A 288,358-nucleotide genomic window follows, 5' to 3' on the forward strand; every position below is an offset into this window, starting at 1 on the left:
TGTGTGTGTGTGTGTAAATGTAAGTGTAACCCATACCTGGATTCATAAACCATATTCTGTTTCCTAGATGCTCCTTAATGGATAGTTATCTTTTCTTCTGTAAACATTCAAACATCCAAGGTCTCTTGAATTTTTGATGATGTACATTTTTCTGTAAAGATAAGAACAGAGCCCTGCCCTAACTAACCCTTATGAGTTTACATACCACCTGTATGATTGTCACCATTGTTGATGACCTGTCATTTCTCTTTATTAAGAGGTTTCTCCTTTTCAAAATGAGTCTTTATTGTGATGATATCCATAATTTTTCTTCTCCTGTGGAAACAAGAGCAAAATCCCTTCCCCAACATAGCACATCTCCTGGTTTCCATCTTGAGGTCAACACATTCTTGAAATATACTGGTTGAGTCAATTCAGAAGTTCTTTCCATTATCTAATGCCACTCTGCTGCTGTTGTCCCTTTCTCATTAGCGTTAAGAAAATTCAATGTTAATAAAGCATTATAAAATCTATTTCTGAGGATATTTTCCATCCCTTTCTGCTTGTTCAGTATATCCTTTAAAGTATAATTTCAGCTTTCTATAATTGCCTGACCTATAGGATTATTTGGTATACCTGTAATGTTCTTTATATTATAATGGGCAAAAAGTTTCATTTTCTTAGATACATATGCTGGACCATTGTCTGTCTTTACTTGTGCAGGTATACCCATAATGGCCATAATTTCCAATAAATGTGTGATTACTGAATCAGCATTTTCTGAGCTCAAGGCAATTGTCCATTGAAAACCTGAATACGTGTCTATGGTGTGGTATACATATTTTAATTTACCAAATTCTGTATAGTGGAACACACCCATTTGTCTGAGTCCATACCTTTGAGTACCTTTTGGGTTACACCCTGCAGGCAATAGTATTTGATTATAGAAAGAGCAAGTAGGACACCTCTTTATAATCTTCTTAGCTTGTTGCCATGGAATAGAAAACTCTTTAAACCTTTGCTATTGAAAGATATTTTTATGAAATTCAGAGACCTTCAACATACTTTCAATCATTAATTGATCAATTTCTGTGTTACCTTGTGCTAGAGGACCTGGAAGACCTGTATGGGATCAGATGTGTGTTATGTATATAAAACAAAGCCTTTTCCTGATTATGAATTGCACCCGATAAATTACTAAGTCAATTCTGTATCATCTGGTATAAATTCAGCAGTTTCAATATACAAGATAACCCTTTATGCATATTCCAAATCAGTAACTATACTGGAAGGTTCTTTAAAAATCCCTTAGTAGCATAAGAATAGCATATAATTCTGCCTTCTGGAAAAAATTATAAGGGCTTTGTTCCACCGTACTTAACTCTTCTGATTTGTAACCAGCCTTCCCTGATTTATTTGCATCAGTATAAAATGTACAACTTCCAGTTATTGGTGCATCACATAAAATTCAGGCAAGAGTGGAAGAAGTTCTTTTTATAAGGATAAGTATATCACTTTTGGGATAATTGCTATTAATTTCTACCCCCAAAAATAGCACAAATAATTTACCAGGATTCATTGTCTTCCCATAACTTTTTATTTCATCAGCAGTAAAATGCACTATAATGTCTGTTGGGTTTATACCTGCTAATTGACAAAGTCTCATTTTATGTTTTACAATCAATTCAGAGACTTTCTACATAAGTTTTTAATTTTTTACTTGGTTTATGGGGTAAAAACATCCATTCTAAGATAATATCATTTCCCTGCATTAAAATTCTTGTAGGAGAAATTATGGAAAGCAATATGACTAGAATACAATTAAGATTTGGATTCACCCTATCCACAAGTGCCTCCTATAATTTCTCCTCAACAAACAGCAATTCCCTTTCCACTACATCTGTTAATTCTTTGGGACTTTTCAAGTCTTCATCACCGTCTAAGGTTTTGTTTAAATGAATTATTAGATCACGTGTTATCCTACCAGCCGGTCGTAGCCTGGAAATATCTTCCAATAATCTTTGAAAGTCATTTAGAGTTTGCAATTGATTTCTTCTAATTTGTGCTATTGTGTTCTAATTTTCTGTACACCTATTCTGTATTCTAGGTAATTAACAGAATCTCCTCTTTGAATCTTTTCAGGAGTAATTTGTAATCCCCATTTAGGCAAGACTTTCTTTGCTTCTTCAAACATCCTTAAAAGTATCTATATTTGAATCAGATAACAAAAAGTCATCGTGTAATGGTAGATTATAGAATTAGGAAATTGTTTACAAATTATTTCCAATAGCTGAATGACAAAAGTATTGACACAGGGTGGGGCTATTGAACATTTCCTGTGGGCGGACGTTCCATTGATATCTTCTAGAAGGCTGAGAAGTATTATAAGTAGGTACTGTGAAGGCAAACTTTTCTCTATCCTTTTCTTGTAAAAATATAATGAAGAAACCTTCTTTTAAATCAATAACTATGAGAGGCCATCCCTTTGGTAACAGAGAATGCAGAGGCATTCCAGATTGTAGAGGGCACAAAGGTTGAATAACCTTGTGTACAGCTCTTAGGTCTGTCATCATTCTCCATCTTCCAGGTTTCTTTTTTAACAAAAAATACAGGAGAATTCCAAGGGCTGGTAGATTCTTCTATATGTCGAGCATCTAGTTGCTCTTGTACCAGCTGTTCTAAAGCCTTCAACTTTCCTCAGCTAGAGGCTACAGCTTAACCCATATTGATCTCTCAGTTAACCATTTTAAAGGTTAGCTGTTGGTACCTCTGAAGATTTATCAATTGCTTTGTGTTCTTGTACAGCCCAAATAGTTGGTGTCTATCGCCTGTAATATCTTCTAATATTTTCTTCAGAAACATAAGTTTTGGGGCTGCAGGAATGTTAATTTGGGCATTCCATGGCTGCAGTAGGTCACAACCCACAAATTTACTGCAATATTGGCTATATATGGCCTTTGCCACACCTCTTACATACACCTAAAGGCTGAGTCCTCCTATTTCTGCCATTCCCAAAGAAGGCATTGTTCCTAAAAAATCCATGTTTTACAGTCCCTCCTCAGATGTCCCATTCTACCACAATGAAAACATTTGGTATTTTTGTGTATTCTCTTACCATTGGAATTTGCTTTTCCTACCCATACTTCAGTACCATAATCAAGTGTCTTGATATTCATTGTATGCAAGACCCATTCATCCATGGGTGCTCATATGATGTTTAAAAGCCCAAAGATCCGTTTGTACTCAATGTTGTCATTCTCATAAGCCAAAGATTCAATTATTATATGTCTAGCTGCTGGATCAGTTACCCCTCTTTGTACAGCCCTAGTTAGTCTTTGCAAAAGGTCACTAAAAGGCTCTCTCTGAACCTGGTCAATCCTATGATGTGACTGTACTTTCTTTCATGGTTCCTGAATCTTGTCCAAAGCCTTTAAAGATGCTGTGCTACATGGGGACAAGGTGTGGTCATCATAAAGAGCTTGATCATTAGGATCAGAATATGGTCTTTCACCTAGAATTTGATCTAGGGAAATCTCAAGTCCACTTGCTTTTTTCTTGTTGCTCTAAACTGCTCACCTCCTCTTTAAAAAGACATCTCCAAAGTAATTGCTGTCCACATTCTAGGACTTCTGAGATTAACTGAGCCCAATCTTGAGGCTTGCTTTGTGACTGAAAGCCCAGGTTTTGATCATCTCCCTAAAAAAGGGCAAATGTAGTCCATAAGCTACAATTGCTTTTTTAATTTTCCTTAGCTCAGTCAGATGTATGGGCTCCCATGTACGTTCTTTGACAACCTTAGGGTACTTGGGGCCAGATACATTTTCTGTTGTTTTTACTGGAAAGGCAGGCAGAACTCTGGGGAAGCTATCCTGGAGATTTTTATGTACTGACAAGGTTAAATTTCACCATTGTATCTTTTGTTACTGGTCATCAAATTTAATAATTTCCTCAATATTTTCATATCTGCTTACCATTGCCTTTTGTAATGTCTGGATCTCTGCCCAGTGTTCTGCTCTAATGCCCTGATTGATGATTCTGAGGTATGAAGTCTGTCCAGTAGAGATAATGTCTCATCCTTGGACATAATTTTTATAGCATATATATTACCTTCCTATAGAGACATCCTATCAGTCAATTTTTCATAACCCTTTGACAATGTCTTATTAATACATTCAATAGTGTGAATTATCTCAAATAATGTTTCAGTACCCACTGTCATTTATTGGGTTTTATGTGCCAAATCATCTGTTTCCTTCTCCAGAGTGATTAATCTTCCATTAAATGAAGTCATATCCTTCTTCAGATTTCCAAACTCTTTCTTGAGAAACGTGGTTTCAGTCTGCAAAGACTACACTATTTCTAAAAACACCTCATTCTTAGCCCTATTGTCAAACCAGAGAAAAATAATTGAGGACAAAACTAATCTCTAAAATTAAGATTAATCATGTAGAAGGGACATCATATAAGTCTTGTAAATCCTCATACATGCTATAAGAGGCTATTGAAAACTTGGACAGTTAGGTTGCCTATCATACTGCCCTTTTAAATTAGCAATTTTTGATCTCTATTTAAATCTTACCTGTGGTTTAATTAGCTGGATTAGGTGCAATAATCATAACCTGCCAGTAGGTGTCGCAGGCCACCTACAAAACTAACCCAGCTGGACTTGATGACACAGTTGGAGTCACGTGACTCATATGAATCTGATTTTAGTGTGAAATGCTAAAAGATATGTTTAGATCAAAAATATTTATTAATAGAAATTACAAACTGTGTGAATCACTGTAGGCCATGATCAGTCAACAGCTACAAGAGCACAGGGATAACAAGATAACAGCAGGTACCCAGTAAAGCCCATATCACATCTGAATTTCTACACAGTGTGCTGTGATGGAAGGACTGGAAGCTGCTCTGAGGTGAGTAATGAGATAATATAAAGAACTGTGGCCAATCTGCATCAAGAAAAGCCACCGCTTTGTGAGTATTCTATAATCAAATGAACAGCTGGCTCCACACACAGGCCATGGCTGGCTGAAGGAGGGCCTAGCCAGGAGCCCTCTGAGCTGGCAGTGGTTAATAGAGCCGAGAGGTTCTAAAACCAAAAGTTCATTGGGCGCCAGATGAAGGCATAAGTCATAAAACAATCCCACACCAGTTTGAAATTATGATTAATAAAATGGTTAATTATTTAAAGGAAAAACTTACAGATCACTGTCCTAGACAACAGACCTCTGAATGAACAGGAACAAAGTCTAGCAGCCAGAAGTGGGAGCCAGAATTAAGAGAGAAAAAGAGAGAGAGAGCAGGGCTACTGCCACTTTTTAAAGCAAAAGCAAAAGAGACCACACCCAAGTGGGCCGGTATCTTAAAGGATATTGGCTGAAGGACCAGAATGAGCTCCCAAAGCAAATCTCATCTTTTTTTGTTTGTTTGTTTTGTTTTTTTGTGGTTGTTTGTTTGTTTTTCGAGACAGGGTTTCTCTGTGGTTTTGGAGCCTGTCCTGGAACTAGCTCTTGTAGACCAGGCTGGTCTCGAACTCACAGAGATCCACCTGCCTCTGCCTTCCGAGTGCTGGGATTAAAGGCGTGCACCACCACCGCCCGGCAGCAAATCTCATCTTTATAGAAAGCTGTTTGTTACTCATTTTGTGATAATGTATTCATTATTCATGTTGGGTTATCAGCCCTTAAAACAAAAGTTACTTTGCTTAATGAAAATATAGCCATAATTAAATGTAAGATTATTGTCTACTCTGCCAGAATGCTCATAAGTTAAATAATAGATCATCATGTCATATCAAATTACTTTTGCATTTGTTTTAAAAGCATCAGGGGCAGACATGATGCTCAATCTCTTAATCCCAGCACTACTGAAGCAGAGGCAGGAGGATCTCTGAGTTTAAGTTCTTTCTGGTCTACATAGCAACTTCCAGGCCCAGAGCCTGGAAGTATAATTCTGTCTCAGAACAAATTAAACAACAAAAACAGGAAAAGGAAATTCTTTTCATGATGAAGTTATAGTCAGTGAAATGATAGCTCTTATCAGCATTCAGCCCTCAGTCCTGCCCAGGTTATTGAGCTACAAGGCAACTCAGGCTGAGGTTTCTGTAGTGATCTTGACACTTGTCTTCTCTTCCTTTTTCTAAACTATTTTTAGATTAATTTTATATGGGAATGTTTTGGCTGCATTATGTGAGTACACTACATGCATGTAGTGCCTATGGAGTACAGAAAAGGGTGTCAGATCTCTAGAACTGGAGATGGTTGTGGACTGCCCTGTGCTCACTGAGAATACAATCCTAGTCCCTGCAAGAGAAACAAATGCTCTTAAACCACTGAACCATCTCTCTAGCCCCATTGCCTTCCTTTCCTTTTGCTACTTTACCATACAAATAATTAAATCTCATTATATTTCTTCACTATTACTCTTTGGATATTTCCAACAAACTAAATTGGCACATCATACATATCTTTGTAAATCTTACAGATAAGAAATATATGTATTCTAAGTTTAAAAAATAATTTACTTATCCTAGAATTGCATGATCTAAGGAAGATTTTAAAACATGAAATTTCTTCCAGGTTTGTAAACCTCCCTCTTTGGTCACTTTACATCAGAACACTCTCTGGATCACTATGCTATAAACCTAATGTACATTAGCAAAAATCAGTATTTTACAATTACCAATTTCACCATCATAATCTTGCAGTGCCCACTTAGTGCCCACAGTGGTGCATTTGATGTTTTTCTTAACTCAGGTGCAGCATTTGCTGTGAATACTGACCCTCATAAAAACAGAACTGCAATCATCCTTGGACATTTATTTTGTTTCTTATCTACACAAACATTCTATATGCTGATTTATTATTATTATTATTATTATTATTATTTTTACTTTCTTAATACTAGGAATCAAAATTTCCACTTCCTCCCCTCCACCCACTTCCCTCCTGCTCCCCTACTCACCCTTCTCCCCTTCCCCTCCAGTCCTAAGAGAGGGCAGGGTACCCTGCCTGCCCTGTGGAAAGTCCAAGGCCCTCCCCTCTCATTCAGGCCTAGGAAGGTGTGCATCTAAATAGACATATGCTGATTTTTTAAGCCCAGCATGTTTTTGGTATGGGGGAAATACCCTGGATTATAGAGGTTAAAGCAGGAACCCTCCCTCCTTCCATTCAGCATCAAACCAAGAAAGCTAACAGTGTTCCAGACTGGTGACTTTGATTTCTTCTACCAAGCCAAGACACATTGAAGCAATTGAAAAAACGATCATATTATCAGACCTTGACACAGGGCAAAGCCAAACTATCTTGTTTCTCATATGTAGTATAGCTGTAGTGTAGAGAAACAAAACTCCATGAGCGCCACTGAGTCCCATGGGAATGGGTGACTTGACGGTTTTATCTCCCCCATCCTCCCTTAGCCTATTTTCTCCTTAACCCTCCACCGCAACACCATTGTTCTTACCTCTTCAGGTTTGAATGTACCAAAACCCAGTGCTGGAATGAAGTGACCATCATTTAGCTTTACATGCTGCTGTTTGGAACTCTTTGTTTAGCACTCTTCTGACTATGCAGGTTCTGATTCTCCTGCAGCATTTGTGGAACAGTGAAAATGTGAAGGCCTTATGTCAACCTTCTGACTAATGGACAACCAGAAGCCCATACTATCTAATGACTGGCCATTGGTACCCTCTGGTTAGTAATTTAACAATTCTTCTGCCTGTCTAATGGCTAACTAGTGACATTACCAGTTTAACAGTTAACCAACAGAGAAGGGAGGAGTAGGAAATTTAAAGAACTATTTCACAGGTCATTTGGTTCCATTCAGATATGTAAAAGATAATTCTGTAGTGAATCTTTATATAGTTGTATTTCCTTTTAGTAAAATTTCTCTTTATACTATATAAATTACTGCAAGCTAGTGCAGGATGTTAAATGCATAGTTAATCATTGTTTTCTCCAAAGAAAACTATTCTCCTGTGTTTTGGGGATGTCTCAAGTCTCCCCTAGTCTCAAGATCAGCAGTACTCTTGGTTCTTTTGCTCTTATCAGAGAAAATATCAAATACACCATATCAGTTGAGCGAGGAGGTTAGGACTAAATTTTAGCAAACAAGGAAACAAGAACAGACTTCAAAATAAGAGCAGATCAAGCTCTTATATTTGTTTGGGACAGGAAAACTCTTTCTAAATTACTTAGCATTAATTACTTCTATTTCATTACAGGAATACTTTGTAATACCATTATGAATTCCGACAATGAATGTAGTGCATGATGCCCATCTGTACTCTATGTGCTCCCATACAGTTTGTGAGCCAGGAATTGGGCTTGAGATTGACACACACAAAGACACACAGACAGAGACACAGGTCATTCTTGAAACAGGAATGCCCCTTTATTGTGTCCAGGGGCAGCATATAGGGATCCTTAACTGATAACCATGCTCCAGCCAAATGCACCAGAAACTACTCCTCTGCCATCAAGAACTTCTGAGGGTCTCATGCTCAGAGCAGGTGCAAGTATTGCAAGTTGTTTACCAGAAATTCAGGGTCTGGGGGGTTCACAGATCCCAACAAATGAATATTTGGATTATTTCTAATTCCCAAACAATGAGGGATGATGAGAAGCCAAGGACAATGGGAGAGGGTTTTGATCCTACTTAATGTGCTGGCTTTGTGGGAGCCTAGCCAGTTTGGATGTTCACCTTCCTAGATATGGACGGAGGGGGGAGGACCTTGGACTTTCCACAGGGCAGGGAACCCTGACTGCTCTTCGGACTGGAGAGGGAGGAGGAGAGAAGAAGGTGGAAGGGGAGAAGGGTGGGAGGAGGGGGAGGGAGATGGGAGGCTGGGAGAAGGCGGAAACTTGTTTTTTCCTTTTCTCAATAAAAAAAAGAAATCTCAGAGTTGTTTTGATTTGAATTTCTCTGATGGTTAAGGATGTTGAACATTTTCTTAACTGTCTTTCAGCCATTTTAGATTCCTCTGTTTTGAGTTCTCTGTATAGGTCTCTGCCTCATTTTATTTTTACTGTATTGTTTGTTCTTCTGATGATCAATTCTTAAGTTCTTTGTATATTTTTGAGGTCAGCCCTCTCTCTGATGTGGTGTTGGTGAAGATCTTTTCCCATTCTGTTGCTTTCGCTTGGTCACATGTGCCCCCTATGTTCACAGAAGCATTATTTGTCATAGCCAGAACCTGGAAACAACCTAAATGACCCTCGACTGAAGAATGGATATGGAAAATGTGGTACATTTACATAATGGAGTAACACATAGCAGAAAAATAATAATGATCTCTTGAAATTTGTAAGGCAAATGGAGGGATCTAGAAAACATCAAAATGAGTGAGGTAACCCAGGCCCTGAAAGACAAATGTCATATGTACCCACTTATAAGTGGCTTTTGCATGTATAGCAAAGAAAACCAGCCTACAATTCATGATCACAGAGAACATAGATAACAATGAGGACCCTAAGAGAGATATACGTGGATCTAATCTACACGGGAAGTAGAAAAAGGCACGATCTCTTCAGAAAATCAGGAGCAAAGGGATCATGGGAGAAGATTGAAGGGGAGGGAAGAGTAAAGGAGGGGAACAGAGAAAATTGTATAGCTCAATAAAATAAATTAGAAATTTTTAAAATTACTACAAAAGAGAATGACTTATTCTGCTTCTGTTCATTTATCTGTGAATTTCATGCTTTAATTTTTTTTGACATCTGAGTACTACTCTATCGTATCCACTGTACCACATTTTCTTCATCCATTCATTCATTGATGGACATCTCGGCTGTTTTCATTTTCTGCCTGTTATGAAATGAGCAGTAATGAACATTATTAAGTAAGTTTCTCTGTTGTAGGGTATAGAAATCCTTGATTATATGCCTGAGTGGTATAGCTGGATTTTGAGATAGATATAGTTATAGCTTCTTGAATAATCACCACACTGATTTCCATAGTGGCTGTACAAGTTTGCACTCCCACCAGAAATATAAAGAATAACCCTTACATCTTCCCATCATGAGCTGCCATTTCTTTTTATTGAAGTTGTCTGGCTGATGTAAGATGAAATTCAAAGTAGCATTAATTTGCATTTTCCAGATGACTAAATGTTAAACATTTTTTGAAATGCTTCTCAGCCATGTATGTTTCTTTTTTGAAAATATCTGTTTTGATATAGTTTTTGAGATCTTCATTTAATTTTTATATTACCCTTATATCAGATATGTAGTTTATAAAAAAATTTCCATTCTGTAGATAGCCTCTTTGTCCAAGTGATGATGTCCTTTGCCATTGCTATTTTTTTCTTGTTGGTGTTATGGATCATTTAGTCTCTTGGGCTCAGGATTATCCTTCATGGAAGATGCTCAAAATATGGCTTCCTTAGGTGGGTGAACGAAAGGTAGACAGAAAGAGTACATAAAGAAATGAGTATAATATGGATGAAAGGAAGAGAAAATAATTAAATAATGAATATATAAATAGATAAATGGTGAAAAGATGGATGAAGGTGTGGGGAAATTGAAGGAAGAAAAGATGATTAGATATAAGAGAGATGAATGGCCATATGGAAGGAAAGGTAGAGGGATTCAGAAATGGAAGGATGATGGAAAAGTGGACAGTAAGTGAAAGGGAAAAAAAGGATGAAGGAAAGATAAATAGGAAAATAGAGGTAAAATGGGTGAATAGATTTTTAGTTAGGTAGATAGAAAAATGTTGAATAGTTCTTTTAAAACTGACATTTAGTTGGAGACATAAAACAGTGTTCAAAGAGATGAACCAAATATTTAAAGACAGATATAGATGTGTTTCATGTAATTCTCCTTTTTCCCCTATAATGTAGCTCAGTAGAGATAAAATCATCCTTCTCTGTGAGTGACCTCCTCCCAGCCTCCCATTTTCCTCCCCCTCCTCCCACTCTTCTCCTCCTCCCCCCACTCCTTTCCCCCTCCCTCTCCAGTCCGAAGAGCAGTCAGGGTTCCCTGCCCTGTGGAAAGTTCAAGGTCCGCCCCCCTCCGTCCATGTCTAGGAAGGTGAACATCCAAACTGGCTAGGCTCCCACAAAGCCAGAACATGAAATAGGGTCAAAACCCCGTGCCATTGTCCTTGGCTTCTCATCAGCCCTCATTGTTTGCCATGTTTAGAGAGTCCGGTTTTATCCCATGCTTTTTCAGTCACAGTCCAGCTGGCCTTGGTGAGCTCCCAGTAGATCAGCTCCACTGTCTCAGTGGGTGGGTGCACCCCTCGTGGTCCCGACTTCTTTGCTCATGTTCTCCCTCCTTCTGCTCCTCACTGGGACCTTGGGAGCTCAGTCCAGTGCTCCAGTGTGGGTCTCTGTCTCTATCTCCATCCATCACCAGATGAAGGTTCTATGGTGATATGCAAGATATTCGTCAGTATTGCTATAGGATAGGGTCATTTCAGGTTCCCTATCCTCAGCTGCCCACGGAACTAACTGGGGACATCGCCTTGGGCTCCTGGGAGCCACTCTAGGTTCAAGTCTCTTGCCAACCCTAAGGTGGCTCCCTTAACTAAGAATTGTGTTTCCGTGCTCCCCTATCCAACCTTCCTTTATCCCAATCATCCTTTTCCCCCAAGTTCCCCCATCCTCCCCTTCTCCCTTTTCTCTCCCCATCTCCCTTTACCCCCATCCCACTCCACTCCCAAGATCCCAATTTTCTCCCCGGCAATTTTGTCTACTTCCCATAGCCAAGAGGATAACTATATGTTTTTCCTTGGGTTCACCTTCTTACTTAGCTTCTTTAGGATCACCAATTGTAGACTCCGTGACCCTTATTTATGGCTAGAAGCCAATTATGAGTGAGTACATCCCATGTTCATCTTTTTGGGTCTGGGTTACCTCACTCAGGATAGTGTTTTCTATTTCCATCCATTTGCATGCAAAATTCATGAAGTCATTGTTTTTTACCTCAGCGTAGTACTCTAATGTGTATATATTCCACACTTTCTTCATCCATTCTTCCATTGAAGGGCATCTAGGTTGTTTCCAGGTTCTGGCTATTACAAATAATACTGCTATGAACATAGTTGAACAAATGCTCTTGTCATATGATAGGGCATCTCTTGGGTATATTCCCAAGAGTGGTATTGCTGGGTCCAGGGGTAGGTTGATCCCGAATTTCCTGAGAAACCGAAACACTGACTTCCAAAGTGGTTGCACAAGATTGCATTCCCACCAGCAATGGATGAGGGTACCCCTTCCTCCACAGCCTCTCCAGCAAAGGCTATCATTGGTGTTTTTGATTTTAGCCATTCTGACAGGTGTAAGATGATATCTCAAAGTTGTTTTGATTTGCATTTCCCTGATCACTAAGGAGGTTGAGCATGACCTTAAGTGTCTTTTGGCCATTTGAACTTCTTCTGTTGAGAATTCTCTGTTCAGTTCAGTGCCCCATTTTTTAATTGGGTTAATTAGCATTTTAAAGTCTAGTTTCTTGAGTTCTCTATATATTTTGGAGATCAGACCTTTGTCTGTTGCGGGGTTGGTGAAGATCTTCTCCCAGTCAGTAGGTTGCCTTTTTGTCTTAGTGACAGTGTCCTTTGCTTTACAGAAGCTTCTCAGTTTTAGTAGGTCCCATTTATTCAATGTTGCCCTTAATGTCTGTGCTGCTGGGGTTATACATAGGAAACGATCTCCTGTGCCCATCTGTTGTAGGGTACTTCCCACTAAAGAGGAAGGAAAATCAAGAAAAAAAACGAGAAGAAGCAGTATGATATCTAAAAGGATATCATATTTTCTCCTCCAATGTTGTAGAATCAAGCTCAGCTTTCCTTATTATGGGAACAGATATTGAACAATAGTCCAATAGTGTTTTCAAATGCAAATGATATAAGTTTATTTCTATCTACTTTCTAGGGTTTACAAAGATTCTATGGAAAATGGTTGCTAAGATAAGGAAAAATAGCACCTTGAACCAAAGCTGTTGCTCTGGTGACAGCAGTTGTTGCTGATGTTAGTGTACCTCCTGGGCTGAGAGGAAAGGGTAAATTATTTTAGAGAGGATAAGCATAACTTTACTCTGATGAATCTTCAAAGCAGTGGACCAATAGGATAAATTATTGTAATTGGATAATATCAATTAGCCAAAACCAAGTAAATCATTGACATTTCCATAAGAAAATGTGAAACTTCGTTACTCCATATATTTTGATGTTCTGTTGTGGCTGTTTCATTTACTTGATGTTGTAATTTATTATTATGAAGGTAAAATAATGCTCTATGGTCTGTGAAACATGGGCAGGCTCTTTGTGAGCAATATCATGTTTACTACATAATCAAACATGAAGAAATAAATCTGATGCCCAGTTAGAAGCTTCAGCTCTACTGATTAGTGTTTGTGGTAATAAAAATTGCTTTTTATCCTACCAGGGAAGAAAGATAATCATCAATACCACTAATATACAAATCTTGCAGCTTACAATAGTGATATGTCAGCAAGATATACTAGTGGAATAGTGATACAAATGTTATGGAAGTAGCCAACCCCACTTTATTAAATTTAAGGCCTGCAACACAATAAGCAACCCGTACCTGACACTGTTAATCAGGCTAAGAACCTGAGATTAAATAGACCAAAGCTCTAGGGAGAAACCTACTACTGTTACTCTAATAAAGGGACATAGCAACTCCTGATGACATACTTCTGTACCTAAAGATCACTCAACCCCCCTGCCACCTGATGGACCAACACTATCTCAGGAATGTCTCACTGAATATTTCCAGTACTCTGTAATTTGGAAGTTGTGAGGAAACACTGGCACTGTGGGTCAGCCTTTCCAAGAATGCTTCCCCTTCCAGACTAAGAGCCATGAATATGTGCAGTGTGTTTTCTTTTGGGCTCACAAGTCAGATGAGCATTCTCACAAATACCTGGTACTTGCTACTTTGCTAGAAGAGAAGGTATACACACACTATAACCCCTTAAGTTATCATTTCCTAAATTATACACCCAAACTTCCAAAAAAGTTAATTTTTTGTCTCAAAGATTCAAAAGAAAACAAACCAGGCAAAAAATGCAGACAGTATTAAAGAAAGATCTTTATAGGAATTATTGCCATTATTTCAAAGCATAATGAAAATGTAATGATTTATGGTAGACTGGTGGACACGGCTCTAGCTGAAGTTGAGTTGTTAAGCAGTTCAGACTGAGCATAAATGATATATGTTCAGTCGACAGCATCTCGGATGTCACCCAGATCAATATCCATATAGAGGGACTTCGAGACTTGGGATAGAAGTCAAGACAAAGGCATCCATATTAAAATTCATCAGAAAAAGGATATTCCGGGTGACCCTTACCACTAAAATAGAAAAGAAAAATATAAACTATTAATGCTTGGATTCATTTCCATGGTGGTAAATCAGAAATCTAATGCCATCTTTAGACTTAACCATTCAATTTTCCTGGCTGGTTACAGAATCAACTATTTTTATTTTCATAAACTTGGATATGAAGGAAATGTTTTTAACAAAGTAAAACTGCTTTTGTTTCAAATTAAATTCACTTGTCTAGAGCAGACAAATGCAAACAGACATATACTCCTTCCTTTTTGCTTCTTATTCAGTCTGTCAAAGCATAAAAGGAAACATTATGTCTCATTTTAGTGTCTCAATAAAATAAAAAACTGAATATCATATTTAATGAAAGTCAAAGCATTAATTATCACAAAATAATGTGGTGAACACAGCTTATAGGTACTAATTTCCTTGTCAATTCATTCATTATTTATTTACTGACCATTGTATACAATATAAGGTCTTTAAATCAGAACGTCTCTAATAAGATAGATTCCAATGGCTAAAATCAAGCTTAACATATAATTTGTAGATCTATAGATTATCACCATTAGAATGTATAAATTGACAAAATTATTATTTATTATAATACTTAATATATAACAAGAATTACTAAGTACTTGCAAGTCTCTAACATGCACTATTGATGTGAGATGTCCTTCTGTATATGTGTTGCTTTTATTGGTTGGTGAATAAACTGTTTTTTCCAATGGCTTAGCAGAGTAAAGCCAGGTGTGAACTCTGAACAGAAATATTTAGAGAGAGTAGGTGTAGTCAAGGAGATGCCATGTAGCTGCCAAAGGAGAAGTACATGCTGGACCTTTACCCAGTAAGTCGCAGCCTCATGGTGATACACAAAATATAGAAATGGGTCAATTTAAGATATAAGAACTAGCTAGAAATATGTTTGAGCCTTTGACCAAACATTGTTGTAATTAATATAATTTCTGTGTGATTATTCAGGTCTTAGTGTCCAGGAAACGAAAGAGAAGCCTCCACCTACACATTATGTCTTGTCTTTATCTTTCAATTTTCTCTATTAATCCACTATCATCTACTAGTGATGACAACATACATGCCATTGAAAATTGTCTATCCTTTTACATGTCCAAAGAGCAAGAAGTGAGATCAATGTTTTTGTTTATTTGTTTGTGTGGTTTTGATTTTGGTTTCTCAAGACATGGTTTCTTCGTGTAACAGCCCTAGCTCTCCTGGAACTAGTTCTGTAGACCACACTGACTTTGAATGCACAGTACTCAACAGCAAAGGCAGGTAGATCTCGACCTCACAGAGATCCACTAGCCTCTGCCTCCTGAGTGCTGGGATTAAAAACATGTGCCACCACCACCCAGCTAAAAATAATTGTCATAATGGCAGCTTTCAAGAAACTAATGAAATGATTGATTCTATGAACAAACATTCACTGAAAAGGAAAAGACATAAGCTAAAATAAATTCTGACATATTAATAAGAGTGACTTACAATGGACTAGGTGCATATTTTAAATTTTTGTTCAGGCCATCTAGAATTTTCATATCCTCTGAAGGCAGCTCAAATTCAAATACCTATTGAACAATTTGAAACATTTTAGGACAGTGTCTACTTGCAAAATTTTAAAACCCAAGTGAGTCATATTTTATTCTACAAATGCAACTTGTGGATATGCAAAAACCCGTGAAAGTTATTTTATGACATTAAGCAAGATACTCAAGTGATCAAAGGATAGCAAATAAAAGTTAAAGAAAACCACTTTTGAGATCTGTTGAAGCAGTACAATTTACCAAAGGGAACTTTATTCAAAGACCATGGTGCTAGATTTCAAACAATCTAAAGTAAATTTCTGAACCCAATAATTCAAATATTTACGTGAATAAATAGAATTCTTTGTAACACAGTTAAAGGCACAATTTATTCAGGTGTTAATTTTATCATTTCAAAAAAAGAAAGTATTTGGCGTGAATAGGATTTCACTGGCTGGCATTGGGTTTCTTTATATAAAGCAATTTTCTACTAATTTCTAAATTATTGGCACAAATAAATCATTACATCTTTAATTATTTCTTTTTTTATTTTTTAATTTATTTATTTATTAAGGATTTCTGCCTCCTGCCCGCAACCGCCTCCCATTTCCCTCCCCCTCCCTAGATCAAGTCCCCCTCCCTCATGTGCTGGAAGAGCAATCAGGGTTCCCTGACCTGTGAGAAGCCCAAGGACCGCCCACCTCTATCCAGGTCTCCTAAGGTGAGCATCCAAACTGCCTAGGCTCCCCCAAAGCCAGTAAAAAAGTGATAAATAAATAGAAAGAGGAAAAGGGGGTAGGAAGGGAAGGAAAGAGGGGTGGAGACAGAAGGAAAAGCTTAAAGTGTCCAAATCTAGCTACTGATTTATCTAGTAAAAAATCATTGAGCAAACTTTTCTTTATATTTAAAAACTAACAAAATAAAAAAGGATTAATTAGTAAATGATGATAAATAGCACCACTTCTCTTTATAAACTTAACAGGATACATGCAAATGCCTTAATGGAAAAAAGTAAGTTATTAATATATAAAAAGGTCACATAAAATTGTAAATTCTCAATATAGTTACATATTAAAATTCTTAATATTTCAAACTTTCAGTTCTTCCTCAACTGATAGAGAAATTTAGTGTTTATCTAAAAACTTAAATATTTAAACACTGAAAGATATAATCAAGGTAAACAATAATAAATTAAGAAATTCACACATATACAATTTATCTGCACAGAAAATCATATTTTATTTTTATTCAAATCTAATTATATCATTCCCACCTTTGTTCTCCTCACTCTCACATGTCTCCTCGCTAATTTATGATCTTTTTGTTCATTTATTCTACACACACAGATACACACACAAGTACATAAATGCATTCTGCTGAATCTGTTTAGTGTTGTTTGTTTGTATATCATTTCATGGCTGACCAGTGGCTGTTGGATAAACAATTACCCCATCCTGAGGAAGACCAATTCTACAGGTCTTAGGCTCTTAAAATTATTTGTCTGTAGTTCTCTATCTAAGTATGCTACATTATGAGATTTCTTCTTTACATGCATTGGAATTATTTGTCATTGTCCTTTTTCAGGTCTTGTTTAAGACCTGAATTATTGTTAAGTCATATTGTTAAGGTAGTTTGTCATATTTTGAAAAGAGGTTCACATAAATAAGACAAAGAGAATCCACGATTATAATTACTCTTGCTGGCAACACTTCATAGCCATTTAGAACATTATTTAACTGTTTTTAATTTTTATTTTACATAATTTCAGAAGCTGCACTTCAACTAGAGTTTGGAAATAAATGTGCTTTTTAAATATATATGGTATATGATGTTTTGTTCTTAATGAAAAAAGAACATGATATTTAACCACAAAATAAAGGAATGAAGAAACACAAGAAAAAGAAATTTTTGCTAATGAAAATAAACAAACACACACACAGAAAGACAGAGAGAGAGAGAGAGAGAGAGAGAGAGAGAGAGAGAGAGAGAGAGAGCACAGCAGAATTTAGGATAGAATAAATGTATCTGATTTTGTAAGGTAATTAATGTGGAGAAGATATAAATGCTGCAAATTAATTATAACTCATATTATCAAGTCTTCACACTCCATGCAAATGTGCACCTACTTCTACTAATAGGCAATGTCCATATTCTGACTCCTTTAATTTTAACACTTTCTGTCCTTTGTCTATTTCCATACGTGTATATACAGTATTCATGTGTTTTTATATGTGCCTATGTAGGGGTTCACATATGTGTGTATTGTATGTGGAAGACTGAGGTTGATACCAGACTTCGTCCACATAGCTCTTGTACCTTATTCATTGAGGCAGGATCTCTCCAGACCCAGAGAACAACAATATGACAGTTTTCACTAGTCAACTTACTCTTGGGAATCCCTTATCTCTGCCTGCAAAGCTCAATTAAAGGAGTGCACCATACCTACTTGGAATGTGAGTTCTGTGGATCTAAAGTCCAGTCCCAGGTTTGCTTGGCAAGAACTTTAATAACTGAACCATCCCCCAGGTCTTAACTTAGCAGAATATGTGGTAGATAATTATTTCCTAGATTTAAAGTCTTTGCAAGTATTGACTCAGTGTCCTGAAAGAGGAATATGTGAGGAAAGAAAGCCTATGCCATTTGGCTAATAAATGAAAACTATTTGGGGCTAAAGAACATCACAGAAAAGATCAACTGTATCCTGAGTCAGATGGATATCATCATCTTGCAAATATATACACTAGTTCTTTAAATGTACTTGAGAGAACGCAAGATAGATAGACCACTCAGTGCTCAGATATAACTCTAGAAAAATATAAAACCATAGAATAATGAACTAAAATATATACTCTATATTAAAACTCTAGGTTGGACCTGGTTCATTTTTCAATTGTTTTACATAATGGTATAACAAAGTTCTTGTAGTTGAAAATAGAAGGTCAACAATATAGGTTAGTCTTCAATAAAGGAATATGATCTTAGCCAGTAAAGCAACTCATAAGGAATAAATACATCCATATTAAAATATGTGTGCATGATACTAGCTATGGCCTCCTGGTTTAAACACTATCTGAACTTCCTGAGCAGGTTAGAGTCCCATAACACACAGTGCAGCCCACAATCATTCACAAATTCAGCTCCAGGGCACCCTTTTCTAGCCTCTGCAGACACCAGGCATGGACATGGTGCACAGACATGTATGCAGCCAAAACATCTATACATATAAATAAAAATTAATAAACAAAAATAAATAAAATATGTGAATATGCAAGTCAAATACAAAATAAAGCCACAAAAGTTTATCATATGAAAATATCTACCCAAACTTAAACTCTCATTTCATCAAACAATGAAGAGACCCATAGCAAAGCTGTTCACGGTGTGCAGATGACTTAATTCTGAATTCTAAATTTCTGTGCTCTCTCTAAATAGAATTTTATCAAGCTAAGTTGTTATGCTGTAGAGTAGAACAAAACATTTCTGCATGCACCTGAAATCTCATGTGAGCAGGAAATGCTAGGGAGATTCTCTGTGCCAAAAAGTTCCCTGAGAGATTTCAAAGAAGAAAATAGAAGAGAGAGGATGTGTAAGAGTCCAGATGCCCACAGCCTCCCTGGTCACCTGTAAGTTCTCTTTTATCTCATTCTCTTTGTAACTCTGGGCAAGGACCACGATTCCACGTTGAAGATGGTAACGAAGAGCAATCTGGGCCGGACTTCGCTTGTGCTTTTTTGCCATGTCACAAAGAACTGGATCATTCAAGAGAACCGGGGAGTTTGGGTCCACCCTGGAAATAAAGGCCGAAAACTTTAGCTTCAAAAGCTAAGAATTGATAGGAGGCTTCAGAACCAGGGGTCTTCAAAAAAAAAAAAAATCATTTGACCAGTAACTTCCATCATCAAGATCTCCTCAAAAATGGAAATTCTTCTCTCTCTCTTACCAAGTTCAAAATGAGCTTCTGAAACCTGAGTTTATGTTATTATTAAAAAGATTTCACCAATACTGGTGAAAACTCCTTACTGTTCTTACCATCGTTTAGGTCGTTGAGATCCAAGAGCACAGTAGGCAACTAGAACAATGTCCTTTGACTTGCAGTAGTTCAGCAGTTTGCTCTGGTTCAGGTAAAGATGGCATTCCACCTTTAGAATAGAGGGACAAACAGAATAGTATCTAATTATACAAAATACTAGTGTTTATGTAAAAGAGAAGGATTAAATAAGAAAATGTAACATATTTTGATTATCAATATAGTTTAATCTGCATCTTTAAAATTTAATTTCACATCTATATACAAATATGACACAAAAATATTTTTATTATGATAAAATAATTCTATGAAGCGGATCTTGAAGTTCAAATTCAAATTTGGATTACAAAGTGAAAATGCAGTACTGACTTGAAGACATTTCCAAAAATATCTGGGAAATTTAAATATATGCAAGTTCAGATTATGGAAAAATTGCTAATTTTTTTAAATACAAGTCTAACAATGTCTGATCACATCTCCATTTTGGGGAGTTATTTTCTGAACTTTTTGAAGGTGAACACTTAAAGAAACTACTTTGAAGAAGGTTCTAGGAATGTTTCGGAAATAGAGCCAGTAGGTTAAATTACTTGCTGACAAGTCAGACCTGAGTTTTTTTCAATGAAACTCACAGGTCCTCTTCTTTCCTCCTTTAAATGTGTACCGTAACACACACATATGTACACACACATAAACATACACACATGTACATACACAACACAAATGCACACACCCAAATGTAATTTTAAAAATTAAAGGAAATATTGGAAAGATATAAAGTAAACATATATGTAGAGATAGACCCTGAATGGGTGTATTTGTCCATGTGACAAACTGTCACTATTTTGAGATACAGGTTAGGAAGCAGAAATATTCTTCTTCAGTCTATCAATTATTTAGAATGCTTCACAAAAATTATGATAAGAATTTTTTGAGAAAATTAAAGCCATATATATACATATATATATTGGTTATATTGGAAAAGTCACAATTTCATGTTATTATGAAAAAAAGTAATGACCTGAAACAGTATTTTCTATTCAGGAAAAGCTATTAATAGCAGACCAGTTCATGATAGCTAAGTTAGGGAACCAGCATAGCTGCCAACAACAGAGGAAAGGATAGCCCTTATGTGGCTTCTAAGCACAGTGGAAGTTTTTATTTATAAAAATGTATAAAGTTAACTGCATGTAGAAAAATTAATGCATTGGAGATAATCATTGTAAGTAAATTAAAACAGTTGAAGAAAGACGAGTAACCCACTTTTTCTCTTTTCTAAGTCCTAGACCTTGTAGATATATGAAATCCTACATGGACAGATGACTTGAAAATTGAGACGAGCTACTTGGGGAACAAAGAATAAAGAGGAAGGGATAGAGAAGAGTGGTTCTGCTTCTTCCTCCAGATCGCGGGCCGCATTAGTCCATGGGGATGGAAGGAGCAGAACTGGAGAACAAGGTGAGGATGGCTGTGAGTGTGACAGAGACAGCCCTCCAGGAGACATTCTTCAGTGAGTCAGCTCAACTGTATCCCATGTTATAAGGAAAATATAGAACTGGAAAGCTTGAGGACAAACCCAGATTGAGATTAAGTGACATGCTCCTATCACAAGACCACATATGTGACAATAGATTTCTATAGCAAAACTCCCAGCACGAGCCTTCTAGCAGGAATCTGTGCCAAGGGTCAATAAATATCAGGAATCTGGCTAAGAGACAGCTTTTAGATAAGATCAGTTTTCCACACCCAGGGACAGTCTCTAGACGAGGGCAGTAGAGAGCAGGAAGTATTGCTGAAAAGAGAGGGAGTTTCCCTGTACTATGCTTTTGGAAAAAGCTGCCAGGCCATGATAAAGTGAAACCTCTGACTAGCCATCAAGGCCTTCCAGCAGAGTGCAGTGAAGTGGTCTAAGGGCCTGTACCAGGCAATGCTTCCTTTATGTCCAGCACACTGCCCTTTTCTGGTGCACTCTATAAGACACTTTTCTTTTTCTGATCTATAGTTAAATACTTCAACTGCCTGCAAATCTCTTCTTTACTACCATAGCAGCCAGGTCACTACAGTTTCCAGACAAAGATCTTTGTTACATGATGAGCATGTGTTAAATTGTAATAGAGAATATAGGGCCACTCACAGAATACATGCATGCGTTTAAAATAGCTTATAAGAGATGAGGAAGAAAAGAAACGCTCACCTAGAGGTTTTCTGGCACAGAATCTACTGTATGTTCTGCATGTAATCCCCAAGTATAGCTTTTATCCAACATTAATATCACTATGAAGAGACGATCAGTTAAATGTGCATGGTTTGTAGACTTTATACTCCCTGCAGCTATGTCTTTCTTTCAAAATCCCAAGACTGGGCATACTAAGAGGAAAGAATAACCCCTTTGCCTCCAAAGCTGCCCTGCCTACTCATCTCGCTCATTTTCATTCTCTCCTTTCCCTGCTCATTCCATGTTCTTATGACCTACTCACTATAAGTGGGCCCATTTGCCAGCACCTTCACTTGTCTGATAGACTACATTTTCTTAGTTCAGATAAGTCTACTTTGATCCTGAAATACTACTAATGACATCTGCTTCCTGGATCACTTTAAGTCTTCACATTTTGCACCAGTTGGACACGACAGTATGGTCTCCTTTTCACAAAATTTAATACCGCAAAACTGAATTTTAGAATCTCAAAGTATCCTTTGCTACAGTGACACTATTCTTGGAATCTTCTTTTCAATGAAAATAAGATGACTTGAGGAAGGATCAAATGGACTGGAGACATCAGAACAGAGATAAGGAAATGTATATGAGACTAAGGGGCGTGTGACGTTTCTCACCTGGTTGCACACAGGCTTGTACTTAAGCCCAGGCTTATTCAGGATTTTCTCCAGCTGCCTGCTATTAAAGTTGGACACCCCAATGGACTTGACCAATCCTGCATCCTTACACTTCTCCACGGCCTAGAAATGATGGAGTTGTGAAGAGTCATATTTACATTGAAATAAATGCAAAAAGGAACAGTTAAGAGTAAACCATTTTGCTCTGGACATACAGTTCAGTGGCAGAGCACTTGCTAGCAGTGAAAGACCCTGGGTTTGATCATTATCACACTAACATTGAGAAAGTGGCACTAAGGAGACACTGCCCAGATGATCGCTGAAATTGAATGTGAAGAACCCAAAAGAGCGAAGATAATAGAGGAAGAAAGTGACAGCCACAAAGGAATTACTGCATCCTTACTAAGAACCAGATTTCCACACTACATATGTTGGCAAAATACATTCATTCCTGTTGTCCTGAGTAGTTCTTCCTTACACTGCAGTAGTGCATGGCTCTTCTTCACTCTGATAACACACCCATGTAAACATAATGAATTTATACACCCAGAGGCATATACCCCCCTTCCTCAAGCATGATCCGGTTTCCCTCTCCCAGCTCCTCCACTGTTCCTCTTCCAATTGCTCACCTCCCATGTGGCACAGATATCCACTGTGTCCAATAATGTATTCCCATGTTCATCTGCTGGAAATAGATCCTCCCCTGGCTGGAACAGAAACAGTCTTCACAATAATCTGACTAAACACAATTATAATCAAAGCAATAGCTAGAAATAGAACACTAAATGTGTATTAACAAGAGCATCATTCTATGTACTTACATTTACAAAGTGATTTGTATGTGGAAGTATAAGGAGTATTCTCAGGTACTTGAACTAGTTTCTTGTATAAACTGTATATATATATATATATGTGTGTGTGTGTGTGTGTGTGTAATAGTTTTACAAACATATTAGTTATTATTAGTAAACAGTATTCTCACAGGTCTATCTGGAGTCTCCTAACTGTTGTCCATTACTTTGTAACTTCTTATTCATGCTTTTGATGAGAGATTTCTCTTTCACTAAAAATTTTAGTAGACATACAATCCTGACCTCCGGTAATAGTAGATTTCAGTCCTGACGCAAGCCAAATAATCAATATTCTTTTCCTACCTGAACATATTTTGGCAATAGGAAAGTTTGTCCACTAAAGATGATTAATCAAAGTTGTTTTCCAAGCCAATTTTGATGGAGGAATACTTAATGATGCTATAAAAAAGTGATAACCAGAAAGCTTGAACTCTCTCAATGCCACAAGAAAACAAAATGCTTTACTAAAACCTCTATACCTAGTAGTGTAATATGAAAAATGCATAAATAGTGTCATTTTTGAACATTTTCTGAGTCTGTAATTCTAGCAATTGTTTGGACTTCAATTTTATGGCCATTTGCATAATCTATTTGGATTAGATTATGTAATACATAAATTGAATTTACATAAAAATAAAATAGAACTTTATCTTGATCATCCAGAAAAAAAAATGATAACCATGCCATTGTCAAAGTTGATAAAGTCTGACCATTCAAATTGCTTACCTTCATTGGCACTGGGTAATGAAGAATATAGAGGTCAACATAATCCAGTTGAAGGTTTTTCAATGATTTTTCCAAGTTAGATCGAACCAGCTCTGGTCTAAAGAAAGTGCACCAAAGCTATTTACATGAAAGAATGGAAGTAATCCTAGATTAGTAAACAATCCAAATATGGAAGTTTTACTTTATCTAATATAAATGCATTTGCACTGTGTAGAAACTTATAATCAAAAGACATGAAATCCCCTTTGTTCTGTTGTTTTTATTAATCTGACTTACAAATATGAACTTGATCATAAGTTTGTTTTAATCCTTCAAAAATAAAACAAAATTTCTCAAAAGATAAAACTCATATTTTTTACAAATAATATTCAGTCTCTAAGTTAAATCTCACATAGATCAAAAGCAATTATTAATCTAATTATTTGACCTATTTTTACCATTAGAGAAGAGTTAGCATCCCTTTGTTTACATAATTGAACTTAAGCAAAAGATGACATTTTAATGTGTAACAGACACTAATAATTGTACTTTAACCTTTAATATGAATGTTCTCTTTTACTGCTCTTAAATGGTTAAAGATAAAATTAGTATTTGACATATAATAAATTTTACAAAGCTATCAAGGAGATAGAGAAAGCCACAATTTCATAGTTCAAGCTGAATTCACAGCCCATGTTAAAAATGAATTGAGGTTTGGGAAAGAAAAGGACTTCAGAGTGATATATTTGAGAACAATGGGAAGTCAAAATCTTTTTTTTTTTGCTTTTCATTAACTCATCTACAAATTATATGTAATAAAAATTGTACTGGTATATATATTTTATCAGTTAATTAATGATCCAATTAATGTTTGCATGCCTACATCACATTTCAGTTCATCTGTGCTTCTGAGAACTACACACACAATACCTTTGTAGTGAGGAATATGTCTTCTCTCTTCAAAAGGCCAGCTGCAATCTTGCTTCGAATAGCCTGCCCTACATCCTTTTCTGTTTGATACACATAAGCAGTATCGATGTGGCGGAACCCAGCATCTAGAGCTAAATTTATAGCCTCCAGTGGCTTATCTTCAGGAACCTAAAGAGTAAACAAAAGCAGAATTTAAAGGCATGTAAGAGAGGTTGAAATGGATGTAGTGGACAAAAAGGAGGAATTTTATATTCCTAGGTCATTCTCATGCTACTTTAATACCTAACAAGAGACTGGTTTCCTGGCCACTGATATTTCACCTCCTGTAAAACTTAACAGTATCCACAAACAGTAACTATGAAGATCACAGACACAGAGGTGATTTCAGGAGCCTTTCCCCCATATCTAGGATAGCTGAGCATTTGAGGTAAGAGGTTTCAACCTACATTCACTGAGTTCTTCCTGGATAATAATGAGAATTTCATATTCCTTAACTCCTTCATATCCATGCAATAATGATCAATTATTTGCACCAGAGGACCTCAAGTAGACCTCTAATTCAGTGATTATTCTATAAATGCTTACAGAACTGAGTATATAGAAATAGCCCCTGTTGTAATTTATGGGGTCACAAGTACAATGAACACAGGAGAAATGTATTTGGAACAAAACAGGTAAGAGATACAAATTCAGTGCAGCATCATGAGTCTTCCCCCAGTGAAGACTTTCAGGAGATACTGAGCTTTGTTTTTATGCATCAAATTGTGACAATACATGGAAAATCTCATCTGTATAGAAAGTTGTTCCTAATTTGTAAGGGATTATTCATGTTAGGTTATCAGCCCTTAAAACAAAAGTTACATTGTTTAATGAAAATATAACCAGACTTAAATTTCAGATTATTGCTTACTCTGCCACAACATCCATATGTTAAAGGATAGAGGATCATGCCACGTCAAACTACTTTTGCATTTATTTAAAAACATCAGAGCTAGAAACGGCATACAACATCTTTAATCCCAGCACTCCTGAAGCAATGAGTTCAAGATCTGCCTGGTCTACATAGCAAATCCCAGGAACAGAGCTTCACAGTAAGACCCTGTCTCAGAACAAATTTTAAAAAACCAGGAAAAAGAAATTCTTTTCATGATGATTGTAGGGTTAAGATAGCCCCCTTTAGAGGGCGGGGTTTGCCTCAGGCGAATGCCTGCCAGTAAATGGTGCACGGAGAGGCGGCTCGCTCTCTTTTCCTCCCTACCTGTACTACGCTGGAACTTTGGTTCTGTAAGTTTATCATTAAAGTGGTAAATATTCTTTGATATCTGCATTGCATTTATTTTGCGCGGGTACAATTGGCGCCCAACGTGGGGCTTTGCCGAGAACCGGCCCCAAATCGGAGTCTCTTGCACCCCGGGCCGCTGCGGCGGTCTCTCTGGGCGCGCACGGAAGAGGTTGAGATTCTGAGCAGTCTCTCTGGGCGCGCACGGAAGAGGTTGAGATTCTGAGCAGTCTCTCTGGGCACGTGCTGAAGCAGCCGAGATTCTGAGCGACTCGATTTTCCCTGCTGCTTGCTAGAATATCAAGCAGCGGGTTTGAAATCGACAGAGCCTTTTTAACAGCGCCTAAGTCGAGCCGCCCCGGCCAGAGCCACCTTTTTCCCGTGCCCTCTCACGCCGGCACATGCGCTGCCTGACCGGGCTGTCTGTTCCCCTCCCACCACCGCCAGCTCTCGGGTCACGTGACAGCGGCCTGAGAGCCCCGGCACAAAAAACGCCGGCATCCCTTTGATTTGTTTACTTTGCTGGCTTTTCTTTACTTATCAGCCTGGTGTCTGTTTCAATTTTGTTTTTGAGTCATTTAATTTCAGATTTAGGACACGTGGGTTCAACTGGACTCTTTCGCCACCACTGGCAGGAACCAGTTATTACAGGTAAGAGAACTTTTTCTTTTATAAATAATGTCTGAGAATGTGATGACATCCGATTTCAACAGTTTTTTTGAGTGCACCATTTGGGAGATCTACAAGAGGTGTCTACCACACCACATATATGGATATTCCTGGGATTCTTAATTTTCCTTAGCACTATTTGGTTTGATAATAGGAAAATGATCAAATCTCTTAAGGCAGAGGTTGAACGTTTGAAAACTATTGAGAGCGACAACAATCTTCTCAAGAATCAGTTTGAAGTTCTCCAGGAAGAAAACAAATCTTTGTTTAACATGACTCGGTTAACTGAGCAAAATCTAGAAAAGGTACTGGCTGATGTTAAGGAGAAATTCATTACTATGGAAGAAGGAACAGCTGAATTAGATCGTAAGTTCCAGCAGTCCCTTTCTGTAGGAACTGAAACATTAACTGAGAGAATCAAAACTGCTGAATGTGACAATCGAATTTTGTCTAAAGCTTATGACAGATTGGCGGAAAGATTGTCAATACAAGAAGGCACAGTTTATGCCATAAAAATTATGTCCAAAGATGACAAGTTATCTCTACTGGACAAATTTCATACTTTAGAATCCTCAATGAAGGCTTTAGAACATAATTCTTGGCAGGAGATTCAGACATTATAAAAAGCAATGGTGAATAGAATTGAAAAGATTGAGGAATTTCTAAATTCTGATGAAGAAGAGCAAAGGGTAGAAAGGCAAATTTTAACTACATCTGTGGATAAATCCCTCCGGGACAATTTCCACAAAGCTCTACCTACAGCCCTACATGCCTTTCCTGTAATAACAACAGAAAAGGTGATTGGTTCCAGAAACCCTAGGGTCATCAAGGAAGATACATGGGAGCCTGTCCGTATGAATGATCTCAAAGAAATTAAACAGGCCATCATGTCTTTTGGGATGCACTCCTCTTTTGTTAAAGAGATGCTAAAATCTTGGGCCACAACAAGCAGAGCAACCCCCTTGGACTGGCTCCAGCTGAGCTCCACGGTCCTTGAGAGTGGACCACAATTAAAATGGAAATGCTTATTCAGGCAAGAGGCTAGACTTTTGGAACAGCAGGAAAGGCGAAGGGAATTGACGTTTCCCTAGATAAAATTCTAGGTGAAGGGCTCTTTTCCGACCCTCAGGAACAAGCTAATTTGGATGAAAACATACTCTCCATATGTACTACAGCAGCCTTAAGGGCTTGGAACAGAGTACAAGACCCAGGAGAGAGAATGGAATCATTTGTCACAGTTAAACAGGGTCAGAGAGAACCCTTTAGTGACTTTTTACAAAGATTAACTAAGGCTGTACAAATAGAGATACCTGACCCAGAAGCAAGACGTATAATAATTGAGTCTTTGGCTTACAAAAATGCTAATGTGGAATGCAAAAGGATCTTGAGGCCTTTAATGTTCAGATCAGCGTCCTTGGAAGAATGGGTCTTGCATACACTAGATGTTGACACATTTGACTATGGCACTGAAGCATGGGTAGAAGAAGCAATTTCCAATGGTAAAAGGAGACACCAGAATACCAAATGTTTTAATTGTGGCAAAATGGGTCATATGAAAAGGAATTGTAAACAACGGGTTTTCAGAAATAATAATAATGCGTCTTCTAGAAATAACAGGAATAGAAGGACTCAGCCTTCAGGTTTATGTAGAAGATGTGGAAAAGGCAGACATTGGACGAATGAATGCAGGTCTACAAGAGATAGACAAGGCAACCTGATACAGACGGGAAACGTGAGAGGGGGGGCCTCTCAGGCCCCCATGGCAAACATGGTTCAGTCATTTCCAGTTTCTGCAGAGAACATGCCTTGTCAGGACAATTAGAAAGCCACATGCCTACTGTTACAAGCAATAGTAATCAGAAAGATGAGTTACGTGTGTTTTAGCAAACTTCTATAAATGATCAAAGACCTAAGCTGAGAGTGTGTGTAAATGGCATTTTTATTACTGGCCTGCTGGACACAGGTGCTGATGTAAGTATCATTACCCCAGAATCTTGGCATCCGTATTGGCCTCTTCAGAATGTAAATGTTCAGCTCCTGGGAATTGGAACCCTATCTTGAGTAAGGCAGAGCACGAGATGGGTTGAATGTATAGGGCCTGAGGGACAAATAGGAAAATTAAGGCCTTATTTAGCCAATATTGCAATGAATTTATGGGGTCGTGACCTATTACAACAATGGAATACTCAAATTAACATTCCTGCTACTTCTAGAGCCCATATTTCTGAAAAGAATATTAAAAGTTATTACAAACGGACAAAACCGGCCATTAGGGCTGTGCAAGAACAAGCAATTGATGTCCCTTCAGAAATACCAACAGCCTTGCCTCTAAAATGGTTGACTGAGAAACCAATATGGACAAAGCAATGGCCTTTAGCTGAGGAAAAGTTACAGGCTTTAGAACAGCTGGTACAAGAGCAACTAGATGCTGGACATATAGAAGAATCTACCAGCCCTTGGAATTCTCCTGTATTTGTGGTTAGGAAAAAATCAGGTAAATGGAGAATGGTGACAGATCTCAGGGCCATCAACAAGGTTATTCAACCTATGGGCCCTCTGCAATCTGGAATTCCGTTGCCCTCTTTATTACCAAAAGGATGGCCTCTCATAGTTATTGATTTAAAGGATTGTTTTTTCACTATATCTTTGAAAAAGAAGATAGAGAAAAATTTGCCTTCACAGTGCCTACTTATAACAATTCTCAACCTTCGAGGAGGTACCACTGGACTTTCCTCCCCCAGGGTATGTTAAATAGCCCCTCCCTATGCCAATATTTTGTGAACCAACCATTGCAAATAATACGCAAGAAATTTCCCAAATCTATAGTATACCATTACATGGACGACATTTTGTTATCCGATTCAAACATAGATACCTTGAACAGACTGTTTGAAGAAATACAGATACTGTTACCTAAATGGGGATTGCAAATTGCTCCTGAAAAGATTCAGAAGGGAGATTCTGTTAATTATTTAGGTTATAGAATAGGTTTGCAAAAAAATTAAGACACAGAAGGCACAAATTCAGAGAGATCGCCTACGGACTCTTAATGACTTTCAAAGACTGTTAGGAGACATTTCCAGTTTACGACCAAGTATTGGGATAACACCTGATCTAATAATTCATTTGAACAAGACCTTGGATGGTGATAAAGATTTAAACAGTCCCAGAGAATTAACAGCTGAAGCAGAAAAGGAACTGACAATGATTGAGGAGAAATTACAACAGGCACATGTGGACAGAGTGAAACCAGAGCTCGATTGTATTCTTGTCATATTACCATCAAAAATTTCTCCTACAGGAATTTTAATGCAGAGAGATGATATTATCTTGGAATGGATCTTTTTACCACATAAACCAAGTAAGAAACTGAAAACTTATGTGGAAAAAGTCTCTGAGTTAATTATAAAAGGCAAGCTGAGACTTTGTCAACTAGCAGGCATAGACCCAGCAGAAATTATAGTGCCTTTCACTGCTGATGAACTAAAGAAATTATGGGAAGATAATGAACCATGGCAAAGAGCTTGTGCTAATTTTTTGGGAGACATTAATAACAACTATCCAAAAAGCAAGCGGCTCAACTTCATAAAGAGAACGTCTTGGATCCTTCCTCAAATAGTCCGTGATGCTCCAATAACTGGAGCCCGTACATTCTATACTGATGCCAATAAATCAGGGAAGGCAGGTTACAAATCAGAAGACTTGGGTAAGGTGGAACAAAGTCCTTATGATTCTGTCCAGAAGGCAGAATTATATGCCATTCTTATGGTACTAAGAGATTTTAAAGAACCTATTAATATAGTTACTGATTCACAATATGCAGAAAGAGTTATTTTACATATTGAAACTGCTGAATTTATACCTGATGATACAGAACTAACCTCATTGTTTATCCAGGTTCAAGATTTGATCAGGAACAGGCTTTGCCCTATGTACATAACACACATCCGATCCCATACGGGTCTGCCAGGTCCTCTAGCACAAGGTAATGCAGAAATTGATCAATTGTTGATTGGTAGTGTGCTACAAGCCTCTGAGTTTCATAAAAAACATCATGTTAATAGCAAAGATTTGAAGAAAGAGTTTTCTATTACATGGCAACAAGCTAAGGAGATTGTGAAGAAATGCCCTACCTGCTCTTTCTATAACCAAACGCCACTGCCAGCAGGGGCTAATCCAAAGGGCACCCATAGAAATGAAATCTGGCAGATGGATGTGTTCCACTTTGCAGAATTTGGCAAATTGAAGTATGTTCATCACACCATCGACACTTATTCAGGCTTTCAGTGGGCAACTGCTTTAAGTTCAGAAAAAGCTGATTTAGTAATCACTCATTTATTAGAAGTCATGGCTATCATGGGTATACCTACACAAATAAAGACAGATAATGGTCCTGCTTATGTCTCTAGGAAAATGAAACGGTTTTTTGATCATTACAATATCAAGCATGTTACAGGTATACCATACAATCCTACAGGTCAAGCAGTCATAGAAAGATCAAATCGAACTATAAAGGATATGTTGAACAAACAGAAAGGGGTGGAAAACACCCCCAGAAATAGGTTACATAATGCTTTGTTAACCTTGAATTTTCTCAACGCTAATGAGAAGGGAACGACGGCTGCAGAAAGACATTGGATAATGGAAAAGTCTGCTGAACTAAATCAACCAGTTTATTTCAAGGAGGTACTGACCTCACAATGGAAGCCAGGAGATGTGCTGCGTTGGGGAAGGGGTTTTGCTCTTATCTCCACAGGTGAGGAAAAATTATGGATACCATCAAAATTAATAAAGGTTCGGTTTGAGGAAGAGAAGTCACTTGGAAAAAATAAATAACAATTCATTCACAAGGATGACCGACATTCAGATGGTAAGGATTACTGATAGGATGGGGGCAGGGTTCTTTTCTTATCTCCACAGGAAAACATTCATCTCCAAAGAATTTGAGGGACCCTGAATATTTAATTACTGATGGATCGAAAATAGTTACGACCCACTAAACATCAACAATAAAATTCTATACATATTGTAAGTATTGATTATATATATATATATATATATATGTGTGTGTGTGTGTGTCTGTGTGTGTGTGTGTGTGTGTGTGTGTGTGTTTTATTGAATACTTCTCTATAAATGTGTAGAACTGGTTTTGGAGTTGGACTATGGCTCAGTCCTTCTTCAATTCCAAGCCTGTTGATAAGAGATATTTCAAAGTTTCTGTCTCAGGTCAGGAGCCATGAAATGGGACAGAATAAGAATAATTTTATACTTGATAAACTTTCTTGGTCTTCCCTCACATCTGTGTCTTTCTTTATATGTCAGTACATGTCCTTGTTGTTAATGTTTAAGTTTCCCATAACAAGCAACATATTTTCCTACAGTAATCTTTGAAGTTTCCAGGATGAAGATGGGGCCCCACAACATCAACTCAATCTGGTTTTTATGACGTCATGAATTTTTTTTAAGCACTAATTTTAGACCTGTTTTTTAGTACCAACTGCAAGAGACAATTTCATATGATGTACATTTTTGACAATGCTCTGGCCGGACCTTCTCGAAACACACAGAGACTAGTTATAATTTTCTTAAGTCAAAGGTTAATTTGGGACTTTTACCATAGTTTGCTTTCACAGGGGCCCCTAAGAAGAACGTCGCCCCCATGTCAGCTAGAAGCAATCTAAGAGGACGACGTCCCCTCTCCCAACAGAGTTTGCCCACAGGGTTAGGGACATCTTTTAGTGGTTGGTTTAGGGTTGAGGGGATGGGAAGATATTGTATGGATTTAGGGGTATATTCTTAAAAAAAAAAGAGGGGGATTAACTGGGTTGATGGGATGATTGGTATTTGTGACTTACTGTTTTTAGAAAATTATGTTGGTACTGTTTCTTGTATATTGATATATTGAATATTGAATGTGAGTGTTCCTATCTCTATTTTGGTACAAGAGTATGCTTATATTGTATGGATACATCTATCATATCACAATGTACATTTCTACCTCTGGTACTATTTATGTAATAACATTGTTTACATTTGATAAGTAATGACATTGTTTACAGGTGAAGATCATTGTCTTCATACATTGCACAATTGTTTATTCTCTTAGTTTTCAAATTAGATAGGTATTGAGAATTATATGTTTGTCATATTATTTTTAGTTTAATCAGGTCTTTTAGATACATAGAGATTATTTTCAGTATAGATAGTATAATCTTCAGCCTCTTTGAAGAGCTGTAGAAAATGGCCTTTAATCTAACCTAAAATTCTGTGCCATCAAGACACAATTTACTCCTGGCAACACCACTCTACTCCCGAGAGAACGTTGAGCACCAAAGACACTCCACTGGGAGCTTGTCTTCTTGGCAGAACTGGCCTTTGGGTTAAGAAAAACCCATACCTCAACTACTGACTAAGATATAAAACAGGATTGTCTTATCTTGCCAAGACAGGGTAGGATAATCCTAAGAAAGTTCCTTGCATTTGAGAATGGTATGTCAGTTATGTTAGGCCTTAGCCAAAGTTGGTTGACTCAACATTGCAAACGAGATTTTGGGTGATTGCCCAGGCAGTCAGTTGTCTCTGTCATTTGTTGCACATTTTGGATATCTCTCATTTGTTAAGTAATATTTATTCCCTTCTCAGATCTTTGATGGAGTTGAAGATTATTTAATTGTAGTTACTCTCTAGCAAAACTTTTGTTTTCAATATTGTTTGTTATATTTATCATTTGTTATTATTGTTTATAGCTATATTTGGTTTAGTTGTGTCTTATTTAGACAAAAGGGGGAGATGTAGGGTTAAGACAGCCCCCTTTAGAGGGCGGGGTTTGCCTCAGGCGAATGCCTGCCAATAAATGGTGCGCGGAGAGGCAGCTTGCTCTCTTTTCCTCCCTACCTGTACTACGCTGGAACTTGGTTCTGTAAGTTTATTATTAAAGTGGTAAATATTCTTTGATATCTGCATTGCATTTATTTTGCGCGGGTACAGATGATAGTATAGTAAATGAGATGGTGGCTCTAAGCATTGAACCCTGAGGCCTGTAGAAGTGATCAAGCTACAGGGCTACTCAGGCTGAGACTTCTATAGTGATTGTGGCCTCTTTCTTTTTCTAAACTGTTGTTTTTGATTAATTTTCTGTGAGAATGTTTTGCCTGCATATATGTCTGTGCACCATATGCATGCAGTGCCTGTGGAGGACAGAAAAGGTTGTTAAATCACTAGAACTGGAGTTACTGATGGTTGTGAACTGCCATGTACCTACTGGGAATAAAATCCTGGTCCCTGAAGAGCAGTAAATAAATAAATAAATGCTCATAAACCACTGAAGATATCTCCTGCCCCATTGCCTTCCTTTTCTTTTAGCAATTTTACCATACAAAGTAATTAAATCCTATCATATTTCTTCAGTTTTGCCCTTTGGATATTTCCGACAAGATAAGGTATAGACCAGACAATATGGCCATTGGCATGCCATGCATATCCTTGTAAAAATTACAGATGAGAAATACATGAGTTCAAAGTTTAAAAAAATAATTCACTTATCTTAAAATTAAATGATCAAAGATTTTAAAACATGAAATTCTTTCCAGGTTTGTAAATTGTTGGTTTTGCTCACTTCTTTTCAGAGCACCTTCTGGACCATTATGCTATAAACCTAATGTACATTAGCAAAGACCAGCATCTCACACCTGCCATTTTCACCATCATGACGCTGCAATGTCCACCCAATGCCCACAGTTGAGAGTGGTGCATTGGATGTTTTACTTAACTCAGGTGCAGCATTTGCTGTGGAATACTGACCACGCAAAACAGAATTGCAGTCATCCTAGGACTTTTATTCTGTTTTTCATTTACACAAATATTCCACTTGCTAATTTTTTAAGTCTGGCATTTTTGGGGGTATGGAGAAAATACCATAGAATATAGAGCTAAAAAGAGGAACCCCCCCTTCTTCCAATCAGCATCAAATCAAGAAAGCTAACAGTGTTCCAGACAGGTGATTTGATTTCTTCTACAAAGCCAAGACACACTGAACCATTGACAAATGATCATATAATAAGACCTTGACACAGGCCAAACTATCTTCTTTCTCATATGTAGTATAGCTCTAGTCTAGGGAAACAAAACTCCGTGAGTTCCACAGAGTCCCATAGGAATGGGTGACTTGACAGCTTTATCTTCCCCATCCTCCCTTAGGCTATTTTCTCCTGAACCCTCCGCCAACACCATAGTTCTTACCTCTTCAGGTTTGTATGTGCCAAAACCCAGTGCTGGAATGAAGTGGCCATCATTTAGCTTCACACGCTGCTGGTTGGAACTCATTGCTAGGCACTCTTCTGACTAAGCAGGTTCTGATTCTCCTGCAGCCTTTGTGGAACAGTGAATATGCAATGGCCTTATGTCAACCTTCTGGCTAATGGATAACCAGAAGCCCATACCCTCTAATGGGTAGGTGGGGTTACTCTCTGGTTAATGATTAAACAATACTCTTACCTGATTAATGGTTAACCAGTGACAATACCCGTTTAACAATTAAGCAACAGAGAAAGGAGAAGTAGGAAATTTAAAGCACTACTTCACAGGTCATTTGGTTCCATTCAGAAATATAAAAGATAATTTTGTAGGGAATCATTATATAGTTGTAATTTCTTTTAGTAAAATTTCTCTTTAAACTCTAAAAATTACTGTAAGCTATTGCAGTGGTTAAGTGAACAATTACTAGGAGCTTTCTACATAGAAACCTATTCTCTTCTGGTTACAGATGTCTCAAGTCTCCGCTAGTCTCAAGTCAGCAGCGCTCTTAGTTTTTGTTCTCCTAAAAGAGATGATATCAAATACATCCTAGCAATTGAGCAAGCAGGCTAGCACTGAATTTTAACAAACAATGAAACAAGAATAAACTTCAAAATAAGAGCACACCAAGCTTGGCAGCAGTGGCCTTGCTTCTTACAGGCATGCTCTCCTCTCTCTTATCTCTTCATCGCGGGCACTTTTAGGGGAAAAAAAAAGCCTGTTTCTCTTAGATTTTACCTAAATCTCAGTCTAAGAAGCAAGGAATAGAATTTAAATAATACCAAAGTTGAAAAGAAAAAAAGTAACAACACTGGGCACATACTACTTTGTGAGAAAATTCCTGAGGACAATTTGAGATTATCCAGGCAGAGTCAACCACTCCTGCATGTTTTTCTTTATGACCTGGTTGTGGGTCTTTGAAACTGGCCCAGTGAGAATCAACACTACCAAATATTATCATATCCTATTTCATCCACCTACACCATCTGCCCAACCTTCCAAGGGCTGTGAGTTGTCGCAATTAAAATGACCCCTACAGTGATCCAAAACTATAAGTGTGCATTGGTAGAATACATACTTTGGTGGTAACAAACAATTAACTAATTGGCCTTAAAACCCAATCAACAGTGGAGAAAACAGTCCTGGAACCAGAAACCTAGCCAACTACCCAGGACTAGTGAAGCCATGGATTTTGGAGAAGAGCCCAAGTCATTATAAGCCTAACAACATTTTAAATATCTGTTCTTAAATTCAAAGACAAGTATAATCCTCAGGTTTTCCTCATCAAGGAAATGTCTCTTGGCAGCAGGCATAGGTCTTTTCAGAAAATCACAACTAATCAAAATGTACATTTGTGGAGTCCAGCCCCAACTGATATATCTACAGCACGGCTCCTGCACGTGAAGCTCAGGGATAATCAATTGCTCTCTATATCCTGATGTGGGGAGACCATTGGTCAGTTTACTTCCTGTTCAACAATAGACTTTTGAAATCTTTCAGGGAAGAGAGGACACAGCTTGTCTGGCTAGTTCTTCCTGGGTGAGGGCATTGCTATAAGGAACATCTGGATAAGAGATCACAGAGTCCTCCAAGGAATGAAGTTCAGAGACTCTTAAAAAGAAAAAAAGTGATGATAGGGGTTAAAGGTTAGCATCACTTGGTCACTCTCAGTTAAAGTCTTTGGGTGTTGAGCCTTGAAGATATCAGTTGTACAAAGATGCTAAGTGAACAAGAACCAGAGACACAAGACAAAAATCAAACCATGAAAGTTGTGGGAGACTGTTGGTATAAGAAACATGCAATTTTTTTAATTTGAAAATTCTAAGGAAGACTTAGATCATTTTGTGCAAGCAAGCTATGATGTGTCTGGATCTGGTCCACAAGAGGTGCAGCACTATCTTTTGCATAACTATTTGAAAAGTAATCTGTTGGTTCATGGAACAAACAAATTTGATTACCCATTAAAGGATGAGCAAGGAGTCAAATGTTTAATATCATAGTAAATGAGAGGCTAACCAGGGCCAAACCTGTTTAAACAATGTTAGAAAAACCTTTGGAAATACTTTTATGGGAGTCAAGACAGGATTATGTGAGGAGGCCAGAGGGGAGAGTGAATGTGTCATTACGACACCTCCCAGAAGGATAATTTCAGTAGCAGGAGCTGTGGAGCATAGTCCACAGATTTGTTTACCTGAACCTTGGTGCCCTTAGAAGAGAAAGCACAGTGGGTAATTGGTTTATTGCTTCAGTGTGGTCCTCCCCTTCTCATTCTGAGTCTTGGTGAAACATAAGCCTTTCTCCTGAGCTGTGGGTTCAGTCATTAATTCCTTGAAGTTTGACAGCCTTTTGAACACTGTCCCTTTTACACTAGCTAAAACCAGTCATTTGCTTTTTATATGTCTTTATATATGTTTGGGAGCACAAGGGTTCCCTGGGTCAACTAGATCAAATAAGAGCCTTAGTTGGAGCAGACAGCATTATTTTGTTTTATGCACTGGGGAGCATTTAAGAACATATGAGAGGTTAAATAATTAAGTTCCTTAAAGAGTCAGGGAATCTCCTAGAGACCTTTAATTGTTTATACTTTCCTCTATCAAGTGTGCCATCTGAAGGAATGGGGAAGTTTCTTGCTGACCATACAGCTTAACATAGAAGCACAGAGAATATTCTCTTTTCTTTGAGTATACATGTAGTCTATGTGCAGCTTAGAGTTCAGTAGTTGGAAATTCTAAGGCCTCTCCAATTACAAGGACAGGTGACTTACCAGAGAAGCCAAGCATTCCTAACGTTCCTTTTCCCTCTGTGTTCTGGCTGACTTGGGAAGATAAGGTTCAAAACACTAGCTCTCCAACTAGACCTCCCATTCTCATTGAGTAAGGCTGCAAACTTGGGCTTTCAGCATCCACAAGGAAAGTTTTTTCCATCTTGTGCAGTGACACATGATTTTTTTTTTATTGCTAACATTTCTGTGGCAGGCGAAGTTTAGATGAGAACAGATTTTTAACAAATAAGGCAGAAAATAAAATTATCTTGATAAAACATAAATTTTTCTCTAACCCAACCTTTATGCATGATACAAACCATATACTTTTACACTGAGCGAAGCCCAGGCTTTATATCAGTGCACTGAATTCTGGCCTTAGAGATTTTAGTAACCTTTACTTATCATATACATGCCTTCTGGAAATCCCTCCTCCACAAATCTTTGTAACTTACATTCTACTTTATAGTCTCTCCTTCCTAATTACGAATTCTTTTCTGTCTAATTCCCTTCCTTACCTTGAAACAGTAACATAAACAAATATATCAACTTACTCAAAGGGAACTGAATCCAAATTATTTTCATAGTTTAAAGTAACCCATAATACTGGCCCACATGTTCTTAAACTATAAGATTCTTGTCCGTGGTAACTCCTAGGCAGACTTAATCTTTGCTTGGATAATTTAAAATTTTTCTTTTACATAATTTTCTTGGTCTCATATGATTCTGAGGGTTTCAGAATGTTGGATTCTGGCAAGGCCAGGCTATGATACGAACTTCCAAGGACCTAAACAGTGAATTATCAAACAAGAAAAGGCATGTAAGAAAACACACAGAGCCAAAACTGTGTGTATGCTAACCTTGCAATTGTGGTTTGAGACACAAAATGTGTCTGTTCCAATGAAGGACTGTGACAGATTGCAAATGGTTTCGTTTTCATAGGGGACCAATGCCTACTGCACAGGAGACTTTCCTTAAGTGAGAGCAGGCTGCACCCAGGACCCTTATTCTAGTTCTAACTTGCAAAGCTTTTCCCTGACATTGGAAATGGGCAATAACAAGCAATAGAAACAGGCCTTTCTCCCCTCAGAGTGACCACCTCTCACTCCAAAACAAGAAAAACTGCCTGGGAAGAGATTCGATGTTGAAGGGCGTTTTAAAATTTCAAAGAGTTTAATGATCTCCACATTGCAACAAGACCAGATTGTACTAAATTTCATTCCCCGCAGAATTTTTTAGTCAATATCAAGTCTGCAAGTGCTAAAGCAGATGAGATCACATGAACAAATGCTTGAAATTGGGATTTAATTTGCAGTTTTTGCAGAAGTCGGAGTTATCCTTTAACTGCACACATGTGGACAAAGAAAACTTTCCCCGTTTTTTCTTTTCCATCTGCAAAATAGATGAAAGCGGACAATGATGTAATTAACATAAAAGGCTTAAACATAAAAAATCTCATTGCATTTGTTGTCGCTAAAGAGCATGTCGATAACTGTAGCATGGATTCTGGATTTAGGCTCCCATTCAGAGATCAAGTCTTTCCACCCCCGGTTCTTAGGCGAGCCAGGCAGTAATGCAAAAGAAAATAAGTTGCCTCCTTTTGAGTGTGTCCGGGGGAGGGGGGCATCTGATGAGATGGAGATGATCCTGATTCCAATAGAGGGAACATGAATCAAAAAGGGAAGCAGCATTTCAGAAGAGGTGTCCCACGTATTGCCTATGCATCATCTAGTCTCCAGGGGGCAGACATGTGTTTCTTAATAGTCTAGTCTCCAGGGGGCAGACATGCTTTCTTTAGGTGTCACCATGGAATTTTCTTCTAGAGATTGAACAATGACCAAACTCTGGGTCATGCTTTCCAGATGCCCACCATTCTCAACTCTCTCCCTTCATTCTTGAGCTGTCCCCACACATAGACCAGCCCAGTTCTATCTCTAATCAAGGAGTTTCTCCCAGATAATTGTGGCCCCTTTTCAATTAAAACTGGTGTTTATCTAAACTTGCTGATTTCCTGAAAACATAGCTGCAGCCAGTGAGCAAACAACAGAGTCAGAGAGAGTCCCTGCTTTGTTTAGGGGTAAGGCTTTTTGAAGAACACACACAAGCTTGGAAATGACTCAGTGGCATACTGCATGCCTCATATGTATAGGGCCCTGGGTTCAATTAAAAATGCAAAATGCAAAGAAAACATTTTTGCCTGTCAATGCAAAAAAAAAAAAAACAGTTCCTTCAGATCTGTGAGGTGGCTTTGTATGTAAAGGCACTTTCTTTGCAAGTCTGAAGACATGAGATTGAACCCCAAAACTTACGTAAAGGTGGGAACAGAAAACCAATTTCCAAAACTATATTTATACCTCTCAATAAATGACAATACATATGTACCTCACAACATTATGTACATGCAAACCCACACAAATAGTAATAATAAGTTAAAAAATAATATTTTAAAAGACAACCAAAGAATCCCAGCAATAGGGGCAAGGATCCTCATAAAAGTGATGAGGGTGGTTTAGGGTCACTCTCTGTCAACAGTCCTCATGTTTTCCAAGGCTATACTGGAGTTTCATAACAAAAGAAGGCTGCTTGGTTAAAAAGACATCCTGTTCTGCAGCCCTCAGAACAAGAATCCTCTAAACTCATCCTTAAATTCTTGCAACTTCCTGTTCAGCCAAGTGCCACTTCAGAATAATCACTGCAGGGGACTCCAATGTCTTTCCAGAACATATTACAGGAAGCAAAAGGGTTTCATCTCCGCAATAAAGTGGGAAACGGCACAAGACAAAGTTCTTGACCATTCCAAGTTTCCGATAATGGTCACACAAGCAACAAACCAGAAACAGCTGCTTTTTCAGTTCTTTTGAATGAAAATGTTGGTTGAATGAAACCAACAGGCTGGGTGGCAGTGGCAATTAAACCAGGGATACAAGCAGTGACAGAGGAGAGGGGGAGGAGAGAGAAGAGCCACTTAAGCTAAATGATTCTCAGAGTAGAAAAAGCAACAAAAGGAAAATTTTCATTACTCTTAGGAGGTAGGAAAGAAGTGAAAGGATGTATGTGCCAAGCCGAAGCAGAGTCCTTGCCAAGGGTGTTCTGAGGAGAATGCCTTTCTCTGCCCTCTAAGCTAAAGAAAGTGGACCTGTATTGAGCACCAGATGTCCTGCAGCAGGTCTGCAGTTCCCCCTGGTCTCAACTCTAGCTTCAGTCTTGTTTATTCTGCATTCCAAAGTGAAGAACACACAACACAGAGAGCAGCCAAAAGTTTCATTTCAGAGGCCAAGGAAGTAAGAACTCTCTTCAGAATAAGAGCAGGCTGAGCCCAGCAGCAGAGCCTGGCAACTGGCAGGCGGGGACTTTTATTTGTCCTCTCCTTATAACACTTGCCCTCCCTCCTCCAGGGTGGGCCCTTTTAGGAAAGAGGCCTGCTTTTCTCAGGACCCCATTTTCTTAGGGTTTCCACCTAAGATATAGAAGGTTTAAAAATATGTGTAGGATTTTAATTACTCATAAAATATAAAAGTTCACTGTGTATGCTACCCTGAAAATGCCAACTTAAGATGAGGCAGCTTCCACCACCTATTGTAATTTATGTTCTGTTTGTGGGTGCAGGCATGGGCCAGTCCTTCCCGGAGCTAACCTCATGCTTGAGCCTATGTGTGTTTAATTTTCAAAGCTTTCTGCTATGATGAAGCTTCTACTTGATCATACAACACAAGAAACAATGAGCTGTTATTACAGACTTGAAGTAACTAAAATATTCTACAAAGATGCTTTTGTCCTTCCTGGGCTATCAGACTATTGAAACAACAGACCTCAAGAAATTAGGTTACTCCTAGGAATTTTGTATTTGGAGAAAAAAAAGATGTGCTTACATGAGAGTCAAAAGACAAATTTATCCCCAGGAAAAATATTTATGAGGTAATAGAACATCTTTCAGGAAGAATTGAAACCGAAGGCACCACATCTTGACCACAGTATGTAGTTGTACACACTGCATACCACGGGAGTGGTCATTTCAGCTGGGACCACTCAGAACCCAGCTGGGATACTCAGATAGTGGTGCTGGATAAAACAGACGTGTGCCCCCTTGAAAAGTGACTTAGTTGGATGACACCACTCACAGAGCCTTTCAAGTTTTATATTTTTGAATTATAGACTACAATAAGCATACAAAAAATTAGGTAAAAGTGTACACTTTAACTATACAAAGGTGTTTATTTGTTCATCCAGTCATTTATTCATTTATTTTGGAGCTAAATTTAAAATGTTTGAAATTTTGCATTTCTTACAAGTTTCTCTTTAAAACAGCATCAATGACCACTAATAAGCCTTCTTTGTCTCATATCAAGTGCAACTCACTTGTATAATAGCTCTATTTAAACAGAGATACAAAACTAGGCATTAAAAAGTTTTCAGCTTAAACAGAAATTTAAATGCCCTTAGCCATTTTAAACATGGGAAATTTTTAACAAAAAATGTTAAACATCTATTATAGTAGAACATAACTATTTTAAACTTGGGGTTCTGTTTTAACAACTTTGGTATAAATCGATCAGTTTCTAAGAATGCCATTTTGCTTTGAATATAATGAATAAGAAAAATATATGAATAACTTTTTTATTACAAACAACCTAACACATATAAATGTACTTCTATGTGCTATCTTCTTTATAAGCCACCCATAGTTCAAAAGTGTTAAATTTCTGTGTTATTGAGAATTTTTATAACATTTGAGATATATGATATAAAATCATGAACATGTTATTTTACATATTATATTAATATGGTATATTAAATATAATTAGCATGAGATATTAAACACCAAAATATCACATATTAAAATATTTTTATATACACATATGATATTTCCTCTTCAAACCATTCATTTATCTTCTTTAGATTTTGATATTCAGATAAAAGTAAAAACTAAATTAAATTTGATGTTTTAAGTCAAAATATTCTAATATTATTCTACAAATAATACATGAAAATCTTTAGATTTGCAACTGTGTCTGCAATTGAAATTTTGACTTTTGGTAGTTTTCTAGATACTTATATTTATATAAACTCATATTTATTTGCCAGACTAATTACAAATGCTATGTAGATGTCAGTTTCATCCATTCTTTTAAAAGAAATAGTATATCTGGGATATGAAAGTCTAAGTCTGAAACTCCCTGTCTAAAACAGTAATTCAGAGGTCACTACATATGACATGGGAACAAGAAGAGTGTGACAATGAAGTTTATACTGTCTTTCCAAGGGAGAAAGACTGGAAAGACATTGACAGTCACATAGCAAGTGATAGGGTAATAGGATACCTAATAAACACGGGTAGACTGAAATATGGTACCCACAGGAAGTCAGAAGGTAAGGTACTCACTGCTGTAGGTTCTCATTTGCTGTTGCAAATTCCTAGTGAGAGAGGATGCATAAGACTTAACTAAGCCTCCTTGTCAGAGAAAAGATCTGACAGTCTTGCTGAAGGGTAAGCTCACAGCTCCTGAAAGCCTTGAACCCAGTCGTACATTCTGGTAAGATGTAACTTCTCTGATGTGATGATTTTGGTCAGCAACCATAATGACATTGAATCTGTTATTTAATATAGACCCATGCTGGTGACCTAATAACAGTGAACATTCTTACCTCAAAAAACCTGGAACCTTGGTGAAATGGGAAAAGGAGTTAGTCACAAAGAGGAGGCAATCCTGGTGTTGTTAACTGAAAAATTCAAGTGGAAGGTTTGGCTCACATCTGAAGGTCATGCTTAGAAATCAACATCACCCTCCATAGCTAGATGCCGATTCCATCACCTTATCTAAGCATGTTATAAACCCAAGCCTGACATCACCAGGTGGCCAGCCTCTGCAGCCCCCTGTGTCAGTTGAGGTGCACTATCATTGGGTCTGAGAACTATGAAGCACCAGCAAAGCATTTGACTTCACCTCATCCCCCCTGCAGCGTGTCAATGGCTGAGTGTGCTTTGAAAGTGTATAGTGATCTCTATATACAGATGTCAGTGTGCTGTGTTCGCTGTTCTCACCCCCAGCTCAAATGGGAGAAACTCCTACCTAGAATATTAGTCTTTCCTGAAGTGTACATGCTAGGGAAGTCTGAGAATGGGAAAGAATCTGCCGGGCCCCATGCTGCAATGTTAAGTGAAGTGAAGAGAGGCAGCTCCTCATCCACAAAGAAAAGAAGTGGAAAAGTACTGGTAGGCATGTCACACTTAGCTGGCTGAAAAACAAAGTCTAACTGGTAGGACAAGCAAGACAGTCCAGCTTAAAGTGACCCCACCCCTCCACCCGGGCAAATACAAATTTAGAGGGATCAGAAAGAGCACTAAAGCTTTGTCTTTTCTAATTCGTTTCTCTCTTTATCTTATTACTATATATTAGTAGTATTTTAATTTATTTTGTTTTTGAAAAGAATGTTTATATTTTATTTTCATTCTCCTATAGGTTTATTTATATTTCTTACACATTTTTGTTAATCAATTATATATCTCTCACCCTTTGGGCAACATCCTTATGGTATTCTTCTATAATCTTTTATCTTTTCTTTTTTAAACAATAACTAACATTTCTATTTCCCTTTTTTGTACATTTTCAATTATTCCATTGATTTCCTGCATATAATTTTACTCTAAATAATTTTAATCCCATATGTTTTTTTCTGTTTTTGTATTCCATGGCCATTGTTTTTGATGGTATAGTCTTTAGTTGGTTTTTAGTGTTTCTATATTGTGTTTCGTTAGTGTTATTTTGTGACAGTAGCTTGATTTTTATGCTCATGACGGTAGTAAGGATTAAGTTCTTAAGGCAGAATGGTCACTAAAAAGGCGTCCTAATAAAACTAAATATTCAACACACATAAACACAGGAAGAAACACCAAAACAAAAGCAAAAGACAACATGATACCCGCAAACATTATAAAACCTACACTGATGAATCCAAAAATAATGAAATTATTAAGCTACTTAACAAAGAAAAAACATCTATCAGTAGTGTAGGAGAAAAATCAGTAATATGGATAAATTCCAGGAGGAAACAATCTTTGAGAATAATAAGCAAATTGAAATCTCGTAATAAAATAAAATACACAGTCAAAATCCACAAAAAATGGTAATATTAAGCTTAAAATAGAATATCAGAGATTGAAGACAAAGTTGTGAAAATGCTACATTCAGATATGAATGAAGAAGAGAAACAACAGTGATCGTAACATTCCAGAAATTAAGAGAAAAAAACTAAGACTCCATTAGACAGAAATAACTGATATCAGCAGTAAATGTAAAGAAAATCTACTCAATGAAGTTATAAAAGAAAATTATTCAAATCTAGAATTTTCGAGCACAAGAGACATATAAATCTCCAGCAGATATAAACAGGCAGGAACCTGACCATGACACACTGTAATTGAGATGCCAAATGTAAAAGCTGCAACTGAAAGTTGCCATTTCACGTTTATAGGCAAAACCATCAGAATAACATCAGACCTATGAGAAGAAACCATAAATCCTGAGGAGTATGAGAACTATTTCTTTGAGGCCAATAGTGCCCAACCAAGAGAAAACAAAATTTTCAAAGACCAGTACAAATTAAATTCATGACCACTAAGCCAGCAATCCAGGAGATCCTTAATACTTGCTACATAGAGAAACCATAGGGAAGCTTTTCAGTAAGTAATTAAGGTCAGGGCTCAAGGACTCAAAGAGCCTAGAAAATGAGGTAAGAACGGACAAATGGAATTGGAAGAAACGTAAAAAGTTCTTCATAACAAGGAAGATAACTGACAGAGTAAAGGGGTGGCTAACAGAATAGGAGAAAATCTTCCCCAAGTATACATCTGATAGACAATTCAGATGCAGAAGATTTAAAAGTTCATTAAATTAAATACCAAACAGTATCTAAATAATTAAAGAGAAATTGAACTGTTCAAATAGATTTCAAGGAATAAATACAAATTTCCAATAAATTTTTTAAAAAATTATCTTTACCATCACTATACCTAAAGGACATGAAAATTCAAACTACACTGAGGCTCCCTCCTTCTGACCCCAAGGAAAATGGGTATTTAAAAACATGCTGACAAGCATCAGGGGAGCCTTATACACAACAATTGCAATTGTGAGCTACTGCAGTTATATTCTAGTTCAGTAGGCAGATTAAAAATAAATAACTAAAAATAGACCAGGCATGTGATCCTTCAATATCACCCATGTTTGGTGTAAAAGGTTCTTCATTCATGTGTTGCTTTCATTGTTAATGAATAAAGAAACTGCTTTGGGCCTGATAGGGCAGAACTTAGGTAGGCAGAGAAGACAGAAGTGAATGTTGGCAGAAAGAAGAACAGAGTGAGAGAAGCCATGGATTTTCTCCCAGAGATGGATGCTGGTTAGAATCTCCGGCAAGCCACAGCCACGTGGGTTTTAATTAATACATTTTCTGTGTGGTTATTTTGGGTGTAAGCTAGCCAGGCTGCCAGGACAAACTAGGGGCCCCCTCCTCGTACAACAATTGGAGGCCCAACAGGGCAAAGTAACTCTACGTAAAACCTGAGAGGGCTTAAAAAGGAATTCTACACACACACACACACACACACACACAGATTATATATATATATATATATATATATATATATATATATATATATATATATGTAGAGAGAGACAGACAGACAGAGAGAGAGAGACAGAGAGAGAGAGACAGAGAGAGAGAGAGAGAGAGAGAGAGAGAGAGAGAGAGAGAGAGAGAGAGAGAGATTAACACAGCTTTTTGCTGTTTGCTGTTTTGCTGGTGGCATGCCATGGAGATATATTTCTGACTCAGCAGCCACAGCAGAAGAAAAGTGGCGGTTACCTTGAGTCAGCATTCCACAGAAATACTTGCACACCTATAGTGATGAATTGAAGAGGACATGGTATATATACACAGTGGAATTTTATTGGGCCATAAAGAAGGAATAAAGTATGTCACTTGCAGGAAAATACATGAAACTGTGATTGCCATATTAAACACACAAACCAGATAGATAAACATAGTTGCTTTCTTTCATATGCAGAATTTTGATTTTAAATAAGTGAACCTATTATATAACATATTTTATCAGATAAAATTATTTAAAGAGAATGGACCAGAGAGGACAATGGGAGATAGAAAGACAAATATTATGTTTTCTCTCATGTCTTATCCAATAAAACTGTAAATTTAAAAATCTATTAAATTATCCCTTTATCACACAACTAATTATTCTGTGTACAATAGCTGAATAAATATTCATCCCAGATTAGATAACTCTTCACTTTGGTCATGTCATTTCTGAGGACCAACTTTACCACTTGAAACCCAACACTGAGAGAGACACAAGTGAGTCCACTTAGCCCAGGTCCAGCATCTAGCGAGAGATTTTGGGGCTACTCCACAAAATGCAGTACTACTCATGTGTCTTATCTTCATTACCATTTAGAAGATTAATTCCTCTTAATATGACCTTATTGGAAAGAAGAAATATTTTCTGACTCCATATAAATAGAGAATTTACCATCATCCTATTGCAATCAATATCAAAACCAGAAAGAAGACAAGCAATAGTATACACTGGATATTTTTATTTTTCTGCAAAGCTGGAAAATAAACTGAAATAGAATAAATGGTACCCAGAATATTCAATAGGTGATGACGTGATCAGACCCTGAGGCACACCAAGCCCTAACCACCTTGTCTCCTGTCATGGACTAGTTCTAGTGTGAAAAAACTGACACCCAGAAGCAGGTGACTGGGCAAAACAATTGAGTCCCCACTCACTTTACATCCATTACCCTTGGATCTTGCAACACCAACACCACTGCTCTTGCTTCATATATCCACAACCTGACATGTGAAATTTATCTCCTCTCATTCTTTTAGATAAACAAATACTGTTTATTTTTTCCCATTCCCAAACACAATAATAACATAAATCATTTCATCTAAGACTGTTTCCATGATAAACCAATAACATGGGAAGATCTGGGGTTAAAGCGGTAGTCCACCACATATACCACTGAGTTTGAAACGATCTGCCTATTTTATGTGAATTAAAATTTCTAAATATATCATGATAAAGAAACTAATCTTTTATTATGATTCTTTTTAGAATCTTGCAATCATAGCAAACTATGCAATATATGTATTTATTTGATAAGTTACTCTTTTTAGACTAGGAAACATTAGCCCCTACTTCCCTGGTGGTGTTTTTTTCATCAGTATGAAACTCTTGTCCTATCTTTGCATGTGGATAGGACAGCTTGTGGCAGAGTTTGCATAATATATTCATGAACATGTGTGTAACTGTGGGTGCACACATGCGTCAGCATGGGGAATAAAGGACAACCTCAAGAGCTAGTCCTTGCTCCTTAACTTCTGCCTTGGTTGAGACACATCTTTTGCTGCTTTCTGCTGAGTGAGTATGCCAGACTGGCTCACCCACAGACATCCAAGGACTCATTCTCCCATGCCTGTCTCCTATCTCACTATAGAAACATGGGGATTACAGACACAGGTTGCCATACAGGCTTTACATGAATTCCACTGGCCAAAACTCAGATCTTATACTGACACATCATCAAGCATTTTACCCACTGAGCTATCTCCCCAGCACATGAAACCTCTGTCCAATTGTAGGAGCAGGTGGACTTATGGCTAGTACAACAAATGTCTTGTTCACACTTTTACCACTCCATTTGTATGACATCTGTTAATATTGCTAATGCCTCTTATGTGTTGAAACAACTCAATGGTTACTTGAATAGCCCTTGAAATGTTAGACATAGCACACCAGATTGTAACAGTTTTAGCCAAAGGGTTGGTGGAATACCATAGCCAAAATGGGAGGCTGGGTCCAGTGGTAACTGGGGACCCTATTGCTGGCAATCTTAATGCCTGTTGCCATGGCCATTCATCTCTTAATTCTGTGTAAGATCAGACAACCTATGAGAATGCAGCATATGATCAGTTAGCAAGTCCTTCTGAGCCTGTTGGCCAGTAACTTGAATGTACTCCAGGTTTGGTTGCAAATACTGCACCAACAATAAAGACTTTTCCATAGACGGGCAACTTCTACAGAAGAGGAAAGGGGTCTCCCAAAGACGGGTAAGGGTTTAATCTTCTGAGATGACCTAAGACAGGAGAGTCTTCTGTTTTATAACAAAATTTAGGGGGAGATGTTAGGACTAACTGAGTCCTGGCCTTCAGCTGCTCTTCCCTGCTAGAGCCTTCTAATTGAAGTTACTAAAAGCTGTGCTTTGCCTAGAGGATCAGAGGATGGGATTTTCACCTGTTGGCCATTGACGACTGTGTTTTTAAGCCTCCATGGTGCTATTAAAGAAGGGCTTTTTATACCAGCGATTGGAGTTCCGTGTGTTGGTTTGTCTCTTCTAGCACATAGAGAGCAGACAGAGGGCATGGTGCGCAGCGCCCAATCAGACATTTTTAGAACAGTCAGATGTCTTAGACTATGCACACAGTAACACACAAAGACAGTATTAGAAACATGACAATTGATTTCTTAATTTTTGACTCTTAAGAAGCTAAATTTCAAATTGAAAAGAAAAAAATCCTTTCTATATTCTCTTTACAAATAAATTTTGCTTTGTAAGAGTTTTGCTGAATCATGACGTGGAGTGAGAGCACTGTGCAATAAAAAGGACAGTATGGCAGTGTACTGATTAGATGTAGAATGATTAACCACTGTTGGAAACCATACGCCAAAGGTACAAACAGAAATTTAGGACTCATTATGTCTTTCACCTGTTATACAACTATGAGGATCTTTGAATATAGTCAAAATGCAGAAGACTATTTCATTTAATAGGTGACTTTACTCAAAATGATTCTTTGAAGAGGAATTTGGAAAGACGTTGTGGCTGTAAATTTTAGAGGACTTAAATAGAATTTGAAATATTTCTGTCAAAATACCTTAAAATATTTGTCAGTGCAGGCTACAGATTTCACATTAACAAAGAATGTTTAAATAAGGACTAGGGCTTCTAGTGCATTTCCATCAAAGAGCGAGGACTATGTTAGCATCCACACTGTCATATGGTATATGACATAGGTAATGAAAAATGGAAAGACTGGAATTTTTAAGCAGTCTTTATTTCTGAAAGTTTGGTGTGTAGTTACTTCATGTCCTATGTGCTTTTCAGTAATTGTAAGAAAATTTTATAATTTCAACTTTAAGAACAGCTCTTTTAAAGCAACTAAGGAGACCTGAGAGCAGGAGACATAGTCTACTTGGTATGCTGTACCAAATGGTCAGTCACTGAAGCATATATGGAACTTTCTACAGACTCAGAGAAATGTATTTATGTATTTAGAAATATACATGTATGTATAGCTATAATTAATTTTAAAAGGACATGAAATGGAAGAGACCAGAGAGGGGTATATGGAGGACTTGAAAAAATGAAAGGGGATTGGGTATATATATATATACATATGAAATATGTTTTTAAAAGATAAAACTATACCTTTCACTATGGGCATAGAATAACACCCTTTATTATCTTTATTTCAACTTCACTTACTCAATACCACAAACTCAGTGTCTTTCTGTCTTTTTAATTATGTTACTGTTCTTTGTAAACTCCCCTAGCCTTCTCTCATTAATGTAAATATAGATTATGATGATTTCTGAGTGCCTCAAATGTCTATCTCTCTGGAGATTTGAATATTTTTGTTTTAAATCCTGGCACCCTGTTGATCTACATCGACATTGTACTACATACACACATATCTGTTTGAAGGCCCTGGGAACAGAAAAAGAACTACTGTGCTCCACGGATGGCAATTCCAAGGTCCAACTATTCACAACCTACATTGTTAAATGCTTCCCTTTTTAGAGCCTTGGGAATATGGGGAAAATTTGGAAGCAAATTTAAATGAAATTACAACATAAAAACTGGTATTTCTATAAATAAAGATCTTTATTATATAAAGGCTTTGTGTAATTATCAAAATTCTATATTTTATGCTATAAACTCTTAGGTCTTCCTTTGTGCCTAAAATTGTGTCACATCTAAACTAAATTTATGGGTGGAGTTTTATGTATACAATATAGTAGTGAATCTTTTAATATCTAGGAACTAATAGGACAACAATTATTCCTGTGTACATGGCCATCCTGTGTACACATATTATATACAAAAAAGTCCATCAATAACTCATTTAGATGGGAGGACAGCTCACTCTTTGGTTGTGACCATTCATAATTTTACTATTTCCAACTTGATCTGTTTTGGCAGATGTCAAAGAATAAATTTAGTGACTCAGGGATCAGGACCAAGGCCTTGGTGGTCATTTGGCCATTAAACATTATTTATCGTGTTTTATCATGCTATTGATTTGTCTAATGTAGAATTGTGTTCCATGTACTCAAATTGATCAGTTCCTATGTAAGTCTAAGTGATCAAGTTAATCTAAATCATGAACTCAGGAACAAGTGAGTAGATTCTGATCATTCTCTCTATCATCTGGTATTCATAATTTTATTTTATTTTTTGGTCATGGGTATAGCCTTTGTTTCCAATTTTTTTTCAACTGCAAGTGAAAGTGAAAATTCCTCTTTGACACACTCATCTGCCACTGAATTTTTCCACACATCCCAAAACACCTAGAATTTCTGAACATTTACAAAGCCATAATGAGATTAAAAGTCCCTTTGTATCTAAATGAAGAACAAAATCTTAAGTAACAGGGGCAGGAGAGATGGCCCAGAAGTTCGGAGTCATTGCTTTTTTTCAGAGGACTTAGCTTAGATTCCGAACACACACATGATGATGGCTCACAACACTCTGTAATTCCAGTTCTAAGTGATAAATACCACCTTCAGACCTCCCTAAGCACTAGACATTCATGTGGTACACAGACATACATGCAGACAAACACACTTTATACAAAATAAAAAATTTGTTTAAAAAACACATTGAGTCATAGTAAATAAGAATTAATATAGAAAAGGTAATGGTATATTAAAAAGTATTCAATTCTATCCTAAACTATTAAATTCTGGTCAACATTCTAAGCATTGAGAAAAGACTGTTTGTCATCATTTAATCAGTTGTTCAAGTGCAAAGAAAACAAAATTTATCTTCTATGGTACATAAAGATTCTGTGGGAAACTTGCTAGCTAATGCCAACTGCTATTTATGAAGTTAGGCTTCATGTGAGAATGGAAATATGAAATAAAAATCACATAGGGGTATATGGGGACCTATAAGATCAGTTGCTACAACTGTTTTGAATTAAAAATTGAATGGTAAGCCAGACCCAAAAAGAGGAACATGGGATGTACTCACTCATATTTGGTTTCTAGCCATAAACAAAGGACATTGAGCCTATAATTAGTGATCCTAGAGACGCTAAATTCGGAGAACCCAAAGAAAAACACATAGGCATCCTCCTGAATATTAACCTTCATCAGGCGATGAAAGGAGACAGAGACAGAGACCCACATTGGGGCACCGGACAGAAATCTCAAGGTCCAAATCAGGAGCAGAAGGAGAGAGAGCACGAGCAAGGAACTCAGGACCGCGAGGGGTGCACCCACACACTGAGACAATGGGGATGTTCTATCGGGAACTCACCAAGGCCAGCTGGCCTGGGTCTGGAAAAGCCTGGGATAAAACCGGACTCACTGAACATAGCAGACAATGAGGACTACTGAGAACTCAAGATCAATGGCAATGGGTTTTTGATCCTACTGCACGTACTGGCTTTGTGGGAGCCTAGGCAGTTTGGATGCTCACCTTACTAGACCTGGATGGAGGTGTGTGGTCCTTGGACTTCCCACAGGGCAGGGAACCCTGATGCTCTTTGGGCTGATGAGGGAGGAGGACTTGACTGGGGGAGGGGGAGGGAAATGGGAAGCGGTGGAGGGGAAGAGACAGAAATCTTTAATAAATAAATTAATTAAAAAAAATTGAATGGTAACTGTTGATGCCATCTTCATGCCTAAACCACATGGTTCCAGGCAGGCAGTTCTTCCCAGTGTGAGATGTAAAACACAGTAAAACTACCTATTTGTGGATCCTGTTGTTACTAATTGTGTAATTGACTGCTTAACAGAGCCTATATCACAGTTAATGTAGGTTACATGGTGTTTCTTATATTTCTACGGAAAGACTGATGTTTGCTAGTCCAACATGGTGTTAACATCTTTACACACTAAATTTGCAAGCATTCATAGATCACATTCTTCAGTGCATCACAATTCTTTAAGTATTTCAAAATTTATTAAAATTAAAGTTGGTTCTGTTTTTATTTTTAAAAAATAATGCTAGGTGCCTGGCGGTGGTGGCACACGCTTTTAATCCCAGCACTCTGGAGGCAGAGGCAGGCAGATCTCTTGGAGTTTGAGGCCAGCCTGGTCTACAAGAGCTAGTTCCAGGATGGGCACCAAAGCTACAGAGAAACCCTGTCTCTGAAAAACCAAAAATAAATAAATAAATAAATAAATAAATAAATAAATAAATAAATAAATAAAAATAAATAATGCTAGGATAAACTCTCTTCCATGTCACTGGATTAAATTTGTGAAAAACTCCTTTTGTTTTCAAGGTATAATTATATTGTAAAAAATAAGAAAAGAAAAAGGAAAAAGTTCTGAAAAAAATAACCTTGGCATTATTTCTAGGTATAACGATGATCAACTGAAGTCTCCCATCCTAACTCTTAAAGGTCCTACTAGACTGGTTCTCATGCCCTCTCTTTAGCCTAATCTATTCCAGAAATGCTTCACCCTCCAGTTCCAAGTCTCTAATGCTAAGAAACTAGAGAGAGCCTGGGAATTGTTGATCAACCTTTCTATGTGTGTCTTATCTTCCAGACTGTGAATCACAGAATGTGTGTAGGGTTTTCTTGTTGACTCAGGGCTAGAGGACCACTGACTCATAGACTACTGCTAAGAGTCATTCTTTGGTCTGGAAATACCACCTACCCCAGTCTAAATGGCTTATAATATGGAAATCATTATCGCCAAACACCACCCACAGATTTCCAACAAAACCAGTTTTGTGCCATACTGACTCATTAAAAAAAACAAACAAATAAATGTATCTTTTGAGAAGAAAATGTTATATTTATTTTGAGGCATCATGAAAATTAAATCCCTTTCCTTCAAGACCATTAGCTGGAGCTTCAGTTGAATGTGAGAGTTGCTAAGAAGTCAAGGGAGTCGGGAAATGAGGCATCCACCAAACAGCATCTGAGTCACATCACCAACATCATTGCACACAGTAACTTCAGGCAGTCATGACTAGGTCCTCATGTTAATATTCCTCAGAATATGGATATTCAGGGTGGTCTATAAAACTGAAATAGGAAATAAAAGCAAACATGCACTTTTTGTTCCATTTCAACAATATAAACTCTGACATGTAGGCGGTCACTATCAAGGAGATAGTTAATTGTTTTATTTCTGATTAGTTGCAGAAGGTGATATTATTTTTTATTGTTGTTGTTGAAATCCATTTCTTTTTTATAGTTTAGTTGCATGTTATTTGAAACATACCCAAATCTTCATGTTCTCTCAAAACAAAAATAAACTAGCAAACAAAAACCTTTACATGTAAGTAATTACAATTTTGGCAATGATACTCAAATCTCAGGTTCACAGTAAATTTTCTTCTCTTTATTTCTTAATTTGCTCTGATGCTTAATTTTTATTTATAATTTTCATATTTTTTAAATTTTCTTCTTTTTTTCTTTTTTTATTAAAAATTACTTTTCATTTTACAAACCAACCCCAGTTCTTCCTCTACTCCCTCCCCTTCTCCAGCCTTTCCACCTACCCTCATTGCCATTTCTCATCCACTCCTCAGAGGGAGTCAACAAAGCCTGGCATATCAACTTGAGGCAGAACCAAGCTCCTCCCCTCAACGCTCTTATCAAGGCTGAGCAAGGTATCCCATTATAGGGAATAGACTCTCAAAATCTAGTTCATACATCTTGGGTAGACCCTGGTGCAACTGCCAGACCCCACCCCCATGTCAATATAGCCCAGGAAACGATTATTCAGTGAGGTCAGAAAAACTAAAATAGGAAATAAAAACAAACACACGGATGCATTTCTACAATATAAGTTGTGACATCTAGGAAGGCACCATTAAGTTGAAAGTTTATCATTTCATTCCCTGATCAGTTGCAGAAGGTGATATTCTTATAGTCATTTATAGGCATGTATAAGAAATGTTTATAAAATATCATTTATAAATTATTTTCCAATATGTCCCTTAACTTAAACAGAACATACAAAGACCAGTGTTTATTAACATTCATCTCCCTTAGCATCATCTATGCATCAATCAATGAAGGGCCAAAAATCCTTCCCAAATCTAGTCTCCTTAAAAAGGAGAAAATTATAAGTCATCTTTAGTTCAAGGTAACTCTATACATTGATCAACACAAAAATATCTTAATATGCCTTAAAATATCATTTACGTCTAATACTTTCACTTCCATTTAATTATAAGTAATACATTAATTATTCACTCACTGCCTATCAACTAAAAGTAATGCATTAGATTCATTTAAAAAATTAATAAGATGGTCTTTCATATCCAAGGAGCTCACTGACCTCTCTATATAAATAGCATTCTAAAATATGCATTGATAACAATAATTAATTGTGAAGGTGTGGCAAGAATTATTCATTATTTACAACAATGACTCACTCATTTTGTCATATTTTCTTTTGCTTTATTTTTAATATACCAACAAAAATATTAATAATGCTAATATATTTAACAATTTACATGGTATTGTAGATTTTCTAATTCTCTTTCAAACATTATCATATTTATTAATATTGAGAAAAAAATCCAACACACAAAAGATATAGATATATGATAGATAGATAGATAGATAGATGATAGATAGATAGATAGATAGATAGATAGATAGATAGATGATAGACAGATAGATGATGAATATGTACCTATAAGTACCTATGCAGTCTTTGTAATTTATAACCTTTTTCTCATATTAAATTTTGTAACCATAGAGCAGGAAAGAAAAAAACTAAAGATCATTAGTTGGTTTGTAATTCTCCCATGATTTTCTCTAAAGGTCCTTTTCTTACTTTTAAGTGTTGCAGGAGAATTGTCTGTATTCTGTCAATCATGTTTGAAATACACACTGATTGGCCAGGTAGGAAGTATAGCCAGGAAATCCAGACAAGAAGTAGAAATGATGCAATGAGAACAGGAGAATTCTGGGAAGGAGGAAATTGATTCTTCCTGTGCAGACCACCGAGGAAGCAGGATGTGACCTGCCAACTGAAAAAGGTATCCAGCCATATGACAAAAATAGATTAGAATAATGGGTTAATATAAGCTACAAGAGCTAATAAGTAGCCTGAGCTAATGGGCCAATCAGCTTTATAACTTATAGAGATCTCTGTGTGATTTTCTTTGGGGCTTGCCGGCTATGGGGTACCTGGCGGGACAAAAACCCCGAACAAGCCAGCCCCTCACGTTACATTTAAGCATGAATTCAAACCCTTCCCCGTGTTTTGAAATGACAAATTCATGTTTTCAAAACTCAGAAACAAATGTTGCATTAACTATATCTGTGGAAATCTTGCTACAGACAAATAGGGCAGTTAGTGTGTGAACCATCATGGATGGAGGAAGGAGACAGAGACTTGGACATGAAATAAGCTGAGATGAGGTGTTTATCAACATTACTTACAACTCAGCTGCAAGATATCGAAAATTTTTGTTCAGGCCATCTAGGGTTTTCATATCCTCAGGAGACAACTGGAATTCAAAAACCTTCAGGAAAACACAAGGGTTTTAGCATTTGAATAAATCAGACTTTATGCCTCAAAAGCACTGTGATTAGTATGTATGCACCTAAAAATGATGAACAATGTTTACTAAAGCGTTCATGGTTATTAAATACCAAGTAATAATGAAAGAAAACTGTTTTGATATATATTAAAATTGCACAATGCTATAGACAAGAGGAAATCTCATAGTCATTTTGAGTAAAAACAAAAGTAAACAAACAATCAAACAAAAGCAGTACATTTAATATCACATTAAAAACTACAGCACTATGTAAATAGATTCCAAAAAATCTAGAGAAAAATTTTGAAACACATCAAACAGTGATTTGCATGGAGAGTTACATTTTATAACCCATCAATGAATCATAAAAATGTAAACAATTGCTCTTTTCAATATTATGTATGTAAAGATTTGTCCAAATTCTAGAATTTGAGACACTTTAACTTCAAAATGATTTTCGCTAATTGTTCACATTTATTTTATAAAATTAGATCCAATTTTATTAAGGATGTTAAATTACATATTTTAGAGTTCTAGAATCAAATAGAACCATTTGGGGACTGACAAATTGTCATAATAAACACTGATCCCCATGTCCAAAGCACATTCCCATTATACAACAAAAAGCAGCTACTTGTTCACTTTGGCAACAGCTACTTCCTACTTAAGGAAGGGAAAGACTGTACTAGCTCTTAAAGGTCACTGAAAACAAGATTCTAACTTTAGATTACAAACTTTAATGTTCAAGAAAATAAGCTGTGTTTAGATGAACTATGATTACAGAAAATAGCACAAACCATCTAATAGAAAGCAACCAAATCATTTTCAAAATAAAGGAAATTATAAAATTGTTTAAGGATTTCCAGTAGTTAAAAATCTCAGGAAGAGGTTAGTTATAGAATGTCTTCACATCCTAAGATGTTAATAGTAAAATTTCACAAAAAGAACTATCACTTCTCCACAAAAGGGAAAAACTATCTGTAAATTTTATTGACAACAGGAACGATAGGAAAGACTATTTTCCAAGTATAAATGAGTTAATATACCCTGTGGAGCAAAGTTCCTTCCCCCAAAACGAACAGTAATTAGCCTGAGATATTTTAAACGTGGCTCTTAGCATCTAAAAGTTAAATGTCATCATTCCCTGCAATGGTCTCATTACTACTTTGGGATTTATTACAATGTGGTCACTTGAAATACCCAAAGTGTGGGAAAACTAAATAAAAGGCAGAAACCCTTAAATCTCTGGAAGTTATGTATTAATTTCATCCATTCCCACGAGAATAGAAGCAATACACTCAGATATAGGAGAGAGGTGTTTAAACTTCATTCTCCAGTTCAATGATTCTAGCTCAGTGTAAATATAATACTGACCATCATAGTGAAGTATGAGACCTGTATGGAACTGAGGGAATGCTCAATCAGTCTACTGAGCTTAAGAGGCCTCATTGTCTTGAAAAATATACAAATGTTCCTTAAATATATGTGAAGCAACTTAGCATAGATAGAAAATTTTCACTGACTTCAGGCTAAAGTAAAGCAAATTTAACAAAAACGAACACTAAGGTAAATAAATGATTCATAATAAATTTCTAATTAAGAATGGTATTATTAGTAATTACTAATATTTTATACAATAATAAAGTATATTTGAAATTTTGAAAATATCAACTTGGGAGAAACACTAACTTAGAGTTAATCTGTGTGTGTGTGTGTGTGTGTGTGTGTGTGTGTGTTACAATATATGAGCATGCAATGAAATAAAATTAAAACCATAGAAATGTCTAGAATCAAAATTACTTAGTCCAGATCCCTCATTTCAGAATATAAAAAGGTCCATGAAAAAATGGATACAATACTTGGCTGACAAGGCAAAGCAAAATCTCAATCTTCTCCAACACTAACTCCGTAAAGTCATGCTGTTGTTTATGTCATAGACAAAACATTTCTCATGCACCTGAAAGTTCATATGTACACAAAATGCTAGAAATATAGGTTTCATCTCAAAAAAGTTCACAGACATTTAAAGGAAGCAAGCATACAAAGAAACTAAGTAACAACCCTAAGGAGCAGAGCTCATCACCTGCAAATTCTCTTTCATCTCATTTTCTTTGAAACTCTGGGCCAGGGGCACAACCCCACGCTGAAGCAGGTATCGAAGAGCAACCAGGGCGGGACTTCGATTGTTCTTTTTGGCCACATCACAAAGAACTGGATCATGCAAGAGAACTGGAGAATTCTGATCCACCCTAGTAGGAAAGCAGAAATAAGCTCAAGAAGCCAAAGATTTGGGTTGGTTATAGTGCTACAAAGCACAGTAGAGAGTACATTCTAGACTAGACATGATGGTTATATATAATTATCAACTAAACATGATCTTGAATCACCTAAAAAATGTGCCTCTAGAACGCCTTGAGAGATTATCTTATTATGAAAATTGATGTAGGAAAACCCATTTTAATTATAGGTGCGATCAAGCAAGCGATCCTGGACTGTATAAATGGAAAAAAATGATCAGATCATTAGTATTCATTTGTCATTCCCTGCTTCTTGATTACAATGTGAAGAAACCACTTGCTTCCAGCTCGTGACACCCCGTCTTGCCTGCTAGTACGTTCTGTAGCCTAGAATTGTGAAACATAGTAAACAGTTTCTCCCTAAGGTTGCTCTTGTCAGAGCATTATTTTAGAGCAATCAGAAGACAAAAAAAAAAGAAAGAAAGAAAGAAAAAAAGACTCCAGGGCTACACAGAAGTCCCTGAGCTCCCAGCTTCTGCTTCACATGGAGCTTCTAAAGACAGCTCTCTCTACTTGAAAACTGAGTAGTGTGATGCTAATTGACAGTCGTGCTTCAGGTATCCGCTATATCTTATTACCATTCTTTATATCGTTGGGTTCCCAGAGCACCATAAGCAACTAGAACAATGTCTTTTGATTTGCAGTAATCCAGCAGCTTACTCTGGTTTAAATACAGATGGCATTCAACCTGTGAAAGAATATGATAGAGATAAGATTATACCAAATGCTCAAATTAAGACAAATAAAAGTGTTTAAAGTCAATAAAGCAGACTAAGAAAATTATGTGCAATATCACATTTGAATTTAAAAGATCAAACTGCTGCAATTTTTCGTGAAAAAAAGAACTAATTTTGGAAGATTCTGTAAATAACTTTTGGCTGGGCAACTTTTTGTGTCAAATAATAGCTTATGCTCAGCAAGGCAGTTCAGTGGGTAAAAAATATCAGGTGCTAAACCTAATAAAATCATGAGGAAGGATAATAGTAAGACAGAGAGAAGCATCTAAGCTCCACATAATTCCTGTCAACACAGTGATTTTTTTTTTAGCTTAGTCTTTTAGAACAGTATCTATGCCTACTCACTACCCTTAGTTCAAGGAGACTTCACTTTCCTCTGCCCTCAGCTGTTGCCTGCTGAACCAAATTTAAATCTATACTTTCTCCATAAGTGGGCTACTATATAGTCTGTCCCCATTCTTACCAATACTTAAGAGTAGAAGATAAAGTTTAGAATCCCCCATGTCTTTTCAACCATGGCACTGCTCTCAGAATCTGCTTTTCCATAGCATGGAAATCACTTGGGCAGAGGACAAATGAACAGTGTCAGTAGTACAGGGTGAGGAAAAGCATGAGAGATGGGGAGGAATGAGAATCCTTACCTGATTGCAGACAGGCTTGTACTTAAGCCCTGGCTTATTCAGGATTCTCTCTAACTGCTTGTGGTTAAAGTTGGACACCACAATAGACTTGACCAATCCTGCATCCTTACACTTCTCCAGTGCCTGGTGATGAGAAAGGGGTTACGAAATGTCATACTTGCAATCACTACCTTAATATAAAGAGAAGTTGGAGCAGTTACAAAGAAAGCTGTCAAGAGCTTGATGAGTAGTTCTGTATCAGAATACTAACCTGTGTTAAAAGGCCCTAAGTTTGATCATAGACACTAAAAACTATGGAGAGGAATGTATTGCCCAAATGATCATAGAACTTAAATATGAAGAAGTAAGGATAATTATGATAATGGTAAATATGGTATCAACCAAAGAGGAGTTTCTATGACATCACTAGTACATTGAGAGTGCTACTACATAATGTGGCAAAATAACACATATTCCTATTATCCTGAGTACTTCTTCACTTTCCCTCCCTTTCATTTTAGTAATGCATTCTTCCCCTTTCATTCCAGCAAATATGTGTAAATAATTTCTATACCCATAGGAAAATGAGCTGATTCTGCCTCCCTCTGCTTAATTTATTGTCAAAAGTACTCACCTCCCACGTGGCACAGAAATCCACTGTGTCCAATAGCAATTTCCCTTTTTCATCTACTGGATAATCAATATCCCCTGGCTGGAAAAGAAGTGCTTGTTAAAGAAATCTCACAAAACACTTGTCTCACCTCTACTAATGTTTTTAAGAATATCCAGATAACCTAGTATTAAGCAATGGCCTCTCTTTCAGAGGGCCTGGGTTCAATTGCCAGCATCTACATGGTTGGTGAGAACAATTTTTAAGCAAGACCATGGGGCCTAGTGCTATATTCTGGTCTCCAAAGATACTACATCATAGAAATATAAATAAAACATACAAACACATGAAATATTTTTTGAAAAATAAGGAATATCTTTGAAATAAGACAGTAAGCAAACATAGAGGAAGTGAAGCGTTCTCTTATACACTGCGTTTACAAGGGAGGAGTTGTAAAACTTTTCTTTAGGAGCCCTGTTTTGCTGTATTCTCTTATTTTACCCATAGGAATAATTAAAATTTTTCTTTCTTATAATTCTTTTTATTTATGAAATTATAATATAATTACATCATTTTACTTCTTCCCTTTCCTCAGTCTAAAACCTACAATGTATTCTCCTGCTGGCTCTAAATTCATGGCCTCTCTTTCTTTAATTGTTATTACATACAAACACAGACACACACACACACACACACACACACACAATTCCTGCACCTAAATAATATTTACAAACAACAAAGTGAACTCTCCTAGTACACTTCTATTCTTTTGTCTACTCATATTTTGGAAAAAAATGAAAATGTTTCATTTTCACTGGGAAGCATGGTCATTGCATGTCGTTGAACACCAGCAAGAATTTATATCAATCCTGTCCCAAGATAAATAATAAGTATGGATGCCTGTGGGCCCAAGGGCAGACATGTGAGCCAATGATGCTAATTAGGACTATGTGCAGGATTGATTGTGATAAGAAAAGATGCAGAGAAGCCGCAACATGCCCAGACCTTGAAGCTGAAACTCTCTGGGGCCAACTTTGCCACTAAAAAAAGAAAAAGAGGGACAAGACCCAAGAAAATATCTAGTAGCACAAATAAATTCAAAAGATGTGTAAATACAATTCTGGAAGTTGCTTCTAATCTGTCATTCTGATCGTTTGTTTTTTGGTTTTTTTTTTTCTTTTTTCGATACAGGGTTTCTCTGTGGTTTTGGAGCCTGTCCTGGCACTAGCTCTTGTAGACCTGGCTGGTCTCGAACTCTCAGAGATCCGCCTGCCTCTGCCTCCCAAGTGCTGGGATTAAAGGCGTGCGCCACCACCACCCAGCTCTGATCGTTTCTTGATTACTTCATTTCATAATCCTGTAAACCCTTTGTGAAACCTACTCAAAAGTTTAGTAGCATAAATTTATATGAAATTATAATAGAAACTTGTCTCAATGATCCAAATGATATCCATGCCCACATGAAAAATATGTTCATTTGACAAAGAAATTGCTACCTTCATTGGCACTGGGTAGTGCATAATGTAAAGGTCAACATAGTCCAGTTGAAGCTTCTTCAGTGATTTTTCCAAAGCAGGCTGGACCAGCTCTGGACGAAAGAAAGTACACCAGAGCTGCAGACGGTGAAGAATGGAAGTTGTGATCAGTTAATAGATTGCCCAAACATGCAACTTATTTATCCTAATACTGAATTATTTTTGTACTTGAAGGAAAATTGTAATCATTCACTTTAACACAAGATTTGTGTTACTCATACTTAACAGTGTGAAATCAGTTACATGTTTTTGTTATGGTTAGCTCATTTATTGAACAATGAAAAGGAGTTACTCAAGAAATAAAACACATACTAGTAATAAAGTCTAATAGCTAAATTAATTTCATAAAGATTATACTCTAGGGGCTGGAGAGATGGCTCAGTGGTAAAGAGCATTGCCTGCTCTTCCAAAGGTCATGAGTTCAATTCCCAGCAACCACATGGTGGCTCACAACCATCTGTAATGAGGATTGGTGCCCTCTTCTGGCCTGCAGACACACACACAGACAGAATATTGTATACATACTAAATAAATAAATAAATATTTTTTTAAAAAAAGATTATACTCTACCATTACTTTCTCTCACCCATTTATACAACTGACACCTTTAACCAGCTTTTCATCAAGTAATATAATTTTAACATTTTTATATATCTTTCAATAATTTGCCCTCTTGCATGCTATAAAAACTCTACCTTTGTAGTGATGAACATGTCTTCTCTCTTTATTACGCCAGCTTTAATATTGCTTTGAATGGCCTGTCCTATCTCCTCTTCTACTTGATATGCATAAGCAGTATCAATATGGCGGAACCCAACACCTATAGCTAAGTTGGCAGCCTCCAGTGACTTGCTCTTGTGAACCTAGAGTAGCAAACAAAACAGGTATTTAGAGATACATCTTCTGAGTGAGTTTAGATGGGGCTTTGCTAGACAAGAAAAAATTTGTTCTTTCAAAATTATCATCAGACTACAAGGCAAGAGCCTAGTCCTTTGATCCTTGAATCCAGCATGTCACTGGGTTACCTTTCTAGCTGAATCACTGAGTTCAAGACTCAGTGGGACACCCTACCTCACAAAAATAAAGTAAGAGTAGTGGAGGAAGACTTTGACCTCTGGCATGCACAAATACACAAATACATATAGTTATACAACATATACATAAAGGAAAAAAATCAGACTGCCTTTTGAGTATTTTAGTAATTTCTGCCCTTTTTCCATAATAAAACACAGTGAATAAAATTCTGCCTTGTACCACCTTCTCTGAATCCCAGCTCTGACTTAGCTAAGAATAAAAATCACTCTGTGAGCTACCAACACTGATGGTTTAACAGGAGCCTTGAGACCTGTTGCTGTTTTTCTTTCTGTCACTTTGTAAAAGTAACTAATCTTGTATATATCTCCAGATTTATCTTTGTAAATATGCATAATTCTAATAGGAAGGAAATATATGAGTTTGAAGACAAGGGAAGTGGTCTATTGTCTCAGAATTTAAATGATTCAGGAAGTTTACAAACAAGAAAGTCCCTCCAGGTTAAGTACACCTTGATAGTTTCAGTTCTGGAGACCATGCTCTAAACCCAACATGCATTAATGAAGACTAATAATTCACACTTATGGTTACCAGGTCCTCTTTGCCCCAATCATAAGGATATATTATAAATTCCAGTAAGTTCACTGTGTTCAGACTGATATTGAGGTCTTTAATCCATTTGGACTTGAGTTTTGTGCATGGTGATAGATAGGGATCTATTTTCATTCTTCCACAGGTTGACAACCAGCTTTGCCAGCACAATTTGTTGAAGATGCTCTCTTTTTTCCATTGTATACTTTTAGCTCCTTTATCGAAAATCAGGTGTTCATAGGTTTGTGGGTTAATGTCAGGGTCTTCTATACGATTCCATTGGTCGACTTCTCTGTTTTTATGCCAATACCAAGCTGTTTTCAATACTGTAGCTCTGTAGTAGAGTTTGAAGACAGGGATGGTAATGCCTCCAGACGCTCCTTTGTTGTATAAGATTGTTTTGGCTATCCTGGGTTTTTTGTTTTTCCATATAAAGTTGATTATTGTCTTCTCCAGATCTGTGAAGAATTTTGATGGGATTTTGATGGGGATGGGACCTCCTGAGACTGAGAAGCTTCTGTAAAGCAAAGGACACTGTCGCTAAGACACAAAGGCAACCCACCAACTGGGAGAAGATCTTCACCAACCCCGCAACTGACAAAGGTCTGATCTCCAAAATATATAAAGAACTCAAGAAACTAGACCGTAAAAGGCTAATCAACCCAATTATAAAATGGGGCATTGAGAAGAACAGAGAATTCTCAACAGAAGAACTTCAAATGGCCAAAAGACACTTAAGGTCATGCTCAACTTCCATAGCGATCAGGGAAATGCAAATCAAGACAACTTTAAGATACCATCTTACACCTGTCAGAATGGCTAAAATCAAAAACACCAATGATAGCCTTTGTTGGAGAGGTTGTGGAGAAAGGGGTACACTCATCCATTGCTGGTGGGAATGCAAACTTGTGCAACCACTTTGGAAGGCAGTATGGCGGTTTCTCAGGAAATTCGGGATCAACTTACCCCTGGACCCAGCAATACCACTCTTGGGAATATACCCAAGAGAGGCCTTATCATACAACAAAAGTATATGCTCTACAATGTTCATAGCAGCATTGTTTGTGATAGCCAGAACCTGGAAACAACCTAGATGCCCTTCAATGGAAGAATGGATGAAGAAAGTATGGAATTTATACATATTAGAGTACTACTCAGCAATAAAAAACAAAGACTTCTTGAATTTTGCATACAAATGGATGGAAATAGAAAACACTATCCTGAGTGAGGTAAGCCAGACCCAAAAAGAGGAACATGGGATGTACTCACTCATATTTGGTTTCTAGCCATAAACCAAAGACATTGAGGTTATAATTAGTGATCCTAGAGAAGCTAAATTCGGAGAACCCAAAGAAAAACACATAGGCATCCTCCTGAATATTAATCTTCAGCAAGCGATGAAAGGAGACAGAGACAGAGACCCAAATTGGAGCACAGGACTGAAATCTCAAGGTCCAAATCAGGAGCAGAAGGAGAGAGAGCACGAGCATGGAACTCAGGACTGCGAGGGGTACACCCACACACTGAGACAATGGGGATGTTCTATTGGGAACTCACCAAGGCCAGCTGGCCTGGGTCTGGAAGATCCTCGGATAAAACCGGACTCTCTGAACATAGCGGACAATGAGGAATACTGAGAACTCAAGAACAATGGCAATGGGTTTCTGATCCTACTGCACGCACTGGCTTTGTGGGAGCCTAGGCAGTTTGGATGCTCAACTTACTAGACCTGGATGGAGGTAGGGGTTCCTTGGACTTCCCACAGGACAGGGAACCCTGATTGCTTCTCGGGCTGGGGGGGACTTAATTGGGGGAGGAGGAGGGAAATGGGAGGCGGTGCAGGGGAAGAGACAGAAATCTTTAATAAATAAATAAATTAAAAAAAAATAAATTCCAGTAAGTTTCCTACAGTTCAGAATTTGCACATGGGGAACTTATTTAGTTCTACTGCTGCATTCACTGTGTGGTGCAGAGTTTACCCAAAAACAAAACTGAAGTAGCCCTCAAATACATGTACCATGCAATACTACTGGCAGACACCCTGAGTTACCACTGATTTCCATGGATCTTGCATTCTTAAAAGGAAATATCAAGCTGTGGATTGTAGACATGAACAGAGAGTCCCTCTCACTGCAACCAAGAACACTGATAGGCAATCTGTTGACTTTCATTTCTTCTATCCAGCTGAGAAACATAGACATAGGAAAAGCATAGTGCCTAGAATTTTTAAGTCATGGATATGTCCCTTTAAGCCCAGAGCTCAAAGCCTGAAGATTCATGCAGAGTTCACTCTTAGAACTGACAGATTCCAAACCAGAACAGTAAACTCATAAGCAGGTCTGTACCAGAAGAACAATTCTAAAGAAAAGAAAGAGAAAAAAAAAAACAGCCACATTCAGCCAAGACCAGAGAGCCTCACCTCTAGCAAAAAATAACCAAGGAACTTAAACAATCTTTCTCCCTACCCCTGAAGTCCCTGACTAAATTATAGTAAATGTCGAAAGGCCTCTGAGTCATATACCCTGTACTTCCATCACATAAAACACTAACACCCACTCTCAAAGAAACTGTTCAAAGAGTTAGGCCTTCCCTTTGTTCTCCATTAAGCCTTTCTCTCTGCTGGATCACAATAAGAAGTACAAATATACATAAGACCCTATTCTGATAGAATTCTGACTCAGCCTATCTAGGGAAACAGATTAGTCTCCTACCCACAACCACCAATTGCAGCTACTGCTGCAACCTCTTTTTAATAGGAATAATAAACAGGTTGGGACTCAATCAAGCCCTGATGTAGGCCAAGCCTCACTATCTGCCTTCCTGTAAATGGAATAGGTTTAGACTGAACGTACTTACCTCTTGGGGTTTATAGGTGCCAAAACCCAAGGCAGGAATGAAGTGGCCATCGTTTAGTTTGACAAACTGCTGTTTGGAACTCATGGCTTTTCAATCCTCTGCCTAAGCACGTCCTGAATCTTCTGGTGCTGCTGCCCTAAAGTGGAAGTTGGGAAACATCATATATCACCTTCCTGTCTAGAGACTAACTAGTGGCACTCCCATTCTGGTGGTTAGCCATTCCTACATCCTGGCTAATCTTTAACCATTTCTACTCCCTAGCAAATGATTAACTAGTGCTATTGTCTGAGCAATGGTTAAACAATACTGCTGTATGCCTACTATTTATGCCCTACTATTGACTGTCTAATGGTCAGACAGCAGAAAGGAGGAGGCAGTTGTAGCATTATTTCTAACTGATCTTAACAAGAAAAACCTAGAGTCAGAAATTAGGGGATGAATGCTGAAATAATCAGAGAAGGAGAGCACCCAGCCACTAGTCCTACCTCCATGAAATCCTGAGGCCAAATGGGGTACCCTATCTCTGCAAGTCCTAAAACTGAATACTGATTCTACGAAACTTCAGACTGAAACCTCAGCCAGCGTTATTCTTTCCACCCAGCCTTATCACTTCCGGTGCTGAGATTAATAGTGTGGGCCACCGCTACTTGCCTGTTTTCTTTTTAGACAGGTTCAATCTCATGTATCCAGTTTAGCCTTAAACTCACAGAGGTCCATGCCTCTACCTCCCACATGCTGGGATAAATGTATGTGCCCCTACTGGCTGACTCTCTCATAGGGGAATGTTAAATACCCCCACCCTGTGCCAAAATATTGTATGTCAGCCATTGGAAATGATATGCAAGCTCAATTAATAGTTTGTCATTATGTGGATGATATTTTACTAGCAGATTAAAATGTAGATACCCTAGAGAATTAAAGAACATTTTGCATTATTGGGGATTACAAATTGGTCCTGAAAAAATATAAGGAGGAGATTCTATTAGTTACTAAGGATATAAAGTGGGTCTATAAAAAATTATACCCCCAAATGTACAAATTAGAAAAGATCAGCTGCAGATTCTTAATGACTTCCAACGACTGGGAGACATTGACTATCTACAATCCACTATTGGAGTAAGAAATCCAGAAATAAGTAATTTATTCCAAACATTGAAAAGTGACAAGGACTTAAATAATCTCAGAGAATAATGAGCTGAAATGAGAGAAAATTAGCTTTGTTGGAAAAGAAATTACAGGATATACATTTGAATCATTTGGATCCAGAGTTTCATTGCATTTTGGTTATTTGACCTTCTATGAGTTCTCCAAGAGGGATTTTAGAAGAGGGAAGATAACATCTTAGAATGGATATTTGTACCATGTTAGCAGTATAAAAAAATTAAAAAATTATAAACTTACTTGGAAATGTTCTGAGTTGCAGGAATAGACCCATAAGAAATTGTAGTTTTTTTCTTGTGATGAAATTGACTCATTGTGGTCAGAAAACAAACATTGGCAAAGAGTTTGAAGAATTTTTTTGGGAAAGATTAACATCAAATATGCCAAAGACAAGAGAGTTGAATTTAAAAAAGAAATAACTAGATTTTCCTTACATTGTATGGGGAACACCAATATCTGTAGTCCCTACATTCTATCCTGATGCAAGTAAGTCAGGAAAGGCAGGTTAGACATGAAGAAACTTAAGTAAGTTGGCTCAAAGTCCTTATGGTTCTGTCCAAAAGTCAAAATTATATGCTATTCTCATGGTATTATTAAATTTTCCAGAACTTCTTTCAAAAGTTATTGGATTTCAATAAGCAGAAAGAAGGTTTTTTGCATACTGAAACTATTGAATTTATACTAGATGATACAGAATTGACTTTATTGTTTATTCATTACAAGTAATAATCAGGAATAGTAATCATTTCAGTTGGTGCAACTAAGGAGTACATAAGGATGGTGGTGCTGGGTAAAATAGACATGTGCCCCATGAAAAGGATTCTTAACAATTTTAAATAGATGACACCAGCTAATAAAACATATTAAATTTTGCATTCTTTGAATCATAGGCTACAATAAAAATACAACAATTTGGTAAAAGTTAGCACTGCAATTATGCAAAAGCATTTATTTATTTATTTGGAGCTAAATTTAAAATGTTCGAAATTTTAAATTTCCTATGTTTTTTAAAGAGTTTCAATTACAACTAAAATGTTTTCATTTTGCCTGGTACACAATTAAAACCTACTTATATAATAGCTCCATTTAATCAGAGTAATAAAAATGGACAATATTTCAACTCAAATAGAAACTTAAATAATTGTTAACTTTATTAAGTTATGAATATTTTAAGATAAAATTTTAAACATCAATTATAATAGAACATAAATAGTATAAACTTGGTGTTTTGCTTTAAACTTTGGTAAAAATAGATCAAGTTCTAAGAATGCAACCTGCTTTAAAGGGAAAGAATAGGAAAAATTCTTTAAATAACCTTTTGAAGATAACAAACTTAACATATATAAATTTATTCCTATGGACTTTCTTCTTTATAAGCCTTCTGTGGCACAACTATATTAAACATCTATGTTAGTAAGATTTATATAACAACAGACATCTATTTATGCTATTATTTGTGTTCAAATCATCACTTTATCTTCTTTAGTTTTTTATCTTGATATAAATAAGTGAAGACCAAATAAAATTTGATGTTTTAGGTCAAAGTATTCTGATAAAATTCTGAAAATAATACATAAATCTCTTCAGATTTCCATTTGTATCTACAATTAAAATGAAGACATCTTGGTAGTTTCCTAGATACTTATATTTATATAAACTCATATTTACTTGCCAGGCTAATTACAGATGCCATGTATAGATGTCAGTTCCATCCATTCTTTCAAAAGGATAGCATATCTATGATATGGAAGTCTAAGTCTGAGACTCAGAAGTCACCTACTTGTAACATGGGAGTAGGGAGAGTCTGACAATAAAGAATGTGCTCTCTTCCCAAGAAAGAGAAATTGGAAGGACAGTGACAGTCACACAGGAAGTGATAGGGTAACAGGACACCTAAGAACCATGGGCAGACTAAAGTATGGTACCCACAGGAAGTCAGAGGTTAGAGTATACACTGCTGTACCCACCCACCAGGCAAATTCCTAGTGAGAGAAATGACACAGAAGCCATACCTTAGGGTCACTGTCAGATAAAAGCCCACAACTCCTGAAAGCCTTGAATCCAGTTGTGAATTCTGGAAAGACCATGACTTCTCATTTGATCACTTAAGTCAGCAACCATCATGATAGTGAGCCTGTTATTTAATATTGATCCATCCTTGGGTGCCTAATAACAGTAAACATTCACAATTCAGGAAACCTGGATCCTGAGTGAGATGGGCAAAGGAGTTAGTCACAGAGAAAAGGCAAAACAGGTGTCAGCAGCTGAAAATTCAAGTGGAAGATCTGGCTCAGACACTGAAGGCCGTAGAAATCAACCTCATTCCCAGTAGCTAACAGCTAACCACATCACCTTATCTATGTGTGTTATAAACCCAACCTTACATCACCAGGTGGCCAGCCTCTTCAGCCTCCTATGTGAGTTGAGGTACGCTATTAATGGGACTGAGAACAATTGAGCACCAGCCAAGCATTTGACTTCTTCACCTCATCCCTCCAGCAGCATGTCTACAGATGAGTGTGCTTTGAACATAGAGAGTAGTTTCTAAATAGAGATGTTGGTGCAGTATTCACTTCCCTCACCCCCACTGCAAACGGGAGAAACATTCTTTTTTTTCTTTTTTTTTGGGGGGGGGGGGTCTACACAAGTATTTTTATGTATTTATATTATTCTAATATGATGTCCAGGAATATAATTTACTAAGAGATAATGGAGATATTTTTTAAATTTTTTATAAGAAACCACCAAAGAAATTTAACTCTTTTACATTCCCATCCTTTGTAATCATAGAGTTTTGAAGCAAAATTATTGAAGTGTACAAGCTAAGGAATCCAGAGAGTGGGAATCTGCCAGGCCCCATGTTGCAATACTAAGTGTAGCCAATAGAGGCCGCTCCTGGTCCAAAAAGAAAAGAAGTGGACAAGCACTGGTGGGCATGTTGCTCTTAACTGGCTGAACAACAAAGACTAACCAGTAGGAAAAGTGTCAGGGGCATGGGAGTTATACCAGGTGACAACTGGTATTCAGATGTAAACCCATCAGAGAAATGGCTATCTGATGGAGGTTAATCCTGTCCAGAAAACATCTGCGAGAACATTGACTCTGAAAATCGTTGTTCACTTTGGCTAAAGCAGCTTGGTGTCTCCACAATACCTGCATTGCAGTGTGTACTCTCATGTAATGTGTATATGTAATCTCCTGGTTGCATCTTAATCTTATGGGCACATATATCTATGAGTGGTCAGGCAGATGACTTTTCATTTATCTATAGAGTTTTGATATGCATAATACATACTGTAACATGCTTCATAACTGGACCTATTTGTCCTACAAGGACTGTGGACACTGAAAAACATGCCTTGCTCTTTTGCTTATTGGGTGACTTCCCTCCAATCTGTGGGATCTCCGGTCACACAATCAAAAACCTTGATTCCCACAGTCAAATCTCGGCTCCATTCCCTGAGATAAAGCTTGGAGGTCAATGCTTTTACAATTATCTCTATTTGGCAGGACATTTAGTTAGGAAAGGAGTCTTTCAAATAGATCACATTTTGGAACATCAAAGATAAAGGGATGTCCAAGCTCGTTTGAGATTGAGTGCCCTAAATGCTCCCACAGCCAACTTGGTAAAGTGTTGACCTCAGTTGACCACCAGTTCTAACCCTAAAAATGGATGTTAATACCCTACACCTACCCCTACTTTAATTAAAGCACACTTCTTTAGGATGCAGTCGGGGGGGGGCATTTGATGACATGGAGGTGAATCTGATTCCCCAACAGAAGGAATATGAATCAGAAAGCTAAGACACATCTCAGATGGGGTGTCCCTCTTTTTACCTATGCATCCTCTACGCTCCAGAGGGCAGTCATGCGTTTCTTTAGGTATCACCAGGGAATTCTCATCTAGTGATTAAACAGTGACCAATCTCTGGGGCATCCTTTCCAGATGCCAACCATTTTCAAATGTCCCCTTTACACTTAGGCTGTCCCCTAGACATAAACCAGCCCAGTTAGATCCTAAGCTCTATCTATATTCAAGGAGTTTCTCCCAGATATTTGTGGCCCCTTTTCAATTAAGCCTGGTGTTTGAGCTTGCTGATTTCCTGAAAACACAGCTGGTGCCAGTCAGCAAACAACTGATTCAGAGTCCCTGCTTTGTTTAGGGTAAGGACTTCATATAGGGTTTTTGAAGAGTGCACACAAGCTGGGAGCATGACTCAGTGGCATAGTACATGCCTCATATGTAAGGGCCCGGAGCTCATTCAAAATGCAAAATGCATCTGTCTATGAGGTGGCTTGGCCTGTAAAGGCACTTTCTGTGCAAGTTTTAGGACCTGAGATTGATCCCCCAAAGTCACATGAAGGTGGGAGCAATAAACCAATTTGCAGAATTGTATTCATAGCTTTCAATGATTGCCATGACATATGTACCCCCACAAACATTATGTACATGCAAACACGCACATAATATAACAACAATAGTAATAATAATTTTAAAAATATTTTTAAAAGACAGCCAAAGAATCCAAGCAATAGGGATGAAGATCCCCATAAAATGGATGATGGTGGTTTAGGGTCACTCCCTGTCAACAGTTTTCATGTTTTCCGAGGCTATTCTGAGGTGTCATAAGAAAAGAAGGCTGCTTGGTTAAAAAGACATCCTGTTCTCCAGCCCTCAGAACAATGATCCTCTAAACTCATCCTTAAAGTCTTGCACCTTCCCCAGACAGCCAAGTGCCACTGCCGAATAATCACCTCAGGGACTCCAATGTCTTTCCAGGACATATAAGAGCAAGCAAAAGGCTTTTACTGTGGGAAACAGCTGAAAACAAGGTTTTTGACCATTCCAAGTTTCCGATAATGGTCACAGAAGCAACAAACCAGACACAGCTGCCCTTTCAGCTCTTCTGGGTCAAAGAAAAGAATGAAACCAACAGGCTCGGTGGCAGTGGCAATTAAACCGGGGATACAAGCAGTGACAGAGGAGAGGGGCAGGAGAGAGAAGAGCCACTTAAGCTAAATGATTCTCAGAGTAGAAAAAGCAACAAAAGGAAATTTTTCATTACTCTTAGGAGGTAGGAAAGAAGTGAAAGGATGTATGTGCCAGCCGAAGCAGAGTCCTTGCCAAGGGTGTTCTGAGGAGAATGCCTTTCTCTGCCATCTAAGCTAAAGAAAGTGGACCTGTATTGAGCACCAGATGTCCTGCAGCAGGTCTCCAGTTCCCCCTAGTCTCAATTCTAGCTTCAGTCTTGTTTATTCTGCATTCCAAAGTGAAGAACACACAACACAGAGAGCAGCCAAAAGTTTCATTTCAGAGGCCATGGAAGTAAGAACTCTCTTCAGAATAAGAGCAGGCTGAGCCCAGCAGCAGAGCCTGGCAACTGGCAGGCAGGGACTTTTATTTGTCCTCTCCTTATAACACTTGCCCTCCCTCCTCCAGGGTGGGCCCTTTTAGTAAAGAGGCCTGCTTTTCTCAGGACCCCATTTGCCTAGGGTTTCCACCTAAGATATAAAGTGTTCAAAAATATGTGTAGGATTTTAATTACTCATAAAATATAAAAGTTCACTGTGTATGCTCCCCTGAAAATGCCAACTTAAGATGACTCAACTTCCACAACCTATTGTAATTTATTTTCTGTTTTTGGTTGCAGGCATGGGCCAGTCCTTCCCAGACCTAACCTCATGCCTGAGCCTATGTGTGTTTAATTTACAAAGCTTTTTGCTATGATGAAGCATCTACTTGATCACACAACACAAGAAACAATGAGCTATTATTACAGGCTTGAAGAAACTAGGATATTCTACAAAGATGCTTTTGTCCTTCTTGGGCTATCAGACTATTGAAACAACAGACCTCAATAAATTAGGTTATCCCTAGGAATGTTGAACATGGAGAAAAAACGGCTGTGGTTACAGGACAGCCAGAAGACAAAATGGTCCCCAGGAGAAGGATTTATGATGTAATAGAACATCTTTCAGGGGGAATTGGACCCACAAGGCACCACATCTTGACACAGTACATAGTTGTACATACTGCACACCACGGGAGTGGTCATTTCAGCTGGGACAATTCAGAACCCAGCTGGGATTCTCAGATAGTGGTGCTGGATAAAACAGACATGTGCGCCTTGAAAAGTGATTCTTAATAAATTTTGGTGGATGACACCACTCAAAAACCTTTCAAGTTTTGCAGCCTTGAATCATAGACTACAATAAGTATACAAAAAATTAGGTAAAAGTGTAAGCTATAACTATGCAATGGTGTTTATTTTTCATCCAGTTATATATCCATTTGTTTTGGAGATAAATTTAAAATCTTTGAAATTTTACATTTCTTAAAAGTTTCTCCTTAAAACACCAATGACCATTAATAAGTTTTCTTTGCCTCATACACAAGTGCAACCCACTTGTATAATAGCTCCATTTAAACAGAGCTACAAAAATGGGCTTTAAAAAGGTTTCAGCCCAAACAGAAATTTAAATGCCCTTAAACGTTTTATATGTGGGAAAATTTTAACAAAAAAAAGTTAAGCTTCTATTATAATAGAATATAAATATTTTAAACTTGCGATTTTGTTTTAAGAACTTTGGTATAAATAGGGCAATTTCTAAGAATGTCAGTTCGTTTTGATTATAAAGAATAGGAAAAATATATATTTTGATTATAAACAACCTAACACATATAAATGTACTCCTATGTGTTTTATTCTTTATAAGCCACCCATAGCTTAACTGCATTAAACTTCTGTGTTATTGAGAATTTTTATAACATTTTATATATAGGATACATATTATATAAAATCATGTACATTTTATTTTATATGTTATATTAACATGGCATATTGAATATAATTAATATGAGATTTTAACTATAAGATAAAGCTAAAGTGCCAAACATAATATATTAATATATTTTATATATACATATGTATGCTATTTCCTCTTCAAACCATCATTTATCTTCTTTAGAATTTGAAATTCAGATAAATAAGTAAAAACTAAATAAAATTTGATGTGTTAAGTCAAAATATTCTGCTATTATTCTGCAAATAACACATGGGGTTTCCAACTGTGTCTGCAATTGAAATTTTGACTTCTTAGTAGTTTACTAGATACTTATATTTATACAAACTCATATTTATTTGCCAGACTTATTGCAGATGTCATATATAGATGTCAGTTTCTTCCATTTCTTAAAAAGAATGGCATATCTTGGATACAAAAGTCTAAGTCTGAAACTCCCTGTCTAAAACAGTAATTCAGAGGTCACTACATATGACATGGAACAAGGAGAGTGTGACAATGAAGTTTATACTGTCTTTCCATGGGAGAAAGACTGGAAAGACATTGACAGTCACATAGCAAGCGATAGGGTAACAAGATACCTAACAAATACAGGTAACTGAAATATGCGACCCACAGGAAGTCATAAGATAAGGTCCTCACTGCTGTAAGTATTCATTTTGTCTTAGCAAATTCCTAGTCAGAGAGAAGATGCATAAGACTTAGCTAAGCCTCCTTGTCAGAGAAAAGAGACTGACAGTCTTGCTGAAGGGCAAGCTCACAGCTCCTGAAAGCCTTGAGTCCAGTCGTACATTCTGGCAAGAATATTAGTCTTTCCTGAAGTGTACATGCTAGGGAAGCCTGAGAATGGGAAAGAATCTGCCAGGCCCCATGCTGCAATGTTAAGTGAAGTGAAGAGAGGCAGCTCCTCATCCACAAAGAAAAGAAGTGGAAAAGTACTGGTAGGCATGTCACACTTAGCTGGCTAAAAACAAAGTCTAACTGGTAGGACAAGCAAGACAGTCCAGCTTAAAGTGACCCCCACCCCTCCACCCGGGCAAATACGAATTTAGAGGGGTCAGAAAGAGCACTAAAGCTTTGTCTTTTCTAATTCGTTTCTCTCTTTATCTTATTACTATATATTAGTAGTATTTTAATTTATTTTATTTTTAAAATGAATGTTTATGTTTTATTTTCATTCTTATTAGGTTTATTTATTTTTCTTACACATTTTTGTTGATGAGTATATATCTCTCACCCTTTGGGCAACATCCTTATGATATTCTTCTATAATCTTTTATCTTTCCTTTATTAAACAGTAACTAACATTTCTATTTCTCTCTTTTGTACATTTTCACTTATTCCATTGACTTACTGCATATACTTTTACTCTAAATAATATTAATCCCATATGTTTTTTCTAATATTGTATTTCATGGCCATTGTTTTTGATGGTATAGTCATTAGTTGATTTTTAGTGTTTCTATATTGTGTTTAGTTAGTGTTATTTTGTGACAGTAGCTTGATTTTTATGCTCATGATGGTAGTAGGATTAAGTTCTTAAGGCAGAATGCTCACTAAAAAGGCGTCCTAATAAAACTAAATATTCAACACACAGAAACACAGGAAGAAACACCAAAACAAAAGCAAAAGACAACATATTACCCACAAAACATTATAAAACCTACACTGATGAATCCAAAGATAATGAAATTATTAAGCTCCTGAACAAAGAAAAAACATCTATCAGTAGTGTAGGAGAAAAATCAGTAATATGGATAAATTCCAGAAGGAAACAATCTTTGAGAATAAAAAGCAAATTGCAATCTCGTAATAAAATAAAATACACAGTCAAAATCCACAAAAACTGGTAATATTAAGCTTAAAATAGAATATCAGAGATTGAAGACAAAGTTGTGAAAATGCTACATTCAGATATGAATGAAGAAGAGAAACAACAGTGATCGTACCATTCCAGAAATTAAGAGAACTAAACTAAGACTCCATTAGACAGAAAGAACTGAAATCAGCAGTAAAGGTACAGAAAATCTACTCAATGAAGTTATAAAAGAAAATTATTTAAATCTAGAACTTTCGAGCACAAGAGACATATAAAGCTCCAGTAGACATAAACAGGCAAGAACCTGACCATGACACATAGTAATTGAGATGCCAAATGTAAAAGCTACAACTGAAAGTTGCCATTTCACTTTTATAGGCAAATCCATCAGAATAACATCAGACCTATGAGAAGAAACCGAAAATCCAGAGGAGTATGAGAACTATTTCTTTGAAGCCAATAGTGCCTAACCAAGAGAAAACAAAATTTTCAAAGACCAGTAAAAATTAAATTCATGACCACTAAGCCAGCACTCCAGGAGATCCTTAATACTTGCTACATAGAGTAACTAACTATAGGGAAGCTTTTCAGTAAATAATTAAGGTAAGGGCTCAAGGACTCAAAGAGCCTAGAAAATGAGGTGAGAACAGACAAATGGAATTGGATGAAATTTAAAAAGTTTTTCATAGCAAGGGAGATAACTGGCAGAGTAATGGGGTGGCTAACAGAAAGGGAGAAAATCTTCCCCAGGTATACATCCGATAGACAATTCAGATGCAGAAAATTTAAAAGTTCATTAAATTAAATACCAAACAGTATCTAATGAAAGAGAAATAGAACTGACCAAATAGATTTTAAAGAATGAACACAAATTCCCGACAAATTTATTAAAAAATGTATTTACCATCCCTATACATTAAAGACATGAAAATCCAAACTACACTGAGATTCCCTCTGACCCCATGGAAAATGGGTATTAAAAATGCTGGCAAGCATCAGGGGACCCTTATACCCAACTATTGCAATTGTGAGCTACTGCAGTTCGTTTCTAGTTCAGTAGGGAGATTAAAAATAAATAAATAAAAGTAGATCAACCATATGATCCCTCAAATTCACCCCCTCTGTATACTGAAGTAACCTTGAGTCAGCATTCCACAGAAGCACTTGTACACCCATAGTGATTGCTTGATGAACTGACGAATGAATTAAAGAGGACATTGGTATATATACACAGTGGAATTTTATTGGGCCATAAAGAGGGAATAAAGTACAAAACCTGCAGGAAAATAGATGAAACTGAGATTGCCATATTAAGCACATAAGACAGACTCAGATAAATAAACAAACTTGCTTTCTCCTGTATGCAGAATTTTGATTTCAAATAAGTGAACCAATTATCTAACGTATCATATCATATAAAAGAGACTAAGGAGTATCTTGTAGAGAAAGATATTTAAAGAGAAGGGACCAGAGAGGACAATGGGAGAAAGAAAGACAAATATTATGTTTTCTCTTATGTCTTTATCTAACAAAAAATAAATTCAAAGTTTATAAAACTATCCCTTTAGCACACAACTAATTGTTCTGTGTATAATAGCTAAATAATTTTTTTTCCACGTCTAGATAACTCTTCACTTTGGTCATGTCATTTCCGAGGACCAACTTTACCACTGAAAGCCAACACTGAGAGAGAAACAAGTGAGTCCACTCAGCCCAGGTCCAGCATCTAGCGAGAGATTTTGGGGCTACTCCACAAAATGCAGTATGACTCATGTGTCTTATCTTCATTACCACTTAGAAGATTCATTTCTCTTAATATGACCTTATTGGAAAAAAAGGAAATCTTTTCTGACTACATATAAATAGAGAATTTACCATCATCCTATTGCAATCAACATCGAAACCAGAAAGATGACAAGCAAGAGTAAACACAGGATAAGTGTATTTTTCTGCAAAGCTGGAAAATAAAGTGAAATAGGATAGATGGTGCCCAGAATATTCAATAGGTGATGACGTGATCAGACCCTGAGGCAGACCAAGCCCTAACCATCTTGTCTCCTGTTCATGGACTAGTTCTAGCGTGAAGAAACTGAGACCCAGAAGCAGGTGACTGGACAAAACAATTGAGTCCCCACTCACTTTACATCCATTACCCTTGGATCTTGCAACACCAACACCACTGCTCTTGCTTCATATATCCACAACCTGACATGTGAAATTTATCTCCTCTCATTCTTTTAGATAAACAAATGCTGTTTCTTTTTTCTCATTCCCAAACACAATAATAACATAAATCATTTCAGCTCAAACTGTTTGTGTGTTAAACCAATGACATGGGGAGGACTGAGGTTAAAGAGGTAGTCCACCACATGTAACACTGAGTTTGAAAGAAACTGTTTATTTTACATGAGTTAAAAATTTAAATATATCATTATAAAGAAGCTTATCTTTTAATATGACTTTTTTAGAATCTTTCAATCATAATAAACTATGCAATATATGTATTATTGGATAAGTTACTATTTTTAGACCAGGATACATTAGCCTCTATATTCTTGGTGACTTTTGTCATCACTGTGAAACTTTTGTCCTATCTTTGTATGTGGACAGGAGAGCTTGTGTCAGAGTATGCATAATATATTCATGAACATGTGTGTGACTTTGGGTACACACATGCCTCAGCATGGAGATTGAAGGACAACCTCAAGAGTCCTTGCACCTTAACTTCTGCCTTGATTGAGATAGATGTTTTGCTGTTCTCTGCTGAGTGAGTATGCCAGACTTGCGCCCCCACAAGGACATCCAAGGACTCACTCTACCATGTCTGTCTCTTATCCCACTATAGAGACATGGGGAATACAGATACAGGCTACCCTACAGGTTTTCCAGGAATTCCAGTGGTCAAAACTCAGATCTTATACTTACACATCAAGCACTTTACCCACTGAGCCATCACCCCAGCACATGAAGTCTCTTTCTGATCAGACATTCCTTGAAACAGTCAGATGTCTTATACTATGCCCACAGTAACACAGAGAGAAACAACATTAAAAACAGGACAATTGATTGTTTCCCAATTTTTGACTCTTAAGAGGCTAAATTGCAAATTGAAAAGAAAAGAATCATATCAACTTTCTCTTTAACAAATATATTTTGCTTTGTAAGAGTTTTGCTGAATCATGACGTGGAGTGAGAGTACTGTGCAAGAAGAAGGACAGTGTAGCAGGGTACTGATTAGATGTAGAATGATTAACCACTGCTGAAAATCATACGCCAGAGGTACAAACAGAACCTTAGGACTCATTATGTCTTTCACCTGTCATACAACTATGAGGATCTTTGAATATAGTCAAAATGCAGAAGACTTTTTCATTTAGTATTAGATATTACTCAAAATTATTCATTGAAAAGGAGTTTAGAAGCACTTTGTGGCTATAAATTTTAGAGGACATAAATAGAATTTGAAATATTTGTGTCAAAATACCTTAAAATAATTGTAAGTGGAGCCTACAAACTTCATATTAATAAAGAATGTTTAAATAGGGACTAGGGCTTTTATTGAATTTTTCTCAAAGAGTGGGGAATATGTTAGCATCCACACTGTCATATGGTATATGACATAGGTAATGGAAAATGGAAAGACTGGAATTTTTAAGCAGTCTTTATTTCTGAAAGTTTGCAGTGTAGTTACTTTATGTCCTATGTGCTTTTCAGTAATTGTAAGAAAATTTTATAATTTCAACTCTAAGAACAGCTCTTTTAAAGCAACTAAGGAGAGCTGAGAGCAGGAGACATAGTCTTCTTGGTATGCTGTACCAAATGGTCAGTTCCTGAAGCATATAAGGAACTTTCTACAGACTCAGAGAAATGTATTTATGTATTTACAAATATACATGTATGTATAGCTATTATTAATTTTAAAAGGACATGAAATGAAAGAGACCAGAGAAGGGTAAAACTATACCTTTCACTATGGGCATAGAATAACACCCTTTATTATCTTTATTTCAACTTCACTTACTCAATACCACAAACTCAGTGTCTTTCTGTCTTTTTAATTATGATACTGTTCTTTTCAAACTCCCCTAGCCTTCTCTCATTAATATAAATATAGATTATGATAATTTCTGAGTGCCTCAAATGTCCATCTCTCTGAAGATTTGAATATTTTTGTTTTAAATCCTGGCACCCTGTTGATCTACATGGACATTGTACTATATACACACATATCTGTCTGAAGGGCCTGGGAACAGAAAAAGAACTACTGTGCTCCACGGATGGCCATTCCAAGGTCCAACTGCATCCTATTCATAACCTACATTGTTAAATGCTTCCCTATTTAGAGCCTTGGGAATATGGGGAAAATTTGGAAGCAAATTTAAATGAAATTACAACATAAAAACTGGTATGTGTATAAATTAAGATCTTTATTATATAAAGACTTGGTGTAATTATCAAAATTCTCATATTTTATACTATAAACTCTTAGGTCTTCCTTTGTGCCTAAAACTGTGTCACATCTGAACTAAATTTATGGGTGAAGTTTTATGTATACAATATAATGATGAATCTTTTAATATCTAGGAACTAATAGGACAACAATTATTCCTGTGTACATGGCCATCCTGTGTACACGTATTATATACAAAAAAGTCCATCAATAACTCATTTAGATGGGAGGACAGCTCACTCTTTGGTTGTGACCATTCATAATTTTACTGTTTCCAACTTGATCTGTTTTGGCAGATGTCAAAGAATAAATTTAGTGACTCAGGGATCAGAACCAAGACCAAAACATTATTTATCATGTTTTATCATGCTATTGATTTGTCTAATGTAGAATTGTGTTCCATGTACTCAAATTGATCAGTTTCTATGTAAGTCTAAGTGTTCAAATTAATCTAATTCATGAACTCAGGAACAAGTGAGTAGATTCTGATCATTCTATCATCTGGTATTCATAATTTTATTTTAGTTTTTGGTCATGGGTACAGCCTTTGTTTCCAATTTTTTTTCAACAGCAAGTGAAAGTGAAAATTACTGTTAGACACACTCATCTGCCACTGAATTTTTCCACACATTCCAAAACACCTAGAATTTCTGAACATTTACAAAGCCATAATGAGATTAAAAGTCCATTTGTATCTAAATTAAGAACAAAATCTTAAGTAACAGGGGCAGGAGAGATGGCCCAGAAGTTCAGAGTCATTGCTTTTTTTCAGAGGACTTAGCTTAGATTCCGAGCACACACATGATGATGGCTCACAACACTCTGTAATTCCAGTTCTAAGTGATGAACACCACCTTCAGACCTCCCTAAGCACTAGACATTCATGTGGTACACAGACATACATGCAGACAAACACACTTTATACAAAATAAAAATTTGTTTAAAAAACACATTGAGCGATAGTAAATAAGAATTAATATAGAAAAGGTAATGGTATATTAAAAAGTACTCAATTCTATCCTAAACTATTAAATTCTGGTCAACATTCTAAGCATTGAGAAAAGACTGTTTGTCATCATTTAATCAGTTGTTCAAGTGCAAAGAAAACAAAATTTATCTTCTATTGTGTCCCATATTTCCTGAATGTTTTGTGTTGAGAATTTGTTGGCTTTGCTGTTTTCTTTGATCTGTTCGTTTATTTTTTCTATGGTGTCCTCAGCATCTGAGATTCTTTCTTCTATCTCTTGTATTCTATTGACTATTCTTGTTTCTGTAGACTCTGCTCGTTGACCTAGATTTTCCATATCCGGCTGGTCCTCAGTTTGTATTTTCTTCCTTGCCTTCATTTCAGTTTTCAATTCTTGAACTGTTTCCATTACCTGTTTGATCGTTTTTTCTTGGTTTCCCAGGGTATCATGTACATATTTACTCATTTCTTCAAACTTTTTGTTATACTTCTCATCCATTTCTATAAGGGCGTTTTTTACATGTTGTTTAAGGGACTCTATTGCAGTCATAAAGGCAATTTTTTCCACTTCTTCTGTGTTAGGTTGTTCAAATACTTCTGTTGTAAGATCCTTGGGTTCTGGTGTTTTCATGTTGTTTTTCAGATTATTGGGTGAGTTCTTGCCTTGGCGTCTGCCCATCTCCTCCTATTAATCCTATCTAATGGGTCTTTTAAAAACCGGATCAGGTTTCCCTGCTGGCCCAGGGCTCCACTTACAAAATGCCCTCGCTCTGTTTCCTGGTTCCTGCTGCAGGCCAAGAACCCTCTCACCCCTCCGAAGGGTCTTCAGGACAGGACCATGCTCCCCGTTTGCCAGTGACCTGGCCAACCAAAGGCCTACCTCTTTGATTTAATTGTAGTAGGGCGATCTGCTCTCCTTATTGCATGCCTGACCCTGCTGCTTGCATCTCCCAAAGCCTCTTCCTGAATGCGGTGTCGCTCCGCTGCCTCTGGCCGCCTTGCCGCTCCACCGCGTCTGGCCGCCACGCTGCTCAGCTGCTTCTGGCCACTGTGCGCCGCTCCGCCTCTATGCCTCTGGCCGCTGCGCTGCTCCGCCTGCGCAGCTCCGCCTCTACGCGTCTGGCCGCCGCGTGCCACTCCGCCTATGTGCCCAAAATTTATCTTCTAAATAAAGATACATAAAGATTCTGTGGGAAACTTGCTAGCTAATGCCAACTGCTGTTTATGAAGTTAGGCTTCATGTGAGAATGGAAATATGAAATAAAAATCACATATTTGGTATATTGGGAACTATAAGATCAGTTGCTACAACTGTTTTGAATTAAAAATTGAATGGTAAGCCAGACCCAAAAAGAGGAACATGGGATGTACTCACTCATATTTGGTTTCTAGCCATAAACAAAGGACATTGAGCCTCTAATTAGTGATCCTAGAGACGCTAAATAAGGATAACCCAAAGAAAAACATATAGGCATCCTCCTGAATATTAACCTTCATCAGGCGATGAAAGGAGACAGAGACAGAGACCCACATTGGAGCACCGGACAGAAATCTCAAGGTCCAAATCAGGAGCAGAAGGAGAGAGAGCACGAGCAAGGAACTCAGGACCGCGAGGGGTGCACCCACACACTGAGACAATGGGGATGTTCTATCGGGAACTCACCAAGGCCAGCTGGCCTGGGTCTGAAAAAGCCTGGGATAAAACCGGACTCACTGAACATAGCAGACAATGAGGACTACTGAGAACTCAAGAACAATGGCAATGGGTTTTTGATCCTACTGCACGTACTGGCTTTGTGGGAGCCTAGGCAGTTTGGATGCTCACCTTACTAGACCTGGATGGAGGTAGGTGGTCCTTGGACTTCCCACAGGGCAGGGAACCCTGATTGCTCTTTGGGCTGATGAGGGAGGGGGACTTTATCGGGGGAGGGGAAGGGAAATGGCAGGCGGTGGCGGGGAGGAGGCAGAAATCTTTAATAAATAAACAAATAAATAAAAAGAAAGAAATATCAGTTTTATTTAACCAGTTTTCACAGCTGAATATTTATTCTATAAAAACTTTACAGATTGTACAGTTTATATATAGTTCAAACTACGAAACAAAAGAGCAGGTCCCACAGATGCAAAAATACTGTACCAACCCATCCACGGTAAAGGCAGATTTACACACTGCACAGCGCTCCACACGGCTGGGGAGGCTTCAGTTCTGAGTATAAACTTCAAAACTGTACAAAAATAAGGTTTTCGATTTTATTTCCATCTTCATACATTCAATATGATTGCAAGCCCAGAAGCCTAAGTCGTAATAGGCGCCTGTAGTCAGGAATCAGTCCCCACTCCACGGGGTACTCGTGAACACGATAGTGTGCACAGTATACGGCAGATGTAAATGCAGAGACTGCAAACATTAAATGTCAAATATAAGGTAGTTCTTCTCTGTTTTGAAAGGAGTTTCTGTATTTAACAGTGTGCCGAGAGAATCTAAAACAGAGAAGCACTTTCTCAGTTTCTTCATGCTAGAACTAGTCCATGAACAGGAGACAAGAAGTTGGCGCTTGCTCTGCTTCAGGGTCTGACCACATCATCACCTATTGATTGTTCTGGGTACTGTGTTTCCCCTATTTCAGTTCATTTTCATGCTTTTTAGAGAAATACAAATATCCAGTCTAGAGCACAGCTTGGTGGCTTCCTGGTGTCAATATTGATTGCAATGGGATGGGATGATGGTTGATTCTCTATTTATATGGAGTCTGAAAATATTTCTTCTTTCCAAGAAGGCCAGATTAAGAGAAATGAATCTTCTAATGGTAATGAAGATAAGATACATGAGTCATACTGCATTTTTGTGGAGTAGCCTCAGAATTCCTCAACAGATGCTGAACCTGGGCTAAATGGACCCCTGTATGTCTCTCTAAGTATTAAGCTTTAAATGGTAAAGTTGGCCCTCGGAAATGAAGCAACCAAAACGATTTGGTAGAGTGGGAAAAAGCTTCGATTTAAGCATTGTCCCTGGAACAATTAGTTGTGTATAGAAAACCAGCTTTGATAAACTTGTATGTTCCAGGGTAGGAGGGTGAACATTGGAATAATTACACAAAAGGAACAGAGATATAGGAGAAATAAGATGGAAACACAAGACAGTATTGGGAGGGGCATTCAGGGACTACTGAATCTACCTCGTTTAATTTTCCACAAGCTTATACAGCCCAAAGGGGGTGGAAGGAGGCAACAGACTTCATTAGGATGACACAAGGCATAGATTTGAGTTCTCTGACCCTTAGGACAGGTGGAATGGATCTACTTCAGCACTCAAAATACTAATTAACCACGATCAAGGCCAGAATCTCTCGTTTCTGGCCACACCTGTTGTCAACAACTTTGAAAGAGCAAAAATAAGCTCAAACTCTCTGACCATCAGACAAGGTGGAATAGGCTCACATCTGTGTGTGCCTTGACAGTTGTGTGGGGAAGGAATAGTTTAACAGACTTTGAAATCACATTTTTATTAGACATAGATGTGAGAGAAAACATAATATTTATCTTTCTCCCATTATCTTCTCTGGTCCCTCTCTCTTTATATCTCTTTTTTTATAACATATTCCTTTGCTGTTTATTTTTATATGATATGATGTTATATAATATATTTAATTATTTGAAATATAGGCTCTGCATATGAGAGGAAACAAGTTTGTTTGTTTTTCTGAGTCTGTCTTATTTGCTTAATATGGCAATCTCAGTTTCATCTATTTCCCTGAAGGTGACATACTTTAATTCTTCTTTATGGCCTAATAAAACTCCACTGTGTATATTTACCATTTTTATCCTCAGTTCATCAAGCAATCTGCATGGATTGGACATACTAGTATTTCTGTGGAATGGTGACTCAAGGCTACTTCAGTATACAAACACCATTATTTCTTGATTTATCAGTGGATGTGTTATGGTATCTTGGACACATCATGTTGTCTTTTATTGTTTTAGGTCTTTTTTTGTTCTTGTGCATTTGTTAGTTTGGGTATTTTGTTTATTAGTACATCTTTTTAGTGAACAGTATACCTTGAAGACTCAATCCCCTATTTGTAACTGGACTTTTCTCTCCTGCCCACATATTCCAGTTTTGCCCACTGGCTCAGGCTTATTAATGACTAGCTCCTACAACTTAAATTAACCCATCTCTATTATTCTGTATTTTACCACTAGACTTGTGACTTGTTACTTCACATCTTGCTTCCCTGGTAGCTGCTGGCATCTCCCTGACTCTATCTTCTTTCTTCCTCTATCTCTAGATTACCCATCTAGCCATATTCTTTTCTGCCATAGGCCAAAAGCTTTTTCAATAACTAATAGTAATAAATCATATTCATATCATACAGAGGAGCAACCCATATCACCTACTACCACAATAAGCATGAAAATCAAACCAGTGTAATATGATAACATTAACTAAACACAATATAGAAACACTGAAAACCAATTAAAGACCATACCACAAAGGCCATGCCCATGGAATACATAATTAGGAAAGATAAGGAATTAAAATTATTAAAAGTACATGTAGTAATTTAATAGAATACGTAAAAAGATAAGAAAAAAAGAAATAGAAATGCCAGTTAATGTTAAAAAGAAAGAAAAAAGTAAAATTGTAGAAGGTCATAAGGATATTGATCAAAGAGCAAGAGATCTATAATTGATCAACAAGAATGTTAAGAAAAATTGATAAACTTAAGAAGATTAAAAATAAAAACATAATTTTTTAATGAAATAAATTTAAATACTTCTAAAATATAATAGTAAGAGAAATGAAGAAACTTATTAGGAAAGAAAAGACAAAGCATTCACAGGCTTCTTTCTGGGCCCTCTAAAGTTGTATTTAGCCAGGAGAAGGGGACGAGTCACTTGAAGTTGGAATCTCTTACCTTTCTAATGAGATCCAGCAGAGTCCAGCACTACTGGCTCCCTGGTAAGGTTCAGGTCAGTTACCCCAGGGTAGTGAGAGAACTTAGAAAATTTCTAATCTAAGAATTATGGAACAAGTTCACAGATGTGTTGTTCAAATTATGTTCTTAATTCTCCTTTATTTTGCTGCAAGGTTACCAGTTTATATATACATGCACAAACAAAGCTAATTCTTTGGAAATCGCAAGTAGCAGAGCTTGAGTTTCTCAGGGTCCAGAAACAGATAAGGGTTGTCCTGAGTGACACTGTCAATATCTTTATGGCTCTGGAGAAGCGAGGCTAAAAGGAAATTTAGGCAACACCTAGGAGACTGAAAGGCTGCTTTAGGAACCTTTAAATTCTAAAAGGGGGGCAGATGAGTTGGTGCATGAAACTACATTTTGAGGTGTGGTTTAATTAAACTAGGGGTAGGTGTAAGGTATGAATAGCTTTTTTAAGGGTTAGAGCTGGGGGTCAAATGAGGTCAGTAATTTATCAAGTTGGCTGTGGGAGCATTTAGGGCACTCAATCTCAAACAAGCTTGGACATCCCTTTATCTTTGAAGTTCCAAAATATGATCTATTTGAAAGACTCCTTTCATAACTAAATGTCCTGCCAAATAGAGATAATTGTAAAAGCATTGACCTCCAAGCTTTATCTTAGAGAACGGAGCCGAGATTTGACTGTGGGAATCAAGGTTTTTGATTGTGTGACTCAATTTTCTCACCGGAGGTCCCACAGATTGGAGGGAAGTCACCCAATAAGCAAAAGAGCAAGGCATGTCTTTCAGTGTGCACAGTCCTTGTAGGACAAATAGAATAGGTCCAGTTATGAAGCATGTTACTGTATGTATTATGCATATCAAAATTCTATAGATAAATGAAAAGTGCCCATAAGATTAAGATGCAACCAGGAGATTGCATATACACATTACATGAGAGTACACACTGCAATGCAGGTATTGTGGAGACACCAAGCTGCTTTAGCCAAAGTGAACAACGACTTTCAGAGTCAATGTTCTCGCAGACGTTTGATGGACAGGATTAACCTCCATCAGATAGCCATTTCTCTGATGGGTTTACATCTGAATACTAGTTGTCATCTGCTATATCTCCCTTGCTGCTGACACCTTTCCTACCGGTTAGACTTTTGTTAGGCTGGCTAAGAGCAACATGCCCACCAGTGCTTGTCCACTTCTTTTCTTTTTGGACCAGGAGCGGCCTCTACTGGCTACACCTAATATTGCAACATGGGGCCTGGCACATTCCCATTCTCAGGACGACCTAGCTTGTACACTTCAGGAATGACTAATATTCTAGGTAGGAGTTTCTCCCATTTGCAATGGGGGTGAGGGAAGTTAGCATTGCACCGACATCTGTATATAGAGATTACTGTCTATTTTCAAAGCACACTCTGCCGTAGACATGCTGCCGGAGGGATGAGGTGAAGAAGTCAAATGCTTGGCTGGTGCTTAATTGTTCTCAGTCCCATTAATAGTGTACCTCAACTCACATAGGAGGCTGAAGAGGCTGGCCACCTGGTGATGTAAGGTTGGGTTTATAGCACACATAGATAAGGTGATGTGGTTAGCTGCTAGCTACTGAGAATGAGGTTGAGTTCTATGGCCTTCAGTGTCTGAGCCAGATCTTCCACTTGAATTTTCAGCTGCTGACACCTGTTTTGCCTTTTCTCTGTGACTAACTCCTTCGCCCATCTCACCCAGGATTCAGGTTTCCTAAACTGAGATTGTTTATGCTATTAGGCACCCAAGGATGTCTCAATATTAAATAACAGATTCACTATCATGATGGTTGCTGACCAAAATCATCATATCAGAGAAGTAATGGTCTTTCCAGAATTCATAACTGGATTCAAAGATTTCAGAAGCTGTGGGCTTTTCCCTTAGCAAGATTGTCAGTCTCTTTTATCTGACAGTGAGTCTAACATCTGACAGTGACTGTGTCTTTTCTCTCACTAGGAATTTGCCTGGTGATTACAGCAGTGAATTCTGTAACCTCAGACATCCTGTGGGTACCATACTTTAGTCTGCCCATGGTTCTTAGGTGTCCTGTTACCGTATTATCTGCTGTGTGGCTGTCAATGTCCTTCTAATCTTTCTCTCTTGGGAAGAGAGCATATTCTCCATTGTCAGACTCTCCCTATTCCCACGTCACACGTAGATGATTTCTGAGTTTCTGTTTTAGACAGGGAGTCTCAGAATTAGACTTGCATATCCCAGATATGCAATCCTTTTTAAAGAATGGATGAAACTGACATCTATACATGGCATCTGTAATTAGTATGGCAAGTAAATATGAGTTATATAAATATAAGCATCTAGGAAACTACCAAGAAGGCTTTATTTCAATTGTAGATACAAATGGAAATCTGAAGAGATTTGTGTGTTATTTGCAGAATAATACCAGAATATTTTGACTTAAAACATCAAATTTTATTTGGCTTTCATTATTTAATCTCCAGATAAAAATCTAAAGAAGACAAATTGATTATTTAACAGAAATAATAAGATAAATATATATATGTTGTTATATAAATCTCACTAACATAGATGTTTAACCCAGTTGTGCTCCAGGAGGCATATAAAAAAGAAAGTCCATAGGAGAAAAGTTATATAGGTTAAGTTGTTTATTATCAAAAGGTTATTTATATATTTTTCCTATTTTTTAACTTTATAGCAAGTTGACATTCATAGTAATTGATCTATTCATACCAAAGTTTTAAAGCAAAACCCCTAGCTTAAAATATTTATGATTTATTATAATAGATGTTTAATCATTTATCTTAAAATATTCATAACTTAATAGACATAATGATTGTTTAAATTTCTATTTGGGTTGAAATATTTTTAATGCTCATTTTTTATTACTCGCATTAAATTGAGGTATTATATAAGTGGGTCGTACTTGTCTACCAGGCAAAATGAAAACTTATTTATGGTCATTGATGCTCTTTAAAAAAACTAGTAAGAAATTTAGAAAATTCTTACAATTTCAAACATTTTAAATTTAGCTCCAAGTAAATAAATAAATAAATTCATAATTACAGTGCTAACTTTTACCAAATCTTTGTATTTTTTATAGTAGTCTATTATTCAAAGAATGCAAAACTAAAACTGTTTTGTTAGCTGGTATCATCCTCTTAAAATTGTTAAGAATCCCTTCTCAATAAGCACATGTCTGTTTACCCACCACCACTATCTGCGTATCTTCATGGAGTCCTGAGTTGCCCCAGCTGCAATGATTCCTATTCCTGATTATTACTTGTAACTGAATAAACAATAAAGTCAATTCTATATCATCTACTAAAATTCAACAGTTTCAATATGCAACAAAACTCTTTCTGTATATTGAGACTGAGTAACCTTTGAAAGAGTTTCTGGAAAATTCAATAATACCTTGAGCTTAGCAGATAATTTTGACGTTTGGACAGAACCATAAGGACTTTGAGCCAACTTACTTAAATTTCTTGATTTGTAACCTGCCTTTCCTCACTTGGCTTACTTGAATCAGGATAGAATGTAGGAGCTACAGATATTAGTGTTCCCCATATATTGTGAGGAAGAATCTAGTTATTTCTTCCTCTTTTATTCCTAATTTGAATTCTCTTGCCTTTGGGATGTTTGATGTTAATCTTTTCCCCCAAAATTCTGTAAGCTCTTTGCCAATGTTCATTTTCTGCCCACAACGAGTCAATTTCATCATAAGAAAAAAGTACTACGATTTCTGATGGGTCTGTTTCTTCAATTCAGAACACTTCCAAGTAAATTTCTATTATCTTCTTTGCTTACATGGTACAAATATCCATTCTAAGATGTTATCTTCCCTCTGATAAAATCTCTGTGGGTTAAATCATAGAAGGTTAAAAACCAGAATGCAATCAAACTCTGGATCCGAATGATCCACATGTATCCTGTAATTTATTTTCCAACAAAGCCAATTCTCCCTCATCTTCAGCTGATAATTCTCTGAGACTATTTAAGTCCTGTCACCTTTCAAAGTTTGGAACAAATTAATTATTTCTGGATTTGTTACTCCAATAGTGGGTTGTAGACAGGCAATGTCCAAGTAGTCTGTGAAAGTCATTAAGAATCTGCAGCTAATCTTTCTTAATTTGCACATTTTGGGATTGAATTTTTATCTAGATCCATTTTATATCCTTAGCATTTAATAAAATCTCCTCCTTGTAATTTTTTAGGACCAATTTGTAATTCCCAACAATTCAAAATTTTCTTTAATTCTTCAAATATTTTCTCTACGGTATCTATTCGAATCTGTTAGTAACATGTCATCCATATAATGGTAAACTATAGATTGAGGAAACTGCTTGCATATCATTTTCAATGGCTCACATACCCTATATTGGCACAGGGTGGGGGTATTTAGCATTTCCTCTGAGAGAGTCAACCAGTAGGGGCACACACATTTATCCTAGAATTTGAGAAGCAGAGGCATGGACCTCTGTGAGTTCAAGGCTAACCTGGATACATGAGATTGATGCAAACTAAAAAAGAAAAGAGGCAAGTGGTGGTGGTTCACACTATTAATCTCAGCACCGGAAGTGATAAGGCTGGGTGGAAAGAAAAACGCTGGCTGAGGTTTCAGTCTGAAGTTTCGTAGAATCAGTATTCAGTCTTAGGACTTGCAGAGATAGGGTACCCCATTTGGTCTCAGGATTTCATGGAGGTAGGACTAGTGGCTGGGTGCTCTCCTTTCTCTGATAATTCAGCTTTCATCCCTTCAATTCTGACTCCAGGTTTTTATTGTTAAGATCAACTAGAAATCATGCTACAACTGCCTCCTCCTTTCTGCTGCCTGACCATTAGACAGTCAATAGTGGGGCATAAACAGTAGGCACATAGCAGTATTTTTTAACCATTGCTCAGACAATAGTACTAGTTAATCATTTCCTAGGGAGTAGAAATGGTTAAAGTTTGACAGGATGTAGGAATGGCTAACCACCAGAATGGGAGTGCCACTAGTTAGTCTCTAGACAGGAAGGTGATATATGATGTTTCCCAACTTCCACTTTAGGGCAGCAGCACCAGAAGATTCAGGACGTGCTTAGGCAGAGGATTGACAAGCCATGAGTTCCAAACAGCAGTTTGTCAAACTAAACGATGGCCACTTCATTCCTGCCTTGGGTTTTGGCACCTATAAACCCCAAGAGGTAAGAATGCATGGTTCTCAGTATTTCCAGGCTAGCTATTCCACGTACAAGAAGGCAGATAGTGAGGCTTGGCCTACATCAGGGCTTGATTGAGTCCCAACCTGTTTATTATTCCTGTTAAATGGATGTTGTTGCACTGGTTGCAACTGGTGGCTGTGGGTAGGAGACTAATCTGTTTTCCTGATAGGCTGAGTCAGAATTCTGTCAGAATAGGGTCTTCTGCATGCTTGCACTTCTGCTTGTGAGCCAGCAGGAAGGAAGGCTTAATGGAGAACAAAGGGAAGGCCTAACTGTCAGAACATTTTTTTTCTGATGATGGGTGTTAGTGTTGTGTATGATGGAGCTGCAGGGTACATGCCTCAGAGGCATTGGAACATTTACTATAATTTAATCAGGGACTCCAGGGGTAGAAAGAATTCTTTTTTATGTTCCCTGGTTTTTCTTGCTGGAGGCTAGGCTCTCTGGTCTGAGCAGAATGTGGCTTTTTTTTCCCCCTTAGATTTGCTCTTCTGGTCCAGACCTGCCTGTGAATTTAATGTTCTTGTTTGGGGCCTGTCAGCTCTAAGAGTGAACTTGAAATGAAGCTTCTGCCTGTAGTTCCAGGCTTAAAGGGACATATCCACGACCTAACAATTGTGGGCACTATGCTCTTCCTATGTCTATGTTTCTCAGCTGGAAAGCAGAGAAGAAAGTCACCATATTTCCTATCAGTGCTCCTAGTTGCAGTGAGGGCGACTTCTCTGTTTATGTCTACAATCCACAGCATGATAGTTCCTCTCAAGAAGGCAAGGTCCATGGAAGTCAGTGCGATAATTCGGGGTGTCTCCCTGTAGTAATATATGAAACAATTATTTGAGCACCATTTCACTTTGTTTTGGGGTTGCCTTCTGCACCACGCAGTGGATGCTGCACTAGAACCAAGTAATGTCCCCATGTACAAATTCTGAACTGAAGGAAACTTACTGAAATTTACAATATATCCTTATGATTGGGGGAAGGTAGACCTAGTAACGATAAGTGTAAATTCTTGGTCTTCATTAATGCATGTTGGGTTTACAGAATGGTGGTCCCCAGAACTGAAACTATCAAGGTATAGTTTCTTAACCTAAAGGGAATTTCTTGTATGTAAATTTCCAGAATCTTTTAAATTCTGGGACAATAGACCACTTGCCTTAATATCAAATTCATACATATCCTTCCTATTAGATTCATGCATATTTACAAAGATAAATCTGGAGATATATATAGGATTTGTTACTTTTGCAAAGTGGCAGAAAGAAAAACAACAACAGGTCTCAAGGCTCCTGTTAAATCATCAGTGTTGCTACCTCACAGAGTGATTCTTATTCTTAGCTAAGTCAGAGCCAGTATTCAGAGAAGGTGGTCCAATCTAGAATTTCACTCACTGTGTTTTTTTATGAAAGAAAACTGTAGAAATGACTAAAATAATCAAAAGCAGCAGTCTAATTTCCTTTTTTATTCCTTTGTATATTTGTATGACTATATGTGTTTGTTTATTTGTGTATGCCCGAGGTCAAAGTCTTCCTCAATTCCTCCTTATTTTTGTGAGGTAGGGTGTCCTACTGAGTCTAGAACTCAGTGATTCAGCTGGAAGGCAACCCAGTGACATCCTAGGATCACCCTGAATTTGTTTCCCCAGGAACTGGGATTATACGTGTGTGCCACCATGCCACACTTGGTTTTTACATGAGGGCTGGGGTCTGAACTAAGATTCTGAGAGTTGTTAATAAACACTTTATTGATTGAGATATCTTCTCAGTCCATACCTCAAATTCTGTAATAAAAGAACTGTCATATCTTCATCCAAATCTCACAGTTGAGGCAGTGATTTTAGATTTGTTTCCAGTCAAATCTTTTTGTTTGTTTGTTTTTCCAGACAGGGTTTCTCTGCAGCTTTTGGAATCTGTGCTGGAACTAGCTCTTGTAGACCAAGCTGGCCTCGAACTCACAGAGATCCTCCTGCCTCTGTCTCCCAAGTGCTGGGAATAAAGGCATGTGCCACCAATTCTTGGCCAGTCAAATCTTTTTAAAGCAAATATCTTTGGAGGGAAGGGCTGACTCCCCAGGTGAATAATACCCAACATGACGTAGGAAATTTATTTTTAATGAGAACATATTCATAGGGTAGATTTTCATTTTCCTGAAAGTATTTAGGTATGTCAGATAAAGATAATGGATATGCAGAAAGACAAACCGAGGATACCATTCTCTGTTCAACGTCATATTATTAACTTAGCCTTGCTTACTATCTGAGATCTTTGCTTTCTCATCCTTTTCGGGTAGTGTCTTAGTTGGAGTTAAAGAGGAGTGTGTATGTAATTGTGCTTTGTCCCAAGTAGACATTCTTGTGCTCATTTTGCTTAGTAACCCCACTACATGAATGAAGTGTGACTTTCAAGCAAATATTTGAACCCCGTGTGAGCTTGCCATTCACCAGTGCCACGATTGTGTGGGTATAAAGAGGTTCTTGGATATGAAAATCTTACTCTTAGTTAGGAAAGAGACTCCAAGAAAATGGATTGTGGCTCCTTGCCTCAAGTGTGGGAAGAAAAACAAGCAAACATGGAACCTGTGGAGATGTTTATTTTTCTGTGTTATTTATCATATTTCTTCAGTATTCATTCATCTTACAGAATAAAACGTAGGAATTCAAAGAGCAGGGGACTAGGCTTTTGCTTTGTGGTCTGAGGATGACCTTAAAAAAAAAAATTCTTTCTTGTCTTGCACAGTCCAATCTAAGCTCACTCAGAACATGCATCTCTAAATACCTCTTTTTTTTTTGTTCCTGTAGGTTCACAAGAGCAAGTCACTGGAGGCTGCCAACTTAGCTATAGGTGTTGGGTTCCGCCATATTGATACTGCTTATGCATATCAAGTGGAAGAGGAGATAGGACAGGCCATTCAAAGCAATATTAAAGCTGGTGTTATAAAGAGAGAAGACATGTTCATTACTACAAAGGTAGAGTTTTTATACCATGCAAGAGGGCAAATTATTGAATTATATATATAAAGAAGTTAAATTGATATTATTTGACCAGAAGATGGTTAAAGGTGTCATTTGTATAAATGGGTGAGTGAAAGTAATGGTAGATTATAATCTTTAGGAAATTAATTTAGTTATTAGACGTTATTAGTAGTATGTGTTTTATTTCTTGAGTAACTCTTTTTCATTGTTTAATAAATGAGCTAACAATAACAAAAACATGTAACTGAGTTTACATTGTTATGCATGAGTAACATAAATCCCGTTTTAAAAATGAATGATTACAACTTTCCTTCAAGTAAAAAAATAGTTCAGTATTAGGATAAATAAGTTGCATGTTTGGGCAGTCTATTAAATAATCACAACTTTCATTCCTCAACTTCTGTAGCTCTGGTGTACTTGCTTTCGGCCAGAGCTGGTCCAGCCTGCTTTGGAAAAATCACTGAAGAATCTTCAACTGGACTATGTTGACCTTTACATTATGCACTACCCAGTGCCAATGAAGGTAGTGATTTCTTTGTCAAATGTACATATGTTTTTATGGGGGCGTGGATATCATTTTTATGAATGGTTGAGGCAAGTTTCTATTATAATTTCATATAAATTTATGATAATAAACATTCGAGTAGGTTCCACAAAGTGCTTACTGGATTATGAAATGAGGTACCCGAGAAATGGCCAGAATCACAGATTAGAAGTAACTTCCAGAAAACATGCCTTTGCACATATTTTACATTTGTGTCACTAGATATTTGCTTGGGTCTTGCCCATATTTTATTTTATTTTATTTTTAGTGGCAAAGGTAGCCAAAGAGAGTTTCAGCTTCAAGGTCTTGGCACATTGTGGCTTCTCTGCATCTTTTCTTATCACAATAAATCTTGCACACAGTCCTGATTGGCCATCCTTGGCTCATATGCCTGCCCGTGTGCCTACAGGCATTCATATCTATTATTTATCTTTGGGCAGGATTGATATAAATTCTTGTTGGTGGTCAAGTACATGCAATGACTGTGTTTCCCAGTGAATATGAAACATTTTTTTAACAAAAGAATGAGTAGACAAAAGAATATAGGTCAACTAGGAGAGCTCAGTTTGTTGTTTAAAAATATTATTTAGATTCAAGAATTGTGTATGTGTGTATGTGTCTGTGTTTGTATAAAATAAAAATTAAAGAAAGAGAGGCCATCAATTTGAGAGGCAGCAGAAGTATACATAGGATGTGTTAGACTGAAAATAAGAAGAAAATTATAAGAAATAAATTTTTTAATTATTCCTATAGATAACATAACAGAGTACAGCAAAACAGGTCTCCTAAAGAAAAGTTTTGCACCTCCTCATATCTATCACTTGTAAATTCTGTGTCAAAGATAATGCTTCACTTCCTCTATGTTTGCTTACTGTCTTATTTCCAAGATAGTCCTTATTTTTTGAAAACATTATTAGTTTAATGTATTCACATGTTTTATTTGTATGTCTGTGCAGTACTGTCTTTGGAGACCACAAGATGGCACTAGGCCCCATGGTCTTGCTTACAAATTGTTCTGACCAACCATGCAGGTGCTGGCAATTGAACCCAGGTCCTCTGAAAGAGAAGCCAGTGCTTAATCACTAAGCTATTTGTCAGCCTCCTCCTGGATGTTCTTAAAAACATTACTAGAGGTGAGACATGCATTTTGTGAGATTTCTTTAACAAACACTTCTCTTCCAGCCAGGGGATAGTGATTTTCCAGTAGATGAAAAAGGGAAAGTGGTACTGGACACAGTGGATTTCTGTGCCACGTGGAAGGTGAGTACTTTTCAAAAAGATAATAAATCAAGCAGAGGAGGGAGAATCAGAGCATTTTCCCATAGGTATAGTAATTGATTTATATGCATACATATTTGCTGGAATAAAAGGGGTGGAATGCATTACTAAAATGTAAGGGAGGAAAAGTGAAGAAGTAGTCAGGATAATAGGAAAATGTGTTATTTTGCCACCTTATGTAGTAGCTTCCTCAATTTACTAATGGTGTCACAAAAGCTCCTCCTTGGCAGATACCACATTAACCATTATCATCATTATCTCGACTTCTTCATATTTAAGTCCTATGATCACTTGGGCAATTCATTCCTCCCCATCTTTTTTACTGTGTATTATTAAATTTAGGGCCTTTTACCCACAGGTAAGTATTCTAATACTGAACTACATGTCTAGCTCTTGACAGTTTTCTTTGTAACTGCTCCAACTTCTCTTTATACTGATGTAGTGAATTGCAAGTATGACATTTCATAACCCCTTTCTCATCACCAGGAATTGGAGAAGTGTAAGGATGCAGGATTGGTCAAGTCTATTGGAGTGTCCAACTTTAACCACAAGCAGTTAGAGAGAATCCTGAATATTCCAGGGCTTAAGTACAAGCCTGTCTGCAATCAGGTAAGGATTCTCATTCATCCCATCTCTCATGCTTTTCCTCACCCTGTACTACTGACACTGTTCATTTGTCCTCTGCCCAAGTGATTTTCATATGTGGAAAAGAAGATTCTGAGAGCAGTGCCATGGTTGAAAAGACATGGGGGATTCTAAACTTTATCTTGTACTCTTAAGTATTGATAAGAATAGGGACAGACTATATAGTAGCCCACTTATGGAGAAAGTATAAATTTAAAGCTGATCCGCAGGCAGAAGCTGAGGGCAGAGGAATTTATTTCCCCTTGAATTGAGGGTACTGAGTAGCCATAGGAAACTTCGCTGGAAAATTGAGCTAAAAAATCACTCTGTTAACAGGAATTATGTGGAGCTTAGCTACTTTTTTCTGTCTTTAAACACTTTTATTTGTCTTAATTTGAGCATTTGGTATAATCTTATCTCTATCATATTCTTTCACAGGTTGAATGCCATCTGTATTTAAACCAGAGTAAGCTGCTGGATTACTGCAAATCAAAAGACATTGTTCTGGTTGCTTATGGTGCCCTGGGAACCCAACGATATAAAGAATGGTAATAAGATGAAGCATATGCATGAAGCAAGACTGTCAATTAGCATCACACTAGTCAGCTGTTAGGTAGAGAGAGCTGTCTTTAGAAGCTCCAAGTGAAGCAGAAGCTGGGAGCTCAGGGACTTCTGTGTAGCCCTGGAGTCTTTTTTTTTTTTTTTTTGTCTTCTGATTGCTCTAATATAATGCTACGACAAGAACAACTTCACGGAGAAAGTGTTGACTATAGTTCACAATTCCAGGGTAGAGAACATAACAGCAGCCAAGACAGGGTGTCAGAAGCTCGAAGCAGGTGGTCCCTTCACTTTGCAATCAAGAAGCAGAGAATCACAAATGGACATTAATAATGTGATTTGTTTTATTTATACAGTCCATGATCTCTTGCTTGCTCGCACCCATAATTAAAATAGGTTTTCCTATATCAATTTTCATAATAAGATAATCTCTCCCAATCATTCTAGAGGCCGATCTTTCTGGTGATCCTAGACTTTATCCAATTGATAATTATATATATATATATATATATATATATATATATATATATATATATATATAACCATTATGACTAGTCTAGAAAGCACTCTCTATTTTGTTTTGCAGCACCACAACCAATCCAAATCCTTGGCATCTTGAACTTATTTCTGCTTTCCTACTAGGGTGGATCAGAACTCTCCAGTTCTCTTGCATGATCCAGGTCTCTGTGATGTGGCCAAAAAGAACAAGCGAAGCCCCGCCCTGGTTGCTCTGCGATACCTGCTTCAGCGTGGGGTTGTGCCCCTGGCCCAGAGTTTCAAAGAAAATGAGATGAAAGAGAATTTGCAGGTGATGAGCTCTGTTCCATGTGGTTGTTACTTAAAATCTTTTATATGCTTTTGGGTTGTTATGTAGAATCTTCGCATGCTTTCTTCCTTTAAATCTTTGTGAACTTTTTTGTGATGAAACCTATATTTCTAGCATTTTGTGTACATATGAACTTTCAGGTGCATGAGAAATGTATTGTCTATGACATAAACAGCATGACTTTACAGAGTTAGTGTTGGAAAAGATTTAGATTTTGCTTTGCCTTGTCAGCCAAGTATTGCATACATCTCTTCATTGACCTTTATATTCTGAAATGAGGGATCTGGACTGAGTAAATTTGATTCTAGACACTTCTATGGTTTTAATTTTATTTCATTGCATGCTCCGATATTCTAATATATGCTCACATACTGATTAATTGTAAATTTACTTTTCTCCTTACCAACATTGATTCTTTTCAAAATTTCAAATATACTTTATTATACTATAAAATTTTGATAATTATGAAAGAATGCCGGGTGGTGGTGGCACAACACTTTAATCCCAGCACTCAGAAGGCAGAGGCAGGCATATCTCTGTGAGTTCGAGGCCAGCCTGTGCTACATGAGCTAGTTCTAGGACAGGCTACAAAACTACGGAGAAACCCTGTCTCGAAAACCAACCAACAAAACAAACAAAAACAAAAAAGAAAAAAATGATTACTAAAGAAACAATTCTTAATTAGAATTTTATTTTGAATAACATTTATTTACCTTAGTGTTCTTCAATTTAAAAGTTTGCTTTGCTTTAGCCTGAACTCAGTGAAAATAATCAGTCTATGCTAAGTTGCTTCACATTTATTTAAGAAACAATTGTGCATTTTTCAGGCCTCTTAAGCTCAGTAGACTGATTGAGCTTTTCCTCAGTTCCATATAGGTTTCATAAAACTGACAAATTTTCCACGTTTTACCTCTACATTTAGCGGTGTCTGAGTTTCTGTCCTGCCCAGTTCCCACAATCGTTAAGTCCTGAAGAAATCACACACAGGTCTACATTAACTATAATCTGATTGGCCCATTAGCTTAGGCTTCTTATTAATTCTTATAACTTATATTAGCCCATTATTCTTGTCTATGTTAGTCATGTGGCTTGGTACCTTTTTCGGTGAGGCAGTTACATGTTGCTTGCTCTGTGTCTTGGTCAGGAAAACAGACCAAGCTTTTCTCTTCCCGGAATTCTCCTGTTCTCATTGACTTGCCTCTAATTCCTGTCTGGTTGTTCAACCTATAATTCCTGCCTGGCTATTGGCAAATCCGTATTTATTTAAAATATAATTGACTGGATAAGATCATTGCTCCACAGCACTTAATCCTCTTTAAAAAAAAAAACAACAAGAACTCTGAATCTAATATCCTTTGTTTACTTTTTCTCCTGACCACTAGCCATAACAACTTTTAACCAACATTCTAAACAAAGGAAAATATCTATACTCCATTTTTTGGGAATGTGGGCGTAGTTTTCCATGCTACTTCCTGCTGTTTGGGGACACCAATAATCTTATGGGGACCTAAAGAAAATTTAGAATTATGATCAAGTTCTGACTGGAGTTTCCTGTGATGTTTGTTCATCTCAAGCAGCAGTCTTAAATCTCTTCTGGATGTAGAACTCAGACATCTGGGCTATCTCTTTCTATTGGAGATTTCTAGGGTGGTCTTCCTTGATCAATCTTTATTTTTCTTAACTCAGAATAAATCCATAGCCTCTCATTTTCTATGGAAACAAAAGCAAAACCTCTTCTCCAAATATCATATTTTTTACTTCAGTTTTGAAGTCAAGGTATTTCAAAATATTTATCTTGGATTCATTTAGCAGCATTTATAAACAAATATATTTTGGCAGCTGTTGCTCCTTCTTCAGCATTCAAACAATTCAAAGAGAATATAATAACATACAGTATACAGACTCTCTGTGTATTCTTCATCTTTACATGGCTTTATTTTAACCTTTATTTATTTTATTTTTACTTTTAATTTTTGGCTTTTTGAGACAGGTTCTCTATGTATCTTTGGCTGTCCTGGAACTCCCTCTGTAGATCAGGCTGTCTGTGAACTCACAGAGATCCACCTGCTTCTGCCTCTCAAGTGCTGGGATTAAAGTTGTGTGCCACTACACCTTGAACATAGAGGTCAGTCTACCTCTGCCACCCAAGTATTGGGACTGAAGGTGTGTGCCACCACACCGAACTACTCTCCTTTTTTAATTTAAGGACTTCAACCTCTAGCCTGCATATATTTTTTAATATACTGTAAACCATTTAGAGGTTTTCTTTATCTTTGACTCTCTCTTTACTGTATATCTCTCTTTTTCTAATGACATGAGTATTTAATTTGCTAAGTGATATGGCTAAGGTTAAAGTCATGGCTTTATCCAGCCATGATCCTTGACCTTTTGAGATTTCAGGCTCATGGCAGAGGTACCTGCCAGAGCCAAGTTTATTGCCAAAACTCTATGACACTGGCATCAAGTGTTCCCTGGCATCAAGCAATCTGCAGCAAATCACACTCAAATGATCTGTAGCCAGACCTCCTGTCTGAAAGCGTCAGAGTTTGTGCTGGCAGGGTTGCCCAGAAAGCCAACATTTTAAAATGGCATAGCTTTTTTTCCTGCTATGACTGAAAACGAAAAAGCATGCAGTCAGCTTGTCATCAACACCATTTAAGTATTTTGTGGTAGGACCTCGTAAAAGAACTGCAAGTTTTTACAGCTAAAGCTAAGTCAGGAAGCCTCTCTTAAATGAGAGTGTTTGCCACTAGCAACCAGAGCCCACCTGAGAAAATGCTGCTATCAATAAGCTGTGATGAACTCTACCCTTTTCTGTCTAGACTGACATCCCAAACTCTCTCAGGCTTTATGTAGATGCAGTTGTTCACATGTTTAGCAAAAATCATTTTGAAGTTAAAGTGTCTCAAATTTTAGAATTTGGACAAATCTTTACATACATTATGTTGAAAGAGCAATTGTTTACATTTAATGATTCATTGATGGATTATAAAATGTAACTCTCCATGCAAATTGCTGTTTGTTTGATGTATTTCAAAATATTTCTCTAGATTTCTTGGAAACTACTTACATGCTGCTGTGGTCTTTAATGTGATGTTAAGTGAATTGTTTTTGTTTGATTATTTCTTTTTTGTTTTGCTTTTTTCTCAAAATGACTATGAAATTTCCTTTTGTCTATAGCATTGTACAAATTTACTATATCTCAAAACAGTTTTCTTTCATTATTACTTGCTATTTATTAACCATGAATGCTTTAGTAAACAATGTTCACCATTTTTAAGTGCGTACATACTAACCACATTGCTTTTGAGGCATAAACTCTGATTCATTCAAATGCTAAAACCCTTGTATTTTCCTTAAGGTTTTTGAATTCCAGTTGTCTCCTGAGGATATGAAAACCCTAGATGGCCTGAACAAAAATTTTCGATATCTTGCAGCTGAGTTGTAAGTAATGTTGATAAACACCTCACCTCAGTTTATTTCATGTCCAAGTCTCTGCCTCCCTCATACATCCATGATGATTCAGACACCAAATATCCTAGTTGTCTGTATCAAGTTCCCCATGGAGATTGTTAATACAACATTTATTTCTGCTTTTTTTGAAAATGTGAATTTGCTGTTTTAAAACATGGAGAAGGTTTTGAATTAAGTAAGAAAAAAACCTTTAGAGAAAAGCACTACTGCATGAGAGAATTAATAACTAGTTAACAATCTTTAGTTTTCTTTCCTGCTCTATAGTTAAAAAATTTGATAGTAGAAATAGGTTATAAATTACAAAGACTGCATAGGTACTTATAGGTGCACTATCTATCTATCTATCTATCTATCTATCTATCTATCATCTATCTATCTATCATCTATCTATCTATCTATCTATCTATCTATCTATCTATCTACCATTTATCTATATCTTCTCTTGCTGGAATCTTATTTCTCAATATTAATAAATATGATGAGGTTTTAAGGAGGTTTAGAAAAATCTACAATGCCATGTAATTTGGTATATATATAAGCATTATTAAGATTTTTGTTAGTATACAGCAGAATAAAGTAAATGAAAATATACAACTCAATGAGAGAATCATTGCTGTAAATAATGGGTAATTCTTTTCACACCTTAATAATTAATTATTATTATTATTATTTGAATTTTTCGAGACAGGGTTTCTTCGTAGCTTTTGGTTCCTGCCCTGGAACTAGCTCTTGTAGACCAGGCTGACTTCGTACTCACAGAGATCCACCTGCCTCTGCCTCCCGAGTGCTGGGATTAAAGGCGTGCACCACCACCGCCCGGCCAATAATTAATTATTTTTATCAATGCATATTTTGAAATGTATTTATATAGAGATGTCTAAAAATTATACAGTTAGCTGCTTGAATGGGAGACCATCTTATTAATTCTCTTACTGAACCTAATACATTGCTTTTTAATTGATTGACAGTGAGTGAATAATTAATGAATTACTAATAATTGAATGGAAGTGAAAATAGTAGACATAAATGATATTTTAATGCATATTAAGATGTTTTCATGTTGATCATTGTGTACAGTTACCTTGAACTAAAGGTGACTTATGACTTTCTCCTTTCTCAGGAGACTAATGTTAGGAAGGATTTTAGCTCTTCATTGATTGATTCATAGAAGAAGCTAAGGGAGATGAATATTAGTTAACACAGGTCTGTTCTAGGTTAAGGGACATAATTGGAAAATAATTTATAAATTATATTTTTAAAACATTTCTTATACATGCTTGTAAATGACTGCAAGAATATCACCTTCTACAACTCATCAGGGAACAAAATTATTGACTTTCACCTTAATGGTGTCTTCCTAGATGTCACAATTTACATTGTAGGAATTGATCAAACAGTGTGTGTTTGCTTTTATTTCCTATTTTAGTTTTGCTGACCACACTGAATAACCATTTTTCTGAGAAATATTGACACGGGGAGGGGGGCTGGCATTCACTCCAGGATCTATCCAAGATGCATGAACTTGCCTTTCGGAGTCCATTCTCTATGGTCGGATACCTTGCTCAGCCTTGATATGAGGGCTTGGTCCTGCCTCAAGTTGCTATGCCAGGCCTTCTTGACTCCCAAAGTAAGGCCTTAACCCCCCTGAGGAGTGGATGGGAAATGGCAATGAGGGTAGGTGAGAGACAGGACAAAGGGAGGGATTGGAAGAACAACCAGGGTTGGTATGTAAAATGAAATGTAATGTTAATTAAAATTAAGAAAAAAGAAAATTTAAAAATACTAAAATTATGAATAAAAATTAAGCATCAGAACCAATAAAGAAAAAAAGAGAAGAAAAAAAATACTTGAACACTTAGATTTGAGTATCATTGCCAAAATTGTAATTACTTACACATAAGTGTTTTTGTTTGTTTGCTTGTTTGTTTTTATTTTGAGAGAACATAAAGATTTGGATATGTTTCAAATAACATGCAACTAAAAATAAAATATTTTGTTCTCTGTAATAAAGAAATGGATTTCAACAACAAAAACAAAAGGAATATCACCTTATGCAACTAATCAGGGAATAAAACAATTAACTTTCTCCTCGATAGTGACTTCTTAAATGCCACAGTTTACATTGTAAAGATGAATCAAACAGTGTGTGTTTGCTTTTATTTCCTATTTCAGTTTGATCGGCCACCCCGAATATCCATTTTCGGAGGAATATTAATGTGGGGACCTAGTCATGACTGCCTGAAGTCACTGTGGGCAGTGATGTTGGTGATGTGACCCAGATGCTCTTTGGAGGATGCCTCATTTCCGGTCAACCTAAACTGCTTCTTACCAACTCTCACATTCAACTGAAGCTGGAGTTGAATTAAAAAGGGATTTAATTTGAATAAAATTTAATTTACATTGAATAAAAGGGATTTAATTTTCATGATGCCTCAAAATAAATATAACATTTTCTTCTCAAAAGATACATTTGTTTCTTTTTTAATGAATCATTATGGCACAAAACTGGTTTTGTTGGAAGTCTGTGGATGGTGTTTGGAGATGATGATTTCCATTTTATAAACCTTTCAGACTTGGGGTAGGTGGTTGTTCCAGGCCAAAGAATGACTGTTAGCAGTTGTCTGTAAGTCAAAGGTCCTCTAGCCCTAAGTCAACAAGAAAACCCTGCACACATTCGGTGCTTGTCAGTCTGGAAGATGAGACACACATAGGAAGTTTGACCAACAATTCCCAGGTTCTGTCTAGTTGTTTAGCATTAGAGTCTTGGAACTGGAGAGTGAAGCATTTCTGAAATAGGTTAGGCTAAAGAGGGGACATGAGAACCAGCCTAGTAGGACCTTTAAACTCAGGATGGGAGACTTCAGTTGATCATAGGTTTTCCAAAAACAATGACAAGTTTGCTTTTTTCAGAACTTTTTTCTTTTTCTTTTCTTCCTTCCTTTCTTTTTTTATTAAAAAATATAATCACATCTTGAAATCAAAAGGAAGTTTTCACAAATTTAATCCATTGAAATGGCAGAGAGTTATTCCTAGAACTATTTTTTTAAAAAATAAAAACAGAACCAATTTTAATTTTAATACATTTATAAATACTTATCAAAATTGTGATGCATTGATAAATGTGATCTATGAATGCCTGAAAATGTAGTGTGTAAAGATGTTAACACCATGTTGGACAAGCAAACACCAAGCTTTCCCATGGAAACATCAGAAACACCATGTAACCTAGGCTAACTGACAGATAGGCTCTGCTAAGTGGTCAGCTATCTACAGAAACCAAGCAAAGAGGCAACAATTAGTAACAACAGGATCTCCAAATAGGTAGTTTTACTGTGTTTTATATATCACACTGGGAAGAACTACCTGCCTGGTACCATGTTTCTCGGCATGTAGGTGGCATCAACAGTTACCATTTAATTTTTAATTCAAAAATTTTAATTCAAAACAGTTGTAGCAACTGATCATATAGGTCCCAATATACCACATATGTGATTTTTATTTCATATTTCCATTCTCACATGAAGCCTAACTTCATAAATAGCAGTTGGCATTAGCTAGCAAGTTTCCCACAGAATCTTTATGTACCATAAAAGATAAATTTTGTTTTCTTTGCATTTCAACAACTGATTAAATGATAACAAACAGCCTTTTCTCAATGCTTAGAAAGTTGACCAGAATTTAATAGTTTAGGATACAGTTCAGTACTTTTTAATATACCCTTACCTTTTCCATATTAATTCTTGTTTACTATTGTTCAATATGTCTTTTAAAAATATTTTTATTTTGTGTTAAGTGTGTTTGTCTGCATGTATGTCTGTGTACCACATGAATGTCTGGTGCTTAGGGAGACAAGAAGATGGTAATCTTCGTTTAGGACTAGAATTACAAAGGGTTGTAATTCCATTATGTGTGTGCTAGGAATCTAACATAAGTCCTCTGAAAAAGAAGCAATTAGTCCTAACTTCTGCATCATCTCTCCTGCCTCTGTTACTCAATATTTTGTTCTTCATTTAGATTCAAAGAGAGCTTTAATCTCAAATGTTCAGAAATTCTAGGTGTTTTGGGATGTGTGGAAAAATGCAGTGGCAGATGAGTGTGTCAAAGAGGAGTTTTTACCTTCCCTTGCAGTTGAAAAAAAGTTGGAAACGAAGGTTGTACCCATGACCAAAAAATAAAATAAAATTATGACTAACAGATGATAGAGAGAATGATCAGAATCTACTCACTTGTTCCTGAACTCATGATTTAGATTAATTTGAACACTTAGACTTACATGGGAACTTATCAGTTTGAGTACATGGAACATAATTCTACATCAGACAGTTCAATAGCTTGATAAAACGTGAAAAGTAATGTTTAATGACCAGATGATCACCAAGGCCTTGGTCTTGATCTCTGAGGCACTAAATTTAACCTTTGATGCAAAAATGAATCAATGTGGAAATAGTAAAATTATGAATGGTCACAACCAAAGAGAGAGACGTGTTTATGGATGGAGTTTTATGTATATAAATGGCAATACACACCGGAATAAATGCTGTTTTATTAGTTCTTATATATTAAAAAATTCTCACTATATTGTATATATAATATTTCACCCATAAATTCAGTTCAGATGTGACACAGTTTTAGGCACAAGGGAAGACCTAAGAGTTTATACTGTAAGATTACAAGAATTTTGATTGTTTACACAAACTTTTTATATTATAAAGATCTTTACTTACAGGCATAACAGTTTTTATGTTGCAATCTCATTTAAACTTTGTTTAAATTTGCTTCCAAGTTTTCCCTATATTCCCAAGACTCTAAAAAGAGGAGCATTTACCAATGTAGATAGTGAATAGGAGGTAGCAACCTTGAAATTGTCATCCATGGAGCATAGTAGTTCTTTTTCTGTGCCCAGAGCCTTCAAACAGATATGTGGGTTTATAGTACAATGTCCATGTAGATCAACAGGGTGCCAGGATTTAAAACAATCTCCTCTGCAGAGATATTGATAATTGAGGCAGTGTCCAGTAGTCCATAAAAACGGCATTCAGAAGTTATCATGATCTTTATTTGCATTGATGAGAGAAGGTTAGATGCGTTTACAAAGACGATGAACATGATAAAAAAAATCCAGAAAGACACTGAGTTTGTGGTATTGAGTAAGTGAAGTTGAAATAAATTTAAGAGTGTTGTTTTCAGCTTGTTATATTCCATTCTATTCCCATAGTTTAAGGTATAGCTTTATCTTCTAAACACACACACACAAACACACAATTCTCCTTTCATTTCTCCAAGCCCTCCTATATAGTCCTCTCTGGTATCTTTACAATTCATGGCCTTTTAAAAATTAATTATAGTTATACACATACATGTGTATTTCTAAATACATAAAGACATTTCTCTGAGTCTGTAGAAAGTTCCTTATATGGTTCAGGGACTGACCATTTGGTACAGCATACCAAGTAGACTATGTCTCCTGCTCTCAGCTCTCCTTAGTTGCTTTAAAAGAGCTGTTCTTAGAGTTGAAATTATAAAATTTTCTTACAATGACTGAAAAGCACATAGTACATAAGTAACCATACTCCAAACTTTCAGAAATAAAGACTGCTTAAAAATTCCAGTCTTTCCATTTTTCATTACCTATGTCATATACCATATGACAGTGTGGATGCTAACATATTCCCCACTCTTTGAGAAAAATTCAATAAAAGCCCTAGTCCCTATTTAAACATTCTTTATTAATATGAAGTTTGTAGGCTCCACTTACAATTATTTTAAGGTATTTTGACACAAATATTTCAAATTCTATTTAAGTCCTCTAAAATTTATAGCCACAAAGTGCTTCTAAACTCCTTTTCAATGAATAATTTTGAGTAAGATATAATACTAAATGAAATAGTCTTCTGCATTTTGACTATATTCAAAGATCCTCATAGTTGTATGACAGGTGAAAGATATAATGAGTCCTAAGGTTCTGTTTGTACCTTTGGTGTATGATTTTCAGCAGTGGTTAATCATTCTACATCTAATCAGTACACTGCCATACTGTCCTTCTTCTTGCACAGTACTCTCACTACACTGTCATGATTCAGCAAAACTCTTACAAGGCAAAATTTATTTGTAAAGAGAAAATAGAAAGGATTTTTTTCTTTTCAATTTGCAATTTAGCTTCTTAAGAGTCAAACATTAAGAAATCAATTATCATGTTTCTAATACTGTCTCTCTGTGTGTTACTGTGTGCATAGTCTAAGACATCTGACTGTTCTAAAAATGTCTGATTGGGCGCTGCGCACCATGCCCTCTGTCTGCGCTCTATGTTCTAGAATCCATTTCGTGAGCTTTGGGCAAGGGGCTGGAGGTTGAAGAAACACAGGCAGAGACAAACCAACACACGGACCTCCAAACGCTAGTACAAAAAGCCCTTCTTTAATAGCACCATGGAGGCTTAAATACACAGTCGTCAATGGCCAACAGGTGAAAATCCCATCCTCTGATCCTCTAGGCAAAGCACAGCTTTTAGTAACTTCAATTAGAAGGCTCTAGCATAGAAGAACAGCTGAAGGCCAAGACTCAGTTAGTCCCAACATCTCCCCCCCCTAATTTTTTTATAAAACAGAAGACCCTCCTGTCCTAGGTCATCTCAGAAGAGTAAACCCTTACCCGTCTTTGGGAGACCCCTTTCCTCTTCTGTAGAAGTTGCCCGTCTATGGAGGAGTCTTTATTGTTGGTGCAGTATTTGCAACCAAACCTGGAGTACGTTCAAGTTACTGGCCAACAGGCTCAGAAGGACTTGCTAAGTGACCATATGCTGCATTCTCATGGGTTGTCTGATCTTACACAGAATTAAGAGATGAATGGCCATGGCAACAGGCATTAAGATTGCCAGCAATAGGGTCCCCAGTTACCACTGGACACTCTCCTCTTCTACTTGATATGCATAAGCAGTATCAATATGGCGGAACCCAACACCTATAGCTAAGTTGGCAGCCTCCAGTGACTTACTCTTGTTAACCTAGAGTAGCAAACAAAACAGGTATTTAGAGATACATCTTCTGAGTGAGTTTAGATGGGACTTTGCTAGACAAGAAAAAATTTGTTCTTTCAAAATTATCATCAGACTACAAGGCAAGAGCCTAGTCCTTTGATCCTTGAACCCAGCATGTCACTGGGTTACCTTTCTAGCTGAATCCCTGAGTTCTAGACTCAGTGGGACACCCTACCTCACAAAAATAAAGTAAGAGTAGTGGAGGAAGACTTTGACCTCTGGCATGCACAAATACACAAATACATATAGTTATACAACATATACATAAAAGGAAAAAAATCAGACTGCCTTTTGAGTATTTTAGTAATTTCTGCCCTTTTTCCATAATAAAACACAGTGAATAAAATTCTGCCTTGTACCACCTTCTCTGAATCCCAGCTCTGACTTAGCTAAGAATAAAAATCACTCTGTGAGCTACCAACACTGATGGTTTAACAGGAGCCTTGAGACCTGTTGCTGTTTTTCTTTCTGTCACTTTGTAAAAGTAACCAATATTGTATATATTTCCAGATTTATCTTTGTAAATATGCATAAATCTAATCAGAAGGAAATATATGAGTTTGAAATTAAGGGAAGTGGTCTATTGTCTCAGAATTTAAATGATTCAGGAAGTTTACAAACAAGAAAGTCCCTCCAGGTTAAGTACACCTTGATAGTTTCAGTTCTGGAGACCATGCTCTAAACCCAACATGCATTAATGAAGACTAATAATTCACACTTATGGTTACCAGGTCCTCTTTGCCCCAATCATAAGGATATATTATAAATTCCAGTAAGTTTCCTACAGTTCAGAATTTGCACATGGGGAACTTATATAATTCTACTGCTGCATTCACTGTGTGGTGCAGAAGTTTACCCAAAAACAAAACTGAAGTAGCCCTCAAATACATGTACCATGCAATACTACAGGCAGACACCCTGAATTATCACTGATTTCCATGGATCTTGCATTCTTAAAAGGAAATATCAAGCTGTGGATTGTAGAAATGAACAGAGAAGTCCCTCTCACTACAACCAAGAACACTGATAGGCAATCTGTTGACTTTCATTTCTTCTATCCAGCTGAGAAACATAGACATAGGAAAAGCATAGTGCCTAGAATTTTTATGTCATGGATATGTCCCTTTAAGCCCAGAGCTCAAATCCTGAAGACTCATGCTGAGTTCACTTTTAGAACTGACAGATTCCAAACCAGAACAGTAAACTCATAAGCAGGTCTGTACCAGAAGAACAAATCTAAAGAAAAGAAAAGAAAAAAACAGCCACATTCAGCCAAGACCAGAGAGCCTCACCTCTAGCAAAAATAACCAGGGAACTTAAACAATCTTTCTCCCTACCCCTGAAGTCCCTGACTAAATTATAGTAAATGTCGAAAGGCCTCTGAGTCATATACCCTGTACTTCCATCACATAAAACACTAACACCCACTCTCAAAAAAACTGTTCAAGGCGTTAGGCCTTCCCTTTGTTCTCCATTAAGACTTTCTCTCTGCTGGATCACAATGAGAAGTACAAATATGCATAAGACCCTATTCTGACAGAATTCTGACTCAGCCTATCTAGGGAAACAGATTATGATTATGTTTGTTTTCAACCCTTTTTAAAAATAAAAAAAAATTTCTCAAAACATAAAATTTATATCTACAATTATTCATATTCAGTGTCTGAATTTTATCTCACAGAGATCAAAAGCAATTATTAATCTAACTATATTTTAAAATAACAAAGAATTAACAACCCTTTGCTTACATCATTGAACAGAAAGAACAGATAACATTTTAATGTGTGACAGGCATTAATACATGTACTTTAACATCAAAGTTCTCTTTTACTGCTCTTCAATATTTAAAGATAAAAATTAGTATTTGGAATACAATAGATTTTACAATGCTAACAAAGTGATAGAGAAAGTCACAACTTCATAGTTTTATCTGAATTCACAGATTTTGTTAAAATACACTTCTTTGAACTGAGGCTCAGAAAAGAAAAGGACTTTAGAGTGATACATTTGAAGGCAATGGAAAATCATAATCTTTTTCTGCTTTTCATGAACTCCTCTATGAATTACATGTAAATAAAAGTTGTACCAGTATGTACATTTTATCAGTTAATTAATCATCCAATCACATAAGTGTTTACTTGCTTATATCACACTTCAATTAGTCTGTAAAGCTGAGCACTACACACACAATACCTTTGCAGTGAAGAATATGTCTTCTTTTGTCACAATGCCAGGTGCAATCTAGCTTCGAATAGCCTTCCCTGCATCCTTTTCTTTTTGACACACATAAGTAGTATCGATGGGGCAGAACCCAGCTTCTATAGCTAAATTTCTAGCCTCCAGTGGCTTATTTTCAGGAACTGAAAGAGGAACCAAAAGCAGAATTTATTCTCTTGTCACTTTTCTACATAACAAGAGACTGGTTTCCTGGCCACTAAAATTTCACCTCCTGTAAAACTTAACAGTATCCACAAACAGTAACTGTGGAGATCACAGACACAGAGGTGATTTCAGGAGTCTTTCCCCTACATCTTAGGATAGTTGGACTTTTGAAGTAATAAGTTTTAACTCACTTTCACTAGGTTGTTCCTAGATAATAATGAGAATTTCACATCCCATAACTTCTTCATACCCATGCAATAATAGTCAATAATTTGCACCAGAGGACCTCAAAATGGACCTCAAATTCAGTGATTATTCTGGAAATGCTTACAGAACTGAGCATATAGAAATAGTCCTGTTATAATTTAGTGGGTTCACAAGTACAATGAACACAGGAGAAAGAAGTTTGGAATGAAACACAGAAGAGATACAAATTCAGTGCAGCATTACGAGTCTTCCCCCAGTGAAAAGTCCTAGGAGATACCGAGTTCTTTTCTACATCAAATCATGAAAATACATGGAAAAAATCTCTGAAGGTGTAAGTCACAAAACAATCCCATACCAGTTTGTAATTATGATTAATAACAGGGTTATTTATTTAAGGGGAAAACTTACAGATCACTGTCCTAGACAACAGCCTTCTGAGCAAACAGGAAAAGAGTCTAGCACCTGGAAGCAGGAGCTGGAAGTAAGAGAGAGAGAGAGCAGCGCTACCTCTACTTTTTAGAGCAAAGAGACCAACACAAGTGGACTGGTATTGATCTGACTGTATGTACAACAAACATGAACAACTATTGACCGATAATAATACCTGTATAACTTAAAGACTTAGACTTCATGTTAGAATATTAAATAATCTGTAAATAAATGTGCAGAAAATGAGGACAGTGACCTCAAAATATAAATAATCTATAAGTATTTTGATTAGAAGTAGGAATATTATATAAGGCAATATTAAAATATATCCTAAAAGCTATATCAATATGAAAAATGTCCTAAACTGAGGTAGAAACATGCATATATACAATCTGACAAAATAACTGCATAGGTGTGCAAATGTAAACTAACATAATGGATGTAATTGAAGTACCAATATAAAAACCTATACTAATGTAAATTTTCCATAAATAATAGCTCACAAGTTTTCACTCTATTACCCACTATTACTATCTCCCACCTCTTTTTTAAACAAACATAGTTTTCTCCCCAATCTTCTATCTAGTGCAAGTAATAATCAACAACCCCTAAACATTGTTTCCAACCCTATGGACAAACTTTTTCGGGATAAGGGGCATTGTCTTCTAGAATTGCTTCCTGCTGTCATGGGGGTGATGTTCTCTTAATGCAAAAATTAAGTGGTAGTTAAGTTCCGAAATTACTGTATAATATAGTTGCAAACAATTTCTGAACAGACAATAGGGTTTTTGTTGTTGTTTTGGTTTGTTTTTCCAAAGTTCTCATTTGGAGTTCTGGCAAAAATATGAGAAGGTGCAGCATTTCAGCATCTGGTTCCTAAAAAAGCGGTCTTATAATAGTACTGTCTGCATCATGATGTCATCTCAACTAGGTGGAGTTGTTGCTGTGGGGCCCCATCTTCTTACTAGAAACTTCAAAGATTACTGCAGGAAAAGGATCTGTTGGAAAATCTATGTTCATCATGAAAAACTTAAACATCATTCATATAAACATACATTCAATGAAGAATATGATATAGACAAAATAAGGATGGAGAAAATATTTTTTTCCCTAAAGTCTTTCTTCTCTACCATACCAGATGGCTCCTGATATGAGACAGAAACCCTGAATGTTTCTTTTAACAACAAGCTTGGATTTAGAGAAGTACAGAGCCATTGTCCAACTAAAAAACCAGTTGAATATATTAATATATATTCATATATATATAGTGTGTGTGTGCTGGCATGCGTGTGTGTGTGTGTGTGTGTGTGTGTGTGTGTGTGTGTGTGTGTGTGTGTGTGTGTAAATGTAAGTGTAACCCATACCTGGATTCATAAACCATATTCTGTTTCCTAGATGCTCCTTAATGGATAGTTATCTTTTCTTCTGTAAACATTCAAACATCCAAGGTCTCTTGAATTTTTGATGATGTACATTTTTCTGTAAAGATAAGAACAGAGCCCTGCCCTAACTAACCCTTATGAGTTTACATACCACCTGTATGATTGTCACCATTGTTGATGACCTGTCATTTCTCTTTATTAAGAGGTTTCTCCTTTTCAAAATGAGTCTTTATTGTGATGATATCCATAATTTTTCTTCTCCTGTGGAAACAAGAGCAAAATCCCTTCCCCAACATAGCACATCTCCTGGTTTCCATCTTGAGGTCAACACATTCTTGAAATATACTGGTTGAGTCAATTCAGAAGTTCTTTCCATTATCTAATGCCACTCTGCTGCTGTTGTCCCTTTCTCATTAGCGTTAAGAAAATTCAATGTTAATAAAGCATTATAAAATCTATTTCTGAGGATATTTTCCATCCCTTTCTGCTTGTTCAGTATATCCTTTAAAGTATAATTTCAGCTTTCTATAATTGCCTGACCTATAGGATTATTTGGTATACCTGTAATGTTCTTTATATTATAATGGGCAAAAAGTTTCATTTTCTTAGATACATATGCTGGACCATTGTCTGTCTTTACTTGTGCAGGTATACCCATAATGGCCATAATTTCCAATAAATGTGTGATTACTGAATCAGCATTTTCTGAGCTCAAGGCAATTGTCCATTGAAAACCTGAATACGTGTCTATGGTGTGGTATACATATTTTAATTTACCAAATTCTGTATAGTGGAACACACCCATTTGTCTGAGTCCATACCTTTGAGTACCTTTTGGGTTACACCCTGCAGGCAATAGTATTTGATTATAGAAAGAGCAAGTAGGACACCTCTTTATAATCTTCTTAGCTTGTTGCCATGGAATAGAAAACTCTTTAAACCTTTGCTATTGAAAGATATTTTTATGAAATTCAGAGACCTTCAACATACTTTCAATCATTAATTGATCAATTTCTGTGTTACCTTGTGCTAGAGGACCTGGAAGACCTGTATGGGATCAGATGTGTGTTATGTATATAGGACAAAGCCTTTTCCTGATTATGAATTGCACCTGATAAATTACTAAGTCAATTCTGTATCATCTGGCATAAATTCAGCAGTTTCAATATGCAAGATAACCCTTTATGCATATTCCAAATCAGTAACTATACTGGAAGGTTCTTTAAAATCCCTTAGTAGCATAAGAATAGCATATAATTCTGCCTTTTGGAAAAAATTATAAGGGCTTTGTTCCACCGTACTTAACTCTTCTGATTTGTAACCAGCCTTCCCTGATTTATTTGCATCAGTATAAAATGTACAACTTCCAGTTATTGGTGCATCACATACAATTCAGGCAAGAATGCAAGAAGTTCTCTTTATAAGGATAAGTATATCACTTTTGGGATAATTGCTATTAATTTCTACCCCCAAAAATAGCACAAATACTTTACCAGGATTCATTGTCTTCCCATAACTTTTTATTTCATCAGCAGTAAAATGCACTATAATGTCTGTTGGGTTTATGCCTGCTAATTGACAAAGTCTCAATTTATCTTTTATAATCAATTCAGAGACTTTTCTTGTTGAAATAGGAGCGGCAGGGCTGCGTCCCTGGCACCCGGACGCCCCCATGGCTAGCTTTACCCGAAATAATTACACGGAAACTGTATTCTTTTAAACACTGCTTGGCCCATTTTTATCTAGCCTCTAGGCTAGCTCTCGCACCTGGACTAGCCCATTTCTAATAATCTGCTGTAGCCCACGAGCTGGCTTACCAGGAATGATCTTAACCTGCATCTGCCTGGGGTAGAAGAATCATGGCGACTCCCTGACTCAGCTTCTTTCTCCCAGCCTTCCGTTCTGTTTACTCCACCTACCTAAGGGTGGGCTGTAGTAATAAGGAGCGGCTGCCCAGCTAGCTTTACCCGAAATAATTACACAGACACTGTATTCATTTAATCATTGCTTGGCTCATTTCTACCTAGCCTCTTCTAGGCTAACTCTCGCACCTGGACTAGCCCATTTCTTATCATCTGTATAGCACCGGTCTTACCGGGAAGATTCTAGCCTAAGTCCATCCTGGGTCGGAGCTTCATAGCGTGCATCTTCCCTGGAGCGGGGAGCATGGCGTCTATCTGAGGCGTCTGCTCCGGAGAGGAGAGCTGTCGAGTCTGACCTCACTTCCTTTTCCTCCCAGCGTTTTGTTCTGTCTACTCCTCCCACCTATCTTCTAACCAATGAAATGGGCCGAGGCAGTTCCTTTATTAGCCAATGACCTTCCTCCATCATTTCCCCTTTTTCAGTTTAAACAAAAAAAAAAGGCTTTAACTTTAACATAGCAAAATTACATATAACAAAACAGTTATCAAGTAAAAGTTACAATAATCTTTATCATAACTAAGGAAAACTATAACTATAACTAACTATTCTTAACTCCATCAAAGACTCCAGAAAGATACAATACTACATAAGCAAACAAGAAAAAAGCAACTTTTAAACTCTAGAAATGACAGAGACATCTCGCTGCCTGGACAGTCACCCAAAGTTCCTCTGTACCATTGGGGCATCCATCTTCGGCCTTCAGGCCCATGGTATCCAGCAGACATTTTCATAAAGCAGGAAAATTCAAAGTCAGTTCAGTCACTATCTGTTGTGTCCTACAGAATGTCTTGCAGACTCTTTCATGAATCAGGAACACCGAAAGATCATCTCACCTTAGGCAAGTTCAGTAGTCCTCTCTCTGTGGGTTCTCTGTGTCCAGTTTATGCAATAGTCCAGGCAAGAGCAGTTTCTTGCCCAAATGGGGCAAATATCAAACTCCATAAGGATCCTCTTTGATGCCCGTCTTCCTCTTGAAGTAGATCAGTGCTGCCAGGAGCAGAGTGTCTCATTGTCATGAAAAGTCCTAAGTTATTAAAACATTAAATGTCCTATTCTGTAATCTTTGAAAGACATGAAGAATGTCTATCTAAATTATATCTCTATATATCTAGAAAATCTAACTAACATGACTACAAACTTGACTATTATGATTATCTATTAACAAGCTATATATATTACATTTTAAGTGAACTACACAATCACAATATCTTAATCAATAGCAGAAATATGCATATACATATAGCAAAATTGACCTTAAAATCCATACTAATGCAAATTATTCATACCTATATCATTTCCCCCTTTAAATGTAAAAGAACATTTATAAACAATATTTTGGGAACATGGGTGCAGTTTTTTCTCTCCAAACTGCTTCCTGCTGAATGGGGGCGTAGTTAATTAGGTCTTTCATGGTATAACCTGTGTGCTAGTTTCATGTCAGTTGGCAGTTGAGCGAAGCAATTTTATGAAGGTGTTCACACCAACCCTTCAGGAGGGCATGGTCCATCATATCAAATCGGGATAAATGCAATCCACAAGGTCTGATCCTCTGTGAAAACAAAAGAAGACCTTCTCCAAAGCATCATATCCTTAGACCCAAATTCTGAAGTCAAGATTCCTTTAGAACATATGTGTAGGTTCAGCTTAGCTGCCCATATAATGAAATGTCTCTCTGTACTTAGCTCCTTCACAGTCAAAAATTTTAAAGAAAACACAATGTACATAATCCAGACTCTCTGTGAATTTTCCATTTTTACGTGGCTTATTTTTCTTTATTTCTTTTAATCTCTTAACTATCTGTACTCTGTCTCTTTAAAGACTTTACTTTTACTTTTTTTTTAAACCATTAACTTTATTCTCTATATTCTTTTTCTTTTCTCTCCCAAGCCTACGTACATTCATCCAACAGTGTGACTCATTTAGTGGTCTGAATCTGTCCTATTGTGAATCTGCAATTTTTTACTATCCAGGAGCACTTTTGATTTGCGCCTTTAAATCACTAGGTGCTTAAGAATCTAAGCTGTGACATTCCTAGGTTAACTTTTTGCTTTTTGAGCGTATATCTTTGACCTGAAATAGCTCTGTAGACCAGGCTGTCTTTGAACTCTCAGAGATCTGCCTGTCTCTGCCTCCCAGGCATTGGGATTAAAGGTGTTTGCTACTACACCTTGAACTCACAGAGATCTGTTCATCTCTGCCTTCTAGGCACTGGGATTAAAGGCGTGTGCTACCACACCTTGAAGTCACAGAGGTTTACTTTAAGAATTTTAACTTTTAGTCTGCATATATTTTTAACACACTTTAAATCATTTAAAAATTTTCTTTGTCTTTGAATCTCTCTTTTTACTGTATCTCTCTCTCTTTTTCTGACCACATGAGGCTTTAATTTACCAAGCAATATCAGTAGGACTAAAGCCGTGGCTTTGACGGCTGGATCCTTAGCCTCATGGCTGAGGTACTGGCTGTAGCCATGTTTATAGCCACAACTGGCATTTCAAGGTCCCTGCCAGCAAGCGAGCTTTAGCAGCCTATGCTTGCAAACCGCATGAACCGCCTGCGTAAAAGAGTCAGAGTTTGCCCTGGCAGGACAGCCCAGAAAGCCGGCATTTTTAAACAGCGCAGCTTTTTTCCTGCTACAGCTGAAAACCGAAAAGCATGTGTTTAGCTTTTCATCAACACCATTTAAGTGTTCCGTGACAGGACCTCTTAATGAGCTGCAGGCTTTGCAGCTAAAGCTGAGTCAGGAAGCCTCTCTTAGATGAGACGCTTGCTTGCCTCTGGCAAGCAGAGTAGAACCGAGAAATTGTCACTATCAAGAAAACATGCTTTACTCTTTCCCAAGCTTTTTCAGGCTTTCAGTGGGAGCAGTTGTTCACGTGGGCGCCATTTGTAGTAATAAGGAGCGGCGGCGGGGCTGCGTCCCCAGCACCCCAGCCGCCTGCCCAGCTAGCTTTACCCGAAATAATTACACAGACACTGTATTCATTTAATCACTGCTTGGCTCATTTCTACCTAGCCTCTTCTAGGCTAACTCTCGCACCTGGACTAGCCCATTTCTTATCATCTGTATAGCACCGGTCTTACCGGGAAGATTCTAGCCTAAGTCCATCCTGGGTCGGAGCTTCATAGCGTGCATCTTCCCTGGAGCGGGGAGCATGGCGTCTATCTGAGGTGTCTGCTCCCGAGAGGAGAGCTGTCGAGTCTGACCTCACTTCCTCTTCCTCCCAGCGTTTTGTTCTGTCTACTCTTCCCACCTATCTTCTAACCAATGAAATGGGCCGAGGCAGTTCCTTTATTAGCCAATAACCTTCCTCCATCAGTGGGCCTATCAAATGGGCCTAGCAGTTTCTTTATTGCTTAACCAATGAAATCAACAGATTGATATATGACACTCCCCCATCATTTTCTACATAAGTTTTTAATTTTTTACTTGGTTTATGGGGTAAAAACATCCATTCTAAGATAATATCATTTCCCTGCATTAAAATTCTTGTAGGAGAAATTATGGAAAGCAATATGACTAGAATACAATTAAGATTTGGATTCACCCTATCCACATGTGCCTCCTGTAATTTCTCCTCAACAAACAGCAATTCCCTTTCCACTACATCTGTTAATTCTGTGGGACTTTTCAAGTCTTTATCACCATCTAATGTTTTGTTTAAATGAATTATTAGATCATGTGTTATCCTACCAGCCGGTCGTAGCCTGGAAATATCTTCCAATAATCTTTGAAAGTCATTAAGAGTTTGCAATTGATTTCTTCTAATTTGTGCTATTGTGTTCTAATTTTCTGTACACCTATTCTGTATTCTAGGTAATTAACAGAATCTCCTCTTTGAATCTTTTCAGGAGTAATTTGTAATCCCCATTTAGGCAAGACTTTCTTTGCTTCTTCAATCATCCTTTCTAAAAGTATCTATATTTGAATCAGATAACAAAAAGTCATCTTGTAATGGTAGATTATAGAATTAGAAAATTGTTTACAAATTATTTCCAATAGCTGAATGACAAAAGTATTGGCACAGGGTGGGGCTATTGAACATTTCCTGTGGGAGGATGGTCCATTGATATCTTCTAGAAGGCTGAGAAGTATTTTAAGTAGGTACTGTAAAGGCAAACTTTTCTCTATCCTTTTCTTGTAAAAATATAATGAAGAAACCTTCTTTTAAATCAATAACTATGAGAGGCCATCCCTTTGGTAACAGAGAATGCAGAGGCATTCCAGATTGTAGAGGGCCCAAAGGTTGAATAACCTTGTGTACAGCTCTTAGATCTGTCATCATTCTCCATCTTCCAGGTTTCTTTTTTAACAAAGAATACAGGAGAATTCCAAGGGCTGGTAGATTCTTCTATATGTCGAGCATCTAGTTGCTCTTGTACCAGCTGTTCTAAAGCCTTCAACTTTCCTCAGATAGAGGCCACAGCTTAACCCATATTGGTTTAACCATTTTAAAGGTTAGCTGTTGGTACCTCTGAAGATTTATCAATTGCTTTGTGTTCTTGTACAGCCCAAATGGTTGGTGTCTATCGCCTATAATATCTTCTAATATTTTCTTCAGAAACATAAGTTTTGGGGCTGCAGGAATGTTAATTTGGGCATTCCATGGCTGCAATAGGTCACAACCCACAAATTTACTGCAATGTTGGCTATATATGGCCTTTGGCACACCTCTTACATACACCTGAAGGCTGAGTCCTCCTATTTCTGCCATTCCCAGAGGAGGCATTATTCCTAAAAATCCATGTTTTACAGTCCCTTCTCAGATGTCCCATTCTACCACAATGAAAACATTTGGTATTTTTGTGTATTCTCTTACCATTGGAAATTGCTTCTCCTACCCACACTTCAGTACCATAATCAAGTGTCTTGATATTCATTGTATGCAAGACCCATTCATCCATGGGTGCTCATATGATGTTTAAAAGCCCAAGGATCCGTTTGTACTCAATGTTGTCATTCTCATAAGCCAAAGATTCAATTATTATATGTCTAGCTGCTGGATCAGTTACCCCTCTTTGTACAGCCCTAGTTAGTCTTTGCAAAAGGTCACGAAAAGGCTCTCTGAACCTGTTCAACCCTACGATGTGATTGTACTCTCTTTCATGGTTCCTGAATCTTGTCCAAAGCCTTTAAAGATGCTGTGCTATATGGGGACAAGGTGTGGTCATCATAAAGAGCTTGATCATTAGGATAAGAATATGGTCTTTCGCCTAGAATTTAATCTAGGGAAATCTCAAGTCCATTTGCTTTTTTTCTTGTTGCTCTAAACTGCTCACCTCCTCTTTAAAAAGACATCTCCAAAGTAATTGCTGCCCACATTCTAGAACTTCTGAGATTAACTGAGACCAATCCTGAGGCTTTGCTTTGTGACTGAAAGCCCAGGTTTTGATCATCTCCCTAACAAAGGGCAAATGTAGTCCATAAGCTACAATTGCTTTTTTAATTTTCCTTAGCTCAGTCAGATGTATGGGCTCCCATGTATATTCTTTGACAACCTTAGGGTACTTGGGGCCAGATACATTTTCTGTTGTTATTACTGAAAAGGCAGGCAGAACTCTGGGGAAGCTATCCTGGAGATTTTTATGTACTGACAAGGTTAAATTTTGCCATTGTATCTTTTGTTACTGGTCATCAAATTTTACAATTTCCTCAATTTTTTCATATCTGCTTACCATTGACTTTTGTAATGTCTGGATCTCTGTCCAGTGTTCTGCTCTAATGCCCTGATTGATGATTCTGAGGTATGAAGAAGTCTGTCCAGTAGAGAAAATGTCTCATCCCTGGACATAATTTTTATAGCATATATATTACCTTCCTATAGAGACATTCTATCAGTCAATTTGTCATAACCCTTTGACAATGTCTGATTAATACATTCAATAGTGTGAATTATCTCAAATAATGTTTCAGTACCCACTGTCATTTATTGGGTTTTATGTGCCAAATCATCTGTTTCCTTCTCCAGAGTGATTAATCTTCCATTAAATGAAGTTATATCCTTCTTCAGATTTCCAAACTCTTTCTTGAGAAACGTGGTTTCAGTCTGCAAAGACTACACTATTTCTAAAAACACCTCATTCTTAGCCCTATTGTCAAACCAGAAAAAAATAATTGAGGACAAAACTAATCTCTAAAATTAAGATTAATCATGTAGAAGGGATATCATATAAGTCTTGTAAAACCTCATACATGCTATAAGAGGCTATTGAAAACTTGGACAGTTAGGTTGCCTATCATATTGCACTTTTAAATTAGCAATTTATGATCTCTATTTAAATCTTACCTGTGGTTTAATTAGCTGGATTAGGTGCAATAATCATAACCTGCCAGTAGGTGTCGCAGGCCACCTACAAAACTAACCCAGCCGGACCTGATGACACAGTTGGAGTCACGTGACTCATATGAATCTGATTTTAGTGTGAAATGCTAAAAGATATGTTTATATCAAAAAATATTTATTAATAGAAATTACAAACTGTGTGAATCACTGTAGGTCATGATCAGTCAACAGCCACAAGAGCACAGGGATAACAAGATAATAGCAGGTACCCAGTAAAGCCCATATCACATCTGAATTTCTACACAGTGTGCTGTGTTGGAAGGACTGGAAGCTGCTCTGAGGTTTGTAATGAGATAATATAAAGAACTGTGGCCAATCTGCATCAAGAAAAGCCACTGCTTTGTGAGAATTCTATATCCAAATGAACAGCTGGCTCCACACACAGTCCATGGCTGGCTGAAGGAGGGCCTAGCCAGGAGCCCTCTGAGCTGGCAGTGGTTAGTAGAGCCGGGAGGTTCTAAAACCAAATATTCATTGGGCACCAGATGAAGGCATAAGTCATAAAACAATCCCACATCAGTTTGAAATTATGATTAATAAAATGGTTATTTATTTAAAGGGAAAATCAGATCACTGTCCTAGACTACAGACCTCTGAGTGAACAGGAACAGAGTCTAGCAGCCAGAAGTGGGAGCCAGAATTAAGAGAGAGAGAGAGAGAGAGAGAGAGAGAGAGAGAGAGAGAGAGAGGGAGAGAGAGAGCAGGGATACCGCTGCTTTTTAAAGCAAAAGCAAAAGAGACCATACCCAAGTGGGCCGGTATCTTAAAGGATATTGGCTGAAGGAGCAGAATGAGCTCCTACAGCAAATCTCATCTTTATAGAAAGCTGTTTGTTACTCATTTTGTAATAATGTATTCATTATTCATGTTGGGTTATCAGCCCTTAAAACAAAAGTTACTTTGCTTAATGAAAATATAACCATACTTAAATGTAAGATTATTGTCTACTCTGCCAGAATGCTCATAAGTTAAATAATAGATCATCATGTCATATCAAATTACTTTTGCATTTGTTTTAAAAATATCATGGTCAGACATAGTGCTCAATCTCTTAATCCCAGCACTCCTGAAGCAGAGGCAGGAGGATCTCTGAGTTTAAGTTCTTCCTGGTCTACATAGCAACTTCCAGGCCCAGAGCCTGGAAGTATAATTCTGTCTCAGAACAAATTAAACAACAAAAACAGGAAAAGGAAATTCTTTTCATGATGAAGTTATAGTCAGTGAAATGATAGCTCTTATCAGCATTCAGCCCTCAGTCCTGCCCAGGTTATTGAGCTACAAGGCAACTCAGGCTGAGGTTTCTGTAGTGATCTTGACACTTGTCTTCTCTTCCTTTTTCTAAACTATTTTTAGATTAATTTTATATGGGAATGTTTTGGCTGCATTATGTGAGTACACCACATGCATGTAGTGCCTATGGAGTACAGAAAAGGGTGTCAGATCTCTAGAGCTGGAGATGGTTGTGGACTGCCCTGTGCTCACTGAGAATACAATCTTAGTCCCTGCAAGAGAAACAAATGCTCTTAAAACACTGAACCATCTCTCTAGCCCCATTGCCTTCCTTTTCTTTTGCTACTTTACCATACAAATAATTAAATCTCATTATATTTCTTCACTATTACTCTTTGGATATTTCCAACAAACTAAATTGGCACATCATACATATCTTTGTAAATCTTACAGATAAGAAATATATGCATTCTAAGTTTAAAAAATAATTTACTTATCCTAGAATTTCATGATCTAAGGAAGATTTTAAAACATGAAATTTCTTCCAGGTTTGTAAACCTCCCTCTTTGGTCACTTTACTTCAGAACACTCTCTGGATCACTATGCTATAAACCTAATGTACATTAGCAAAAATCAGTATTTTACAATTACCAATTTCATCATCATAATCTTGCAGTGCCCACTTAGTGCCCACAGTGGTGCATTTGATGTTTTTCTTAATTCAGGTGCAGCATTTGCTGTGAATACTGACCCTCATAAAAACAGAACTGCAATCGTCCTTGGACATTTATTTTGTTTCTTATCTACACAAACATTCTATACGCTGATTTCTTTTATTATTATTATTATTCCTTTCTTAATACTAGGAATCAAAATTTCCACTTCCTCCCCTCCACCCACTTCCCTCCTGCTCCCCTACTCACCCTTCTCCCCTTCCCCTCCAGTCCTAAGAGAGGGCAGGGTACCCTGCCTGCCCTGTGTGAAGTCCAAGGCCCTCCCCCCTCATTCAGGCCTAGGAAGGAGTGCATCTAAATAGACATATGCTGATTTTTTAAGCCCAGCATGTTTTTGGTATGGGGGAAATACCCTGAATTATAGAGGTTAAAGCAGGAACCCTCCCTCCTTCCATTCAGCATCAAATAAAGAAAGCTAACAGTGTTCCAGACTGGTGACTGATTTCTTCTACCAAGCCAAGACACATTGAAGCAATTGAAAAAACGATCATATTATCAGACCTTGACACAGGGCAAAGCCAAACTATCTTGTTTCTCATATGTAGTATAGCTGTAGTGTAGAGAAACAAAACTCCATGAGCGCCACTGAGTCCCATGGGAATGGGTGACTTGACGGTTTTATCTCCCCCATCCTCCCTTAGCCTATTTTCTCCTTAACCCTCCACCGCAACACCATTGTTCTCACCTCTTCAGGTTTGAATGTACCAAAACCCAGTGCTGGAATGAAGTGACCATCATTTAGCTTCACATGCTGCTGTTTGGAACTCATTGTTTAGCACTCTTCTGACTAAGCAGGTTCTGATTCTCCTGCAGCCTTTGTGGAACAGTGAAAATGTGAAGGCCTTATGTCAACCTTCTGACTAATGGACAACCAGAAGCCCATACTATCTAATGACTGGCCAGTGGTACCCTCTGGTTAGTAATTTAACAATTCTTCTGCCTGTCTAATGGCTAACTAGTGACATTACCAGTTTAACAGTTAACCAACAGAGAAGGGAGGAGTAGGAAATTTAAAGAACTATTTCACAGGTCATTTGGTTCCATTCAGATATGTAAAAGATAATTCTGTAGTGAATCTTTATATAGTTGTATTTCCTTTTAGTAAAATTTCTCTTTATACTATATAAATTACTGCAAGCTAGTGCAGGATGTTAAATGCATAGTTAATCATTGTTTTCTCCAAAGAAAACTATTCTCCTGTGGTTTGGGGATATCTCAAGTCTCCCCTAGTCTCAAGATCAGCAGTACTCTTAGTTCTTTTGCTCTTTTCAGAGAAAATATCAAATACACCATATCAGTTGAGCAAGGAGTTTAGGACTAAATTTTAGCAAACAAGGAAACAAGAACTGACTTCAAAATAAGAGCAGATCAAGCTCTTATATTTGTTTATGACAGGAAAACTCTTTCTAAATTACTTAGCATTAATTACTTCTATTTCGTTACAGGAATACTTTGTAATACCATTATGAATTCTGACAATGAATGTAGTGCATGATGCCCATCTGTACTCTATGTGCTCCCATACAGTTTGTGAGCCAGGAAATGGGCTTGAGATTGACACACACAAAGACACACAGATAGAGACACAGGTCATCCTTGAAATAGGAATGCCCCCTTTATTGTGTCCAGGGGCAGCATATAGGGATCCTTAACTGATAGCCATGCTCCAGCCAAATGCACCAGAAACTACTCATCTGCCATCAAGAACTTCTGAGGGTCTCGTGCTCAGAGCAGGTGCAAGTATTGCAAGTTGTTTACCAGAAATTCAGGGTCTGGGGGGTTCACAGCTCCCAACAAATGAATATTTGGATTATTTCTAATTCCCGAACAATGAGGGATGATGAGAAGCCAAGGACAATGGCAGAGGGTTTTGATCCTACTTAATGTGCTGGCTTTGTGGGAGCCTAGCCAGTTTGGATGTTCACCTTCCTAGATATGGACGGAGGGGGGAGGACCTTGGACTTTCCACAGGGCAGGGAACCCTGACTGCTCTTCAGACTGGAGAGGGAGGGAAGAGGAGAAGGGGGAGGGGGAGAAGGGTGGGAGGAGGGGGAGGGAGATGGGAGGCTGGGAGGAGGCAGAAACTTGTTTTTTTCCTTTTCTCAATAAAAAAAAGAAATCTCAGAGTTGTTTTGATTTGAATTTCTCTGATGGTTAAGGATGTTGAACATTTTCTTAACTGTCTTTCAGCCATTTTAGATTCCTCTGTTTTGAGTTCTCTGTATAGGTCTCTGCCTCATTTTATTTTTACTGTATTGTTTGTTCTTCTGATGATCAATTCTTAAGTTCTTTGTATATTTTTGAGGTCAGCCCTCTCTCTGATGTGGTGTTGGTGAAGATCTTTTCCCATTCTGTAGGCTTTCGTTTGGTCACATGTGCCTCCTATGTTCACAGAAGCATTATTTGTCATAGCCAGAACCTGGAAACAACCTAAATGACCCTCGACTGAAGAATGGATATGGAAAATGTGGTACATTTACATAATGGAGTAACACATAGCAGAAAAATAATAATGATCTCTTGAAATTTGTAAGGCAAATGGAGGGATCTAGGAAACATCAAAATGAGTGAGGTAATCCAGGCCTGAAAGACAAATGTCATATGTACCCACACATAAGTGGCTTTTGCATGTATAGCAAAGAAAACCAGCCTACAATTCATGATCACAGAGAACATAGACAACAATGAGAACCCTAAGAGAGATATACGTGGATCTAATCTACACGGGAAGTAGAAAAAGGCACGATCCCTTCAGAAAATCAGGAGCAAGGGGATCATGGGAGAAGATTGAAGGGGAGGGAAGAGTAAAGGAGGGGAACAGAGAAAATTGTATAGCTCAATAAAATAAATTAGAAATTTTTAAAATTACTACAAAAGAGAATGACTTATTCTGCTTCTGTTCATTTATCTGTGAATTTCATGCTTTAATTTTTTTGACATCTGAGTACTACTCTATTGTGTCCACTGTACCACATTTTCTTCATCCATTCATTCATTGATGGACATCTCGGCTGTTTTCATTTTCTGCCTGTTATGAAATGAGCAGTAATGAACATTATTAAGTAAGTTTCTCTGTTGTAGGGTATAGAAATCCTTGATTATATGCCTAAGTGGTATAGCTGGATTTTGAGATAGATATAGTTATAGCTTCTTGAATAATCACCACACTGATTTCCATAGTGGCTGTACAAGTTTGCACTCCCACCAGAAATATAAAGAATAACCCTTACATCTTCCCGTCATGAGCTGCCATTTCTTTTTATTGAAGTTGTCTGGCTGATGTAAGATGAAATTCAAAGTAGCATTAATTTGCATTTTCCAGATGACTAAATGTTAAACATTTTTTGAAATGCTTCTCAGCCATGTATGTTTCTTTTTTGAAAATATCTGTTTTGATATAGTTTTTGAGATCTTCATTTAATTTTTATATTACCCTTATATCAGATATGTAGTTTATAAAAAATTTCCATCCTGTAGATAGCCTCTTTGTCCATGTGATGATGCCCTTTGCCATTGTTATTTTTTTCTTGTTGGTGTTATGGATCATTTAGTCTCTTGGGCTCAGGATTATCCTTCATGGAAGATGCTCAAAATATGGTTTCCTTAGGTGGGTGAACGAAAGGTAGACAGAAAGAGTACATAGAGAAATGAGTATAATATGGATGAAAGGAAGAGAAAATAATTAAATAATGAATATATAAATAGATAAATGGTGAAAATATGGATGGAGGTGTGGGGAAATTGAAGGAAGAAAAGATGATTAGATATAAGAGAGATGAATGGCCATATGGAAGGAAAGGTAGAGGGATTCAGAAATGGAAGGATGATGGAAAAGTGGACAGTAAGTGAAAGGGAAAAAAGGATGAAGGAAAGATAAATAGGAAAATAGAGGTAAAATGGGTGAATAGATTTTTAGTTAGGTAGATAGAAAAATGTTGAATAGTTCTTTTAAAACTGACATTTAGTTGGAGACATAGAACAGTGTTCAAAGAGATGAACCAAATATTTAAAGACAGATATAGATGTGTTTCATGTAATTCTCCTTTTTCCCCTATAATGTAGCTCAGTAGAGATAAAATCATCTTTCTCTGTGAGTGACCTCCTCCCAGCCTCCCATTTTCCTCCCCCTTCTCCCACTCTTCTCCTTCTCCCCCCACTCCTTTCCCCCTCCCTCTCCAGTCCAAAGAACAGTCAGGGTTCCCTGCCCTGTGGAAAGTTCAAGGTCCGCCCCCCTCCGTCCATGTCAAGGAAGGTGAACATCCAAACTGGCTAGGCTCCCACAAAGCCAGCACATTAAGTAGGATCAAAACCCCGTGCCATTGTCCTTGGCTTCTCATCAGCCCTCATTGTTCACCATGTTTAGAGAGTCTGGTTTTATCCCATGCTTTTTCAGTCACAGTCCAGCTGGCCTTGGTGAGCTCCCAATACATCAGCCCCACTGTCTCAGTGGGTGGGTGCACACCTCGTGGTCCCGACTTCTTTGCTCATGTTCTCCCTCCTTCTGCTCCTCATTGGGACCTTGGGAGCTCAGTCCAGTGCTCCAGTGTGGGTCTCTGTCTCTATCTCCATCCATCACCAGATGAAGGATCTATGGTGATATGCAAGATATTCGTCAGTATTGCTATAGGATAGGGTCATTTCAGGTTCCCTATCCTCAGCTGCCCACGGAACTAACTGGGGACATCGCCTTGGGCTCCTGGGAGCCACTCTAGGTTCAAGTCTCTTGCCAACCCTAAGGTGGCTCCCTTAACTAAGAATTGTGTTTCCGTGCTCCCCTATCCAACCTTCCTTTATCCCAATCATCCTTTTCCTTCAAGTTCTCCCATCCTCCCCTTCTCCGTTTTCTCTCCCCGTCTCCCCTTACCCCCATCCCACTCCACCCCCAAGATCCCAATTTTCTCCCCGGCAATTTTGTCTACTTCCCATAGCCAAGAGGGTACCTATATGTTTTTCCTTTGGTTCACCTTCTTACTTAGCTTCTTTAGGTTCACCAATTGTAGACTCCGTGACCCTTATTTATGGCTAGAAGCCAATTATGAGTGAGTACATCCCATGTTCATCTTTTTGGGTCTGGGTTACCTCACTCAGTATAGTGTTTTCTATTTCCATCCATTTGCATGCAAAATTCAAGAAGTCATTGTTTTTTACCGCAGCGTAGTACTCTAATGTGTATATATTCCACACTTTCTTCATCCATTCTTCCATTGAAGGGCATCTAGGTTGTTTCCAGGTTCTGGCTCTTACAAATAATACTGCTATGAACATAGTTGAACAAATGCTCTTGTCATATGATAGGGCATCTCTTGGGTATATTCCCAAGAGTGGTATTGCTGGGTCCAGGGGTAGGTTGATCCTGAATTTCCTGAGAAACCTAAACACTGACTTCCAAAGTGGTTGCACAAGATTGCATTCCCACCAGCAATGGATGAGGGTACCCCTTCCTCCACAGCCTCTCCAGTAAAGGCTATCATTGGTGTTTTTGATTTTAGCCATTCTGACAGGTGTAAGATGATATCTCAAAGTTGTTTTGATTTGCATTTCCCTGATCGCTAAGGAGGTTGAGCATGACCTTAAGTGTCTTTTGGCCATTTGAACTTCTTCTGTTGAGAATTCCCTGTTCAGTTAAGTGCCCCATTTTTTAATTGGGTTAATTAGCATTTTAAAGTCTAGTTTCTTGAGTTCTCTATATATTTTGGAGATCAGACCTTTGTCTGTTGCGGGGTAGGTGAAGATCTTCTCCCAGTCAGTAGGTTGCCTTTTTGTCTTAGTGACAGTGTCCTTTGCTTTACAGAAGATTCTCAGTTTTAGTAGGTCCCATTTATTCAATGTTGCCCTTAATGTCTGTGCTGCTGGGGTTATACATAGGAAACGATCTCCTGTGCCCATCTGTTGTAGGGTACTTCCCACTAAAGAGGAAAGAAAATCAAGAAAAAAACGAGAAGAAGCAGTATGATATCTAAAAGGATATCATATTTTCTCCTCCTATGTTGTAGAATCAAGCTCAGCTTTCCTTATTATGGGAACAGATATTGAACAATAGTCCAATAGTGTTTTCAAATGCAAATGATATAAGTTTATTTCTATCTACTTTCTAGGGTTTACAAAGATTCTATGGAAAATGGTTGCTAAGATATGGAATAATAGCACCTTGAACCAAAACTGTTGCTCTGGTTACAGCAGTTGTTGCTGATGTTAGTGTACATCCTGGGCTGAGAGGAAAGGGTAAATTATTTTAGAGAGGATAAGCATAACTTTACTCTGATGAATCTTCAAAGCATTGGACCAACAGGATAAATTATTGAAACTGGATAATATCAATTAGCCAAAACCAAGTAAATCATTGACATTTCCATAAGAAAATGTGAAACTTCGTTACTCCATATATTTTGATGTTCTGTTGTGGCTGTTTTCATTTACTTGATGTTGTAATTTATTATTATGAAGGTAAAATAATGCTCTATGATCTGTGAAACATGGGCAGGCTCTTTGTGAGCAATATCATGTTTACTACGTAATCAAACATGAAGAAATAAATCTGATGCCCAGTTAGAAGCTTCAACTCTACTGATTAGTGTTTGTGGTAATAAAAATTGCTTTTTATGCTACCAGGGAAGAAAGATAATCATCAATACCACTAATATACAAATCTTGCAGCTTACAATAGTGATATGTCAGCAAGATATACTAGTGGAATAGTGATACAAATGTTATGGAAGTAGCCAACCCCACTTTATTAAATTTAAGGCGTGCAACACAATAAGCAACCCCGTACCTGACACTGTTAATCAGGCTAAGAACCTGAGATTAAATAGACCAAAGCTCTAGGGAGAAACCTACTACTGTTACTCTAATAAAGGAACATAGCAACTCCTGATGACATACTTCTGTACCTAAAGATCACTCAACCCCCCTGCCACCTGATGGACCAACACTATCTCAGGAATGTCTCACTGAATATTTCCAGTACTCTGTAGTTTGGAAGTTGTGAGGAAACACTGGCACTGTGGGTCAGCCTTTCCAAGAATGCTTCCCCTTCCAGACTAAGAGCCATGAATATGTGCAGTGTGTTTTCTTTTGGGCTCACAAGTCAGATGAGCATTCTCACAAATACCTGGTACTTGCAACTTTGCTAGAAGAGAAGGTATACACCCACTATAACCCCTTAAGTTATCATTTCCTAAATTATACACCCAAACTTCCAAAAAAGTTAATTTTTTGTCTCAAAGATTCAAAAGAAAACAAACCAGGCAAGAAATGCAGACAGTATTAAAGAAAGATCTTTATAGGAATTATTGCCATTATTTCAAAGCATAATGAAAATGTAATGATTTATGGCAGACTGGTGGACACGGCTCTAGCTGCAGTTGAGTTGCTAAGCAGTTCAGACTGAGCATAAATGATTTATGTTCAGTCGACAGCATCTCGGATGTCACCCAGATCAATATCCATATAGAGGGACTTCGAGACTTGGGATAGAAGTCAAGACAAAGGCATCCATATTAAAATTCATCAGAAAAAGGATATTCCGGGTGACCCTTACCACTAAAATAGAAAAGAAAAATATAAACTGTTAATGCTTGGATTCATTTCCATGGTGGTAAATCAGAAATCTAAGCCATCTTTAGACTTAACCATTCAATTTTCCTGGCTGGTTGCAGAATCAACTATTTTTATTTTCATAAACTTGGATATGAAGGAAATGTTTTTAACAAAGTAAAACTGCTTTTGTTTCAAATTAAATTCACTTGTCTAGAGCAGACAAATGCAAACAGACATACACATATACTCCTTCCTTTTTGCTTCTTATCAGTCTGTCAAAGCATAGAAGGAAACATTATGTCTCATTTTAGTATCTCAATAAAATAAAAAACTGAATATCATATTTAATGAAAGTCTAAGCATTAATTATCACAAAATAATGTGGTGAACACAGCTTATAGGTACTAATTTCCTTGTCAATTCATTCATTATTTATTTACTGACCATTGTTTACAACATAAGGTGTTTAATTTCAGAACGTCTCTAATAAGATAGATTCCTATGACTAAAATCAAGCTTAACATATAATTTGTAGATCTATAGATTATCACCATTAGAAAGTATAAATTGACAAAATTATTATTTATTATAATACTTAATATATAACAAGAATTACTAAGTACTTGCAAGTCTCTAACATGCATTATTGACGTGAGATGTCCTTCTGTATATGTGTTGCTTTTATTGGTTGGTGAATAAACTGTTTTTTCCAATGGCTTAGCAGAGTAAAGCCAGGTGTGAACTCTGAACAGAAATATTTAGAGAGAGTAGGTGAAGTCAAGGAGATGCCATGTAGCTGCCAAAGGAGAAGTACATGCTGGACCTTTACCCAGTAAGTCGCAGCCTCATGGTGATACACAAAATATAGAAATGGGTCAATTTAAGATATAAGAACTAGCTAGAAATATGGTTGAGCCTTTGACCAAACATTGTTGTAATTAATATAATTTCTGTGTGATTATTCAGGTCTTAGTGTCCAGAAAACGAAAGAGAAGCCTCCACTTACACATTATGTCTTGCTTTTATCTTTCAATTTTCTCTATTAATCCACTATCATCTACTAGTGATGACAACATACATGCCATTGAAAATTGTCTATCCTTTTACATGTCCAAAGAGCAAGAAGTGAGATCAATGTTTTTGTTTATTTGTTTGTGTGGTTTTGATTTTGGTTTCTCAAGACATGGTTTCTTCGTGTAACAGCCCTAGCTCTCCTGGAACTAGTTCTGTAGACCACATTGACTTTGAATGTACAGTACTCAACAGCAAAGGCAGGTAGATCTCGACCTCACAGAGATCCACTAGCCTCTGCCTCCTGAGTGCTGGGATTAAAAACATGTGCCACCACCACCCAGCTAAAAATAATTGTCATAATGGCAGCTTTCAAGAAACTAATGAAATGATTGAGTCTATGAACAAACATTCACTGAAAAGGAAAAGACATAAGCTAAAATAAATTCTGACATATTAATAAGAGTGACTTACAATGGAGCAGGTGCATATCTTAAATTTTTGTTCAGACCATCTAGAATTTTCATATCCTCTGAAGGCAGCTCAAATTCAAATACCTATTGAACAATTTGAAACATTTTAGGACAGCGTCTACTTGCAAAATTTTAAAACCCAAGTGAGTCATATTTTATTCTACAAATGCAACTTGTGGATATGCAAAAACCCGTGAAAGTTATTTTATGACATTAAGCAAGATACTCAAGTGATCAAAGGATAGCAAATAAAAGTTAAAGAAAACCACTTTTGAGATCTGTTGAAGCAGTACAATTTACCAAGGGGAACTTTATTCAAAGACCATGGTGCTAGATTTCAAACAATCTAAAATAAATTTCTGAACCCAATAATTCAAATATTTACGTGAATAAATAGAATTCTTTGTAACACAGTTTAAGGCACAAATTATTCAGGTGTTAATTTTATCATTTCAAAAAAAGAAAGTATTTGGCGTGAATAGGATTTCACTGGCTGGCATTGGGTTTCTTTACATAAAGCAATTTTCTACTAATTTCTAAATTATTGACACAAATAAATCATTACATCTTTAGTTATTTCTTTTTTATTTTTTAATTTATTTATTTATTAAGGATTTCTGCCTCCTGCCCGCAACCGCCTCCCATTTCCCTCCCCCTCCCTAGATCAAGTCCCCCTCCCTCATGTGCTGGAAGAGCAATCAGGGTTCCCTGACCTGTGGGAAGCCCAAGGACCACCACCTCCATCCAGGTCTCCTAAGGTGAGCATCCAAATTGCCTAGGCTCCCCCAAAGCCAGTAAAAAAGAGATAAATAAATAGAAAGAGGAAAAGGGGGTAGGAAGGGAAGGAAAGAGGGGTGGAGACAGAAGGAAAAGCTTAAAGTGTCCAAATCTAGCTACTGATTTATCTAGTAAAAAAATCATTGAGCAAACTTCTCTTTATATTTAAAAACTAACAAAAGAAAAAAGGATTAATTAGTAAATGATGATAAATAGCACCACTTCTCTTTATAAACTTAACAGGATATATGCAAATGCCTTAATGGAAAAAATTAAGTTATTAATATATAAAAAGGTCACATAAAATTGTAAATTCTCAATATAGTTACATATTAAAATTCTTAATATTTCAAACTTTCAGTTCTTCTTCAACTGATAGAGAAATTTAGTGTTTATCTAAAAACTTAAATATTTAAACACTGAAAGATATAATCAAGGTAAACAATAATAAAATAAGAAATTCACACATATACAATTTATCTGCACAGAAAATCATATTTTATTTTTATTCAAATCTAATTATATCATCCCCACCTTTGTTCTCCTCACTCTCACATGTCTCCTCGCTAATTTATGATCTTTTTGTTCATTTATTCTACACACACAGATACACACCCATGTACATAAATGCATTCTGCTGAATCTGTTTAGTGTTGTTTGTTTGTATATCATTTCATGGCTGACCAGTGGCTGTTGGATAAACAATTACCCCATCCTGAGGAAGACCAATTCTACAGGTCTTAGGCTCTTAAAATTATTTGTCTGTAGTTCTCTATCTAAGTATGCTACATTATGAGATTTCTTCTTTACATGCATTGGAATTATTTGTCATTGTCCTTATTCAGGTCTTGTTTAAGACCTGAATTATTGTTAAGTCATATTGTTAAGGTAGTTTGTCATATTTTGAAAAGAGGCTCACATAAATAAGACAAAGAGAATCCACGATTATAATTACTCTTGCTGGCAACACTTCATAGCCATTTAGAACATTATTTAACTGTTCTTTAATTTTTATTTTACATAATTTCAGAAGCTGCACTTCAACTAGAGTTTGGAAATAAATGTGCTTTTTAAATATATATGGTATATGATGTTTTGTTCTCAATGAAAAAAAGAACATGACATTTAACCACAAAATAAAGGAATGAAGAAACACAATAAAAATAAATTTTTGCTAATGAAAATAAGCAAACACATACAGAGAGAGAGAGAGAGAGAGAGAGAGAGAGAGAGAGAGAGAGAGAGAGAGAGCACAGCAGAATTTAGGATAGAAAAAATGTATCTGATTTTGTAAGGTAATTAATGTGGAGAAGATATAAATGCTGCAAATTAATTATAACTCATATTATCAAGTCTTCACACTCCATGCAAATGTGCACCTACTTCTACTAATAGGCAATGTCCATATTCTGACTCCTTTAATTTTAACACTTTCTGTCCTTTGTCTATTTCCATACGTGTATATACAGTATTCATGTGTTTTTATATGTGCCTATGTAGGGGTTCACATATGTGTGTATTGTATGTGGAAGACTGAGGTTGATACCAGACTTCATCCACATAGCTCTTGTACATTATTCATTGAGGCAGGATCTCTGCATCAGACCCAGAGAACAACAATATGACAGTTTTCACTAGTCAACTTACTCTTGGGAATCCCTTATCTCTGCCTGCAAAGCTCAATTAGAGGAGTGCACCATACCTACTTGGAATGTGAGTTCTGTGGATCTAAAGTCCAGTCCCAGGTTTGCTTGGCAAGAACTTTAATAACTGAACCATCCCCCAGGTCTTAACTTAGCAGAATATGTGGTAGATAATTATTTCCTAGATTTAAAGTCTTTGCAAGTATTGACTCAGTGTCTTGAAAGAGGAATATGTGAGGAAAGAAAGCCTATGCCATTTGGCTAATAAATGAAAACTATTTGGGGCTAAAGAACATCACAGAAAAGATCAACTGTATCCTGAGTCAGATGGATATCATCATCTTGCAAATATATACACTAGTTCTTTAAATGTACTTGAGAGAACGCAAGGTAGATAGACCACTCAGTGCTCAGATATAACTCTAGAAAAATATAAAACCATAGAATAATGAACTAAAATATATACTCTATATTAAAACTCTAGGTTGGACCTGGTTCATTTTTCAATTGTTTTACATAATGGTATAACAAAGTTCTTGTAGTTGAAAATAGAAGGTCAACAATATAGGTTAGTCTTCAATAAAGGAATATGATCTTAGCCAGTAAAGCAACTCATAAGAAATAAATACATCCATATTAAAATATGTGTGCATGATACTAGCTATGGCCTCCTGGTTTAAACACTATCTGAACTTCCTGAGCAGGTTAGAGTCCCATAACACACAGTGCAGCCCACAATCATTCACAACTTCAGCTCCAGGGCACCCTTTTCTAGCCTCTGCAGACACCAGGCATGGACATGGTGCACAGACATGTATGCAGCCAAAACATCTATACATATAAATAAAAATTAATAAACAAAAATAAATAAAATATGTGAATATGCAAGTCAAATACAAAATAAAGCCACAAAAGTTTATCATATGAAAATATCTACCCAAACTTAAACTCTCATTTCATCAAACAATGAAGAGACCCATAGCAAAGCTGTTCACGGTGCGCAGATGACTTAATTCTGAATTCTAAATTTCTGTGCTCTCTCTAAATAGAATTTTATCAAGCTAAGTTGTTATGCTGTAGAGTAGAACAAAACATTTCTGCATGCACCTGAAATCTCATGTGAGCAGGAAATGCTAGGGAGATTCTCTGTGCCAAAAAGTTCCCTGAGAGATTTCAAAGAAGAAAATAGAAGAGAGAGGATGTGTAAGAGTCCAGATGCCCACAGCCTCCCTGGTCACCTGTAAGTTCTCTTTTATCTCATTCTCTTTGTAACTCTGGGCAAGGACCACGATTCCACGTTGAAGATGGTAACGAAGAGCAATCTGGGCTGGACTTCGCTTGTGCTTTTTTGCCATGTCACAAAGAACTGGATCATTCAAGAGAACCGGGGAGTTTGGGTCCACCCTGGAAATAAAGGCCGAAAACTTTAGCTTCAAAAGCTAAGAATTGATAGGAGGCTTCAGAACCAGGGGTCTTCAAAAAAAAAAATCATTTGACCAGTAACTTCCATCATCAAGATCTCCTCAAAAATGGAAATTCTTCTCTCTCTCTTACCAAGTTCAAAATGAGCTTCTGAAACCTGAGTTTATGTTATTATTAAAAAGATTTCACCAATACTGGTGAAAACTCCTTACTGTTCTTACCATCGTTTAGGTCGTTGAGATCCAAGAGCACAGTAGGCAACTAGAACAATGTCCTTTGACTTGCAGTAGTTCAGCAGTTTGCTCTGGTTCAGGTAAAGATGGCATTCCACCTTTAGAATAGAGGGACAAACAGAATAGTATCTAATTATACAAAATACTAGTGTTTATGTAATAGAGAAGGATTAAATAAGAAAATGTAACATATTTTGATTATCAATATAGTTTAATCTGCATCTTTAAAATTTAATTTCACATCTATATACAAATATGACACAAAAATATTTTTATTATGATAAAATAATTCTATGAAGCAGATCTTGAAGTTCAAATTCAAATTTTGATTACAAAGTGAAAATACAGTACTGACTTGAAGACATTTCCAAAAATATCTGGGAAATTAAATATATGCAAGTTCAGATTATGGAAAAATTGCTAATTTTTTTAAATACAAGTCTAACAATGTCTGATCACATCTCCATTTTGGGGAGTTATTTTCTGAACTTTTTGAAGGTGAACACTTAAAGAAACTACTTTGAAGAAGGTTCTAGGAATGTTTCGGAAATAGAGCCAGTAGGTTAAATTACTTGCTGACAAGTCAGACCTGAGTTTTTTTCAATGAAACTCACAGGTCCTCTTCTTTCCTCCTTTAAATGTGTACCGTAACACACACATATGTACATACACATAAGCATACACACATGTACATACACAACACAAATGCACACACCCAAATGTAATTTTAAAAATTAAAGAAAATATTGGAAAGATATAAAGTAAACATATATGTAGAGATAGACCCTGAATGGGTGTATTTGTCCATGTGACAAACTGTCACTATTTTGAGATACAGGTTAGGAAGCAGAAATATTCTTCTTCAGTCTATCAATTATTTAGAATGCTTCACAAAAATTATGATAAGAATTTTTTGAGAAAATTAAAGCCATATATATACAAATATATATTGGTTATATTGGAAAAGTCACAATTTCATGTTATTATGAAAAAAAGTAATGACCTGAAACAGTATTTTCTATTCAGGAAAAGCTATTAATAGCAGACCAGTTCATGATAGCTAAGTTAGGGAACCAGCATAGCTGCCAACAACAGAGGAAAGGATAGCCCTTATGTGGCTTCTAAGCACAGTGGAAGTTTTTATTTATAAAAATGTATAAAGTTAACTGCATGTAGAAAAATTAATGCATTGGAGATAATCATTGTAAGTAAATTAAAACAGTTGAAGAAAGACGAGTAACCCACTTTTTCTCTTTTCTAAGTCCTAGACCTTGTAGATATATGAAATCCTACATGGACAGATGACTTGAAAATTGAGACGAGCTACTTGGGGAACAAAGAATAAAGAGGAAGGGATAGAGAAGAGTGGTTCTGCTTCTTCCTCCAGATCGCGGGCCGCATTAGTCCATGGGGATGGAAGGAGCAGAACTGGAGAACAAGGTGAGGATGGCTGTGAGTGTGACAGAGACAGCCCTCCAGGAGACATTCTTCAGTGAGTCAGCTCAACTGTATCCCATGTTATAAGGAAAATATAGAACTGGAAAGCTTGAGGACAAACCCAGATTGAGATTAAGTGACATGCTCCTATCACAAGACCACATATGTGACAATAGATTTCTATAGCAAAACTCCCAGCACGAGCCTTCTAGCAGGAGTCTGTGCCAAGGGTCAATAAATATCAGGAATTTGGCTAAGAGACAGCTTTTAGATAAGATCAGTTTTCCACACCCAGGGACAGTCTCTAGACGAGGGCAGTAGAGAGCAGGAAGTATTGCTGAAAAGAGAGGGAGTTTCCCTGTACTATGCTTTTGGAAAAAGCTGCCAGGCCATGATAAAGTGAAACCTCTGACTAGCCATCAAGGCCTTCCAGCAGAGTGCAGTGAAGTGGTCTAAGGGCCTGTACCAGGCAATGCTTCCTTTATGTCCAGCACACTGCCCTTTTCTGGTGCACTCTATAAGACACTTTTCTTTTTCTGATCTATAGTTAAATACTTCAACTGCCTGCAAATCTCTTCTTTACTACCGTAGCAGCCAGGTCACTACAGTTTCCAGACAAAGATCTTTGTTACATGATGAGCATGTGTTAAATTGTAATAGAGAAGATAGGGCCACTCACAGAATACATGCATGCGTTTAAAATAGCTTATAAGAGATGAGGAAGAAAAGAAACGCTCACCTAGAGGTTTTCTGGCACAGAATCTACTGTATGTTCTGCATGTAATCCCCAAGTATAGCTTTTATCCAACATTAATATCACTATGAAGAGACGATCAGTTAAATGTGCATGGTTTGTAGACTTTATACTCCCTGCAGCTATGTCTTTCTTTCAAAATCCCAAGACTGGGCATACTAAGAGGAAAGAATAACCCCTTTGCCTCCAAAGCTGCCCTGCCTACTCATCTCGCTCATTTTCATTCTCTCCTTTCCCTGCTCATTCCATGTTCTTATGACCTACTCACTATAAGTGGGCCCATTTGCCAGCACCTTCACTTGTCTGATAGACTACATTTTCTTAGGTCAGATAAGTCTACTTTGATCCTGAAATACTACTAATGACATCTGCTTCCTGGATCACTTTAAGTCTCCACATTTTGCACCAGTTGGACACGACAGTATGGTCTCCTTTTCACAAAATTTAATACCGCAAAACTGAATTTTAGAATCTCAAAGTATCCTTTGCTACAGTGACACTATTCTTGGAATCTTCTTTTCAATGAAAATAAGATGACTTGAGGAAGGATCAAATGGACTGGAGACATCAGAACAGAGATAAGGAAATGTATATGAGACTAAGGGGCGTGTGACGTTTCTCACCTGGTTGCACACAGGCTTGTACTTAAGCCCAGGCTTATTCAGGATTTTCTCCAGCTGCCTGCTATTAAAGTTGGACACCCCAATGGACTTGACCAATCCTGCATCCTTACACTTCTCCACGGCCTAGAAATGATGGAGTTGTGAAGAGTCATATTTACATTGAAATAAATGCAAAAAGGAACAGTTAAGAGTAAACCATTTTGCTCTGGACATACAGTTCAGTGGCAGAGCACTTGCTAGCAGTGAAAGACCCTGGGTTTGATCATTATCACACTAACATTGAGAAAGTGGCACTAAGGAGACACTGCCCAGATGATCGCTGAAATTGAATGTGAAGAACCCAAAAGAGCGAAGATAATAGAGGAAGAAAGTGACAGCCACAAAGGAATTACTGCATCCTTACTAAGAACCAGATTTTCACACTACATATGTTGGCAAAATACATTCATTCCTGTTGTCCTGAGTAGTTCTTCCTTACACTGTAGTAGTGCATGGCTCTTCTTCACTCTGATAACACACCCATGTAAACATAATGAATTTATACACCCAGAGGCATATACCCCCCTTCCTCAAGCATGATCCGGTTTCCCTCTCCCAGCTCCTCCACTGTTCCTCTTCCAACTGCTCACCTCCCATGTGGCACAGATATCCACTGTGTCCAATAATGTATTCCCATGTTCATCTGCTGGAAATAGATCCTCCCCTGGCTGGAACAGAAACAGTCTTCACAATAATCTGACTAAACACAATTATAATCAAAGCAATAGCTAGAAATAGAACACTAAATGTGTATTAACAAGAGCATCATTCTATGTACTTACATTTACAAAGTGATTTGTATGTGGAAGTATAAGGAGTATTCTCAGGTACTTGAACTAGTTTCTTGTATAAACTGTATATATATATGTAATAGTTTTACAAACATATTAGTTATTGTTATTAGTAAACAGTATTCTCACAGGTCTATCTGTAGTCTCCTAACTGTTGTCCATTACTTTGTAACTTCTTATTCATGCTTTTGATGAGAGATTTCTCTTTCACTAAAAATTTTAGTAGACATACAATCCTGACCTCCGGTAATAGTAGATTTCAGTCCTGACGCAAGCCAAATAATCAATATTCTTTTCCTACCTGAACATATTTTGGCAATAGGAAAGTTTGTCCACTAAAGATGATTAATCAAAGTTGTTTTCCAAGCTAATTTTGATGGAGGAATACTTAATGATGCTATAAAAAAGTGATAACCAGAAAGCTTGAACTCTCTCAATGCCACAAGAAAACAAAATGCTTTACTAAAACCTCTATACCTAGTAGTGTAATATGAAAAATGCATAAATAGTGTCATTTTTGAACATTTTCTGAGTCTGTAATTCTAGCAATTGTTTGGACTTCAATTTTATGGCCATTTGCATAATCTATTTTGAGTAGATTATGTAATACATAAATTGAATTTACATAAAAATAAAATAGAACTTTATCTTGATCATCCAGAAAAAAAAATGATAACCATGCCATTGTCAAAGTTGATAAAGTCTGACCATTCAAATTGCTTACCTTCATTGGCACTGGGTAATGAAGAATATAGAGGTCGACATAATCCAGTTGAAGGTTTTTCAATGATTTTTCCAAGTTAGATCGAACCAGCTCTGGTCTAAAGAAAGTGCACCAAAGCTATTTACATGAAAGAATGGAAGTAATCCTAGATTAGTAAACAATCCAAATATGGAAGTCTTACTTTATCTAATATAAATGCATTTGCACTGTGTAGAAACTTATAATCAAAAGACATGAAATCCCCTTTGTTCTGTTGTTTTTATTAATCTGACTTACAAATATGAACTTGATCATAAGTTTGTTTTAATCCTTCAAAAATAAAACAAAATTTCTCAAAAGATAAAACTCATATTTTTACAAATAATATTCAGTCTCTAAGTTAAATCTCACATAGATTAAAAGCAATTATTAATCTAATTATTTGACCTATTTTTACCATTAGAGAAGAGTTAGCATCACTTTGTTTACATAATTGAACATAAGCAACAGATGACATTTTAATGTGTAACGGACACTAATAATTGTACTTTAACCTTTAATATGAATGTTCTCTTTTACTGCTCTTAAATGGTTAAAGATAAAATTAGTATTTGACATATAATAAATTTTACAAAGCTATCAAGGAGATAGAGAAAGCCACAATTTCATAGTTCAAGCTGAATTCACAGCCCATGTTAAAAATGAATTGAGGTTTGGGAAAGAAAAGGACTTCAGAGTGATATATTTGAGAACAATGGGAAGTCAAAATCTTTTTTTTTTGCTTTTCATGAACTCATCTACAAATTATATGTAATAAAAATTGTACCGGTATATATATTTTATCAGTTAATTAATGATCCAATTAATGTTTGCCTGCCTACATCACATTTCAGTTCATCTGTGCATCTGAGAACTACACACACAATACCTTTGTAGTGAGGAATATGTCTTCTCTCTTCAAAAGGCCAGCTGCAATCTTGCTTCGAATAGCCTGCCCTACATCCTTTTCTGTTTGATACACATAAGCAGTATCGATGTGGCGGAACCCAGCATCTAGAGCTAAATTTATAGCCTCCAGTGGCTTATCTTCAGGAACCTAAAGAGTAAACAAAAGCAGAATTTAAAGGCATGTAAGAGAGGTTGAAATGGATGTAGTGGACAAAAAGGAGGAATTTTATATTCCTAGGTCATTCTCATGCTACTTTAATACCTAACAAGAGACTGGTTTCCTGGCCACTGATATTTCACCTCCTGTAAAACTTAACAGTATCCACAAACAGTAACTATGAAGATCACAGACACAGAGGTGATTTCAGGAGCCTTTCCCCCATATCTAGGATAGCTGAGCATTTGAGGTAAGAGGTTTCAACCTACATTCACTGAGTTCTTCCTGGATAATAATGAGAATTTCATATTCCTTAACTCCTTCATATCCATGCAATAATGATCAATTATTTGCACCAGAGGACCTCAAGTAGACCTCTAATTCAGTGATTATTCTATAAATGCTTACAGAACTGAGTATATAGAAATAGCCCCTGTTGTAATTTATGGGGTCACAAGTACAATGAACAAGGAGAAACGTATTTGGAACAAAACAGGTAAGAGATACAAATTCAGTGCAGCATCATGAGTCTTCCCCCAGTGAAGACTTTTAGGAGATACTGAGCTTTGTTTTTCTGCATCAAATTGTGACAATACATGGAAAATCTCATCTGTATAGAAAGTTGTTCCTAATTTGTAAGGGATTATTCATGTTAGGTTATCAGCCCTTAAAACAAAAGTTACATTGTTTAATGAAAATATAACCAGACTTAAATTTCAGATTATTGCTTACTCTGCCACAACATCCATATGTTAAAGGATAGAGGATCATGCCACGTCAAACTACTTTTGCATTTATTTAAAAACATCAGAGCTAGACATGGCACACAACATCTTTAATCCCAGCACTCCTGAAGCAATGAGTTCAAGATCTGCCTGGTCTACATAGCAAATCCCAGGAACAGAGCTTCACAGTAAGACCCTGTCTCAGAACAAATTTAAAAAAACCAGGAAAAAGAAATTCTTTTCATGATGATAGTATAGTAAATGAGATGGTGGCTCTAAGTATTGAACCCTGAGGCCTGTAGAAGTGATCAAGCTACAGGGCTACTCAGGCTGAGACTTCTATAGTGATTGTGGCCTCTTTCTTTTTCTAAACTGTTGTTTTTGATTAATTTTCTGTGAGAATGTTTTGCCTGCATATATGTCTGTGCACCATATGCATGCAGTGCCTGTGGAGGACAGAAAAGGTTGTTAAATCACTAGAACTGGAGTTACTGATGGTTGTGAACTGCCATGTACCTACTGGGAATAAAATCCTGGTCCCTGAAGAGCAATAAATAAATAAATAAATGCTCATAAACCACTGAAGATATCTCCTGCCCCATTGCCTTCCTTTTCTTTTAGCAATTTTACCATACAAAGTAATTAAATCCTATCATATTTCTTCAGTTTTGCCCTTTGGATATTTCCGACAAGATAAGGTATAGACCAGACAATATGGCCATTGGCATGCCATACATATCCTTGTAAAAATTACAGATGAGAAATACATGAGTTCAAAGTTTAAAAAAATAATTCACTTATCTTAAAATTAAATGATCAAAGATTTTAAAACATGAAATTCTTTCCAGGTTTGTAAATTGTCGGTTTTGCTCACTTCATTTCAGAGCACCTTCTGGACCATTATGCTATAAACCTAATGTACATTAGCAAAGACCAGCATCTCACACCTGCCATTTTCACCATCATGATGCTGCAATGTCCACCCAATGCCCACAGTTGAGAGTGGTGCACTGGATGTTTTACTTAACTCAGGTGCAGCATTTGCTGTGGAATACTGACCACGCAAAACAGAATTGTAGTCATCCTAGGACTTTTATTCTGTTTTTCATCTACACAAATATTCCACTTGCTAATTTTTTAAGTCTGGCATTTTTGGGGGTATGGAGAAAATACCATAGAATATAGAGCTAAAAAGAGGACCCCCCCCCCCTTCTTCCAATCAGCATCAAATCAAGAAAGCTAACAGTGTTCCAAACAGGTGACTTGATTTCTTCTACAAAGCCAAGACACACTGAACCATTGACAAATGATCATATAATAAGACCTTGACACAGGCCAATCTATCTTCTTTCTCATATGTAGTATAGCTCTAGTCTAGGGAAACAAAACTCTGTGAGTTCCACAGAGTCCCATAGGAATGGGTGACTTGACAGCTTTATCTTCCCCATCCTCCCTTAGCCTATTTTCTCCTGAACCCTCCGCCAACACCATAGTTCTTACCTCTTCAGGTTTGTATGTGCCAAAACCCAGTGCTGGAATGGAGTGGCCATCATTTAGCTTCACACGCTGCTGGTTGGAACTCATTGCTAGGCACTCTTCTGACTAAGCAGGTTCTGATTCTCCTGCAGCCTTTGTGGAACAGTGAATATGCAATGGCCTTATGTCAACCTTCTGGCTAATGGATAACCAGAAGCCCATACCCTCTAATGGGTAGATGGGGTTACTCTCTGGTTAATGATTAAACAATACTCCTACCTGATTAATGGTTAACCAGTGACAATACCTGTTTAACAATTAAGCAGCAGAGAAAGGAGGAGTAGGAAATTTAAAGCACTACTTCACAGGTCATTTGGTTCCATTCAGAAATATAAAAGATAATTTTGTAGGGAATCATTATATAGTCGTAATTTCTTTTAGTAAAATTTCTCTTTAAACTCTAAAAATTACTGTAAGCTATTGCAGTGGTTAAGTGAACAATTACTAGGAGCTTTCTACATAGAAACCTATTCTATTCTCGTTACGGATGTCTCAAGTCTCCGCTAGTCTCAAGTCAGCAGCGCTCTTAGTTTTTGTTCTCCTAAAAGAGATGATATCAAATACATCCTAGCAATTGAGCAAGCAGGCTAGCACTGAATTTTAACAAACAATGAAACAAGAATAAACTTCAAAATAAGACCACACCAGCGGCCTTGCTTCTTACAGGCACGCTCTCCTCTTTCTTATCTCTTCATCGCGGGCACTTTTAGGAAAAAAAAAAAAGCCTGTTTCTCTTAGATTTTACCTAAATCTCAGTCTAAGAAGCAAGGAATAGAATTTAAATAATACCAAAGTTGAAAAGAAAAAAAGTAACAACACTGGGCACATACTACTTTGTGAGAAAATTCCTGAGGACAATTTGAGATTATCCAGGCAGAGTCAACCACTCCTGCATGTTTTTCTTTATGACCTGGTTGTGGGTCTTTGAAACTGGCCCAGTGAGAATCAACACTACCAAATATTATCATATCCTATTTCATCCACCTACACCATCTGCCCAACCTTCCAAGGGCTGTGAGTTGTCGCAATTAAAATGACCCCTACAGTGATCCAAAACTATAAGTGTGCATTGGTAGAATACATACTTTGGTGGTAACAAACAATTAACTAATTGGCCTTAAAACCCAATCAACAGTGGGGAAAACAGTCCTGGAACCAGAAACCTAGCCAACTACCCAGGACTAGTGAAGCCATGGATTATGGAGAAGAGCCCAAGTCATTATAAGCCTAACAACATTTTAAATATCTGTTCTTAAATTCAAAGACAAGTATAATCCTCAGGTTTTCCTCATCAAGGAAATGTCTCTTGGCAGCAGGCATAGGTCTTTTCAGAAAATCACAACTAATCAAAATGTACATTTGTGGAGTCCAGCCCCAACTGATATATCTACAGCACGGCTCCTGCACGTGAGGCTCAGGGATAATCAATTGCTCTCTATATCCTAATGTGGGGAGACCATTGGTCAGTTTACTTCCTGTTCAACAATAGACTTTTGAAATCTTTCAGGGAAGAGAGGACACAGCTTGTCTGGCTAGTTCTTCCTGGGTGAGGGCATTGCTATAAGGAACATCTGGATAAGAGATCACAGAGTCCTCCAAGGAATGAAGTTCAGAGACTCTTAAAAAGAAAAAAAGTGATGATAGGGGTTAAAGGTTAGCATCACTTGGTCACTCTCAGTTAAAGTCTTTGGGTGTTGAGCCTTGAAGATATCAGTTGTACAAAGATGCTAAGTGAACAAGAACCAGAGACACAAGACAAAAATCAAACCATGAAAGTTGTGGGAGACTGTTGGTATAAGAAACATGCAATTTTTTTAATTTGAAAATTCTAAGGAAGACTTAGATCATTTCGTGCAAGCCAGCCATGATGTGTCTGGATCTGGTCCAGAATAGGTGCAGCACTATCTTTTGTATAACTATTTGAAAAGTAATCTGTTGGTTCATGGAACAAACAAATTTGATTACCCATTAAAGGAGGAGCAAGGAGTCAAAATGTTTAATATCATAGTAAATGAGAGGCTAACCAGGGCCAAACCTGTTTAAACAATGTTAGAAAAACCTTTGGAAATACTTTTATGGGAGTCAAGACAGGATTATGTGAGGAGGCCAGAGGGGAGAGTGAATGTGTCATTACGACACCTCCCAGAAGGATAATTTCAGTAGCAGGAGCTGTGGAGCATAGTCCACAGATTTGTTTACCTGAACCTTGGTGCCCTTAGAAGAGAAAGCACAGTGGGTAATTGGTTTATTGCTTCAGTGTGGTCCTCCCCTTCTCATTCTGAGTCTTGGTGAAACATAAGCCTTTCTCCTGAGCTGTGGGTTCAGTCATTAATTCCTTGAAGTTTGACAGCCTTTTGAACACTGTCCCTTTTACACTAGCTAAAACCAGTCATTTGCTTTTTATATGTCTTTATATATGTTTGGGAGCACAGGGGTTCCCTGGGTCAACTAGATCAAATAAGAGCCTTAGTTGGAGCAGACAGCATTATTTTGTTTTATGTACTGGGGAGCATTTAAGAACATATGAGAGGTTAAATAATTAAGTTCCTTAAAGAGTCAGGGAATCTCCTAGAGACCTTTAATTGTTTATACTTTCCTCTATCAAGTGTGCCATCTGAAGGAATGGGGAAGTTTCTTGCTGACCATACAGCTTAACATAGAAGCACAGAGAATACTCTCTTTTCTTTGAGTATACATGTAGTCTATGTGCAGCTTAGAGTTCAGTAGTTGGAAATTCTAAGGCCTCTCCAATTACAAGGACAGGTGACTTACCAGAGAAGCCAAACATTCCTAAGGGTTCCTTTTCCCTCTGTGTTCTGGCTGACTTGGGAAGATAAGGTTCAAAACACTAGCTATCCTTCCAGACCTCCCATTCTTGTTGAGTAAGCCTGCAAACTTGGGCTTTTTTCTCCATCTTGTGCAGTGACACATGATTTTTTTTTTTTTGCTAACCTTTCTGTGGCAGGCGAAGTTTAGATGAGAACAGATTTTTAACAAATAAGGCAGAAAATACAATTATCTTGATAAAACATAAATTTTTCTCTAACCCAACCTTTATGAATGATACAAACCATATACTTTTACACTGAGCTAAGCCCAGGCTTTATATCAGTGCACTGAATTCTGGCCTTAGAGATTTTAGTAACCTTTACTTATCATATACATGCCTTCTGGAAATCCCTCATCCACAAATCTTTGTAACTTACATTCTACTTTATAGTCTCTCCTTCCTAATTACGAATTCTTTTCTGTCTAATTCCCTTCCTTACCTTGAAACAGTAACATAAACAAATATATCAACTTACTCAAAGGGAACTGAATCCAAATTATTTTCATAGTTTAAAGTAACCCATAATACTGGCCCACATGTTCTTAAACTATAGGATTCTTGTCCGTGGTAACTCCTAGGCAGAGTTAATCTTTGCTTGGATAATTTAAAATTTTTGTTTTACATAATTTTCTTGGTCTCATATGATTCTGAGGGTTTCAGAATGTTGGATTCTGGCAAGGCCAGGCTATGATACGAACTTCCAAGGACCTAAACAGTGAATTATCAAACAAGAAAAGGCATGTAAGAAAACACACAGAGCCAAAACTGTGTGTATGCTAACCTTGCAATTGTGGTTTGAGACACAAAATGTGTCTGTTCCAATGAAGGACTGTGACAGATTGCAAATGGTTTCGTTTTCATAGGGGACCAATGCCTACTGCACAGGAGACTTTCCTTAAGTGAGAGCAGGCTGCACCCAGGACCCTTATTCTAGTTCTAACTTGCAAAGCTTTTCCCTGACATTGGAAATGGGCAATAACAAGCAATAGAAACAGGCCTTTCTCCCCTCAGAGTGACCACCTCTCACTCCAAAACAAGAAAAACTGCCTAGGAAGAGATTCGATGTTGAAGGGCTACCGCCTGACATCTTAAAATTTCAAAGAGTTTAATGATCTCCACATTGCAACAAGACCAGATTGTACTAAATTTCATTCCCCGCAGAATTTTTTAATCAATATCAAGTCTGCAAGTGCTAATGCAGATGAGATCACATGAATAAATGCTTGAAATTGGGATTTAATTTGCAGTTTTTGCGGAAGTCGGAGTTATCCTTTAACTGCACACATGTGGACAAAGGAAACTTTCCCCTTTTTTTCTTTTCCATCTGCAAAATAGATGAAAGCGGACAATGATGTAATTAACATAAAAGGCTTAAACATAAAAAATCTCATTGCATTTGTTGTCGCTAAAGAGCATGTCGATAACTGTAGCATGGATTCTGGATTTAGGCTCCCATTCAGAGATCAAGTCTTTCCACCTCCGGTTCTTAGGCGAGCCAGGCAGTAATGCAAAAGAAAATAAGTTGCCTCCTTTTGAGTGTGTCCGGGGGAGGGGGGCATCTGATGAGATGGAGATGATCCTGATTCCAATAGAGGGAACATGAATCAAAAAGGGAAGCAGCATTTCAGAAGAGGTGTCCCACGTATTGCCTATGCATCATCTAGTCTCCAGGGGGCAGACATGTGTTTCTTAATAGTCTAGTCTCCAGGGGGCAGGCATGCTTTCTTTAGGTGTCACCATGGAATTTTCATCTAGAGATTGAACAATGACCAAACTCTGGGTCATGCTTTCCAGATGCCCACCATTCTCAACTCTCTCCCTTCATTTTTGAGCTGTCCCCACGCATAGACCAGCCCAGTTCTATCTCTAATCAAGGAGTTTCTCCCAGATAATTGTGGCCCCTTTTCAATTAAAACTGGTGTTCATCTAAACTTGCTGATTTCCTGAAAACATAGCTGCAGCCAGTGAGCAAACAACAGAGTCAGAGAGAGTCCCTGCTTTGTTTAGGGGTAAGGACTTCATATAGGCTTTTTGAAGAACGCACACAAGCTTGGAAATGACTCAGTGGCATACTGCATGCCTCATATGTATAGGGCCCTGGGTTCAATTAAAAACGCAAAATGCAAAGAAAACATTTTTGTCTGTCAATGCAAAAAAAAAAAAAAACAGTTCCTTCAGATCTGTGAGGTGGCTTTGTCTGTAAAGGCACTTTCTTTGCAAGTCTGAAGACATGAGATTGAACCCCAAAACTTACATAAAGGTGGGAGCAGAAAACCAATTTGCAAAACTATATTTATACCTCTCAATAAATGACAATACATATGTACCTCACAAACATTATGTACATACAAACCCACACATATACTAATAATAAGTTAAAAAATAATATTTTAAAAGACAACAAAAGAATCCCAGCAATAGAGGAAAGGTTCCTCATAAAAGTGATGAGGGTGGTTTATGGTCACTCCCTGTCAACAGTCCTCATGTTTTCCAAGGCTATACTGGGGTTTCATAACAAAAGAAGGCTGCTTGGTTAAAAAGACATATTGTTCTGCAGCCCTCAGAACAAGAATCCTCTAAATTCATCCTTAAATTCTTGCAACTTCCCGTTCAGCCAAGTGCCACTTCAGAATAATCACTGCAGGGGACTCCAATGTCTTTCCAGAACATATTACAGGAAGCAAAAGGGTTTCATCTCCGCAATAAAGTGGGAAACGGCACAAGACAAAGTTCTTGACCATTCCAAGTTTCCGATAATGGCCACACAAGCAACAAACCAGAAACAGCTGCTTTTTCAGCTCTTTTGGGTCAAAGAAAAGAATGAAACCAACAGGCTGGGTGGCAGTGGCAATTAAACCGGGGATACAGCAGTGACAGAGGAGATGGGGAGGAGAGAGAAGAGCAACTTAAGCTAAATGATTCTCAGAGCAGAAAAAGCAACAAAAGGAAAATTTTCATTACTCTTAGGAGGTAGGAAAGAAGTGAAAGGATGTATGTGCCAAGCCAAAGCAGAGTCCTTGCCAAGGGTGTTCTGAGGAGAAAGCCTTTCTCTGCCCTCTAAGCTAAAGAAAGTGGACCTGTATTGAGCACCAGATGTCCTGCAGCAGGTCTCCAGTTCCCCCTGGTCTCAACTCTAGCTTCAGTCTTGTTTATTCTGCATTCCAAAGTGAAGAACACACAGCACAGAGAGCAGCCAAGAGTTTCATTTCAGAGGCCACGGAAGTAAGAACTCTCTTCAGAATAAGAGCAGGCTGAGCCCAGCAGCAGAGCCTGGCAACTGGCAGGCAGGGACTTTTATTTGTCCTCTCCTTATAACACTTGCCCTCCCTCCTCCAGGGTGGGCCCTTTTAGGAAAGAGGCCTGCTTTTCTCAGGACCCCATTTTCTTAGGGTTTCCACCTAAGATATAGAAGGTTTAAAAATATGTGTAGGATTTTAATTACTCATAAAATATAAAAGTTCACTGTGTATGCTACCCTGAAAATGCCAACTTAAGATGAGGCAGCTTCCACCACCTATTGTAATTTATGTTCTGTTTGTGGGTGCAGGCATGGGCCAGTCCTTCCCGGAGCTAACCTCATGCTTGAGCCTATGTGTGTTTAATTTTCAAAGCTTTCTGCTATGATGAAGCTTCTACTTGATCATACAACACAAGAAACAATGAGCTGTTATTACAGGCTTGAAGTAACTAAAATATTCTACAAAGATGCTTTTGTCCTTCCTGGGCTATCAGACTATTGAAACAACAGACCTCAAGAAATTAGGTTACCCCTAGGAATTTTGTATTTGGAGAAAAAAAGGATGTGCTTACATGAGAGTCAAAAGACAAATTTATCCCCAGGAGAAATATTTATGAGGTAATAGAACATCTTTCAGGAAGAATTGAAACCGAAGGCACCACATCTTGACCACAGTAAGTAGTTGTACACATTGCATACCACGGGAGTGGTCATTTCAGCTGGGACCACTCAGAACCCAGCTGGGATACTCAGATAGTGGTGCTGGATAAAACAGACATGTGCCCCCTTGAAAAGTGATTTAGTTGGATGACACCACTCACAGAGCCTTTCAAGTTTTATATTTTTGAATTATAGACTACAATAAGCATACAAAAAATTAGGTAAAAGTGTACACTTTAACTATACAAAGGTGTTTATTTGTTCATCCAGTCATTTATTCATTTATTTTGGAGCTAAATTTAAAATCTTTGAAATTTTGCATTTCTTACAAGTTTCTCTTTTAAACAGCATCAATGACCACTAATAAGCCTTCTTTGTCTCATATCAAGTGCAACTCACTTGTATAATAGCTCTATTTAAACAGAGATACAAAACTAGGCATTAAAAAGTTTTCAGCTTAAACAGAAATTTAAATGCCCTTAGCCATTTTAAACATGGGAAATTTTTAACAAAAAATGTTAAACATCTATTATAGTAGAACATAACTATTTTAAACTTGGGGTTCTGTTTTAACAACTTTGGTATAAATAGATCAGTTTCTAAGAATGCCATTTTGCTTTGAATATAATGAATAAGAAAAATATATGAATAACTTTTTTATTACAAACAACCTAACACATATAAATGTACTTCTATGTGCTATCTTCTTTATAAGCCACCCATAGTTCAAAAGTGTTAAATTTCTGTGTTATTGAGAATTTTTATAACATTTGAGATATATGATATAAAATCATGAACATGTTATTTTACATATTATATTAATATGGTATATTAAATATAATTAGCATGAGATATTAAACACCAAATATCACATATTAAAATATTTTTATATATACATATGATATTTCCTCTTCAAACCATTCATTTATCTTCTTTAGATTTTGATATTCAGATAAAAGTAAAAACTAAATTAAATTTGATGTTTTAAGTCAAAATATTCTAATATTATTCTACAAATAATACATGAAAATCTTTAGATTTGCAACTGTGTCTGCAATTGAAATTTTGACTTTGGTAGTTTTCTAGATACTTATATTTATATAAACTCATATTTATTTGCCAGACTAATTACAAATGCTATGTAGATGTCAGTTTCATCCATTCTTTTAAAAGAAATAGTATATCTGGGATATGAAAGTCTAAGTCTGAAACTCCCTGTCTAAAACAGTAATTCAGAGGTCACTACATATGACATGGGAACAAGAAGAGTGTGACATTGAAGTTTATACTGTCTTTCCAAGGGAGAAAGACTGGAAAGACATTGACAGTCACGTAGCAAGTGATAGGGTAATAGGATACCTAATAAACACGGGTAGACTGAAATATGGTACCCACAGGAAGTCAGAAGGTAAGGTACTCACTGCTGTAGGTTCTCATTTGCTGTAGCAAATTCCTAGTGAGAGAGGATGCATAAGACTTAGCGAAGCCTTCTTGTCAGAGAAAAGAGACTGACAGTCTTGCTGAAGGGTAAGCTCACAGCTCCTGAAAGCCTTGAACCCAGTCGTACATTCTGGTAAGATGTAACTTCTCTGATGTGATGATTTTGGTCAGCAACCATCATGACATTGAATCTGTTATTTAATATAGACCCATGCTGGTGACCTAATAACAGTGAACATTCTTACCTCAAAAAACCTGGAACCTTGGTGAAATGGGAAAAGGAGTTAGTCACAAAGAGGAGGCAATCCTGGTGTTGTTAACTGAAAAATTCAAGTGGAAGGTTTGGCTCACATCTGAAGGTCATGCTTAGAAATCAACATCACCCTCCGTAGCTAGATGCCGATTCCATCACCTTATCTAAGCATGTTATAAACCCAAGCCTTACATCACCAGGTGGCCAGCCTCTGCAGGCACCTGTGTCAGTTGAGGTGCACTATCATTGGGTCTGAGAACTATGAAGCACCAGCAAAGCATTTGACTTCACCTCATCCCCCCTGCAGCGTGTCAATGGCTGAGTGTGCTTTGAAAGTGTATAGTGATCTCTATATACAGATGTCAGTGTGCTGTGTTCGCTGTTCTCACCCCCAGCTCAAATGGGAGAAACTCCTACCTAGAATATTAGTCTTTCCTGAAGTGTACAAGCTAGGCAAGCCTGAGAATGGGAAAGAATCTGCCGGGCCCCATGCTGCAATATTAAGTGAAGTGAAGAGAGGCAGCTCCTCATCCACAAAGAAAAGAAGTGGAAAAGTACTGGTAGGCATGTCACACTTAGCTGGCTGAAAAACAAAGTCTAACTGGTAGGACAAGCAAGAGAGTCCAGCTTAAAGTGACCCCCACCCCTCCACCCGGGCAAATACAAATTTAGAGGGGTCAGAAAGAGCACTAAAGCTTTGTCTTTTCTAATTTGTTTCTCTCTTTATCTTATTACTATATATTAGTAGTATTTTAATTTATTTTGTTTTTGAAAAGAATGTTTATATTTTATTTTCATTCTCCTTAGGTTTATTTATATTTCTTACACATTTTTGTTAATCAATTATATATCTCTCACCCTTTGGGCAACATCCTTAGGATATTCTTCTATAATCTTTTATCTTTTCTTTTTTAAACAATAACTAACATTTCTATTTCCCTTTTTGTACATTTTCAATTATTTCATTGCTTTCCTGCATATATTTTTACTCTAAAAATTTTAATCCCATATGTTTGTTTCTGTTTTTGTATTCCATGGCCATTGTTTTTGATGGTATAGTCTTTAGTTGGTTTTTAGTGTTTCTATATTGTGTTTAGTTAGTGTTATTTTGTGACAGTAGCTTGATTTTTATGCTCATGACAGTAGTAAGGATTAAGTTCTTAAGGCAGAATGCTCACTAAAAACACGTCCTAATAAAACTAAATATTCAACACACAGAAACACAGGAAGAAACACCAAAACAAAAGCAAAGGACAACATGATACCCACAAATCATTATAAAACCTCCACTGATGAATCCAAAAATAATGAAATTATTAAACTACTTAACAAAGAAAAAACATCTATCAGTAGTGTAGGAGAAAAATCAGTAATATGGAAAAATTCCAGGAGAAAACAATCTTTGAGAATAATAAGCAAATTGAAATCTCGTAATAAAATAAAATACATAGTCAAAATCCACAAAAAACTGGTAATATTAAGCTTAAAATAGAATATCAGAGATTGAAGACAAAGTTGTGAAAATGCTACATTCAGATATGAATGAAGAAGAGAAACAACAGTGATCGTAACATTCCAGAAAATTAAGAGAAAAAAACTAAGACTCCATTAGACAGAAATAACTGATATCAGCAGTAAATGTAAAGAAAATCTACTCAACGAAGTTATAAAAGAAAATTATTCAAATCTAGAACTTTCGAGCACAAGAGACATATAAATCTCCAGCAGACAGAAACAGGCAGGAACCTCACCATGACACACAGTAATTGAGATGCCAAGACAACAAAAGTAAAAGCTGCAACTGAAAGTTGCCATTTCACGTTTATAGGCAAATCTATCAGAATAACATCAGACCTATGAGAAGAAACCGAAAATCCTGAGGAGTATGAGAACTATTTCTTTGAAGCCGATAGTGCCCAACCAAGAGAAAACAAAATTTTCAAAGACCAGTAAAAATTAAATTCATGACCACTAAGCCAGCACTCCAGGAGATCCTTAATACTTGCTACATAGAGAAACCATAGGGGAGCTTTTCAGTAAGTAATTAAGGTCAGGGCTCAAGGACTCAAAGAGCCTAGAAAATGAGGTAAGAACGGACAAATGGAATTGGAAGAAACTTAAAAAGTTCTTCATAACAAGGAAGATAACTGACAGAGTAAAGGGGTGGCTAACAGAATCTTCCCCAGGTATACATCTGATAGACAATTCAGATGCAGAAGATTTAAAAGTTCATTAAATTAAATACCAAACAGTATCTAAATAATTAAAGAGAAATTGAACTGGTCAAATAGATTTCAGGGAATAAATACAAATTTCCAATAAATTTTTTAAAAAATTATCTTTACCATCACTATACATAAAGGACATGAAAATTCAAACTACACTGAGGCTCCCTCCTTCTGACCTTAAGGAAAATGGGTATTTAAAAACATGCTGACAAGCATCAGGGGAGCCTTATACACAACAATTGCAATTGTGAGCTACTGCAGTTATATTCTAGTTCAGTAGGCAGATTAAAAATAAATAACTAAAAATAGACCAAGCATGTGATCCTTCAATATCACCCATGTTTGGTGTAAAAGGTTCTTCATTCATGTGTTGCTTTCATTGTTAATGAATAAAGAAACTGCTTTGGGCCTGATAGGGCAGAACTTAGGTAGGCAGAGAAGACAGAAGTGAATGGAAGTGAATGCTGGCAGAAAGAAGAACAGAGTGAGAGAAGCCACAGAGATGGATGCTGGTTAGAATCTCTGGCAAGCCACAGCCAAGTGGGTTTTAATTAATACATTTTCTGTGTGGTTATTTTGAGTGTAAGCTAGCCAGGCTGCCAGGACACACTAGGGGCCCCCTCCTCCTACAACAATTGGAGGCCCAACAGGGCAAAGTAACTCTACGTAAAACCTGAGAGGGCTTAAAAAGGAATTCTAGACACACACACACACACACACACACACACACACACACACATATATATATATATATATATATATATATATATATATATATATATAGTGAGAGACAGAGACAGACAGACAGAGAGACAGAGAGAGAGAGAGAGAGAGAGAGAGAGAGAGAGAGAGAGAGAGAGACAGAGAGAGAGAGAGACAGAGATTAACACAGCTTTTTGCTGTTTGCTGGTTTGCTGGTGGCATGCCACGGAGATATTTTTCTGACTCAGCAGCCACAGCAGAAGAAAAGTGGTGGTTACGTTGAGTCAGCATTCCACAGAAATTCTTGCACACCTATAGTGATGAATTGAAGAGGACATGGTACATATACACAGTGGAATTTTATTGGGCCATAAAGAAGGAATAAAGTATGTCACTTGCAGGAAAATAGATGAAACTGTGATTGCCATATTAAACACACAAACCAGACAGATAAACATAGTTGCTTTCTTTCATATGCGGAATTTTGATTTTAAATAAGTGAACCTATTATATAACATATTTTATCAGATAAAATTATTTAAAGAGAATGGACCAGAGAGGACAATGGGAGATAGAAAGACAAATATTATGTTTTCTCTCATGTCTTTATCCAATAAAATTGTAAATTTAAAAATCTATTAAATTATCCCTTTATCACACAACTAATTATTCTGTGTACAATAGCTGAATAAATATTCATCCCAGATTAGATAACTCTTCATTTTGGTCATGTCATTTCCGAGGACCAACTTTACCACTTGAAACCCAACACTGAGAGAGACACAAGTGAGTCCACTTAGCCCAGGTCCAGCATCTAGCGAGAGATTTTGGGGCGACTCCACAAAATGCAGTACTACTCATGTGTCTTATCTCCATTACCATTTAGAAGATTAATTCCTCTTAATATGACCTTATTGGAAAGAAGAAATATTTTCTGACTCCATATAAATAGAGAATTTACATTCATCCTATTGCAATCAATATCAAAACCAGAAAGAAGACAAGCAATATTATACACTGGATACTTTTATTTTTCTGCAAAGCTGGAAAATAAACTGAAATAGAATAAATGGTACCCAGAATATTCAATAGATGATGACGTGATCAGACCCTGAGGCAGACCAAGCCCTAACCACCTTGTTTCCTGTTCATGGACTAGTTCTAGTGTGAAGAAACTGAGACTCAGAAGCAGGTGACTGGGCAAAACAATTGAGTCCCCACTCACTTTACATCCATTACCCTTGGATCTTGCAACACCAACACCACTACTCTTGCTTCATATATCCACAACCTGACATGTGAAATTTATCTCCTGTCATTCTTTTAGATCAACACATGCTGTTTGTTTTTTCCCATTCCCAAACACAATAATAACATAAATCATTTCAGCTAAGACTGTTTCCATGATAAACCAATAACATGGGAAGATCTGGGGTTAAAGCGATAGTCCACCACATGTACCACTGAGGTTGAAACGATCTGCCTATTTTATGTGAATTAAAATTTCTAAATATATCATGATAAAGAAACTAATCTTTTATTATGATTCTTTTTAGAATCTTGCAATCATAGCAAACGATGCAATATATGTATTTATTTGATATGTTACTCTTTTTAGACTAGGAAACATTAGCCCCTACTTTCCTGGTGGTGTTTTTGTTATCCCTGTGAAACTCTTGTCCTATCTTTGCATGTGGATAGGACAGCTTGTGGCAGAGTTTGCATAATATATTCATGAACATGTGTGTAACTGTGGGTGCACACATGCATCAGCATGGGGAATAAAGGACAACCTCAAGAGCTAGTCCTTGCTCCTTAACTTCTGCCTTGGTTGAGACAGATCTTTTGCTGCTTTCTGCTGAGTGAGTATGCCGGACTGGCTCACCCACAGACATCCAAGGACTCATTCTCCCATGTCTGTCTCCTATCCCACTATAGAAACATGGGGATTACAGACACAGGTTGCCATACAGGCTTTACATGAATTCCACTGGCCAAAACTCAGATCTTATACTGACACATCATCAAGCATTTTACCCACTGAGCTATCTCCCCAGCACATGAAACCTCTGTCCAATTGTAGGAGCAGGTGGACTTATGGCTAGTACAACAAATGTCTTGTTCACACTTTTATCATTCCATTTGTATGACATCTGTTAATATTGCTAATGCCTCTTATGTGGTGAAACAACTCAATGGTTACTTGAATAGCCCTTGAAATGTTACACTTAGCACACCAGATTGTAACTGTTTTAGCCAAAGGGTTGGTGGAATACCATAGCCCAAATGGGAGGCTGGGTCCTGTGGTAACTGGGGACCCTATTGCTGGCAATCTTAATGCCTGTTGCCACGGGCATTCATCTCTTAATTCTGTGTAAGATCAGACAACCCATGAGAATGCAGCATATGGTCACTTAGCAAGTCCTTCTGAGCCTGTTGGCCAGTAACTTTAACTTACTGCAGGTTTGGTTGCAAATACTGCAGCAACAATAAAGACTTTTCCATAGACGGGCAACTTCTACAGAAGAGGAAAGGGGTCTCCCAAAGACGGGTAAGGGTTTACTCTTCTGAGATGACCTAAGACAGGAGGGTCTTCTGTTTTATAAAAAAAATTTAGGGGGAGATGTTGGGACTAACTGAGTCCTGGACTTCAGCTGCTCTTCCCTGCTAGAGCCTTCTAATTGAAGTTACTAAAAGCTGTGCTTTGCCTAGAGGATCAGAGGATGGGATTTTCACCTGTTGGCCATTGACGACTGTGTATTTAAGCCTCCATGGTGCTATTAAAGAAGGGCTTTTTATACCAGCGATTGGAGTTCCGTGTGTTGGTTTGTCTCTTCTAGCACATAGAGCGCAGACAGAGGGCATGGTGTGCAGCGCCCAATCAGACATTTTTAGAACAGTCAGATGTCTTAGACTATGCACACAGTAACACACAGACAGTATTAGAAACATGACAATTGATTTCTTAATTTTTGACTCTTAAGAAGCTAAATTTCAAATTGAGAAGAAAAAAATCCTTTCTATTTTCTCTTTACAAATAAATTTTGCTTTGTAAGAGTTTTGCTGAATCATGACAGTGTAGTGAGAGTACTGTGCAATAAAAAGGACAGTATGGCAGTGTACTGATTAGATGTAGAATGATTAACCACTGTTGGAAACCATACGCCAAAGGTACAAACAGAACCTTAGGACTCATTATGTCTTTCACCTGTTATACAACTATGAGGATCTTTTAATATAGTCAAAATGCAGAAGACTATTTCATTTAATAGGTGGCTTTACTCAAAATGATTCTTTGAAGAGGAATTAGGAAGGACTTTGTGGCTGTAAATTTTAGAGGACTTAAATAGAATTTGAAATATTTCTATCAAAATACCTTAAAATATTTGTCAGTGCATGCTACAGATTTCACATTAACAAAGAATGTTTAAATAAGGACTAGGGCTTCTAGTGCATTTCTATCAAAGAGCGAGGACTATGTTAGCATCCACACTGTCATATGGTATATGACATAGGTAATGAAAAATGGAAAGACTGGAATTTTTAAGCAGTCTTTATTTCTGAAAGTTTGGAGTGTAGTTACTTCATGTCCTATGTGCTTTTCAGTAATTGTAAGAAAATTTTATAATTTCAACTCTAAGAACAGCTCTTTTAAAGCAACTAAGGAGAGCTGAGAGCAGGAGACATAGTCTACTTGGTATGCTCTACCAAATGGTCAGTCCCGGGGCTTTCTACAGACTCAGAGAAATGTATTTATGTATTTACAAATATACATGTATGTATAGCTATAATTAATTTTAAAAGGACATGAAATGGAAGAGACCAGAGAGGGGTATATGGAGGACTTGAAAAAATGAAAGGGGATTGGGTATATATATATACATATGAAATACGTTTTTAAAAGATAAAACTATACCTTTCACTATGGGCATAGAATAACACCCTTTATTACCTTTATTTCAACTTCACTTACTCAATACCACAAACTCAGTGTCTTTCTGTCTTTTTAATTATGTTACTGTTCTTTGTAAACTCCCCTAGCCTTCCCTCATTAATGTAAATATAGATTATGATAATTTCTGAGTGCCTCAAATGTCCATCTCTCTGGAGATTTGAATATTTTTGTTTTAAATCCTGGCACCCTGTTGATCTACATCGACATTGTACTACATACACACATATCTGTTTGAAGGCCCTGGGAACAGAAAAAGAACTACTGTGCTCCACGGATGGCAATTCCAAGGTCCAACTATTCACAACCTACATTGGTAAATGCTTCTCTTTTTAGAGCCTTGGGAATATGGGGAAAATTTGGAATCAAATTTAAATGAAATTACAACATAAAAACTGATATTTCTATAAATAAAGATCTTTATTATATAAAGACTTTGTGTAATTATCAAAATTCTATATTTTATGCTATAAACTCTTAGGTCTTCCTTTGTGCCTAAAATTGTGTCACATCTAAACTAAATTTATGGGTGGAGTTTTATGTATACAATATAGTAGTGAATCTTTTAATATCTAGGAACTAATAGGACAACAATTATTCCTGTGTACATGGCCATCCTGTGTACACATATTATATACAAAAAAGTCCATAATAACTCATTTAGATGGGAGGACAGCTCACTCTTTGGTTGTGACCATTCATAATTTTACTATTTCCAACTTGATCTGTTTTGGCAGATGTCAAAGAATGAATTTAGTGACTCAGGGATCAGGACCAAGGCCTTGGTGGTCATTTGGTCATTAAATATTATTTATCATGTTTTATCATGTTATTGATTTGTCTAATGTAGAATTGTGTTCCATGTACTCAAATTGATCAGTTTCTATGTAAGTCTAAGTGATCAAGTTAATCTAAATCATGAACTCAGGAACAAGTGAGTAGATTCTGATCATTCTCTCTATCATCTGTTAGTCATAATTTTATTTTATTTTTTGGTCATGGGTACAGCCTTTGTTTCCAATTTTTTTTTCAACTGCAAGTGAAAGTGAAAATTCCTCTTTGACACACTCATCTGCCACTGAATTTTCCACACATTCCAAAACACCTAGAATTTCTGAACATTTACAAAGCCATAATGAGATTAAAAGTCCCTTTGTATCTAAATGAAGAACAAAATCTTAAGTAACAGGGGCAGGAGAGATGGCCCAGAATTTCGGAGTCATTGCTTTTTTTCAGAGGACTTAGCTTAGATCCCGAGTACACACATGATGATGGCTTACAACACTCTGTAATTCCAGTTCTAAGTGATGAACACCACCTTCAGACCTCCCTAAGCACTAGACATTCATGTGGTACACAGACATACATGCAGACAAACACACTTTATACAAAATAAAAATTTGTTTAAAAAACACATTGAGTGATAGTAAATAAGAATTAATATAGAAATGGTAATGGTATATTTAAAAGTACTCAATTCTATCCTAAACTATTAAATTCTGGTCAACATTCTAAGCATTGAGAAAAGACTGTTTGTCATCATTTAATCAGCTGTTCAAGTGCAAAGAAAACAAACTTTATCTTCTATGGTACATAAAGATTCTGTGGGAAACTTGCTAGCTAATGCCAACTGCTATTTATGAAGTTAGGCTTCATGAAAGAATGGAAATATGAAATAAAAATCACATATTTGGTATATTGGGACCTATAAGATCATTGCTACAACTGTTTTGAATTAAAAATTGCATGGTAAGCCAGACCCAAAAAGAGGAACATGGGATGTACTCACTCATATTTGGTTTCTAGTGTACCCGCACAAAATAAATGCAATGCAGATATCAAAGAATATTTACCACTTTAATGATAAACTTACAGAACCAAAGTTCCAGCGTAGTACAGGTAGGGAGGGAAAGAGAGCGAGCGGCCTCCCCGCAAGCCCATTTATTGGCAGGCATTCGCCCGAGGCAAACCCCGCCCCCTAGAGGGGTTGTCTTAACACTACATCTCCCCCTTTTGTCTAAATAAGACACAACTAAACCAAATATAACTATAAACAATAATAACAAATGATAAATATAACAAACAATATTGAGAGCAAAAGTTTTGCTAAAGAGTAACTACAATTAAATAATCTTCAACTCCATCAAAGATCTGAGAAGGGAGTAAATATTACTTAACAAATGAGAGATATCCAAAATGTGCAACAAATGACAGAGATAACTGAATGCCTGGGCAATCACCCAAAATCTCGTTTGCAATGTTGAGTCAACCAACTTTGGCTAAGGCCTAACATAACTGACATACCATTCTCAAATGCAAGGAACTTTCTTAGGATTATCCTACCCTGTCTTGGCAAGATAAGACAATCCTGTATTATATCTTAGTCAGTAGTTGAGGTATGGGTTTTTCTTAACCCAAAGGCCAGTTCTGCCAAGAAGACAAGCTCCCAGTGGAGTGTCTTTGGTGCTCAACGTTCTCTCGGGAGTAGAGTGGTGTTGCCAGGAGTAAATTGTGTCTCGATGGCACAGAATTCTAGGTTAGATTAAAGGCCATTTTCTACAGCTCTTCAAAGAGGCTGAAGATTATACTATCTATACTAAAAATAATCTCTATGTATCTAAAAGACCTGATTAACCTAAAAATAATATGACAAACATATAATTCTCAATACCTATCTAATTTGAAAACTAAGAGAATAAACAATTGTGCAATATATGAAGACAATGATCTTCACCTGTAAACAATGTCATTACTTATCAAATGTAAACAATGTTATTACATAAATAGTACCAGAGGTAGAAATGTACCAAAATAGAGGTAGAAACACTCACATTCAATATTCAATATATCAATATACAAGAAACAGTACCAACATAATTTTCTAAAAACAGTAAGTCACAAATACCAAACATCCCATCAAACCAGTTAATCCCCCTCTTTTTTTTAATAATATACCCCTAAATTCATACAATATCTCCCCATCCCCTCAACCCTAAACCAACCACTAAAAGATGTCCCTAACCCTGTGGGCAAACTCTGTTGGGAGAGGGGACGTCGTCCTCTTAGATTGCTTCTAGCTGACATGGGGGCGACGTTCTTCTTAGGGGCCCCTGTGAAAGTAAACGATGGTAAAATTCTCAAATTAACCTTTGACTTAAGAAAATTATAACTAGTCTCTGTGTGTTTTGAGAAGGTCCGGCCAGAGCGTTGTCAAAAATGGGCATCATATGAAATTGTCTCTTGCAGTTGGTACCAAAAAACAGGTCTAAAATTAGTGCTTAAAAAAAAAATCATGACGTCATAAAAACCAGATTGAGTTGATGTTGTGGGGCCCCATCTTCATCCTGGAAACTTCAAAGATTACTGTAGGAAAATATGTTGCTTGTTATGGGAAATTTAAACATTAACAACAAGGACATGTACTGACATATAAGGAAAGACACAGATGTGAGGGAAGGCAAAGAAAGTTTATCAAGTATAAAATTATTCTTATTCTGTCCCATTTCATGGCTCCTGACCTGACACAGAAACTTTGAAATATCTCTTATCAACAGGCTTGGAATTGAAGAGGGACTGAGCCATAGTCCAACTCCAAAACCAGCTCTACACATTTATAAAGAAGTGTTCAATAAAACATATATATATATATATATATATATATATATATATATATAAAATCAATACTTACAATATGTATAGAATTTTATTTTTGATGTTTAGTGGGTCGTAACTATTTTCCATCCATCAGTAATTAAATATTCAGGGTCCCTCAAATTCTTTGGAGATGAATATTTTCCTGTGGAGATAAGAAAAGAACCCTGCCCCCATCCTATCAGTAATCCTTACCATCTGAATGTCAGTCATCCTTGTGAATGAATTGTTATTTATCTTTTCCAAGTGACTTCTCTTCCTCAAACCGAACCTTTATTAATTTTGACGGTATCCATAATTTTTCCTCACCTGTGGAGATAAGAGCAAAACCCCTTCCCCAACACAGCACATCTCCTGGCTTCCATTGTGAGGTCAGTACATCCTTGAAATAAACTGGTTGATTTAGTTCAGCAGACTTTTCCATTATCCAATGTCTTTCTGCAGCCATCGATCCCTTCTCATTAGCATTGAGAAAATTCAAGGTTAACAAAGCATTATGTAACCTATTTCTGGGGGTGTTTTCCACCCCTTTCTGTTTGTTCAACATATCCTTTATAGTTCGATTTGATCTTTCTATGACTGCTTGACCTGTAGGATTGTATGGTATACCTGTAACATGCTTGATATTGTAATGATCAAAAAACCGTTTCATTTTCCTAGAGACATAAGCAGGACCATTATCTGTCTTTATTTGTGTAGGTATACCCATGATAGCCATGACTTCTAATAAATGAGTGATTACTGAATCAGCTTTTTCTGAACTTAAAGCAGTTGCCCACTGAAAGCCTGAATAAGTGTCGATGGTGTGATGAACATACTTCAATTTGCCAAATTCTGCAAAGTGTAACACATCCATCTGCCAGATTTCATTTCTATGGGTGCCCTTTGGATTAGCCCCTGCTGGCAGTGGCGTTTGGTTATAGAAAGAGCAGGTAGGGCATTTCTTCACAATCTCCTTAGCTTGTTGCCATGTAATAGAAAACTCTTTCTTCAAACCTTTGCTATTAACATGATGTTTTTTATGAAATTCAGAGGCTTGTAGCACACTACCAATCAATAATTGATCAATTTCTGCATTACCTTGTGCTAGAGGACCTGGCAGACCCGTATGGGATCGGATGTGTGTTATGTACATAGGGCAAAGCCTGTTCCTGATCAAATCTTGAATCTGGATAAACAATGAGGTTAGTTCTGTATCATCAGGTATAAATTCAGCAGTTTCAATATGTAAAATAACTCTTTCTGCATATTGTGAATCAGTAACTATATTAATAGGTTCTTTAAAATCTCTTAGTACCATAAGAATGGCATATAATTCTGCCTTCTGGACAGAATCATAAGGACTTTGTTCCACCTTACCCAAGTCTTCTGATTTGTAACCTGCCTTCCCTGATTTATTGGCATCAGTATAGAATGTACGGGCTCCAGTTATTGGAGCATCACAGACTATTCGAGGAAGGATCCAAGAAGTTCTCTTTATGAAGTTGAGCTGCTTGCTTTTGGGATAGTTGTTATTAATGTCTCCCAAAAAATTAGCACAAGCTCTTTGCCATGGTTCATTATCTTCCCATAATTTCTTTAGTTCATCAGCAGTGAAAGGCACTATAATTTCTGCTGGGTCTATGCCTGCTAGTTGACGAAGTCTCAGCTTGCCTTTTATAATTAACTCAGAGACTTTTTCCACATAAGTTTTCAGTTTCTTACTTGGTTTATGTGGTAAAAAGATCCATTCCAAGATAATATCATCTCTCTGCATTAAAATTCCTGTAGGAGAAATTTTTGATGGTAATATGACGAGAATACAATCGAGCTCTGGATTCACTCTGTCCACATGTGCCTGTTGTAATTTCTCCTCAATCATTGTCAGTTCCTTTTCTGCTTCAGCTGTTAATTCTCTGGGACTGTTTAAATCTTTATCACCATCCAAGGTCTTGTTCAAATGAATTATTAGATCAGGTGTTATCCCAATAGTTGGTCGTAAACTGGAAATGTCTCCTAACAGTCTTTGAAAGTCATTAAGAGTCCGTAGGCGATCTCTCCGAATTTGTGCCTTCTGTGTCTTAATTTTTTGCAAACCTATTCTATAACCTAAATAATTAACAGAATCTCCCTTCTGAATCTTTTCAGGAGCAATTTGTAATCCCCATTTAGGTAACAGTATCTGTATTTCTTCAAACAGTCTGTTCAAGGAATCTATGTTTGAATCAGATAACAATATGTCGTCCATGTAATGGTATACTATAGATTTGGGAAATTTCTTGCGTATTATTTGCAATGGTTGGTTCACAAAATATTGGCACAGGGAGGGGCTATTTAACATACCCTGGGGGAGGAGGGTCCAGTGGTACCTCCTCGAAGGTTGATAATTGTTATAAGTAGGCACTGTGAAGGCAAATTTTTCTCTATCTTCTTTTTGCAAAGGTATAGTGAAAAAACAATCCTTTAAATCAATAACTATGAGAGGCCATCCTTTTGGTAATAAAGAGGGCAATGGAATTCCAGATTGCAGAGGGCCCATAGGTTGAATAACCTTGTTGATGGCCCTGAGATCTGTCACCATTCTCCATTTACCTGATTTTTTCTTAACCACAAATACAGGAGAATTCCAAGGGCTGGTAGATTCTTCTATATGTCTAGCATCTAGTTGCTCTTGTACCAGCTGTTCTAAAGCCTGTAACTTTTCCTCAGCTAAAGGCCATTGCTTTGTCCATATTGGTTTCTCAGTCAACCATTTTAGAGGCAAGGCTGTTGGTATTTCTGAAGGGACATCAATTGCTTGTTCTTGTACAGCCCTGATGGCCAGTTTTGTCCGTTTGTAATAACTTTTAATATTATTTTCAGAAATATGGGCTCTAGAAGTAGCAGGAATGTTAATTTGAGTATTCCATTGTTGTAATAGGTCACGACCCCATAAATTCATTGCAATATTGGCTACATAAGGCCTTAATTTTCCTATTTGTCCCTCAGGCTCTATACATTCAACCCATCTCGTGCTCTGCCTTACTCGAGATAGGGTTCCAATTCCCAGGACCTGAACATTTACATTCTGAAGAAGCCAATACAGATGCCAAGATTCTGGGGTAATGATACTTACATCAGCACCTGTGTCCAGCAGGCCAGTAATAAAAATGCCATTTACACACACTCTCAGCTTAGGTCTTTGATCATTTATAGAAGTTTGCCAAAACACACGTAACTCATCTTTCTGATTACTATTGCTTGTAACAGTAGGCATGTGGCTTTCTAATTGTCCTGACGAGGCATGTTCTCTGCAGAAACTGGAAATGACTGAACCATGTTTGCCATGGGGGCCTGAGAGGCCCCCCCTCTCACGTTTCCCGTCTGTATCAGGTTGCCTTGTCTATCTCTTGTAGACCTGCATTCATTCGTCCAGTGTCTGCCTTTTCCACATCTTCTACATAAACCTGAAGGCTGAGTCGTTCTATTCCTGTTATTTCTAGAAGATGCATTATTATTATTTCTGAAAACCTGTTGTGTACAATTCCTTTTCATATGACCCATTTTGCCACAATTAAAACATTTGGTATTCTGGTGTCTCCTTTTACCATTGGAAATTGCTTCTTCTACCCATGCTTCAGTGCCATAGTCAAATGGGTCAACATCTAGTGTATGCAAGACCCATTCTTCCAAGGACGCTGATCTGAACTTTAAAGGCCCCAAGATCCTTTTGCATTCCACATTAGCATTTTCGTAAGCCAAAGACTCAATTATTATACGTCTTGCTTCTGGGTCAGGTATCCCTATTTGTACAGCCTTAGTTAATCTTTGTAAAAAGTCACTAAAGGGTTCTCTCTGACCCTGTTTAACTGTGACAAATGATTCCATTCTCTGTCCTGGGTCTTGTACTCTGTCCCAAGCCCTTAAGGCTGCTGTAGTACACATGGAGAGTATGTTTTCATCCAAATTAGCTTGTTCCTGAGGGTTGGAAAAGAGCCCTTCACCTAGAATTTTTTCTAGGGAAACGTCAATTCCCTTCACCTTTTCCTGCTGTTCTAAGAGTCTAGCCTCTTGCCTGAATAAGCATTTCCATTTTAATTGCGGTCCACTCTCAAGGACCGTGGAGCTGAGCTGGAGCCAGTCCGAGGGGGTTGCTCTGCTTGTTGTGGCCCAAGATTTTAGTATCTCTTTAACAAAAGAGGCGTGCATCCCAAAAGACATGATGGCCTGTTTAATTTCTTTGAGATCATTCATACGGACAGGCTCCCATGTATCTTCCTTGATGACCCTAGGGTTTTGGAACCAATCACCTTTTCTGTTGTTATTACAGGAAAGGCATGTAGGGCTGTAGGTAGAGCTTTGTGGAAATTGTCCCAGAGGGATTTATCCACAGATGTAGTTAAAATTTGCCTTTCTACCCTTTGCTCTTCTTCATCAGAATTTAGAAATTCCTCAATCTTTTGAATTCTATTCACCATTGCTTTTTGTAATGTCTGAATCTCCTGCCCAGAATTATGTTCTAAAGCCTTCATTGAGGATTCTAAAGTATGAAATTTGTCCAGTAGAGATAACTTGTCATCTTTGGACATAATTTTTATGGCATAAACCGTGCCTTCTTGTATTGACAATCTTTCCGCCAATCTGTCATAAGCTTTAGACAAAATTCGATTGTCACATTCAGCAGTTTTGATTCTCTCAGTTAATGTTTCAGTTCCTACAGAAAGGGACTGTTGGAACTTACGATCTAATTCAGCTGTTCCTTCTTCCATAGTAATGAATTTCTCCTTAACATCAGCCTGTACCTTTTCTAGATTTTGCTCAGTTAACCGAGTCATGTTAAACAAAGATTTGTTTTCTTCCCAGAGAACTTCAAACTGATTCTTGAGAAGATTGTTGTCGTTCTCAATAGTTTTCAAACGTTCAACCTCTGCCTTAAGAGATTTGATCATTTTCCTATTATCAAACCAAATAGTGCTAAGGAAAATTAAGAATCCCAGGAATATCCATATATGTGGTGTGGTAGATACCTCTTTTAAGATCTCCCAAATGGTGCACTCAAAAAAGCTATTGAAATCTGAAATCGTCACGTTCTCAGACATTATTTATAAAAGAAAAAATTCTCTTACCTGTAATAACTGGTTCCTGCCAGTGGTGGCAAAAGAGTCCAGTTGAATCCACGTGTCCTAAATCTGAAATAAAATGACTCAAAAACAAAATTGAAACAGACACCAGGCTGATAAGTAGCAATTGGGCCAGGAAAGGAATAAAGAAAAGCCAGCAAAGTAAACAAATCAAAGGGATGCCTGCGTTTTTGTGCTGGGGCTCGCAGGCCGCTGTCACGTGACCCGAGCGCAGGCAGAGGTGGGAGGGGAACAGACAGCCCAGTCAGGCAGCGTGCACACCGGTGTGAGAGGGCACGGGAAAAAGGTGGCTCTGGCCGGGGCGGCTCGGAACAGAGACTTAGGCACTGTTAAAAAGGCTCTGTCGATTTCAAACCCACTGCTTGATACTCTAGCAAGCAGCAGGGAAAATCGAGTCGCTCAGAATCTCAGCTGCTTCAGCGCACGCCCAGAGAGACTGTTCAGAATCTCAACTTCTTCCACGCGCGCCCAGAGAGACCAACGCAGTTGCCCGGGGTGCAAGAGACTCGATTTGGGGCCGGTTCTCGGCAAAGCCCCACGGGGCGGGCGCCAATTGTACCCGCACAAAATAAATGCAATGCAGATATCAAAGAATATTTACCACTTTAATGATAAACTTACAGAACCAAAGTTCCAGCGTAGTACAGGTAGGGAGGGAAAGAGAGCGAGCGGCCTCCCCGCAAGCCCATTTATTGGCAGGCATTCTCCCGAGGCAAACCCCGCCCCCTAGAGGGGTTGTCTTAACCCTATATTCTAGCCATAAACAAAGGACATTGAGCGTATAATTAGTGATCCTAGAGACGCTAAATTAGGAGAACCCAAAGAAAAACACATAGGCATCCTCCTGAATATTGACCTTCATCAGGTGATGAAAGGAGACAGAGACAGAGACCCACATTGGAGCACCGGACAGAAATCTCAAGGTCCAAATCAGGAGCAGAAGGAGAGCAAGCACGAGCAAGGAACTCAGGACCGCGAGGGGTACACCCACACGCTGAGACAATGGGGATGTTCTATCGGGAACTCACCAAGGCCAGCTGGCCTGGGTCTGAAAAAGCCTGGGATAAAACCGGACTCGCTGAACATAGCAGACAATGAGGACTACTGAGAACTTAAGATCAATGGCAATGGGTTTTTGATCCTACTGCACGTACTGACTTTGTGAGAGCCTAGGCAGTTTGGATGCTCACCTTACTAGACCTGGATGGAGGTGGGTGGTCCTTGGACTTCCCACAGGGCAAGAAACCCTGATTGCTCTTTGGGCTGATGAGGGAGGGGAACTTGATTGGGGGAGGGGGAGGGAAATGGGAAGAGACAGAAATCTTTAATAAATAAATTAATTTTAAAAAATTGAATGGTAACTGTTGATGCCATCTTCATGCCTAAACCACATCATTCCAGGCAGGCAGTTCTTCCCAGTGTGAGATGTAAAACACAGTAAAACTACCTATTTGGGGATCCTGTTGTTACTAATTGTGTACTTGGTTTCTAAAGATAATCGACTGCTTAACAGACCCTATATCACAGTTAATGTAGGTTACATGGTATTTCTTATATTTCTACGGGAAAGACTGATGTTTGCTAGTCCAACATGTTGTTAACATCTTTACACACTAAATTTGCAGGCATTCATAAATCACATTCTTCAGTGCATCACAATTCTTTAAGTATTTCAAAATTTATTAAAATTAAAGTTGGTTCTGTTTTTATTTTTAAAAAATAATGATAGGAGCCGGGCGGTGGTGGCACACGCCTTTAATCCCAGCACTCTGGAGGCAGAGGCAGGCGGATCTCTGGGAGTTTGAGGCCAGCCTGGTCTACAAGAGCTAGTTCCAGGATGGGCACCAAAGCTACAGAGAAACCCTGTCTCGGAAAAACCAAATAAATAAATAAATAAATAAATAAATAAATAAATATAAATAATGCTAGGAAAAACTCTCTGCCATGTCACTGGATTAAATTTGTGAAAAACTCCTTTTGTTTTCAAGATAATTATATTGTAAAAAATAAGAAAAGAAAAAGGAAAAAGTTCTGAAAAAAATAATCTTGGCATTATTTCTAGGTATAACGATGATCAACTGAGGTTTCCCATCCTAACTTTTAAAGGTCCTACTAGACTGGTTCTCATGCCCTTTCTTTAGCCTAATCTATTCCAGAAATGCTTCCCCCTCCAGTTCCAAGTCTCTAATGCTAAGAAACTAGAGAGAGCCTGGGAATTGTTGATCAACCTTTCTATGTGTGTCTTATCTTCCAGACTGTGAATCACAGAATGTGTGTAGGGTTTTCTTGTTGACTCAGGGCTAGAGGACCACTGACTCATAGACAACTGCTAAGAGTCATTCTTTGGTCTGGAAATACCACCTACCCCAGTCTAAATGGCCTATAATATGGAAATCATCATCGCCAAACACCACCCACAGATTTCCAACAAAACCAGTTTTGTGCCATACTGACTCATTAAAAAAACAAACAAACAAATGTATCTTTTGAGAAGAAAATGTTATATTTATTTTGAGGCATCATGAAAATTAAATCCCTTTCCTTCAAGACCATTAGCTGGAGCTTCAGTTGAATGTGAGAGTTGCTAAGAAGTCAAGGGAGTCGAGAAATGAAGCATCCACCAAACAGCATCTGAGTCACATCACCAACATCATTGCACACAGTAACTTCCGGCAGTCATGACTAGGTCCTCATGTTAATATTCCTCAGAATATGGATATTCAGGGTGGTCTATAAAACTGAAATAGGAAATAAAAGCAAACATGCACTTTTTGTTCCATTTCAACAATATAAACTCTGACATGTAGGCGGTCACTATCAAGGAGAAAGTTAATTGTTTTATTTCTGATTAGTTGCAGAAGGTGATATTATTTTTTATTGTTGTTGTTGTTGAAATCCATTTCTTTTTTATAGTTTAGTTGCATGTTATTTGAAACATACCCAAATCTTCATGTTCTCTCAAAACAAAAATAAACTAGCAAACAAAAACCTTTACATGTAAGCAATTACAATTTTGGCAATGATACTCAAATCTCAGGTTCAAAGTAATTTTTCTTCTCTTTATTTCTTAATTTGCTCTGATGCTTAATTTTTATTTATAATTTTCATATTTTTTAAATTTTCTTTTTTTTTCTTTTTTTATTAAAAATTACTTTTCATTTTACAAACCAACCCCAGTTCTTCCTCTACTCCCTCCCCTTCTACAGCCTTTCCACGTACCCTCATTGCCATTTCTCATCCACTCCTCAGAGGGAGTCAACAAAGCCTGGCATATCAACTTGAGGCAGAACCAAGCTCCTCTCCTCAACGCTCTTATCAAGGCTGAGCAAGGTAACCCATTATAGGGAATAGACTCCCAAAATCTAATTCATACATCTTGGGTAGACCCTGGTGCAACTGCCAGACCCCACCCCCATGTCAATATAGCCCAGGAAACGATTATTCAGTGAGGTCAGAAAAACTAAAATAGAAAATAAAAACAAACACACGGATGCATTTCTACAATATAAGTTGTGACATCTAGGAAGGCACCATTAAGTTGAAAGTTTATCATTTCATTCCCTGATCAGTTGCAGAAGGTGATATTCTTATAGTCATTTATAGGCATGTATAAGAAATGTTTATAAAATATCATTTATAAATTATTTTCCAATATGTCCCTTAACTTAAACAGAACATACAAAGACCAGTGTTTATTAACATTCATCTCCCTTAGCTCCATCTATGCATCAGTCAATGAAGGGCCAAAAATCCTTCCCAAATCTAGTCTCCTTAAAAAGGAGAAAATTATAAGTCATCTTTAGTTCAAGGTAACTCTATACATTGATCAACACAAAAATATCTTAATGTGCCTTAAAATATCATTTACGTCTAATACTTTCACTTCCATTTAATTATTAGTAATACATTAATTATTCACTCACTGCCTATCAATTAAAAAGTAATGTATTAGATTCATTTAAAAAATTAATAAGATGGTCTTTCATATCCAAGGAGCTTACTGACCTCTCTATATAAATAGCATTCTAAAATATGCATTGATAAAAATAATTAATTGTTAAGGTGTGGCAAGAATTATTCATTATTTACAACAATGACTCACTCATTTTGTCATATTTTCTTTTGCTTTATTTTTATATACCAACAAAAATATTAATAATGCTAATATATTTAACAATTTACATGGTATTGTAGATTTTCTAATTCTCTTTCAAACATTATCATATTTATTAATATTGAGAAAAAATCCAACACACAAAAGATATAGATATATGATAGATAGATAGATGATAGATAGATAGATGATAGACAGATAGATGATGAATATGTACCTATAAGTACCTATGCAGTCTTTGTAATTTATAACCTTTTTCTCATATTAAATTTTGTAACCATAGAGCAGGAAAGAAAAAAACTAAAGATCATTAGTTGGTTTGTAATTCTCCCATGATTTTCTCTAAAGGTCCTTTTCTTACTTTTAAGTGTTGCAGGAGAATTGTTTGTATTCTGTCAATCATGTTTGAAATAAACACTGATTGGCCAGGTAGGAAGTATAGCCAGGAGCTCCAGACAAGAAGTAGAAATGATGCAATGAGAACAGGAGAATTCTGGGAAGGAGGAAGTTGATTCTTCCTGTGCAGACCACCGAGGAAGCAGGATGTGACCTGCCAACTGAAAAAGGTATCCAGCCATATGACGAAAATAGATTAGAATAATGAGTTAATATAAGCTACAAGAGCTAATAAGTAGCCTGAGCTAATGGGCCAATCAGCTTTATAACTTATAGAGATCTCTGTGTGATTTTCTTTGGGGCTTGCCGGCTATGGGGTACCTGGCGGGACAAAAACCCCGAACAAGCCAGCCCCTCACGTTACATTTAAGCATGAATTCAAACCCTTCCCCATGTTTTGAAATGACAAATTCATGTTTTCAAAACTCAGAAACAAATGTTGCATTAACTATCTCTGTGGAAATCTTGCTATAGACAAATAGGGCAATTAGTGTGTGAACCATCATGGATGGAAGAAGGAGGCAGAGACTTGGACATGAAATAAGCTGAGATGAGGTGTTTATCAACATTACTTACAACTCAGCTGCAAGATATCGAAAATTTTTGTTCAGGCCATCTAGGGTTTTCATATCCTCAGAAGACAACTGGAATTCAAAAACCTTCAGGAAAACACAAGGGTTTTAGCATTTGAATAAATCAGACTTTATGCCTCAAAAGCACTGTGATTAGTATGTATGCACCTAAAAATGATGAACAATGTTTACTAAAGCATTCATGGTTATTAAATACCAAGTAATAATGAAAGAAAACTGTTTTGATATATTTTGATATATTAAAATTGCACAATGCTATAGACAAGAGGAAATCTCATAGTCATTTTGAGTAAAAACAAAAGTAAACAATCAAACAAAAGCAGTACATTTAATATCACATTAAAAACCACAGCACTACATAAATAGATTCCAAAAAATCTAGAGAAAAATTTTGAAACACATCAAACAGTGATTTGCATGGAGAGTTACATTTTATAACCCATCAATGAATCATTAAAATGTAAACAATTGCTCTTTTCAATATTATGTATGTAAAGATTTGTCCAAATTCTAAAATTTGAGACACTTTAACTTCAAAATGATTTTCACTAAATGTTCACATTTATTTTATAAAATTAGATCCAATTTTATTAAGGATTTTAAATTACATATTTTAGAGTTCTAGAATCAAATACAACCATTTGGGGACTGACAAATTGTCATAATAAACACTGATCCCCATGTCCAAAGCACATTCCCATTATACAACAAAAAGCAGCTACTTGTTCACTTTGGCAACAGCTACTTCCTACTTAAGGAAGGGAAAGACTGTACTAGCTCTTAAAGGTCACTGAAAACAAGATTCTAACTTTAGATTACAAACTTTAATCTTCAAGAAAATAAGCTGTGTTTAGATGAACTATGATTACAGAAAATAGCACAAACCATCTAATAGAAAGCAACCAAATCATTTTCAAAATAAAGGAAATTATATAATTGGTTAAGGATTTCCAGTAGTTAAAAATCTCAGGAAGAGGTTAGTTATAGAATGTCTTCACATCCTAAGATGTTAATAGTAAAATTTCACAAAAAGAACTATCACTTCTCCACAAAAGGGAAAAACTATCTGTAAATTTTATTGACAACAGGAACGATAGGAAAGACTATTTTACAAGTATAAATGAGTTAATATACCCTGTGGAGCAAAGTTCCTTCCCCCAAAACGAACAGTAATTAGCCTGAGATATTTTAAACGTGGCTCTTAGCATCTAAAAGTTAAATGTCATCATTCCCTGCAATGGTCTCATTACTACTTTGGGATTTATTACAATGTGGTCACTTGAAATACCCAAAGTGCGGGAAAACTAAATAAAAGGCAGAAACCCTTAAATCTCTGGAAGTTATGTATTAATTTCATCCATTCCCACTAGAATAGAAGCTATACACTCAGATCTAGGAGAGAGGTGTTTAAACTTCATTCTCCAGTTCAATGATTCTAGCTCAGTGTAAATATAATACTGACCATCACAGTGAAGTATGAGACCTGTATGGAACTGAGGGAATGCTCAGTCTACTGAGCTTAAGTGGTCTCATTGTCTTGAAAAATATACAAATGTTCCTTAAATATATGTGAAGCAACTTAGCATAGACAGAAAATTTTCACTGACTTCAGGCTAAAGTAAAGCAAATTTAACAAAAAAGAACGCTAAGGTAAATAAATGATTGATAATAAATTTCTAATTAAGAATGGTATTATTAGTAATTACTAATATTTTATACAATAATAAAGTATATTTGAAATTTTGAAAATATCAACTTGGGAGAAACACTAACTTAGAGTTAATCTGTGTGTGTGTGTGTGTGTGTGTGTGTGTGTGTGTGTATGTGTGTGTGTGTGTGTGTGTTACAATATATGAGCATGCATTGAAATAAAATTAAAACCATAGAAATATCTAGAATCAAAATTACTTAGTCCAGATCCCTCATTTCAGAATATAAAGAGGTCCATGAAAAGATGGATACAATACTTGGCTGACAAGGCAAAGCAAAATCTCAATCTTCTCCAACACTAACTCTGTAAAGTCATGCTGTTGTTTATGTCATAGACAAAACATTTCTCATGCACCTGAAAGTTCATATGTACACAAAATGCTAGAAATATAGGTTTCATCTCAAAAAAAGTTCACAGACATTTAAAGGAAGCAAGCATACAAAGAAACTAAGTAACAACCCTAAGGAGCAGAGCTCATCACCTGCAAATTCTCTTTCATCTCATTTTCTTTGAAACTCTGGGCCAGGGGCACAACCCCACGCTGAAGCAGGTATCGAAGAGCAATCAGGGCGGGACTTCGATTGTTCTTTTTGGCCACATCACAAAGAACTGGATCATGCAAGAGAACTGGAGAATTCTGATCCACCCTAGTAGGAAAGCAGAAATAAGCTCAAGAAGCCAAAGATTTGGGTTGGTTATAGTGCCACAAAGCACAGTAGAGAGTACACTCTAGACTAGACATGATGGTTATATATAATTATCAACTAAACATGATCTTGAATCACCTAAAAAATGTGCCTCTAGAATGCCTTGAGAGATTATCTTATTATGAATATTGATGTAGGAAAACCCATTTTAATTATAGGTGCGATCAAGCAAGCGATCCTGGACTGTATAAATGGAAAAAAGTGATCAGATCATTAGTATTCATTTGTCATTCCCTGCTTCTTAATTACAATGTGAAGAAACCACTTGCTTCCAGCTCGTGACACCCCGTCTTGCCTGCTAGTACGTTCGGTAGCCTAGAATTGTGAAACATAGTAAACAGTTTCTCCCTAAGGTTGCTCTTGTCAGAGCATTATTTTAGAGCAATCCGAAGACAAAAAAAAAAAAGAAAGAAAGAAAGAAAAAAGACCCAGGGCTACACAGAAGTCCCTGAGCTCCCAGCTTCTGCTTCACATGGAGCTTCTAAAGACAGCTCTCTCTACTTGAAAACTGAGTAGTGTGATGCTAATTGACAGTCGTGCTTCAGGTATCTGCTATATCTTATTACCATTCTTTATATCGTTGGGTTCCCAGAGCACCATAAGCAACTAGAACAATGTCTTTTGATTTGCAGTAATCCAGCAGCTTACTCTGGTTTAAATACAGATGGCATTCAACCTGTGAAAGAATATGATAGAGATAAGATTATACCAAATGCTCAAATTAAGACAAATAAAAGTGTTTAAAGTCAATAAAGCAGACTAAGAAAATTATGTGCAATATCACATTTGAATTTAAAAGATCAAACTGCTGCAATTTTTCGTTAAAAAAGAACTAATTTTGGAAGATTCTGTAAATAACTTTTGGCTGGGCAACTTTTTGTGTCAAATAATAGCTTATGCTCAGCAAGGCAGTTCAGTGGGTAAAAAATATCAGGTGCTAAACCTAATAAAATCATGAGGAAGGATAATAGTAAGACAGAGAGAAGCAGCTAAGCTCTACATAGTTCCTGTCAACACAGTGATTATTTTTCTTTTTAGCTCAGTCTTTTAGAACAGTATCTATGCCTACTCACTACCCTCAGTTCAAGGAGACATCACTTTCCTCTGTTCTCAGCTGTTGCCTGCTGGACCAAATTTAAATCTATACTTTCTCCATAAGTGGGCTACTACTATATAGTATGTCCCTATTCTTACCAATACTTAAGAGTACAAGATAAAGTTTAGAATCCCCCATGTCTTTTCAACCATGGCACTGCTCTCAGAATCTGCTTTTCCACATATGAAAATCACTTGGGCAGAGGACAAATGAACAGTGTCAGTAGTACAGGGTGAGGAAAAGCATGAGAGATGGGGAGGAATGAGAATCCTTACCTGATTGCAGACAGGCTTGTACTTAAGCCCTGGCTTATTCAGGATTCTCTCTAACTGCTTGTGGTTAAAATTGGACACCCCAATAGACTTGACCAATCCTGCATCCTTACACTTCTCCAATGCCTGGTGATGAGAAAGGGGTTATGAAATGTTATACTTGCAATCACTACCTTAATATAAAGAGAAGTTGGAGCAGTTACAAAGAAAACTGTCAAGAGCTTGATGAGTAGTTCTGTATTAGAATACTAACCTGTGTTAAAAGGCCCTAAGTTTGATCATAGACACTAAAAACTATGGAGAGGAATGTATTGCCCAAATGATCATAGAACTTAAATATGAAGAAGTAAGGATAATTATGATAATGGTAAATATGGTATCAACCAAAGAGGAGTTTCTATGACATCACTAGTACATTGAGAGTGCTACTACATAATGTGGCAAAATAACACATATTCCTATTATCCTGAGTACTTCTTCACTTTTCCTCCCTTACATTTTAGTAATGCATTCCTCCCCTTTCATTCCAGCAAATATGTGTAAATAATTTCTATACCCATAGGAAAATGAGCTGATTCTGCCACCCTCTGCTTGATTTATTGTCAAAAGTACTCACCTCCCACGTGGCACAGAAATCCACTGTGTCCAATAGCAATTTCCCCTTTTCATCTACGGGATAATCAATATCCCCTGGCTGGAAAAGAAGTGCTTGTTAAAGAAATCTCACAAAACACTTGTCTCACCTCTAGTAATGTTTTTAAGAATATCCAGATAACCTAGTATTAAGCACTGGCCTCTCTTTCAGAGCGCCTGGGTTCAATTGCCAGCATTTACATGGTTGGTGAGAACAATTTTTAAGCAAGACCATGGGGCCTAGTGCTATATTCTGGTCTCCAAAGATACTACAGCACAGAAATATAAATAAAACATACAAACACATGAAATATTTTTTGAAAAATAAGGAATATCTTTGAAATAAGACAGTAAGCAAACATAGAGGAAGTGAAGCGTTCTCTTATACACTGCGTTTAAAAGTGAGGAGTTGTAAAACTTTTCTTTAGGAGCCCTGTTTTGCTGTACTCTCTTATTTTACCCATAGGAATAATTAAAATTTTTCTTTCTTATAATTTCCTTTTTATTTATGAAATTATAGTATAATTACATCATTTTGCTTCTTCCCTTTCCTCAGTCTAAAACCTACAATGTATTCTCCTGCTGGCTCTAAATTCATGGCCTCTCTTTCTTTAATTGTTATTACATACAAACACAGACACACACACACACACACACACACACACAATTCCTGCACCTAAATAATATTTACAAACAACAAAGTGAACTCTCCTAGTACACTTCTATTCTTTTGTCTACTCATATTTTGGAAAAAAATGAAAATGTTTCATTTTCACTGGGAAGCATGGTCATTGCATGTCCTTGAACACCAGCAAGAATTTATATCAATCCCGTCCCAAGATAAATAATAAGTATGGATGCCTGTGGGTCCAAGGGCAGACATGTGAGCCAATGATGGTAATTAGGACTATGTGCAGGATTGATTGTGATAAGAAAAGATGCAGAGAAGCCACAACATGCCCAGACCTTGAAGCTGAAACTCTCTGGGGCCAACTTTGCCACTAAAAAAGAAAAAGAGGGACAAGACCCAAGAAAATATCTAGTAGTACAAATAAATTCAAAAGATGTGTAAATACAATTCTGGAAGTTACCTCTAATCTGTCATTCTGATCGTTTGGTTTTTTTTGGTTTTGTTTTTTTTTTTTTTTTTCTTTTTTTGAGGCAGGGTTTCTCTGTGGTTTGGGAGCCTGTCCTGGCACTAGCTCTTGTAGACCAGGCTGGTCTCGAACTCTCAGAGATCCGCCTGCCTCTGCCTCCCAAGTGCTGGGATTAAAGGTGTGCGCCACCACCGCCCAGCTCTGATCGTTTCTTGATTACTTCATTGCATAATCCTGTAAACCCTTTGTGAAACCTACTCAAAAGTTTAGTAGCATAAATTTATATGAAATTATAATAGAAACTTGTCTCAATGATCCAAATGATATCCATGCCCACATGAAAAATATGTTCATTTGACAAAGAAATCACTACCTTCATTGGCACTGGGTAGTGCATAATGTAAAGGTCAACATAGTCCAGTTGAAGCTTCTTCAGTGATTTTTCCAAAGCAGGCTGGACCAGCTCTGGCCGAAAGAAAGTACACCAGAGCTACAGACGGTGAAGAATGGAAGTTGTGATCAGTTAATAGATTGCCCAAACATGCAACTTATTTATCCTAATACTGAATTATTTTTGTACTTGAAGGAAAATTGTAATCATTCACTTTAACACAGGATTTGCGTTACTCATACTTAACAGTGTGAAATCAGTTACATATTTTTGTTATTGTAAGCTCATTTATTGAACAATGAAAAGGAGTTACTCAAGAAATAAAACATACTAGTAATAAAGTCTAATAACTAAATTAATTTCATAAAGATTATACTCTAGGGGCTGTAGAGATGGCTCAGTGGTTAAGAGCATTGCCTGTTCTTCCAAAGGTCATGAGTTCAATTCCCAGCAACCACATGGTGGCTCACAACCATCTGTAATGAGGTTTGGTGCCCTCTTCTGGCCTGCAGACACACACACAGACAGAATATTGTATACATAATAAATAAATAAATAAATAAAGATTTTTTAAAAAAAGGTTATACTCTACCATTACTTTCTCTCACCCATTTATACAACTGACACCTTTAACCAGCTTCTCATCAAGTAATATAATTTTAACTTTTTTATATATCTTTCAATAATTTGCCCTCTTGCATGCTATAAAAACTCTACCTTTGTAGTGATGAACATGTCTTCTCTCTTTATTACGCCAGCTTTAATATTGCTTTGAATGGCCTGTCCTATCTCCTCTTCTACTTGATATGCATAAGCAGTATCAATATGGCGGAACCCAACACCTATAGCTAAGTTGGCAGCCTCCAGTGACTTGCTCTTGTGAACCTAGAGTAGCAAACAAAACAGGTATTTAGAGATACATCTTCTGAGTGAGTTTAGATGGGAATTTGCTAGACAAGAAAAAATTTGTTCTTTCAAAATTATCATCGGACTACAAGGCAAGAGCCTAGTCCTTTGATCCTTGAACCCAGCATGTCACTGGGTTACCTTTCTAGCTGAATCACTGAGTTCAAGACTCAGTGGGACACCCTACCTCACAAAAATAAAGTAAGAGTAGTGGAGGAAGACTTTGACCTCTGGCATGCACAAATACACAAATACATATAGTTATACAACATATACATAAAAGGAAAAAAATCAGACTGCCTTTTGAGTATTTTAGTAATTTCTGCCCTTTTTCCATAATAAAACACAGTGAATAAAATTCTGCCTTGTACCACCTTCTCTGAATCCCAGCTCTGACTTAGCTAAGAATAAAAATCACTCTGTGAGCTACCAACACTGATGGTTTAACAGGAGCCTTGAGACCTGTTCCTGTTTTTCTTTCTGTCACTTTGTAAAAGTAACTAATCTTGTATATATCTCCAGATTTATCTTTGTAAACATGCATAAATCTAATAGGAAGGAAATATATGAGTTTGAAGTTAAGGGAAGTGGTCTATTGTCTCAGAATTTAAAAGATTCAGGAAGTTTACAAACAAGAAAGTCCCTCCAGGTTAAGTACACCTTGATAGTTTCAGTTCTGGAGACCATGCTCTAAACCCAACATGCATTAATGAAGACTAATAATTCACACTTATGGTTACCAGGTCCTCTTTGCCCCAATCATAAGGATATATTATAAATTCCAGTAAGTTTCCTACAGTTCAGAATTTGCACATGGGGAACTTATTTAGTTCTACTGCTGCATTCACTGTGTGGTGCAGAAGTTTACCCAAAAACAAAACTGAAGTAGCCCTCAAATACTTGTACCATGCAATACTACAGGCAGACACCCTGAGTTACCACACTGATTTCCATGGATCTTGCACCCTTAAAAGGACATATCAAGCTGTGGATTGTAGACATGAACAGAGAGTCCCTCTCACTGCAACCAAGAACACTGATAGGCAATCTGTTGGCTTTCATTTCTTCTATCTAGCTGAGAAACAGACATAGGAAAAGCATAGTGCCTAGAATTTTTAAGTCATGGATATGTCCCTTTAAGCCCAGAGCTCAAAGCCTGAAGACTCATGCTAAGTTCACTCTTAGAACTGACAGATTCCAAACCAGAACAGTAAACTCATAAGCAGGTCTGTACCAGAAGAACAAATCTAAGGAAAAGAAAAAAAAAACAGCCACATTCAACCAAGAACAGAGAGCCTCACCTCTAGCAAAAATTACCAAGGAACTTAAACAATCTTTCTCCCTACCCCTGAAGTCCCTGACTAAATTATAGTAAATGTCGAAAGGCCTCTGAGTCATATACCCTGTACTTCCATAACATAAAACACTAACACCCACTCTCAAAGAAACTGTTCAAAGAGTTAGGCCTTCCCTTTGTTCTCCATTAAGCCTTTCTCTCTGCTGGATCACAATGAGAAGTACAAATATGCATAGGACCCTATTCTGATGGAATTCTGACTCAGCCTATCTAGGGAAACAGATTAGTCTCCTACCCACAACCACCAATTGCAGCTACTGCTGCAACCTCTTTTTAATAGGAATAATAAACAGGTTGGGACTCAATCAAGCCCTGATGTAAGCCAAGCCAAACTATCTGCCTTCCTGTAAATGGAATAGGTTTAGACTGGACGTACTTACCTCTTGGGGTTTATAGGTGCCAAAACCCAGGGCAGGAATGAAGTGGCCATCGTTTAGTTTGACAAACTGCTGTTTGGAACTCATGGCTTGTCAATCCTCTGCCTAAGCACGTCCTGAATCTTCTGGTGCTGCTGCCCTAAAGTGGAAGTTGGGAAACATCATATATCACCTTCCTGTCTAGAGACTAACTAGTGGCACTCCCATTCTGGTGGTTAGCCATTCCTACATCCTGGCTAATCTTTAAACATTTCTACTCCCTAGAAAATGACTAACTAGTGCTATTGTCTGAGCAATGGTTAAACAATACTGCTGTATGCCTACTATTTATGCCCTACTATTGACTGTCTAATGGTCAGGCAGCAGAAAGGAGGAGGCAGTTGTAGCATTATTTCTAATTGATCTTAACAAGAAAAACCTCGAGTCAGAAATTAGGGGATGAATGCTGAAATATCAGAGAAGGAGAGCATCCAGCCACTAGTCCTACCTCCATGAAATCCTGAGACCAAATGGGGTACCCTATCTCTGCAAGTCCTAAGACTGAATACTGATTCTACGAAACTTCAGACTGAAACCTCAGCCAGCGTTATTCTTTCCACCCAGCCTTATCACTTCCGGTGCTGAGATTAATAGTGTGAGCCACCACTACTTGCCTCTTTTCTTTTTTAGACAGGTTCAATCTCATGTATCCAGGTTAGCCTTAAACTCACAGAGGTCCATCTGCCTCTACCTCTCACATGCTGGGATAATTGTATGTGCCGCTATTGGCTGACTCTCTCACAGGGGAATGTTAAATACCCCCACCCTGTGCCAAAATATTGTATGTCAGCCATGGAAATGATATGCAAGCTCAATCAATAGTTTGCCATTATGTGGATGATATTTTACTAGAAGATTAAAATGTAGATACCCTAGAGAATTAAAGAACATTTTGCATTACTGGGGATTACAAATTGGTCCTGAAAAAATATAAGGAGGAGATTCTATTAGTTACTAAGGATATAAAGTGGGTCTATAAAAAAATATACCCCAAAATGTACAAATTAGAAAAGATCAGATGCAGATTCTTAATGACTTCCAAAGACCGGGAGACATTGACTATCTATAATCCACTATTGGAATAAGAAATCCAGAAATAAGTAATTTGTTCCAAACATTGAAAAGTGACAAGTACTTAAATAATCTCAGAGAATAATGAGCTGAAATGAGAGAAAATTAGCTTTGTTGGAAAAGAAATTACAGGATATACATGTGAATCATTTGGATCCAGAGTTTGATTGCATTTTGGATATTTGACCTTCTATGAGTTCTCCAATAGGGATTTTAGAAGAGGGAAGATAACATCTTAGAATGGATATTTGTACCATGTTAGCAGTGTAAAAAAATTAAAAAATTATAAATTTACTTGGAAATGTTCTGAGTTGCAGGAATAGACCCATAAGAAATTGTAGTTTTTTTCTTGTGATGAAATTGACTCATTGTGGTCAGAAAACAAACATTGGCAAAGAGTTTGAGGAATTTTTTTGGGAAAGATTAACATCAAATATCCCAAAGACAAGAGAGTTGAATTTAAAAAAGAAATAACTAGATTTTCCTCACATTGTATGGGGAACACCAATATCTGTAGTCCCTACATTCTATCCTGATGCAAGTAAGTCAGGAAAGGCAGGTTAGTCATGAAGATACTTAAGTAAGTTGGCTCAAAGTCCTTATGGTTCTGTCCAAAAGTCAAAATTATATGCTATTCTCATGGTATTATTAGATTTTCCAGAACTTCTTTCATAAGTTATTGGATTTCAATAAGCAGAAAAGGGGTTTTTTGCATACTGAAACTATTGAATTTATACTAGATGATACAGAATTGACTTTATTGTTTATTCAATACAAGTAATAACCAGGAATAGTAATCCTTTCATTTGGGGCAACTCAGGAGTACATAAGGATGGTGGTGCTGGGTAAAAGAGACATGTGCCCCATGAAAAGGATTCTTAACAATTTTAAGTAGATGACACCAGCTAATAAAACATATTAAATTTTGCATTCTTTGAATCATAGGCTACAATAAAAATACAACAATTTGGTAAAAGTTAGTACTGCAATTATGCAAAAGCATTTATTTATTTATTTGGAGCTAAATTTGAAATATTCGAAATTTTAAATTTCCTATTTTTTAAAAGAGTTTCAATTACCACTAAAACGTTTTCATTTTGCCTGGTACACAATTAAAACCTACTTATATAATAGCTCCATTTAATCATAGTAATAAAAATGGACAATATTTCAACTCAAATAGAAACTTAAATAATTAACTTTATTAAGTTATGAATATTTTAAGATAAAATTTTAAATATCAATTATAATAGAACATAAATATTATAAACTTGGTGTTTTGCTTTAAACTTTGGTAAAAATAGATCAAGTTCTAAGAATGCAACCTGCTTTAAAGGGAAAGAATAGGAAAAATTCTGTAAATAACCTTTTGAAGATAACAAACTTAACATATATAAATTTATTCCTATGGACTTTTTTCTTTATAAGCCTTCTGTGGCACAACTATGTTAAACATCTATGTTAGTAATATTTATATAACAACAGACATCTGTTTATGCTCTAATGTCTGTTCAAATCATCACTTTATCTTCTTTAGTTTTTTATCTTGATATAAATAAGGGAAAACCAAATAAAATTTGATGTTTTAGGTCAAAGTATTCTGACAAAATTCTGAAAAAAATACACAAATCTCTTCAGATTTCCATTTGTATCTACAATTAAAATGAAGACATCTTGGTAGTTTCCTAGATACTTATATTTATATAAACTCATATTTACTTGCCAGGCTAATTACAGATGCCATGTATAGATGTCAGTTCCATCCATTCTTTAAAAAGGATAGCATATCTATGATATGAAAGTCTAAGTCTGAGACTCCGAAGTCACCTACTTGTAACATGGGAGTAGGGAGAGTCTGACAATAAAGAATATGCTCTCTTCCCAAGAAAGAGAAATTGGAAGGACAGTGACAGTCACACAGGAAGTGATAGGGTAACAGGACACCTAAGAACCATGGGCAGACTAAAGTATGGTACCCACAGGAAGTCAGAGGTTACAGTATACACTGCTGTACCCACCCACCCACCAGGCAAATTCCTAGTGAGAGAAATGACACAGAAGCCATAACTTAGGGTCACTGTCAGATAAAAGCCCACAACTCCTGAAAGCCTTGAATCCAGTTGTGAACTCTGGAAAGACCATGACTTCTCATGTGATCACTTAGGTCAGCAACCATCAAGATAGTGAGCCTGTTATTTAATATTGATCCATCCTTGGGTGCCTAATAACAGTAAACAATCTCAATTCAGGAAACCTGGATCCTGAGTGAGATGGCCAAAGGAGTTAGTCACAGAGAAAAGGCAAAACAGGTGTCAGCAGCTGAAAATTCAAGTGGAAGATCTGGCTCAGACAATGAAGGCCGTAGAAATCAACCTCATTCCCAGTAGCTAACAGCTAACCACATCACCTTATCTATGTGTGTTATAAACCCAACCTTACATCACCAGGTGGCCAGCCTCTTCAGCCTCCTATGTGAGTTGAGGTACGCTATTAATGGGACTGAGAACTACGAAGCACCAGCAAAGCATTTGACTTCTTCACCTCATCCCTCCGGCAGCATGTCTACGGATGAGTGTGCTTTGAAAATAGAGAGTACTTTCTAAATAGAGATGTTGGTGCAGTATTCACTTCCCTCACCCCCACTGCAAATGGGAGAAACATTCTTTTTTTCTTTTTTGGGGGGAGTCTACACATGTATTTTTATTTATTTATATTATTCTAATATGATGTCGAGGAATATAATTTACTAAGAGATAATGGAGATATTTTTTAAATTTTTTATAAGAAACCACCAAAGAAATTTAACTCTTTTACATTCCCATCCTTTGTAATCATAGAGTTTTGAAGCAAAATTATTGAATTGTACAAGCTAGGGAATCCAGAGAATGGGAATCTGCCAGGCAGCATGTTGCAATACTAAGTGTAGCCAATAGAGGCCGATCCTGGTCCACAAAGAAAAGAGTGGACAAGCACTGGTGGGCATGTTGCTCTTAGCCAGCTGAACAACAAAGACTAACCAGTAGGAAAAGTATCAGGGGCATAGGAGTTATACCAGGTGACAACTAGTATTCAGATGTAAACCCATCAGAGAAATGGCTATCTGATGGAGGTTAATCCTCTCCATCAAACATCTGCAAGAACATTGACTCTGAAAATCGTTGTTCACTTTGGCTAAAGCAGCTTGGTGTCTCCACAATACCTGCATTGCAGTGTGTACTCTCATGTAATGTGTATATGTAATCTCCTGGTTGCATCTTAATCTTATGGGCACATATATCTATGAGTGGCCAGGCAGATGACTTTTCATTTATCTATAGAGTTTTGATATGCATAATACATACTGTAACATGCTTCATAACTGGACCTATTCTATTTGTCCTACAAGGACTGTGGACACTGAAAAAAATGCCTTGCTCTTTTGCTTTTTGGGTGACTTCCCTCCAATCTGTGGGACCTCCGGTGAGAAAATTTAGTCACACAATCAAAAACCTTGATTCCCACAGTCAAATCTCGGCTCCATTCCCTGAGATAAAGCTTGGAGGTCAATGCTTTTACAATTATCTCTATTTGGCAGGACATTTAGTTAGGAAAGAAGTCTTTCAAATAGATCACATTTTGTAACTTCAAAGATAAAGGGATGTCCAAGCTCATTTGAGATTGAGTGCCCTAAATTCTCCCACAGCCAACATGGTAAAGTGTTGACCTCAGTTGACCCCCAGTTCTAACCCTAAAAATGGCTGTTAATACCCTACACCTACCCCTAGTTTAATTAAAGCACACATAGAAATGTAGTTTCATGCACCAACTCCACTGTTTCCTGTTTGAATTTAAAGTTTCCTAAAGCAGCCTTTCAGTCTCCTAGGTGTTGCCTAGATTTCCTTTTGGCCTCGCTTCTCCAGAGCCATAAAGATACTGACAGTGTCACTCAGGACAACCCTTATCTGTTTCTGGACCCTGAGAAACTCAAGCTCTGCTACTTGTGATTCCAGAGAATTACCTTTGTTTATGTATGTACACACACACACACACACACACACACACACACACACACACATATATATATATATATACTAGAAACCTTGAAGCAAAAGAAAGGAGAATAATGAACATAATTTGAACAACACGAGTGTAAACTTGTTTCATACTTGTTAGATTATCCTTTAACTGCACACATATGAACAAAGAAAACTTTCCCCTTTTGTCTTTTTCATCAGCAAAGTAGATCAAACAGGACAGTGATGTAATTAACATAAAAGGCTTAAACATAAGGGATCTCATTGCATTTGTCATCCCTGAAGAGCATGTCGATAACTGTAGCATGGATTCTGGATTTAGGCTCCCATTCAGAGATCTAGTCTTTTCACCCCAGTTCTTAGGAGAGCCAGGCAGTAATGCAAATGAAAACAAGTTGCCTTTTTTTGGAGAATGTTTTGGTTAAACTTGTCCCACTTCTTTAGGATGCAGTCCGGGGGGAGGGAGCATTTGATGAGATGGAGGTGAATCTGATTCCCCAACAGAAGGAATATGAATCAGAAAGCTAAGACACATTTCAGATGGGGTGTCCCTCTTTTTACCTATGCATCCTCTATGCTCCAGAGGGCAGTCATGCGTTTCTTTAGGCATCACCAGGGAATTCTCATCTAGTGATTAAACAGTGACCAATCTCTGGGGCATCCTTTCCAGATGCCAACCATTTTCAAATGTCCCCTTTACGCTTAGGCTGTCCCCTAGACATAAACCAGCCCAGTTAGATCCTAAGCTCTATCTATATTCAAGGAGTTTCTCCCAGATATTTGTGGCCCCTTTTCAATTAAGCCTGGTGTTTGAGCTTGCTGATTTCCTGAAAACACAGCTGGTGCCAGTCAGCAAACAACTGATTCAGAGTCCCTGCTTTGTTTAGGGGTAAGGACTTCATATAGGCTTTTTGAAGAGTGCACACAAGCTGGGAGCATGACTCAGTGGCATAGTACATGCCTCATATGTAAGGGCCCGGAGCTCATTCAAAATGCAAAATGCATCTGTCTGTGAGGTGGCTTGGCCTGTAAAGGCACTTTCTGTGCAAGTTTGAGGACCTGAGATTGATCCCCCAAAGTCACATGAGGTGGGAGCAATAAACCAATTTGCAGAACTGTATTCATAGCTTTCAATGATTGCCATGACATATGTACCCCCACAAACATTATGTACATGCAAACATGCACATAATATAACAACAATAGTAATAATAATTTTAAAAATATTTTTAAAAGACAACCAAAGAATCCAAGCAATAGGGATGAAGATCCCCATAAAAGGGATGATGGTGGTTTAGGGTCACTCCCTGTCAACAGTTTTCATGTTTTCCGAGGCTATTCTGAGGTGTCATAAGAAAAGAAGGCTGCTTGGTTAAAAAGACATCCTGTTCTCCAGCCCTCAGAACAATGATCCTCTAAACTCATCCTTAAAGTCTTGCACCTTCCCCAGACAGCCAAGTGCCACTGCCGAATAATCACCTCAGGGACTCCAATGTCTTTCCAGTACATATAAGAGCAAGCAAAAGGCTTTTACTGTGGGAAACAGCTGAAAACAAGGTTTTTGACCATTCCAAGTAATGGAATGGTCACAGAAGCAACAAACCAGACACAGCTGCCCTTTCAGCTCTTCTGGGTGAAAGAAAAGAATGAAACCAACAGGCTGGGTGGCAGTGGCAATTAAACTGGGGATACAGCAGTGACAGAGGAGAGGGGGAGGAGAGAGAAGAGCAACTTAAGCTAAATGATTCTCAGAGCAGAAAAGCAACAAAAGGAAAATTTTCATTACTCTTAGGAGGTAGGAAAGAAGTGAAAGGATGTATGTGCCAAGCCGAAGCAGAGTCCTTGCCAAGGGTGTTCTGAGGAGAAAGCCTTTCTCTGCCCTCTAAGCTAAAGAAAGTGGACCTGTATTGAGCACCAGATGTCCTGCAGCAGGTCTCCAGTTCCCCCTAGTCTCAATTCTAGCTTCAGTCTTGTTTATTCTGCATTCCAAAGTGAAGAACACACAGCACAGAGAGCAGCCAAAGTTTCATTTCAGAGGCCACGGAAGTAAGAACTCTCTTCAGAATAAGAGCAGGCTGAGCCCAGCAGCAGAGCCTGGCAACTGGCAGGCAGGGACTTTTATTTGTCCTCTCCTTATAACACTTGCCCTCCCTCCTCCAGGGTGGGCCCTTTTAGGAAAGAGGCCTGCTTATCTCAGGACCCCATTTGCCTAGGGTTTCCACCTAAGATATAAAGTGTTCAAAAATATGTGTAGGATTTTAATTACTCATAAAATATAAAAGTTCACTGTGTATGCTCCCCTGAAAATGCCAACTTAAGATGACTCAACTTCCACAACCTATTGTAATTTATGTTCTGTTTTTGGTTGCAGGCATGGGCCAGTCCTTCCCAGACCTAACCTCATGCCTGAGCCTATGTGTGTTTAATTTGCAAAGCTTTTTGCTATGATGAAGCATCTACTTGATCACACAACACAAGAAACAATGAGCTATTATTACAGGCTTGAAGAAACTAGGATATTCTACAAAGATGCTTTTGTTCTTCTTGGGCTATCAGAGTATTGAAACAACAGACCTCAATAAATTAGGTTATCCCTAGGAATGTTGAACATAGAGAAAAAACGGCTGTGGTTACAGGACAGCCAGAAGACAAAATGGTCCCCAGGAGAAAGATTTATGATGTAATAGAACATCTTTCAGGGGGAATTGGACCCACAAGGCACCACATCTTGACACAGTACATAGTTGTACATACTGCACACCACGGGAGTGGTCATTTCAGCTGGGACAATTCAGAACCCAGCTGGGATTCTCAGATAGTGGTGCTGGATAAAACAGACATGTGCGCCTTGAAAAGTGATTCTTAATAATTTTTGGTGGATGACACCACTCAAAAACCTTTCAAGTTTTGCAGCCTTGAATCATAGACTACAATAAGTATACAAAGAATTAGTTAAAAGTGTACACTATAACTATGCAATGGTGTTTATTTTTCATCCAGTTATATATTCATTTGTTTTGGAGATAAATTTAAAATCTTTGAAATTTTACATTTCTTAAAAGTTTCTCCTTAAAACAACACCAATGACCATTAATAAGTTTTCTTTGCCTCATACACAAGTGCAACCCACTTGTATAATAGCTCCATTTAAACAGAGCTACAAAAATGGGCTTTAAAAAGGTTTCACCCCAAACAGAAATTTAAATGCCCTTAAACGTTTTATATGTGGGAAAATTTTAACAAAAATAAGTTAAGCTTCTATTAAAATAGAATATAAATATTTTAAACTTGTGATTTTGTTTTAAGAACTTTGGTATAAATAGAGCAATTTCGAAGAATGTCAATTCGTTTTGATTATAAAGAATAGGAAAAATATATATTTTGATTATAAACAACCTAACACATATAAATGTACTCCTATGTGTTTTATTCTTTATAAGCCACCCATAGCTTAACTGCGTTAAACTTCTGTGTTATTGAGAATTTTTATAACATTTTATATATAGAATACATATTATATAAAATCATGTACATTTTATTTTATATGTTATATTAACATGGCATATTGAATATAATTAATATGAGATTTTAACTATAAGATAAAGCTAAAGTGCCAAACATAATGTATTAAAATATTTTATATATACATATGTATGCTATTTCCTCTTCAAACTATCATTTATCTTCTTTAGAATTTGAAATTCAGATAAATAAGTAAAAACTAAATAAAATTTGATGTGTTAAGTCAAAATATTCTGCTATTATTCTGCAAATAACACATGGGATTTCCAACTGTGTCTGCAATTGAAATTTTGACTTCTTAGTAGTTTACTAGATACTTATATTTATATAAACTCATATTTATTTGCCAGACTAATTGTAGATGTCATATATAGATGTCAGTTTCTTCCATTTCGAAAAAGAATAGCATATCTTGGATACGAAAGTCTGAAACTCGCAGTCTAATACAGTAATCAGAAGTCACTACATATGACATGGAACAAGGAGAGTGTGACATTGAAATTTATACTGTCTTTCCATGGGAGAAAGATCGGAAAGACATTGACAGTTACATAGCAAGTGTTAGGGTAACAAGATACCTAACAAACATAGGTAACTGAAATATGGGACCCACAGGAAGTCATAAGATAAGGTCCTCACTGCTGTAAGTATTCATTTTGTCTTAGCAAATTCCTAGTCAGAGAGAAGATGCATAAGACTTAGCTAAGCCTCCTTGTCAGAGAAAAGAGACTGACAGTCTTGCTGAAGGGTAAGCTCACAGCTCCTGAAAGCCTTGAATCCAGTCGTACATTCTGGCAAGAATATTAGTCTTTCCTGAAGTGTACAAGCTAGGGAAGCCTGAGAATGGGAAAGAATCTGCCGGGCCCCATGCTGCAATATTAAGTGAAGTGAAGAGAGGCAGCTCCTCATCCACAAAGAAAAGAAGTGGAAAAGTACTGGTAGGCATGTCACACTTAGCTGGCTGAACAGCAAAGTCTAACTGGTAGGACAAGCAAGACAGTCCAGCTTAAAGTGACCCCACCCCTCCACCCGGGCAAATACAAATTTAGAGGGGTCAGAAAGAGCACTAAAGCTTTGTCTTTTCTAATTCGTTTCTCTCTTTATCTTATTACTATATATTAGTAGTATTTTAATTTATTTTATTTTTAAAATGAATATTTATGTTTTATTTTCATTCTTATTAGGTTTATTTATGTTTCTTACACATTTTCGTTGATGAGTTATATATCTCTCACCCTTTGGGCAACATCCTTATGATATTCTTCTATAATCTTTTTTCTTTCCTTTATTAAACAGTAACTAACATTTCTATTTCTCTCTTTTGTACATTTTCACTTATTCCATTGACTTACTGCATATACTTTTACTCTAAATAATATTAATCCCATGTGTTTTTTCTAATTTTGTATTCCATGGCCATTGTTTTTGATGTTATAGTCATTAGTTGGTTTTTAGTGTTTCTATAATGTGTTTAGTTAGTGTTATTTTGTGACAGTAGCTTGATTTTTATGCTCATGACGGTAATAAGGATTGAGTTCTTAAGGCAGACTGCTCACTAAAAAGATGTCCTAATAAAACAAAATACTCAATACACAGAAAAACAGGAAGAAACACCAAAACAAAAGCAAAAGACAACATGATACCCACAAAACATTATAAAACCTACACTGATGAATCCAAAAATAATGAAATTATTAAACTGCCTAACAAAGAAAAAAATGTATCAGTAGTGTAGGAGGAAAATCAGTAATACGGATAAATTCCAGCTGGAAACAAACTTTGAGAATAAAAGCAAATTGAAATGCCGTAATAAAATAAAATACACAGTCAAAATCCACAAAAACTTGTAATATTAATCTTAAAATAGAATATCAGAGATTGAAGACAAAGTTGTGAAAATGCTACATTCAGATATGAATGAAGACGAGAAAAACAGTGATGGTGGTAACATTCCAGAAATTAAGAGAACTAAACTAAGACTCCATTAGACAGAAGGAACTGAGATCAGCAGTAAAGGCACAGAAAATCTACTCAATGAAGTTATAAAAGAAAATTATTCAAATCTAGAACATTTAAGCACAAGAGACATATAAATCTCCAATAGACAGAAACAGGCAGGAACCTCACCATGACACACAGTAATTGAGATGCCAAGACAACAAATGTAAAAGCTGCAACTGAAAGTTGCATTTCACGTTTACAGGCAAATCCATCAGAATAACATCAGACCTATGAGAAGAAACCGTAAATCCTGAGGAGAATGAGAACTATTTCTTTGAAGCCGATAGTGCCCAACCAAGAGAAAACAAAATTTTCTCAAAGACCAGTACAAATTAAATTCATGACCACTAAGCCAGCACTCCAGGAGATCCTTAATACTTGCTACATAGAGAAACCATAGAGAAGCTTTTCAGTAAATAATTAAGGTAAGGGCTCAAGGACTCAAAGAGCCTAGAAAATGAGGTGAGAACAGACAAATGGAATTGGATGAAATTTAAAAAGTTTTTCATAGCAAGGGAGATAACTGGCAGAGTAATGGGGTGGCTAACAGAAAGGGAGAAAATCTTCCCCAGGTACACATCTGATAGACAATTCAGATGTAGAAAATTTAAAAGTTCATTAAATTGAATACCAAACAGTATCTAATGAAAGAGAAATAGAACTGACCAAATAGATTTTAAAGAATGAACACAAATTCCCGATAAATTTATTAAAAAATGTATTTACCATCTCTATGCATTAAAGACATGAAAATCCAAACTACACTGAGATTCCCTCTGACCCCATGGAAAATGGGTATTAAAAATGCTGACAAGCATCAGGGGACCCTTATACCCAACTATTGCAATTGTGAGCTACTGCAGTTCGTTTCTAGTTCAGTAGGGAGATTAAAAATAAATAAATAAAAATAGATCAACCATATGATCCCTCAAAATCACTCCCCTCTGTATACTGAAGTAACCTTGAGTCAGCATTCCACAGAAGCACTTGTACACCCATAGTGATTGCTTGATGAACTGACGAATGAATTGAAGAGGACATTGGTATATATACACAGTGGGATTTTATTGGGCCATAAAGAGGGAATAAAGTACAAAACCTGCAGGAAAATAGATGAACTGAGATTGCCATATTAAGCACATAAGACAGACTCAGATAAACAAACATACTTGCTTTCTCTTGTATGCAGAATTTTGATTTCAAATAAGTGAACCAATTATCTAACTATCATATCATATAAAAGAGACTAAGGAGTATCTTGTAGAGAAAGATATTTAAAGAGAAGGGACCAGAGAGGACAATGGGAGAAAGAAAGACAAATATTATGTTTTCTCTTATGTCTTTATCTAACAAAAATATAAATTCAAAGTTTATAAAACTATCCCTTTGGCACGCAACTAATTGTTCTGTTTATAATAGCTAAATAAAAATTTTTTTCCACGTCTAGATAACTCTTCACTTTGGTCATGTCATTTCCGAGGACCAACTTTACCACGGAAAGCCAACACTGAGAGAGAAACAAGTGAGTTACTTAGCCCAGGTCCAGCATCTAGCGAAAGATTTTGGGGCTACTCCACAAAATGCAGTATGACTCATGTGTCTTATCTTCATTACCACTTAGAAGATTCATTTCTCTTAATATGACCTTATTGGAAAAAAAGAAATCTTTTCTGACTACATATAAATAGAGAATTTACCATCATCCAATTGCAATCAATATCGAAACCAGAAAGATGACAAGCAAGAGTAAACACAGGATAAGTGTATTTTTCTGCAAAGCTGGAAAATAAAGTGAAATAGGATAGATGGTGCCCAGAATATTCAATAGGTGATGACGTGATCAGACCCTGAGGCAGACCAAGCCCTAACCACCTTGTCTCCTGTTCATGGACTAGTTCTAGTGTGAAGAAACTGAGAATCAGAAGCAGGTGACTGGACAAAACAATTGAGTCCCCACTCACTTTACATCCATTACCCTTGGATCTTGCAACACCAACACAACTACTCTTGCTTCATATATCCACAAGCTGACATGTGAAATTTATCTCCTGTCATTCTTTTAGATCAACACATGCTGTTTCTTTTTTCTCATTCCCAAACACAATAATAACATAAATCATTTCAGCTAAAATTGTTTCTGTGTTAAACCAATGACATGGGGAGGACTGAGGTTAAAGAGGTAGTCCACTACATGTACCACTGAGTTTGAAACAAACTGTTTATTTTACATGAGTTAAAATTTTAAATATATCATTATAAAGAAGCTGATCTTTTATTATGACTTTTTTAGAATCTTTCAATCATAATAAACTATGCAATATATGTATTATTGGATAAGTTACTATTTTTAGACCAGGATACATTAGCCCCTACATTCTTGGTGACTTTTGTCATCACTGTGAAACTTTTGTCCTATCATTGTATGTGAATAGGAGAGCTTGTGTCAGAGTATGCATAATATATTCATGAACATGTGTGTAACTTTGGGTACACACATGCCTCAGCATGGAGATTGAAGGACAACCTCAAGAGTCCTTGCACCTTAACTTCTGCCTTGATTGAGATAGATGTTTTGCTGTTCTCTGCTGAGTGAGTATGCCAGACTTGCGCACCCACAAGGACATCCAAGGACTCACTCTCCCATGTCTGTCTCTTATCCCACTATAGAGACATGGGGAATACAGATACAGGCTACCACACAGGTTTTACAGGAATTCCAGTGGTCAAAACTCAGATCTTATACTTACACATCAAGCACTTTACCCACTGAGCCATCACCCCAGCACATGAAGTCTCTTTCTGATCAGACATTCTTTGAAACAGTCAGATGTCTTATACTATGCCCACAGTAACACAGAGAGAAACATTAAAAACTGGACAATTGATTGTTTCCCAATTTTTGACTCTTAAGAGGCTAAATTGCAAATTGAAAAGAAAAGAATCATATCAACTTTCTCTTTAACAAATATATTTTGCTTTGTAAGAGTTTTGCTGAATCATGACGTGGAGTGAGAGTACTGTGCAAGAAGAAGGACAGTGTAGCAGTGTACTGATTAGATGTAGAATGATTAACCACTGCTGAAAATCAAACGCCGAAGGTACAAACAGAACCTTAGGACTCATTATGTCTTTCACCTGTCATACTACTATGAGGATCTTTGAATATAGTCCAAATGCAGAAGACTATTTCATTTAGTATTATATCTTACTCAAAATTATTCATTGAAAAGTAGTTTAGAAGCACTTTGTGGCTATAAATTTTAGAGGACTTAAATAGAATTTGAAATATTTGTGTCAAAATACCTTAAAATAATTGTAAGTGGAGCCTACAAACTTCATATTAATAAAGAATGTTTAAATAGGGACTAGGGCTTTTATTGAATTTTTCTCAAAGAGTGGGGAATATGTTAGTATCCACACTGTCGTATGGTATGTGACATATGTAATAAAAAATGAAAAGACTGGAATTTTTAAGCAGTCTTTATTTCTGAAAGTTTGGAGTATGGTTACTTATGTACTATGTGCTTTTCAGCCATTGTAAGAAAATTTTATAATTTCAACTCTAAGAACAGCTCTTTTAAAGCAACTAAGGAGAGCTGAGAGCAGGAGACATAGTCTACTTGGTATGCTCTACCAAATGGTCAGTCCCTGAAGCATATAAGGAACTTTCTACAGACTCAGAGAAATGTATTTATGTATTTAGAAATACACATGTATGTGTATAACTATAATTAATTTTTAAAAGGCCATGAATTGTAAAGAGACCAGAGAGGAATATATAGGAGGGCTTGGAGAAATGAAAGGGGAATTGTGTGTGTGTGTGTGTGTGTGTGTGTGTGTGTGTGTGTGTGTGTGTGTTTAGAAGATAAAGCTATACCTTAAACTATGGGAATAGAATGGAATATAACAAGCTGAAAACAACACTCTTAAATTTATTTCAACTTCACTTACTCAATACCACAAACTCAGTGTCTTTCTGGTTTTTTTTATCATGTTCCTCGTCTTTGTAAACGCATCTAACCTTCTCTCATCAATGCAAATATAGATCATGATAACTTCTGAATGCCGTTTGGATGGACTACTGGACACTGCCTCAATTATCAATATCTCTGCAGAGGAGATTGTTTTAAATCCTGGCACCCTGTTGATCTACATGGACATTGTACTATAAACCCACATATCTGTTTGAAGGCTCTGGGTACAGAAAAAGAACTACTATGCTCCACGGATGACAGTTTCAAGGTTGCTACCTCCTACTCACTATCTTCATTGCTAAATGCTCCTCTTTTTAGAGTCTTGGGAATATAGGGGAAACTTGGAAGCAAATTTAAACAAAGTTTAAATGAGATTGCAACATAAAAACTGTTATGCCTGTAAGTAAAGATCTTTATGATATAAAAAGTTTGTGTAAACAATCAAAATTCTTGTAATGTTATAGTATAAACTCTCAGGTCTTCCCTTGTGCCTAAAACTGTGTCACATCTGAACTGAATTTATGGGTGAAATATTATATATACAATATAGTGAGAATTTTTTAATATATAAGAACTAATAAAACAGCATTTATTCCGGTGTGTATTGCCATTTATATACATAAAACTACATCCATAAACACATCTCTCTCTTTTGTTGTGACCATTCATAATTTTACTATTTCCACATTGATTCATTTTTGCATCAAAGGTTAAATTTAGTGCCTCAGAGATCAAGACCAAGGCCTTGGTGATCATCTGGTCATTAAACATTACTTTTCATGTTTTATCAAGCTATTGAACTGTCTGATGTAGAATTATGTTCCATGTACTCAAACTGATAATTTCCCATGTAAGTCTAAGTGTTCAAATTAATCTAAATCATGAGTTCAGGAACAAGTGAGTAGATTCAGATCATTCTCTCTATCGTCTGTTAGTCATAATTTTATTTTATTTTTTGGTCATGGGTACAACCTTTGTCTCCAACTTTTTTTCAACTGCAAGGGAAGGTAAAAACTCCTCTTTGACACACTCATCTGCCACTGCATTTTTCCACACATCCCAAAACACCTAGAATTTCTGAACATTTGAGATTAAAGGTCTCTTTGAATCTAAATGAGGAACAAAATATTGAGTAACAGAGGCAGGAGAGATGGTCCAGAAGTTAGGACTAATTGCTTCTCTTTCAGAGGACTTATGTTATATTCCTAGCACACACATGATGGAATTACAACCCTTTGTAATTCTAGTTCTAAACGAAGATTACCATCTTCTTGTCTCCCTAAGCACCAGACATTCATGTGGTACACAGACATACATGCAGACAAACACACTTAACACAAAATAAAAATATTTTTAAAAGACATATTGAACAATAGTATATAAGAATTAATATGGAAAAGGTAAAGGTATATTAAAAAGTACTCAATTGTATCCTAAACTATTAAATTCTGGTCAACTTTCTAAGCATTGAGAAAAGGCTGTTTGTTATCATTTAATCAGTTGTTCAAATGCAAAGAAAACAAAATTTATCTTTTATGGTACATAAAGATTCTGTGGGAAACTTGCTAGCTAATGCCAACTGCTATTTATGAAGTTAGGCTTCATGTGAGAATGGAAAAATGAAATAAAAATCACATATGTGGTATATTGGGAGCTATATGATCAGTTGCTACAACTGTTTTGAATTAAAAATTAAATGGTAACTGTTGATGCCACCTACATGCCAAGACAACATGGTAACAGGCAGGTAGTTCTTCCCAGTGTGAGATATAAAACACAGTAAAACTACCTATTTGGAGATCCTGTTGTTACTAATTGTTGCCTCTTTGCTTGGTTTCTGTAGATAGCTGACCACTTAGCAGAGCCTATCTGTCAGTTAGCCTAGGTTACTTGGTGTTTCTGATGTTTCCATGGGAAAGCTTGGTGTTTGCTTGTCCAACATGGTGTTAACATCTGTATACACTGCATTTTCAGGCATTCATAGATCACATTTATCAATGCATCACAATTTTGATAAGTATTTCTAAATGTATTAAAATTAAAGTTGGTTCTGTTTTTATTTTTAAAAAAAATAGTTCTAGGAATAACTCTCTGCCATTTCAATGGATTAAATTTGTGAAAACTTCCTTTTGCTTTCAAGATGTGATTATATTTTTTTAAAAAAAAAGAAATGAAAGGAAGAAAAGAAAAAGAAAAAAGTTCTGAAATAAGCAAAATTGTCATTATTTCTAGGAAAACCTATGATCAACTGAAGTCTCCCATCCTGAATTTAAAGGACCTACTAGGCTGGTTCTCATGTCCCCTCTTTAGCCTAACCTATTTCAGAAATGCTTCACTCTCCAGTTCCAAGACTCTAATGCTAAACAACTAGACAGAACCTGGGAATTGTTGGTCAAACTTCCTATGTGTGTCTCATCTTCCAGACTGACAAACACAGAATGTGTGCAGGGTTTTCTTGTTGACTTAGGGCTAGAGGACCTTTGACTTACAGACAACTGCTAACAGTCATTCTTTGGTCTGGAACAACCACCTACTCCAAGTCTGAAAGGTTTATAAAATGGAAATCATCATCTCCAAACACCATCCACAGACTTCCAACAAAACCAGTGTTGTGCCATAATGATTCATTAAAAAAGAAACAAATGTATCTTTTGAGAAGAAAATGTTATATTTATTTTGAGGCATCATGAAAATTAAATCCCTTTTATTCAACGTAAATTAAATTTTATTCAAATTAAATCCCTTTTTAATTCAACTCCAACTTCAGTTGAATGTGAGATTTGGTAAGAAGCAGTTTAGGTTGACCGGAAATGAGGCATCCTCCAAACAGCATCTGGGTCACATCACCAACATCACTGCCCACAGTGACTTCAGGCAGTCATGACTAGGTCCCCACATTAATATTCCTCCGAAAATGGATATTCGGGGTGGCCGATCAAACTGAAATAGGAAATAAAAGCAAACACGCACTGTTTGATTCATCTTTACAATGTAAACTGTGACATTTATGAAGTCACTATCGAGGAGAAAGTTAATTGTTTTATTCCCTGATTAGTTGCATAAGGTGATATTCCTTTTGTTTTTGTTGTTGAGATCCATTTCTTTATTACAGAGAACAAAATATTTTATTTTTAGTTGCATGTTATTTGAAACATATCCAAATCTTTATGTTCTCTCAAAATAAAAACAAACAAGCAAATAAACAAAAACCCTTATATGTAAGTAATTACAATTTTGGCAATGACACTCAAATCTAAGTGTCCAAGTATTTTTATTCTTCTCTTTCTTTCTTTATTGGTTCTGATGCTTAATTTTTATTCATAATTTTAGTATTTTTAAATTTTCTTTTTTCTTAATTTTAATTAACATTACATTTCATTTTACATACCAACCCTGGTTGTTCTTCCAATCCCTCCCTTTGTCCTGTCTCTCCACCTACCCTCATTGCCATTTCCCATCCACTCCTCAGGGGGCTTAAGGCCTTAATTTGGGAGTCAACAAGGCCTGGCATAGCAAATTGAGGCAAGACCAAGCCCCTCCCCCAAACCCTCATATCAAGGCTGAGCAAGGTATCCCACCATAGAGAATGGACTCCGAAAGGCAAGTTCATGCATCTTGGATAGATCCTGGAGTGAATGCCAGCCCCCCTCCCCGTGTCAATATTTCTCAGAAAAATGGTTATTCAGTGTGGTCAGCAAAACTAAAATAGGAAATAAAAGCAAACACACACTGTTTGATCAATTCCTACAATGTAAATTGTGACATCTAGGAAGACACCATTAAGGTGAAAGTCAATAATTTTGTTCCCTGATGAGTTGTAGAAGGTGATATTCTTGCAGTCATTTACAAGCATGTATAAGAAATGTTTTAAAAATATAATTTATAAATTATTTTCCAATTATGTCCCTTAACCTAGAACAGACCTGTGTTAACTAATATTCATCTCCCTTAGCTTCATCTATGAATCAATCAATGAAGAGCTAAAATCCTTCCTAACATTAGTCTCCTGAGAAAGGAGAAAGTCATAAGTCATCTTTAGTTCAAGGTAACTGTACACAATGATCAACATGAAAACATCTTAATATGCATTAAAATATCATTTATGTCTACTATTTTCACTTCCATTTAATTATTAGTAATTAATTATTCACTCACTGTCAATCAATTAAAAAGCAATGTATTAGGTTTAGTAAGAGAATTAATAAGATGGTCTCCCATTCAAGCAGCTAACTGTATAATTTTTAGACTTCTCTATATAAATAACATTTCAAAATATGCATTGATAAAAATAATTAATTATTGGCCGGGCGGTGGTGGTGCACGCCTTTAATCCCAGCACTCGGGAGGCAGAGGCAGGTGGATCTCTGTGAGTACGAGGTCAGCCTGGTCTACAAGAGGTAGTTCCAGGGCAGGAACCAAAAGCTACGAAGAAACCCTGTCTCGAAAAATTCAAATAATAATAATAATAATAATAATAATAATAATTAATTATTAAGGTGTGACAAGAATTACCCATTATTTACAACAATAATTCTCTCATTGAGTTGTATATTTTCATTTACTTTATTCTGCTGTATACTAACAAAAATCTTAATAATGCTTATATATATACCAATTTACATGGCATTGTAGATTTTTCTAAACCTCCTTAAAACCTCATCATATTTATTAATATTGAGAAATAAGATTCCAGCAAGAGAAGATATAGATAAATGGTAGATAGATAGATAGATAGATAGATAGATAGATAGATAGATAGATAGATAGATAGATAGATAATAGATAGATAGATAGCGCACCTATAAGTACCTATGCAGTCTTTGTAATTTATAACCTATTTCTACTATCAAATTTTTTAACTATAGAGCAGGAAAGAAAACTAAAGATCGTTTACTAGTTATTAATTCTCCCATGCAGTAGTGCTTTTCTCAAAAGGTTTTTTTCTTACTTAATTCAGAACCTTCTCTATGTTTTAAAATGACAAATTCACATTTTCAAAAAAAGCAGAAATAAATGTTGTATTAACAATCTCCATGGGAAACTTGATACAGAAAACTAGGATATTTGGTGTCTGAATCATCATGGATGTAAATGGGAGGCAGAGATTTGGACATGAAATAAACTGAGGTGAGGTGTTTATCAACATTACTTACAACTCAGCTGCAAGATATCGAAAATTTTTGTTCAGGCCATCTAGGGTTTTCATATCCTCCGGAGACAACTGGAATTCAAAAACCTTAAGGAAAATACAAGGGCTTTAGCATTTGAATGAATCAGAGTTTATGCCTCAAAAGCAATGTGATTAGTATGTATGCACCTAAAAATGGTGAACATTGTTTACTAAAGCATTCATGGTTATTAAATACCAAGTAATAATGAAAGAAAACTGTTTTGAGATATATTAAATTTGTACAATGCTATAGACAAAAGGAAATTTCATAATCATTTTGAGAAAAAAACAAAACAAAAAAGAAATAATGAAACAAAAACAATTCACTTAACATCACATTAAAGACCACAGCAGCATTTAAGTAGTTTCCAAGAAATCTAGAGAAATATTTTGAAATACATCAAACAAACAGCAATTTGCATGGAGAGTTACATTTTATAATCCATCAATGAATCATTAAATGTAAACAATTGCTCTTTCAACATAATGTATGTAAAGATTTGTCCAAATTCTAAAATTTGAGACACTTTAACTTCAAAATGATTTTTGCTAAACATGTGAACAACTGCATCCACATAAAGCCTGAGAGAGTTTGGGATGTCAGTCTAGACAGAAAGGGTAGAGTTCATCACAGCTTATTGATAGCAGCATTTTCTCAGGTGGGCTCTGGTTGCTAGTGGCAAACACTTTCATTTAAGAGAGGCTTCCTGACTTAGCTTTAGCTGTAAAACCTTGCAGTTCTTTTACGAGGTCCTACCACAAAATACTTAAATGGTGTTGATAACAAGCTGACTGCATGCTTTTTCATTTTCAGTCATAGCAGGAAAAAAAGCTATGCCATTTTCAAATGTTGGCTTTCTGGGCAATCCTGCCAGCACAAACTCTGACGCTTTCAGACAGGAGGTCTGGCTACAGATCATTTGAGTGTGATTTGTTAGCAGACTGCTGCAGATTGCTTGATGCCAGGGAACACTTGATGCCAGTGTCATAGAGTTCTGGTAATAAACTTGGCTCTGGCAGGTACCTCTGCCATGAGCCTGAAATCTCAAAAGGTCAAGGATCATGGCTGGATAAAACCATGACTTTAACCTTAGCCATATCACTTAGCAAATTAAATACTCATGTCGTTAGAAAAAGAGAGATATACAGTAAAGAGAGAGTCAAAGATAAAGAAAACCTCTAAATGGTTTACAGTATATTAAAAATATATGCAGGCTAAAGGTTAAAGTCCTTAAATTAAAAAAGGAGAGTAGTTGGGTGTGGTGGCACACACCTTTAGTCCCAATACTTGGGTGGCAGAGGTAGACTGACCTCTATGTTCAAGGTGTAGTGGCACACAACTTTAATCCCAGCACTTGAGAGGCAGAAGCAGGTGGATCTCTGTGAGTTCACAGACAGCCTGATCTACAGAGGGAGTTCCAGGACAGCCAAAGATACATAGAGAACCTGTCTCAAAAAGCCAAAAATTAAAAGTAAAAATAAAATAAAGAAAGGTTAAAATAAAGCCATGTAAAGATGAAGATTACACAGAGAGTCTGTATACTGTATGTTATTATATTCTCTTTGAATTGTTTGAATGCTGAAGAAGGAGCAACAGCTGCCAAAATATATTTGTTTATAAATGCTGCTAAATGAATCCAAGATAAATATTTTGAAATACCTTGATTTCAAAATTGAAGTAAAAAATATGATACTTTGGAGAAGAGGTTTTGCTTTTGTTTCCATAGAAAATGAGAGGCTATGGATTTATTCTAAGTTAAGAAAAATAAGGATTGATCAAGGAAGACCACCCTAGAAATCTCCAATAGAAAGAGATAGCCCAAATGTCTGAGTTCTACATCCAGAAGAGATTTAAGACTGCTGCTTGAGATGAAAAAAACCTCACAAGAAACTCCAGTCAGAACTTGATCATAATTCTAAATTTTCTTTAGGTCCCCATAAGATTATTGGTGCCCCCAAACAGCAGGAAGTAGCATGGAAAACTACGCCCACATTCCCAAAAAATGGAGTATAGATATTTTCCTTTGTTTAGAATGTTGGTTAAAAGTTGTTATGGCTAATGGTCAGGAGAAAAACTAAACAAAGGATATTAGATTCAGAGTTCTTGTTTTTTTTTTAAAGAGGATTAAGTGCTGTGGAGCAATGATCTTATCCAGTCAATTATATTTTAAATAAATACTGATTTGCCAATAGCCAGGCAGGAATTATAGGTTGAACAACCAGACAGGAATCAGAGGCAAGTCAATGAGAACAGGAGAATTCCGGGAAGAGAAAAGCTTGGTCTGTTTTCCTGACCAAGACACAGAGCAAGCAACATGTAACTGCCTCACCGAAAAAGGTACCAAGCCACATGACTAACATAGACAAGAATAATGGGCTAATATAAGTTATAAGAATTAATAAGAAGCCTAAGCTAATGGGCCAATCAGATTATAGTTAATGTAGACCTCTGTGTGATTTCTTCAGGACTTAACGATTGTGGGAACTGGGCAGGACAGAAACTCAGACACCGCTAAATGTAGAGGTAAAACATGGAAAATTTGTCAGTTTTATGAAACCTATATGGAACTGAGGAAAAGCTCAATCAGTCTACTGAGCTTAAGAGGCCTCATTGCCCTGAAAAATGCACAATTGTTTCTTAAATAAATGTGAAGCAACTTAGCATAGACTGATTATTTTCACTGAGTTCAGGCTAAAGCAAAGCAAACTTTTAAATTGAAGAACACTAAGGTAAATAAATGTTATTCAAAATAAAATTCTAATTAAGAATTGTTTCTTTAGTAATCATTTTTTTCTTTTTTGTTTTTGTTTGTTTTGTTGGTTGGTTTTCGAGACAGGGTTTCTCTGTAGCTTTGGAGCCTGTCCTGGAACTAACTCATATAGGCCAGGCTGGCCTCGAACTCACAGAGATATGCCTGCCTCTGCCTTCTGAGTGCTGGGATTAAAGTGTTGTGCCACGACCACCCGGCATTCTTTCATAATTATCAAAATTTTATAGTATAATAAAGTATATTTGAAATTTTGAAAAGAATCAATGTTGGTAAGGAGAAACGTAAACTTACAATTAATCAGTATGTGAGCATATATTAGAATATCGGAGCATGCAATGAAATAAAATTAAAACCATAGAAGTGTCTAGAATCAAATTTACTCAGTCCAGATCCCTCATTTCAGAATATAAAGAAGAGGTCCATGAAGAGATATATGCAATACTTGGCTGACAAGGTAAAGCAAAATCTAAATCTTTTCCAACACTAACTCTGTAAAGTCATGCTGTTTATGTCATAGACAATACATTTCTCATGCACCTGAAAGTTCATATGTACACAAAATGCTAGAAATATAGGTTTCATCTCAAAAAAGTTCACAAAGATTTAAAGGAAGAAAGCATGCGAAGATTCTACATAACAACCCAAAAGCATATAAAAGATTTTAAGTAACAACCACATGGAACAGAGCTCATCACCTGCAAATTCTCTTTCATCTCATTTTCTTTGAAACTCTGGGCCAGGGGCACAACCCCACGCTGAAGCAGGTATCGCAGAGCAACCAGGGCAGGGCTTCGCTTGTTCTTTTTGGCCACATCACAGAGAACTGGATCATGCAAGAGAACTGGAGAGTTCTGATCCACCCTAGTAGGAAAGCAGAAATAAGTTCAAGATGCCAAGGATTTGGGTTGGTTGTGGTGCTGCAAAACAAAATAGAGAGTGCTTTCTAGACTAGTCGACTAGTCATGATGGTTATATATATATATATTATATATATATAATTATCAACTGGATAAAGTCTAGGATCACCAGAAAGATCGGCCTCTAGAATGATTGGGAGAGATTATCTTATTATGAAAATTGATATAGGAAAACCTATTTTAATTATGGGTGCGAGCAAGCAAGGGATCATGGACTGTATAAATAAAACAAATCACATTATTAATGTCCATTTGTGATTCTCTGCTTCTTGATTGCAATGTGAAGGGACCACCTGCTTCAAGCTTCTGACACCCTGTCTTGGCTGCTGTTCTGTTCTGTACCCTGGAATTGTGAACTATAGTCAACACTTTCTCCCTGAAGTTGCTCTTGTCGTAGCATTATATTACAGCAATCAGAAGACAAAAAAAAAAAAAACAAAAAAAACCCTCCAGGGCTACACAGAAGTCCCAGAGCTCCCAGCTTCTGCTTCACTTGGAGCTTCTAAAGACAGCTCTCTCTACCTAACAGCTGATTAGTGTGATGCTAATTGACAGTCTTGCTTTATGCATACGCTTCATCTTATTACCATTCTTTATATCGTTGGGTTCCCAGGGCACCATAAGCAACCAGAACAATGTCTTTTGATTTGCAGTAATCCAGCAGCTTACTCTGGTTTAAATACAGATGACATTCAACCTGTGAAAGAATATGATAGAGATAAGATTATAACAAATGCTCAAATTAAGACAAACAAAAGTGTTTAAAGTCAATAAAGTAGACTAAGAAAATTATGTGCAATATCACATTTGAATTTAAAAGATTAAAGTATTCCATTTTTCTTGAAACACAAAATAACTAATTTTGAAATATTCTGTTAATAAATTTTGTCAGGACAGGTTTTTGTGAAAAAAAAAGAGCTAGTGGTCAGCAGGGCAGTTCAATGGATAAAAATGTCAGCTGCTAAACCTAATAAAATCATGAGGAAGGATAATACTAAGACAGAAAAAAGCATCTAAGCTACACATAATTCCTGTTAACAGAGTGATTTTTTAGCTCACTTTTCCAGCGAAGTATCCTATGGCTACTCAGTACCCTCAATTCAAGGCGAAATGAATTCCTCTGCCCTCAGCTGTTGCCTGCTGGACCAAATTTAAATCTATACTTTCTCCAAAGTGGGCTACTATATAGTCTGCTTCCATTCTTACCAATACTTAAGAGTACAAGATAAAGTTTAGAATCCCCCATGTCTTTTCAACCATGGCACTGCTCTCAGAATCTGCTTTTCCACATATGAAAATCACTTGGGCAGAGGACAAATGAACAGTGTCAGTAGTACAGGGTGAGGAAAAGCATGAGAGATGGGGATGAATGAGAATCCTTACCTGATTGCAGACAGGCTTGTACTTAAGTCCTGGAATATTCAGGATTCTCTCTAACTGCTTGTGGTTAAAGTTGGACACCCCAATAGACTTGACCAATCCTGCATCCTTACACTTCTCCAATTCCTGGTGATGAGAAAGGGGTTAGAAAGTGTCACACTTGCAATTCACTACATCAATATAAAGAGAAGATGGAGCAGTTACAAAGAAAACTGTCAAGAGCTAGACATGTAGTTCAGTATTAGAATACTTATGTGTGTAAAAGGCCCTAAATTTAATAATAGACAGTAAAAAAGATGGGGAGGAATGAATTGCCCAAGTGATCATAGGACTTAAATATGAAGAAGTCGAGATAATGATGATAATGGTTAATGTGGTATCTGCCAAGGAGGAGTTTTTGTGACACCATTAGTAAATTGAGGAAGCTACTACGTAAGGTGGCAAAATAACACATTTTCCTATTATCCTGACTACTTCTTCACTTTTCCTCCCTTACATTTTAGTAATGCATTCCTCCCCTTTTATTCCAGCAAATATGTATGCATATAAATCAATTTCTATACCTATGGGAAAATACTCTGATTCTCCCTCCTCTGCTTGATTTATTGTCTTTTTGAAAAGTACTCACCTTCCATGTGGCACAGAAATCCACTGTGTCCAGTACCACTTTCCCTTTTTCATCTACTGGAAAATCACTATCCCCTGGCTGGAAGAGAAGTGTTTGTTAAAGAAATCTCACAAAACGCATGTCTCAGCTCTAGTAATGTTTTTAAGAACATCCAGGAGGAGGCTGACAGATAGCTTAGTGATTAAGCACTGGCTTCTCTTTCAGAAGACCTGGGTTCAATTGCCAGCACCTGCATGGTTGGTCAGAACAATTTGTAAGCAAGACCATGGGGCCTAGTGCCATCTTGTGGTCTCCAAAGACAGTACTGCACAGACATACAAATAAAACATGCGAACACATTAAACTAATAATGTTTTCAAAAAATAAGGACTATCTTGGAAATAAGACAGTAAGCAAACATAGAGGAAGTGAAGCATTATCTTTTACACTGCATTTACAAGTCACAGATATGAGGAGTTGCAAAACTTCTTTAGGAGACCTGTTTTGCTGTCCTCTGTTATGTTATTTATAGGAATAATTAAAAAATTTTATTTCTTATAATTTTCTTCTTATTTTTGAAAGTATACTATACTTACGTCATTTCCCTTCTTCCCTTTCCTCAGTCTAACACCTCATATGTATACTTCTGCTGTCTCTCAAATTGATGGCCTCTCTTTCTTTAATGTTTATTTTATACAAACACAGACACACACACACATACACAATTCTTGCATCTAAATAATATTTTTAAACAACAAACTGAGCTCCCCTGTTGACCTATATTCTTTTGTCTACTCATTCTTTTGTTAAAAAATGTTTCATATTCACTGGAAAACACAGTCATTTCATGTACTTGACCACCAACAAGAATTTATATCAATCCTGCCCAAAGATAAATAATAGATATGAATGCCTGTAGGCACACGGGCAGGCATATGAGCCAAGGATGGCCAATCAGGACTGTGTGCAAGATTTATTGTGATAAGAAAAGATGCAGAGAAGCCACAATGTGCCAAGACCTTGAAGCTGAAACTCTCTTTGGCTACCTTTGCCACTAAAAATAAAATAAAATAAAATAAAATAAGGACAAGACCCAAGCAAATATCTAGTGACGCAAATAAATGTAAAAGATGTGCAAAGGCATGTTTTCTGTAAGTTACTTCTAAACTGTGATTCTGGCCATTTCTCGGGTACCTCATTTCATAATCCAGTAAGCACTTTGTGGAACCTACTCGAATGTTTATTATCATAAATTTATATGAAATTATAATAGAAACTTGCCTCAACCATTCATAAAAATGATATCCACGCCCCCACAAAAACATATGTACATTTGACAAAGAAATCACTACCTTCATTGGCACTGGGTAGTGCATAATGTAAAGGTCAACATAGTCCAGTTGAAGATTCTTCAGTGATTTTTCCAAAGCAGGCTGCACCAGCTCTGGCCGAAAGCAAGTACACCAGAGCTACAGAAGTTGAGGAATGAAAGTTGTGATTATTTAATAGACTGCCCAAACATGCAACTTATTTATCCTAATACTGAACTATTTTTTTACTTGAAGGAAAGTTGTAATCATTCATTTTTAAAACGGGATTTATGTTACTCATGCATAACAATGTAAACTCAGTTACATGTTTTTGTTATTGTTAGCTCATTTATTAAATAATGAAAAAGAGTTACTCAAGAAATAAAACACATACTACTAATAACGTCTAATAACTAAATTAATTTCATAAAGATTATAATCTACCATTACTTTCTCTCACCCATTTATACAAATGACACCTTTAACCATCTTCTGGTCAAGTAATATCAATTTAACTTCTTTATATATATAATTCAATAATTTGCCCTCTTGCATGGTATAAAAACTCTACCTTTGTAGTGATGAACATGTCTTCTCTCTTTATAACACCAGCTTTAATATTGCTTTGAATGGCCTGTCCTATCTCCTCTTCCACTTGATATGAATAAGCAGTATCAATATGGCGGAACCCAACACCTATAGCTAAGTCGGCAGCCTCCAGTGACTTGCTCTTGTGAACCTACAGGAACAAAAAAAAAAGGAGGTATTTAGAGATGCATGTTCTGAGTGAGCTTAGATTGGACTGTGCAAGACAAGAAAGAATTTTTTCTTTAAAGGTCATCCTCAGACCACAAGGCAAAAGCCTAGTCCCCTGCTCTTTGAATTCCTATGTTTTATTCCGTAAGATTAATGAATACTGAAGAAATATGATAAATAACACAGAAAAATAAGCATCTCCACAGGTTCCATGTTTGCTTGTTTTTCTTCCCACACTTGAGGCAAGGAGCCACAATCCATTTTCTTGGAGTTTCTTTCCTAACTAAGAGTTACTAAGCAAAATGAGCACAAGAATGTCTACTTGGGACAAAGCACAATTACATACACACTCCTCTTTGACTTCAACTAAGACACTGCCCAAAAAGGATGAGAAAGCAAAGATCTCAGATAATAAGCAAGGCTAAGTTAATAATAGGATGTTGAACAGAGAATGGTATCCTAGGTTTGTCTTTCTGAATATCCATTATCTTTATCTGACAAACCTAAATACTGTCAGGAAAATGAAAATCTACCCTATGAATATGTTCTCATTAAAAATGAATTTCCTACGTCATGTTGGGTATTATTCACCTGGGGAGTCAGCCCTTCCCTCCAAAGATATTTGCTTTAAAAAGATTTGACTGGACAAGAATTGGTGGCACATGCCTTTATTCCCAGCACTCCAGAGGCAGAGGCAGGAGGATCTCTGTGAGTTCGAGGCCAGCTTGGTCTACAAGAGCTAGTTCCAGGACAGATCCCAAAAGCTGCAGAGAAACCCTGTCTGGAAAAACAAACAAACAAAAAGATTTGACTGGAAACAAATCTAAAATCACTGCCTCAACTGTGAGATTTGGATGAAGATATGACAGTTCTTTTATTACAGAATTTAAGGTATGGACTGAGAAGATATTTCAATCAATAAAGTGTTTATTAACAACTCTCAGAATCTTAGTTCAGACCCCAGCCCTCATGTAAAAGCAAAGTGTGGCATGGTGGCACACACGTATAATCCCAGTGCCTAGGGAAACAAATTCAGGGTGATCCCAGGATGTCACTGGGTTGCCTTCCAGCTGAATCACTGAGTTCTAGACTCAGTAGGACACCCTACCTCACAAAAATAAATAGGAGTTGAGGAAAACTTTGACCTCTGCCATACACAAATACACAAACATATAGTCATACAAATATACAAAGGAATAAAAAAGGAAATTAGACTGCTGCTTTTGATTATTTTAGTCATTTCTACAGTTTTCTTTCATAAAAAAAAACACAGTGAGTGAAATTCTAGATTGTACCACCTTCTCTGAATTCTGGCTCTGACTTAGCTAAGAATAAGAATCACTCTGTGAGGTACCAACACTGATGGTTTAACAGGAGCCTTGAGACCTGTTGCTGGTTTTCTTTCTGCCACTTTGCAAAAGTAACTAATCCAGATTTATCTTTGTAAATATGCATGAATCTAATAGGAAGGATATGTACGAATTTGAAGTTAAGGCAAGTGGTCTATTGTCCCAGAATTTAAAAGTTTCCGGAAATTTACATACAAGAAATTCCCTTTAAGTTAAGAAACTATACCTTGATAGTTTCAGTTCTGGGGACCACCATTCTGTAAACCCAACATGCATTAATGAAGACCAAGAATTTACACTTATAGTTACTAGGTCTGCCTTCCCCCAATCATAAGGATATATTGTAAATTTCAGTAAGTTTCATAGAGTTCAGAATTTGTACATGGGGACATTACTTGGCTCTAGTGCAGCATCCACTGCGTGGTATAGAAGGCTACCCCAAAACAAAGTGAAATAGTGCTCCAATAATTGTTTCATACTACAGAGAGACACCCCGAGTTATCGCACTGACCTCCATTGACCTTGCCTTCTTGAGAGGAACTATCATGCTGTGGAATGTAGACATAAACAGAGAAATGGCCCTCACTGCAACTAGGAGCACTGATAGGAAATATGGTGACTTTCTTCTCTGCTTTCCAGCTGAGAAACATAGACATAGGAAGAGCATAGTGCCCAGAATTGTTAGGTCGTGGATATGTCCCTTTAAGCCTGGAACTACAGGCAGAAGCTTCATTTCAAGTTCACTCTTAGAGCTGACAGGCCCCAAACAAGAACATTAAATTCACAGGCAGGTCTGGACCAGAAGAGCAAATCTAAGGGAAAAAAAAAAGCCACATTCTGCTAAGATCAAAGAGCCTAGCCTCCAGCAAGAAAAACCAGAGAACATAAACAAGAATTCTTCCTACCCCTGAAGTCCCTGATTAAATTATAGTAAATGTCCCAATGCCTCTGAGGCATGACCCTGCAGCTCCATCATACACAACACTAACACCCACCATCAGAAAAAAAATGTTCTGACAGTTAGGCCTTCCCTTTGTTCTCCATTAAGCCTTCCTCCCTGCTGGCTCACAAGCAGAAGTGCAAACATGCATAAGACCCTATTCTGACAGAATTCTGACTCAGCCTATCAGGAAAACAGATTAGTCTCCTACCCACAGCCACCAGATGCAACCAGTGCAACAACATCCATTTAACAGGAATAATAAACAGGTTGGGACTCATCAAGCCCTGATGTAGGCCAAGCCTCACTATCTGCCTTCTTGTACGTGGAATAGCTAGCCTGGAAATACTGAGAACCATGCATTCTTACCTCTTGGGGTTTATAGGTGCCAAAACCCAGGGCAGGAATGAAGTGGCCATCGTTTAGTTTGACAAACTGCTGTTTGGAACTCATGACTTGTCAATCCTCTGCCTAAGCACGTCCTGAATCTTCTGGTGCTGCTGCCCTAAAGTGGAAGTTGGGAAACATCATATATCACTTTCCTGTCTAGAGACTAACTAGTGGCACTCCCATTCTGGTGGTTAGCCATTCCTACATCCTGGCTAATCTTTAACCATTTCTACTCCCTAGCAAATGATTAACTGGTACTATTGTCTGAGCAATGGTTAAACAATACTGCTGTGTGCCTACTGTTCATGTCCTACTATTGACTGTCTAATGGTCAGGCAGCAGAAAGGAGGAGGCAGTTGTAGCATGATTTCTAGTTGATCTTAACAATAAAAACCTGGAGTCAGAATTGAAAGGATGAAAGCTGAATTATCAGAGAAAGGAGAGCACCCAGCCACTAGTCCTACCTCCATGAAATCCTGATACCAAATGGGGTACCCTATCTCTGCAAGTCCTAAGACTGAATACTGATTCTACGAAACTTCAGACTGAAACCTCAGCCAGCGTTATTCTTTCCACCCAGCCTTATCACTTATAGTGCTGAGATTAATAGTGTGAACCACCACCACTTGCCTCTTTTCTTTTTTAGTTTGCATCAATCTCATGTATCCAGGTTAGCCTTGAACTCACAGAGGTCCATGCCTCTGCTTCTCAAGTGCTAGGATAAATATATGTGCCCCTACTGGTTGACTCTCTCACAGGAAAAGCTAAATACCCCCACCCTGCGCCAATATAGCATATGTGAGCTCTTGGAAATGATATGCAAGCAGTTTCCTCAATCTATAGTTTACCATTATATGGATGATATGTTACTAACAGATTCAAATAGATACTGGAGAGAAAATGTTTGAAGAATTAAAGAAAATTTTGCATTGTTGGGAATTACAAATTGGTCCTAAAAAATTACAAGGAGGAGATTCTATTAATTACTAAGGATATAAAATGGGTCTAGATAATAATTCAATCCCAAAATGTGCAAATTAAGAAAGATTAGCTGCAGATTCGTGATGACTTTCACAGACTACTGGGACATTGCCTGTCTACAATGTCCCACTATTGGAGTACTAAATCCAGAAATAATTAATTTGTTCCAAACTTTGAAAGGTGACAGGACTTAAATGGTCTCAGAGAATTATCAGCTGAAGATGAGGGAGAATTGGCTTTGTTGGAAAATAAATTACAGGATACATGTGGATCATTCGGATCCAGAGTTTGATTGCATTCTGGTTTTTAACCTTCTATGATTTAACCCACAGAGATATTATCAGAGGGAAGATAACATCTTAGAACGGACATTTGTACCATGTAAGCAAAGAAAATAATATAAATTTACTTGGAAGTGTTCTGAATTGAAGAAACAGACCCATCAGAAATCGTAGTACTTTTTTCTTATGATGAAATTGACTCATTGTGGGCAGAAAATGAACATTGGCAAAGAGCTTACAGAATTTTGGGGGGAAAGATTAACATCAAACATCCCAAAGGCAAGATAATTCAAATTAGGAATAAAAGAGGAAGAAATAACTAGATTCTACCTCACAATATATGGGGAACACTGATATCTGTAGCTCCTACATTCTATCCTGATTCAAGTAAGCCAAGTGAGGAAAGGTAGGTTACAAATCAAGAAATTTAAGTAAGTTGGCTCAAAGTCCTTTTGGTTCTTTCCAAAAGTCAAAATTATCTGCTAAGCTCAAGGTATTATTGGATTTTCCAGAAACTTTTTCAAAGGTTACTCAGTCTCAATATACAGAAAGAGTTTTGTTGCATATAGGAACTGTTGAATTTATACTAGATGATACAGAATTGACTTTATTGTTTATTCAGTTACAAGTAATAAGCAGGAATAGGAATCATTGCAGCTGGGGCAACTCAGGACTCCATGAAGATACGCAGATAGTGGTGCTGGGTAAAACAGACATGTGCTCATTGAGAAGGGATTCTTAACAATTTTAAGAGGATGATACCAGCTAACGAAACAGTTTTAGTTTTGCATTCTTTGAATCATAGACTACTATAAAAAATACAAAGATTTGTTAAAAGTTAGCACTGTAATTATGAATTTATTTATTTATTTATTTGGAGCTAAATTTAAAATGTTTGAAATTGTAAGAATTTTCTAAATTTCTTACAAGTTTTTTTAAAAGAGCATCAATGACGTTTAATAAGTTTTCATTTTGCCTGGTACACAAGTACAACCCAATTATATAATAGCTCAATTTAATGTGAGTAATAAAAATGAGCATTAGAAATATTTCAACCTAAATAGAAATTTAAACAATCCTTAATTCTATTAAGTTATGAATATTTTAAGATAAATTGTTAAAGATCTATTATAATAGATCATAAATATTTTAAGCTAGGGGTTTTGCTTTAAAACTCTGATATGAATAGATCAATTGCTATGAATGTCAACTTGCTATAAAGTTAAAAAATAGGAAAATATTTTGATGATAAACAACTTAACATATGTAACTTTTCTCCTATGGACTTTCTTTTTTAGAAGCCTCCTGGTGCACAACTGGGTTAAACATCTATGTTAGTGAGATTTATATAACAACATACATATATTTATCTTATTATTTCGGTTAAATAATCAATTTGTCTTCTTTAGATTTTTATCTTGAGATTAAATAAGTGAAAAGCAAATAAAATTTGTTGTTTTAAGTCAAAATATTCTGGTATTATTCTGCAAATAACACACAAATCTCTTCAGATTTCCATTTGTATCTACAATTGAAATGAAGCCTTCTTGGTAGTTTCCTAGATGCTTATATTTATATAACTCATATTTACTTGCCATACTAATTACAGATGTCATGTATAGATGTCAGTTTCATCCATTCTTTTAAAAGGATAGCATATCTGGGATATGCAAGTCTAATTCTGAGACTCCCTGTCTAAAATAGAATCTCAGAAATCATCTACGTGTGACATGGGAATAGGGAGAGTCTGACAAGGAAGAATATGCTCTCTTCCCAAGAGAGAAAGATTAGAAGGACATTGACAGCCACACAGCAGATAATACGGTAACAGGACACCTAAGAACCATGGGCAGACTAAAGTATGGTACCCACAGGATGTCTGAGGTTGCAGAATTTACTGCTGTAATCACCAGGCAAATTCCTAGTGAGAGAAAAGACACAGTCACTGTCAGATGTTAGACTCACTGTCAGATAAAAGAGACTGACAATCTTGCTAAGGGATAAGCCCACAGCTTCTGAAATCTTTGAATCCAGTTACAAATTCTGTAAAGACCATGACTTCTCTGATGTGATGATTTTGGTCAGCAACCATCATGATAGTGAATCTGTTACTTAATATGGAGCCATCCTTGGGTGCCTAATAGCATAAACAATCTCAGTTTAGGAAACCTGAATCCTGGGTGAGATGGGTAAAGGAGTTAATCACAAAGAAAAGTCAAAACAGGTGTCAGCAGCTGAAAATTCAAGTGGAAGATCTGGCTCAGACACTGAAGGCCTTAGAACTCAACCTCATTCTCAGTAGCTAGCAGCTTACCACATCACCTTATCTATGTGTGTTATAAACCCAAACTTACATCACCAGGTGGCCAGCCTCTTCAGCCTCCTATGTGAGTTGAGGTACGCTGTTAATGGGACTGAGAACTACGAAGCACCAGCAAAGCATTTGACTTCTTCACCTCATCCCTCCGGCAGCATGTCTACGGCGGAGTGTGCTTTGAAAATAGACAGTAATCTCTATATACAGATGTCGGTGCAGTGTTAACTTCCCTCAACCCCATTGCAGATGGGAGAAACTCCTACCTAGAATATTAGTCATTCCTGAAGTGTACAAGCTAGGGCGTCTTGAGAATGGGAATGTGCCAGGCTCCATGTTGCAATATTAGGTCAAGCCAGTAGAGGCCGCTCCTGGTCCAAAAAGAAAAGAAGTGGACAAGCACTGGTGGGCATGTTGCTCTTAGCCAGCTGAACAAAAGTCTAACCGGTAGGAAAGGTGTCAGCAGCAAGGGAGATATAGCAGATGACAACTAGTATTCAGATGTAAACCCATCAGAGAAATGGCTATCTGATGGAGGTTAATCCTGTCCATCAAACATCTGCAAGAACATTGACTCTGAAAGTCATTGTTGACTTTGGCTAAAGCAGCTTGGTGTCTTTACAATGCCTGCATTGCTGTGTGTACTCTCATGTAATGTGTATATGCAATCTCCTGGTTGCATCTTAATCTTATGGGCACATATATCTGTGGGTGGTCAGGCAGATGACTTTTCATTTATCTATAGAGTTTTGATATGAATAATACATACTGTAACATGCTTCATAACTGGAACTATTGGTCCCACAAGGACTGTGGACACTGAAAAACATGCCTTGCTCTTTTGCTTATTGGGTGACTTCCCTCCAATCTGTGTGACCTCCGGTGAGATAATTTAGCCACACAATCAAAAACCTTGATTCCCACAGTCAAATCTCGGCTCCTTTCCCTGAGATAAAGCTTGGAGGTCAATGCTTTTACAATTATCTCTATTTGGCAGGACATTTAGTTATGAAAGGAGTCTTTCAAATAGATCATATTTTGGAACTTCAAAGATAAAGGGATGTCCAAGCTTGTTTGAGATTGAGTGTCCTAAATGCACCCACAGCCAACTTGATAAATTACTGACCTCATTTGACCCCCAGCTCTAACCCTTAAAAAAGCTATTCATACCTTACACCTACCCCTAGTTTAATTAAACCACACCTCAAAATGTAGTTTCATGCACCAACTCATCTGCTCCCCTTTTAGAATTTAAAGGTTCCTAAAGCAGCCTTTCAGTCTCCTAGGTGTTGCCTAAATTTCCTTTTAGCCTCGCTTCTCCAGAGCCATAAAGATATTGACAGTGTCACTCAGGACAACCCTTATCTGTTTCTGGACCCTGAGAAACTCAAGCTCTGCTACTTGCGATTTCCACAGAATGACCTTTGTTTGTGCATGTTTATATAAACTGGTAACCTTGCAGCAAAATAAAGAAGAATAAAGAACATAATTTGAACAACACATCTGTAAACTTGTTCCATAATTCTTAGATTAGAAATTTTCTAAGTTCTCTCACTACCCTGGGGTAACTGACCTGAACCTTACCAGGGAGCCAGTAGTGCTGGACTCTGCTGGCTCTCATTAGAAAGGTAAGAGATTCCAACTTCAAGTGACTCGTCCCCTTCTCCTGGCTAAATAAAACTTTAAAGGGCCCAGAAAGAAGCCTGTGAATGCTTTGTCTTTTCTTTCCTAATAAGTTTCTTCATTTCTCTTACTATTATATTTTAGAAGTATTTAAATTTATTTCATTAAAAATAATGTTTTTATTTTTAATCTTCTTAAGTTTATCAATTTTTCTTAACATTCTTGTTGATCAATTATAGATCTCTTGCTCTTTGATCAATATCCTTATGACCTTCTACAATTTTACGTTTTTCTTTCTTTTTTAACATTAACTGGCATTTCTATTTCTTTTTCTTATCTTTTTACGTATTCTATTAAATTACTACATGTACTTTTAATAATTTTAATTCCTTATCTTTTCTAATTATGTATTCCATGGGCATGGCCTTTGTGGTATAGTCTTTAATTGGTTTTCAGTGTTTCTATATTGTGTTTAGTTAATGTTATCATATTACACTGGTTTGATTTTCATGCTTATTGTGGTAATAGGTGATATGGGTTGCTCTTCTGTATGATATGAATATGATTTATTACTATTAGTTATTGAAAAAGCTTTTGGCCTATGGAAGAAAAGAATATGGCTAGATGGGTAATCTCGAGATAGAGGAAGAAAGAAGATAGAGTCAGGGAGATGCCAGCAGCTACCAGGGGAGCAAGATGTGAAGTAACAAGTCACAAGTCTAGTGTTAAAATGCTGAATAATAGAGATGGGTTAATTTAAGTTGTAGGAGCTAGTCATTAATAAGCCTGAGCCAGTGGGCAAAACTGGAATATGTGGGCAGGAGAGAAAAGTCCAGTTACAAATAGGGGATTGAGTCCTCAAGGTATACTGTTCACTAAAAAGATGTACTAATAAACAAAATACCCAAACTAACAAATGCACAAGAACAAAAAAAAAACCCAAAACAATAAAAGACAACATGATGTGTCCAAGATACCATAACACATCCACTGATAAATCAAGAAATAATGGTGTTTGTATACTGAAGTAGCCTTGAGTCACCATTCCACAGAAATACTAGTATGTCCAATCCATGCAGATTGCTTGGTGAACTGAGGAGAAAAATGGTAAATATACACAGTGGAGTTTTATTAGGCCATAAAGAAGAATTAAAGTATGTCACCTTCAGGGAAATAGATGAAACTGAGATTGCCATATTAAGCAAATAAGACAGACTCAGAAAAACAAACAAACTTGTTTCCTCTCATATGCAGAGCCTATATTTCAAATAATTAAATATATTATATAACATCATATCATATAAAAATAAACAAAGGAATATTTTATAAAGGAAGAGATATAAAGAGAGAGGGACCAGAGAAGATAATGGGAGAAAGATAAATATTATGTTTTCTCTCACATCTATGTCTAATAAAAATGTAATTTTAAAGTCTGTTAAAATATTCCTTCCCCACACAACTGTCAAGGCACACACAGATGTGAGCCTATTCCACCTTGTCTAATGGTCAGAGAGTTTGAGCTTATTTTTGCTCTTTCAAAGTTGTTGACAACAGGTGTGGCCAGAAACGAGAGATTCTGGCCTTGATCGTGGTTAATTAGTATTTTGAGTGCTGAAGTAGATCCATTCCACCTGTCCTAAGGGTCAGAGAACTCAAATCTATGCCTTGTGTCATCCTAATGAAGTCTGTTGCCTCCTTCCACCCCCTTTGGGCTGTATAAGCTTGTGGAAAATTAAACGAGGTAGATTCAGTAGTCCCTGAATGCCCCTCCCAATACTGTCTTGTGTTTCCATCTTATTTCTCCTATATCTCTGTTCCTTTTGTGTAATTATTCCAATGTTCATCCTCCTACCCTGGAACATACAAGTTTATCAAAGCTGGTTTAGTATACACAACTAATTGTTCCAGGGACATTACTTGAATCGAAGCTTTTTCCCACTCTACGAAATCATATTGGTTGCTACATTTCCAAGGGCCAACTTTACCACTTAAAGCCTAACACTTAGAGAGACATACAGGGGTCCATTTAGCCCAGGTTCAGCATCTGTTGAGGAATTCTGAGGCTACTCCACAAAAATGCAGTATGACTCATGTATCTTATCTTCATTACCATTAGAAGATTCATTCTCTTAATCTGGCCTTCTTGGAAAGAAGAAATATTCAGACTCCATATAAATAGAGAATCAACCATCATCCCATCCCATTGCAATCAATATTGAAACCGGGAAGCCACCAAGCTGTGCTCTAGACTGCATATTTTCATTTCTCTAAAAAGCATGAAAATAATCTGAAATAGGGGAAACACAGTACCCAGAACAATCAATAGGTGATGATGTGGTCAGACCCTGAAGCAGAGCAAGCGCCAACTTCTTGTCTCCTGTTCATGGACTAGTTCTAGCATGAAGAAACTGAGAAAGTGCTTCTCTGTTTTAGATTCTCTCAGCACACTGTTAAATACAGAAACTCCTTTCAAAACAGAGAAGAACTACCTTATATTTGACATTTAATGTTTGCAGTCTCTGCATTTACATCTGCCGTATACTGTGCACACTACCGTGTTCACGAGTACCCCGTGGAGTGGGGACTGTTTCCTGACTACAGGCGCCTATTACGACTTAGGCTTCTGGGCTTGCAATCATATTGAATGTATGAAGATGGAAATAAAATCGAAAACCTTATTTTTGTACAGTTTTGAAGTTTATACTCAGAACTGAAGCCTCCCCAGCCGTGTGGAGCGCTGTGCAGTGTGTAAATCTGCCTTTACCGTGGATGGGTTGGTACAGTATTTTTGCATCTGTGGGACCTGCTCTTTTGTTCCGAGTTTGAACTATATATAAACTGTACAGTCTGTAAAGTTTTCATAGAATAAATATTCAGCTGTGAAAACTGGTTAAATAAAACTAATATTTCTTTCTTTTTATTTATTTGTTTATTTATTAAAGATTTCTGCCTCCTCCCCGCCACCGCCTGCCATTTCCCTCCCCCTCCCCCGATAAAGTCCCCCTCCCTCATCAGCTTGAAGAGCAATCAGGGTCCCCTGCCCTGTGGGAAGTCCAAGGACCACCCACCTCTATCCAGGTCTAGTAAGGTGAGCATCCAAACTGCCTAGTCTCCCACAGAGCCAGTACGTGCAGTGGGATCAAAAACCCATTGCCATTGATCTTGAGTTCTCAGTAGTCCTCATTGTCTGCTATATTCAGTGAGTCCGGTTTTATCCCAGGCTTTTTCAGACCCAGGCCAGCTGGCCTTGGTGAGTTCCCGATAAAACATCCCCATTGTCTCAGTGTGTGGGTGCACCTCTCGCAGTCCTGAGTTCCTTGCTCGTGCTCTCTCTCCTTCTGCTCCTGATTTGGACCTTGAGATTTCTGTCCGGTGCTCCAATGTGGGTCTCTGTCTCTGTCTCCTTTCATCGCCTGATGAAGGTTAATATTCAGGAGGATGCTTATGTGTTTTTCTTTGGGTTCTCTTTATTTAGCGTCTCTAGGATCACTAATTATAGACTAAATGTCCTTTGTTTATGGCTAGAAACCAAATATGAGTGAGTACATCCCATGTTCCTCTTTTTGGGTCTGGCTTACCATTCAATTTTTAATTCAAAACAGTTGTAGCAACTGATCTTATAGGTCCCAATATACCAAATATGTGATTTTTATTTCATATTTCTATTCTCACATGAAGCCTAACTTCATAAATAGCAGTTGGCATTAGCTAGCAAGTTTCCCACAGAATCTTTATGTGCCATAGAAGATAAATTTTGTTTTCTTTGCACTTGAACAACTGATTAAATGATGACAAACAGTCTTTTCTCAATGCTTAGAATGTTGACTAGAATTTAATAGTTTAGGATACAATTGAGTACTTTTTAATATACCATTATCTTTTCTATATTAATTCTTATTTACTATGACTCAATGTGTTTTTTAAGCAAATTTTTATTTTGTATAAAATGTGTTTGTCTGCATGTATGTCTGTGTACCACATGAATGTCTAGTGCGTAGGGAGGTCTGAAGGTGGTATTCATCACTTAGAACTGGAATTACAAAGTGTTGTGAGCCATCATCATGTGTGTGTTCGGAATCTACGCTAAGTCCTCTGAAAAAAAGCAATGACTCCGAACTTCTGGGCCATCTCTCCTGCCCCTGTTACTTAATATTTTGTTCTTCATTTAGATACAAATGGACTTTTAATCTCATTATGGCTTTGTAAATGTTCAGAAATTCTAGGTGTTTTGGAATACGTGGAAAATTTCAGTGGCAGATGAGTGTGTCAAAGAGGAATTTTCACTTTCACTTGCAGTTGAAAAAAATTTGGAAACAAAGGCTGTACCCATGACCAAAACATAAAATAAAATTATGAATACCAGATGCTAGAGAGAATGATCAGAATCTACTCACTTGTTCCTGAGTTCATGAATTAGATTAATTTGAACACTTAGACTTACATAGAAACTGATCAATTTGAGTACATGGAACACAATTCTACATTAGACAAATCAATAGCATGATAAATAATGTTTTGGTCTTGGTTCTGATCCCTGAGTCACTAAATTTATTCTTTGACATCTGCCAAAACAGATCAAGTTGGAAATAGTAAAATTATGAATGGTCACAAGCAAAGAGTGAGCTGTCCTCCCATCTAAATGAGTTATTGATGGACTTTTTTGTATATAATACGTGTACACAGGATGGCCATGTACACAGGAATAATTGTTGTCCTATTAGTTCCTAGATATTAAAAGATTCATCACTATATTGTATACATAAAACTTCACCCATAAATTTAGTTCAGATGTGACACAGTTTTAGGCACAAAGGAAGACCTAAGAGTTTATAGTATAAAATATGAGAATTTTGATAATTACACCAAGTCTTTATATAATAAAGATCTTAATTTATATGCATACCAGTTTTTATGTTGTAATTTCATTTAAATGTGCTTCCAAATTTTCCCCATATTCCCAAGGCTCTAAAAAGGGAAGCATTTACCAATGTAGGTTATGAATAGAATGCAATTGAACCTTGGAATTGCCATCCGTGGAGCACAGTAGTTCTTTTTCTGTTCCCAGGGCCTTCAAACAGATATGTGTGTATATAGTACAATGTCCATGTAGATCAACAGGGTGCCAGGATTTAAAAAAAATCCCCAGAGAGATGGACAGTTGAGGCACTCAGAAATTATCATAATCTATATTTACATTAATGAGAGAAGGCTAGGAGAGTTTAAAAAGAACAGTAACATAATTAAAAAGACAGAAAGACACTGAGTTTGTGGTATTGAGTAAGTGAAGTTGAAATAAAGGTAATAAAGGGTGTTATTCTATGCCCATAGTGAAAGGTATAGTTTTACCCCTCTCTGGTCTCTTTCATTTCATGTCCTTTTAAAATTAGTAATAGCTATACATACATGTATATTTGTAAATACATAAATACATTTCTCTGAGTCTGTAGAAAGTTCCATATATGCTTCAGTGACGGATCATTTGGTACAGCATACCAAGTAGACTATGTCTCCTGCTCTCAGCTCTCCTTAGTTGCTTTAAAAGAGCTGTTCTTAGAGTTGAAATTATAAAATTTTCTTACAATTACTGAAAAGCACATAGGACATGAAGTAACTACACTCCAAATTTTCAGATATAAAGACTGCTTAAAAATTCCAGTCTTTCCATTTTTCATTACCTATGTCATATACCATATGACAGTGTGGATGCTAACATAGTCCTCGCTCTTTGATGGAAATGCACTAAAAGCCCTAGTTCTTATTTAAACATTCTTTGTTAATGTGAAATCTGTAGCCTGCACTGACAAATATTTTAAGGTATTTTGACAGAAATATTTCAAATTCTATTTAAGTCCTCTAAAATTTACAGCCACAAAGTCCTTCCAAATTCCTCTTCAAAGAATCATTTTGAGTAAAGCCACCTATTAAATGAAATAGTCTTCTGCATTTTGACTATATTAAAAGATCCTCATAGTTGTATAACAGGTGAAAGACATAATGAGTCCTAAGATTCTGTTTGTACCTTTGGCATGTGATTTCCAACGTGGTTAATCATTCTACATCTAATCAGTACACTGCCATACTGTCCTTCTATTGCACAGTGCTATCACTACACTGTCATGATTCAGCAAAAATCTTACAAAGCAAAATTTATTTGTAAAGAGAAAATAGAAAGGATTTTTTTTCTTTTCAATTTGCAATTTAGCTTCTTAAGAGTCAAACATAAAGAAATCAATTGTCATGTTTCTAATACTGTCTCTCTGTGTGTTACTGTGTGCATAGTCTAAGACATCTGACTGTCTAAAAATGTCTGATTGGGCGCTGCGCACCATGCCCTCTGTCTGCACTCTATGTTCTAGAATCCAGTTCGTGAGCTTTGGGCAAGGGGCCAGAGGTTGAGGAAACACAGGCAGAGACAAACCAACACACGGACCTCCAATCGCTAGTACAAAATGCCCTTCTTTAATAGCACCATGGAGGCTGAAATACACAGCCGTCAATGGCCAACAGGTGAAAATCCCATCCTCTGATCCTCTAGGCAAAGCACAGCTTTTAGTAACTTCAATTAGAAGGCTCTAGCAGAGAAGAGCAGCTGAAGTCCAGGACTCAGTTAGTCCCAACATCTCCCTCCCCCCCCCCTAATTTTTTTATAAAACAGAATACCCTCCTGTCTTAGGTCATCTCAGAAGAGTAAACCCTTACCCGTCTTTGGGAGATCCCTTTCCTCTTCTGTAGAAGTTGCCCGTCTATGGAGGAGTCTTTATTGTTGCTGCAGTATTTGCAACCAAACCTGGAGTACGTTCAAGTTATTGGCCAACAGGCTCAGAAGGACTTGCTAAGTGACCATATGCTGCATTCTCATGGGTTGTCTGATCTTACACAGAATTAAGAGATGAATGCCCGTGGCAACAGGCATTAAGATTGCCAGCAATAGGGTCCCCAGTCCCCACAGGACCCAGCCTCCCATTTGGGCTATGGTATTCCACCAACCCTTTGGCTAAAACAGTTACAATCTGGTGTGGTAAGTGTAACATTTCAAGGGCTATTCAAGTAACCATTGAATATGTTATTTCACCACATAAGAGGCATTAGCAATATTAACAGATGTCATACAAATGGAATGATAAAAGTGTGAACAAGACATTTGTTGTACTAGCCATAAGTCCACCTGCTCCTACAATTGGACAGAGGTTTCATGTGCTGGGGAGATAGCTCAGTGGGTAAAATGCTTGATGATGTATCAGTATAAGATCTGAGTTTTGGCCAGTGGAATTTATGTAAAGCCTGTATGGCAACCTGTGTCTGTAATCCCCATGTTTCTATAGTGGGATAAGAGACAGACATGGGAGAATGAGTCCTTGGATGTCTGGGGGTGAGCCAGTCTGGCATACTCACTCAGCAGAAAACAGCAAAAGATCTCTCTCAACCAAGGCAGAAGTTAAGGAGCAAGGACTAGCTCTTGAGGTTGTTCTTTATTCCCCATGCTGACTCATGTGTGCACCCACAGTTACACACATGTTCATGAATATATTATGCAAACTCTTCCACAAGCTGTCCTATCCACATGCAAAGATAGGACAAGAGTTTCATAGTGATGAAAAAAACACCACCAGGTAAGTAGGGGCTAATGTTTCCTAGTCTAAAAAGAGTAACTTATCAAATAAATACATATATTGCATCGTTTGCTATGATTGCAAGATTCTAAAAAGAATCATAATAAAAGATTAGTTTCTTTATTATGATATATTTAGAAATTTTAATTCACATAAAATAGGCAGATCGTTTCAACCTCAGTGGTACATGTGGTGGACTATTGCTTTAACCCCAGATCTTCCCATGTTATTGGTTTATCATGGAAACAGTCTTAGATGAAATGATTTATGTTATTATTGTGTTTGGGAATGGGAAAAAATAAACAGCATTTGTTGATCTAAAAGAATGACAGGAGATAAATTTCACATGTCAGGTTGTGGATATATGAAGCAAGAGTAGTGGTGTTGGTGTTGCAAGATCCAAGGGTAATGGATGTAAAGTGAGTGGGGACTCAATTGTTTTGCCCAGTCACCTGCTTCTGGGTCTCAGTTTCTTCACACTAGAACTAGTCCATGAACAGGAGACAAGGTGGTTAGGGCTTGGTCTGCCTCAGGGTCTGATCACGTCATCACCTACTCAATATTCTGGGTACCATTTATCCTATTTCAGTTTATTTTCCAGCTTTGCAGAAAAATAAAAATATCCAGTGTATATTATTGCTTGCCATCTTTCTGGTTTTGATATTGATTGCAATAGGATGAATGTAAATTCTCTATTTTTATGGAGTCAGAAAATATTTCTTCTTTCCAATAAGGTCATATTAAGAGGAATTAATCTTCTAAATGGTAATGGAGATAAGACACATGAGTAGTACTGCATTTTGTGGAGTAGCCCCAAAATCTCTTGCTAGATGCTGGACCTGGGCTAAGTGGACTCACTTGTGTCTCTCTCAGTGTTGGGTTTCAAGTGGTAAAGTTGGTCCTCGGAAATGACATGACCAAAATGAAGAGTTATCTAATCTGGGATGAAGTTTTTATTCAGCTATTGTACACAGGATAATTAGTTATGTGATAAAGGGATAATTTAATAGATTTTTAAATTTACAATTTTATTGGATAAAGACATGAGAGAAAACATAATATTTGTCTTTCTATCTCCCATTGTCCTCTCTGGTCCATTCTCTTTAAATAATTTTATCTGATAAAATATGTTAGGTTCACTTATTTAAAATCAAAATTCTGCCTATGAAAGAAAGCAACTATGTTTATCTGAGTCTGGTTTGTGTGTTTAATATGGCAATCACAGTTTCATCTATTTTCCTGCAAGTGACATACTTTATTCCTTCTTTATGGCCCAATAAAATTCCACTGTGTATATATACCATGTCCTCTTCAATTCATCACTATAGGTGTGCAAGAATTTCTGTGGAATGCTGACTCAAGGTAACCGCCACTTTTCTTCTGCTGTGGCTGCTGAGTCTGGGTCTCTGTCTCTGTCTCCCTTCATCACCTGATGAAGGTTAATATTCAGGAGGATGCCTATATGTTTTTCTTTGGGTTCACCTTCTTATTTAGCTTCTCTAGGATGGCGAATTATAGGCGCAATGTCCTTTATTTATGGCTAGAAACCAAATATGAGTGAGTTCATCCCATGTTCCTCTTTTTGGGTCTGGCTTACCTCACTCAGGATAGCGTTTTCTATTTACATCCATTTGTATGCAAATTTCAAGAAATCCTTGTTTTTTACTGCTGAGTAGTACTCTAATATGTATATATTCCATACTTTCTTCATCCATTCTTCCATTCAAGTGCATCTAGGTTGTTTCCAGGTTCTGTCTATTACAAACAATGCTGCTATGAACATATTTGAGCATATACTTTTGTTGTATGATAGGGCATCTCTTGGGTATATTCCCAAGAGTGGTATTGCTGGGTCCAGGGGTAGGTTGATCCCGAGTTTCCTGAGAAATCGCCACACTGCTTTCCAGAATGGTTGCACAAGTTTGCATTCCCACCAGCAATGGATGAGGGTACCCCTTTCTCCACAACCTCTTCAGCAAAGGCTATCATTGGTGTTTTTTATTTTAGCCATTCTGACAGGTGTAAGATGGTATCTTAAAGTTGTCTTGATTTGCATTTCCCTGATAGATAAGGAAGTTGAGCATGCCCTTAAGTGTCTTTCGGCCATTTGAACTTCTTCTGTTGAGAATTCTCTGTGATAGTATACATAAGCGACCCCAAAAACTCTACTAAAGAACTCCTACAGCTGATAAACACCTTTAGTAATGTGGCAGGATACAAGATCAACTCCAAAAAATCAGTTGCCTTTCTATACACTAAGGATAAGGAAGTAGAGAGGGAAATCAGAGAAGCATCACCTTTCACGATAGCCACAAATAGCATAAAATATCTTGGGGTAACTCTGACCAAGGAAGTGAAAGATCTATTTGACAAGAACTTTAAGTCTTTGAAAAAAGAAATTGAAGAGGACACCAGAAAATGGAAGGATCTCCCTTGCTCCCTTGTTTCTTTTTTCCTTCCCAAGACACAATAATAATAGAAATCATTACATCTAAAACTTGTTCAATGTTCAAACAATAGCATGGAAAGAGATGAAGGTAAAGCAGTAGTTTGCATGCACCAGAGAGTTTTATTCAATATGTTTATTCAATATGAATTAGAATTCCTAAATATAATACTAAATCATGATAGAGTCATATTTTTAAATAAATTTTCTTCTTAGAATCTTTTAATCATAGAAAATCATGCAATCTATTTATTGGCTAAGTCAACATTTGTTACCCTAGGAAGCATTAGCCCCCTACTTTCTTGGATGATTTTATGGTCACTATGAACCCCTTGTTTTATATTTGTATGTGGATGCAGTGTGTGCATGATTTGTTCATGAGCATGTGTGTAAGTGTGGATGCACACATGCCTCAGCATGGAGATCATAGGACACCTCAGGAACCTTGCTCCTTATCTTCCACGTTGGTCAAGGCAGATTGCTTGCTGTTTACTCCTGAGTATGCCAGACTAGTTCATTCTCAAGCACCCATATCTGTCTCCTATTCCACTATAGAGACATTGGCTCATTCCAGACACAGGTCACCTACCATACAGGCTTTACATGGATTCCAGGGATCTGAACTCAGATCCTATAATTACACATCAAGCATTTTACACACTAGACCATCTCCCCAGCACATGAAGCCTCCTCTGAATCAGACATTCCTTGAAACAATCAGAACAACCCTTTGAACTTTCTCCTAGACAAATATATATTTTCTTTGTCATGATTATGCTTAGTCATGACATTATAGTGAGAGCACTGTGCAATAATAAGGGCAATGTAGTAATGTAGTGCTTAGATGTAGAATGATTAACCCCTGCTGAAAATCATATGCCAAAGGTACAAACAGAACCTTAGGACTCATTATGTCTTTCACCTGTTATGCAACCATGAGAATTTTTCAATATAGTCAAAAATGCATAAGTCTATTTCATTTAATGTGTGGCCTTACTCAGAGTTATTCATAGAAGAGGAAATGGGAAGCACTTCATGGTTGTAAATTTTGGAGTACTTATATAGGATTTGAAATGTTGGTGTCAAATATCACAAAAAAATATAAGTGGTGCATATGGATTTCACATGAATAAAATATAGAACTAGGGATTTTAATGCATTTCTTTCAAAGAGCAGGAAATATGTTAGCATCCACATTGTCACATGGTTATATGGGTGTGAAAAACCAGGAAGACTGAAATTTTTAAGCATTCATTGTTTATAAAACCTCAGAGTGTGGTTGCTTTGTGTATGTCCTATGTGCTTTCCAATCATTTTAAGAAAATTTTATTACTTTCATCTCTAAGAAGATTGCTTTACAAGCAACTAAGAAATGATATGAGCAGAAGAAATAGTATTCTGGAAGTGTACTCTAATTCCTATGCTATATTAAGTGGTCAGTCCCCAAAGCGCATATATATATATATATATATATATATATATATATATGTATATTTGTGAATCCATAATAAGATTATAAGCTTCTGTAAATCCAAATGAAGATCACAATACTGAACAACAAGGGCTGGAGAGATGGTTCAGAAGTTAGGAGAAATTTCTTCTTTTCCAGAGGACCTGGATTTGATTCCTAGCACACACAAGTTGATTCATAACCATCTGTAATTTCAGTTCTAAGGAACAAATAACCTCTTTGACCTCCCTAAGCACCAGATATTCATGTTGTACACAAAAATATGATGTGGGAGTGATTTCTTTCTAATCTGTTGCTTTCATTGGTTAATTAATAAAGAAACTGCTAGGCCCATTTGATAGGCCAACCCTTAGGTGGGTGGAGAAAACAGAACAGAATGCTGGGAGAAATAAGCTGAGTCAGTGAGTCGCCATGACTCTCCCACTCCAGACAGACGCAGGATAAGATCTTCCCTGGTAAGACACCTCGTGGTGTTACAGGGATATTAGAAATGGGTTAGATTAATATGTAAGAGCTAGCCAATAAGAGGCTGGAACTAATGGGCCAGGCAGTGTTTAAAAGAATACAGTTTCTGTGTAATTATTTCGGGTAAAGCTAGCTGGGTGGCGGTACACAGCCTGCAGCTCCTATTACAACAAAAATACATGCAAACAAGCACACTTACACATAAAATAAAAATTATTTTTTAATTATATTGAGCAACATTAAATAATATTTAATACAGAAAAGATAATGGTATATTAAAATGTGTTCAATTCTCCCTTAAAATACTATATTCCTGATCAATTTTGCAAGCCCTGAGAAAAAGCCTTTGGTTGTCACTTTAATCATTTTTTCAAATTCAAGGAAAAAAATTATTTTCTGTGGTACATAATGATTCTGCCGGAAATAATTTGTAAAATTCCTAAAGAAAGCACCACAAACCTAGATTTGCTATTTAATGTCAACCACTATTTATGAAGTTAGACTGTGAGAATGGAAGTATTAAGAAAATTAAAACTGGTACGGGAACTACAGATTTGGTATGTTGAAACCTATAAGATCGTTAATATAACTTCATTGAAGAAAAAATTATATGGGGACTGTTGATACCACCTATATTCCAAGATCACATGGTACCAAGCAGGCAGATCTTCTCAGTGTGGGATATAAAGAATAATATTTTTATTATTATTTTTGTTTTTGTTTTTGGTTTTGTTTTTTTTTTTTTTTTCGAGACAGGGTTTCTCTGTGGCTTTGGAGCCTGTCCTGGAACTAGCTCTGTAGACCAGGCTGGTCTCGAATTCACAGAGATCCACCTGCCTCTGCCTCCCGAGTGCTGGGATTAAAGGCGTGCGCCACCACCGCCCGGCTCAGTGTGGGATATAAAGAATAATAAAACTACCTATTGGGGTATCCTGTTGTTACTAATAGTTGCCTCTTTACTTGGTTTCTACTTACCAAAGACTATGTCAATTAGCCTGTGTTACATAGTATTTCAGATGTATCCATGGGAAAACCTGAGGCTTCCTAGTCTAACATTGTTTTTGACATTGTTACACTCTAAATTTTGAGGAATTCATAGACCACATTCCATCAATGCACCATAAATCTTAAAAGTATTTTATATTTATTAAAATTAAAGTTGGTTTTGTTTTTTGTTTCCTTTAAAACATAATGCTAGGAATAACTCTCTGATGTGTCATTGAACTAAATATGTGAAAATCTCCTTTTGCCTGTAAGATGTAATTATCTTTTTAAAAAAAAAAGAAAAGAAGAAAAAAATAAAACTAGGAAAAAAATCCAACCTTGGTGTCATTTCTAGGTAGCATTATGGTCAACTCCCTCCTCTTGAAGTCTCCCATCCTGACTTTTAGTGATCCTACGAGGCTGATTCTCATGTCCCCTCTTTAACCTATCTCAGGAATGCCCCACTCACCATTTCCAAGACTCTAACGCTAAGCAGGTAGAGAGAGCCTGGGAATTGTTGGACAACCTTCACATGTGTGTCTCATGTTCCTGATTGAGAATTACAGAATTTGTGCAGGGCTTTCTGGTTGACTCAGGTATAAAGGAGCACTGACTCATAGACAACTACTAAGAGTCATTCTCTGGTCTGGAAACACCACCTACCCCAAGTCTGAAATGTTTGTAAAATACAAATCATCATCTCCAAACACCAACCACAGACTTCCAACAAAACCAGCTTTGTGTCATAATATCTCATTTTTTAAAGTATCTTTTGAGGAGAAAACATTATATTTATTTCAATGAAAATTAAATTCACTTTCTTCAAGATCATTAGCTGGAGCTTCAGTTGAATGTGACTGTTACCAAGCAGCCTAGGTTGACCGGAAATGAGGCATCCACCAAACAGCATCTGAATCATATCACCAATATTACTGTCCACACAAAATAACTTCAAGCAGTCATGACTAGGTCCCCATATTAATATTCCTCAGAATATGGATATTCAGGATGGTCAGAAAAACTAAAAGAGGAAATAAAAGCAAACACACAGTTTGATGTATTTCCACAATGTAAGTCGTGACATCTAGGAAAGCACTATCAAGGTGAAAGTTCAACATTTTGTTCCCTGATCAGTTGCAGAAGGGGATATTCTTACAGTTATTTACAAACATGTGTAAGAAATGTTTTAAAAATATAATTCATGCACTTTTCGTAAATTATGTCCACCTGCCTACACTAGAACACCCAAAGACCAGTGTTCATTAATATTTATCTCCCTTAGCTTCATTCATGCATCAATCAATGAAGAGTCAAAATCCTTCCCAACTTCAGTCTCCAAAGAAAGGAGAAAAGTATAAGTCACCTTTAGTTCAAGGTAACTCTACACATTGACCAACACAGAAATATGTTAATGTGCATTAAAACATCATTTATGCCTAATACTTTCACTTCCATTTAATTAATAGTAATGCATTAATTATTCACTCGCTGCCCATTAAGTAAAAAGGAATGTATTAAACTCAGTTAGGGAAAGAATGTCCTTCATAAAGTAGACATCCATTGTCCAAGGAGATAACTATATAATTTGTAAAATTCTACATAAAAATAACAATCCAAAATAAGCATTGATAAAACCATTAATTGATAAGGTGTGGCAAGAAATATTCATTACCTACAACAATAACTCATCACTGAGTTTTATCTCTCCTTTGCCTTCATACTACTCTATACTAACAGAAATCTTAATAATGATAACATATATACCAATTTTACATAGCATTGTAGATTTTCTAATCCTCCTTCAAACATTATTATATTTATTTCTATTGAGAATTAAAATTATAACAAGCAGAAAATATAGATAGATGACAAACAGGCATGCAGATAGATAAAAAAAACAAAAAGATAGATCGATAGATGAATATGCACATTTATATATACATGCAGGTTTCATTTATAATACAGCCTATACCCAATATCAAATTTTGTAACCATTGATTATAAAGAGAAACTAAAGATCTTTTGGTGGATATTAACTCTCCAATACAATAGAGTTTTTCCTAAAGTTTCTTTTTTTAGTTTAGAATATGATTTCCAAAACCTTCTCTATGTTTTACAATGACACATCCACATTTTCAAAAACTCAGAAACAAATATTGCTCTATCCCTGGGAAACTTGTTACAGATGAAGAGGACATTTGGTTTCTGAACCATCAAGAATGGAAAAGCAGGGGAGAGACTTGGTCCTGAAACTAACTGAGGTGAGGTGTTTAACATTACTTACGACTCAGTTGAAATATATCGAAAATTTTTGTTCAGGCCGTCTAGGGTTTTCATATCCTCAGGAGACAACTGGAATTCAAAAACCTTTCAGAAAAACACAAAGGTTTTAAAATTTGAATGAACCAGATTTTTGTCTGAAAGGTAATGTGAGTAGTACTTATGCCTCTGAAAATTATGAACATTGTTTACCAAAACATTCATGATTAATAAATACCAAGTGAAATGAAGGAAAATTGCTTTTGAGATATATTAAAATTGCACAATGCCACAGATGAGAGGAATCCCAAAGGCTCTTTGAGGGAGGAAAAAAAAACAGTTAACATACATAGTTTCCAAGAAATCCAGAACAAAATTTCAAAATACATGACACAAAACAGTGATTGGCATGGGAAGTTACGTTTTGGTAATCTATCAATGAATAATTAAAACGTAAAAAATTGCTCTTTTCAACATTATGTAAGTCAAGATTTACCTAAATTCTAATTATAACATGTTCATATAAGGACAAAAGAGCTGACTTTAAAAAGAATCTTATTTTAATTTGAGACATTTTAACTTCAAAATGATTTTTCACTAACAGTTCACATCTTAAACACATGCAGGGCTTGATCTCAAAAAAGTGCACAGAGATTTGAAGGAAGCAAGCATATGGAAGATACTATGTAACAATCCTAAGGAGCAGAGCTCATCACCTGCAAATTCTCTTTCATCTCATTTTCTTTGAAACTCTGGGCCAGGGGCACAACCCCACGCTGAAGCAGGTATCGAAGAGCAATCAGGGCGGGACTTCGATTGTTCTTTTTGGCCACATCACAAAGAACTGGATCATGCAAGAGAACTGGAGAGTTCTGATCCACCCTAGTAGGAAAGTAGAAATAAGCTCAAGAGGCCAAGGTTATGGGTTTGTTGTGGTGCTGCAAAGCACAGTAGAGGATGTATTTTAGACTAGACGTGACAGTTATATATAATTATCAACTGGACAAAGTCCGAAATCATCTGAAACATGGACTTCTAGAATGCCTGTGAGCATTTATCTTAGGAAAATTGATGTGGGAAAAGCCATTCTAATTGTTGATGTGACCATGAAGACACCATGAAGCAAGCTGCCAGGTCAGACATGCTGAATCTTTCCCGGTAAGACTGATGCTACACAGATTATTAGAGATGGGTTGATCAGGATATGAGAATTAGCCTGTAAGGGCTAGAGTTAATGGGTCAAGCAGTGTTTAAAAGAATACAGTTTATGTGTTGTTATTTCGGGACATAAGCTAGCCAGGCGGCCAGGAGCTGGAGCAGCAGGAACACAGCCCACAGCTCCTACTACAGAAATAAGCTACCCTCTTGAGCTTATTTCTCATTCTGTTGTGAGATCTGAGGGCCTACATTTGTCCAGCCTGGCTTATGCCCCGAAATAACAACATACAAACTATATTCTTTTAAACATTGCTTGGCCCATTATATCTATCCTCTTCTCGGCTAACTCTCGCACCTGGACTAGCCCATTTCTAATAGTGTATGTAGCACCCCAAGGTGCGCTTACCGGGAAGATTCTAGCCTATGTCCATCCTGGAGCTTCATCGCATGTGTCTACCCAGGACAGGGGAGCATGGCCTCTGTCTGAGGCGTCTACCTCACTTCCTCTTCCTCCCAGGATTCTGGACTGTATAAATGGAGACAATGATCAGATTATTAGTGGTCATTTCTCAATCTCTGCTTCTTGATTGCAATGTGAAAGAACCACCTGCTTCCATCTCCTGACTTCCTGCTCTTATGCTTTGCACCCTAGAATTGTGATCCATAATCAGCCCTTTCTCTCTGAGGTTGCTCTTGGCCAAGTATTCTATCAAAGCAACAGAAAAGGAAATCAAGATGTCAGGACTACACAGAAGTCCCTGAGCCACAAACTTCTGCTTCACATGGTTCTTTTAAAGTTCCCTCTCTCCCTGAGAACTGAGTGTCATGATGCTAAATGACAGTCTTGCTTCACGCATACTCTTCATCTTCTTACCATTCTTTATATCGTTGGGTTCCCAGGGCACCATAAGCAACCAGAACAATGTCTTTTGATTTGCAGTAATCCAGCAGCTTACTCTGATTTAAATAAAGATGACATTCAACCTATGGAAGAATATGAAAGACATCAGATTATATCAAATGCTCATATTATGACAAACGAAAACTTAAAGCCAACAAAGTAGGCTAAGAAAATCATATGCGATATCACATTTGAATTTAAAAGATCAAACTGTTGCAATTTATTTTTGAAAGACAAATGAACTAATTTTGGAAGATTCTGTTAATATAATTTGCCTTGGCTAGCTTTTGTTTCAAAATCATACTTAGTGGTCAGCAAGGCAGTTAAGTAAGTAAGGATACCATCTGTTAACTTAATAAAATCAAGAGGAAGGAATGTAATAATATGGTAAGCAGCATTTAAACTGCACATAAGTGCTGACCACTGGCTGGTTTTTTTTTTTATTTAAACTCACTCTTTCAGCAAAATATCCCAAGCCCACTCATTATTCTCAGTTAGAGTAGAAGATTCATTTTCCCTGTGCTGAACTTCTGCCTGTTAGACCAACTCAGAAATTATACATTCTCACAAATACTTTAATAGTCCCAGTTTAAATTTAGAATCACTCATGTCTTTTGAAACAATGGTTCTGTTCTCAGAATCTTCTTTTCCACAAAATGAAAATCACTGGGTCAGAGGACAAATGAACAAGTGTTAGTCGTTCAGAGTGAAGAAAAGCATGAGAGATTGGGAGGGAATGAGAATCCTTACCTGATTGCAGACAGGCTTGTACTTAAGCCCTGGCTTATTCAGGATTCTCTCTAACTGCTTGTGGTTAAAATTGGACACTCCAATAGATTTGACCAATCCTCCATCCTTACACTTCTCCAGTGCCTGGTGATGAGAAAGGGGTTAGAAAGTGTCATACTTGCAATTCACTGCATCAGTATAATGAGAAGTTGGAGCAGTTACAAAGAAAACTGTCTAGAGCTAGACATATAGTTCAGTATTAGAACACTTGCCAGTGTGCATAAGGCCCTAAGTTTGAGATAACAGACACTAAAAAACAAAAAAAAAGGTGTGGAGGGGTATATTGCCCAGATTATCAGAGGACTTAAATATGAAGAAGCAAAGGTAAAGATGAAAATGAAGAATAAGATGTCAGCCAAGAAGGTTCTATGATTTCTTTTGAAAATTGAGGATGCTGCTACATAAGATATGTATGCATGTAAATGAATTTCTATATATAGGGGAAAGTGAGCTGATTCTCTCTCCCTCTGATTGATTTATTCTTCTTTTGAAAAGTACTCACCTCCCACGTGGCACAGAAATCCACCGTGTCCAATAGTAATTTCCCTTGTTCATCTACTGGAAAATCATTATCCCCTGGCTGGAAGAGAAGTGTTTTTAGAGAAATCTCACAAAACATGTGTCTCACCTGTAGTAATGCTTTTAAGAATATCTTGAAGGACCTGGAGAGATAGATCTGTGATTAAGCAATGGCTTCTTGTTGTAGAATATTATTTTAAAGTGTGTGTGTGTGTTACATATGCTTGTGCTGTGGAGAATTTTTTTGCTGATGTAAAGATGTGTTCATTTTTTATGCTACATCTGTTTAACTCTGTGAAGCTATAATTCTTTGCCTATCTAAAACACCTGGTGGTCTAATAAATAGCTGAATGACCAATAGCGAGGCAGGAGAAAGGATAGGCAGGTCTGTCAGGCAGAGAGTATTAATAGAAGGATCAAGGGTGAAGGGAGCAAGACAGAACAAGGATAGGAGGACGCTAGGGGTCAGGCACATAGCCACTCTGCCTGTCACGGTGGAAGATTGAAAGGAAGATTATAGAAATAAGACCAGAAAAATCCCAGGGGGGGGAAGGTGGGACAGATAGAGAGGGACAGTTAAAAGCTGGCTAGAAACAAGCTACAGTAAGGCCAGGAATTCATAAATAATAATAAGGCTCCGTGTGCGTGTGATTTATTTGGGAGCTGGGTGGCAGGCCCCCCAAAAGAGCCCCAAGAGTCAAAGTGTAAAAAAACCACCACCACAACAACAATAAAAGCATCTCTTTCGAAGGACCTGGGTTCAATTCCAAGCACCTACATGATGGTCACAATTATTTGTAACTAAGTCCCATGTGGCCCAATGCTCTCCACAGACACTAGTACACAGACATACACACAAGCAAAATAGCAATACACATTAAATAAATATTTTTTTTAAAAATGTAAAGAACAACTTGGAAATAAGAGAGTAAGCAGCCATAAAGTGAGTCATGATCCTATACAGTGTGTTTACAAAGTGATACAAAGGTAGAGTTGTAAAGATGATATTTAGCAGCCTAGTTTTGCATTGTTCTCTTACGTCAATTATATGAATAAATAAATATTTTCTTATAATAATTCTATTTTTGAAATTAAAATATAATCACATTGATTCCCTCCTTCCCTTTCCTCACTCCAGTGCCTCCCATGTATTCCCTTGTTGTCTTTTAAATTCATGGCCTCTTTTGCTTTCATTGTTGCCACACACATATACATGTATACAGACACATACACACACACACACACATACATATAATTCCCGCACCTAGATAATATTTCCAAACACCAAACTGAGCTCTCCTAGCTGACTTGTATTCTTTTATCTACTTCTTTTCTTGTAAAAGAGGAAAATGTTTCATATTCACTGGGAAGCCCGGTCATTGCATGGCCTTGAACACCAACAAGAATTTATATAAATCCTTTCTCAGGATAAATAATAAATATGAATGCATGTGGATTCAAGGGCAGGCATGTGAGCCAAGGATGGCCCAATCAGGACTTCGTGCAAGATTGTTTGTGGTAAGAAAAGATGCGGAGAAGCTATAAAATGTCAATGACCCTGAAGCTGAAACTCTCTTGGGGCCATCCTTACCACCAAGGGAGAAAAAGAGACAAGACTTGGGCAAACATCCAGTAACAAAATTAAATTTAATGATGCGTAAATGCAAGATTTTCTGGAAGTTATTTCTAATCTCTGACTCTGAAATTTTCTTTGACACCTCATTTCACAATCTTATAAACCCTCTGTGGAACCTTTTCAGAAGTTTAATAAAATAAATTTATATGAAATTATAATGGAAACTCATCTCAACCATCCATAAACATGATATCAATGTCTCCATAAAAATGTGTACATTTGACAATACAAATCACCTACCTTCAATGGTACTGGGTAATGTATAAGGTAAAGATCAACATAGTCCAGTTGAAGTCTTTTTAGTGATTTTTCCAAACTAGGCCGGACCAGTTCTGGCCGAAAGCAAGTACACCAAAGCTACAGAAGTTCAAGATTAGAAGTTTTGATCAATTAATAGATTGCCCAAACTTGCATACTTATTTATTCTAATACTACAATATTTTTTGTACTTGAAGGAAAGTCAAAATCATTACCTTTAATCCAGAATTTACTTAACTCATACTTAACAATGTGAACTTAGTTATATATTCTTTGTAATTGTTAACTCATTGAACAATGAAAGGATATTACTCAATAAATAAAACACATACCACTAATAACATTCAAAAACTGAATTATTTTTCAAAGAGATTATAATTGAAAATTATTTTCTCTAACCCATTTATACAACAGACACCTTTAACCAACTTCTGATCAAGTAATTTAATTTTCCCTTCCTTATATTTTAATGATTTGCACACTTGCATGCTATAAAAACTCTACCTTTGTAGTGATGAACAAGTCTTCTCTCTTTACAATGCCAGCTTTAATCTTGCTTTGAATGGCCTGCCCTATCTCCTCTTCCACGTGATATACATAAGCAGTATCAATATGGCGGAGCCCAGCACCTATAGCTAGGTGGGCAGCTTCCAGTGACTTCCTTATAGGAACCTAGAAGAACAGCCCAAAGAGGTATTTAGAGATGCACATTCTGAAAGCTCGTTCAGAGTGAGCCTAGATGGGAGTTTACTAGACTGGAAAGAGTTAGGTCTTTCAAAGTCACCCTTAGACCACTAGGCAAGAGCCTAGTCCCCTGATCCTTGAACGCTCACTTTTAGTCTATAAAGAATAAGGGATTCTACAGAAATATTGTAGATGTCACAGTAAACCAAGACTCTCCACAGACTCATTGTCTGCCTATATTTCTCCCACATTTAAGACAAGGAGCCAAAATCTACTTTCTTGGGGTCATTCCTGATTAATAGCAAGATTTTCATATCCAAAAAAAAATTTATATCTATGTAGTCCTAGTTACGTACTGGCTCTCATAAATTCCAAGCTCATACTGGTTTCAAATGTTTGCTTGGAAGTCACACTCAATTTACGTAGTGGGGGTTACTAAGCAAAATAAACAAAAAGAAGTCTGCTTGGGACAAAGCACAATTACATAGACAATCGTTCTTGACTCCAGCTAAGACACTGTCACATAATCATGAGAGCAAAGATCTCAGATACCACACAACACCAAGTTAGTAATAGGGATTTGAACAGAGAACAGTATCCTATGTTAGTCTTTGTGTATATCCATTTTCTTTGTCTGCGAGAACTAGATACAGGCAGAGGGAAAAAAAACCCTACTCAAGGAATATATCCTCCTTAAAATAAATTGTGAACATCATATTGGAGATTATTCATTTGGGGTGTCAACCCTTTCAACCAAAGATGACTTGCTTAACAAAGATATGATTGAAATTAAATCTAAAAGTATTGCCTTGACTGTGAGTTTTGGATAAAGATATGACAGTTTTATTAAAGAATTTAAGATGTGGACTGAGAAGATGTCTCAACCAATAAAGTGTTTGTTAGTAAGTCTCAGGATCTTAGTTCAGACCCCAGCCCTCACGGAAAAGGAGAATATGGCATGGTGGCACATATGTGTAGACCCAGTGCTTGGGGAAACAAAGTCAGGGTGATCTGTGGAGCTCACTGGACTGCAAGTCAAGCTGAATCCCTGAGTTCCAGATACAGTGGGACACCCTACCTCACAAAAATAAAGTGAGAGCAGTTTAGTCAGACTTTTACCTCTGGCATAAACACACGTGCACAAAAGCACAAACATACGTAGTCATACAACACATGCGAAGGGGTTAAGAAGAAAAACACTACATTTTTGATTATTTAGCAATTTCTACAGTTATCTTTCACAATAAACCACAGTGACTGAAATTCTGCCTAGTACCACCTTCTCTGGATACCAGCTCTGACATATTTAAAAGTAACGTCACTCTGGGAGTTACCAACATTAAAGTTTTTAACAGGACCCTTGACCTGTTGCTGCCTTTCTTTTTTATTGCTACCTTGATAAGTAACCAATCCTGTATATATCTCCAGATTTATCCATGTAAATATGCATAAATCTAATAGGAAAGAAATGTGAAAATCTGAAGTTAAGGGAAGTGGTCCTTTGTCACAGAATTTAAGAGATTCAGAAAGTTTACAAACAAGAAAGTCCCTTCAGATTAAGAAACAGTACACCTTGAAGTTTTCCATTCTAGAAAACTTCATGCTCTAAACCCAACATTCATTAATGAAGACCAGTATGGTTACCAGGTTCTCCTTCCCCCAATCATAAGGATATATTATAAATTCCAGTAAGTTTCCTACAGTTCAGAGTTTGTTATGGGGGAATTTATTTAGCTCTAGTGCAGCATTCGCTGTGTGGTGTAGAAGGCTACCCCAAAACAAAACTGAAGTAGTCTTCAAACACTTCTATCATGCATTACTACAGGGAGACACCCTGAGTTACCACACTGATTTTCATAGATCTTGCCTTCTTGAAAGGAAATATCATGCTGTGGGTTGTAGATATAAACAGAGAAGTCCCTCTCACTGCATCCAAGAATGCTGATAGGCAATCTGGTGACGTTCTTCTCTTCTCTCAAGTTGAGAGACAAAGACATAGGAAAACCATAGTGCCCAGAATTGTTAAATCATGGATTTGTCCCTTTAAGCTTGGAGCTCACAGCCTGAAGATTCATTTCAAGTTCACTCTTGGAGCTGGCAGGCACCAAACCAGAACAGTGAACTCACAAGCAGGTCTGGGCCACAAGAGCAAATCTAAGAAAAAAGACTCGGCCACATTCTGCTAAGACCAGAGAGACTAGTCTCCAGCAAGAATAACTAGGAAACATTAACAATCTCCCTATCCCTGAAGACTGAGTTATAGTAAATGCCTGAGTTACAGGTATGGGCCCTGTAGCTCCATCATATACAATACTAACACCCATGCTCAGAGAAATGTTTGAAGAGTTAAACTTTCCTTTGTTCTCCATAAAGTGGGCATCACTGCCGGCTTACCAGGAACAGGGCAAGCATGAATAAAGACCCTATTCTGAAAATTCTGACTCAGCCTATCTAGGGAAACAGATTAGTCTCCTACCCACAGCCACCAATTCCAGCCACTGCTGTAACCTCTATTTAACAGGAATAATAAACAAGTGTGGTATCAATAAAACCCTGATGTAGGCCAAGCCTAACTATCTGCCTTCTTGTACATGGACTTTCTCTGGCCTGGAAATACGTGGAATCTTATATCCTTACCTCTTGAGGTTTATAAGTGCCAAAACCCAGGGCAGGAATGAAGTGGCCATCGTTTAGTTTGACAAACTGCTGTTTGGAACTCATGGCTTGTCAATCCTCTGCCTACGAATGTCTTGAATCTTCTTATGCCTTGAAGGAGAAGTTGGCAACCATCCTATCTATTGGCTAACAAGTGGCACTCCCATTCTTCTGGTTAACCATTCTTACTTAGTGGCTAGTGTTTAACTCATTCTACACCCTAGTTAATGATTAATTAGTGCTACTGTCTGGCTAATGGTTAAACAATATTGCTCAATGCCTATTGTGTACTACTAGTATTGCCTGTCTAATAGTCAGTCAACAGAAAGGATGCAGTAAAGTTAAATCATTATATCACATGTAAGAAGGAAAGCCACTCATTTTCATATAAAGGATGAATTTTAAACAAATTGCTATATACTGATAAAGTATTTGTTTCCTGTAATGTTCTCTTTATTAATGCATGTATTATATATGATATATTATTGCATATATTATATATTTGAGGAGAAGAGATTGATTGAATAATTATAATACTTCAGACATTTATTGCCATTTGATCATTATGAAGCCTCTACTTGGCCTTTTATCCTTGAAAATAATGAGCTAGCACTTAACATAGAAACATATTCAAAGAAAAAAGACACCACAATTGGACATTTCAAAAATTTTGATACTCCACAATTACATTTTAACTAAAATACAAAAGCTTAGTCTTTTTAATTTTTTTCTTATATTTTTCCATTGTTTTTGTCCCAAGTACAATCTTGAAATACATAAAGGGGACAACACAGAACAATGCTTAGTGGTTGATAAACCATTGAAAACTACTGGGTATTATTTTATAACAAGCAAAGTGACTTAGATATTACAACAGAACTCATTTATTAGATAATTTTGAAATATTTGTGTATACATGCTAGGAATGTATTGCCAGATACTGTTTGTTCATTCTCAGCTGCTCTGACCCAAAATAATCTCACAGAAATCATATTATTTGCATTAGAAATATTTCTTAAGACCAGCCTCTGTTCTGACACAAATAATTTCAATCAGACCAAATCAAACTGAATAAAAGATGCCCATGTTTAATTACTGCAGTGATCCCAGGAGGAGGCCCAGGAAAGCATGGTTAGGGGAAGAGAGAGATGGGAGAGACCACGAGAAACCTGGGACCACCTGCTTCTTCTCTGGGCAGAAACCTAATAATCTGTGAGAGTGGTCCTGACCCTCCCTGAGAGAGATCAGCACTTGGCAGACTTTCCCAGAGTTGAAGTTTGAAACAAGGCAACTCCCAGGGGTGGAGGTTGAAATGGAGTTTCCTGCTCCATTCCTGCTCCATTGGCACTCCAAGGATGGGTGAAATTCCTTTTTAATGTTATCATACTTTATTTTTACTGTCTGGAGAATGTGTGTGTGGTACGGGAGAATACCGAGTGGGACAGAAACCCCAACAAGCAGGCCCACATGTTACATGTGTGTGTGTACATATGTATTAGTGTGGAAGTCTGTGTGGAGAGCCCTCATGTCCTAGAGAACCCAATATTAACTGTCATAACTGAAAGCTACAAACTCCAGACCAAGTAATTCTATGCTACCATACAATGTGGCATGTATAATAGTCTGCTCCATCCCTATAAGAGACAAGCCACTCCCACTCCCTCCCTCTTACCTCCATCCATTGAGGCAAACTGATCTTCAGCTTCCAGCCTGAGTTCTTCCTCTTTTCCATCTCCCCCTGAAGAGGCAGCTTCTGCCTCACTCCATTCTCCCCTTCCCCCCTCTGTCTTTCTTTCTCTCTGTTCTTCCCCCTTTTCTTCTTACCCCTTCTCCCCTTTCCCCTCCATAAATAAATAAATAAATAAATAAATATCCAACTAATAAATATCCAACCTCACTTTGTATGGCAAACCTATCTGTCTGTCTCTCGCCTGCTGCATGGCTCCCTGCCTGGGACCAACCACATTTGGAGACCTGTGGCATGGTCTTGTGGCATTCCCATCCATCTGTCTCGCCTGTGGGACTTACTGACCCTTATGGCCCACTGCAGCCACTTGGGGAACTGTAACATCCCTGCCTGAAACTGGCTGTTCTTGGGACCCACTGCCTGCCTCCACTCAGGGACCTGTGGCATGGTCTCAAAATCTGCTGCCCACTGCCGCTGCTCAGGGACCTGTGGCGTTTCTGCCACTGTGCCTCTCAGGGACCTGTAGAATTTTACTTAATCTATTACATTGGTGCTATGAGACTCAGGAGGGTTTTCTGCCCTGAGCAGCTCTCCCAGGGTCAGGATCTGGAACCGGGCATTTTTTCCACAACAACCACATGTTCCATTTGCCTGAGTGGGATTTCTACATACCCCACCAGCTTCAATTGATGCGTTTCCCCCATTCTGGTCAGCTTAAACATTTCTCCCAACCAGAAATCTTCTGATGTTCCTAGAAATGGGGGTACAGTCCCCAACCATGGTCTTTATGGCTATGGTCTAGCCCTTTGACATTCATCTCTGGATGGCTTTCCTTAGCAAAAATTGTGTTTGGACAATCTTGGGTCAGTCCTCCCCCAACTGGGGGCCCACGGTCCCTCAGATTTTTTTTTCTTTTTCTTTTCTTTTTTTTCCCCTGCCATGAAAGGCCATTCAGAGCAGCCTCTGTCCTCTCTGGCTTCTGAGTCGCCCTGACCAAATCCAGTCAGGCTTTAGCACCCCACCTGTAGACAGAGAACACTCTCCTACAGGTCCTGTGGTACTCACCAGTGATTTACACCCTACCTACAGAGGGGAGATGTCTCCCTGTAGGCCTTGTGGTATCACTGTTTTTGTGGGTTTTCAAAGTTCCAGCTATGCATAGCAAGCTATCCATGTCCATCAATCCAGGCTCTTCTGGGATGGATGCCTATTAGAGGCCCTAAAACTCCAGGCCTTAATGCCCTACTTCTTCATATCCTACCCTCACTCTGATGGTGTCCCACCTGCTCCAATTTTATGGGAGCTTTCTAGCTATTGCCAGTGTACAGGCAAATGGAAGGAGTTTCCTCAAACTGTCCCTGCCACCACTACTACTGCAACAAGATTGGCCAGATCCACAAGGTGGCTATTTTCAGTCCCAGCCTTTTGCTGCCCACTGTGACTTGTGGCATGGCGGCTCAGAGACAAGGCTGATCACGCCTCAATGTATCTCTTATTATTAAACTTAAAGTCCCTGCAGCTCAAAAATTGTTTCTTTTCCATACAACATTTTACTGCTGCCATTTTGACCGAGGTCAGGCAACCTAACCATCATATTAACTGAGGTCAGGTGACTTCACCATCATCTTAACTGAGTGGCTTTTCCATACAACATGTGACTGTTGCCATTTTGACTGAGATCAGGTGACCTTATCACAATCTTAACTGAGGGCAGGTAACTTTGCTGCCATCTTGGCTGAGAGCCAGATCAGGTGACCAGGTTCTGCCATCTTTACTGTGATATTTTTTGCCTGGTTCCCCAGTGTTAACTCTGTCACATAGATGACCTTACTGCCATTATGACTGAGGTCAGGTGATCTTATTGCCATCTTAACTGAGGTCAGGTGACTTTACCACCATCTTAACTGAGAGCTAGGTCAGGTGACCAAGTCCCAACATCTTTACTGAGGTATACCCTGCCTGGTCCCCCCATTTATTTACGTTTTGTCTCTAGATTCCTCTTGTTGACACTGTTGCATGTGTATTTTGTGCACTGGCATGTCTTTGGTAGTGCCCACCAAGAGCATCCACTTCAACCAATTCCTGTTCACTCTGTGTGTTCATGTGTGTAACTTAAATGTACCTATGTTTATTGTTAAATGTTATAATTGTCTATTTATTGTATCTCATTCCAGACTACAAAGCAGTAAGTCTCATGATTTAAACTGGTATATACTTTTAAATCTCTTACAAAAATACTTTATATTTAATCCAACCCTGCTTTATTTGTTAGGTTGAGAACCAGTATAGTCAAGCTCAGACCCAGCTTTCAGGGCAGATTCTGTAACTTGTCTATACCCAGTAAATGCCCTCAACTGCTCAGAGATCTGGGGAATATGGCATTTAAATATTTAATTATTAAAAGACTTTTCATAACAAAAAGATACAGGTTAGCTCCTAGCAGCAGCACTCTATTTCCTCCAAAGAAAACAGAAGACAAATAGGCACAAAGAATGTCCATCCATAGTTTGTTTCTACTGCCAGGCACTGACCACTGGGAAAAACTGCCTTTCATCTAAACTGGAGATCATCAAACAGTGGACAGAATCGCTAGAATCAACAGCCTAGCTGCTCAGGTCAAGGTAGGCTTACCTTCGTACAGATTTCTTAGCCCCCAGGATCTTCTGAGCCTGGCAGGTCCTGCACTAAACAGCAAAAGGCAAATACAACCTTTAGCAACCATGGGGGACCGTGAGGAATAGCTCTAGATGCCAACCAATTAAGTTCTCTGTCATGTTTTAATCAATAACTCAAGTAAAATTTAATCCTTCTCAAAGAGCTCTAATGTAGTTTGACAGCTGAGAGGTTTTGTCAGTTTAAAAGGACAACCTCACGAAACAGATTTCAGTAAAATACAAACACAAGTTATTAAGGTGAATACCTGCAGGTTATAAAGGTGTAAGGACAAATACAAGTTAATAAAATTCTTTCTCACGCTGCCTTCTATAATTTTAATACTTTTCATTGTACAAAAAACATCTTTCAAAGTCATTCTAATATAAATATGCTGATTTTTAGAGCAAATTGATTCAAAGTAGGCAGGTAACATGGCCAAACATTGGCACTGGGTGGTATGTCTATGAAGTTTTTCTTGAAATCAGAGGATCGCTCTCTTGCATTCATATGCCCTTTCCATCCTCACTCCTCCATTTCCCTTCTCCCTGTTCTCTGTTCTCACTCTCACTCTCTTCTCCTTTGATCTGTTTATGAAAGAAATCAATCAATTTATCCTGTTAAAGTTCCCCACATGATAGGGGAAACTAGTCACTGCTCACTGTGATAGTCTGGAAGGTTGCTTTTAAATTTCTTATACATTGAGGATCAGAGCAAAAGCCTTGATAACAGAAGCCCAAAGTCATGTGAGTCCCTGAAGGTTAAAAGGCATGACGTTTCCCCATCCAGTGCAGCCACTCTTGTTTATCATTCTCCCCTCCTTTGTTCCCCTGAACACTGGGTCCTTCTACAAGGCTGCCCCTTCTTCCCTCTCTAGGGGGCAAAAGGTTTTATCTTCAGCTTGCAGTCTTCTCACCTATGGCTACACCCAGTCCTTGCTCTAACAGGCTATAGCTTCATTCTGTAGAAACTGACAGAGACTGCAAGTTGGAAACGGGATATTTTAATCTTCAAATACTAATAAAGGTCAGAAGAAAGTATTTCAGGGCAAATTTAAAACATATTGTACCTAAGTCAGTATAGAAGTAAAAGTGCCCTTAAGTCACTTTTTAAATCTGCATGACGTTGTTGGCGCATACATTCTAATACCGTTTTGTTTTGGAAATTTATAGGTAGAATGTCACCCATATCTCAACCAGAGCAAACTCCTGGAGTTTTGCAAGTCCAAAGACATTGTTCTAGTTGCTTACAGTGCTCTGGGATCCCACAGAGACCCAACCTGGTAATTAGACCATTAGACTTTATTTCCTTATGTCAATAATTCCATGTTGACAAACATTAACTTTTAACCTTGCGGAAAAGTTCAACTATGAAGAAACAATCTCAATAGTGCAGGAGTTCCTATGCACCAGGGTTGAACTTCAGGCTTGCCAGTGGTTTTTATTCTTGCTTTATCTGTGTGCCTGTTTGAAGCACTAATAACCATAGTTCAAAAAGAGATTTTAAGTTCCAGTTTATAGAGATTAGACTACATATATCCTAGCCATGCCATTTTGACAAGTGACTAGAATATAAAACCCACATTCTTATCATTTCTAGAATTTTCCTTATTTCTACAATATTTAATGTTTAATTTAGGAGGGGTTAGAACAATCTTCTCTCATAATATCAGCTAAAGTTATACAGAAACCCAAAAGAGAATTCCCAGAAGAAAATATGACCATTTTTCCAAGTGGTGATATTGACTTGCAGGTTACCTAACATGTTATAGGAGATTTTTTTTGTTGCTTTTTCGAGACAGCATTTCTCTGTAGCTTTGGAGCCTGTCCTGGAACTAGCTCTTGTAGACCAGGCTGGCCTCGAACTCACAAAGATCCGCCTGCCTCTGCCTTCCAAGTGCTGGGATTAAAGGCGTGTGCCACCACCGCCCAGCTTTATAAGAGATTTTTCAAAGATATATTCAACTGAATTTATAATTGTATTTATGTACATTGAATTTTAAAATTCCATAAGCTTAGGAAAATAGTACTGCTATTACATTTATCAGTGAATTCTAAATTTTGAGTTGATTTTTTTTCTTTCTTTTTATTTATTTTGGTTGACTTGACACATGCCTAGACATATCTACTAAGAGGATATGGAGCAAGGGGAACACTCTTCCATTGTGTGTGGAATGCAAACTCATACAGTCACTATGGAAATCAATATGGCAGCTTTTCCAAATATTGGGAATCACTCCACCTCAAGACCAAGCTGTACCACTCTTGGGCATATACTCAAAGGACAGTCCATCCTATCACAAAGACACTTCTTCAACTATATTCATTGTGACATTAATCATAATAAGCCATAAAGTGGAAACAACCTAGACTTCACTGAAGTAAAGAAGGGGCTAAAACAAATGTGCTACAGTGGAGCATTACTCAGCTGTTTAGAAAAAAAGACATAAAATTTGCATGTAAATGGATGGAACTAGACAAAAGAATCTTCCTGGGGGCTGGAGAGATGGCTCTGCAGTTAAGAGCATTGCCTGCTCTTCCAAAGGTCCTGAGTTCAATTCCCAGCAACCACATGGTGGCTCACAACCCTCTGTAATGAGGTCTGGTGCCCTCTTCTGGCCTGCAGGCATACACGTAGAAAGAATATTGTATACAAAATAAATAAATAAATAATTTTAAAAAAAAAAGAATCTTCCTGATGAGGTAACCCAGACCCACAAAGATAAATATTGTATGTATACACATATAAGTGAACAATAGCTGTTAAGTAAATGATAACCAAGCTACAACTTGGAGACCCAGAGAGGTTAGGTAAAGTGGAGGGCTCTAGAGGGAAACACGTGTATCTCACTGGAAAAGTGGAAATAGAATAGATTTTTCAGGTGGACTGGGTGCCAGTGGGAACCAGAATAGGAGCAATCAGGTGTGTAGAGGAGATGGGATGGAGGAAGGAAATGTGGGGAGAGAAGGTTGGATGTTCTTCTCTGTGTATTATGGTAGAAGCATTAAATCAAATGAATGAACATATCCAGCACTTCACCATTCCTGTTTTACTCAAAGGAAGAAGAAAAACTCTGATTCTGGGCCCACTTAGGAATTTAAAAGGGAGACGGAAGAGGTAGTTGTGGAGGTGGGATCTAGCATTAGGGTAGAATCTTTGGTAGTGAATTCTAAGATCAAATTACATCTTTGGTCCACAGCTTTCTTTAGATTCTCATCTGGTGATGGAATCTCTGCATATGATTCTCCCATGCTGAGCCATCAGGCATGTGGTTCTAATCAGAGCTGTGTCCTGTCATTATCATGTCCTTCAGATTCCCCAAACTCTAAACTAAATAAAATTAGAGAAAGTGTTTTACACTGTTCTACAGAAAGTACTTCTAGTACAATTTGTTAAATGAAATATAAGAACGTTCTTATGCTCTCTTACAAAATAAGTAGCAATTCGAAGAGTAGTCGGCGTCTTCTGAACAATCATTATCACAGGATTAATACAGAAGAACTTTGGGGGGAGATAGAAATATTGTGTGCATTGATTGTGTTGTATCACAGGTGATATGGGATACTAATTTATCAACAAACAAACAAAAAATAGCATTGCCACAGCTATCCATTCGAAACTTGAAGTTCTAGATTCTGGAACGCAGGTAATTGCACAGTTACAGAAGTCCTGGCAAGAATGGCCTTTATCTGTGTGAAAGTGGTGCACACAGTGCATGTTGGGATCTGTAGTCTGCACCTACCTTGGCACAGTTTGAGGCTGATGAGAAACTCCTCCCAGGGCCTAAGAGTGAGCCATTGTTGCCAGATCCAAAAGACTCACTAAGGAATCGTAGTGATGATGTCCTGCTCTGCTCACTGTGACTTAGCCACTGAATTTTCAGACATTCGGCTCCCTGTCCCCTGTGGGTTGTGGAATTCCCTAGAATCCCCTCCTTGAGCTGCTGCTGCCCCACTAGGTAGATAATTTGACACCTGCTCAGGCTTCTACTGTGTTGCAACCCATACACATTCTCAGCTCACGACTACATGCTCACAGCTGCAGCTATCCTCAGCCAGGTTGTGCACCACCTGTGTTCTTCAATTAGACATGCTATGCAGCCTTATGCTCCATGGTCATCATCAGAAGATTTGGTGGGACAATTGTGTATCGGCGTAAATAAATGCAAGGCAGATATTAAAGAATATATACAGCTTTAATGTTTAAATAAACATACAGAACCGAGGTTCCCGCATAGCCATTTCACAGGAGGCAGGAAAAGGGACGAGCCGCCTCCCACATGCCTGATTTATCCGTATCCATTCGCCCGAGGCAAACCGGCTCCCTAAAGGGGCTGGCTTAACCCTACATCTCCCCCTTTTGTCTAAATAAGACAGAACTAAACCAAATATAACTATAAACAATAATAACAAATGATAAATATAACAAACAATAATGAGAACAAAAGTTTTGCTAGACATTCTATCTCAAGGAGTCTAAATAATGTAGAGAGTAACTACAATTAAATAATCTTCAACTCCATCAAAGATCTGAGAAGGGAATAAATATTACTTAACAAATGAGAGATATCCAAAATGTGCAACAAATAACAGAGACAACTGACTACCTGAGCAATCACCCAAAGTCTCGTTTGCAATGTTGAGTCAACCAACTTTGGCTAAGGCCTAACATAACTGACATACCATTATCAAATGCAAGGAAATTTCTTAGAATTATCCTACCCTGTCTTGGCAAGATAAGACAATCCTGTTTCATATCTTAGTCAGTAGTTGAGGTATGGGTTTTTCTTAACCCAAAGGCCAGTTCTGCCAGGAAGACAATCTCCCAGTGGAGTGTCTTTGGTGCTCAACGTTCTCTTGGGAGTAGAGTGGTGTTGCCAGGAGTAATTGTGTCTCGTTGGCACAGAATAGATTAAAGGCCATTTTCTACAGCTCTTCAAAGAGGCTGAAGATTATACTATCTATACTAAATATAATCTCTATGTATCTAAAAGACCTGATAAACCTAAAAATAAATATGACAAACATATAATTCTCAATACCTATCTAATTTGAAAACTAAGAGAATAAACAACTGTGCAATATATGAAGACAATGATCTTCACCTGTAAACAATGTCATTACATATCAAATGTAAGCAATGTTATTACATAAATAGTATCAGAGGTAGAAATGTACATTGTGACATGATAGATGTATCCATACAATATAAGCATACTCTTATACAAAAATATAGGTAGGAACACTCACATTCAATATTCAATATATCAATATACAAGAAACAGTACCAATATAATTTTCTAAAAAGAGTAAGTCACAAATACCAATCATCCCATCAAACCAGTTAATCCATCTTTTTTTTAAATATACCCCTAATTCCATACAATATCTCCCCATCCCCTCAACCCTAAACCAACCACTAAAAGATGTCCCTAACCCTGTGGGCAAACTGTTGGAAGAGGGGACGTCATCCATTAGATTGCTTCTAGCTGACATGGGGGTGACGTTCTTCTTAGGGGCCCCTGTGAAAGCAAATGATGGTAAAATTCCCAAATTAACCTTTGACCTAAGAAAATTATAACTAGTCTCTGAGCATTTTGAGAAGGTCCAGCCAGAGTGTTGTCAAAAATGTGCATCATTTGAAATTGTCTCCTGCAGTTGGTATCAAAAAACAGGTCTAATATTAGCGCTTAAAAAAAAAAATTCATGACGTCATAAAAAACAGATTGAGTTGATGTTGTGGGCCCCATCTTCATCCTGGAAACTTCAAAGATTACTGTAGGAAAATATGTTGCTTGTTATGGGAAATTTAAACATTAACAACAAGGACATATACTGACATATAAAGAAAGACACAGATGTGAGGGAAGGCAAAGAAAGTTTATCAAGTATAAAATTATTCTTATTCTGTCCCATTTCATGGCTCCTGACCTGAGACAGAAACTCTGAAATATCTCTTATCAACAGGCTTGGGATTGAAGAGGGACTGAGCCATAGTCCAACTCCAAAACCAGCTCTACACATTTATAAAGAAGTGTTCAATAAAACATATAAATATATATATATATAAATCAATACTTACAGAATGTATAGAATTTTATTGTTGATACTTAGTGGGTCGTTACTATTTTCCATCCATCAGTAATTAAATATTCAGGGTCCCTTAAATTCTTTGAAGAATTTTCCTGTGGAGATAAGAAAAGAACCCTGCCCCCAACCTATCTATAATCCTTACCATCAGAATGCCCATCATCCTTGTGAATGAATTGTTATTTATCTTTTCCAAGTGAATTCTCTTCTTCAAACTGAACCTTTATTAATTTTGACGGTATCCATAATTTTTCCTCACCTGTGGAGATAAGAGCAAAACCCCTTCCCCAACGTAGCACATCTCCTGGCTTCCATTGTGAGGTCAGCACATCCTTGAAATAAACTGGTTGATTTAGTTCAGCAGACTTTTCCACTATCCAATGTCTTTCTGCAGCCATCATTCCCTTCTCATTAGCGTTGAAAAAATTCAAGGTTGACAAAGCATTATGTAACCTATTTCTGGGGGTGTTTTCCACCCCTTTCTGTTTGTTCAACATATCCTTTATAGTTCGATTTGATCTTTCTATGACTGCTTGACCTGTAGGATTGTATGGTATACCTGTAACATGCTTGATATTGTAATAATCAAAACACCGTTTCATTTTCCTAGAGACATAAGCAGGACCATTATCTGTCTTTATTTGTGTAGGTATACCCATGATAGCCATGACTTCTAATAAATGAGTGATTACTGAATCAGCTTTTTCTGAACTTAAAGCAGTTGCCCACTGAAAGCCTGAATAAGTGTCAATGGTGTGATGAACAAACTTCAATTTTCCAAATTCTGCAAAATGGAACACATCCATCTGCCAGATTTCATTCCTATGGATGCCCTTCGGATTAGCCCCTACTGGCAGTGGTATTTGGTTATAGAAAGAGCAGGTAGGGCATTTCTTTACAATCTCCTTAGCTTGTTGCCATGTAATAGAAAACTCTTTCTTCAAATCTTTGCTATTAACATGATGTTTTTATGAAATTCAGAGGCTTGTAGCACACTACCAATCAATAATTGATCAATTACTGCATTACCTTGTGCTAGAGGACCTGGCAGACCCGTATGGGATCGGATGTGTGTTATGTACATAGGGCAAAGCCTGTTTCTGATCAAATCTTGAACCTGGATAAACAATGAGGTTAGTTCTGTATCATCAGGTATAAATTCAGCAGTTTCAATATGTAAAATAACTCTTTCTGCGTATTGTGAATCAGTAACTATATTAATAGGTTCTTTAAAATCTCTTAGTACCATAAGAATGGCATATAATTCTGCCTTCTGGACAGAATCATAAGGACTTTGTTCCACCTTACCCAAGTCTTCTGATTTGTAACCTGCCTTCCCTGATTTATTGGCATCAGTATAGAATGTACAGGCTCCAGTTATTGGAGCATCACAGAAGATTCAAGGAAGGATCCAAGAAGTTCTCTTTATGAAGTTAAGCCGCTTGCTTTTTGGATAATTGTTATTAATGTCTCCCAAAAAATTAGCACAAGCTCTTTGCCATGGTTCATTATCTTCCCATAATTTCTTTATTTCATCAGCAGTGAAAGGCACTTTAATTTCTGCTGGGTCTATGCCTGCTAGTTGACGAAGTCTCAGCTTGCCTTTTATAATTAACTCAGAGACTTTTTCCACATAAGTTTTCAATTTCTTACTTGGTTTATGTGGTAAAAAGATCCATTCCAAGATAATATCATCTCTCTGCATTAAAATTCCTGTAGGAGAAATTTTTATGGTAATATGACGAGAATACAATCGAGCTCTGGATTCACTCTGTCCACATGTGCCTGTTGTAATTTCTCCTCAATCATTGTCAGTTCCTTTTCTGCTTCAGCTGTTAATTCTCTGGGACTGTTTAAATCTTTATCACCATCCATGGTTTTGTTCAAATGAATTATTAGATCAGGTGTTATCCCAATACCTGGTCATAGACTGGAAATGTCTCCTAACAGTCTTTGAAAGTCATTAAGAGTCCGTAGGTGATCTCTCCAAATTTGTGCCTTTTGTGTCTTTATTCTTTGCAAACCTATTCTATAACCTAAATAATTAACAGAATCTCCCTTCTGAATCTTTTCAGGAGCAATTTGCAATCCCCATTTGGGTAAAAGTATCTGTATTTCTTCAAACAGTCTGTTCAAGGTATCTATGTTTGAATCGGATAACAAAATGTCGTCCATGTAATGGTATACTATAGATTTGGGAAATTTCTTGCGTATTATTTGCAATGGTTGGTTCACAAAATATTGGCACAGGGAGGGGCTATTTAACATACCCTGGGGGGAGGACGGCCCAATGGTACCTCCTCGAAGGTTGAGAATTGTTATAAGTAGGCACTGTGAAGGCAAATTTTTCTCTATCTTCTTTTTGCAAAGGTATAGTGAAAAAACAATCCTTTAAATCAATAACTATAAGAGGCCATCCTTTTGGTAATAAAGAGGGCAAAGGAATTCCAGATTGCAGAGGGCCCATAGGTTGAATAACCTTGTTGATGGCCCTGAGATCTGTCACCATTCTCCATTTACCTTATTTTTTCTTAACCACAAATACAGGAGAATTCCAAGGGCTGGTAGATTCTTCTATATGTCCAGCATCTAGTTGTTCTTGTACCAACTGTTCTAAAGCCTGCAACTTTTCCTCACCTAAAGGCCATTGCTTTGTCCATATTGGTTTCTCAGTCAACCATTTTAGAGGCAAGGCTGTTGGTATCTCTGAAGGGACATCAATTGCTTGTTCTTGTACAGCCCGAATGGCCGGTTTTCTCTGTTTGTAATATCTTTTAATATTATTCTCAGAACTATAGGCTCTAGAAGTAGCAGGAATGTTAATTTTGGTATTCCATTGTTGTAATAGGTCACGACCCCATAAATTCATTGTGATATTGGCTACATATGGCTTTAATTTTCCTATTTGTCCCTCTGGCCCTATACATTCAACCCATCTCGTGCTCTGCCTTACTCGAGATAGGGTTCCAATTCCCAGGAGCTGAACATTTACATTCTGAAGAGGCCAATACAGATGCCAAGATTCTGGGGTAATGATACTTACATCAGCACCTGTGTCCAGCAGGCCAGTAATAAAAATGCCATTTACACACACTCTCAGTTTAGGTCTTTGATCATTTATAGAAGTTTGCCAAAACACACGTAACTTATATTTCTGATCATTATTGCTTGTAACAGTGGGCATGGGGCTTCCTAATTGTCCTGATGAGGCATGTTCTCTGCAGAAACTGGATATGACTGAACCATGTTTGCCATTGGGGGCCTGTGAGGCCCCCCCTCTCACGTTTCCCAACTGTATCAGGTTGCCTTGTCTATCTCTTGTAGACCTGCATTCATTCGTCCAATGTCTGCCTTTTCCACATCTTCTACATAAACCTGAAGGCTGAGTCCTCCTATTTCTGTTATTTCTAGAAGATGCATTATTATTATTATTTCTGAAAGATGCATTATTATTATTATTATTATTATTTCTGAAAGATGCATTATTATTATTATTATTATTATTATTATTATTTCTGAAAATCTGTTGTCTACAATTCCTTTTCATATGACCCATTTTGCCACAATTAAAACATTTGTTATTCTGGTGTCTCCTTCTACCCATGCTTCAGTGCCATAGTCAAATGTGTCAACATTCAGTGTATGCAAGACCCATTCTTCCAAGGGCGCTGATCAGAACTTTAAAGGCCCCAAGATCTTTTTGCATTCCACATTTGCATTTTCATAAGCCAAAGACTCAATCATTATACATCTTGTTTCTGGGTCAGATATCCCTATTTGTACAGCCTTAGTTAGTCTTTGTAAAAAGTCACTAAAGGGTTCTCTTTGACCCTGTTTAACTCTGACAAATGATTCCATTCTCTGTCCTGGGTCTTATACCCTGTCCCAAGCCCTTAAGGCTGCTGTAGTACACATGGAGAGTGTGTTTTCATCCAAATTAGCTTGTTCCTGAGGGTCAGAAAAGAGCCCTTCACCTAGAATTTTATCTAGGGAAATGTCAATTCCCTTCGCCTTTTCCTGCTGTTCTAAAAGTCTAGCCTCTTGCCTGAATAAGCATTTCCATTTCAATTGCGGTCCACTCTCAAGGACCACGGAGCTCAGGTGGAACCAGTCCAAGGGGGTTGCTCTGCTTGTTGTGGCCCAAGATTTTAGCATCTCTTTAACAAAAGAGGCGTGCATCCCAAAAGTCATGGCAGCCTGTTTAATTTCTTTGAGATCATTCATATGGACAGGCTCCCATGTATCTTCCTTGATGACCCTAAGGTTTCTGGAACCAATCACTTTTTCTGTTGTTATTACTGAAAAGGCATGTAGAGCTGTAGGTAGAGCTTTTTGGAAATTGTCCTGGAGGGATTAATCCACAAAAGTAGTTAAAATTTGCCTTTCTACCCTTTGCTCTTCTTCATCAGAATTTAGAAATTCCTCAATCTTTTCAATTCTATTCACCATTGCTTTCTGCAATGTCTGAATCTCCTGTCCAGAATTATGTTCCAAAGCCTTCATTGAGGATTCTAAAGTATGAAGTTTGTCCATTAGAGATAACTTGTCATCTTTGGACATAATTTTTATGGCATAAACCGTGCCTTCTTGTATTGACAATCTTTCTGCCAATCTGTCATAAGCTTTAGACAAAATTCAGTTGTCACATTCAGCAGTTTTGATTCTCTCAGTTAATGTTTCAGTTCCTACAGAAAGGGACTGCTGGAATTTATGATCCAATTCAGCTGTTCCTTCTTCCATAGTAATGAATTTCTCCTTAACATCAGCCAGTACCTTTTCTAAATTTTGCTCAGTTAACCGAATCATGTTAAACAAAGATCTGTTTTCTTCCTGGAGAACTTCAAACTGATTCTTGAGAAGATTGTTGTCATTCTCAATAGTTTTTAAACGTTCAACCTCTGCCTTAAGAGATTTTATCATTTTCCTATTGTCAAATCATATAGTGCTAAGGAAAATTACGAATCCCAGAAATATCCATAGATGTGGGGTGATAGACACCTCTTGTAAAATCTCCCACATGGTACACTTAAAAAAGCTGTTAAAATCTAAAACAGTCACGTTCTCAGACATTTTATTTATAAAAGAAAAAATTCTTTTACCTGCAGTGACCGGTTCCTGCCAGTGGTGGCGAAAGAGTCCACTTGAGTCCACGTGGCCTAAGTCTGAAATAAATGACTCAAAAACAAAAATTTGAGCAGACACCAGGCAATTGGGCCAGAAAAAGAACAGAGAGAAAAGCCACCAAAGTGAACAAATCAAAGGGATGCCGTCATGTTTGAGCCAGCTGTCACGTGACCCGAGCTCTGGCGGAGTTGGGAGGGGAACAGAGACTGATCACACTTTTACAGAGGCGCTTGTGCCACTGTCAGGCAGGGCAGGGCCGGGGAGTGCTAATACTCCAGTCCTGTTTGATTTTTTAGCAGGAACCAGGAAAGATCGAGTCGCTCAGAATCTCAGCTGCATCTGCAGCCGTAGTTGGACTGGCAAGGCACCGTGTGCCCAGGGAGACCTCCGGGGGGAGGTGCCACTGGGAGCAGTTGGCCCCAGGAGCCTCTGATTTTGGGGCGGGTATCCGCAAAGCCCCACAGGGCAGGCGCCAAATGTATCGGCGTAAATAAATGCAAGGCAGATATTAAAGAATATATACAGCTTTAATGTTTAAATAAACTTACAGAACAGAGGTTCCTGCGTAGCCATTTCACAGGAGGCAGGAAAAGGGAAGAGCCACCTCCCGCGTGCCCGATTTATCCGTATCCATTTGCCCAAGGCAAACCCGCCCACTAAAAGGGCTGGCTTAACCCTACACAATTGGAAACTCTTAAAGGGAGAAATTAGTTTAATAAGACAAAAGAGAGGTTATTTCCCACATTAAAAAAATGGGAACCATTATTACAAAGGAGAGAATTTCATCTCTGTGTGATTACACAACAGACGGTTTAAAATTGAAACAATGAAATGAAAGGATAATCAATTTAACTGGCATTGACATAATGTTAATTATCATTTGATAATCTTTATTGTTGGTTTGATAATTCTTGGCTTATCCTATAAAAAGTTGTTGGTATGAGTGTCAAGATACAGCTCTTAGAAAAACTTATTAAAACAGTTCATAGAGATATTCAGATCTAGGCAGAGGAATTTAAAAGGGAACCAATCTCAGCATTGTACTCTAGGGTTAGAGGGGAACAACCTAAAGTTTTCAAACAGCAAACTTTAATTTATTCAGTCACCTTACAGAAACAACTGCCAAATGATAGATATTCTCAAAGCTATGCAAGAGTTGGATGGACTTCTGTGGAAATTATAGATTTAAGGAGATTCAAGGAAGCAATAGTCTAATATAGCAGCATTCACTTTTTGTTAAATTCATGGTCAACTTGTAATTGAATTATCCCTCAAGACTGGAGAGACTTGATTACAGCAGTCATGGAGTCTGGTCCTCAGTTACAATGGAGGACCTGATAGAAATATGAGGCTACAACAATTGAACAATGAAGTAGCTAGAGTCATGGAAATCTCCCAATTATCAACTTATTGTAGAGGGAGATTATGCTAATACACAAAGGCAATCTGTTTATGGTGACCATAGCTTTATGCTATTCAGCAGTTTTGAATGCTTGTGACAGAATTGTGGAAAGATTTACTTCAGCAGTAATAGAATGATACCAAAATCAGAAGCTAGACAATAATTAAAACTCTGAATTTTGAAAATGCTAATGCACAGTGCAAAAGAATAATTACATCATTAAAGGCAACATCATCAACCATGGAAAGATGGATCTGAGATACAATCAATATTGAATCTTATGACCATGATGATGCTCAGATAGGAGAGGTGATTTCCAAAGGTTTGAAGAAAATTTAAAACATAAAGTGTTTTAATCTTTGTAAGAAAGTTGTGTGGGTTTCTTTTGTGCCATATATAACTTTAATAAATAACTCAATTCTAGAAATTTCTTCATTTCTGTGTTGACCCATTTTTTATTCATAAAGAGATGTTTATTGTTTAAACTGTTTCCATGAGTTTCTAAGCTTTCTGTTGCTTCTGTTGTTGATATCCATCTTTAATCTGTGGTGATCTGATAGGATGCGGGGAGTTGTTTCAATGAGACTTGCTTTATGAATGTGTGCAGTAGACATTGGAGAAAGTTCCATAAGGTGTACAGAAGAATCCCTATATTTTTGTGTTTGGGTGAAATCTTCTATAGATATCTGTTAGGTACACTTGGTTTATTACATTTGATAGGTCTAGTATTCCCCTATTTAGGTTTTGTTTAGATGACCTGCCTATTAGTGAAAGTACGGCATTGAAGTCTCCCACCATTAGTGTGTGAGGGTCAATATTTTGATTTAACTTTCAAACTGTGGTACTTTTTTTTAAACTGATTTGGTTGCCCCTGCATATGGGGCCTAAATGTTAAGAATTGACATGTCATCTTTGTGAATTTTTCCTTGAAGTACATACTGTCTTTCTGATTACTTTTGGTTTGGTTTATTTTGTTAGATACTAAAATAGATATACCACTAGCTTGTTTCGTAAGTCCACTTGCTTAAAATATCATTTTTTCCAATCCTTTATGCTGATGGAATGTCTATCTTTGATGTTGGTGTGTTTCTTTGATGCAGCAAAAAGATGTGTCCTGGGTTTTGTTTTGTTTTTGTATCTATTCTGTTATTCTGTTTTATTTAATTGGGAAATGCAGACAATGATACTTACAGATAGAGATACCAATGATCAGTGATGATTAATTCCTGTTATTTTATGTTGTTGAATGTGATTTGTATGTATGTATATGCATGCACATATATTTTTGCATGTGGTATGTGTTTGTCTTCCTTTAACTGTGATTATTTATCCCCTGTGTTTTCATGGCTGTAGTTAACCTTCATAGGTTGGAGTTTTTCTCCTAGCACCATCTGTAGATCTGCATTTGTAGATCAATAATGCTTAAATTTGGTTTTATCATGGAATATCCTCTCCATCTATGGTGATTAAGGGTTTTGCTAGGTATAGTCATCTGGGCTGGCATCTGTGGTCTCTTAGGATCTCTTAGTTCATCTGTCCAGGACTTTATGTGTTTTAGGGTCTCCATTGAGAAGACAGATATAATTCTAATAGGTCTGCATTTATGTATTACTTGGTCTTTTTCCATTGTAATTTTTAATATTTTTGTTCTGTATGATTAGTGTTTTGATTACTGTGTGGCAAGGGGGACTTCCTTTTCTGGTGCAATATATTCAGTGTTCTATATGCTTCCTGCACATTTTTAGGCATCTCCTTCTTTAGTTAGGAAATTTTTATTCAATGATTTTGTTAAAGAAATTTTCTGGCCTTTGATCTGTGTTTCTTCTTTCCTATTCCTATTATTCTTAGATTTGGTCTATTCATAGTTTCCTTGATTTTCTGGATGTTTTGTGTCAGAAAATTTTTGAATTTAACATTTTCCATAACAATATATCTATTTTTTTCTATCATATCTTCAACACCCAAGATTCTGTCTTCTATCTTTTATATTTTGTTGGTTAGAGTTGCTTATGTAGTTCTTATTCAAATTCCCAAATTTTTTTATTTCCAGCATTTCATCAGGTTGGGTTCATTCATTGATCCTATTTCCATCTTTAAGTCAGGAATAGTTTTATTAATCTCCTTGCACAGTTCATGTTTTACTGGAATTCTTTAAGGGATTTGTTTCATTTCATCACACTGTTTGCTTCTATTTTCCTAAAGAGATTTATTTATTTCCTCCTTAAGGGCCTCTTTCATTTCACACAGGCTATTTTTAGGTCATTTTCATGGGTTCAGCTATGTTGGAATATTCAGTGCCTACTGTGGTAAGGTTGCTGGGCTCCAGGGTAGACATTGTCCTGGTCATTATTAAGTGTTTTTAAACTGATGTCTAGACATCTGGGATTGGTGGCCTGGGTGATGGTATCTGGTTTTGTCTTTGTTGGGTGAATATTTTGTTTCTTGGCTTCTACTTCCTGTCTGGAATTTATGAGAGTGTGTTGACTATGTTCTGCCTGGTAGGAAATTTCTGTGGACCTGTTTCCCTGGCCTGCTCAGCTGGTGTGTTTCCTGAGAATATCTGCTGGTGTTGGGATGCTGGGATCATAGGATGAGTTGGAGGGAGGAAAATTGGAGAACATCTTTGTTGCTGAGTGTGGGTGCAGAGGAGAAAGGGAGAACATGGTAGGTTTTCTGCTACAGAGCTGGAAATGAGATCGGGAGACTGGATCTGCAGTAGCTGCAGGAAAGGTGTCGTTCTACAGTCAGCCTAATTATTACCCTGCCAAGAATAGTCCTTGTCTTAGCAGGGAGTGCCTGCTGGAATTGGGGGCTGGAACAGAGCAAAGAGTAAGCTGAGGGAATTAGAAGAGGAAGATCTTTGGGATCCACAGGAGATGGGAACAGTGGGCCAGGGAAGGCTACCACAGGTGTTCTGCTGAAAAGCTGATGATGATACTGGGGAATTGCTTCTGTGGAACAGAGGAAGAAGAGGACATCTGCAGGCAGCTTACCTGGTTTTCTGGCAGACACTGGCTGTGGGTTATCAGGGGGTGCCTGCTGTAGTTGGGGAGTTGGATGAAATGACAAGTTGGGGGAGGAGGGTCAGAAGGGAATGGTCTGTGGTATCCACAGATGTGAGCAGGCAAGGGTGGAGAAGGAAGACTGCTCTGTTACAGATCTAGGAACATGTTTGTTGGGGCTGGCTGTGGGAAAGTTGCATATTGGTGGAAGGAGAGAGTGGTGAAGGTCCTCATTTAGCTTGTTGCCCTGGCCTGCTAGGCAGCTGTGTTCCCAGGGAATGCCTGCTGTTGTTGGAGGCTGGGGACATGGGATGAGTTGGGGAAAGGAGATTGGAGAAGAAAATCTTTGTGATCTGTTGGGGATGGGATCAGAGAGGAAAGGGAGACAGCACAGGTGTTCTGCTCCAGAGCAGGATATGAGATGGGGGATTGGATCTGGAGGAGCAGAAGGAGAGGTGTGGACCTACAGTCAGCCAATCTGCTCTGCTCTGTTACTCTTTGGTAATTTCCCACTTGAATACAAAATATTCAGATAGTATCCATCTCAGAATCTCTTCTCCAACTCCTCTGAGGACCCCACACCCTATTATTTTATGAACTCTGTGTCTTTTTCCTTCTATCATGTGGGTTTCGGAGTTCAAACTCAGATCATCAGATTCGGTGGCAAGTTTCTCTGCTGAGCCATCTACTGTCTAGTTCTCTGGTTCTAATAAACTGGCGAGGTGAACAGTCTTCAGTATTCCTGTTACAACTGCCATCTGAAAAGCAAATGCCTCCTTATCTGCTGCTAAAGCCCAGCAGTTTTACCTTGGGTGTAGTTCTGTTGGTAGAATGCTTACCCAGCATGCGTGAAGCCCTGAATTCAGTCTCCAGAACCACATAAACCTGGCATGGTGGTGCTGTTCATCTGCACTCCTAGCACTTGGGTGGTGAATACAGGATGATCAGGAGTTCAAGGTTAATCTCTGCTACAGAGTGAGTTTGAGGACATCACTTGGAGTTTATTTGAGTCTCTCTGAAGACCAACCAACAAACCCATCCTCATAAAACCCCACAAGACAAACACTGAGTTGTTATCTACCCATGCAAGGGCCCTGGCTTATGTGAAATGTGTTGCTGTTGAGCTGAGTCAAAGCAGATTCCTCTCTTCTGTTTTAGATGACAGGTCCTGGAGGATAGTCAGCACAGAGCACTTTCCAGTTTTAGAAATCTCCAGAGAGTAAAAAGCTCAATGAAGCTCTATTTCACCCACAGCCTTCCCTATCAACCTGAGAAGGGACAAGGCAGTTAGGTGGAAGATGTTCTGATTATCTCCATTTTATCCAGTCTGACAGGTGTAAGATGGTATCTCAAGGTTGTTCTGATTTGCATTTCCCTGATCGCTAAGGAGGTTGAGCATGACCTTAAGTAGGGGTAACGGGAAATGGGGGGAGAGAGAAGGGAGAAGGGGAGGACTGGGGAGAGCTTAAGGGAATGGGATGGTTGAGATGGAAGAAGGGTGGATATAGGAGCAGGGAAGAAGATATCTTAACTAAGGGAGCCATTTTAGGGTTGTCAAGAGTCTTGGTTCTAGCGGGGTTTCCAGGTGTCCATGGGGATTTCCCCAGCTAGGTCCTTGGGCAGCAGAGGAGAGGGTGCCTGAGCTGGCCTTCTCCCATAGCCACACTGATGAATATCTTGCATATCACCATAGAACCTTCATCTGGTGATAGAAGGAGATAGAGACAGAGACCCATATTGGAGCACTGGACTGAGCTCCCAAGGCCCAGATGAAGAGCAGAATGAAGGAGACCATGAGCAAGGAAGTCAGGTTTGTGAGGGGTGCGTCCACCCACGGAGACGGTGGGACTGATCTAATAGGTGCTCACCAAGGTGAGCTGGACAGGGTCTGAACGAACATGTGATCAAACTAGACTCTCTGAATGTCACTGACAATGAGGGCTGACTGAAAAGCCAGTGATAATGACACTGGGTTTTGATTCTACTGCATGTGCTGGCTTTTTGGGAGCCTAGTCAGCTTGGATGCACACCTTTCTAGAAGTGGATGGAGGGGGGAGGGCCTTGGACTTCCCACAGGGCAGGGCACCCTGACTTCTCTTAGGACTGGAGAGAGAGGGGAAGGGAGAGTGGGGAGAGTCGGTGGGAAATGGGGGTATGGGAGGAGGTGGAAATTTTTAGTAAATTAAAAAAAAAAGAAAAAGAATAAAAGAAGGGTGAAACACAGGGTCATTGAATAAACCTTTCTCTTAATAGTTCCAAAAAAAAAAGAAGGGTGGAACACAGGGTCATTGAATAAATTTTTCTCTTAATAGTTCCAAAATAAAAGCTTTATTTATCTATTATGTCTACAGTGTTCTGCCTGTATGTCTGCTTGAAGGCCAGAAGAGGGCACCAGACCTCCTTATGGATGACTGTGAGCCACCATTTGATTGCTGGGTATTGAACTCAGAATCTCTGGAAGAGCAACCACTGCTGTTAAGCACTGAGCCATCTCTCCAGCCCAGGGCACAACCATAACTCACATGAGGTAAAATCAAGCTTTAATAGTGTAGATTATTCAATATTCAATATCTGGGATTTATTTCTGGACCTTGTTTTTAGGAGAAGACAGGAATTATCACACCAAAATCTTTCCTTATATAAATATCTTGGAGACCTGTTGTTTTCTTTTTTGTAGGCTCACCTCATGTGGTGGTCACTTTAAATTATATGACGGTGAAATCATATGGCATCCGTTTCCTCCAACCCTAGCAAAGATGGTGACCAGCCACATGGTTGCCTAGAGATGGCAGGAAGCCACGTACTGCTTATATGCCAGAATGGGATCGTGGCACATGGTCTCTTTGAGATTACCTATGTATAGATTTTTAACTACCAACCAGGTGTTACTAATTTTAAAATAAACTTTTTGAAGAAATAATTTTACCAAATTTTAAACCAAATCCAATAAAATGAACTTAAAATCTTGACATGAAGAATGTTTATATGAATCAAGTTTAACTTCTTGGCTGTTTTACTTTGCTTTCTTTGCCAGGAGACTTAACCGGGCACAGGACATAGGAGGAACTTTTAAACATGGTTGAATCTAGAGAATGGAAGACCTAGACCCCAATTCTAGAAAACAGCTTTTTAATAAAATAGAACACAAAAAAAAAAATCTAAATTTTTGCTAAACACACCAGAACAACAAACCAGACAAACTTTCTAATATATCTGTAATGGCCTGCCCTGTCCCTTTAAGAGAAAAGCCCGCTCACTCCTCCCCTTCTGCCAGTGCAAGGGGATCTTCCTTTGGCTTCCAGCCTGTCCTCTCCCTCTGCTCCATCTCTCTTTTTAAGAGGTGGCTATTGCTTCCTCTCCTCTCCTCCCCTCCCTTTCTCTCTCTCTCTCTCTCTCTCTCTCTCTCTCTCTCTCTCTCTCTCTCTCTCTCTGTGTTCTTTTCCTTTTCTTCCCTTTTACTAAATAAATTGTATCCAAACTCTCTCTGCATGGCATGCCTATCTGTCTCTGTCTCTCACCCACTCCTCATGGGACTGACTGTCCCACTGACCCACCAAGGTCTCTCATCTGCTGCCTCCAACCCACCTGGGACCCCACAGAGGCCTTGGGTGGTAAGACCTGCTGCTCTTCATTGGACCACCACCCCTCATTTGACCAGTCCCCCACCCTCATATCTTTAAAAAAAGAATAACATTGATATGTGACTTGGCCACATGCCCTCCCACCTGGGCGCAGGCCAGCTGAGGACACATGAAACCCTGGGCTCTGGAACAAAGTATCTACCTGCTTCTGACCATCGACCTCTACGGACACCAGTGGCTTTGGTGGTGAGTTTTCCCCTTTAAGTCAGCTTAACCATTTCTCACACTCCCAAAAATCCTCTGGTTGTCCTAGAAATGAAGGGATCACACCTAACCACAGCCTTCATGGCTGCGGTTGAGCCCTTTATTGACATTCATCTCTGGTTGCTTCCCATAGCTAGAATTGTGATGGACTACCCAGGGTAGTTGTCCCTCCCATGCTAGCACCGCACAGGCTGAGGGGTGCATTTGCTTTGGGACCGGAATCCCTTTGATTTTTGGTTTGTTTGTTTTTTGCTTTTTGTTGTTATTGTTGTTTTGTTTTGTTTTCCTTTATCTTTTCTTTTGAACCTGTAAGGGGTCCCCACTGTGAGAGACCATCCAGGAAGGCCTCCACATCTGACTTTGAGTAGCCTGGACCTGGGCCAGTCGACTTCATTAACACCCGGCCTTGTGGTGTTTGTTCACTGTTTTCAGCTATGGGATATCAACCCTCAAACTATCAGGCACCTACCTGTAAATGCTCTGCCAGTGTCCTGTCGACTCTTCTTTACCTTTTACTGGGCAGCCCCTTCCCCACCCATCTGAAAATGCTCTTTTCCTCTCAACTCCCATTCCTTCCATTCTATCCCTGCCACTGCTAATGCTGGTCCTGCAGAGACTGACAAGATTAATTGGATCTGTGAGGCCGCTGTTTTCAGTTCCAGCCTTTGCTTCCTGCCGTGGCTTGTGTCGGGGCAGCATGGTGACAGGGTGGATCATGCCTCTAGGTCTCTCTTGTTTATTTAAAACTCCCACAGTTCAAAAAGCATGGCTTCTCCATATAACACATGACTGCCACCATTTTGACTGAGGTCAGGTGACCTTACTGCCATCTTAACCGAGGGCCAGGTCAGGTGAACAAGTCCTGCCATCTTTACTGAGGTATTCCCTGCCTGGTTCCCCAGTGCTGACATACGTGTTTTGTGCAGTGGCATGCCTTTGGTAGAGCACACAAAAAGCATAGGATCCATATTTGTTTTGTGTTCTGCTTAAATCAGCAAGAGTGATAAATTTGATGGTGTGAAATTGAAAGTATCAAGGGCTTTCTTTGATGATTGAGCAAAGTCTTGTCTCCACCTGTAATTTTTGTGACCCTTTTTCAGTGTATGGGCTTCATATGTCTAATATTTATTTCAATATAAATTAGATTGTTCTTCCTTCATCTATAATGTTATACCTAACATTTTATTGATTTAAAGTCAAATTGTGTAATAAAAGTCTTCCTGGATTAAAAAAAAAGCATCCACTTCATCCAATGCAGCCTCCTCTCCTCTCCTCTCCTCTCCATTCTCTCTCCTTTCTCTCTCTCTCCCTCTCTATTTCTCCCCTTTTCTCTCTCCCTGTCCCTCTTCCCTTTTCTTCCACAACCCACTGAATATACTACACCAATTTCTCTGCAAGGTGTCTCTCCGTCTTTCACCCACTGTAGCTCCAGTTCCTCGTGGTACCGGCTGCCCCACTGACCCTTCCAGGTTTCTCACCCACCACCTCCCACCCACCTGGGACCCACAGTGGCCACAGGTGGTGGGACCTGGTTGCCTTAGGGAACTGTGCCGTTTTATCTAAACCATTACAACATCTTTCTTGAGAAGTAGACAAACAAAAGTTTCCCACATGAAAGACATGTTGTTAAGAATCATATAGTTTTTAAACCATGCCTGATAGTCAATGTATAATCCCTGAGGTATGAGTTAAGAGTATAATTTTAAGATATAGAGAAAATATTTTTAGTAGGGCTTTTAGGCTTCCACAGACAGAATTGTAGCTCCTGGGAGAGGGGAGGGAGGCAACAGCAGTGGGAAAAGTGTAGAACCTGAGTTCAATCTGTGACTGAGTGTGAACAACTGAGATAACTCATTACCTCCAGTCTTATCTGGCTCCTTGGCCCCTGGATCCAGCAGGCACTGCTGCCAGGAAGTGTCTGTGTACATTCTACAGGGGCAGTGGCTCTAGACATTGCAGGGAGGGGCAGGCGCCTCTCCACTCCTTACTCCCATGTTGTAACAAACGTAGGGAGAGGAGATTTATATAGTTTAGGAAGAAAGAGCAGAGAGAAATATCAGGTTGTGGAGCAAAATAAAAGAGTCAAAAGCAGAGAATGAATTCCTTTTCATTTTTTAATTGCTCAGACTCGTGCCTGAGCAGTAGCAACCAGTGACCTATGCTATAACTAAGGCCACAGCAGCTGCTGTGTGGTCCCACCCCTTGTACTGTTTGTTGGCAGAGACACAGCATTTGCAGCACACTGCAGGGAGACAGGCCCTGCCCTTGCCCACGTGATAGACAAAGGCTTTGCCCTGCATGCACCCAAGTGAGCACAGCTGGGACAGGCTGTAGCTACGACATTGTGAACATCATGCTTTAGCTGGAGAGAGACAGAATTCCCCATGAGAGAATCAAAAGTAAACCAGAGGGAGGACCAAAGAAACTTGCAGGTCCTCTGAGGGATGGCCATACCAAATATATATATATACCATTACCCCCGCTGGTGATGTCAGGGAGAATACCCACAAGCCCCAAGCATCCTGGAGAGTCCCTGCTCACAGGTAACAGCTATGGGTCTCCTTCTTCAGGGATCATTGGCCATAGGTCCCCAAGGTGGAGGGAGCAGAAGTTGGCAACAGTAACTTGGTAAATACTGATTAAACAGCAGACTCCTGTCATAGCTGGGTTAGTGGCAGCACCAGCCTATGAAAATAGCTAGAGAGGAAGGACATTTAAAGGGAACTACATTAAGGGTTGTGGAGGCCCAAAAATGTGAACCTATTCTACCTTGTCTGAAGGTCAGAGGGTTTCAACTTGCTCAAAGTTGTTGAAAGCAATTGTGGCTATACACCCTGACCTAGGGTGTGGTTAATTGGTTACTTGGTCGATGGTGTTATATCCACTCCTCCCTGACGAAAGGTCAGAGAATTCAAGCATAGTTCTGCTCCTTCTTTTAAATTATGAGGTTTAACTGAGAGAGTGACTGCCTTCAGGATACTTGGACTAGGCTGGGTTCACTGCCTAAACAGAATGCTTTTCTCATGAATTAATGGCTTGATGTCTCAAAGTACTGCAACAAATAACTGTTCTAGTTGTTCTCTGTCATGTTAAAGCAGTGTCTTGCCTTCTTCTCCCCTTTTGCACTGGGGTATAAAAGTGTATGGAAAATTAACCATGGGCAAACTCAGTACCCAGAACTCAGTATGCAGGAGAGACTGAGCAGCCCCCCAGATACTATCCTGTGTCTCTGTGATTCTTTCTTATCTCTGTTCCCCCTACTTAACATTTTCTAATCCTCATGCTTCCTATCCTACAATGTGTCACCTGCAGCAGCTAGGATTGTGGCAGAAGTCACCACAAAAATGTGGCTCTGACAAAGGATCATCCTTGAGATGAGTCAGGCATGGAGTCTAGAGACATTCTCCAAATAAGAGCAGGAAGAGAGCAAGAATCCTCTCTGGGGAGGGCGTCCTTCCTGTTGTGGAGTTGAGAGAAAACTGCAAGACCATGGTAGACTGTAACCTCTGACCAGCAGGACCTCCCAACAGCTCCCTGCTTCTGCTGCCATAGGGGACTCTAACCCTCTTTAACTGTAAGAGAAAAAAAAAAACAAAAAAACAACAACAACAAAAAACCTCTTTCTTCTATTTGTTTCCTTTATTAGGGTGTTTTTATCACAATAGAAAAGTAAGTGACTAATTTACCAAGCAGCAATAAACAAGACAAGGCATAGTAAAACAAAACAAAAACAAGCCCTGTGCATCGAGCAAATGAAAGTGGACTTCAGAATTTTAACTCCCTTTCCTTAAGCCTTTCTGGATAAAAACTTGTGTTTGTGCATCCTTCCTCAGCCCATTGTATATGTATGTAGATCTTCTCACAGGAAGAATTAGAAGGTTGGAAGTATAGTTTAGTAACTGATCCCTCCCTGGCCTACTATGTCGGGTTCAAATCCCTGCACTTCACGAATAAAACAAAATAGAAACCAAAACAACAACAGAGAATTAAAAAAAAAAAAAGCTAGCCCCTGTGGCAGAGTAATTACAACCCAGTGTTATTTTCTTTAGGGTGTGAGAGCTGCTAAGCCTTTAAAATGTAAATATAAGAGTTTCTAGTTCCCTGACTGCCTTGCTCTGAGCTGTAACTGCTCCTAACCTGTATTTGCTGCTTTCCCAGAGCTGATGGTTTTCTTTCAGATGAAGGTAATTAAAGAGCAAATGACCAGTAAATTGAGATGTAACCTCTGAAATACTGTATCATAAATAGATTTGGAGGAGTCTCCTGTGAAGACCAGTTGTCATTTATCCTGACAATACCTGTGTGGACTGTAACTGGATGGATGAAGGGGTCAGTGTCTTTCTCGTCTTGTACTTTTGGAATCAGTTTTGTCATTTACTTATGTGTGCGCGAGTGCATGAAGGTGTTCCTGACGTGTGGAGGTTTCAGACTTAGTTGTCCTCTTCCACTACGTAAATCCCAGGGACAGAATTCAGGACCCTGGGGTGCCTAGAAGCACCTTTACCTGCAGAACCATCATGCCAGGCCCTGTAATTTTTTTCTTTTTAATGAAGATAGATGTTTTTGATACAAAATATCCTGGCTGTGATTTTCCTTCCCTCTATTCCTTCCAGTTCCTCTCCACATCCCCTTCTGCTAAGACGGAAGACAGAGAGCTCTAGCAAGTCTGTCTCTGCCAGCTATAGACATTGATTTACAGGTAGGTGAGCAAAGGACACATGACTAGTTTTAGGAGTGCTGGGATCTAATCTCTGGTCCTCACAATTGTGCAACAATGCTCTTAATTGATAAGTTCTATTCAGTCTTTCTTTTTCTTCCTTTTTTCCTTTCTTCCTTCCTTGCTTCCTTCCTTCCTTCTTTTCTTTCTATTTCTTTTGTTGTTTTCAGACAAGATAGACCAAGATTGAAGTTTTTGGGATGGTCCTCCTTCAATCCATGACTTCTGGGATAATAGGCTTGTGTCACCACACCTGACAAAGTTCTTTTTGTTTGGCCTATGAATCTGATTTTTCTGAACAACCCCCAAAGTATGGTAAAACCAAGTATAATTGAAACACAGGAAAAGTTAATAGTACAGTACTTGTTTGTGAGTTTGGATTCTATCCCATTGTAGCCATTTTCTCAGTGCTTTCTAGATAACATACTCAAGGGCCCATTTGAGCAGGCCATCTTTGCTTCATAGACAGCATAGGAGGTTAAAAATACTTATCATCATTGTAGGAAACCATCCCTTTTTCTTTCTGAAGATTTTCTAGGAAAAAAAGGATAAAACAGATTAAATAGAAAATACATTGTTAATGGTTATGGTGTTGTTATACCTAAAATTTAAGCACTCAGTCTGGTGAGGCAATAGGATCATGAATTCAAGAACAGACTGGCTACTGTGTCAAGACTCTGTATACAACCAAACAAAATGAGAAGAAAGCACCTGTGCATACACTCCTGGCTGCTCTTACACAGGACACTGGTTCAATTTCCAGCACCCTCATATTACATCTGTAACTCTAGGACAGTGTGTCTGATTCCCTCTTCTGGTCTTCTCAGGTACCAGGCATGCATGTGGCACACAGATATACAATATAGACAAAACACCCACATACAGAAAATGAAAATAGTACTAATTATAAATAACCAACAATTTTTAGCAACAGCTGTGTGATAAACAGCACCTTCATCATCTGTGATGACCAGCGTGTCTTATTCAATAGCTTCTGGGGACCTGTTCAGAGGTCAGTTCTAGGTTCTTGACACACAGGAATGAATGACATGAACCTTCTTCGAGACACAGGGGAATTAAATACGTTTTCTTCTATGCATCTTAAATTTGCTGTGGGCCTGGAAATTTGGCTGAATAAAAGGGAGCTTACCAGGAGACACATGAAGTACAAGAAGTTCCTTAACACATGCTTCAGTGAGGACACAAATCCAGCCTCTTGGCCAAGGTTTGTCTGTTGACCCCAGAGGCAGCAGCCTACAACTGGCAGTAGGACAATTGCAGAACACAGGACAAAATGAATAAACTTAGAATATGAAGATCATTTGTAGGGTCAAGTACCTGTGGACTCTTGATTTCTGCGAGGCAATTAAGAGTCCATATAGAATCTGAAAGAAGGTTTTAACACATTCAGGAATGTGTGCGAGAGTCTGTTCTCTTCTTATCTCTAGTTAGTTAACGGATTATCCCAGTCTGATCTCCATCCTCCATCATTCCTCTCTCCTGTCCTTTAGGGTAATGGTTTACTCATAGCATTATTATTACCCAGAACCTAGGGCAAGGGGAAACCCCGGCTGTGGATATCCAAAAGTCTACCACAATTCATCAGTGAAAGATTAATTATAGCACAAAGCAAAGGATGTAGATTTACTAAGTATAGTCACACTGGAGAGAGCAATAGATAAAGCAGTCTAGTGACCCCTAATCTGGCTTCTGGGTACTGACATAAGCTTTGGGTTTAAACAGAGGAAGCGCTGGGGCTGTTGGTAAAGATAGATGTTTTAAGCAGTCTTGATCAAAGTGTGGTTGTTTGATTATTACATTAGTTTTGGTTCAGCAAGCCTTTTGAAGGAATCATCATTGTTATCACTTGTTGAATGCTGTTCATTGTGGCTGTTTCTGATGTACAGTGAGATACAAGCACAGATAACTGCCCTCATTTGGAGGAAGGTAATTCAGGGAGGCTTTCTATTACTTGTTGCTGACTTTACCTATTTGTCATAAAGGTGTTTACTCACAGAATACAAGGTGACTACAGGTTTAGGTCAATGATGGTTTGCGGAATCTGACGAGATTTTAAGAGCTGGCAATAACATATCTTTGTCACTGTTATCCTTAGCACTATGGAAACAGAGCACATTTTTGGAGGTTCTTGATTTATTGATGAGAGAATCTATGAGGCCTCAAAAAGGAGAATCTGAAGATGGTTTTATTAAGGCTAGATTAAACAACAGGGTTAGTGGACTGGATAATTAGGCACTTGTTAGGAGAATGGAGAAGGAAAGAGGGAAGAGCAAGGAATACTTTATATAGAATCTATAGGTAAAAGACACTCCTTACAGTACAAGGTAGACATATTGAACAAAGAAAGAACTGGATACTCAGGGTTTTTCTTATGTAAGGGAAAGCTGTTTCTCGTAGTCTCTTTGCTTTTAAAAGTATTTTTCACTATGTTAAGCTCTTCAGCATCCATATATTTTGTGTTGACACTATTTCCACAAACTCCTTTTCCCCTTGTTTTCATTGCTCTTTCTCTCATGAGTCTCCTTTGTCTTCCTGAATGTTTTACTTCAATATCATTCCACAGATAGATATAGACACATATGGAAATGGTTTAATATAGAATGTAATCATCAATGAAAGAAAACATTCAATATTTTTCTCTGAGATTATTAAGTGTAGCAATGGAATATTATGAAACTATTTCTTACAATCTAAGAGAGTGGAAATTTTTTTGGACGTCATTTGGTTAATTTGTTATTTAACTTTGGTTAATAACAAATCTTGAGGTCTCGTAAGACTTAATGACTCTTAGCCCTGTGTACTTACACTGCTTGCTTATCCTTCTTCTTCTTTGGTGTTCCTGTTGGCCTTCTGTTTTCCTGCTCGGGGCCACCCTAGAGTGGAGACATCCAATTAAACCTGGATATGTTTTAATTTGGTCTGATTTAGTCTGATTGGGATTATTTGCATCAGTGGAGAGGCATGTCATTAAGAAATATTCCTAAGAGAGATAATATACAATAAATGAATTAATAAAATCAGGCAAAATTCTGACCTTGCCCAAGAGGTAAGGATGGATTGGAAATTACAATACAAATTATAGGGCTTTTGGAATACCAGTTGTAGTATTTCAAATGAGGAAGTGTGACATACCTGTGATATTAAGAAAAGTGCTACTTAGGGTTTTCTAATGATAGCTGACTTTCTGAATTAATTCAGAGTGTAATTTGTCAACACGTTTATTGAGCTGCATTAATAGATATTAGAACAATGTAAGGTGACACAGGAGAGCATGATGAATCTTATCTAATGAGGCTGTTGGAGTCAAGAAGAACCCAAGACTCAAACACATATGCTGAGCTTAATAAGCAGAATTCCTAAGGTTGGTAGTGACTGAGCTGGAGGAGAACAGGCTATTACAGAAGTAAACAGCTGTTTAAACAAAGGCAACATTCCAGAGATTCATCTGTGATATAAATCTAGTTTTTCTTGAATAGAACTTATTAAAAAAGCAAAATAGAATCTGAATTTTGAGTGAAACCTTAACACATGGAAGAAGAAAATTAGATAACTAAATTGAAGGTAATATTCCAAAGGAGTTTTGTTGTCTGTGTGCTTGGACACAGATATCAAGCTTTGTTTGAGAAAATTTATAAAGTATTTTTGTTAAGATTTATAAAACAAATACAGGGTGAGGAAATTAACTAAGGTTCTGTATCAGAATTCATGTTTAGAAATGAACACCCTGATGAGAGTTTTGCATCTTATAAAGTAAGTCTGGTGTAATTATCAGGGGCAGAATGTCACAGCTAGCTTTTCTGTTTAGGAGCTGAAAATCCAACATCTTTTAATACATAAACTTTCTATGTGTGTTTGCTGTAGAGAAATGAAGGGATTATAAGAAACCCCATGGAATCACTCCAACCTTGGAGCCTTTGCAATCTTGGCCCCTCCTTTCTCGACAGAAAAAAATAGTGCTGGAGCCTTGCCTTTTATTCGGCTCAGATTACTGAGGAAGGAAAAACAAGAGTCAGACTTGTTGGGCTGTGGACACCATGGATCTCAAACATAGTCGTTCAGTGAAGCTGAATGATGGAAACTTGATGCCAGTGCTTGGATTTGGCACGTTTGCTCCAGATGAAGTAAGTGAGCCTCTCGGGAACTAAAGCATTAGATATCAGCTATCCTGGAAGTGCGTTCAGAAGGCAGGAGACCTGCACCTGGTGAATGATTCACCTGGGCTTCCCTTTCTCTGCTTACAATTTATTTCTGTGCTTGGGAATGCGTGTTGGTACTTGGTGAGATGCCAAGATGTTAGGTCTGGGCATTTGGAGGTTAAAGATTTTGTAGGCGAATTATGTGTCATTATTGTTATTAACATTGTTTCCTGACAAATCTCAATGCTTGCTATATATTTAAGTCCTTACATCTATAAGTATATTAAATCCTTGATATAACTATTCTTACTAATTTTTTAAATTTTTATCATCTAAATCTCAGGCTTCTCCTGCATCTTACTCCTGGTTAGAAATTCCTATGTGCAATGCATACAGGAGAAAATGGCTAACAGTAGGGACATCAGACTGCAGCTTTGCTATGAGTTTTTTAGAAGAAGATGTATTTATTAAAGAATTTCAACTATTTGAATGTATTTCGATCTTATGTACCACTCATTCCACACCTCCAACTCCTCTCAGACTCTTACTTCTTGTTCCCAACTTCATTTCTTTCTTTTCTTCTTCTTCTTCTTCCCCACTAAAATCATTAATACTGACTATATATACTTGAATATGAGGCCGTCCTCTAGAACATGAATAAGTGGATTTTCTATTTCCCAGCAGTCATCAACTGTCAGTAGCAGTTTTTCTTGGGCGGGGACAAGTTCTTGTCAGCCCATCCTCTGTGCATGCTGCAGTGTTGACTAGATTAATATTGTGGAGGGTTTCTGCAGACAACCACAGCTGCTGTCAGCTCATGAATGCAAGCTGTTCCATCCCATCTCGAAAACACTGTTTTATAGCAGTTTTCTGTTTCATGATCCCTGGTTCTTACACTCTTTCTTCCTCCTCTTACATGATGTTCCCCGAGCCTCTTGAAGAAAGGGTGAGCAATAGAATTCCTGTTTATGGTTGAGCCCTCTATGGACACCTGTTCTCTGGACTAAACAGTTGTGGGTCCTGGTATTAGTCATTGTCTATGGCAAAAAGAAGCTTCTCTGATAAAGACCAAGAGATGCACTAATTGATGGGCATAGATAAACATTTAAAACTTTTATAAAAATGTCTCTGAGAATTCACATTCTATCCATAAGTTAGTTTTGAAAACCTTCAAAATATAAAGTAGCAATGAAGATGGCATCACACTTCTTACTGAACACATTATGTACCTATCCAATAAGTCATTGTAGTGAACTGAAAGTGTCTAACGCTAGTCACAGGTAATAGAAGCATTGGGTGGCTTGGGAAGGATTGTCTCCAAATGACAGGGATCAATATATTCAATGTTGGTGGAAGAATGACAAAGTATTAGTATTGAACAGAACCAGTTTGTGTTAACTGACATTTATTACTGTTGTTAAAGATAGAACTGTATCTTAGGGAACAGAACGAAATCATTCTTACATAATGCTTTCACTTGTAAAATTAAATGTAATACATGCCATTGAGAAATAGAAAAGAACAAATAGAAGCTTCTTTTACAATCTAGTTGAAGTTTGTATTCTGAACGTGATTTTTACTCAATAAATGACCTCCCTATGTGGTCACTGCTGGAACAAAACCCTGCTCCATTGTATGCTTTGTGGTATTGTTTGTCTAGCTAAGTGTTCTGGGAGCAATACAAACACAGGATATCTGATTAAATAATTAAACTATACACTGATTGACATTTGAGGAAATTTTGTAAATAATATTATTCTGACTTTGGGACCCAGCAGCAGCTTATTAAGGTGTGGTCCTTGTCCTGGTAACAATAACTGGTCAGAAAAGTAGTTATCAATTCTCTGGGCATCTGCTACACCTAGATACTCTCACTGTGGTTTTTATGAATATGAATTTAGCATCCTACCTACCCTTAGTCTTCCCAGTTCTGATGCAGACCAAGGGACAGACTCATGTAAACTTCCTGCGTGTAAAACTAGTGGATCAATTATTGTCAGTAAGAATAAGTATTAAAATCAATAAACTACTATTTAAACTAGAAAGGAGAAATACACATTTCACTGATCTGCAGGATGATCTATGATAGCTATACTTTTGGTTTTGAATTAGTTATTTATTAAATATATGGAGGAAAATAAAAGAATAAATTGTGAGGGCAAACAGAGAGAGGCAGAATATAGATAACAAAACATTAAATCATGGGCTGAAAAACATCTACTAGAAACTAACTGTGGGAACCCCATTGAGGCAACCAGATGGAATTTTCCAGTTAAAAGTACATCCTGGGCAGAGTGAAGTATCCCCTTGGATGAGGGTTCCAAGTAACTGAACAAATAGCATCAGAAAGAGTTGACATAATCAAATTGGACGCTCACTGCATCCAACAAGTGGGGAAACTGAGACTGTAAGTTGGAGTTCTTTATTTAGCTCTCTCTCACTATGAATGAGCTTCCTGTGGGACAACTTTCTTCTGCTCCTTCTCTTTTTTCTCATCCTTCTCCTGAGTGCCTTAGAATTTTTCTCCCAGTGCTGGTTTCCTGCTAGCTAGTTGCTTCCTTCCAACTAATCTTTACTGAATGAAACTTGCAATGACATGCTTCATAAGAATCACTAAATCATTCAGTCAAGATCTAGAAGTTAATCTTTTGTAGTCTGTATCTTCAGACAGATTTTAAATCTATTATGAAGTTTGTATCATCAAACAAGATCAACCATAAGACTGGCAGCAACTCGGAAAAAAAGTGAAATAGAGATATAAATGGCTTTTTTTTTTCATGAGTTGGTCACATCCCTAACTCTTTATACTCTTGTTTTATAGATTCCAAAGAGCAAGGCTAATGAGGCTACCAAAATAGCCATTGATGTAGGTTTCCGTCACATAGATGCTGCATACTTATACCAAAATGAGGAAGAAGTTGGACAGGCTCTCAGAGACAAGATGGCTGATGGAACTGTGAAGAGAGAGGATTTATTCTACACCACCAAGGTGAGCACTTGTGGACAGAATGGCTGAAAGCCACTGCCAACTCAGATATGTTCCTGGGGAAGGAGACAGCACCCCCTGGGTCTCAGATTGAATCGTGGCTTTATTGCAAAGACACATTATAGACAAATGAAGAACAGGGTCAACAGATGACGCAGTAGGAACGATGCAGGCTGCCATGCCTGGTAACCTTTTATCCCTGGCAAGTACATAATAGAAGAGAGATGATTCTTGATGTCTTACCTTTACGTGTGTAGAACCCATGCACATGCACTGATGGTCTCTCTCTCTCTCTCTCTCTCTCTCTCTCTCTCTCTCTCTCTCTCTCTCTCTCTCTCTCTCTCTCCCTCTCTCTCTCACACACACACACACACACAAACACACACACACTCACACACACAAAAATAATGATAAAATGTTTAAAAAGAAAAACCTTGTTTTGCTTCAAAGTGTATTCAATGTGGCAGCTACTCAGTATCTCTGAATACCAGACATTGTCTTGATATAAAGTAAGGGTGCAGTTCTGTTGGATAATCTGGCCTCTCTGGGCCCTCAGTAGATTCCCAAGTGAGGATGAGAAAATTTTTCATGAAAGGGAAAATCCTTTTCTGAAATCTGCATTGAATACACTGGTATTTGTAACACTTCCTCAGGTGGAAAGGCAGTCTTCCAGTGTGATTCCATCTGAGTTGATGTCCCTACAGAGGTCTCCTACCTATGTTACACTCATGACAGCTTGTTTTTAGATGGGATCTCTTAGAATTGGTTCTGGGTTTGCTAAGAACAGTAAATCCTTTGTCTACTTTACTGTGTTTGTTCAGTTTCTTGGAAACCTCACCCAAGAGGATACATCACTCTGCCCTGGATGGACTTTTAACTGGGAAATTCCATCTGGCTACTTCAAATGCAATGGGGTTTTCTACAAGATGTTGCTCAGTCCCGTGATTTAATGTTTTGCTATATATCTTCTATATCTTCTCTCTATTTGTCCCACATCCAACTCAACATTTCTTGACTCTTTTGAGACCAAAACTTCTAGTTCTTAAAACACCGAAATTGGTGGTTTTCTAAATTCTGCTCATTTTCCTGATATTGTCATCACTCAAGTAAATCTCAGTATTCTACTGAGGATGTGATCTATGATAAACAGCACAAAATTAGATTTGGTTATGGTTAGGATTTAGGAAAATTTGGATGAGGGGGAAACCATGATACAAATTGTATAAAAATTTTAATAAAAACACATAAAAACTTAGCCCCAGATGTTCTTAGCTTAGCTGAGACCACCATAGCACATCTCAATCATTTCACCACAATGTGTGATTCTGTTTGAAAACTGTAGATTTGGGCGACTTTCCTTAGACCAGAGTTGGTTCGTCAGTGCCTGGAGAGATCACTGAAGAAACTCGGGCTGGATTATGTAGATCTCTGCATTATTCATGTACCGATTGCTATGAAGGTCAGTTTTGGATTTTTATTCCCTAGTTGTGTTATCTCAGGCCAATGAGATTTTTTCTGGGTTTTACTGAGCATGATACATCAATCTGAGATGAACAGAATAGATAAATGATTATGATTCTTCATGACCGCTGAGAGACCACAGGGGCAAGCCTTCTAAAAATGCTCATCCTCAATCTTTAGGAGGGTTGAAGTTCAAGGACTTCACTGCCTTCTGTCGATCAGAGTGCCCCAGGTTGTGGAGACTTCTGAGACTCCAGGGGGAGTCTCCATCTCATCAGGACATGTTCTCATCTATGTCTATCCCTCACTCTAGGACACAGAGATCTGAATTTGGGTGTTAGACAGTGGGGCTTGGGCTCCTTTGGGCCTCATGGTTTCATTTTCTTATCATGGTACATGTTTGCTGATCACATCTGAAAGACTCATTAACTCAGAAGTGAGTCATCATAAAATGGGAAGCAAAAGCTCATAATTAATAGCGAAAGTCCCATCCTTTATACTATTCTGTGACTGGGATATGGAAATTAAGACAGGAAGAGCCCTCATAGTTGGTGAGATTCAGTGCTTCATGAGAGTTCTGGGGGGAGAAAAGTGTTGGCAATCAAGGGGAAGATAGTCCAGTATAATCTATTAGATAATTTCACTTTTCTTTCTCCAGAGTCCCCCCCTTAAAGGCATATGTGTACACATGTATGTGAACACACTCTCACACACAGAGTGAATGTTGGATGAGTAAGCTCATTTGCCAATAGAAATTGACTATTAGAGAAAGTTTTGTTAACTTTCTTTTTCTCTCTACATTCTAGCCTGGAGAGGAACTTCTGCCAAAGGATGCCAAGGGAGAAATTATTTTAGATGTAGTGGACATTCGTGATACATGGGTGGTATGTATTGCTGTAGACAATAAGCACTGTATGGTAAGAGGAGATGCAATTAATAAAGAACTAGAAGAGATGGACTTTGTTTCATTAACTGACAAGTCTAAGGCATATCATAATGCCTAGTCTTATAATACCTTACTATTCTGTGTTCAGCTGATATCTCTGGGAGGCCTGCTCATTCCTGTGAGGGAATGAATGAGGAGTGGATAAGGGGGAGAGAGGAGACAAGGAGGAGAAATAGGAGGAGCAGTGGGAGGGGGAGCTGTGGTTGGGATATAACACATGAGAGAAGAAAAAAACCACAACAGCAACGACCACCACCATCCCATCTCTGTCTTTCTGTAATCTCATCTGTAGAGGAAGAGTTGAGAGGGGCTGAATTTTAATTTTTAATCTCCACTATGATTTGAGGTAGACATTTCTTTGCCTCCTAAATCCCATTAACAATATAAGCTACATGAAGGAAATCAGCTAAAAGACACTCAAGAAGGGTTACAATACTATTCCAGGACAGATAAACACGCCTTTGGAGAAGTATAATCTACCTTACCACTGAGCAGGCTGTGATAGAAAATGAAACCTGCCACTATATACCCTATCCTGTATACAGTTTGTCAACATTAAAGAGAGAAATTAATAATACATTTTAACTAGCACAAGATCCTAGAATTCTTTGTCTTTGACTGTAATGACATTTATTGAAGAACCATTATAATGCTGGCATGTTAACAAATGCCACTGACGAGGGTGAGGAAGGTAAGGGGAGACTCATATGTACTTGCTGTTCTCAATGGGCATGTAATTGAATGAGCAGACAAATATGTATTCATTGCAAGTGAGTGCCTTAGGCAAGGCTGTATTCAAGTGTCAAAATTGTTTTAAAATTGTAACCAAAATAATGTAAGTAAATGAAGTTATTATGGAAGCAACTGAAATTATTATGTAAGTGTTCAGAAAGCCCAAAAAGAATCTCCAAAGGGCAGAGTACAAATAGGATTAACTACATACTTTCTTCCTCCCAGGCACTGGAGAAGTGTAAAGACTTAGGTTTAACCAAGTCCATCGGGGTGTCCAATTTCAACCGCAAACAGCTGGAATTGATTCTGAACAAACCAGGGCTAAAGTACAAGCCCACTTGCAATCAGGTGAGCTCTAGTTCACCTGGGCTGTGCCTTACCTTCTGTTCTTCACAAACTTCTTCCTTCCTCGATACCCAAATCTCTGTTTCAAACCAACTATTTAGGTTATAGCTATTTTCACGGAGACAGGAAATATCCATGACGGCTCAGGTTGAATAGAGTGGGAAGAACAGGACAGGGGAAGGCAGATTGATTGACTGAAATCACAACAAATCTTAGATGGAATACCACTGCTCAGTAACACTCACAATGTGTGCTGTGCTAAAAATCATTTAAAATCTTAAAAAAATAAACTTGATTGAAACAAAGCAGAGCAAAATTGTCTTGCTCCTGTATTGTTCTCGTGGCACCCTAGATAATTTGTGGTGATTTCTTTCCTAAATTTAGAATAAAAATATTTATAAATAATATTCAAAGACTTTTAACCTTTGCAGAATTTAGAGCCACAAATGCACTGAGAATTGTGTGACTACAACTTTCTTCACTTGCGCCCATCAATGCACTCAAGCAATAATTTCTCTCCTATACAAATAATTTCTCTTATATACAATAGTATGTAAATTGACATATACATACTATTTGAAGTTTTGAGGCAGGCATTATATAGTTTTATCCTATATTTTAAAAATACATAGTTTAAAATAATTAACAATTCTAGTGTAATGGATTATTTAAAATGCTGCAGGATCCCTGGCAGTGGCAGGCAGCAGAAATGCTGCAGGTTCCCAAGTGGTGGCAGCAGGCCATGTGCCAGCAGGCCCTGAGAGAAGCCAGTCCCAAGCAGGGACAGCTGCAAATCTTGGAGTGGTGGCTGGTTCAGGGCAGGGAGACATGCAGTGGTGGGCAAGAGACAGAGACATGAATAGGCATGCCATGCTGAGTGAGGTTGGATATTTATTTGCTGGGTTCTGGAGGGAGAAGGGGAGAAGAGGAAGGGGGGGGGAGAAGTGAGAGACAGAAGCTGCCTCTCCATAAGGGAAGCAGAAAAGAGAGAGAACTCAGGCGGGAAGCTGAAGATCAGCCTGCCTCAGTGAATAGGGAAGGGAGTGGGCATGGCATATCTCTTAAAGAGAAGGACAGATCATTACATTCCCATCTCTTTTTTATAATAAAAAGGTGGGAGATTAGGCACCACAGGTTAAAGGAATTGGGGCAGCAGAAGCTCAAGACTGCTTCCTGCTTATTTGTGGGCATCATCTTTGGGGGGAACCTGAGAAGGCTGGGTGCTGGCCATATTCTGGCATAGCTGGTTTCTTTGGTCCTGTCTGTTGTTTGTGGTATGGAAAATCTGGTGTCTCTTACACCTGTTTAAGGTATTGGTAGAACAGAGGACAACGTTTAAAGAAAAAAAATTTTAGGACCAGGGAATTGAAGGGGATGTATCTGACCTGTTTAAGGTAGATCCTTCAATTCGGCTCCCTGGAACTCACAAGAATTCTTTGGGTTTGTGAAAACAGAAGTTTTAGGCATAATACATTGTATAAATAGTAGCATATTTATGTTAGAATGACTGTGACAGATATTTTTACACAATGAAACGTATTTTTAGGACTATGGAAGGTAGCACGAGAGAGAAGTTTGATATCTTGTATTTGTCCTCATACTTTTATAACTTGCAGGTCTTGTATTTGTAGTTTACTGAAATTTGTTTGGTGAGGTTGTCCTTTTAAACTGGTAAAACCTCTCACCTGTCAAACTGCATCAGAGAAGGATAAAATTTTACTTGAGTTACTGATTAAAAAATTGCAGAGAACTTACATGGTTGGCACCTAGAGTTACTCTCCAGGGTCCTCCATGGTCACTGAAGTTTGTATTTGCCTTCTGCTGTTTACACAGGGCCTGCCAGGCTCCAGAAGATCCTGTAGGCTAAGAAATCTGTAGAAGACAAGCCTGCCTTGACCTGAGCAGCTAGGCTGTCGATTCCAGCAATTCTGTCCACGTCTGGAGGTCTTCAGTTTAGATGAAAGGCAGTTTTTCCCAGTGGTCAGCTCTTGGCAGTTGAAGCAAATTGCAGATGGACTTTGCTCTGTGCCCATGTGTCTTCTGTCTTCTGAGGAAGAAATAGAGTGCTGCTGATAGGAGCCAACCTGTCTCTTTTTGTTATGAAAAGTTTTTTAATAATTAAATATTTATTTAAATGTTATATTCCTCAGATTTTTGTGCATTTGAGGGATGTTTATCAGGTATAACTACAGTAAAGAACCTTCCTGGAGGGCTGGGTCTGAGCTTGACTGTACTGGCTCTAAACTTAATGAGTAAGATTTACACTTGTAAAAGGACAGAAAACAACTGCTTGCAATAAAAGCTTAACGGTAGAACTGATAAAAGTAGAGAATAGCTTGATATATTTTAAATAAGGGTTGGATTAAATATAAAGTATATTTGTAAGAGACTTAAAAGTACACACCAGTTTAAAACACAAGACTTGTTGCTTTTGCAGTCTGAACTGAGATGCAATGAACAATCATACCATTAGGCATAGGTGCATTTAAGTTACATGTATGAACACACACAGAGTGAACAGGAATTAGGCAAAGTGGATGCTCTTGTTGGACCCTACCAAAGGCATGCTACTGTGTAAAACACATGTAACAGAGTCAGCAAGAGGTATTTAGAGACAAAAACTAAGTAAACCAGGGGGTCCAGGCAGGGTATACTTCAGTAAAGATGGCAGGACTTGGTCACCTGACCTGGCTCTCAGCCCAGATGGCGGCAAAGTCACCTGACCCCAGTCAAAATGGCAACAGTCACATGTTGTATGGAAAAGCCAGAATTTTTGAGCTGTAGGGATTTTAAGATTAATAAGAGATGGAAAAGCCACAATTTTTGAGCTGCATGGATTTTAAGCTTAATAAGAGAGACCTAGAGGCATGATCTGACCTGTAACTGAGCCGCCATGCCACAAGCCATAGAGGAGAGCAAAAGGCTGGAGGGGTGAGGTTGGTAGCAGCCCCCAGCATACCAGGCCCAGGTCTTCCTGAAGTCAGGTTGCTTGGGAATGCAGCCCAAAGTGGGTGGTAAACTCCATCTAAGGCTGTTGACTAAGGTCAACAAGTACAGTAAGGGAAAGTTGAAAAGAACTTTAAGGTGAGAAAACTCAGGCTGGAAGCTGAAGATCAGCCTGCCTCAGCAGATGGGGGAGGGAGTAAGTGTGCCTTGTCTCTTAAAGAGACAGGAAAGACCATTGCATTCCCATTAAAAGGAAAACCTCACCAAACAAATTTCAGTAAAATACAAATACAAGACCTGCAAGTTATAAAAGTATGAGGACAAATACAAGTTAACAAACTTCTCTCTCATGCTGCCTTCCATAGTTTTAAAAATACTTTTCATTGTGGAAAAATATCTGTCATAGCCATTCTGACATAAATATGCTACTATTTATACAATGTATTATGCCTAAAACTTCTGTTTTCATAAACCTAAAGAATTCTTGTGTGTTCCAGGGAGCCAAATTGAAGGATCCACCTTAAACAGGTCAGATACATCCCCCTCAATTCCCTGGTCCTAAAATATTTTTTCTTTAAACTTTGCCCTCTGTTCTACCAATACTTTAAACAGGTGTAAGAGACACCAGACAATTCCATATGACAAGCAACAGACAGGAGCAAAAAGACCAGCTATGCTAGGATGTGGCCAGCACCCAGCTTTCTCAGGTTCCCCCCAAAGATGATGCCCACAAATAAGCAGGAAGCAGTCTTGAGCTTCTGCTGCCCCAATTCCTTTAACCTGTGGTGCATAACCTCCCACCTTTTTATTATAAAAAAAATGGAAATGTAATGATTGTTCTGTCTCTTTAAAAGACAACTCATGCCCACTCACATCACATCTGCTGAGACAGGCTGATCTTCAGCTTCCAGCCTGTGTTCTCTCTCTTTTCCGTGTCCTTCACGGAGAGGCAGCTTCCATCTCCTCTCTCTCTCTCTCTCTCTCTCTCTCTCTCTCTCTCTCTCTCTCTCTCTGATTTTCTCCCCTTCTCCTCTCCCTTCCATAAACACTAAATAAGTATCCAGCCTCACTCAGTATGGTACGCCTATCCATGTCTCTCTCTCTCTTGCCTGCCGCTGCATGTCTCCACGCCCTGACTAGCCACTGCTCAAGGACCTGCAGCTGTCCCTGCCGGGGACTGACTGATCTCAGGGCCTGCTGCCTCCTGCAACATAGCCTGCTACTACCACTTGGGGACCTGAAGCATTTCTGCTGACTGCCACCACCAGCAATCCTGCAGCATTTTTAATTTTTCCATTACAGCTAGAACACTGTTAAAGCACCTACAATTTCAGCAATAATTGGTATCACTAAATATCTTGAGTGTCAAAGTATGATCACGTATTTTTATTTTCACGGTACTTGGGAATGAACCAGAGACCTCACACACCGTAGGCAAATGCTCTAACAATGAGTTTTACCTTGTGGTCTTTAGTAAATTATTTTGAGATAGGCTCTCTCTGAATGATCTGATTGGCCTTGAAATTTCAATCTTTCTGCCTTAGTCTTCCAAGTAGCGAAGTGTTTGTCACTATACCCTGTAACACATTGTTTTATTTTTTATTTATTAATTTATTTATTGTTTAAGACAGGTTTTTTAATTGTTTTTATTGAGCAATATAATTTTTTCTGCTCCCTCCCTTCTTCCCCACTCCCCTTTCTTCCCTCTCCCATAATCCCCACACTCCCAATTTACTCAGGAGATCTTGTCTTTTTCTACTTCCAATGTAGATTAGATCCATGTATGTTTTTCTTACAGTCCTCATTGTTGTTTAAATTCTCTGAGGTTGTGAATTATAGGTTTTCTTTGCTTTATGTCTAAAAGCCACTTATGAGTGAGTATATATTATACTTGTCTTTCTAGGTCTGGGTTTACCTCAATCAGTATGATGTTTTCTAGATCCATTCTTTTGCCTGCAAATTTCAAGATGTCATCATTTTTTTTACTGTGTAATATTCCACTCTAAATCTACCACATTTTCTTTATTCATTCTTTGATTGCATGACATTTAGTTTGCCTTCAGGCTCTGGGTATGACAAATAATGCTTCTATGGACATAGCTGTGGACATGTCCTTGTGGTATGATTGAGCATCCTTTGGGTATATACCTAAAAGTGATATTGCTGGGTCTTGAGGTAGATTGTTTCCTAATTTTCTGAAAAATCGTCATACTGATTTCCAAAGAGGCTGTACAAGTTTGAATTCCCACCAGCAATGCAGAAGTGTTCCTTCTACTCCATAACCTCTTCAGCATAAACTGTCATCAGTGTTGCTGGTCTTAGCCATTATTATAGGTATAAGATGGAATCTCAGGGTAATTTGGATTAGTGATTTTCTGATGGCTAAGAATGTTGAGCATTTCCTTAAGTGCCTTTCAGCTATTTTATATTCCTTTGTTCAGAGTTCTTTGCTTACTTAAGACAGTGATTTTTTTCCTCTCTCTCTCTCTCTCTCTCTCTCTCTCTCTCTGTATGGATGTATGTATGTAGAGTTGGAGCCTCTCTTGGAACTTGCTCTATAGTCCAGGCTAGCCTTGAACTCACAGAGATCTGCTTGCCTTTCTCTCCTGGGTGCCGGGAATAAAGGCATGCACCCCACCACTCTGCTATCCCCCCACACCACACGCCTAGCTTTATTTGATTTTTAGAGCAAATTGATTCAAAGTAGGGAGGCAAAATAGCCAAATATCTCCACTGAGTGGTATATATAGATATATAAGATATATCTTATAGATATCTAAAACCTTATAGATATAAAAGGTTTTCTTGAAATCAGGGGTTCGCTCTCTGGTGTTCGTGTCCCATTTCCATCCTTAGTTTCTGGGGTTCCCTTCTCCCTGTCCTTTCTTCTCACTCTCACTCTCTTCTCCTTTGATTTGTTTATGAAAGAAATCAATCAATTTATCCTGTTACGGTTCTCCACATGATAATGGGAACTAGTCACTGCTCACTGTGATAGTTTGGTAGGTTGCTTTGGAATTTCTTATACATTGAGGATCAGAGAAAAAGGCTTGATAACAGAAGATGAAAGTAATGTGAGTTCCTAAAGCTTAAAAGGCATGACGTTTCCGCATCCAGTGCAGCCATTCTTGTTCATCTTTCTCCTCTCCATTGTTCACCTTGGACATCCAGTCCTTCTACAAGGCTTCCACTTCTTCCCTCTCTAGGGGCAAAAGCTTGCAGTCTTCTAACGATGGCTATACCCAGTCTTTGCTCTAACAGGCTATAGCTTCATTCTATAGAAACTGACAGTGACTGCAAGTTAGAAATGGGAGATTTTAATCTTAAAATACTAATAAAAGGACAGAAGAAAGTATTTCCAGGAAACTTCGAAACACATTGTACTCAAGTCAGTATAGAAGTAGATCTGCCCTCAAGACACTTTTAAAATCTACATGACCTTGTTTGCTCATACATTCTAATACCGTATTGTTTTGGAAATTTACAGGTAGAATGTCACCCATATCTCAACCAGAGCAAACTCCTGGAGTTCTGCAAGTCCAGAGATATTGTTCTAGTTGCCTACAGTGCCCTGGGATCCAGCAGAGACCCAACCTGGTAATGAGATCATTGGACTTTATTTCCTTATGTCAACAATTCCATGTTGACAAAGATTAACTTTTAACCTTGTGGAAAAGTTCAACTATGAAGAAACAATTTCAACAGTGGAGGAGTTCCTATGCACCAGGGTTGAATTACAAGCTTGCCAGTGGTTTTTATTCTTGCTTTATCTGTCTACCTGTTTGCAGCACTAATACACAGAGTTCTTAAAGAGATTTTAGGGCCCAATCTACAGAGATGAGACTACATATATCCTAGCCATGCCATTTTGAAACAGAGGGGGAATGTAAAACCCACATTCATATCATTTCTAGAAACTTCCTTATTTATACAATATTTAATGTTTAATTTAGGAGGAGCTTAGA

General features: G+C 37.5%; 8 protein-coding genes across 21 annotated transcripts in view; 2 read left to right on the plus strand and 6 right to left on the minus strand.

Moving 5' to 3' along the window:
* Positions 1–14,014: 14,014 nt before the first annotated feature.
* LOC142848369 (aldo-keto reductase family 1 member C13-like) lies at positions 14,015–73,656 on the minus strand. 3 transcript variants are annotated; one of them, XM_075970290.1, is made up of 10 exons: positions 73,610–73,656; positions 35,345–35,473; positions 25,159–25,326; positions 24,250–24,366; positions 23,302–23,379; positions 22,673–22,795; positions 19,846–19,955; positions 19,438–19,603; positions 15,779–15,861; positions 14,015–14,301 (listed from the first exon to the last, which is right to left on the minus strand). In XM_075970290.1, exons 2-10 carry the CDS (start codon positions 35,426–35,428, stop codon positions 14,259–14,261), a joined length of 972 nt encoding a protein of 323 aa, XP_075826405.1. In that variant the 5' UTR covers positions 35,429–35,473; positions 73,610–73,656; the 3' UTR covers positions 14,015–14,258. The 3 variants fall into 3 exon arrangements, with proteins under 3 accessions (XP_075826405.1, XP_075826404.1, XP_075826406.1); XM_075970289.1 differs by lacking the exon at positions 73,610–73,656 and adding an exon at positions 41,296–41,425; XM_075970291.1 differs by lacking the exon at positions 73,610–73,656 and adding an exon at positions 41,309–41,330.
* On the minus strand, positions 54,254–151,400 carry LOC142848368 (aldo-keto reductase family 1 member C13-like). 5 transcript variants are annotated; one of them, XM_075970283.1, is made up of 10 exons: positions 151,263–151,400; positions 67,268–67,403; positions 63,484–63,651; positions 62,750–62,866; positions 61,278–61,355; positions 60,665–60,787; positions 59,865–59,974; positions 59,073–59,238; positions 56,889–56,971; positions 54,254–54,509 (listed from the first exon to the last, which is right to left on the minus strand). In XM_075970283.1, exons 2-10 carry the CDS (start codon positions 67,349–67,351, stop codon positions 54,467–54,469), a joined length of 972 nt encoding a protein of 323 aa, XP_075826398.1. In that variant the 5' UTR covers positions 67,352–67,403; positions 151,263–151,400; the 3' UTR covers positions 54,254–54,466. The 5 variants fall into 5 exon arrangements, with proteins under 5 accessions (XP_075826398.1, XP_075826402.1, XP_075826401.1 ...); XM_075970287.1 differs by having other exon boundaries at positions 151,276–151,340; XM_075970286.1 differs by lacking the exon at positions 151,263–151,400 and adding an exon at positions 73,623–73,755.
* On the plus strand, positions 92,443–105,341 carry LOC142848920 (aldo-keto reductase family 1 member C13-like). The gene is made up of 9 exons (XM_075971084.1): positions 92,443–92,590; positions 95,403–95,570; positions 95,983–96,099; positions 97,303–97,380; positions 97,885–98,007; positions 98,461–98,570; positions 99,223–99,388; positions 102,768–102,850; positions 105,053–105,341. Exons 1-9 carry the CDS (start codon positions 92,507–92,509, stop codon positions 105,093–105,095), a joined length of 972 nt encoding a protein of 323 aa, XP_075827199.1. The 5' UTR covers positions 92,443–92,506; the 3' UTR covers positions 105,096–105,341.
* On the minus strand, positions 131,800–151,397 carry LOC142848370 (aldo-keto reductase family 1 member C13-like). 2 transcript variants are annotated; one of them, XM_075970292.1, is made up of 10 exons: positions 151,263–151,397; positions 145,320–145,448; positions 142,918–143,085; positions 142,011–142,127; positions 141,086–141,163; positions 140,457–140,579; positions 137,631–137,740; positions 137,226–137,391; positions 133,569–133,651; positions 131,800–132,086 (listed from the first exon to the last, which is right to left on the minus strand). In XM_075970292.1, exons 2-10 carry the CDS (start codon positions 145,401–145,403, stop codon positions 132,044–132,046), a joined length of 972 nt encoding a protein of 323 aa, XP_075826407.1. In that variant the 5' UTR covers positions 145,404–145,448; positions 151,263–151,397; the 3' UTR covers positions 131,800–132,043. The 2 variants fall into 2 exon arrangements, with proteins under 2 accessions (XP_075826407.1, XP_075826408.1); XM_075970293.1 differs by having other exon boundaries at positions 151,276–151,363.
* A 20,492-nt stretch (positions 151,401–171,892) lies between the features above and the next one.
* On the minus strand, positions 171,893–190,216 carry LOC142848366 (aldo-keto reductase family 1 member C13-like). Of its 6 annotated transcripts, none has more exons than XM_075970277.1 (11): positions 190,084–190,216; positions 183,062–183,197; positions 181,136–181,303; positions 180,401–180,517; positions 178,914–178,991; positions 178,301–178,423; positions 177,496–177,605; positions 176,704–176,869; positions 174,495–174,577; positions 173,884–174,079; positions 171,893–172,146 (listed from the first exon to the last, which is right to left on the minus strand). In XM_075970277.1, exons 2-11 carry the CDS (start codon positions 183,143–183,145, stop codon positions 172,129–172,131), a joined length of 1,143 nt encoding a protein of 380 aa, XP_075826392.1. In that variant the 5' UTR covers positions 183,146–183,197; positions 190,084–190,216; the 3' UTR covers positions 171,893–172,128. The 6 variants fall into 6 exon arrangements, with proteins under 6 accessions (XP_075826392.1, XP_075826393.1, XP_075826394.1 ...); XM_075970278.1 differs by having other exon boundaries at positions 190,097–190,210; XM_075970279.1 differs by lacking the exon at positions 190,084–190,216 and adding an exon at positions 184,464–184,606.
* A 10,103-nt stretch (positions 190,217–200,319) lies between these two features.
* Positions 200,320–213,397, minus strand: LOC142848921 (aldo-keto reductase family 1 member C13). Its single transcript, XM_075971085.1, has 9 exons — positions 213,248–213,397; positions 210,405–210,572; positions 209,876–209,992; positions 208,545–208,622; positions 207,920–208,042; positions 207,124–207,233; positions 206,315–206,480; positions 202,832–202,914; positions 200,320–200,618 (listed from the first exon to the last, which is right to left on the minus strand). Exons 1-9 carry the CDS (start codon positions 213,329–213,331, stop codon positions 200,576–200,578), a joined length of 972 nt encoding a protein of 323 aa, XP_075827200.1. The 5' UTR covers positions 213,332–213,397; the 3' UTR covers positions 200,320–200,575.
* A 17,954-nt stretch (positions 213,398–231,351) lies between these two features.
* Positions 231,352–242,436, minus strand: LOC142848372 (aldo-keto reductase family 1 member C13-like). The gene is made up of 9 exons (XM_075970294.1): positions 242,285–242,436; positions 239,468–239,635; positions 238,946–239,062; positions 237,053–237,130; positions 236,512–236,634; positions 235,735–235,844; positions 234,419–234,584; positions 233,728–233,810; positions 231,352–232,464 (listed from the first exon to the last, which is right to left on the minus strand). The coding sequence occupies exons 1-9, from the start codon at positions 242,366–242,368 to the stop codon at positions 232,422–232,424; spliced, it is 972 nt and encodes a 323-aa protein (XP_075826409.1). The 5' UTR covers positions 242,369–242,436; the 3' UTR covers positions 231,352–232,421.
* A 32,362-nt stretch (positions 242,437–274,798) lies between these two features.
* The window catches only part of LOC142848373 (aldo-keto reductase family 1 member C15-like), a 20,926-nt gene continuing 7,366 nt past the window's right edge, over positions 274,799–288,358 (plus strand). Inside the window, exons 1-6 of one of the 2 annotated variants that reach the window (XM_075970295.1) lie at positions 274,801–274,962; positions 277,799–277,966; positions 279,306–279,422; positions 280,231–280,308; positions 281,328–281,450; positions 287,881–287,990. In XM_075970295.1, the coding sequence (XP_075826410.1) occupies positions 274,876–274,962; positions 277,799–277,966; positions 279,306–279,422; positions 280,231–280,308; positions 281,328–281,450; positions 287,881–287,990 (683 nt within the window). In that variant the 5' untranslated portion in view covers positions 274,801–274,875. Of the gene's footprint in view, positions 274,963–277,798; positions 277,967–279,305; positions 279,423–280,230; positions 280,309–281,327; positions 281,451–287,880; positions 287,991–288,358 lie in introns of both variants that reach the window. The other variant, XM_075970296.1, reaches the window with a different exon arrangement.

Source organism: Microtus pennsylvanicus, chromosome 4 (genome assembly GCF_037038515.1).
Source record: "Microtus pennsylvanicus isolate mMicPen1 chromosome 4, mMicPen1.hap1, whole genome shotgun sequence".
In the NCBI taxonomy this organism is placed as follows: domain Eukaryota; kingdom Metazoa; phylum Chordata; class Mammalia; order Rodentia; family Cricetidae; genus Microtus; species Microtus pennsylvanicus.

Excerpts from the sequence above, each read along its gene's own strand:
- LOC142848369 (XM_075970290.1), bottom strand. The coding sequence starts at position 35,428 with ATGAGTTCCAACCAGCAGCGTGTGAAGCTAAATGATGGCCACTTCATT. Across the intron at positions 25,327-35,344 it reads GCACATACAAACCTGAAGAG|GTTCCTGAAGATAAGCCACT; the intron begins GTAAGAACTATG and ends TTTACTCTTTAG. Across the intron at positions 24,367-25,158 it reads ACATATTCCTCACTACAAAG|CTTTGGTGCACTTTCTTTAG; the intron begins GTATTGTGTGTG and ends TCATGTAAATAG.
- LOC142848368 (XM_075970283.1), bottom strand. The coding sequence starts at position 67,351 with ATGAGTTCCAAACAGCAGTTTGTCAAACTAAACGATGGCCACTTCATT. Across the intron at positions 56,972-59,072 it reads AGATGAAAGAGAATTTGCAG|GTTTTTGAATTCCAGTTGTC; the intron begins GTGATGAGCTCT and ends GTTTTCCTGAAG. Across the intron at positions 54,510-56,888 it reads CGATATCTTGCAGCTGAGTT|TTTTATAGACCACCCTGAAT; the intron begins GTAAGTAATGTT and ends TTCCTATTTCAG.
- LOC142848920 (XM_075971084.1), top strand. The coding sequence starts at position 92,507 with ATGAGTTCCAAACAGCAGTTTGTCAAACTAAACGATGGCCACTTCATT. Across the intron at positions 92,591-95,402 it reads GCACCTATAAACCCCAAGAG|GTTCACAAGAGCAAGTCACT; the intron begins GTAAGAATGCAT and ends TTGTTCCTGTAG. Across the intron at positions 98,571-99,222 it reads ACCCAACGATATAAAGAATG|GGTGGATCAGAACTCTCCAG; the intron begins GTAATAAGATGA and ends CTTTCCTACTAG.
- LOC142848370 (XM_075970292.1), bottom strand. The coding sequence starts at position 145,403 with ATGAGTTCCAACCAGCAGCGTGTGAAGCTAAATGATGGCCACTCCATT. Across the intron at positions 137,741-140,456 it reads ACAAGCCTGTGTGCAACCAG|GTGGAATGCCATCTTTACCT; the intron begins GTGAGAAACGTC and ends TCTATTCTAAAG. Across the intron at positions 133,652-137,225 it reads AGATAAAAGAGAACTTACAG|GTATTTGAATTTGAGCTGCC; the intron begins GTGACCAGGGAG and ends ATTGTTCAATAG.
- LOC142848366 (XM_075970277.1), bottom strand. The coding sequence starts at position 183,145 with ATGAGTTCCAAACAGCAGTTTGTCAAACTAAACGATGGCCACTTCATT. Across the intron at positions 178,424-178,913 it reads ATTTCTGTGCCACGTGGGAG|GCATTGGAGAAGTGTAAGGA; the intron begins GTGAGTACTTTT and ends TCTCATCACCAG. Across the intron at positions 176,870-177,495 it reads ACCCAACGATATAAAGAATG|GGTGGATCAGAATTCTCCAG; the intron begins GTAATAAGATAT and ends CTTTCCTACTAG.
- LOC142848921 (XM_075971085.1), bottom strand. The coding sequence starts at position 213,331 with ATGAGTTCCAAACAGCAGTTTGTCAAACTAAACGATGGCCACTTCATT. Across the intron at positions 210,573-213,247 it reads GCACCTATAAACCCCAAGAG|GTTCACAAGAGCAAGTCACT; the intron begins GTAAGAATGCAT and ends TTGTTCCTGTAG. Across the intron at positions 208,623-209,875 it reads ACTACCCAGTGCCAATGAAG|CCAGGGGATAGTGATTTTCC; the intron begins GTAGTGATTTCT and ends CTTCTCTTCCAG.
- LOC142848372 (XM_075970294.1), bottom strand. The coding sequence starts at position 242,368 with ATGAGTTCCAAACAGCAGTTTGTCAAACTAAACGATGGCCACTTCATT. Across the intron at positions 234,585-235,734 it reads ACCCAACGATATAAAGAATG|GGTGGATCAGAACTCTCCAG; the intron begins GTAAGAAGATGA and ends CTTTCCTACTAG. Across the intron at positions 233,811-234,418 it reads AGATGAAAGAGAATTTGCAG|GTTTTTGAATTCCAGTTGTC; the intron begins GTGATGAGCTCT and ends TTTTTCTGAAAG.